The sequence below is a fragment of the Myxocyprinus asiaticus genome, chromosome 21 (assembly GCF_019703515.2).
Source record: "Myxocyprinus asiaticus isolate MX2 ecotype Aquarium Trade chromosome 21, UBuf_Myxa_2, whole genome shotgun sequence".
NCBI classification, from domain to species: Eukaryota; Metazoa; Chordata; class Actinopteri; order Cypriniformes; family Catostomidae; genus Myxocyprinus; species Myxocyprinus asiaticus.
In genome coordinates, this window is record NC_059364.1 from 18,148,391 (window position 1) to 18,391,521 (window position 243,131).

Here is a 243,131-nt window from a genome sequence, read left to right on the forward strand (position 1 = left end):
AGGTGTTGATTTAGGGTAAGGATGTCTGTTTTGTTCACCTCATTTATCTTTTTGAGCACTATTGGTTAGGTTTAGGTTAAAGTTTTAGGTAAGGGAGGTATGCTTTACTCGTTAAAACTTTCATTTAATATTCAGATCAGGCTGGTAATACAGTCAACAGGAATGCATATTTTATTATAAACGCTAACCCAAACCCTAAACCTAACCGTCAGTGGAGCTAAAATGTATTCTTAGAGGTAAAATGCAACCTACGAATCATGCTCATCATTGATTATGTGAATGCGATTACTTTCTGGTTTCCATGGGACTAGAACCCGTATATCTTAGGCTGCTCAGATCAGTAGCTCCATCAGAAAAAGTAAAGACATTTGAATTTGATGCAAAGATGTTTGATGGGAGATCGCGCTTGTCAGTAACTTGGCAAAATGGAACATTCGGTATCCTGACATCGACCAGGCACTGAAGCAAGGTAGGTGAAAGGGTGAGACTGGTTGTAAAATCTAAGATATCACTGTTTTGGATGCAAGAAAAAAACAAAACACTTTACTAACATTATAAGTGGATGTCAGAACAAAAGAATAAATAAAAAAATATGATAAAGTCCTATTTTAAAGAAAGAAAAAGAACACTGAGTTGTCTTTGCTATACTCATGAATAGGAGGGACACTAATCTACTTGTTAGAATAACATCTTGGTAGACGTGTTGAGATTTTCTTTAATATTTTCTCTTACTATAAAAGCACCACTTTAATCTTGACCAATTTGACCCTCTGTAATATGGTGATAAATTAATAAGAGTGTGGTTAGATAAATTAACTTTTAATGTTCCCTGCCGGTCATCTCTGCGCTACTTCCTGTCTGACCTCCATCAGGTAGCTGGATTTCCCACCTTGATGTTATTGACTCAGCTGGGCTTAGTGAAGTGTTTCTATTTGAACACACTGGGTAATGCTGGCCCAATTTGTAATGCTGCTAAAAAGGTTGAAGCCCCAGTAAGCAAGCTTTAAGCCCTGCTTTATTATCCTTCTCACCTCCAGACCAGCACAGAGCTCTTAGAAAATCCCACTCACAGGAAAACAAGCTTCTGCTCTGAGGCCTCTTACGAGCGTGTGAAATCACTGAACGTTGGTGTTTTTAGAAACACAGGCGTACTGAGCCAAAGGTCAGGAGAGCTTGGAGGTCCTATACATCAATTTGCCCCTAAGATATTTTTGAGGGCATTGAAAGGCGTCTAAACTTCCTCCCAATATCCATATGTGGGATAAAGAGAGAGGTGTCTGATTGGGTGGTTTAAATATCCCTTTAGTTATGGAAAACCTAATTGATTTTGCAGGTTGTTTGTATTACAGAAATAGTTCACCCAAAAGTAAATATTTGGTCATAATTTACTTACCCTCATGTCGTTCCAAACCTGTATTACTTTCTTCTGTGGAACACAAAAGGAGGAATTTTTAATACAGTGCAAAAGTATTATAAAAGTAATCCATTTGACTTGTTCATCAAGTCTTCTGAAGGCTTATAATAGGTTTTGGTGAAAAATGACTGAAAATGTAAGTGTTTTTACAGTGAAAATCTTGATGTCCATTGAGTGCTATGAGAGAAGCTTGTTCACACTGGCTTGGGTGTTCTTGCGAGAACTTAAGTTCTTGAACACCCTGTAAATCGCTTTGGATAAAAGTGTCTATGTTATGGATGATGGGGCATCCTAAGTATCATTTTCCAACCTGAATGTGTTAAAACCCTAAATGTATTCTGTGTTTAAACACTTGGAGTACAATTTTTTTCATTATTAAAAACATTTATCTCCAGAGCTGAATGTACTAATATGTTTTGCCTCACTTCTCTTGCAATAACAAAAGTTGTAGTGTGGTTTCATTTCTTTTCCGGTGGCTGCCTTCCGAATGAATCACTCTCTGTAGGTAGCTTTCTGTGGCTGATCATGATGAATAGCACCAACTCCATTAAAGTAAAACAGCAGTGATTAATAACATCCCCAGGCCTCGCATATAGAGCAAGACAACCACACATTTCTCCTGACCGCATGCCGTTCAGGGTGAAATGATAACCTTCCTCTCCTCTACACACACAGCAATCAAAACAAACCAAGCTTTAGGCCGAGGAACATCTTGCTAATCTGCACAACTGGGCACTAATTTCTTCAACACTGCAAAAATCCCTACAAGTGTGAATGAGTGTGTTTATATCCACAATCTTACAGCGATTATGCTTAATAACCAGACAACGTGTAAGGTCATGTAAATGCTTTAAACGGTTTATGACCTTCCCCCGATAAAAGAACTTAGTTTAAGAAAAACCCAATCAAGCACACCTAGATTTTTGTCAGATTTTGCTCTTCATGTACACGGCTCGACTGGCGTTCTGGCAGTAGATTGGGAGGCTTAAACATCCTTAAGTTATCGAAATGTCATAAACGGGTCATAAAACAAAACTGGCACACCTAGATTTTGGGGGTTTACCCCGATTTTGTTCTGCATGTAAACAGCTCATTGGGAGTTCTGGCAGCTTATTCAAAGTGCACATGTCGGTTTAAGTTTTTGCATCAAAACTGGACGAAAACCCAATGATTTCAAAGTCTCATGTGAGCACCATTTTCTTGCGATTTTTGAGGCGATTTTTAATAGTAATGAGCGTTTTGTTGTATATGTAAACACAATCCCATTTCCTATTTGAGAAATCTACAGTCAAGTGTTTGCCTCATCCTGGTTGCTAGCAACAGCTCCTGTGTTTGTTTCACAGTTATTGTAAACACTATATAATGGGTTTTCTTTACAAAATAATTCCAATGCATGCTATATGACTTTCTTAATGCAGTTGAAATTGGTAGCTACATGATCATCTTTGATCTGATAGAGGAGGTCTTTAACACAGCAAACAGTGATGTATGATCTTGTTTTTCTGCAGGCATCTATCATAAAGCATCTGATCTCTGTGGTCTTATCTAGTTTCAGTGTCAAGAGCACAAATGAGCTCAAGCACAGAACAACAAGCAACATAAACAGCTGTCAGTGCTCTCAGCTGGGAGTCTGCTCGTTTAACTCTCAGTAAAGCTATCGCTCAGTGAAAAATTTTCACAACAGTTTGTTCAGTGTGGGGATTTAATGGGTCATTTGGTCATTATCTGTTCTCCGCAGTTCTAGAGGAGTTTTGTTGTTGATGTATAACTTTCATAAGATTTCTGAAAAATAGTTGGTAGATGTGAAGGACTTGATGTCAGGCCTCAGACTGATTACTCATCTCTGCTTTAGCTCAGCTCTGAGGGAGCTGACTGAATGAAACTAACCTTGAATAATTCAAGGGAACCTCACACTCTTGTTATAAATAAAAAAACAAATATAAAAAATCTAAAAACAAAAAAGAAACTTCGGAGATCTGTCTGCATTTTCAACTTTACACACTCAGCTCTACACTGTAACCCCTAAAGTTGTCATTACTGTAAAAATCAAGTTGTCTAAATTAAGTATTACTTGAAATGTCAAGTTTTGGACTCATAACTCAAATATTTAAGTTCATTGAACTTATTTTTCTTAAAAATCCATATACTTAAGATTTGAAGTGTTAATAACTCAAACTATTGAGTACAAAATTGAGGCTACGAGGAATACCCACAATCCCTTGCTGCTTGAATTATGTTTCCTTGGTCAGAGGGAACAGATTGGGGAATTTAAATAATTGTTATTAAGAATTCATAGATGTTTTAGCTCTTTTGTATTATTTATGCTTTGTTGCAAATAGTTGTTTGGTGTAATGTCACCATTAGGGTGATCTGTGTCTCTTTTGGTCAATTTGGACCGTGTTCACACTATCTCAGTTCTCTTTGTGCATGTGCAGCTGAAGTGCATATATGCATTTCTGTAAAGAATTATTTAATAACTGAACTAGAATCAATTATCATTTTTATTTGAGCTGTGCTGTTGTTTGATCTAAAATTGAATCAATTCAGTTAAAATGTACAACCGTAGAAACAACAATATTTAAATTCAAATCTGAGTTAAGTCTACTTGCACAGCTTAAATGTTGTTCACTCAACTTGAAAACCAAGTTAATTGAACTGAAATACTAACATTTTGGGAGACCCCATTACGCAATGGAATTGAGGGAACGAGTTTACTCAATCAGATGAGTGCAATGAACTTATTAGGGTTTTCAGTGTAGTTTACTTCCTGTCTTGTGCAACACTATGTTAATATTACACTGTTTTACTAATTATTGCATGATTAAACTATTAAAAACTACACCAAAATGATTTTGTTTAACATACAGGCACTTTTAGAATGATGTCTCCTGAAATATACTTAATTTTGAATTAATTTTTGATATGATATTGATATAAAATGTTATGTTGATCCATGTTCTCAATAATTCTGTAAATCTATAGAAAATGTTGAAACCTGTGGGTGATTGTGAAGCAACCTGAATATATAAACATAATCCAAACAGGTATATGTAATATATATATATATATATATATATATATATATGTATATAATTATATGGTGTGATAATTTCAACAGAGTTGAACTATGTGGCTATTTTTAATTGAAAATCTTAATAATAATAACCAACTGTGTATTAGTAGTTCATTGAGAGTTTATTATTAAGTAAGTTCTCACTAATTATGCTGCGTTGCACTAAAACAGGTGTGAATGTGACTATCGCACACAGTTCAGTCAGTCTCATTGAACAACAATAAAAACAGTGTAACTAATATCCTCCTGCTCTCAGGATCAAATTAAAGTACATACTTGTCACCTTTTGGAATAATAAAGCAGCAATTGTGTGGACTGATCTCTCACCCCTGAGGAAATTACACCCAGTGCACATAAGTAATTATTATTATTATTATTATTATTATTATTATTATTATTTTATTTTTATTTTTTTGAGGAAGACTTTGTGAGTAACCCACCTGTAGATGATTCTTTATAGTCATACATTCACTGTCTATTCATGAAAGTTAGTGATATGTATACTGTATGTAGTCTTCGGCATGGAGTAAATCTTTCAAAAAGAGAGAGGAAAAATAAATAGATTGTTGGCCTAACAAGGAATAATATTCTGATGTCTTTCTGTCCGTCTGTCTGTCTATCCGTCCGCCCATTTGCTCAGTTAAAAATGCTGCAGTGAAGTCGTGACAGTGCATCACAGACAGCCTCTGAAGTCTGGGGCTAAAGCACTGCAGGTGTTCAAGATGAGAGCAGTTTTAAGGGGGAAATATGGAGGAGCCATTAATAATTTTTAAATGGCTGTTTGGCATAAAAGGGTATGAATTATTGGACCATTGCAAGGAGTGTACTTTGACTAAATGTGTGAGTCTAAAAAAAATGAAAACTTCTAAAGTTGGAGAGCTCATGTAAGAGAACGTTGTGATTCTGGAGAACATCAGAGGATAAATGTTTTTGAGCCCTGTAATTTATTTCTCTGGGTAAAACCCTTATACAGTTTGCTCAACAGATTATAATTTTAAAGTAATGATCAGCCAAACAAATTTCTAATAATAAGAATTATAGCTGTATAGTGTATTCTTCCTGTAATATTGCTTCTTCCCCTAATTGCTGAGGCTCTTTGCCAAGTTAAAGTATGTGTAATTCCTGCACCACTAGCATCACCAAACAGAATGAGAAAAATAGTGACATTTTTCAGGCAGGTCTCCCATATACTGCCTGCATCTTCCATTGGTAGACCAAACAGATAGCCCCGCCCCAAACTCATGCCATTTGGTCCAGTGATGCTGTGTATAGCAGGTTGGGATGCTCGAACAAAAACAGAACAATGTTTTAACAGTGACAACCAGTCTTTAAACTTTTCGGGATAATCAAACTACAAATGGATTATTTGTAGTTGTCTCTGCAAAGTAGGCTGAAAAAGTATATTAATATCAAAACAAGTTTACACTTCAGCTTAAAGTCATATATTTCCATCTTAATTTAATGATACCCTCTCTCTCCCTCTATTCCCCTTTGTCTGAAGCTGTCTACTGAGATGACATCTTCTTCTTTCTTGCTCGTTCCCTTTATTTATTTTTTTCTTTCCCTGCCCCCTCTTTCTCTTTCATTCTCAATGTAGACATCTTTTGTTTGCTCTAACCGGTTTATGTCAATTTAGTGCTGTCACACTATATACACTGAGCACTTAAAACTTTTTCTCTCAGTCCAGGTTTGGAAGTGCTTATGCTCTTATGCTTTCAAATCACTTTCGAGAACTCAACAAATGTTGGACTGAATAATTTGCATCCTCTCCAAGAGAATTGATGTAAGTTACCCGTTCCACTGTGTACTAAGCCTCATACTGGGAATTTCATATTTACACATTGCCAATTTACCAGAAACTCTAAGGCTATGAGTCAAAAGATTTTCTCACGGTCAATAAGCTGATTCATGCCATTACAGTGAAAGTACTAAACTGTGATTTGTTTTACAGTCATTGGTGACAGAAGGGGTTGAAATGTTCCTGAAGAGGTTAAAATGTTCCCTTTTAACTACATAACTCTTGAGCTCATTCAGATTGCATCTTTTAAGCTGTAATATTCAAGTTATCCCTGCCTTCTCTTCAAGACTTTTAGAAAGGCAATTTGAGCAGATAAGTAACATTATGTTTTGCAGTTCAAGCAGAAATCAAGATATGGATTGCAAGGGAGTGGTGTGGATTAAAGATATGAAAGAATACCTTGTTAAGGTACGATTGTTTGCTACAGTAACGCCACCCGAGTCGAAACAACACTCATCTAAGTGTCAAAGTAATGATTTTGTTGTTCATCAAAGCTTTCTTCAAGAGGTGAAACATGCCTTGGAATGTGTGCTCAGTGTTTAGGAGGAGATCTTAACTGGTCCAACTCAATTACCTTTTAATTAGGCCTGGAAACCTGGTGGCATGTCTTATTGGGGCAGGAAGCTAAAAAGGACTGAAAATATCTGCAGGCTGTTTCTTCAGACATGCACTCTTGTTTTGGCATAAGTGCATGCTTTCAATTGAGCAAACATAAAGAGTGTGAAAATATATTACTGATTTTATCCATATCCTTAATAGTTTTACAAATGTATTTGTACATGAGGAACATAATAGACAATTTTAATAGACAAAGTACAGTTGAAGGTCTGTCTGTTATTGGGTAGGATTGATGAAAATGTATACTGCCTGGCCACAAAAAAGTTGCATACTCTAATATAATAATTTTATGCATGACGGATGCATCGTGTCATGAGCTTCCCTTCTTACCCTGACACGCCCATCGCTTTGGAATAGGGTAAATCTGGACTCATCAGACCACATGACCTTTTTTCATTGCTCCACAGTCCAATCTTTATGCTCCCTAATAGATTGAAGCTGTTTTTTCTGATTTGCCTCACTAACAATTGGCTTTTTTGTGGCCACACAGCTGTTTAGTCCAAATCCAGTAAGTTCTCATTGTGCATGTGGAAATGCTCTTACTTTCACTATTAAACATAGCTGTGAGCTCTACTGTCTATTTTTTTATGATGTGACTTCCCCAAGCATTTTAGTGATCTCCGATCACAATCATTCAAGATTTTTTTCTGACCACGTTTCTTCCACAAAGCTGACAGTTCACCACTATCCTTCCAGGTTCAGCAATCTCCTTAGTTGTTTTCTTTGCTTGATGCAGGCCAATAATTTGCCCTTTCTGAAACAGTAACATCTTTTCCACGACCACGGGATACGTCTTCCTACATGGTTGTTTAAGAAATGAGAAGCTACACACTGCATCAGTTAGAGTTAAAAGAATTGCTGCCAGCTGAAACATATTAATCCCATATTAATGATCCAATCATAGGCTCTTAAGTATCTGCTTATTTAAAACCAAATGGCAACTTTTTTTTTTTTTTGTTTGTTTTTTTTTTTTGGCCAGGCAGTGTATTTGATTCTATATAATTGCCTTTCTTTGGGATTACAGTGTTCCAATTTCTAACATTACTCATCTGGACAATTGTTTCTGTCTATTTCTCATACAAATAAGCAAACTGTTTGGTTGTGGTTTGGCTTTACCATTGTCAAATTGTTATCACAAATCAATGGGAACATGCTGAAAAAGAACATGGATGATTTATGCACCATTTATGCAGCCTTCTAACATATTTTCTCTCCAGAAAAGGAGTACAGTGCTGATCACTGTTTGCATCACTTCATTCTCTTTAAACTGTATACACAGACAATATGTTACTGCAAAATAAAGTCTTTACCAGCCTGGTAGCAGGGGCCACTGCACCTATGTGCACCCCTGCAGTAAATCTGGGATGGACTTCAAATAGACTTAATCATTAATCTCTAAAATTTAATCAATATAATTTAGTTTTAAACATTGCCCACCAAAAATCTAACCAGTTTACTCAGTTAATACATGACTTGTATTACAAAGTAATTTTCTGTAAAGCTTCTTTGAAATATTGTGTACTGCGAAAAGCTTTATACAATTTAAAATGACTTGACTTGATCTTTGGCTCCTTCATAGAAAGACAGGTTGAACATCTTTAAGAAGAGGTCCCATCATATTTGAATGCTTGATTGCATAATCCAGTTTTCTTCTGTCTGTGTGTAAGGAATACATTGTGAACTTGGATTGTAATTACTGTTTCTGTTGAAATGCTAAATGCACAGCAGAGCATGAATGATCTCCAAAACCAAATGACGTAAAAGGTGTACTAGTAGCTTGTCTCTACTGATTAGTTATACTGTGGCCTCAGGCCAAATTAAGCTGTGGGATCAGGGTAGTGCTTTGTTCAAAACTCTCCATACGTAACCGTTTTATTTTCTCAACACAACTCATCGAAAAGTGTTCTATCAACTCGGTGAAAAGAGTGCTTGATTGCTAAGCACACTGGACATGTTCAGATCTACCGAAAGCATTGTCTGAGTGCATGTTTATTTACTTGTATAGGTTCTTTTAACTTGCCAAATTGCTTAAGATTTGGCTCTGTAATGAACATAAGGCCTTTTATAGGATGAAACAAGCATGTAACATGCTGAGATTCGTAGATGACTGAATAATGTTTATCATGTTTTAGATTTTTGTATCCCTTGCTACACAAAAAACTATTATACGCCAGTATGCTGTAGACCTGACATACATCCATTGATATTTCCACAAAAACGTGGATAAGTTTCTTAGTCATAAATCAGTCAGAATTGTGTAGCCCAGTACTGATGAGATCTTTTTACTCTTTGTCCAATACTTCTCACTTTACTTTCTTGGTTATAATCTTTTGCATGTGTAAAGAAATACTACACTCACTGAGCAATTTATTAGGAACACCTGCACACCTACTTATTCATGTGATTATCTAATCAGCCAATCGTGTGGCAGCAGTGCAATGCATAAATTCACATCAACCATCAGAATGGGGGAAAAATGTGATCTCAGTGATTTCAACTTTGGCATGATCGTTGGTGCCAGACGGGCTGGTTTGAGTATTTCTGTAACTGCTGATCTCCTGGGATTTTCACACACACAGAATGGTGCCAAAAACAAAAAACATCCACTGAGCAGAAGTTCTGTGGACAGAAACACCTTGCTGATGAGAGAGGTCAACGGAGAATGGCCAGACTGGTTCAAGCTGACAGAAAGGCTACGGTAACTCAGATTACCACTCTGTACAATTGTAGTGAGCAGAATAGCATCTCAGAATGCACAAAACCTCAAACCTTGAGGCAAATGTGCTACAACAGCAGAAGACCACGTCAGGCACTTTATTAGGATCATAGTATTCCTAATAAAGTTAGAAGTGAGTGTATATGTGTCACGGATGTGTAGTAGAGATGAGAGGCAAGGATCTATTCGCAGGCTTTTAATGAAAGTGATGAAGATATCAACAACAAGGAGAACACAAAGAACCAAACAAACTCTAGACTACACACAAACATACAAGTGAACCGATAGACATTCGAGAACTGACCAAGCATGATGGAAACTAAAAGGGTATATATACAAACTAGGGTAATGACCAAACACAGAACACCTGGGAACAAATATAGTGAACACATGGCTGTGATGAGGGCAAAGAATCATGGGAAATGTAGTTCGGGAGAAACTAAAGACAGATGACAAAAACCATTTCAAAATAAGAGTCCTTGAAAACATAACAGAGATTAACTGTGACATAACCCCCCCTTAAAAGGGCAACTACTGGTGGATGTGGAGGGTAGGAAGACGCAGAAGGTAAGTAAGGATCCAAGAAGACGATCAGGTGGCCACAGGGTAGGGACTGGGTCAGGAGGTCTGGGGGCAGCCTCAGGGCTGGGATAGAATCGGGAGGCCTGGGGGGCAGCCATATAGCAGGATGGTGGCTTAGGGGGCAGAGCCATAGAAGTTGGAGCCACGAGAGGCTCAAGGATTTGAGACACAAGTGGCCGTGGTAGAATGGGCATAGCTTTAGGAGGTGGAGATCCAGGGATTGAGGGCAGAGCAGTAGGAGACACAGAGGGCGGAGCCAAGGAAAGGTCGACGGAGGAAGGCGGAGCCTAGAGAGGCTCGATGAAGGCAGGCGGAGCCGTGGAAGACTCAGAGGGCGGAGCCAAGGAAGGCAGAGCCATGAGAGGCTCGAGGGGTGACGCCGTAGAAGGCGGAGCTGTGGGAGGCTCGAGGGGCAACGCCGTGGAAGGCTCGAGGGGCGATGCCGTGGGAGGCTCGAGGCTAAGATTCCCGAATGTCTGGGAAACGACCTCCATGGTCGTGAGCATGGGCAGAGACTTGGGAACGACCTCCGTGGTTGTGAACACTGGCAGACTCTGGAACGACCTCCATGGTCATGAGTACAGGCTGAGACTGGGGGACGACCTCCGTTGTCGTGAGTACAGGCAGAGACTGGGGGACGACCTCCGTGGTCGTGAGTACAGGCAGAGACTGGGGGACGACCTCCGTGGTCGTGAGTACAGGCAGAGACTGGGGGACGACCTCCGTGGTCGTGAGTACAGGCAGAGACTGGGGGACGACCTCCGTGGTCGTGAGTACAGGCAGAGACTGGGGGACGACCTCCGTGGTCGTGAGTACAGGCAGAGACTGGGGGACGACCTCCGTGGTCGTGAGTACAGGCAGAGACTGGGGGACGACCTCCGTGGTCGTGAGTACAGGCAGAGACTCTGGAATGACCTCCGTGGTTGTAAACGTGGGCAGAGACTTGGGAACGACCTCCGTGGTCATGAACACTGGCAGAGACTTGGGAATGACCTCCATTGTCGTGAGTACAGGCAGGGACTGGGGAAAAGGTGTCCTTCTCCTTTTCCAGACAGCTGGGAGCGTGGTTATGGGGAACGGTCGAGGCTACAGGCATTGGCTCTGGGACAGTCGAGGCTACAGGCATTGGTGCTAACTTATTAACTGTGGCAGGCATGGGCACTGGCTCGTTAACCGTGGCAGGCATTGGCGCTGGTTGTGGCCCGGGGTTCCCGCCATAATTCAGAGTATGGGGGAAATGCCACCTCCGTGGTCACTACCGCGTATCGGTATCGGGGATTTGACCACTGAAGCTTGGAGAGGAAGAGCGCCCCCCCCCAAAAAAAAAAATTTAGGGGGAATGTATGGAGAGGAGTTACCTTGGAGACAGGGGCCGTGGCAGGCTCAGAAGCCGGAATCAGAGTAGGGAGAGGAGGATCCTCTGAAGCTAGAGTTTCTAGCGTTAACCTCACATACTCTCTCCATGTGTAGTCTCTCACCTCAGGCAATTCCCTCCACCGGTGAGCTGTTAATCCAATCCGGTATATTGACTTGAGATGAGAGTCCTCAAAACCTGTGAGGCAGGCAATGGTGCAGAAACGAAGGGAGTATTCCCTTATGGGTAAATCCTCCCGGTTCACTCCGAATAAACAAAGCTGCTAGATCCATCTTGTATGGTCAGTTCTTCTGTCATGGATGTGTAGTAGAGATGAGAGGCAAGGATCTATTCGCAGGCTTTTAATGAAGGTGATGATGAAGATATCAACAACGAGGAGAACACAAAGAACCATACAAACTCTAGACTACACACAAACATACAAGTTAACTGACAGACATTCGGGAACCAATAGACATTCGAGAACTGATCAAGTGTGATGGAAACTAAAGGGTATATATACAAACTAGGGTAATGACCAAACACAGAACACCTGGGAACAAAGATATGGAACACATGGGTGTGATGAGGGCAAAGAATCATGGGAAACGTAGTTCGGGAGAAACTAAAGACAGAGACATTTCAAAATAAGAGTCCTTGAAAACATAACAGTGATTAACTGTGACAGTATGCACCACAATACCATTACTTCTCAGAATTGTGATTGTGATTTTATTACGGCAAAGTTTCTTTTGTGGATTTAATACAGAAGTTGTTCAACCACAGTTCTGTTGATTCAGAAAAATTTCATCAGGAATAACACAAAATTAGCACTGTTTCACAACTGATACCTATATGCAGAATCCAAAATTAACACTCGGCAAGTGCCAAATGTGAGTAAAAATAGTTTTCGTTGATACATAAAATGGATAACTTTATTAGGAACTGCGACATTGCATAAGTCGAATTCTGAGAACTACAGTCTGACCCTCACTGGTGTAAGTGACGTGAAAAAAACATCTGTTGCAAATCGCATGTTTTTAAAAAACATTTTTCTAAGTGTAAAATGTTTTCATTAGCAGTTTATCAAGGATGTCTAATGTGGCAACACATACAGTATATGTCTATGTGGAGTATTCATTGCATTAAGCCACCAAAAAGAAAATGTGAGGTATAAAATCAAGATGGGCCTTTGTGTTTTGATGGGTGCCATTTTACCGTAGACTGGCTCAACTGGATTATGATTTCACTAATGACTGCTTTATTCGTTTTTTAATACAAATAATGCCATATACAGTTTCATGGCTGGCAAATTTTCTCAGTTCAACCACTTTACTTTTTGACCCTGCTTGGAAAGAAAAACAACAGCCATATACATCTGTAGATGATTACATAACTATTTGCAAATATCGGTGTACTGACTCAACATGGATTCTCTTGTGTCTTTTGATTGAAAGCACTCCAAAATAAAGAAACTCAAACCAGTTTGGCCATACACATTAGAAAACTAAACAGTCACAGATCACCTCAGGCCCTTTATAAAATTTAAACAGCCCTGCTATAAAGTCTGCCCTGATTCTTACAGCAGGAGGAGTGAAAAATGTTATAATGATGCTAATGAATTGTAAAATTATGAAACTGATGTTCCAATATATCATGTTCCTATGTCTCTTTTACACATCTGTCATCTTAATTTAATTCCATGTGAAGTAATCCCCAGTAATTTTGAAATGGCTAAACATAACAAATTGTGTGTTTTGATGTCCTTACTGTAGATGACAAAAGGCCTTGCTTGGAAACCCGGGGGAATCTTAAGATTTTAATATGCTTGGTTATTCAAGAGCCTATGTTTAACTTGGATTAGACTGATAATATCCTCTGGCCTTTATCTGTTTATTGTGCTGTCTTATGGTTTCCAGAACAGAATTAGAAAAACTTGTGATTAAGTGTCAATACTCTTTCTATTTGAGTACTGCTGTGCACTAATGCAAACATTCATAAGAACAAAAAGTACTCAGGTTTTTTTTTGGCCACATTCTACCTTTTTGTTTTGTATCAAGATTTTCTTTAGCTTTAATAATAGTTGTGTAGCCGGGCTAAAACATTATGCCTGGTCACAAAGGCAATCCAGTCTTTTCCTGGAATGTAATTTTTGCCTGTTTCTGATCTAATTAATTAAAATTAGTTTAGTTTGGATAATGTTTTAAAAAAAATCACATAGCAAGGCCACTGTAACTCAGTCTAGACAGCAGTTAAGTGGTTTATCACCTAGGACCTAGCCTACAGTGCATCCGGAAAGTATTCAAAGCGCTTCACTTTTTCCACATTTTCTTAAGTTACAGCCTTATTTCAGATTGGATTAAATTCATTATTTTCCTCAAAATTCTACAAACAATACCCCATAATAACAAGGTGAAAGAAGTTTGTTTGAAATCTTTGCAAACTTATTAAAAATAAAAAACAGAAAAAAAAAAAAAATTACATGTACATAAGTATTCACAGCCTTTGCTCAATACTTAGTTGAAGCACCTTTGGCACCAATTACAGCCTCAAGTCTTTTTGAGTATGATGCTACAAGCTTGGCACACCTATTTTTGGGCAGTTTCTCCCATTCTTCTTTGCAGGACCTCTCAAGCTCCATCAGGTTGGATGGGGAGCGTCGGTGCACAGCCATTTTCAGATCTCTCCAGAGATGTTCAATCGGGTTCAAGTCTGGGCTCTGGCTGGGCCACTCAAGAACATTCACAGAGTTGTCCCATAGCCACTCCTTTGTTATCTTGGCTGTGTGCTTAGGGTCGTTGTCCTGTTGGAAGATGAACCTTCGCCCCAGTCTGAGCGCTCTGGAGCAGGTTTTCATCAAGGATGTCTCTGTACATTGCTGCATTCATCTTTCCCTCGATCCTGACTAGACTCCCAGTTCCTGCCGCTGAAAAACATCCCCAAAGCATGATGCTGCCACCACCATGCTTCACTGTAGGGATGGTATTGGCCAGGTGATGAGTGGTGCCTGGTTTCCTCCAGACATGAAAGTTCAATCTTTGTTTCATCAGACCAGAGAATTTTGTTTCTCATGGTCTGAGAGTCCTTCAGGTGCCTTTTGGCAAACTCCAGGCAGGCTGTCATGTGCCTTTTACTGAGGAGTGGCTTCCGTCTGGCCACTCTACCATACAGGCCTGATTGGTTGAGTGCTGCAGAGATGGTTGTTCTTCTGGAAGTTTCTCCTATTTCCACAGAGAAATGCTGGAGCTCTGTCAGAGTGACCATCGGGTTCTTGGTCACCTCCCTGACTAAGGCCCTTCTCCCCCGATCGTTCAGTTTGGCCAGGTGGCCAGCTCTAGGGAGTCCTGGTGGTTCCAAACTTCTTCCATTTACGGATGATGGAGGCCACTGTGCTCATTGGGACCTTCAATGCTGCAGACATTTTTCTGTACCCTTCCCCTGATCTATGCCTCGATACAATCCTGTCTCGGAGGTCTACAGACAATTCCTTGGACTTCATGGCTTGGTTTGTGCTCTGACATGCACTGTTAACTGTGGGACCTTATATTGACAGGTGTGTGCCTTTCCAAATCATGTCCAATCAACTGAATTTACCACAGGTGGACTCCAATCAAGTTGTAGAAACATCTCAAGGAAGATCAGTGGTAAGAGGATGCACCTGAGCTCAATTTTGAGTGTCATGACAAAGGCTGTGAATACTTATGTACATGTGATTTTTTTTTTTTCGTTTTTTTTTATTTTTATAAATTTGCAAAGATTTAAAACAAACTTCTTTCACATTGTCATTATGGGTATTGTTTATAGAATTTTGAGGAAAATAATGAATTTAATCCATTTTGGAATAAGGCTGTAACATAACAAAATGTGGAAAAAGTGAAGCGCTGTGAATACTTTCCGGATGCACTGTATATCCTTACTATTTCACTGTAGGAAGGAGCCTTTTACATTTTGAATCATGATAACTCATGGCACATGAGAATATATTTATTATGTCTCTCTGAATATCTTTCTCAAACATGAGACATAAAATAAAGAGTCAGGAATTCCAAATCAGCTACAAATAAACTGTGCCATGGAGCCTGTAAAAAAAAAAAGAAAAAAAAAAAGGCCGAAAAATCTCAGGATTCCAGGATGGGTTTTAGTTTGACAAAACCCAACAAATCCAATCTGGCTTCATTATGGTTAAATGGTATCAAGATGCTGGTTATCAACATTCTCTTCTCTCTAAAAGAGTTGGAGCCTATACACATGAACAAATTATGTTTGCACTGAACAGCCAATTGCGGAAACATGGAGACAGAGAGAATTGTTTACTTCTCTGCTTTAGATCATTATGGAACTTATACATTTTTATAATTTAAACAGATTTATACAGCACAAGAGGTCATTATAAAAATCTGAACAATTAAAACACATCAATTAAAACTGTCCGAAAGATCACTATGAAATCATAATTAAGTATAACACATTTCCACAGTTCAAGAGTTGATAAAGAATTTATAGACATTTAAACAGCAAAAACAAAAAAGCTGCTTTCACGTGAGCTTAAGATGACTGCTGGAAAAAATCAGAATGTCATAAATCATTATATATCAATGTGTAAGAGAATTAATATAGGTTCAAGACAAAAACATACAAGCTTATTCATTTTAAAAGCTTAAACATGGCCTACTATTGATCAATTAAAAAGTGAGCACTTGAAATATGAGATGTTACACATTTGTAGCAAAGGTTCTTTAACTCTCTCTGAAGGAAGGATGAAGCGGAAGCTGGTTCGACAGTCCACAACAGTGTCTTTTATTATAAACAAAAAAACCAACGCTTTACAGCAGCAGACACGACATAAACTCTTGCTTCCCAGCAATGTCAGCTTCCAGCACATCAAACATGCTTCGCTTGCCAACTCTCCCTCTCGTTTGTGGACTGAGTCGCCTTTTATCTCCCCTCAACTCACTGCAAACAAAGAACATTATCGATCATTCAACCCATGTGGAAACCCTTACCACTTTCTGTATCCCTCAGATGAGCGCTCGACCACCCCCCATCTCCACATACCCCTACTGCCTGACTCAGGCTGGGGAACCGTCCGGCCTGCCTACTTTCCTGGAGGGGAAGTCTGTGACAGCCATTTGCGCCCCCGGCCTGTGGACCACCTCGAACTTAAACGGCTGAAGTGCCGGATACCAACGGGTGATAGCTCCCTGTCCGATGTGTCCATCTGCAAAACAAAAGGGAGAGGGGGCCTGGGTTGCTCAGCGAGTATGGATGCTGACTACCACCCCTGGAGTCGCTAGTTCGATTCCAGGGTGAGCTGAGTGACTCCAGCCAGGTCTCCTAAGCAACCAAATTGGCCCGGTTGCTAGGAAGGGTAGAGTCACATGGGGTAACCTCCTCGTGGTCACGATTAGTGGTTCTCACTCTCAATGGGGTGCGTGGTAAGTTGTGCGTGGATCGCGGAGAGTAGCATAAGCCTCCACATGTGGAGTCTCCGCAGTGTCATGCACAACAAGCCACGTGATAAGGTGCGTGGATTGACGATCTCAGAAGCGGAGGCAACTGAGACTTGTCCTCTGCCACCCAAATTGAGGTGAGTAACCGTGCCACCACGAGGACCTACTAAGTAGTGGGAATTGGGCATTCCAAATTGGGAGAAAAGGGGGATAAAAAATGTTAATAAAAAATAAAAATAAAAAAGTGAGAGAAAAGTCAGGAGAATGTAGAAGCAGCCCATCGCATAGTGCAGCTTTCACCTGTGTAAAAGCTTGTTGGCATGGCTCCATCCACTGGACCGGATTGGGTGCCCCCTTTTTAGTAAGATCAGTCAGCAGACTGGTGACGATTGAATAATTAGGCACAAACCTACGATAATAGCCAGCCAGCCCCAGAAACTGTCTCACCTTCTTTGTGGTCACCCCACACAATACACTTTGTTACAGGACCCATCAACACAAATTCTCCTCAAAAACGTTTTAAAATCCTGCCAATTCATACCCAAAATTTGTGGATGGGAGAGGTGAGGACTGACCACCACCTCAATATTATGCTTTTGGCCCTGGAATAGAATCGTGACGGTCACTACAGGGCAATCATGAATATCCCTGTGCACACACCTCACCTTCACCCGATTGTTTGTATCCAGTGCCTTTCTGTGAACCAAGTTTTGATGAATAGAGATTTGGTTACATCCTGAATCCACCAAAGCTTGGTATGTACCTACCCTAATACTCACAGGTACCTGGTAAATCCCTGCTCAATCAGGGGCTATCAGTTGGGTGTCGGGGACCCGGATCAATGCCTCCATCTCCATCACCGGGCACTGGTCTCGGAAATGGCCCGGTTCCCTGCAACTCCAACAGACCTGCCCAAGAACTGTTCCATCACCACGAGGTTGATGACGTCATCGGCGTCGCCTTCCTCATCAGCCAGCATCCACTGGTGGTAGGCATCGCTGAGCTGTTGCGCAAAGGCGAATGGGCAGCCGACCTCGCTCAGCATCAGGGAGCGGAATCGCTGGTGGTGTTGTTCTGGGTTTCGGCCGACACGTTGCAAGATTGCTTTCCTTAAGACATTGTAGTCCAGGATGTTTACTACCTGCAGCTGCTGGGCCGTGAGTTGTGCCTCCCTGGTCAGCAGCAGCAGGAGATGGAGCACCCACTGTGTACGTGGCCATTTCTGGGCTTTGGCCGTGTGTTCGAAAAGCTCCAGGAATGCTTCTGGTCATCCTGAGCCCCCATCTTGGCGAGCATCACGGATGGGCCCACTGCCGGGGATGCGGTGGACACCCTCTCCTGGGGTAACAAGCTCTGCAACGCCCGCCAGTCCTCTGCTTGGGCGTGAAGGAGAGCCTTAAAGCCCTGTTCCTGCTCCTTCCACAGCTCCAAGAGGGCCTGGTGTTGGATCTGTTGGATACTGGTGAGGGACTTGATGATTTCCCCAAGCAGCAAGGATTCCATAGCAGCGTATCCTTCCTCCTTTTGTCCCAGGTTTTGGCACCAGTGTAGCAAAGTTCTTTAATGCTCTCTGAAGGAAGGAAGAAGCAGAAGCCGGTTCGACAGTCCACGACAGTGTCTTTTATTATAAACAAAAAACAACGCTTTACAGCGGACACAACATAAACTCTTGCTTCCCAGCAATGCCAGTTTCCAGCACATCAAACGCGCTTTGCTCGCCAACTCTCCCTCTCGTCTGTGGACTGAGTCACCTTTTACAGTATCTCCCCCCATCTCACTGCAAACAAAGAACAGTTATTAGCAATCATTCAACCCAGGTGGAAATCCTTACCACTTTCTCTCTTCCTCAGATGAGCGCTCGACCACACCCCCATCTCCACAGCATTATCTAAAGTTTATTTTTTATAAATGATCAGGAAAACAATTAAAGTGTCTTTAAAAAATGTGAGGCTGCTGAAAATCTATTTCTCTATAATTAATAGGCCTAATTATCATTAAAAGCCAATTTTGTGGTTTTCTAAAATTGTTTGAAGTGTGCTTTAAATTGGAACAAGAGATATGGGCGATGTGACCTTATTGCATCAGAGATATCGCTTTGCTCACAGCTGATTGGTTTAGCATCTGTATGAGATCTGTGATCGACAACATAACCTGCCCCAGAGCAGGTTAGCCATTTATCTAATGTTACTATGGTGATAAACCTCAATGAAAACATATCTACCTTACTGGTACCGACGAATTCAGAGGTTGCTCAACTAAGTTTAAAGTTAGCTAGCTGCTTAATCCTGCTTTGTGAAATAGGCTGCTGGTTTCTTTACTGTATGTGTGGATTTTGCACTTGTTTTCTGAGACCAGTTTACATATCTGATTAACTGCCCCAAACACCGAATATTAAGTATCATTAATAAGAAAACAACATGGATATGAAGTGCAATCAGTGTTGGATAATTATTCAAAAACTGTAATCCACTACAAATGACTAATTACTTTTCTAATATTATTATTAGATTACTTTGCTGATTACATCCTCTAAAAAGTAACTGCATTACTATTTACTTTTAAGTAACTTTCTAACAATTTTCGCAGAAAAGATGTTTTCCCACTCAACAGATATGTCGATATTTCCTCCTTGTTCATATTTATGTCCCTTCAGATGTCACAGAATCACAAACAGACATACATATGAAAATAGTAAATGTTTTAAATGTATTCTACAAAAATAATATTATTTCAGAAATATGCGTAACCCAAGTAATGCACTGAAAAGTAATTAACTTTATTGAAAGTCACTAACTGTAATTTGATTACAATTATTTAAATTGTAATGCATTACCCTATTTTTCGACTAAAAAGCAATGAGATTAGAGTCATTTATTACTTTGTAATCAGATTACACTTAACTCTGGTCATAAAACATTATTACATATATTAACCACAACTGATACTGAATAATTCATTTATTAGGGTCACATTAGTTATATCTCACTTCAACATGGCTTCCTCAAACATTATTTTCTTAAGACTTAAAATATGTAAAGGAGGGAATAACTGATCTCCTCACCCCTCGTTAGGCCTCAGAGAAATGGCTTTCCATTGGCCACTGCACCACATGAAATAGAGTGTATTGTCTTGAGAATATCAGTGATCAAAATGAACACCAGCCGTCTGAAAGAGGGATTTCACATGGTTGGAGGATGGGGAGTCACTCCTAAAAAATCTGGCTGTGCATTGCTTTGTCTGAAGCTCAGACCTCACGCCATCCTGTGTTCAGTCTTGTTGAAGCCTATAAGGTATAATCCCTCGGACTCTCGGGGTGAATGGCATTAAATCTAATATTTTATTGGACACATGAAAGCTGTAGTTAAAGCACCCATAGGGGGCTGTTTTCAAAAGTCTATTATATTTTCAAGGGACTTCAGTAAGAGTGCAGCTGTGTACAAGGGCACTGTTCGGTTACCCTATATAAAGTGTTGCCCTTCCCTTGAGAAATTCAGCAAAATTATTTTGTTCTAGAATTGATTTATGTCTCTGGTTCTGTGTAGTGTGAGCACAATTAGAGGCATCAAATGGCCTTTCAGCTATGTTCAATCAGGACAGGTTTCAAACAGAGCCATTCCGGAATTATTGCCCTTTGCAGGGAAAACGTTAAGCTTGCGGTGTCTTACAGGGTCATCAGATATAGAAACCTCGAGTGCTTGCCAACATTGCACGATTCCCCGGAGGATTGTGACTTAGCAATTGTGTCACACAGTCTCCTCAAAGCATTTGAGCACATGCTTGCAATAAGGCAGGGATATGTACTAAGTTAAATGGCCATAGGCCACATTGTACAACTTCAGAGAGATTGTGATGAGAAAGTGCAGTAGCCCTTGCTGTTCTTTCCTTGGGGAGAGAATTAGAAGGGTTTCCATGCAGTTTGAAAGATTAGACAAAACATAACACAGGGGTTGACACGAAAACCCTATGAGAATTAACCGCTGTGAACTCTCACCGATCTGAACTAGGGTAATGTTTAATGCATGTATGATTTTCAGAATGATCACTGAAATACTTCCGGTGAATACGACTTTCTTCCATGGAACACAAACGAAATGTTAAGCAAAATGTTAGTCTCAGTCACCATTTTCACCACTTTCATTTTGTCTTTTTTTCCATACAATGAAAGTGAAAGTTGACTGAGGCTAACATTCTGCCTAACATTTCCTTTGTGTTCCAGGGAATACAGAAAGACATCTTAGTTACATTCAAATAGTTAGAAATATAATGAAACCTTTGATTTTATATTTTAACATGTTCTTGTACTGATCTGTTAAATATAGCAATATTTTTTATCTTATTTATGAAAGTTAGTATAATGTGTTACCAACTATTCTTTTCTACTTGTCCTGTGAGGTCATAAAGTTAAAGGAAGTAGAACTGGAAATTGGAGTGGCAAAAAGCTTGATGGTGATGACTTGGTAAAAGAGACCAATTTCTGTTTTTCTTTTAACATTAATGGGAATTTTCAGGGGTCTTTTCTCTAGTATTTAAATGAAATATAAACACAGGTTTGTTTAGATAAAGTTTGACAAACTGCTACTGACTCTCAATGCCACGTGTGCCAAGTGAAATTATGATAATTGACTTTATGCTTGAGAATGTAGGCTACATTTGATTCACTAGGTTACATTTGAGTCACTACTCATTCAGTTTACGAAATTACATTTGACAGGTTTTTGTTTTTGTTTCACAAAACTCTGTTCCATGCATTGAAATGTTCAGTATTTTCAGAGTGCCTTACTATCATGTGCTCTGTTGAGAGTAATCAGTAAGTTTGCCATGCTGATCTGACCAGTCTTTTCACTGCTATGTTAAACAAGTGAGAACCTGTTGGTATTAAAGAAACTAAAATCACAGGAATTTTTATGTTGCAAATTGAGGTTCATCAATTATCTATAATCAGTCTTAGTATCAGAAATCAAAGGACTGTTGTTTTTGTTTTGCATTAAATGGCACAGTGATTTCAATAGAAAGGAAAGTTTGAGTATTGATTCTGGCTAAATGCTCTATTGGGTAGCATTAAAAATCAAGCAATATTGATACTGAACAATAGTTTACTTTTTTGTAATGTTCTTTTTTCCCCTCGAATAATAATTAACAGTAGACTGGTATGTGTGCTCACACTCAAATCACTTCATCATATATGTCTTCCAAGCAACACACAAACCACAGATCTGGTTGATGATATCTTTGCAGCTCCTTCTGTTTGAAAACTGTAATTCATTGCACAAAGTTAGTGATGACAGGTTTTACACATGTCATTTTAGACTATACAGTGCATCTGGAAAGTATTCACAGTGCTTCACTTTTTCCACATTTTGTTATGTTACAGCCTTATTCCAAAATTGATTAAATACATTATTTTCCTCAAAATTCTACAAACAATACCCCATAATGACAACGTGAAAGAAGTTTGTTTGAAATCTTTGCAAATTTATTTAAAAAAAAATAAATAAAAAATAAAAATAAAAATCACATGTACATAAGTATTCACAGCCTTTGCTCAATACTTTGTTGAAGCACCTTTGGCATCAATTACAGCCTCAAGTCTTTTTGAGTATGATGCTACAAGCTTGGCACACCTATTTTTGGGCATTTTCTCCCATTCTTCTTTGCAGGACCTCTCAAGCTCCATCAGGTTGGATGGGGAGGGTCGGTGCACAGCCATTTTCAGATCTCTCCAGAGATGTTTAATCGGGTTCAAGTCTGGGCTCTGGCTGGGCCACTCAAGGACATTCACAGAGTTGTCCCGTAGCCACTCCTTTGTTATCTTGGCTGTGTGCTTAGGGTCGTTGTCCTGTTGGAAGATGAACCTTCACCCCAGTCTGAGGTCCAAAGCGCTCTGGAGCAGGTTTTCATCAAGGATGTCCCTGTACATTGCTGCATTCATCTTTCCCTCGATCCTGACTAGTCTCCCAGTTCCTGCCACTGAAAAACATCCCCAAAGCATGATGCTGCCACCACCATGCTTCACTGTAGGGATGGTATTGGCCAGGTGATGAGTGGTGCCTGGTTTCCTCCAGACATGAAAGTTCAATCTTTGTTTCATCAGACCAGAGAATTTTGTTTCTCATGGTCTGAGAGTCCTTCAGGTGCCTTTTGGCAAACTCCAGGCAGGCTGTCATGTGCCTTTTACTGAGGAGTGCCTTTCCAAATCATGTCCAATCAACTGAATTTACCACAGGTGGACTCCAATCAAGTTGTAAAAATAATGAATTTAATCCATTTTGGAATAAGACTGTAACATAACAAAATGTGGAAAAAGTGAAGCGCTGTGAATACTTTCCGGATGCACTGTAGATATGGCATTAACACAAAATGGTTGTGTTATGTGACTCATATCAAATCAAATCGAATCAAATCACTTTATTGTCACACAGCCATATACACAAGTGCAATGGTGTGTGAAATTCTTGGGTGCAGTTCCGATCAACATAGCAGTCGTGACAGTGATGAGACAGTACCAATTTACAATAACATCAAATTAACACAGCACAATTTAAACATCTGATATACACATAATTACACTCAACAATATACAAATAATAACATACACTGTATAGTATACAATACACACTATATAGATACACATTATTCAATAAAAATAAAAAATACAAATATATAAAAAAGTATATATAGTAGTAAATATAGAATGTACAGTATTGTACTGTATTGACATTCAGGCTGTCGGTTGATAGTCAGTTGTTAATAGAGAATATAATATAATAATAATATAATTAATGACAGTCCGGTGTGAGATATAAGAGTAAGGGTAATAAAGTAAGGGTAATGAAGTGCAGTGCTGATGTATTTTGATCGTGGGAGATCAAGAGTTCAGAAGTCTGATTGCTTGGGGGAAGAGGCTGTCATGGAGTCGGCTGGTGTGGGTCCTGATGCTGCGATACCGCCTGCTTGATGGTGGCAGTGAGAACAGCCCATGGCTCGGGTGGCTGGAGTCTCTGATGATCCTCTGAGCTTTTTTCACACACCGCCTTGTATATATTTCCTGGAGGGAGGATTCCAAACTTCCTCAGCTGTCTCAGGAAGAAGAGGCGCTGATGAGCCTTCTTCACAACGACTTCAGTGTGGATGGACCATGTGAGTTCCTCAGTGATGTGGACACCCAGGAACTTGAAGCTGCTGACTCTCTCCACTGGTGCTCCATTGATGGTGATGGGACTGTGTTCTCTGTCTTTTCTTCTGAAGTCCACCACAAACTCCTTTGTCTTACTGACGTTGAGGAAGAGGTTGTGCTCCTGACACCAGTGTGTCAGAGTGTGCACCTCCTCTCTGTAGGCTGTTTCATCATTGTCAGTGATCAGACATACCACCGTCGTGTCATCAGCAAACTTAATGATGGCATTGGAGCTATGTGTTGCCACACAGTCATGTGTGTACAAGGAATACAGTAGTGGGCTGAGAACACAGCCCTGTGGGGCTCCAGTGTTGAGGGTTAGTGATGAGGAGATGTTGCTGCCTATTCTAACCACCTGGCGTCTGCTTGACAGGAAGTCCAGGATCCAGCTGCACAGCGAGCTGTTTAAGCCCAGAACCCGGAGTTTCTCATCAAGCTTGGTGGGCACTATGGTGTTGAATGCTGAGCTGTAGTCTACAAAGAGCATTCTCACATAAGTGTTCTTTTTTTCCAGGTGGGAGAGAGCAGTGTGTATTGTAGATGCAATGGCATCATCAGTGGAGCGGTTGTTGCGGTAAGCAAACTGCAACACGTCAAGAGAGAGAGGCAGCACAGAGCAGATGTAATCTCTGATTAGTCTCTCAAAGCATTTGCTGATGATGGGGGTCAGAGCAACTGGACGCCAGTCATTTAAGCAAATTATTTTTGATTGCTTTGGAACAGGCACAATGGTGGATGTTTTAAAGCATGTGGGGACTACAGACAAAGAGAGGGAAAGGTTGAAAATGTCCGTAAAAACACCAGCCAGCTGGTTCGCGCACGCTCTGATGACGCAGCCCGGAATGCCATCTGGGCCCGCGTCTTTGTGGATATTCACCCGTCGGAAGGATCGGGTTACATCCGCTACAGAGAGGAGAGTGAACTAACCTCTGTAGCTTCGGCCGCGAGAGCTCTCTCCGTGAGGGTGGTGTTATTTTCCTCAAAACGAGCATAAAGAGTATTTAGCTCATCCGAGAGAGAGGCAGCGGTGTTCATGGTGGAGTTTTTATTCCCTTTAAAGTCCGTGATGATGTTAATTCCCTGCCACATGCTTCTAGAGTTGGTGGTGTTAAACTGTCCTTCAATCTTGCTCCTGTACTGGCGTTTTGCGGTTCTGATAGTTTTTCAGAGGGCATAACTGGCTTGTTTATGCTCCTCCGCGTTCCCGGAATTAAAAGCGGAGGTCCGCACATTAAGTGCCGTGCAGACATCGTTGTTTATCCATGGTTTCTGATTCAGATAGATCCGTATTGTTCTGGTCGGAACAACGTCCTCTACGCACTTTCTGATGAAACACATTACGCTATCAGCATAAAGCTCGATGTCGTCATCAGAGGCGGACCGGAACATCTCCCAGTCCGTGTGATCAAAACAGTCTTGTAGCGTAGAATCTGATTGGTCCGACCAGCACTGGATCGTTCTGAGGGTGGGTGCTTCCTGTTTTAGTTTCTGCCTGTAAGCGGGCAGAAGCAGAATGGAAGAGTGGTCCATTAGGCAGATAATGCAGCAGTCCCTCGTCTCTCGTTGGAAAGAGATCTGCGCTTTCAGCTTGCAGAGCTTGTTATCCAGAGACTGAATATTTGCCAGTAGAATAATGGGTAGTGGGGGTCGATTTGCACGGCGTCTTACTCTGATGAGAACGCCTGCTCTGTTTCCCCTTTTCCTCCTGCGTTTCCGCGGCCGAGCTGCCCAGACAAAGGGCTCTGCTTGCATGTTTGTAAACAGCGGATCGGCATTGAGGAATTTGAAGTCCGGTTTACGGTGTGAAATTGCTGAACCAATGTCCAAAAGTGTTTGTCTGTCGTAGACAATAAGGCAGACAACATCCAATACAAAAAACATAAGAATTGTGAACAAAACAAACAAAACATTACTATGTTGTGTCGGAGCTCGCAACACAGCAGCCATACTCGGCGCCATCTTGAGTCCAGTCTTCATATAAAAGAATGACATAAATAACCACACAAAGAGCAGTTGATTAGTAATGTTAAATAGTGCATAGTGCATATGTGATGGTTTTCAAGTGTTAAGAGAACATAGAATAACATTACATTTTTGCTTAATCATTCGTTGGGCTTCTGTGCATGGATTCTGTATTTTTGCATGACCAACGCATCAAATTTAAGCTTTGGAACATTTTAAAATCACGCTGGGATAGTCTGGGGATGACATGGATCATCAAGTTTGCCCAAACTTGTGTGCATGCTTTCATTAATCAGCACACCATATACTAAGAAATTATGAAATTCATATGCACTTTTTACTCCCATTACTATGCTGATAATATAATTTGTAATGAATCATTTTGTGTTCAGTTAGAAATGACTGGTCTCAGACTTGAATAATGCCATGAATAATGTTGTCTAATCTTGCATCACCTTGTCTCACTAACATTTTTAAAATAGATGTTATGGGGTACACGCACCATGTGATTCAGTTAATGGTTAAAAAATGTATTAGCATATTCATTTTTATCACGCATCTTAGACATGACAGATGTTCTAATTTTATACCATTCCATGTTGTTATCATTTACCTCTGCTAAATTTGTTCTGTTTTGAATCAGTGACTCGAACTTAAAACCCGATTTAATATTTTTATACAGTATCAGAGTGTGCATGTTTTACAACAATTCAATACCAGATTTCATGAGTGGAAAGATTAATAATTTATTCCACCCACTTTGTGAATATTGATTTTGACAGCCATATAATGCTGTAATATGACTGAATTTCCCATGCTGTGTAAGGGATTATTATTTCGAGAGTAAGGGTACAGTTTGGATTTCCAAGGGTTTCTTTTTCCATTTTTAAGGGAAATTGGGTATGACAGCTTATAAAATGTACTAGGCAAATATTTTCTGGTTATTCTGCAATAAATGTTTGAACAGGTGAATGTTGTGCATTTTCTCATGCAAATCCAAAGGGTGCTGTCAGGATTATTTAGGATTATTTATAAGAGCAGTGTGAAATCAAGGGGTGAATTATGAGTGCTCTCGTGTAACCCCATTAGAAAATCTTAATTTGCACTTTTCCTTGTTTAATATCTAACTTTTAATTGTTGGACGTATTAAGGTCACAGGTGAACTCTGTTCTCTTAAATTTACCCAAATCACTACTAGTATCAATTTAGAAAAATGTCATACAGCTTTCAAACAGAATTCATCATAATGATTTATTTAAAAATAAACATTTTAGGGTCTTAATCTAAACAATGTACAGATTCAGAAAAGAAAGGACAGATGTACTTTATTCTGTATTAAGCTGCCATATACAAAAGTAATACTCTTCACATTAAGTGGGAAAAATGTGTGTAAGGACAGTATATATGCTTCAAATAGTCACCTTTGTTACAGTTTCGAAAAATACTGGCATTTTGATGGAATAACTCAAAAAAGTCTATACAATAGATCCCTCGCTTTTGCCAAATGTTTGTGACATCACCACACTGGGAAGATAGGAATTTTCCCTATTATGTGTTTGTTTTATTATTGACAGTTTTATCAATCTAGCCAGTGAGACAGTTCATGAATTGAATATGGCTTTTAACCACATTCTGAAATGGCTCCTTTCAAAAAAAAGTGCATGATGAATGGGGTAATGAGCTGTGCCAAGACCTGATGTCTGCTGCAATTTTTTAGAGATTTCATTTATCTGATTTTGTGACTATGAACCCAACTTTATTGACGGACTTGGAGGGGCACTAAACTCTTGTCCAGTACACTGACACTCCAGTTGTAGCACAGAGCAAGCATATATTGTGTGCCCGAGGGCTGTGTTTTTAAATGAGGCCTGGTGCATTTAATGGCTCAACATTAAATTGGTGTATGGGATGAAATTGGCAGTAGTGTAACAAACAAATGCCATATGCTAATTTCCTAGAGATGTTCATGGCATTGACATGCTTTGTTAAATGTTGGGTTTGGTGGAACATTGGGTGAATTACTAGACAAAACAGTTCAGAAATCTGAGCCTTACTAAGGTTTTATTTTTCGTTGTGGTGGTTTTGAGAGGTCTTTGCCAATATAGGTTGTTATGCCTTTATTTTCAAAGTCAAGTCTCTGTAAAAATTCAGTGTGCTAGATCATTTTAAATGTATTATTGTTGTGTATTTGTGTTTCTGTATGAATAATCTGACTGTTTTTAAAAATAGTTGTCAAATAATCCACAAAAAAAAAAAAAAAAAAAAAAAGAAATCTTTGAAAATAAAGCCACTCCAAATAAAAAAATCTCATGCTTAAGATGCAAATGTTTAATAAATTTGACAATACAGTCATAACTACTTCTAAACACAGAAAACAGGAACTAAAACTATTCACTAGCGGACGTCATTCAGTATCTGTTATTTTATTTTCCGTAAATGATCACAAATGGTTATAAAGTGCATTGTTGTATATAGGTAGACATAAAGTCAGTTAATTCTGTCCCAAGTTCTACCTTAGTTGTTCCATTAACACTAATAATTTTTCTAAATATTGTCATGCCTAACGCTTTTAAATTTAGCTTTTATTACTGAATGAATTGGATTAGCTAATTAGTATTTATAGAACTCGGCTATAAATTCTGTAAACTAAATTTGTTCCCAGGTTAATGTTGCATATTACTCAATTGTTTAAGAGCACAACTGTCTCTGTTTATTCCGTTTATTACATAATTCAGTTGAACGCTCATTGTTTTGTGTTGTGATGCCGAGTTTCTTATGCACACACTGATCGGTCAATTAATGTTTACAAGCCCAGATGTTTTGGTGCCTACAGAACATAGCAAAAAGCATTCCACTCTCTATTGCCCCACGAAGGTCTTCCAGTAAAGCCAATTACATTCCCCAAAGCATTCAAAAACTGTTTGGGTTCATGTAAGGTCTAAATAGTTTGTCTGGCAAAGTCCTGCCTTTCCAAGAAGAAAAACAAGTCTCACTCTTTTCCATACATGCCATATAACTTTTACATGCAATATATGCTGGTACATATATCTAAACTATAAGCTAGTAAAATACATCTTGAAATATTTGAGGATCAATGGCCTTCATTTTTGTCCAAAAAAAAAAAAAATAATAAAACAAAATCAAAACAAAAAAACACTTCAGGCATGTGAGTTTTCCCATTTTATCTAAGGTTAACCTGCAGTGAGATTTGAGTTTTCAATGTTTGCTCCAAAAAAACCTCATTATCTCATGCAGCTCTACCTACCCCAACATAATGAGAAAAGCAAGGAGCAAACACAACTCCAAAAATATCTCTTTACTGGTTTTAAGACGATGTATAAAAAAAAAGCATTGTATATACATATCATACGTATAAAAACACAGTCATACATATATAATTGCACTTGGCGCAAACAGAGGAGACTACATGGGTGGCGATCAGAGTGTTCTGGTGGTCTTTTGCTGAGTCTTTACTGGGGGAGCATATTTGGCAGGTTAAGTGCTGGGTCAGCAAGCATGCCAGAGGACTACATGGTACATATCTGTGATGGTGGGCTGTCAGATTCCCTTGTCATCTGGCAGACTTCTTAGCTCTGTTGTTAGGCTTTTTTCATTCTGAAAGAACAAAAAGCAAAACGATAGAATGAGACACCATTTGGGTCATAATGAAGGAGAACTTAATGACTATTTATTTTAACTGAATTTGTTCATGACTTGAAAAACTTGAGGGGAAGCAGAACATTTTTAATTGACCTGAATCGCTGTTGTGCTACAATGAGAACAATGTACCTCATTCTGCTTCTGGCAAGAATGTAACTTACATTTTATAGGCAGTTTGCATATGAACTGCATGCTGTTCATGTTAATTGTGCTGAAGCTATAATTTTCCCCCAGCAACCATGGAAAATCCTCTTATTTAACAGCGAAGTATACGTGAGTCAAATGATCAGAGTTGGAGACATTATTAAGGGAAAAGTCTGGCCACACATATAGGTATATAATTTAAAGGGATAGTTCACAATGTATTCCAAAAATGAAAATTCTCTTTTCATCATTTACTCACCCTCATGCCATCTCATGACTTTCTTTCTCTTCTGAAAACAAATTAAGGTTTTTAGAAGAATATCTCAGCTTTGTAGGTCCATACAATGCAAGTGAATGGTGACCAGACCTTTAAAGCTGCAAAAATCACATAAAGGCAGCATAAAAGTAATCCATATGACTCCATTGGTTTCATGTATGTTTTCTGAAGCGATGCAATCACGTTGGGTGAGAAACATATCAATATTTCAATCCTTTTTTTCTATAGATCTTTGTTTCACTTTCAAAATGTGAAAGAATGTGAAAGTGGAGATTTATAGTGAAAAAGGGCTTAAATATTTGTCTGTTTCTCACCCAGACCTATTATATCATTCCTTAAGACATGTATTTAACTTATGGATTACTTTTATGCTGCCTTTATGTGATTTTTGTAGATTGAAAGGTCTGGTCACCATTCGCTTGCATTGTATGGACCTACAGAGCTGAAATATTCTTCTAAAAATCTTTGTTTGTGTTCTGCAGAAGAAAGAAAGTCATCTGGGATGGCATGAGGGTGAGTAAATGATGAGAGAATTTTCCTTTTTGGGTGAACTATTCCATTAATGCAAGAAATCGTAATGCTGAATATGGGGGTCGTAGTCCCACCTCACAGGTAAAAGAGCTAATTGTATTTTTGATAGATGCATCGCAAGCTCATTGGAAGTCTTGAGCCAATCGCCTGTTTGTTTTCTCCAGAATGCACATGCGCATTAGCTGGACAAACTTGAAAAATACTGGGGTTTGTTGATTGATTCGAGCTAAAGAAGCACAATTTATAATGCCATTTTTGTCAGATTTCATTCCTTATCTGAAATATGTTTTTGGATTGTAATCTTATCAAACACTTTTGGACATTTTGGTCATTCCCAATTCAAGTAGATAGAAGCTGTACTTGCATGACCGGAAATAGCCGCCTAATCGCGTTCACTCCAATATGGCTGCCGAGTGAACGGGCCTTACAGGGACTTTCTCATCACAAGTAATAGATCGTGTTGTTTTGTAGTTCATTGACTGGAGGTGTTATAGATGGCAGCAACCTCCCTGACTACCTGCAGATACCCAACTTCCTTTATCTCTCATTAAGTGCTACTAATGACCACACAGTATGTGCTCATTAGTGTCAAATGTTCATTCATGGCTGTTCAGCCCCAAGGAGCCATTGTTCATCTCCGGCTATGAGTGTTTTGTTGTGCAGACTGGACTGTTCACACTTATTGTTTAACAGGTACAAACCCACCATCCTCCTTGACCAGTGGAGGTAGTGTCTACTGGCCGCTGTATATCCAAGAGCCCCTTTATATTCAAATACCCGCTAAATTAGCGTGCATAGCAGTTTTGCAGCTGGCAGTAAATGAAAGACAATGGCAAACAATCCCATGATCTAAGACATCGAGCTCTTGATCAAATGTGGGAAAATGCCTTCAGTGATTCAGTACAAATGAAAGCTTTAATATTTGTTTGGACGTTCAAGATAATAATCAGCTGAGGAACTATTAAGGCACTTTTTGCATTAGCTCAGCAGTAGCTGGTAATCTAATACAGCAACTCGAGATAAATATTTCAGAGCGCTATAAGCAGACAGAAACGATTAAAAGAAATCTTAGAAACACACTGGAAATGGCTTTTGTGAGCATTCGAAAATATGTGAGAAACAGGAAACAAGAAATAGCAGTGTGTGAGTCAAAAGAGACCACTACATAAACTGCTGCATTACGACTTGAAATGCAATTAGAAATAAGATGCAATGCATAATTTAACCTGTTAAAATGCTCAAATATAAGTCAACTGTAAGTACGCCATTTGTAGGTTGATTATCTCGAAAAGTGTAAACATTGTGGCTCTGCAGTGCTATCAAAAGGTTGAGCATCCCAACAAGCCCAACACAGCAATACTTGCTCAATCAATGGCAGATCTGTTTCTCTGACCAAACAGATGGGGGAGTGTTCAAAGAAGCTGTTGAAAAACTAATTATTTTTGCAAATCCGTTTCGTGACGCAAGTGGTGCAGAAACTACACACTTCAGTTTTAAAGAAAGCAGAATTTTGTTAATTTAAATAGTAGAGTGACTCTGTAGGGCCAAAGTGTATTAGAAAGCAATGCTATAAGCTGAATAACTTGTGTATGGCCCACATAAAACAGGGCGGCATCTCCTCTCCTGTTTCTCACAGTAACCCATCCCTCTGTTACTTACTTGTTTAGGGCGTTCATTAGGTACTGTTGTAGCCACTTGGTCTCTGGGTTAATGCACACCTCCTTGTTGTTCTTCAGTTTGGCACTGCAAGGGAAAAGTGTAAGGTGTCTTTATATATTGTTTGGGTAATGTAGATCTCATTGTACATGCAGAAATTTCTAAATGAAATTTGAACTCTTTTGACATTCAAATTTTAATATAAGCAATCATTACTAAAGCATAATGCTACAATGCCCCATTGTGAGGAGTTTTTGAATGCAATACAATAGAAACTCCATAGTCAGCATCAGCCATACAATGGCAAAACAGTTCTGCATTCAGGCTCAGTCAAGCAATTCTTTCTCAGACACTCCTCTCTCTAGTAAGTGATATTACACTGCACTCTCTCATCACCCCAAGTATTCTTTTTCTATTTACCCGTTTCCCCTGCAGGCCTTAAAAGATTGTAAGATTGTTATCACACTCTCCCTTGTAACTCTATTAGATTATAGGTGTCTTGTCAGCACAGGTGGACCATTTGTTTTCATTTGGCTACTCTGAAGTTAAGCGCATGTGTTTGTGCACACAAACAAATCATCATTACACTCAATTTAAGAGTTATTCATTAAACTTGAATAATTAAACTCAAATAAAGTTGTTACATTTTAGCATGAATAAGAGATAATAGAGGTAGAAAATGTAAAACTAAATTTGTGATTTTTTTATTTTTTTATTATTATTTTTTTTGTGTGTGTCTAAATCTAAACAAAAACATAATTTTTAAAAACTATAGACCACTATTTACTAAGTAGCCTGTTTTTATTTATGGCGAAAGTTTATTTTAAAGGAATATTCCAGGTCAATACAAGTTAAGGTCAATCGACAGCATTTGTGGCATAATATTGATTATCACAAAAATGTATTTTCACTTGTCTCTCCTTTTCTTAAAAAAAAAAAAAAGCAAAAATCTGGGATACAGTGAGCCAATGGAAGTGAATGGGGCTAATCCGTAAACATTAATATACTCACGGTGTCAAGTGTATAGTCATAAGACATAAACAATATGCATGTTAACATGATTTTAGTGTGATAAAATCACTAACTAAGCTTTTCTGTGTGAAGTTATAGCCAATTTTACAACTTCGTTGCCATGACGATGTAATGTCAACAAACCCTAAAACTCAAAAATGACTGTAAAAATGACAATTTAGACAACTTTTCAACTCATATAAACCATAATAAGAAAAATTCATTTTAATAGAAGATTTAATGTAATGGCCTTCACATTTCTACCTTTAAGCCCTCCAAAAACTGGCCCCATTCACTTCCATTGTAAGTGCCTCACAGTAACATAGATTTTTTTTTTTTTTTTAAAGAAAAGGACGTACAAGTTAAAATATTTTTTGTGGTAATCAACATTACACAAATGCTGTCAATTGAGCTTAACATGTATTGAACCCGGAATATTCCTTTAAAATAAATTATAAGTAATTAGTGGTCTCATTAGTAATTAAGTAAGAATCATAGACCTAAAGGTCATATTTCTTTCTAAAAATGCTTACTATGGTATGTTAAAAATAGGGTTCCCACTGCTTTTGACCAATGAAATTCTTTACTTGAGCTTTACCTTTACAGTCATTTGTTATTACTGGATAAGGATTTTTTCAATATATTTAAGAGAGATTGCACTCAGAAAAAGCATTTTCTAGCCAATTAAATATTTTAGAGCTAAGCAAAATGAAAAATGTATATTTGCTATACAAAGTTCCTTTAATTTACAAAATTGCTAGATATTTCCAGGTTTTCCATGACTGTGGGAACCCCGTGAAAACCCTTTGTAATGAGTTACATTGCTGATGAGAACATTCTTCAGAGACGATCTTGGCTTTAAGGTATGCGTCCACCATCATCATATCTGTATGATTAACACAATCTGTGCTTATCTTCAATTCACAGATATGCTCTAATTTGGTTAGCTCACTCTTCTGAAGTGGCAGCAGTTTATCAGAGCCTAGCATTTGTTGGTCTATCTAGATCTAGTCAGCAGGAGTTTGAGAAGGTCTGGACTGCGAACAGCAGGTAGTAATTACTTCACAGCAAGCCAAGGCCAACAGCAAACACTGGCAGATAGTGTTACCACCATCACTCATCAGAGCAGATTTGAAGTATCAAGGGCTCTAGAACTTTGGGAATCAGGGTCTGATCTGCTCTCCAGGGCTTTGCCAGTGGCTTTTGTGTCAATCGTTAGTCACTGTGTGTTTTTTAGTATGACCAGCTGTTTTATCTCACTGACCTTTTGACACAGTTTAAGTCTTTGTTTACTCCTTGGTGTGCATTTATGGTATGGAAAATAAGTGACATTTGTAATAGAGTGTGACATAGCACTGCCATGTTATATTTAAACATGCCATGTTGACAGTGGTCCCATTAATCTTTGTTATAAATCCAAATAAAGATATTCTGAAACTCTCAGCTATTTTGAACACTTCAATCAACAGAAGTGGAGACATATGGGGAGGATAATTCTCATCAGCATGCAAGGCTATGGTGTGTGACTAAGCACATCATTCAAGCCCTTTCCATGTGTGAGAAAGAGCTTGAAGAGGGAATCTTTTGGACCCCTATGATGCCGTTTTCCTGTACAAAATACGAATGCATCCAAGCTTAAAGGTCCTACCCCCTCCTATAGCATTTCCCCTGGATGTGTGCAATTGTAAGAATCTGTCCAACAGTATAATGCCAGAAAGGGGAGGCCAATTCCTGGCCCATTCAGTTTCCCTTCAGTATTTGGAGATTGATGGGGTGAAGTGATGTGTTTTGGGATCAGGCAGACACCTCATCAGAGCAAGTGCTGCTGTGGGATCTTTGAGCATGTAGGGAAGACAGTCTTGAGTAGATACTCACATGACTTGGAACGGGCAGTTGGGAGTGTGCAGGAACTTCAGTTCGCGAATCCTTCTCTGTGGGACTGTGTTGACTGTGGAACGGCACCAGCATCTCTCTACCAGGCTGATGGGTTTGGCTAGAGAAGAGTTAACACAGAGAGAGAGAGAGAGAGATAGAAAATGAACTAAATTCAGCAGTTGTCATCATTCCTTTAAATCAGTGCATGAAATCATCATGATTAATAATGTCTGATGACAAAGTACACAAATGCAAAGCACTTTTCTGCAGCACAGATGTGCACCATTGATTCAAAATGAAACTTAAAAGATTCAATTTTCAAGGTCTATTATGTAATTCATGTGCTTGTACTTCAATTGCACTGTTGCGAAACAATGAGGGTGCATGAACCTCTTTTGATTGTCAAAAAATATTGGCATATAAAACATAGTTTCAGATTGCATTATAAGCAAGATGTTGGAAGAAAGACTAAATTTCAAAATCCACAAATGTATTCCTCATTATATTATACTGTATTATATATTATATTTTATATATAATATAATATGCTCTATAAATAAAGTTGTATATAATATAACATAACAAAAATAACTATAAATTATAATGTAAAGTTATTATAAAATAATATTAAATGTATATATTCAGGTAAAAGTTAAATGCATTTATGGGTGCATTTAAAAGCAATCAACATACAGAAATGGGATATATGGAAAAATATATGTTCATATATGGTTTTCACTGATGTAAAAAAGTCACAAACACAATGCACATGTATGCAACATATATTTCAAAAGACGTTTTCATATGTCACAAAGTTTCCTAAATACTAGTGGAATTTGAATATGTACATATATGCTCAAATATATAAATTACATTTTTTTATATTGTATATATTCATATATGGCCATCTTAGATTTCCGTATAGATACATTTCATTTGAAATGCCTCGTGCACAAAAACCTAAAATCTTTGGTATACTTTTTTTTAATGTTATTTTTTTTAGTTAAAAGAATATTAAAGTGGATATTAGGCTGTATGAAATTAAAAGTGCACACACTCACCCATATGCATTTGCCTTCACAATTTTGCATATTAATCAAGCGAGAAGAGTAATATCTATGACAGCACGGGGATTAATTTTCCATTAGCCCCAAACGCCTGTTACATGCTCAAGGAAGCAGAGACTTTACAGCTCGCGCAGTTTTACATTGTATCTGAAGACTGCACGGCACGTACGCAAATACTTTAACGGACATTGCCCACTCACAAGAGTCCAGAGGTGTGAAGTACCTGCGACATAACGGGGCTCGATCCACGTTAGTCCACTTGTAAAATGCTAATGACATCTCTAGTAATCTATTTTCATTTTAAACGCGCGAGTTATAGATAGAGCCGCGCGCTCTGGCTCGGTTGAAGTGAAGACTGGCGCTATAGATGCGGTTTTGTTTTATCCTCTTATTTGTGGGTAATTAAGGGAAAACAAAGAGGGCGACAAATACATATATTAACCAACGCAGTGGTAGAAGGTTTTCTGTGCTCCTGACCATACGACCATACCATAGGCTACGTGTCAGTCTGTTGCTTCAGCAACACATCATCATTATTATTATTATTATTATTTGGAAAAATCACGCATAGTTAAATTATAAAACCAATGAGTGCAAATGAGCCACATGGAATATGGAATGAACAAACCACATATCATTGCATTACAGTAATAAATAATACGTTTTACATTTAAGTACGTAGTAGTAAGCAATGTTATTGCATATGCGCAAATGCAATGTATAATAGTAAATGTCTTTATTGGATGTCTCTTACACAGGTGCAAATTTAAAGAGAGTAACCCTTGTACATTTTAAAGATTGCAATAGTTGCATTCATGTTTTTGATTAAGCTATTGTAACGTCCCCAAAATAGTGTGCCAAAACATGCATCTATACTCCCATGCAAAATGTAAAATATATAAATATACTGTAAACAGCTGCAAAGTAGCTTTATTTATCAGTGACTCACCATCAGAAACGGGGGCATGAAGGGCGACCGCTATCAAAGCGAATACCACGATCACTTTCAGATCCATGTTTATAGTGTGAAGAAGAGATCCGCACTGTGTAGAATCCAGGAGTAACTGTGACAGTATGGCAACTGCGTCTCTGAGTTAAATTTGCGCACAGGCTCGAGTACATACACCCCCTCCAATACCCCCCACCTTCAAAAGGAGAAAGTGGGAGTTCTCAAGATGATTTGTCAATACAAATATCTTCTATTGCATTTCTAGCATCAAATTAAATGACTCACTTTTTCTATGTAACATTATAGTATATTACAGTATATTTTACTAATTATTATTATTATTATTATTATTATTAGTAGTAGTAGTAGTAGTAGTAGTAGTAGTAGTAGTTGCTGTTGTTGTTGTTGTTGTTGTTGTTGTAGTAGTATTTAATCTTTAGAGTTTTGTTTTGAATATAATGCTCCAAAAATGACCAAGTATTTAATTATATGAATTATATAGATTATAAATTATATAAATGTAGGCTATATGTGTCATTAATATGTGTCATTATTACGTATTTCTCTGCTCCCCCCTCAAATTATTCACAGAGAAGGGATCTGCATCTGTTTGCTTTTAGTCAAGGTAAATTCTAAGTTGTAAGGACTGCATTAGATCAGTTTACATGAAAACCAATTCTCAGCATATGTTCATTATGACTTTTTTGTAAATGAGTAAATTGCATTGCTTGTATTAGCAAAATAAAAAAATAAAAAATAGTCACATTAAATTAATAAATAAACCGTATCCACTTCAATCTGCACAACTGTTTCATCCAGCTCTCCCATGAGGAAAGAGAAAGTCAGATTGAAAGGGAGAGAAAACAATTAGTTTTATATTGGGCCAGAACTTTCCAGCAAGCATTCCAGTTAAATCAGAGTAGGGTGATGTTGATGGGGAGGGGGGTGTATTAGTTTGTATAACAGGGCACAGATGTGCTCTCAGTTTCCAGGGGTATGGCTGTGCCGTAGACTTCTCTCCCCTAAGCTACAGAAAAGAAGGGAGAGTTCTCTTGTAATAGGACTCTAAACAGACTCAGTTCACAGGGTTAAACCTGCTGTTTAGTGGCCCATGCTTGCCAGTGCAGTGAGGGTTTTAAGTGTTGGCATGCATTTAAACATTCTCGCATTATACTGGAGACACTAGAACTCAGTGACTCGCTAATGTTAACAAGACTGTGAAGACTTGTATCTCCTAGAGTATTCAGAAAAGCATTTTAGACGTGATCAGTCATAAAGTTTATTTAGAAGCTTTTAAATGTTTGTCTCTATTTTCTTGCTGCAATTCTCAGTTTTAGTTACTGATGCCTTTTTAAGTGCTCAGTTCTCCTCTCTTCAAAAGCCTGGAGGTGAATGCAGATGTCATTTTACAAGGTGCCACCGGTGGGAGAATTCACACCAACCCTGAGATTGTGCAGGCACATTCCCAGTTGGCCATGGATAACGAGAGATGGAAGTAGAAAGTAATTTCGTTTTCACTTTTATTATAAGGCCCTTCAAATCAGCAGCCTTGTTGAGTCAAAAGTCTTGTATTGTGTTGATACAGATGAAGATAAGTACAGTATATCTCCCCAGGCACACTCAGCCAGCATCTGAAGGGAGATCAAATAGTAAATTAAGTGTGATAATGAATTGTTTTATAGTGTTTTCGTAGTCTCACTTTGTAACAACATTTCCCACCCTTTGCCCACCTGTAGATTATTTGTAGCTTTGTAGTACATGTAAATCAATCCAAATCATGTCTTGTATGCATAATTTGGGCATTAAATTCCTGTGTCTGTGCACTTTGATGACAATACGTATTTTTTCTTTTTCTCCCCAATTTTGGAATGCCCAATTCCCACTACTTACTAGGTCCTCGTTGTGGCACAGTTACGCACCTCAGTCCGGGTGGTAGAGGACAAGTCTTAGTTGTTTCCGCTTCTGAGACCGTCAATCCGCACATCTTATCACGTGGCTTGCTGTGCATGACGCGGTGGAGACTCACAGCATGTGGAAGCTACTCTCCGCGATCCACGCACAACTTACCACATGCCCCATTGAGAGCGAGAACCACTTAATTGTCACCACTATGAGGTTACGCCATGTGACTCTACCCTCCCTAGCAACTGGGCCAGTTTGGTTGCTTAGGATACCTGGCTGGAGTCACTCAGCACACCCTGGATTCAAACTCACGACTCCAGGGGTGGTAGTCGGTGTCAATACTCGCTGAGCCACCCAGGCCCCCAATAATACGTATTTTAAGGAAATGCAGAAAAGCACAGTTTAAGCATTATTTAAGACATTAGTGTGTTTATTCCTCTGGTTTATATAGACCAGTCGTGTGTTTGGAAAACCAGATGGATTTGCTTGGTGATGGTAATAATGCTGGCTTAGTTTGCATAGAAACAGTATAACTTTATACATAGCAGATGAAGGGAATGAAGGGATTCAATTACAGTCGGTATCCAGACTGAACTTTTAAACTTCTTTTCCCGAAAGTGCTATTCACAAGCACTCAATTTTTAAGAATGAATTTGTTTAAAACAAAACAAAAAATAAAAAATCTTAAGCATTGGATATGCTGATTTAAACTGTTAGAACCTAATTACTTACAGCAGAGCATTTTCAAAGCCACGGAATAGGAATATTCATGAAGTCATTTTGGATTAAAGCTCATTAACCCTTTTGATTATCATCAGGCTGTAATTAGGGAAGTTCCATTTACAGGAGGTGTCAGGTCAACCTCAGATCTTGCCATGTTCTGGTCGACCCCCCCCCCAAGGAGCACTGGGGCTCTTGCTGTGGAGCACCCCTGAGTTAAGTAAACATGGGGCCAATAGGGGAAACCAGAGGTGTTATCAATGACACGAGAAGAGCCTTCTGGGGCCTGAATCCAGCCCTGCAGACTCCATGCCCCCCTTATGCCTGCAGAGTGATGGAGTCCCACCAAGGCAACCATATCTATGACCAAGGCATTTTCGTTCAAAGAGCGCAGAGTTTGTTAATATTTTGTTTAACAGATTTAGTTTGTTTTGACACAAGTGAATCAATTTAGGTAGTTTTAGGTATACTTGACAGCTTTTTTGTTGTTTTATTTAGGCTTCACAGAAGTGTTTCTGAAAAAAATACTTTGTTACAAATACTTTCTACTACTTCTGAGCTTGTTTTGTTTCACAAGTTTTGTTTGTAGTAAAATTTGTGACTTAGGCCATGTCCACACTAATATGTTTTCATTTTGAAAATGCATCTTTTTTCACAAGTTTTGTTTGTATTAAAATATGTGGCTTAGGCCACGTCCACACTAATACGTTTTCATTTAAAAATGCATCTTTTTCTATGTTTTGGCCTTCAGTCAACACTGAGACAGTGTTTTTTTGACAGCAATAACAAATCTTTTTGAAAACGCTCTCCCAAGTGGATAATTTGAAAATACTGTCTTCGCATTGCACTCACTTTGATAGCGTTGTTAAAGGTAAATTTGACTTCATACAACCTTCATATTGCATACCTTTAAAGGTGATGGGAAGTACTCTGAATTGCTTTCTGGCGGCGGAACATGAGGACAATTGCGTTTCAGACAGTACATGGTGGAATGGCAATTTTTCGCACACGCAGTAAGGGGACTTAAGAGTTTACATACATTTCAGTGTGGACAAGAACCTTCTGGAAAATGCTTGAAAACATCAGTATGGACTGAGAGCGTTTTTAGCTTTATAGTATAATGTTTCAAATAACTTTACACTCCATATTCATATTACTCTGCAGTGCAAATTCTTTAAATCTGACAAAGATTTCTCTGTAGAACAATCATAATGACAGTCGTAACAATAGTACAAGATAACAAAATAGGAAAAGTTGGCTCATACAAAAACTTACAGCTTTTACTCTGGTAGATAAAAGTAAACTAACTAACGAACAATGTTATCATGATTTTTCTGAAAAAATTTTTTTTTTTGGGATTTAGAAAGATACGAGGAAAGCATATCACTGGTTATTGACATATATCAGTCATTTGTATTGCATAAATAAATATGAAATGAGTAGCATTAGTAAAATTTGTTCATTGACTTTTACTTTCTTAAAATCGGAGGCTAGCTAAAATTTGATGCCTGCGTTGTGTCGATTTGAAATTCTGTTTGTTGATTGGTTGGTCTACCTTTTCATGCAAGCCAAGTCATATGATATCTTACGATTTTGCCATCGAGTTTCAAGTATTAGACTATGTTGCACGAATCCCTTAAAAGCACACAAAGTTTTGACACGATCCTGTAAGACCAATAATAGCAAAAATATTGACATTCAGTCTACAAAAATAGTTTCATTATGGAATCTCTGATAGCAAATATATATGGGAGACTGAGTGTAAATGAACCCATGATTTTCTCCCTTTATGGTGGTAATGAGTCACAGGGCAGTCTCATGAATGCATTCTCGGCAGGAAGCCTCTGCACTGTTTGTCCTGTACACTTTGCACAGATCACTGACTGTCAGACTGAGATGGAAATGAGGGTCTGACTGTAGATATGCCACTCTGAGTGGGATTAGACAACCCAGAAATGCTTACTGCTGTAGTTTAACAGGGGGATCAGTCACAGCCTGCAACAGGAATCACCTGACGACAGTTTCAAGGAGGAAGAACTTTAATTTGAGCCTTAAGATGTAAAGGGGGTTATAGATAATGAAGGTGCCTGATAGATAAACACTACTTCACACTTTCTCTCCCATTCTGTCTCTCTCTCTCTCTCTCTCTCTCTCTGTCTTTCCCTGTAGTCAACAGTTAATGTTGACTACTTTGAGGGAATAAAATCAGCTGATCAAGGAACTGAGGGAACTGAGAGAAAACGGAGGAATGAAAGCAGAGAGAGCAGATGTTTTACACATATTTACTTATCTCACAGCTTCTGTTTGTGCAGACAATCTTCATCAGGGATCACATATATTAGAAAGAGAACGGTCTTAGCTCAGATGTTTAAGCTAAGTGGAACAGATCAAAGAAGGCTTTGATAACAGCAAATTAACCACTCCTAACTTTTAGTCATGCTTAAAGGTAAGGGGTGTCATTTTATTAGATGTTAAAATACTTTCTCCTGTCCCAGCTGAATATGCAGAAACAACTCCAAATAATCTATTTGTACTGCAGGTTGATTCCCTGAAAATGTTAAACACTGTGGCTTTGTGGGAGCCTGGGTAGCTCAGCGAGTATTGACACGGACTACCACCTCTGGAGTCACGAGTTCGAATCCAAGGTGTGCTGAGTGACTCCAGCCAGGTCTCCTAAGCAACCAAATTGGCCCGGTTGCTAGGGAGGGTAGAGTCACATGGGGTAACCTCCTCGTGGTCACTATAATGTGTGGTTCTCGCTCTCGGTAAGGCGCATGGTGAGTTGTGCGTGGATGCCGCAGAGAATAGCGTGGGCCTCCACACGTGCTACGTGTTCGCGGTAACGCGCTCAACAAGCCACATGATAAGATGCGCGAATTGACAGTCTCAGACGCGGAGACAACTGAGATTCGTCCTCCACCATAAGGATTGAGGCGAGTAACTACGCCACCATGAGGACTTAGAGCGCATTGGGAATTGGGCGTTCCAAATTTGGGGAAAAAATTCACTGTGACTTTGTGGTGACATTAAAACATTGTTCTGTTTATTTGAGCATCCCAACCACGACTCAACCAATGGAATGAGGTTGGGGCAGTCTATCTGTTTAGTGTCCCATGGAAGATGGGGAGTGTTTGGGAAATCTGTTTGAAAAGCAATCATTATTTTTGCTATTCCTTTTGATGATGCTGTTTGTGCAGAAATTATTCATCTGAGCTTTAAGGGCCCTATTTTAAGAGCGCTAGTGCTAAGCGCAGTGCTATGCCATAAGTAATAAGCGCAAAGTCAATAGGCATGGCCAAGTGGGTTTAGCAAAATTGTGCACGCAAGGCACTAATCGGGTCAAGTGCAGTTTAATTCTGAGGTTCTTCTCAATCTTCATCCTATTTTATTGTCTGTCAAGCACCAGTGATATAAACAAAGACAGCACATTCATAAGAAGTTGGTAGTGTAAATGGACAATGAATAAGAAGAATAGAAATATGGACTTACATTAATTTGTGCTGCATTATTTTGTAACTGCCTCCTTGTTAAATGAGACACGGTCTTTTTATATGCATGGAAAATGTGGTTCAGGGTATGGATGTAGGCTCTGTTAAATTATAGAGAATTTAAGTTTTATTAATCATTTTCATTTACTGACACACATATCATGACTAGTATTAACAGTGTTTGTGTCCACACGCACTTCACCACTTGAAAAATGTAATTCATAAAATATATATATATATATATATATATATATATATATATATATATATATATATATATATATATATATATATATATATATAATCAAAATAACAAAGTGGCCAAAAAAATCTTATAAAATCCAAACATTTTTACTCTCTTCAAATTCTTCCACTGGCCACTTTTGCAATGACTTAAAATCACTCTACGACAACAGGTTGAAAAATACCAATACATATTAGATCATAAATACAATTGTAAATAAAAACATAGTAATAATAATAATAATCATTGAAAAATAAACCATGACCTATAGATAGTTTAACACAAATCTCATAAAGTTTTGTTTCAAAAAAAGGTTTTTGTCAGGGACATAATTTGGTGTTCCACCATATTTTCAGAGTTTGGACATATTACCACCTGCTGGTGGAATCTCCAAACTGCAAATGCAGGAACTTAATTTGGACTAAGATGTGGTATTGAAACTTCTTAGCGCAATGACAATTTTCTCAGGAAAATAGCAAACTGTGCTTTGCGCCACTTCATTACCATACAGTACACCCACAGTTTGCACGCATACACCCACAGTAGCGCAAACACTGAGTTTTTCACTGGCACGAAAATTGTATTTAGAATTAGCGCTCTCACGATAATTGGATAAGATGTAGCGCACTGTCGTAGTATGTGCTTACGAAAATAGAGCCCTAAATCTGACATACAGTCTACATGTGTTTGACTAACCCCATGTTGTACTTTCTCTCAGTAGATGTAATCAGAATGTAATCTTGTTGTATGGGTTATATGTGCGTCTAATATGAGGAGCAGTGCGGGAAACAGTGTCCCTTAGGACACAACGTGGAATTTAAACAAAGCAGAGGCTCGAAGATTTGCATGTAGCATTTTATATTTAACCGCTACCACAGAAATGAAGGTTTCAGAGGAAAGCGATGTCATACAGTCACAGAATGATGAAGGGTCTGTGCATGGCTGAAGAGCAGATATTTTGAACCTTGGGGAGAGTAGGGGGCTCTTTCCCAGTGTTTTGTCATCATTGATGGCTAATGTGTTTCTTGGCTGCGGTCTGTGATTCACTGAGAAATTGTCTCTGGAATCACCCCACACAAAAACATCCCTGTCCTCTGATGCTCCCAAAAGTAAAATATGCCAGTAGCCAGTGCGGTTACCACCATTTGAGAAATTTCAAGTTTCAGTTAATTTACTAGACTTAACACCTGAAACAAATTTAGTTTAGCTTTAAAGATTAAGAGTGTAATTTTTGCGGCATTACCATCACCGAAAGGAATTGTCAAAATTATGATTGTTTTCAAACAGGTTTCCCGAACACTTCTGCGTCTTCCATTGGCAAGGCAAACAGATCATCCCACCCCAAACTTACGCCATTGGTCGAGCCAATGTTGATGTGTTGTGCTGGTGGGGATGCTCAAACAAATAGAGCAATGTTTTTATAGCATCACAGAGGAACAGTGTTTACACTTTTGGGGGAAATCAACCTAGAAATGGCTTACTTAGCTGTCTCTGCTTTTTAAGCTGGTATAAGAGAATGTATTTGAACATAAAATTACACACTTAAGCTTTAAGTATATGGATTTTATGTTGGTTAAAATCACTTATTTGCAATAAAGAAACAAAACTGAGAATAACATTTCAAAGCCCTGCAAATGAACAGGACTTTGTTGGGTAAAAGTTTTGCTTATTGGAGGCAAGGCTGTTACTGTCCTCAGACTGTAGTGTAAGAACAATGATGGAAGCAACTAAAGGACATTTTGAATTTGAAACAAACTTTATCCTTTGTATTGGAGCCCAGTCTGTAAAGGCGCCAGGATGCAATGCCACATGAATAAAATGTATTTAATGAAACCTTTATCTTTCTTAGGGCCCTAGGGGTTCCTGTAGCTTAACTGGTAGCACTAGCAATGCAAAGATCATGAGTTTGATTCCCAGGGAACACATAACTGATACAGTGTAAACCTTGAATGCACTGTTGCTTTGGATAGAAGCATCTGCCAAATGCATAAATGTAGAGCAGGTGGATTTATTTAAATCTCCAAATTTCAGTGGAATAATTTAGGCTTACGTGAAGCATTCTGGCAAAATGATGTGATCTCCATTGTTAACATTCTGTCTTTGCTCTAACAAACTTGTGATTTAAGCAAAAAGTCTAATCAAAACATGCAGGGCTCTCATATTCATGCCAGTAAACAGTGCTTGCAAATTGAGCAATGCTTGAGAGCAATGTTCCTGCCACTTTATTCATTGTAAAACTACCATATCCTGTTAGTACAGAGTTGTCAGGAATAAATTGTGATGTAGGATTTGTACGTGAAGATCCATCCTGAACTTTCTGATGCATTGCCAACTCTGTTGTTATATAAGAGTATTGCACAATTCAGGAGAGTAACATTTAGAGAAGCCGTTACTTATCCAAGAGCACTAGAGTTTACATGACATAACCTCCCAACATCAATCACATGTTGTATTGTATTTTGTTTTTGTCTGTCAAAGTGTATTTATCTAAACTTTAAAGTATATTAATTAGCAACTTAGTTACTAATTTGTAGCTGCAAGCTAGATTTGCATTGGTAATAATTATTTTGAGGCATCTGTTGAGAGAACTGTAGGTAGGTCTGTTAAGGCTAATTTATACTTACTGGGCAAACAGGCTTTGCTTAGTTTACCTACAAATGATGATGAAATGCAGTGATCTTTTTGTTCTGTCAAGGTGTTCGTTTGGTGAGATTTCTCTGAAATTCTTGACCCAAGAGAATTCGGCTGGTCGAAGAGCATTGATGATTGATTAAAACCTATTAGTTGGTGTGGTTTGGACATGACGCTTTTTATTTACAATCGCGCGTGCCAGCTGAGGGGTTGTTACCTAGGTTACTGTCATTAAAATGGATAACTTTGAAGCCAATCTCTCAGAGATTGTGTGGAAGTATACTTTTTTACATGATTTGCAACACAAACTCTACAAAGACAGAATTGTCACGACAAATGAGTGGAGAGAAATTTGAGTTTTTAAAAGTGAAAGGGGCAGTGACAAGTTTAATAAAGCAAAGAAGCAGCACAGTGCTAAAAGCGGCGGACCAACGAGAGAAAAACCAGCATTATTGGCTTTACTTGTGGCTGGAACAGTGCGTTAAACATCTTGACATCACCCTAAACTAACAAATTTTAAAACGACGTTGCACGTAGTATAAACGGCGTCTTTGTTCGCCTAGGGTGCTTTAGTTCGTCAAGGAGAAAAAAGTCTGGCTTCTTCCAAAGTATAAACCAGGCTTTAGCTGAGCTCAGCTTACCCCTCTGCTCAATGCTTTTGCAACACTTCTCTAAAAAACGTGACAAACCTGTGCTGCTCCCCAGGAGAATGAGCCCTGAACTGTTATTTACTGTTCACCATAATCGTTCACAACTGTTCAACCACACTCATATGGCTGTCTGAATCATAAATCTTCAATACAATACAATACAATCTGACACAGTCAGACACCACTGCAACATCAAACAGGACAAATGTGCCATAACATTCTCATGTTTCTTTGGTGGATTCGATTAAGTGGCTTTGCAGAATGCCTCTTGGTATGACTGTGGTGGACCAATATTTCCCTTTAAAGGTATCTAAAAGTTTTACATAATTTCTTTTAAAGGGGCACTCAGTAGTTTTTTGTTTATGGCTGTGTCATGTTTGGAAGGATGCATCCTCCGGAGGTCGCATTTGTCGGCCGCATACGTCATCGAGGCTGTCTCGTTTCATTTTTTTTATTTATTTTTTTTATTGGGAATGCAAAAAAGGTTAACAATTGTATAAATGTAAGTGCATATACATAAAAGGCATTGACAAGATAAAAAATAAGAAAAAGAAAAAAAAAATTTAAACGAGACAGCCTCGATGATGTATGCGGCCAACAAATGCGACCGCCGGAGGACGCAGCCTTCCAAACGAGACACAGCCTCTGTTGCACTGGCCAATAAAGTGGTTTTTTTGGACTTATACTGACAACTTGTGGCATGGAGGCAGCGTAATGCACAAGAAATCGTTTTCAGTGAACAAAGCCATTGTAGAAATGCCTTGGAGTATTATGTCCGAATCCTCATTATTCATAAAAGAGTAAGCAAGAGAGGGGGCCTGGGTACCTCAGTGAGTAAAGACGCTGACTACCACCCCTGCAGTCGTGAGTTTGAATCCAGGGCATGCTGAGTGACTCCAGCCAGGTCTCCTAAACAACCAAATTGGCCCGGTTGCTAGGGAGGGTAGAGTCACATGGGGTAACCTCCTCGTGGTCGCTATAATGTGGTTCTTGCTCTCGGTGGGGCACGTGGTAAGTTGTGTGTGGATGCCGCGGAGAATACCGTGAAGCCTCCACACATGCTATGTCTCCATGGTAACACGCTCAACAAGCCACATGATAAGATGCGCGGATTGACGGTCTCAGATGTAAGCGAGTAAGCGAGAAATACCCGGATGACATTCTATTTCTGGGCGATATTCTAAAGTGTGGATTGACAGGACACTTTACTATTCCATAATACCTCAGGAGGTGAATTGTACATGATTTTAAGCATTTGTTTTTTTAAAATGCTATTAATTTTTTAGGGGTAAAACTCTTTTAAACTCCTGAGACCCGAGTGTGACTGCTATGTCCATTTTTAATTTCCCTTTTTGATTTGGAACTTGTAGCACCTAAAAATTCTAGAGCAAATATGGCTGAACACATTATGTGAGCGAGGCCTTAAAGTCCCTGATTAAGACTCGCACGCAGGACTCATCCTGGGGTGAAGAAGCCATTGAGGTATCAAGCCCAGCGGGGCACTTCTGCTGGCTCATTGTGGGTCTGAAGTGGCAAGGGACCAGCCGGCTGTGCCTTTGTGCGTGTTCCTTTACCTCCTCTGTTGTGTCACAAACCTTTTCCTGCTTTGACCACCAGTTGGGCCAATCAACAGATGGAACAGAACCGGGTGAAAAATAGCAACAGCCTTTCACTGCTGACACACAGAAAGCATCAATTCTTCATTTGATGATAAAGACAATGCAGTGCTCCATTAGTTCTCGACATCCGTAACCCATGGGAAGATCTAGGAGACCTGAATTCTGTTTGGTTGTTTTTTAAAGACAAGGAGCACTCAGTCAAAAGTCTTGACTGTAAATCTACCTTTGGGAATTTAAACATAAAATGTATTTATTTTATTTTTTATTTTTTTCAATATTAACTTTAAAACCACCCTTTGTTATGTTTTACAGAAATGTTGAGGGAACATAGTCAGAATGCACCAACTGTTCTTTCTTCCTGCCCTTATTTTAGACTCATTCCTGCATCCAGAAGTCTTCATTTGTTGTTCTTTTCGTCTCTTTTTATAAGTGGTTGGCCAACAGCGAGCCATGGTGCAGAATGAAAATTCCTGTAAAAGCCTGAATTTTGGCAGGAAAACTTAGAGCTGTCTCTCTGAGGACCTGGCACCTGGCCTATGAAGAAACTTAAAGCTTTGATGTTTTTTCTCCAAACTAAAACAGTGTATAAAGCGGGCATTGAAATGATAAATCTTTCACGTTGTTGACTTAACTGCTCCTACGATTTTTCTTAACACACTACAGGCTTATAAAAATTGTTAACAAATAAACCGCTTTGTTGACAACAGCATCAAAAAAGAAGACTATAGTATCGCAAGCCCTTTCAATATTTAATCATGTTCAGGATATGAATTATAGATATCTATAATTCAGTTTTCTCTGGTTAAAATGCTAATTTGTGATATATGAGCAATGGAATTGTTACGAGTGAAAATGAACATTTTTCATATCAGCACTAGTAAAAATGTTAATTCTTGATATAAAAAATGACATCATTACTCGTGGGAATACCCTTTCTCTGTTTTTCACTCCTGTTCAAAACTCAGTTACAGATATCTATAATTTCTTATTAGTTAAAATTTCAAATAGACACTATGTTCTTCTTACTAGTAAATACGCAAAAAGTAATTACATTGTTACTAGTGCAAAAGTCCATTGGTGATATCAGCAATTGAATTACAACTAGTAAAAATTCAATTTTTTGATAAATGGAATGTGGCTTTCACTAGTGGCAATGTTAATTTCAGAAACCTGGAAATGATTTTAGTATCAATAAATTAAAGTGTAATTAAAGGTATCTTAAAAGGCTTTCTCATTAGTAACAATAAAATTATAGATGTCTGAATGGACATTTTTACTTGTGACAATGTAATTATTAATATAAAAAATTATAATTTTTACTTGGAAGAAGTACATAGCTGATATGTGAAATTGGATTAGATTGGAAGAAATTAATGTAATTATTTAATATATCTGTAATTGAGTTTTGAACAGTAAATGACAGATCATTGTGAAATTCTGTAAGTGATAATGCAGTTACAGAAATGCCATTTTTGATATCAAGACTGGGTACTTTCAAATGTAATAACGTTGTTTTTTAAAATAATATTCCGAGTTCAATACAAGTTAAGCTCGATTGGCAGCATTTGTGGCATAAAGTTGATTACCTCAAATAATTATTTCGACTCGTCCCTCCTTTTCTTTTAAAAAGCAAAAATCAAGGTTACAGTGAGGGACCTACAATGGAAGTGAATGTGGCCAATCTTAGAGGGTTTAAAGGCAGAAATGTGAAGCTTATAATTTTATAAAAGCACTTATATTAATTCTTCTGTTAAAACGCATGTTTTACTTGAGCTGTAAAGTTGTTTAATTTGTAAAGTTTACAGTCTATTTAGGGTTTGAGTTTGTTGACATTACATCATCATGGCAATGAAGTTTTAAAATTGGCTATAACTGTACACAGAAACGGTTTTTTTGTTTTGTTTATGTCTTGTGGCTATACTTTTAAAACATTGAGTATTTTGACAATTATGTATTGGCCCCATTCACTTCCATTGTAAGTACCTCACTGGATTTAAAAAAAAAAAAATTTAAGAAAAGGAGGGTCAGGTCATAACTTTTGTGGTAATCAATATTATGCCACAAATGCTGTCGATAGAGCTTAACTTGTATTGAACCCGGAATATTCCTTTAAAGAACACTTTCAAGTATTAATGTTTTTACTAGTGCAAATGTATTTACTGATATCAAGAATTAACATTTTCACCAGTAGTAATTCCATTGCTGATATCAAGAATTAGCATTTTAACTAATGAAAACTAAACTGTATATATCCATAAATCATATCTTTCACGTGATTAAATGGTGAAAGTGTCGGGTTTCCCGAAGAATCCCCCCATCTGCCATTGGATGGACAAACAGGTAGCCCTGCCCCAAACTCACACCTCTGGTTGAGCCACTGTTGCTGTATCGGCTGGTTGGGATGCTCAAACAAACAGAGCAATGCTTTTAAATGAATCAAGCTACTTAAGGCTTACTTATAGTTGTCTCTACATACAGTGCATCCGGAAAGTATTCACAGCGCTTCACTTTTTCCACATTTTGTTATGTTACAGCCTTATTCCAAAATGGATTAAATTCATTATTTTCCTCAAAATTCTACAAACAATACCCATAATGACAATGTGAAAGAAGTTTGTTTGAAATCTTTGCAAATTAATTAAAAATAAATAAACTGGAAAAAAAAATCACATGTACATATGTATTCACAGCCTTTGCCATGACACTCAAAATTGAGCTCAGGTGCATCCTGTTTCCACTGATCATCATTGAGATGTTTCTACAACTTGATTGGAGTCCACCTGTGGTAAATTCAGTTGATTGGACATGATTTGGAAAGGCACACAACTGTCTATATAAGGTCCCACAGTTAACAGTGCATGTCAGAGCACAAACCAAGCCATGAAGTCCAAGGAATTGTCTGTAGACCACTGAGACAGGATTGTATCGAGGCACAGATCTGGGGAAGGGTACAGAAAAATCTCTGCAGCATTGAAGGTCCCAATGAGCACAGTGGCCTCCATCATCCGTAAATGGAAGAAGTTTGGAACCACCAGGACTCTTCCTAGAGCTGGCCGCCTGGCCAAACTGAGTGATTGGGGGAGAAGGGCCTTAGTCAGGGAGGTGACCAAGAACCCGATGGTCACTCTGACAGAGCTCCAGCATTTCTCTGTGGAGAGAGGAGAACCTTCCAGAAGAACAACCAACTCTGCAGCACTCCACCAATCAGGCCTGTATGGTAGAGTGGCCAGACGGAAGCCACTCCTCAGTAAAAGGCACATGACAGCCCGCCTGGAGTTTGCCAAAAGGCACCTGAAGGACTCTCAGACCATGAGAAACAAAGATTGAACTCTTTGGCCTGAATGGCAAGCGTCATGTCTGGAGGAAACCAGGCACCGCTCATCACCTGGCCAATACCATCCCTACAGTGAAGCATGGTGGTGGCCGCATCATGCTGTGGGGATGTTTTTCAGCGGCAGGAACTGGGAGACAGGTCAGGATTGAGGGAAAGATGAATGCAGCAATGTACAGAGACATCCTTGATGAAAACCTGCTCCAGAGCACTCTGGACCTCAGACTGGGGTGAAGGTTCATCTTCCAATAGGACAACGACCCTAAGCACACAGCCAAGATAACAAAGGAGTGGCTCCGGGACAATTCTGTGAATGTCCTTGAGTGGCCCAGCCAGAGCCCAGACTTGAACCCGATTAAACATCTCTGGAGAGATCTGAAAATGGCCGTGCACTGACGCTCCCCATCCAACCTGATGGAGCTTGAGAGGTCCTGCAAAGAAGAATGGGAGAAACTGCCCAAAAATAGGTGTGCCAAGCTTGTAGCATCATACTCAAAAAGACTTGAGGCTGTAATTGGTACCAAAGGTGCTTCAACGAAGTATTGAGCAAAGGCTGTGAATACTTATTTACATGTGATTTTTTTCATTTTTTTATTTTTAATAAATTTGCAAAGATTTCAAACAAACTTCTTTCACATTGTCATCATGGGTATTGTTTGTAGAATTTTGAGGAAAATAATGAATTCAATAAATTTTGGAATAAGGCTGTAACATAACAAAATGTGGAAAAAGTGGAGCGCTGTGAATACTTTCCGGATGCACTGTATTAAGCTGGAATAGGAGAAAGTATTTAAAAATGTACACACTTCACCTTTAAAAGATTGTTTGGGTTATTAGAACTGCAGATTTTCATTTATTTGTTTATGTAGTTTTCCAAGCCTGTGCATAAGTGATTTAAGTAAATGATTGTAAGGGAACTCAACACACATCCCATACAGTGCTGAATTTTGTCAGCCTGATGACAGTGATATTCAACAGGTTATAGACACTCAGTGAGGTGTGAGAGCATTTTGTTGCAGTAGATCAGAGCAGAGGGATCTTTTGCTCACATCCATCAACAGTACCAAACCCAGAGGGCCTGCCTGCAGAGAAGACACTGATTGGCCTATTGCATTGCAAGTCTTTCTGCTGCAGTCATGAACCGACGCATCCTGTTACATGAGACCAGATTCCTAATTTCCTCTTAATCAAACAGTGGAATGCAGAGGGTTACTTTCATGGGTTAAAGGGTAAGGTTCACTCAAAAATGAAACTTCTGCCATTATTTACTCAACCTCATGTTGTTCAAAACCTGTATGACTTTATTTATGATGTCAGGCATAATGGGTGCCTCAGACACCATTCAATTCCATTGTATGGAAAATCAGATGCAATGAAAGTAAATTAAGCATTCTGCCTTACATCTCCTTGTGTGTCCCACAGAAGACAACAATTCACAGGTTTGAAACGACATGAGGGTGAGTGAATGATGACAGACTTTCATTTGTTTGGTGATGTTTTAAAGCATCACAGAGCCATGATCTGATGATAGGCAAAATGAAACGACATTATGTGTTTCATTTTCCAGTAATCTTAATCTTATTGATGTCACATCTCATAGTAAAAGTTCAAAGTCTGTGACCAGAATCAAGGCACTCACAGAATAATGTTAAACTAATAGTGACACACAGAAAGAGAAACAAAATCCAGAGAAAGAACACAAATCACAGCTTTGCTCATTCATAAATATTAAGTCTGCTCAGACAGTGCAGACAAGTTTATTTTGCCACTGAAACTTAAAACCACAAAGCCCAAGATGTGCCTCAGGCGGAGGACTGAACAAGAACATTTCTTGCTTAAAGCCCCCTGACTTGTAAGAGCAGGAAAAAAGGTTATGACTTGTACGACTCTTTTATTTGTTTGAAAGAGGGTCACATCAGTTACTTGTAAGGATGTTTCAGGATCATGGATTGGTCTGTGAGTTCTTAAAAGCTGATGCGCCACTAGTGAGGCAGCGGAGCGCGTCTAGGTGAAGTGTGACACAGACAGAGAGACAGGGTGCTGCTATACTGTGGCTAGCACTTAAGTGTCTTTCTTCATGGATGCCTGAGCCACAAAGAGTGGGGAAATGACAAAAATGTCTTAATGGAGTGGTTGCTCTCTCAAGAGAATCCATATACTGTGTTTGGAGCATTCCTCATTTGCAAGTCACTTTTGATAAAAACATCTACTGAATGAATAGATGAAAATGTAAATGTTTGCTTTGTGATCCCATGCAGCTACTGGCTCACATTTAGAGATGATGTTTCCTCTGTGATTCTTTAGAGAGTTTGATATGCGACAATCAGTAAGTGAGCTCCCTCGTATGGTGCAAATGTTTGGATGAAAATATGTTTTATGGTAAATGTGTTTAGTGTATTTATCTATTTTGTCTGATTCCTTTCTGTCTCTTCTCTTTCAATTTGACTGACAACAGCCCTTTAACCCTTTAATGGGCATGAAAAAGCATTAAAAATGGGGAAATGATTTCTTTGCATGCTGTGGTTCGTCAAAAAGTAATAGTAACAAATGTTTAGTTTTATAGATCCAACAGATGTTTTATTATGAGCCTCAGTGATGAGGTTGAGATGTCCATTAGTAGTTAATGAAAGTGCATTTTTTAATTATTCTGCATCGACTTTTGTCATTTGCATTGAAATAAATGGCCTTTATGTGACAAACACATTAGTATTCTAAAATAACGTGTCAAATAAGGTGATCTCTGTATAACACAATCAATCCTGGTTATCTGTCCTCCTTTACAAAATGTATTATACTAGTAATAATCAGTGTTGTGTAAGTTACAAAAAAAGTAATACACTAAAAATGACTAACTACTTCTCTAAAATTGTAATATTTTTTGATTACATTATTGATTACTTAATAGAAAAAGTAATTACATTACTAATTACTTTACTTTTAAGATACTTTCTAAAACAGTTGTCACAAAATGTTTTTTTTTCCGTTCAACAAATTCAAAATAATGTCTATTTTCTTCTTGTTCAATGTCGCACACCCTTCAGCTGTCACAGATGCAAACAGCGAAGCCATTATCTGTATTTGTATCTGCATCTGTTCATATGACAAAATTATCTGTATCTGTCTCTGTATTCGGACAGAACCGGGTGTGGTTCTTAAATCAGAAGTGCGTCAAAACTAAATGAAACGCCCATTTTTAAGCGTTACTCTTACATTTATAGTTTCTATTAATAAAATATGCCTTGTATATGCCTTTTCGTAATAATAGTCTAATAATAATAATAATAATAATAATAATAATTATTATTATTATTATAAAATTATTATTTTAAAAAATATTATTTTATTCTTTTTTTTTCTTACCAGATGAAGATGAATTTGTAGGCTACATTAACTGTGGAATATGTTGTGGTTTCTACTGGTATTTCAGATATTAATATCTGCATGAAACATAATTTTCGTTTGTCTGTGCATGTATAACAACATTATTCTGGAGGCAAGAAGTGTCAAGCAAAGTGTGAAATGTCAAGCACACATTTTGCAGTGAATAATAAATACAAATTCAAACATTAAATTAAATGAAATAAAATCAATATAGTCTACAAACAGGTGAAAGTCCCGGAAGTCTATCAGGAATTTTTACGACAGGACACCATTATTTAGTTAAATAATAATTATAATAATAGTAATAATAATAATAATAATGTTACATTTATGTAGCGCCTTACCAGAGTTCAAGAACACTTAACATTTTCAAATTTAGCACAGTTTAAAAAAGAAGAAGAAAAAAAAGACGGAGCATGTTTCAGTTTCTTCGTTTTACATAAGCAGGAATATTCCTAATAGATGAATACTCTATGGAGCATTTAAACCTATATGGAGCATTTAACTTTTTTTTTTCTGAATAAAGTTTTAACCAGTTAATAACCATAATCGCTAATGTGGATATAAATGTGGTCAATTTTAAGAGACGGATTAACGAGCTCCGACGTTAAATCACTTCAGGTCAGGAATTTAATATCGCGCTCAGGTTTAGGCTAAATAATTACATGAGAATCACGTGTGAATCATGTGAAAAATTAACATAGACATTTCAAGAACTGGAAAGTGTATATGTTGTCTTATCTTAGTTAATGTTACACTTGACAAGCTCCAGACATGCATAATTAACAGAGACTGCAATCGGAGTTAAGACCGTGCCCATCCGATCTGAAGGTTTACACTTTAGAAATGTTGGCTGCACAGTTTCATAAATTCGTTGTTATTTTTGATATGTTTATTTAAAATGTCACTTTATCCTTGTGCTTTTGGATAATCAGTCATACAAATATTTTTTAAATTATTCGGATGAATCCGTTATTTGTTTTGAAGTCATTATTCGTTTCTTTCCGAATAAGGTATTCTGCTTCGGGCACATCCCTAATACATATGAACATATGAATTAACATTTGAATTGTATTAAACATAAATAATATATTTTTAGAAATATTTGTGACTCAAGTAATGTACTTAAAAGAAATTACTTTCAGAGGAGGGTGATTTAAAAGCATTGCTCTGTTTGTTTGAGCATCCCAACCAGCCGATACTGCAACATTGGCTTAACCAGAGGTGTGAGTTTAGGGCAGGGCTATCTGTTTGTCCATCCAATGGCAGATGGGGGGAGTGTTCGGGAAACCTGTTGTGCTATTCCATTTGGTAATGCAGAATTCCATCGGGCTAATCAGCCGAGGAGAGGGATAAGGCCGAGCTGGATGCGGCAGTTCGGGGGAGAGAGAGCCACACGCAGCTGCCATGTGTGTTTATGTTTGTGTCTTTTTAAGATTTCATTAAACATTACTTTGACTGTTCAGCCGGTTCCCGCCTCCTCCTTGCCCGAACTTTACCTGTTACAGTTAGTAACTGTAATCTGATTATAAGAATTTTAAATGTAATGCATTACACTACCTTTGTGCCTAAAATTAATTAGATTACAGTAACTAATTATTTTGTAATCCAATTACACCCAACACTGTTAATAATACAATTATAACACTTTACAATAAGGTTGTTTCCATTTAACATTAGTTTACACAATTAGTTAACATAAATTTACAACATAAATTTATTTAAGAGAAAATTTCTCTTAAATAGAAATAAACTCTTATTTTCTTTTTCAAATATATCATATTTTACAAATGATATATGCAAACATATTTTGATGGTAGTGATGGGAAATAGCAATTTACCACAGTTTTATTGAAAACACTTTACATTGAATTCATTAACATTTTACATAAGGTTTACAATGATTTTTACAGCATTAATTAATCTTGGTTAATGTTAATTTATATACGTATATATATATATATATATATATATATATATATATATATATATATATATATATATATATATAAATTAACATTAACATTAGTGTTCATTGTTTATTCATGTTATGTCATAATAGTGCATGAACTAATGTTAACATAAAACTTTTAAAGAAAAAAGTGTATTTGTGTATACAATTGACTAACTGAAAGTTCACTTTAAACTTTATTGAACATATCTGTTTTTTTAGGCATGATTTCCAATAATTGTTACTCACCCACTATTATCTCTTTTTTTCTGTTTAGCAAGCTCTCTGATACTATATCCCATTGAATAAATATTGCTTGCCTTTGAAAAATGTACAAAAAAGCCATCCAGCATGTTATGAGTGATTTCACTGCTGGTTGCATCCTAAAATGATGCTAGTGAAAGTGGTGTAACCTTGTAAACTGCAGTGGATTTGTTTTTGTGTTTGTTTATTTATTTATTTATTTATTTATTTTTTTACTTAAAATGAGCTAAACCAGCAGGTTGAGAGGCATGTTAAAGGGTTTTAAAGAGTTTAAAAACTCTATTTTAGATTTGTAAGTCTCCATTTTGATCAATACTAAATAAACTCTCTATACTACCTCTTCAGAAATTAATCTAATTATTATATTTATAATGTATTACTATATGCAAAAGAAGATTCAAATAATAAAACAAGCAGTGATGCTGCTATCCAACAACTCCTCAGGCCAGCAGCTTTAATGAATTCGGTCATCTGTTGGTAAAACAGCATGACTAATGCCACAGAGAGTTCTTGTTTACTCTGTGAATGAGATCAGCATGTGTCAGTGGAAGCGAAAAGGTAAAAGTTATTTGTATAGAGCACACCACAGTTGCCATCACTAAAGATATGCTGCTGTCCATCAAAGTCTTCTTTTGGAGCTGACACTTAAATTTCATTTACAAGGCCCGACTGCACCATAAATCTACATCTGTTCACACTTTACAACAATTTTGTCTTGATTTTAAAGAATAAAATGGTGTAGGTGTGCTTAAGAAGGATTGCAGATGCTCCGACGTCCAGGCAGTAGCTGTCAGTCATGGTGAAATGGAGGAAGCTCTCCCCTATTTTGAATGTATACAATGACCTCATTGTGGCGTAAGCCCCGTCTGGTGGTCCGAAGAAGTTGTAATAGGAGGCAGGGGCGAGGAGCCTACCCCCGTGCAGGACGGGACTCAACTGGTGGTGGTGGGGTGGTGGAGGTTGCCGTGTTATCACACTGAAACGCAATGTGATAGATTATGAGCAGACTTATAAAGCAATGGCTTACATGTGATTGGCTAGGAGTTACCTAGCTAATGGTGCGATAATGTACAGCTGCTAGTCTTCCTGCTAGAACTACGCTGCGCTTACATTTCTCTGGTGAAGTTCTGAAGGCAAAAGATTCTGACTCTCAGTGTAAAAGAGAGCAGATGTTAAATTATGGTGGTTGACTTAACATTTCAGTTGCTTGCCCTTTGTTGCCTTAATGACCTTCTATTTCTTAATGGCTCTTATGATTCATTGGGTTTTGCCAAGTGACTTTCTGGGACATGTGTTTACATAATCTCCACTGCCTGATTGTGAGTAAATGCCCCCCTTGGGTTTTTGTGGTTCTCTTTCAGGACACAGGTGCCCCATACAGGAGCCAAATGAGCACACTGTGAGTTTAGCAATGGTAGGTCAAAAAATAATTTTAATCACTGCCCCAGTGGTGTAACCCTAACCCTAAACCTTACTGTCAGTGTAAAAATGTTATTTCAGAGCAAAAATGCAACTTGCAAATTGCGCTCACCAATGTTTATGTGAACATGGTGAACTCCTGGTTCCCCTGTGACCAGAACCCCTGTCTCTGAGGTTGTTTCGTTCAATTCAATGTGATCTTATGAGAACTCGTATGTATTCTTTTGTAAAGTGTGGTTCTAGCAAACGTACGTTTTCTTAAATTTGTACATTAATCTGCCTATTACATTTTTTATATTGTTGAAAAGTGGTTATTTTTAGAGGTAGGTGTATGGTTAAGGGATCTAAAATGTCTATAAAATAGTTATAAAGTACAAATATATTTATTTAATCTAAATACATTTGCAAATTATAATAGATTTGTACATTTGAAAGAATTTACGTTTCAGATGCTTTCAAAATGTCCATATTGTACATTTTATTGTCTTACCAAGTTTAAAAATGTGTAAGTTTAAATGTTACGTTCGAATATCGACGTATAGCAATGAGATCAGGCTGAACTATCAGTACCGCAACAGTAAATTTTGAACACATTTGAACTGATGCAAAAATGTCTGATGGGGGATGGCACTTGTCAGTAATTTGGCAGAATGGGTTCGATTTCAGGGCACATGAACATTCAGAAGCAACATGCAGAGTTCCCGTGCAATCATATTGCAAGGTGACTTGCTCTTAGTAGATTAAACCGCTTTATATGACTGGAGTCTTCATCTCATGTGAGTGTACATTATTTTAAACGTATTTTTCTAAAGTACTGTTTATTTCTTTAGGGATAAAACTGTTTTAAAGAAGAAAAAAAAAAAAAAAACTCATTGCACCAGGATAGATGCTTGCTTGTTTCTATACAGTCTGTGAAAATTCTAGACTAGACAGATGCATGCCCACCCTTATGACAGGGTGAAAGAAAGAATGAGCAAAAGAAAGAAAGAGAGAGAGTTAGATCCCTTCAGCTGAGTGCAGGTTGTTGCTAGAGCTGTGTTTGATTAGCCGCTCTGGCCGCGCTCTGTTCTCAATTAACTCCACCGTCATTTCTTTTCTTCTTTCTTTGAGGAGTTTTTATTCTGGGTGGTTTAGAAAGACGCATGAGGGGCTATCAGCCACTCAACATACATTCTCAGCCTCAAGAGAGAGGCAGAAAAAATGCATAATTATCTTGCTGATGTGAACTAGCTCAGGTTTCAGGCACTTTGGTGTTATTGTACACTTTATCAACACATCACCAATTTTCTCTAAAAAAATTAAAGAATGAAATTGCCAAATGTTCTGTATTTACTTACATGTCATGCCCTGTAATGGCATTTTACTAACCAAAATACAGAGTAATACTGTGTTTCCTGTGAAACAGACATCTTTGGTTTGGTCTGTTGAAAATTATGAAGGCATTAGTTTGCACAGGCAAAAATCCAATCAGAACCTCATTTATTCCATTCTTGCACTTTAAAAAAATAAATTAAATTAAAAACTAGTAAACTTTAGCATCAAAGCCATCCACTTTATTTACATCCTTTCAACCTGGTAATCAAAGTTACTGTTTAATTCTATGGCCAAATTTCATTGTAGTGTGAAATCATACACTGAAAAACACTTGAGCTCATCTGCTGTTCAGATCATTTGATTAGATATATTCAAAGTTTAGAGGAGGGAATGGCCTTTAATTCTTCTCATTTAGAATTGAAATTACAAGCGAGGGCTATTCCTGCAGGCATTTCTGTAGGATTTCCAGCTGTGTGTGTTGAATATAAGGGCATTTTAGGGTGAATCAGTGTTCTGGCTTGAGCTGAAACTTTCCTGCTCCTGTGTGGTAGATCTCCATAAAATCCTATCCAGATTTCTATGTGTTCTTATCATGATGAAGAGGGCAAACATCCACAGGAGGTCCTCCACTTAACACCAATTTGCCTCCCTACAGGTGCTCTTTGATGTGGCCATCATAGGAAAGAGGGAGGGAGCCATAAATAAGTGAACTTTCTAAGTTACCCCATCATTACACGGCCACATGGACCGGGCTCAGCAACCTTTCCGGTCCAGAGGTCGTAAACCCACCAGAGGCTACACAAACAGGACCATGAAGTACCACAGAAGAAATTTTACCACACACTCAGTCAAGTTACCTATGATGCATACATGGAATATTTCTGCAATTCTACAACTGAAAGGCAAGAACAAAATAGGCTTCATTGGATTTTGTTTTGTTTGTTTGTTTGTTTGTTCTCATCTACCCAATTAAACTTTTGACATTACAAGCGTTGTTATTTCTGAAGTGTGTTGGCAAGGGAATTTTATTCAGCACATTTCATACACAGTGGTAATTCAAAGTGCTTTACATATGAAAAGTAAGAGTAGAACAGAGAATAGAAAAATCATAAATATGCTTTAAAAGCACTTAAGAATAAAGGACAAGAAATAAAAAAGAAAGATAAAAGCAAATAATAAATTGATTAAAATGGTTAAAAGGAAAGAAAAAAAGATGTAAATTGAAATAAATGTTTTCAGTGCAATCATTGAAGTGCAGGTCAAAGAGTGGGCAGATAATGAATGTTTTTACAAGCTATGACAGAATATTTCTACCATTCTAGTACAACAACAAAAAAGCCTATTTTGTTTGTTGGTTTGTTTGTTTTAATATAGTTAAACTCCTGACATTACACACATAATTGTTATTCAGGTAAACAGAAGTGTGTATGCAAGGCAAGGCAAGTTTATTTATATAGCACATTTTATACATAATAGCAGTTCATAGTGCTTTACATAGGCATGAAAAAGAGAAAGAAATGTAAGAATTAAGAACAAGAACAAAGAAATAATTAAAATGTAATTTAAAAATGGCTTAATGTAAACTGAAATAAAATTATTCAGTGAAGTCCGTAAAGTGCAGCACAATGCTTAGTCAATGAATTGACAGGTAATGAATGTTTTTAATATGATACATACACAGAATATTTCTACCATTCTTGCAAAGAAAAATAGCCTTTATTGGATTTATTTTCTCCAATTAAACAAAATTATTACACACACCATTATTATTCCTGTTCATGAAAAAAATATTCACTTTGCTCATGTTCACATTTTATGTATTTATCATTCTTCACATTTAAAACAACCAAACAAACTAATCAGTATTACTGAATGAAATATCACGGATGTTCAGAATAACAAACAATGAGGAAAACTTTTAATGTCTGCCGCCACCAGTGAAGCATTCAGAGCCCCCCCACCCCCCCAACAAAAATGTTCCCATGTCTTAAAAGGATTATTGTACCATGTTGACAAACCCCCTTCCCTTTCAGTGAGCAAGACCACTGGCCTCAGAAAAAACTATTACACATATACATTACATCAGATAAGTTTTATTTATACAGTGTTGACAAATCTAATATAGTATGCCAAAAACACCTGTGTTATAAAAAGCCCAAAAATATTGTGTATAGTATTGATATTTATAGTGTGAATTACATTATGTACAAAGTATAAAGCAGGACAAAATAGTCACATTGAGATTTTCCAATATAATCTCTTCTCTAATGATTTCGTAATACTGAAGACCTTGAATGACTTAGACGTACTCTTTTTGGCTCTATGTTTCTAACACCTTAAACAGGAGAAATGTGTCTGGCTGGTGAGGCGTTTTTGAAAAGAGTGTTTGTGTTGGCCTGCCACACACAAAAAGAGCCCTGCTTGTTAGGCCTGAATATAGAACATAGGAATGAAATGCAGGGAGAGCCCTCCACTGCATGGAGAGGGGTCGTCTATGGATGCTGACAGAATTCGGTTAACCCCTGACTTGTTGCACAATAGCATCCATTGTAGCAGTAGGCTGGATGTGCGTTTTTGGGGCGCTTTGGGTGAATGTAAAATAAGCCTTCTTCTTTTCTTCCCTTTTAGCATTTCTTTCACCCCATGCTTTTATTTCACACAGATCTTTAGATTCCATTTACCTCCGATTCATTTCCACTGGAGCAAGTTATAATGGTCAAGTACCTCTGAAATAATATGCTGTTTTCAGTAGCAGGTCTACCTTTGAAATGGAGGCCAGTGAAAGCGTAGTTCACTGACTTGAATCCCATTAACATAGGATCACAGCCATTGAACTTACTCTAAAACACACAATTCAAAGTCACGATATACATTAATAAAACAGGTTGTGTTCTGTATTAGAAATACTTCTTTCTTTGTTAAAGTTGGAGCTCAGTGGAAGCAGTTTTGGAATGGTGTAGATTTAGGATTCAATGCTTACTGAAGAATTGGTGAAAACGGCCACACAAGTTTCATTTCAATAAGACTAGCTGGTATATTTTAACTGGCAAGTATAATACAAGCAGCAAGTGATGTTGGAAAGTGCTTTATATTGTACAACCTCAGGTGAGACTCATATGAAAACCATCTGATAACTATATCATGTCTTAAATGCTTTCAAAAATGTAACAGCACACCAAAGAATAGACTGTCTCTCGGCAACACATTCATAAAGGGACAGAGTGGGGTCATACTCAGTAATCGTCTGCATTCACTGGAATGGCAGGTACTGATGGCAGTGTAATTGTGCTCAACTGGTGTTGCAGATATCACAGTACAGTTTAGAGCTGCACTATCTTGCAACTACAGCATATTGTTTTAATCTTTGAATGGATTTTTAAACCAAACCATAGACATATCATGCTTGTGCAATCAGGCAAACAGTTGTTTACCATTTATAAGCTGGTGTTAATGACGTGGTTTTGGAAACAGTTCTTTTTTCAGTCATAATTATGCATTTTTATGAGCGTAATTTTAACAACACAGGTTATTTAGACCCTTGGTTCCAAAAATAGGTTCCAGGTCTTTTTTGATAGGGTTGCAGACAGAAGTCCCGACATGGACTTCTGCTGTTGTAGCCCATCTGCCTCAAGGTTCAAAGTGTTGTGCATTCTGAGATGCTATTCTGTTCACTACAGTTGTACAGAGTGGTTACCTGAGTTAATGTAGCCTTTCTGTCAGCTTGAACCAGTCTAGCCATTCTCCGTTGACCGCTCTCATCAACAAGGCGTTTCCGTCTGCAGAACTGCCGCTCATTGGACTTTTTTTTTTTTTTGGCACCATTCTGAGGAAACTCTAAATAATGTTTTGCATGAAAATCCCAGGAGATCAACAGTTACAAAAATACTCAAACCAGCCCGTGCTTCACCAACAATCATGCCACGGTCGAAATCACTGAGATCTTTTTTCCCCATTCTGGTGGTTGACGTGAGCATTAATTTAAGCTCCTTACCCATATCTGCATGATTTTATGCATTGCCACACGATCGGCTGATTAGATAATCACATGAATAAGCAGGTGTACAGGTGTTCCTAATAAAGTGCTCATTAAATGTTTAAGCATGCATAGTTAGGACAGCAAAATAAATAGGCTTATCAACTTTTAAAAGGGAGGAGGAAATGCTTACCACATCTTTTATTGTTGATGTTAAAGGCAAGGTGTTCAATTAAACTCTGTGGTATTTTGACGCAAATTCATCTGACACTTGGTAGAAACTATTCAAATCAGGAAGATGCCAACATGGACAAGTTTCAATTTTACTTTCAGCCTCGGCAATGTTACTTTTTCTTATTGTTGGGCCTGTGAAGTTTATGCTAATATAAATACATTTTAGTGTTTGATTTGAAAGACATAGCTTGCTTTTGCACGATAAAGAATTTTGTTACTGTGTTGGGTCGGTGTCCTGAAGCAAAAGTAGTTGAGAACCACTTATTTAGACATTTATGAGTAGCAGCTGAGTGTCTGCATGCCTCCCTGCTGTTCAGGCCTGTGGGAGCTGGCTAACCTAACAGCCATTTTCTCGCGCTCAAGACCGAGCTGTGGCCCAGAGGCTGCAGAATGACATGTGCTCAGGGCAAATGCAGTGACAGCTTGAGCTCTATCTCCAGATGTATCTCAGATAGGCTTGCCACCTGGTGACAGGCCACAAATGAGTGCTTTGGTAATAGAGCAGTGTTTGGCATGCCTTCATAAACACAGCTATTGATGACAAGCCTTTAAGGAGATAAGCACTCATAACGAAGATGGTTAAAGTAGTACAGGAAAGAGACTGTTTTCGTCACAGGAGACCTAACCCTATTCAGTGCCTGAAATGAGAATCTGTTTAACACTCAACACCGGCACCCCACCTCCTAGATCACATTTCAACAGGTTCTGCTGCAGGACCCAGATTTTACATTGGACATCGAGTGTTGACCCACCACAGCTACTGAAATCTTTTATTGTACAAAAAATAAATAAAATAAAATAAATAAAATTCCATAAAATAAACATTGCAATCGTTAGTAATACCATAAACTGTATAGGCCCAACAATATGTCAGTGAAAATGGAATTTAATGTAATGTAGGTTTTGTTCATAAGGGTTTTCAAGTGTAAGGGCATGTGACACAACCTGTTCATGTTAGCATCTGCCTGATTTGGCTAGCTTCTTTTCTGCATCAACTGTAGAGTGATTGTATGCACAGCCTTTGATGTCAACAACAAAAGGTGTGGAAATGTTTTCTCCTCTATTTTAAAAGATGATAAGCCTAAGATGATATATTTTTCTATCCTAACTTAATGGTTAGTTGCACTGAATTATTTAGACTTAGCATTGTTGTTTCCTGCCTTATGCAACCCTATCAGAACAAACCAGCAAACCATTTTGGGTCATAATCCACCAGTTGAGAACCACTGCCCTTGACTGACACTGGATTCACAATGTAGCACACTTGTAACTGCTCTGTAGCATATTACACAAAGGAAAATAGTCTAAATAGAAAAATTCCAGACTTCGAACTAAGATGTTTTATGTGATTTTAACCTTTAGATTTTATCACAGTGTTTTGATTCTCACATGTTTCATATTATCATATTATCAGTTCTGATTAAAGATGCTACACTAAAGTTTACTCCATAAGTAATTTTATGAGCAATATAAATACATTTGTGTATTGATTTTATTTATCTGTTGATGCTGTCATGATACTTGGGCAACGATTCGGTTACAGATTTACTTACAAACAACTGCTGAGATACACACTGAATACATTTTACTGTTATCACTTAACCTAAAAACAACTGCAGTGTTTCTTTGAGTGATTTACACCTTAAATATTCAAATCCAAAAATAACATTTCTTTTCCTTCTGAGAAACAGAGCAAAATTTACCCGAAGTATTTGAGAAAGCACTTCTTCATGTTAAGGCATCAATGAAATGAAATCGAAAGCAGACATTTCACTGGTTAAGACCTCTGACCCATGGCTGATGCTATGACTCTGCATGAAATGAAATTCATATTCCCTTAAGGTCCACTAATTCATATTTGTGCAGCTGGCAAGAGGATGATGGAATATGTTATGTGTGTTCATAAATGTAGGCAATGTAAATGAAAACCAAGAACATTTAAGGGTGGTAAAATTATGGAGGAACTTTGTTTGGATTGTTCGTGTTTTACTATGTTTTTTTCTCTACATTTTAATTGCAAAAATGATTTCAGGTACTTGAGTTCTCACTCAGTATTAATGTAATCTTATTAATCTTGTTAAGACTCATATCATCATTAAATTAATTTACTTGAATGTCTCTGGTTCTTATCTAAAGAGATTGTATGATTATGTCATACAGTGTGCATCTGTGTGCTATTTATATTTAGCTAAATATTTGGATTTTCCTAAATATGCAAAAATGCATTTTCTCGAGTCATCCACCAGATGCTGTCATTCAAAAACATTAAGACTAAGAAACCATGGTAATACTTTACAAGAAGGTTCTATATGTTAATGCATTAGGTAGTATCAACTAACAATGAGCAATAATTTTTCACTACACCATACATATACAGTTGAAGTCAGAAGTTTACATACACCATAGCCAAATACATTTAAACTCAGTTTTACACAATTCCTGACATTTAATCATAGAAAACATTCCCTGTCTTAGGTCAGTTAGGATCACTACTTCATTTTAAGAATGTGAAATGTCAGATTAATAGTAGAGAGAATTATTTATTTCAGCTTTTATTTCTTTCATCACATTCCCAGTGGTTCAGAAGTTTACATACAATTTACATACAAGTCCAAAAAGCACATAAAGGCAGCGTAAAAGTAATCCATACAACTCCAGTGATTAAATCCATATATTCAGAAGTGAAATGATCAGTGTGGGTGAGAAACAGATCAATATTTAAGTTCTTTTTTACGGTCAATCTCCACTTTCACTTTCACATTCTTCTTCTTTTGTTTTTGACAATTTGCATGCTTCATGTATATCCCCATCTACTGGGCAAGGAGGAGATTTTATAGTAATAAAGAAAGAAAGTCTTTCACATCTGGGATGGCACGAGGGTGAGTAAATGATGAGAACATTTTCATTTTTGGGTCAGTTATCCCTTTACGATAAAATAAATCAACAAAATGGACAGATTGGTAAACATCATAAAAATAAACTTTCAAAGATATATCCAAGATATTATGGTTTATAGTACTGGCTGGTTAGGTTAGTTTACCAGGCAATTGGAGAGGTGTTTGGACTCGACCATGTCTTGGAAAAGGATAACCTTTACTGTTGGTTTCACAGTGAGAAGCCTCTGTTTGTGAACCAAAGCAAGGCTTCAATTTCCTCAGTAAACTCTGGCAGCTGGAGCAGTTAGTGGGGTCAGCCATTAAACCACATTTAAAGGAAAAAGGAATGCTGAGAGACTGAGAGATGTTAACTGTCTCAGAGTGGATCTGTCAGAATCTGATGGTTTTACTGCTCAGAGAATAAGGCAAGCTTTTAACAGACCTGGACAACAGCACTACTGCTTTGCGTCTTGTCAGTCAGTGAACCAAATCCTGAGGGTTCATCTCATCACTAAATGGTTAACACCATGTTGTCTTTACAACCAAGCATCCTTGACAGTATTCATTTACTTTATCACCCAAAGAAGTATGCCATGGATTCAAACTATGTGTACATCAGTTGCCACATCATTCAACTTTTTCTAGTTCTTCACAGCTCAGCACCACATTTAAAAAGATGTACAGGTTATTTCACACAAGGTGATCAAATACCAAATACCAAATACCAATAACCAAATATAGACGTCACTCAAAGGGAAGTAATGGTTTATAAGCTGTGTTTAGGGGCCCATTGGAGACCATATAGCCTATATAGGGTTTCAGAGCAGAGAGACAGGGCTTTGAAATGGGCACCATGGGCAGAGGTTGTAGCACTTCATCACATCAGGGTGGAATGAGCAAGGCAGTTTAAGCTGCTGGGTGTTTTATAGTCGTATAAAAACCACATGGATATATAAACCTCATGATGGGCGGAGCGGTTGTCTTTCTCCATGTGTCGAGGCTCAGTTACGTATATGCTCAGTCAAAGATTGGAAAGAATTATTGTGGATGTAAAGGATTAGTGGTGTTATTGTAGTGCACTACCATATTGCAAAAATTGCTTGAGACACTTTATTTCTTCTTCTCTTGCCTTTTTTTCTACTTGTTCCTTCTCCTCCCTCCTCCTTATTCTATTCTGTTCTATTCGATAGACAGACAGACAGACAGACAGATAGATAGATAGACGGATAGATAGATAGATAGATATCAACATACATTATATTCTTATTCTGGATGGATGGATGGATGGATGGATAGATGGACTGACATTTAACATTCTTGAGCAGGCCGACAGTACCCTCCCTTTATTTTTGCCAAGCCACACAAAGGCAATCAGCATTCATATAATCATAAGTTATTATGTATGTGTGTGTTTGCATGCAGCAGCTGTGCTTTCCTGGGTGAGAGAAAAACATTTAGGCCTGGTCCCCAAGTGGAACTGAGGGTCTTTGTTAATGATTAACATCCTGCAGGCTGTGATCGCACATCCTCCAGGGGACTCTGGGCTTTATTCAAAGGGGTCAGGGGCCACAGGGCTACGACACAGGTCAGGGGCCTGCTGGTGCATTAGGTGGGCGAGCACAGATAAAAAGGGTCCACACGAGTGGAATATCAGCAAAACAGAGGGGTTACACTTTCAGATGGTGCAAATTGTACAGGAAAAACCTTTCATAGGATTAGTTCACTGTAAAATGTAATTAGTTGACCTGACTTAGATTTTGTAAGGCAGTCGGTTTGCATGCTTTTTAATAAAACATAGGTAAACCAAACTTGTTTTTTAAGTTACATGAACTAGTTATGAGCCAAATTTACTCATTTGTGATTAAAGTATGGTTTTTATTATTTAATTATTTAAATTGAGTTATAACACATCATATACAGTATAAGGGAAATTGGATTCTCCTCAGTACTTCTTAGTGCACATAAATCTGCACATTTGTAAAGTACAATTGAGTAGAATGGCTTAAATTTAACAGGCTCCAAGTTCACCAGAGGTAACACTAATCATGGTGACTTCACACAAATCACAGCTATCAACCAGCTACAACAAAACAACAACAATTGTCATAAGAATTAAAACAATGTACATTTTTAAATAACAATTATTATTTTTCTACATAAGTTCCCTTGTTTTGATTAAATATACTGTACATAATTTATTAAAGTGCAAGGGCATTTGGGTATTCAACATAGCTGCAATTTTGTACTTGATAATTTTGAGTTTGTAGTACTTGAAGCCAAAGTTTAAAGAACGTATATGTAACCGGTCCTATTCTACCCTCTCCGAACAGAATTCGAACTGGTGTCTCCGGCATAGGAGGCGGGCACGCTAACAAGGAGGCTAAAGGCTACAGCCTCTATTGTCAGTCGCTAGTGTGCCTCTTGAGGCCAGTAACTTAATTAAAACTAGTAATAATAGTAAAAAATTAAGCTTAAGTTGAGTAAACAATTTTTTTCACAGTTTGAGATAACTATTATATACAGTATGGGGAAAATGCATTTAAATGTTGGGGCTTCGTTCAGTAGCGGGTTTGGTTATTATCAAAGATAAATATTAATTATTAAAATCAATAGAACATTGATTAGAATCAACATTAGATTATTAATCCTTCAAATCAACAAACACATCTTTTCTCAGTGCATTATCTGTCTATTACTGATTGATGTTTTATTTCCCCCTTTGTAATTGAGACTGTAACTTCTGTTGAAATGTATATTAATGTACTTTGTCCTTTTAAATGTATATGGAGTGTAAAGTGTCCTTGAGCTTGTGGAAAGGTGCTATATAAATAAAACTTATTATTATTATTATTATTATTAATCATTAAAGATAACTATCAATTATCAAAATCAATAGAATATTAATATGAATTCATATTGCCGGGGCACCACCCTGGAATCAGGGACTGATAAACAGACAGTATAGCAGTCTCAATATAGGACTGTTCTCTTAGGAAAGTCGACATCCGGAGAGCATCGACATTCAAAAAGGGAACAATGAAGGCTTGAATCTGAGCACTGACATCCCCTGCCAGCCCTCGGCACTGGTGCATGCAGAACAATATCAAAACACTTCTCTTTAAAGTATAACAAAGTTTATTGATGCAGTAATATCAATTAATAATCAATACAATGCAGTCGATAAAGTTCCGACTTCCAACTACAAACTAAACTGTAACATGATTAGATATGGTAACAGATAAGCCTATAATACATGAAGTTAATTAAAAGAGGTTCGGGAGGAGCATGTTCATTTTAATCTGACAAATCACAGCCCACGAGCAGGAGTATATAAGCCACTGCTTACCTGCTTCCTATGACAACTCTCCTGACAAGTGGGTCCCACCCTCAAGCCAGCAAGATGTCCGAACTGGATCTCTTTCACTCCGACAAGGAACTTTTCAACTCTCCCACCATTGCTTCACACAGCCATCCGATTCCGGCAAAGACACTTCTCCATCCAACATCGTCATCGATCTGGCTGCTCCAAGCCGAGGACGCAGGGCTTCTCACTCAGCAACGCGCACTCCAAGACGGAGGAATCAGACCTCTCCTCCGCCGTCCAGATCACTCAGATCTTCAACCTCTGCCAACCACCCAACTATACCTGTCATTTCATAATGGACAGTTAATAAACTTCGCCAAGCTCTAGCCGCTTCTAACATCCACTTCTCTCGCAGGCTAAGCAAAATCCAATTATATGATTTATATTTCTCTTCCCACATGACATTCCTTCTACCTCTAAAACCCCTGAAAACATGATAGCCGAATCCTTACCTTCTACCAATTTCTCCAGACATGACGTTCCAGCTCACAAACACCCCGACCGCTCACAACCCTCCGGGGTTTCAGGTACAGGCCATTTCTCCCTCACCAAACTTCCATCCTGTAAAAGACCTTCAGCCTTCAGGCCAAGCGCCTAGCAAACCAGACGCTTTCTAGCCAACCTCCGCTCACTTCGCTCCCAACCACCGGGCACCCGGACGCAGGAGTCTGCCCACCGCCACCGCTCGGAGTTTCAACAACCTCAGAGGTTCTAAATCCTTCTCCTCAACCAGCCTTCCCCAGCTCTTTCCCCTTGTCCTACCCTTGGGCTTTCAGAGCAGAATCGAGCGCGAGGCTCCCTCCGCTAACGACCAACGCTCCAGCCCAATGTTTACCTTTTCCAGCTCCTCCTCCCTCACTCTATCCTGCCTTCGGAGCCGCCCCAGGCGTGAGGATGCCTCTGCCTTCAGAGCCAGCTCTGCCCCCACTCCTTCTCGGTGGGCCTCAACCAGCCTGCCCCTCTACTTTCACCCTCCATACAGCTACGCCTCTAGCTATTCCCCCAAATGCCACAGCCATGGAACCTCCGCAAGTGTCCAATAATCTCCGGACCCAGATTTTGTCAGGTGCAGATATAGACCTTTCTGCTCTCCTTTCTCTCTACCCCACCAACGAGCCGCAACATCTTTTAGACTGCGGCGACTTTTCAGTAACCCTTAAAAACACTTTTCCACTCGTACGCTCTCCTTGGCAGAATTCTTTTTTCATTCAGCCGTTATATAGAAGTTATTTGCTCTGTGTTTCCACACAGACGATGTGAGCTAAATGATTACATGGCAATCATTGCAGAGCTCTCTCTCTCTTTCGGCTGCAGTCATTTCTACACCTACCATAAAATGTTCTCTGCTAAATGCACTGTTCGAGTCACGCAGTGGAACCAGTGTCCATACTGGGGAGCCCTCGTCTTAGATCTCCATAACAGAGTTTTCCTCGGCTGCCGCAGCATTTCCTGCGCAGTATGTAGATCATCAGACCATCAAACTGAATTATGCCCTCTCATAAATTCTAACCTTCCCACCCAGTCAGCCCAAAGATCTGAAAACTCTACCAGCTACGTCCCACGCCCCTCCAGCAATCCTCCCCCCGATCAAACAGATCGCGATTTCAGAGGAAGTGTAGTAAGAGTTTCAACCAGCAGACAAGTTTGCAATAACTTCAATGAGTTTGGTTGCCCTCGGCAATGCTGTTGTTTCCTGCATGTCTGTTCCTATTGCGGCTATTGCCCGCGCTATCTGCCCTGTATCGACATCTTTCAAAAATAAAAATCTCAAAAAATATCTCAGCACACCTGTCAATATTTCTTCTCTTGCTAAAGATCTTGCAAACCATCCCGACGTCCTATTTACAAACTACCTCCTGAATGGTTTAAAATCTGGCTTCAACCCTGGGCTAGAAAGCCTGCCCTCCACTAGCGTTATTTGCAATAATTTGCAATCCGCGTTAGCTGAACCCGAAGTGGTGGATGAACTAATCCATAAAGAGCTAAAATCAGGTTTTATGGTCGGCCCATTCGAAGCCCCCACTTTCAAAACTTTCCGCATCAGCCCTATAGGAGTAGCGACTAGAAAATTCTCAGGCAAAAAAAAAAAAACGCATCATCATCGATCTTTCGGCCCCGCACGAATCCCAATACCCAAGCATTAACAGTCTAATTCCTCTCGAAGAATTCTCTCTCCACTACCACAGCGTCGACCAAGCCATCCAAATGATAAAAAATGTCGGAAAAGGATCCTGGCTAGCTAAATTCTACATCACTTCAGCATTTAAAATAATGCCCATCCATCCTGATTTCTGGCATCTTTTTCGGAGTTCGCTGGCTAGAGAATTATTATTTTTCTGTTCGCCTCACTTTTGGATGTAAAAGCAGCCCCAAGATTTTTGACTTATTGTCTGAAGCTATCTGCTGGATCTTGTCAAATAACTACTCCGTTCCCCACCTAATTCACCTACTAGATGATTTCCTCTTCATCTTGCCCCCCGACACCCCTCTCGCTGCCCACTTCTGTACCATCCAGAAACTTTTTGCCGATTTAGGAATTCCAATTTCCCATGAGAAAACAGCAGGTCCCTCTTCATCCTTCGAATTCCTAGGTATCATTCTCGATACAGACATCTTTCAAGCCTCCCTGCCAAAAGAGAAAATCGATAGGATAATCATAATTATGTCCAACCTCCTATCTAACAAAAACTGCTCTAAACGAGAGCTCCTCTCCCTCCTCGGGCATCTCAATTTCGCCATGCGCATCATTCCCCAAGGCCGCCCCTTCATCTCACACCTCCTCACCCTCGCCTCATCCGTCGCTGTGTTAAATGACATAATAACCCTAAACCCATACTGCTGTACCGACCTCCAGTTATGGTTAACATTCCTTAAACAATGGAATGGACTTACCTTCTTTTACGAGGACTTCCTCTCATTTCCTGAAGACATCTAACTTTTCAACGATGCTGCTCCGTCTGTAGGCTTCGGAGGATTCTACCAAGGTCGCTGGTTCGCCTCCACCTGGCCCCAGAGCTCAACAGCCTTCCACAATCAGCAGCTTCCTCAGCCCTGTACGAATTATACCCCATCGTGGTCGCAGCTTTTCTGTGGGGAAATGAATGGACTTCAAAAAGCATCAAAGTCCACTGTGATAATCATGGTTATAGTTCATTGCATCAACAAGGGCCGTTCTCGTGCCCCCGAAATCATGCCATTTCTAAGACGTCTAATTTGGATTTCAGCCTGTAACCAATTCATAATCTCTGCTAGTCATATACCAGGATCTAAGAATCAAATTGCTGACTCACTTTCCTGCTTTTCCTTTCAAAAATTCAGAGTATTAGCTCCAGAGGCAGACTCGACTCTGATCCCGGAACCTCCCTGTTCAGAGCTAAGATTCCTATAGATCATCCCCTCAAGCAACTTCTCACTGCATCACTCAACTCCATAATTCGAGTGGTCTCACCGAGAACTCTCCAAACCTACTGGACAGCCTAGAAAAGCTTCAAATAATTTCACCAAACCTATAAGCTGCAGTTCCCAAATTTTTCCCTACTAGCCATTTCATCTTTTATTTCTTTCCTAAATCAGTTCAAAGGCATTCAACCAGGTACCATCAAAGGCTATCTAAGCATACATTTCTTCCACAAATTAATATTCGGCAAGTCAGCCCCAGCAATCAATAACCCCAAAATTTCTCTGCTCATCAAAGGAATCAAAAAATCACAACCTGCACGCCCAGACACCAGAATGCCTCTAACCATCGACATTTTAACAAAATGCCGCAACCCTCCGCCTTGGTTACCATTCATTAAACACAGCCCGCATGCTTGATGCTATGTTCATTCTAGCATTTTTCAGTTTTCTGTGCTGCTCAGAAATCACTGTCAACACTCAATTCGATCCCAAAATCCATCCCACCTTCTCAGACCTGCAAATCATAGTAACGAAACAATCAGACTCTTCATTAAACAAAGCAAAACGGATCAATTTAAAAAGGGGCATTCGATTAACATTTTCAATTTGCCCTCCCCCATCCAACCTTACCAATCTCTCGCTTCATTTCTCACTTAAAGACATTCCCACATCAAGTCCCCCCATGCAGTTTCAAGATTCTGGTTTCAAAAGTAACTTAAATCAGTCCTCCTCCATTCCGGCATCCCGGCAAAATTTTACTCGAGTCATTCATTCCGTATCGGCGCAGCAACCACCGCTGCCCAAAAAGGTTTATCGGAACAACAAATTCAATCTCTCAGTCATTGGTCTTCAGATGCATATCACATCTACATCAGATCCAATCGTTTCCACATCAGGAAAGCTCATCAATCACTAATCAGCTAAATTCCTTATCAGTACCACCTGTCACCATCACGCACGTCACCACCCGCCGATACATTCTACACGCACACGCGCGTACGTGTACACGAACGTATAAGCGCAGATGTGTGTGCACGTGCATGTGTGCACATGTATGTGCGTGTGTATGTATGTCTGCGTGTGTATTTATGCATATGTGTGTATATGTGTATATGTGGGTATATGTATGTGTATGTACGTGTGTACATGTATATATATATTTAAATTAGAAATCCATTTGAATCGCAGCATAATCCTCTCCATCAAATGCCGCACAAACTCATCCATGTCCTTGTATCACGAGTTCTCCCCTCTGAGGCTACCAATCGGCTTTTTCTTCAGACAAAGAGTGGCACCCGTTTGATTGCTTGCTGGGCTTACCCATTCGAATGCAGTGAGCGCTCTCTCCCAATAGAGCAGTCTCCTGTTCGAATTGCAGTGTGAGCCCTCCTTTTCGAGCACAGCACGAGCCAACTCTCCGTTCGACTGCTTGCTGGGCTTACCCGTTCGAATGCAGTGAGCGCTCTCTCTATAGAGCAGTCTCCCATTCGAATCGCAGTGTGAGCCCTCCCTTTCGAACACAGTGCCAGCCAACTCTCCATTCGACTGCTTGCTGGGCTTACCTGTTTGAATGCAGTGAGCGCTCTCTCTCTATAGAGCAGTCTCCTATTCGAATCGCAGTGTGAGCCCTCCCTTTCGAACACAGCGCAAGCCAAGTCTTCATTTAGATTACATTATCATAGGAACTACTGAAATGAGAGGAGGGTAGAGGTGTGTGTGTGTGTGTGTATGTGTGAATGGGTGTATGTGTGTGTGTGTGTGTGTGTGTGTGTGTGTAAGGAGAGAAGGAGCGCACAAAATGGCGGGCATGGCTCTCGTGGAGAGTGCGTCACGCGGGGTTTCCAGCCAGAGAATGTGGCCGTGAATGTGGGTGGAGAGACTGGTTAATGGTGTCAAACTTTGTTTGATTTTAGCGCTGTTTTTGTGTTATCAGGCTTTGAGTGTTCCTACAGGCCGCAGTCAGGCTTTATGACTGTGTGTAGGCCTGCCTTTGTCTCCTATCTGAGCACATGATGCCCAACATAAACATCTACCTTCTTCATGCTAAAAATTCATTAGATTTTGTAAAGGGGCTTACAGTCAAGATGCAGTCCAAGACATGTACCAACACAAAGATAACACTGCTTCCAGTTTACATTCCCGAGACAACTAAACCCTCTTCAGAAATCCACTGTAACTAAAATATGGTTTAACACAGTTTTGCTGTATTGGAGAGGCATGGTGGTGTGGCTTGTCAATCAAAAGCTTTGTGAAAATAATGGAAGCGTGAAGCCCCCTATCTGTTTTTACATTCATAGAGTGTGACAGGCTAATTATTACATTATCACAGTCTATCAGAATTCATGGCCATAATTTTGAGGTTTTCCCATGAAGGAAACAAAACGCCATGCAATGTCAGATTTGTCTGTGAAGAATTGTGCAAAAATGTGTCAGAATACATCCCAGATAAGACAGATGGAGAACATCTGTCAGGGAAACATAATATGGAAATGTGTGCTTTTTTTTTCTTTTCTTTTTTTTTTTTTTTGCCAAAAAACATTGCACCTGGTATCAATAGTTTGACTGTGATGCCTGAACAGCTTTTGACATCCTCTCATTAGCATGTTGTACAAAGGAAAAATAAATACGGAACAGCATACAGAAATAAATATATGATTAAAGAATATAGAGATGTGGAATAAAAATCTTTACATTTTCCAATTCCTTTAACAATTTGCATTTCCCCAACTATTTATTTATGTTTTATATTGTATTATTTTTGCATTGATTGGTGCATTTATTAATTTATTTATTTTTGTATATCTACTCACCCATTTAATTATTTATATATTTATTTTTGCATGAATATGCAGATTTATTTATTTATTTATGTCTTTATTTATTGTTTTCCAGGTTTTGTCCTTCATATTAATTCACCCCAAAATTAAAATTCTGTCATCATTTACTCACCCTCATGTTGTTACATAGCCTTATGACTTTCTTTCTTCGGTGGAACACAAAAGGAGATGGTAGGCAGAATGTTAAGTCTAAGTCACCATTCAGTTTAATTTTAAGAAAAATCAATGTAATTAAAAATAAATGTTGACTAAGACTTACATCCTTTTATGTTCATTAAAAGAAAGGTTTGGAACAACATGAGGGTGAGAAAATGATTACAGAATTTAATTTTAGGGTGAACTATCTCTTTAATATATACAGTAAATCTGCATACAGAGGATGCACGAAAACAACTGGAATAAGATAAACATAAACAAAATAATATTAGCTGAAACACTTGATTGCATTTTATCCTTTTCATGAGTAGGGTCTAATTTAGGGGTGCACCGTTCCGATACCTGGATCGGTATCGGCTCCGATACTGAAGCTTTTAGACAGATCGGGTATCGGTCTGACGAGCCCGATCCAAATCCGATACTGTGTGTTAGTCATGTTCGTTACTGTCAAGTTCCAAAAATTACATAAAAGAACCATAAAAACACCTTTAAAGCAGTTCATAAGACTTGTGCATTTTATTCAACACCACTTGAAGACATGCGATAGCGCTGTGTTTAATAAGTAAATACATAGTATGTGCAGCACCAGCACATTAGTGCTTGGGGGCAGTGGTGGCTCAGCAGTTAAGGCACTAGGTTATTAATCAGAAGGTTGGGGGTTCAAGCCCCAGCACTGCCAAGATGCCACTGTTGGGCCCTTGAGCAAGGCCCTTGACCCTACCTGCTCCAGGGGCACTGTATCATGGCTGACCCTGCACTCTGACCTTAGCTGGGATATGTGGGAAAAAAAAAAAAAAAAGATTTTTCACTTTATATGTGTGATAAATAAATTAATTAATTAGTGAATGGTGCTGCTCTGTTGACACAAACAAACGCACAGGCTGGTGATGCACTCGTGGCTATTTTTAGCCTTCACAGCAGTGTGCAATATTTGAGCGCTACTCAAGAACAGCATCTCAGATGTAGATGCTCAATAGATTGGTACCAGAAATTGAATAAGAAGCGAATTAAACTACTGTGAACTTGCCTACAAACAGACACATACAGGACTTCCTGGAGAGTTTACAATGTCAAAATAAAAGTGTGAGGGTTTAAAAAGTGCACGATTTAAATATATTACTGTTGTATTTAAAATTCAAATTAAAAGTCAATAATAATAATATTAATAACAATTTATTATTATTATTATTATTATTATTATTGTCATCATTAGTATTTGTTTACAATTTATAACAATATTTAAGTTGAATGGGTTCCAAAAAATAACTATGAATGAAAAGTGGACTGATGTCTTACAACTAAATTGAACAAAAAAGTGATCTGAATCCTTTAAAGTCCAGATGCAAGTTGAAACATTTTTGAAAAAAGAAAAAGAAAAAAAAAGAAAGAAAAAAAAGACTGTTTTTTTAGGTTACAAACTGGTATATACAAGGGTATTATGCTATAAATATGGTTTATGAGGACATTTCTAGTGTCCCCATAATTCAAATCGATTAAAAAACATACTAAACAATGTTCTTTTTTAAATGTAAAAATGCAGAAAGTTTTTCTGAGGGTTAGGTTTAGGGGTAGGGTTAGGGTTAGGGGTTAGAATCTATAGTTAGTACAATATACAAATCATTATGTCTATGGAGAGTCCTCATAAGGATAGCCGAACCAACATGTGTGTGTGTGTGTGTGTGTGTGTGTGTGAGAGAGACAAGCTCTAATGTAAACAGACTTGGCTGCGTGCATCGGATAATCACGCTCGATCAGCATGTTTTCACTGTGAGTATATGAGTTTTAAACTTTTATCGTGGTGCTTTTGTGATAGTTTGGCTGTCTTGTGTGAATGAAAACCACATCTGCACCTAATCAGCAGACTTGGCTGCGTGCATGGGAAGATCGTGTTTAAATATGATGGCTGTGCATATGCAAGCTGTGAACTGTTATTATGGTACTTTGGTTACAATTAGGCTGTTTGTTACATAAAATAAAAATATTATGTGCTTGAAAAGCTGTTTGTTTGACGAATGACAACCGCTACTAATATAAATAAATGGCAGCACGCATCGGAGGAAGATCGTGTTTGATATATTGACTGTGCATATAAGACCTGTAAACTTTGTATGTATATAAAATATACTTACTCTGTGGTTTAAAAGAATGTATGAGTAACTGTTTGAGCTAATATAAATTACAGACGCTTGACCAACGCAGCCTTTTTTGAATCTGGCAGCTTGTAACGTAACTGGATGTTGCAGAAACTCATATGCAGAAACACATACAGTATGTGTGATGCTACTCCGCGGGGCCCAGTTATTAACACATATGTGTGATGGAATATATGAAAGGGTTAAAAATATTTTTATTGTTTATTTTAACCCATTGGTCTTATGGATACAAAAAGTATTGCATGCATTTCTGGACCCTTTAACTATCATTTCCATTTCACTTTTATTTTCAAAGGTACTATGAATAAACCATTTTGAAGTATGATTTTCCTTACATTGAAAAAAGGAAGTGAAAGCTTAGGCATGATTTAAAACACTCGCAGCTGTTGACTGTGGCTTAAAATTCATCTGGTTTCAATCAATATATTTGAATTATCACCTGAAAAACACCATTTAATCTTAATCAAAGCTTCGCTGACATGACCACATAGCCTTGCAAGACTTGCGTTCCTCTGAGAGAAGATATTGGGCTCCTGTGGTAACATTAAAACCACTGTCAATAGACTGCAAAAATAAACCTGTACTTTGACATTGCAATAACAGGAGAATATGTGTAATAATAGGGTTTAATACCCCAATGGCTCATCTCTTTGGGTTTGTGTTTGTCATTGTGCTCAACTGGGCTCTGCAGGAGTGTGAGAGATGAGCTGCAGATGGCCGCGCTGCTGCCTTGTCTCCACATGCCTGTTCTTGTCTGTTTATTTCTCTTGGCTTCTCATCCATTTATTCTGTCCAGTTATACAGTTTAAATCTGCGTATTCAAACCTACAGGTGCATCTCAATAAATTAGAATGTCGTGGAAAAGTTCATTTATTTCAGTAATTCAACTCAAATTGTGAAACTCGTGTATTAAATAAATTCAATGCACACAGACTGAAGTAGTTTAAGTCTTTGGTTATTTTAATTGTGATGATTTTGGCTCACATTTAACAAAAACCCACCAATTCACTATCTCAAAAAATTAGAATATGGTGACATGCCAATCAGCTAATCAACTCAAAACACCTGCAAAGGTTTCCTGAGCCTTCAAAATGGTCTCTCAGTTTGGTTCACTAGGCTACACAATCATGGGGAAGACTGCTGATCTGACAGTTGTCCAGAAGACAATCATTGACACCCTTCACAAGGAGGGTAAGCCACAAGCATTCATTGCCAAAGAAGCTGGCTGTTCACAGAGTGCTTTATCCAAGCATGTTAACAGAAAGTTGAGTGGAAGGAAAAAGTGTGGAAGAAAAAGATGCACAACCAACCGAGAGAACCGCAGCCTTATGATTGTCAAGCAAAATCGATTCAAGAATTTGGGTGAACTTCACAAGGAATGGACTGAGGCTGGGGTCAAGGCATCAAGAGCCACCACACACAGACATGTCAAGGAATTTGGCTACAGTTGTCGTATTCCTCTTGTTAAGCCACTCCTGAACCACAGACAACGTCAGAGGCGTCTTACCTGGGCTAAGGAGAAGAAGAACTGGACTGTTGCCCAGTGGTCCAAAGTCCTCTTTTCAGATGAGAGCAAGTTTTGTATTTCATTTGGAAACCAAGGTCCTAGAGTCTGGAGGAAGGGTGGAGAAGCTCATAGCCCAAGTTGCTTGAAGTCCAGTGTTAAGTTTCCACAGTCTGTGATGATTTGGGGTGCAATGTCATCTGCTGGTGTTGGTCCATTGTGTTTTTTGAAAACCAAAGTCACTGCACCTGTTTACCAAGTAATTTTGGAGCACTTCATGCTTCCTTCTGCTGACCAGCTTTTTAAAGATGCTGATTTCATTTTCCAGCAGGATTTGGCACATGCCCACACTGCCAAAAGCACCAAAAGTTGGTTAAATGACCATGGTGTTGGTGTGCTTGACTGGCCAGCAAACTCACCAGACCTGAACCCCATAGAGAATCTATGGGGTATTGTCAAGAGGAAAATGAGAAACAAGAGACCAAAAAATGCAGATGAGCTGAAGGCTACTGTCAAAGAAACCTGGGCTTCCATACCACCTCAGCAGTGCCACAAACTGATCACCTCCATGCCACGCCGAATTGAGGCAGTAATTAAAGCAAAAGGAGCCCCTACCAAGTATTGAGTACATATACAGTAAATGAACATACTTTCCAGAAGGCCAACAATTCACTAAAAATGTTTTTTTTTATTGGTCTTATGATGTATTCTAATTTGTTGAGATAGTGAATTGGTGGGTTTTTGTTAAATGTGAGCCAAAATCATCACAATTAAAAGAACCAAAGACTTAAACTACTTCAGTCTGTGTGCACTGAATTTATTTAATACACAAGTTTCACAATTTGAGTTGAATTACTGAAATAAATGAACTTTTCCACGATATTCTAATTTATTGAGATGCACCTGTATATTGCAGGTCAGGCGTGGACTGGGACTTAAAAGTGGCCTTGGACTTTCTGGCCCAGAGCGGCCCACCAAACCCGGCTCGCAACACACCACACCATAACACACCGGCACATTGTTTTCATTTTCTGGCTCAATTTCAGATTTGTATGTAAAAAAAATAAATAAATACTTTTCTATTGACTGTTAGTCATGACAATGGGCCCCACCAGTGCAAAAATTGTCATAACTTTAAAACATATAAAACTACCGTAAATGTGATGAGTGGATTTTTTAGAGAAAGCACTAAAAATAAGCACTTTATAGTTATAGACAAATAACATGTCCGAAAAGTTTTTTTCCCAACATAAAGATGTTAGATTAAAATGTACATGAATGTACAAGGGAAAGTGTGTATTTTAGGTGCTGTGACAAGTCTTTAAAGATCTTAATCACCTTTCAACTTTTTCTAGAAGTGCAAATAAACTATTGTCTTAGTTAATATGTGGTTGTGGAAACAAGTATAATTATAATATATTATATATGTATATACTGTATAGCTACACAAGATCATAAAATGTTGTTTAAAATATCTAGATGAATAAAGTGTTACACAGCAGGACACTGATGACAATGCTTAAAATTTCAGGTCAATTACTCACATAACTGTGTAAATGCTTATTTAAAAACAAATAAATGAAAACAAAGTTAACCACAATATGTACATATATAAATATAAACAAATATAAATATATGTGAAACAAAATAAGCATACCTCTTAAAGTGTAGAACTTTGCAGATATTTTGCAGATTAATTGCTTTTTTTTCACTCTATGAGAGTTTACTGTGTCTTTACATCTGCAGTGTTCTAATTCCTTCCCCAGATTATTCTTGAGAAAAAATGAAAAGCCCTATGCTTTGACAAGCACCGTTTCTGCTATCCTTTAAACTAAGTAAGCTTCAAACACTCAAATAGCCACAAAGTAATATTTTTCATGACTTATTTTTTTGCATTTTTATCAGGTGTGAGCATTATTCAGTGAGCTGTACTTCAGCTCCCTGTAATGCTTTGCGGTGTGAATAAATGATGCAAATAACTATGTACTGTTCAAAGCTTTACTGTTTGCAGATTTTATATATGCTGTTGTTATTGTATTTGTTGTAACTTGCAGGTATTTGTCATTTTGTGATTATTCAGGGCTCATTTTATACTTAATATGTTGTCTTTAGTTGTCTCCATTATTGTGATTTGTATGTCAAAAAATAAAGTCCACGCAAAGTATGGAATTAATTCGTACATATGGAAATGCAATACAACGTAAGTATTTTTAAAAATAAAAGTCATTACAGGTTTTCAAAATAAGAACTATTGTGTTAGTTTTACTTACAGAGTTTTTTGAATATTCACTCTGTAATGGGGTCCGCATGGGTTGGGCCCAGGGCAGCTGCCTATATAGCCTGTAGGACGGGCCGGTACTTGTGCAGAAACGAGCTGGCCCAAATTACCCAGCAGCCCACTGGAAAAACGCCCGGTGCTCCCGACAGCCAGTCTGCCCCTGTTGCAGGTGGAAGTTCTTTCTGGCACACCCAGTATTCCTCGTGTGAAAACAGGAATTATACTGTAGTTGTTGGCTCTGCTATATAATAAGTCTGTGGGACAAAATTATTAGTTCTCCACTCCAGAAAGTTCAATAATTTAAAGTGTTAAATAAATAAAGGAAAAGGAATGCCTCACTGTAGTACAAATACTTGTTGTTAATAAGGCCAATTAAGACATAGGCTACAAATATGACACTCAAAATCATATAAGGATTTCCTAATCAAATAACAATTTGAAAATGTTGCCTTTAGAGTATTGTTGTGTGCTGTCCCATCCAAATAAAACATTTGAGCTGCAGTTAGTGCCTAAAAAAAGCTCAGGGGTCTCCTCAATAATCCCCTCCATGTCTTTTTATGTCTTCTAAATATTTCTCTTCTGTGTTCCAGAAAGTCAATTGTTTGTTTGTGTGTTCTGAAATGTTAAGCTTGTTATTCTAATGTTTCAAAAGTAGGCGTGAAATGAAGAGTCTGTGAGGTATGTTCTATTTTTCAAGAATTTTTGCTTGTTTAGATGCCTTCAGTGAAAATATTTTCCCTCAACCCCATCATAAGTAAATGATGACTTCTGGATATATTTTAATGCTGCTGTAATCAGGGTTCAGTGCCTTATCAAGGTCAGAAAGATGTCCTCTTGAGGAAGTCGCTCACCACTGTTGCCAAGTCATTCATATTCTGTTTCCTGTTTTGATTTTGAGACAGATTAGTTAAATTTTCTTCCCAGAATATCAGTGTTTATAGAACATAGGGTTATAGACCTTATAAAGGTTTTCCAAAAATGCAGCACTTAGGAATGATGACACCGTACCTTTTAACACATTAAATAGAAACTGGCAAAGGAAATACAGCATGGCATGTGTAATATTTGACAGAACATGGGAATCTAAATGCATCCTTGCATGATATAAATAAGGCATTGGAGCACAGAAATATAATAAAATCGAAGCTAGAAAGATTCTACACAATTCACACCCCATTCATCAGAACTTTAGCAGTCGCTCTCACATCTGTTTATGCAATAAGTCTTTTCAAGTTGATGAGTGGTAGATATCTATGGTGTATGAATCCTGGGTGCTTGTAATAGATAAAAATTAATGGATTCTGTACTGTTTAATGTTGTGCTCATTTAGTGACATCTCCCATCTGCCTCTTGACAGAGATAGAAACATTTATAGAGTACTGTAAATTTCTGAAGATCAAGAACTCAGTTACACCTTGTATAACATTAGGATACATGTAGCAGTTCTACTGATGACTATAAAGCATTTGTTCTGTATTACAAATGTATGGTCTAAAATAGCTTTTCTTCTGAATTGTAAAAAGTTGCAACCTGCAATTATTACAGGAGCTTTTTCTACTTGATTTAACCTTTAAAATGTGTTTTGTTGGTGTAACCTAACGTATTCAGTTTGATTTAGTGATGTTAAATAATATTTTGGACTTGCACCAGACCAGTTATTTTAGATGTTACAACATCAAGCACATTTTTGGGTTGACATTTTGTAGTAGGGACAGTTCTTTGGGCAATGGAGGAGTCAGGAGACAATGAAGAAGTGCAGGCAAGTCTTTTATTTTCTGACTTCAGGTCTCTTGGTTTTCTTTAATGCACTCAGTTCTCGTAAATTCACAACACTCTATCACACACGACCACGCCCCCATCACCACAAATCCCCACTGCCCGACTCAGGCCAGGGCAATATCCGGCCTGCCAACTCCCCCCCATTCCTGGAGAGGAAGTCAGCCACAGCTATCTGTGCTCCTGGTCTGTGGATCACCTCAAATTTGAACGGCTGAAGAACCAGGTACCAACGGATGATCCGCGTGTTGGTATCTTTCATGCAGTGGAGCCATTGGAGTGGGGCATGATCTGAACAGAGGGTGAAGGCCCGCCCAGCAGGTAGTAGCGGTGAATGAGGATGGCCCACTTAATTTCCAGACACTCCTACTCCACGATACTGTACTTAGTCTCTCTCAGCCAGAGCTTATGACTAATGTACAGCACCGGTCGCTCCTCCCTCTCCACCTCCTGCGAGAGCACTGCCCCCAGCCCTCTGTCCGATGCATCCGTCTGCAAAATAAAAGGGAGAGAGAAATTAGGAGCACAGATAGAAAAGCCTGTTGGCACGACTCCGTCTGCTGGACCGGTTCGGGGGCCCCCTTTCTAGTAAGATCAGTCAGCGGGCTGGTGGCATCAGAGTAATTAGGCATGTAGTAGCCAGCCAGCCCCTGAAACTGTCTCATCTCCTTTTTGGTCTTGGGCCTCGGACAGGCTGTGATCTCTGCAGTTTTGTCAACCTGGGACACACCTGTCCATGGCCCAAGTGGATCCTCAGATACCAAACTTCCACCCGCCCAATTGCGCACTTCTTCGGGTTGGCCGTGAGCTCGTCACAGCGATCTCAGGGCAGCTCTCAGATGTTGCATATGCTGCTGCCAGTCATTATTATAGATAATAATATAATCTAAATATGCAGCGGCATATGCTGTATGGCGTCTGATAATTTTGTCCATGAGATGCTGAAACGTGGCCGGGGCTCTGAACAAACCGAATGGAAGGGTCATGAATTGGTGTAAGCCGAACGGTGTGGAAAAATAAATTTTTTTCCCCAGGAGATTGGAGTTAAAAAGATCTGCCAATAACCCTTTTTTAAGTCCAGTGTTGAATAAAATTGAGCCACGGCCAACCGATCGAGCAATTCGTCAATCTGAGGCATTCGGTACACGTCAAATTTGGACACCACGTTCACTTTGCGATAATCTACACAGAACCAGAACCACCGGGCTGGCCCATTCGCTGTGCGACTCTTCTATTACGCCCATAACAAGCATTGCCTCTAATTCTTCCTTAACAACATTTTTTTTGTGTTCAAGGACCCAGGGTGGTCTCGATATGGTGTTCTATGAGGTTCGTGCGACTGGGGAGAGGCGAGAACATGTCCACAAATTCCATTTGCAACTTGGCCACATCTGTGAGATTCGACGGTGAGAGGTGGTCTCCACAAGGGACCGGGGTGAATGAATTTGGTTTGAAAGTCACCTCCGGCCTGAGCTCCGCCCTCTTGGGGACTACCGTCGCTAAGGCCACAGGGATCGCCTCCCTGCATGATTTTAGGAGGTTGAGATGGTAAACTTGACATGCCTCGCCCCTATCCGTTCACTTAACATCATAATTGAGACCACTGACACGCCGTGTGACCTCAAAGGGCCCTTGCCACTTGGTGAGTAATTTAGAGCTTGAGGTGGGCAGTAATATAAGCACTTTATCTCCAGGTGCGAATTCCCATAGTCGAGTGCCCCTGTCATACAGCTGGCTTTGATGTTCCTGAGCTTGGAGCAAATTCTCCTGTGTTCATCGAACAAAGTGTGGAGATTTGCTCTAAGATCAAGAATGTACTGAATTTCATTCATTACTGTTTGAAGGTCCCTCCTCCCAAGCTTCCCGTATGACGTCGAGCACGCCACGTGGCTGACGCCCATACAGCAGCTCGAATGGAGAAAACCCTGTGGAGATTTGCGGGACCTCTCGAACTGCAAATAACAGTGGATCGAGCCACTTATCCCAATTTCTAGCGTCCTCATGTACGAACTTACAAATCATGTTTTTTAAGGTTTTATTAAATCGTTCCACCAACACATTTGTTTGTGGGTGTGTAACACTTCAATGGAAAGGAGGAGGCGAGAACCGGCTTAACAATATAAATAATATTTTTATAATAATCTGAACCAAAAAGACAAACACACACAGGTGCCGGACCGTCTCCGGTCGGCCTTATCCCTCTCAGGCTTAATCAGCCTTATTAGGGGCCGGGTTTGTGGAATCACGACCCGGCCCCGCCCTCCGCCCTGCCACATTCCTCCTTCGTTCTCTTAGGCTGGGGAGCCCCTGGCATGACGTACACCCCCCCCTTTCCCGGGGGGGGCGTGCCTTCCGTCCCGTCTGCCGACAGGTCATCCCCGTCTACCTGGATCAGGGAAGGGACAAGGGGAGGGAAACAGTAATAACAAAAAATGTGGTACCTACACCATGTAACAGGGATTGTACCAAAAAAACCAATAATAATATTTAAAAGAGAGGGAAAGGCCAACGCGGAGCGGCAGCGGGAGAGAGAGAGGAGAGAGAGAGAAAAAAAAAAACTACTTACTCGCCGGTTCTCCGATATGCCGTAGCCTGATCCTCGGCCACTCCTCCACCCTCTAGTGGACGACAGCCGCACCTCCCCAGGCGGATCGGAGGCAGTTCTCCGGCCCCTGGCGGATGGAACACCCCGCCACGTTTTCGGTGGATGGAAGGGGTCTCCCCCGCCCCTGGCAGCAGTCCTCCCACTCTAGGCCATCGGCCAGGAGCCCCTCCCCGCATGCGGTCGGCGGTCTCAGACTCCGCCGCATTTCAGCGACTGGTAGGGGTCTCCTCTGCTCCTGGCAGCGGCCCTGACCGCTCCAGGCGGTCGGTTAGGAGCCCCTCCTCCCCTCGCGGTCGGAGGCCGTTCCTCCGCTCTCAGGCAGGATGGCCGCGGCTGCTCCACTGGGGTGGATGGTAGTGGCGAGGTCTCTACTACGGCGCATCCCTCCTCCTTCCCGGGTTTCGGCACCAGTGTAACCGGCGTAACAATATAGATAATATTTTAATAATAAACTGAACCAAAAAGACAAACACTCACAGGTGCCAGACAGCTGTCCGTAACTCTGTCGCACTGCCGTCTCCGGTCGGCCTTATCCCTCTCAATTTTAATCAGCCTTATTAGGGGCCGGGTGTGTGGAATCATGACCCAGCCGTGCCCTCCGCCCTGCCACAGGGTGGTAAACACTGGTGTGAATCGATTTAATACCTAACAATTCATATAGTTCATGTAGTGTTCATGACATAAAGGTAGTGCCTTGATCAGTGAGGATTTCTTTTGGAATCTCCACTCGGGAGATTATTCTGAAGAGTGCCTCCACAACACTACGTGCTGAGATGTTGCGCTGGGTCACTGCTTCCGGATATTGCATTGGATAGTCCATCAGAACTAATACAAAGCGATGCCTGTGTGTGGTCTGTTCTAATGGCCCAACGAAGGGGACCTCGATTAGTGGTAGAGGGTGCAATGGTACTTTTGGGGTGGCCGGTGGATTCACCAACTGACATTCATGGCATGCCACACACCACTTGCGAACGTCCCTGTGAATCCCCGGACAAAAAAAATGGGCCATTATTCAGTTTATTGCACTTGACCCACTCGGCCATACCACGAGGAAGCTGGGCATTAAACTGCTCCAGTACCACCATGTCGACTATGTCCACAGTGATGCGGGTCCCCTCAGCCAGCAACCATTTCCAGCAGGCATCCCGCAGCTGTTGGGCAAAGGCAAATGGGCGGCCGTGCCTCCCCAACTTCAGGGATCAGAATCGGGTGGCCACTTCCACACCTTGGCGGTTTTCTCGAACAAGTCAAGGTAGGTCTCTGGATCATCATTTGGCCCCAGCTTCATAAGGGTCATGGGGGAAGTGGGCTCCGGGGGGTCGCAGCGCCAGCCCCCTCCCTCTCGATCAGGCTCCAGAACACCTGCCGGTCCTCCGCCTTGGCCTGGAGCAGGAATTGGAAATGCTGTTCCTGTTCCAGGTGTAACTCGATGAGGGCTTGATGCTGGGTCTGCTGGATGCTGGCAAGGGATTTGATAACTTCGCCCAGCGGTGAAGACTCCATAATGGTGTTGTCCTCCAAATTCCCTTGTTTCGGCACCACTGTAGTAGGGACAGTTCTTTGGGCAATGGAGGAGTCAGGAGACAATGAAGCAGTGCAGGCAAGTCTTTTATTTTCTGACTTCAGGTCTCTTGGTTTTCTTTAATGCACTCAGTTCTCATAAATTCACAACACTCAATTAGGTAACGAAAAACCTCTTTTAAACACTCTGGAGCATCAAGCTTGTGTTTCCAGGTCACTCTCTCTCTCTCGAACTGGTGAGCTGGTGCGGCTTTTAAGTCTCCCTCCGCCATCACTATAACAAGAGACAGGTGTTAGAGACAATTACAACCCGGGTGACGAGCCTTACCGCTCTCTCTCTCTCCCGCAGACAGACAAACAACCACGCCCCCATCACCACACATGTTTTTCAGTGTTACATTAATTCTGTGTTTCACTAAATGTAATAACTCATTTCAGGCTTTATTCACATATTTTATAGTTACAAACAAGTTGGTGCTAAGCTGTCCAAGGAAAACTCGCTTTCAACATCACATTTCATTAGATGACTTTGTAATAGAGAGCAGGTAAGGTTATGGTTAGGGTTAGGTTAGGGTTAGGTTAGGTTAGATAATGTAGGTTAGGGTTACTGTTAGGGTCTGCGTACAGTCGAACGAGAGCCTGTCAAAGTATATTCCAAATAACTGTGCGCGCATACACAGGCGATTGGCTCATGCGCGCTACTTCTGCCATGAGACACTGGACTTTATCTTCAGGAGTTTAGTACAGATGTCTTTATGTGCCTTCAGACTCAAGTTATACAAATGCAGTCTCCAGACCTCCTTACAAACTTTAGTTTTTACTTTCATCTCTTGATGTTTAGTAGCGATTACATCTTTTTCTAGTGCTTCTTCATGACAGCAATGGTTTAAAATGCGTTGTCACCTTGTAGACCCACTAATTAGTGCAAATAACTGCAGGCGCATGCACATTTCTTTGCGTTCAAAGATGCGACTTTGGGGTTTCATGACTTGTCTAAACTTAGAAATTGTTGACAGATCTGTACTCAAAGGCAACAGGAGAAATTCACCATCTTCTGATCACCTTTGTTCCAAAGACCTTACTCTGCTTGTGTTATAAATTTGTATAATGGGCCATGCAACACTGTAAGGCCCAATGGAACATTCTGTGCCCAAACACATTTTATGAGCCTAATATTTTCCATTATTTTGACACAAATGTCTGCATAATCCTCACTCATTTGATCTGTGATATCTAAAGTTAACGGTCTCGATAAGCTGAAAAAGGTACAACCACAACTCCTCTGGTCAACTCCCTCTTTAGTTTACATGTCATTGAGCCAGATCCCTAAACTTTGATTTAGGTTCAGCGTACTTGTGTAGCCTACCATTCCAATACTGATTTTATACACTTGCTTAAGCTGTCTGGCAGTGCAAGTCATGTTTTATCACCAAATACTTTATATTTGTATTGTTTTTCCCATTGATATTTCACTGCCCACACAGTCGGTTTTGACTGCTCATTATATTCAGAAAGATGCAAATTAAGGCCTCATTCATATTCAAAGCAAAAAAAAAAAAAAAAAAAAATTCAGGTCTCTTACAAAAATGCTGATGCCTTTCATTAGAATTTATAAAGAATTCATTAACACAGTGGATTAAAATACAGCAGCTGGACTGAGTTAAATGTTTGGAAATTGTTAAATGTCCTGACAAGTATGGTGTGATGCCAACATTGTGTGCAAGAGTGTCCTCAGAATGCTCTAAACTCATAATGTTTTTGAAGTGGTTTCATAACTAAATGCATTTTTCTGACATACTGTTTAGTATCTGGCCCAAAGCACTTATATTACATCTTTTTGGGAGTTTATTGCAGCCTGTTTAAAAGCCATGAAAGTGTCTCTGAGCACAGTCACACTGACTGTGAAAAGCCCCTCAATTATTGGTTTAGGCAAAGCAGTTAAAACCTCTTGTCACTTTCATGTCTGCTGACATATTTGCCATGAAAAAATGCATTTTAACCATCCTAAGATTTATTGTTGTTGGCCATATAAAATTTTCTTATGGATATTATTCAGGAATCTTTATTATTAATTACATTTTAAGCATAAGTTTCCTTTGCCTTAATCGATACAGTGGCTGCAAAATGTTTTTGGACACTTAAAAGGATAGTTGACCCAAAAATTATATTAAAATTCTCTCATCATATACTCACCCTCATGCCATCTAAGATTTGTATGACTTTCTTTCTTCTGCTGAACACAAAAAAAAAGATTTTTAGAAGTATATCTCAGCTCTGTAGGTCCATACAATGCAACTAAGTGAATGGTGACCATGCCTTTGAAGCTCCAAAAGGCAGATAAAGTCAGCATAAAAGTAATCCATAAGTTTAATCAATGTCTTCTGAAGTGATCCAACTGGTTTTGGATGAGAAGTTAGTTAGTTATTTAGTAATTTTATGCCATGCCAGCTTCCAAGGCTATTTTCACAGTGAAGTTTTGGATGAGAACAAACCAAAATGTAACTTCTTTTTCACTGTACATCTTGACAGCAGTCTCCCTGGCGATCATGATTTCAAGCTCGATTACACTTCCCAAAGTGCCATATGTGCTCTGCGCATGCATCAAGCACTAAGAAGGTCATTTTAGTAATCAAAATCATGATCATGCTTACAAACTGCAATGGCAAGATGTAAAATGAAAAAGGAGTTATATTTTTGTCTGTTCTCACCTAAAACCAGTTGGATAGCTTCAGAAGACATTGATTAAACCACTGGAGTCTTATGGATTACTTTTATGCTGACTTTATCTGCTTTTGGAGCTTCACAGGCCTGGTCACCATTCACTTAGTTGCATTGTATGGACCTACAGAGCTGAGAAATTCTTCTAAAAATCTTTTTTTGTGTTCAGCAGAAGAAAGTCAATTTTGCAATTACTTTTCAACTGGTTCAAAGGTCACTTTTAGTGGATGTGTGAGGTCAGATCCCCTCAAGTTCACATAGGTGTCCCAGCAGAGTAACCACAGGTGTAGTTCATCACATTAACTATGGACATGTTCCACTATGTTTGACAATTTGAAAGTGTCTTAATAGTTTTGTCTTGATTTTGAACAATATTGTAAATATATTGTGTTATTATTTATAACCTAATAAAACCTACTTTTTTAAAATGTTTTGTATGAAAAGTGTGCTTGTGCTACGTTTCTATAATATAAATGCCACTTGGTTTGATATTGTATTTTATACTATTATGCAAAGACATTTATACATTTTTGTAATTAACATTTTTATTAAAACATACAATAACAATGAAATGTACAACATATATATATATATATATATATAATCAACATTTAAACCCCACAACCCTCCCTCCCTGACCCTGCCCCCCCCCCCCCAAAAAAAAACAACCCTGTGGTCAAACATAAGAAAATATATAGAAATAAAAATCAAACAGACACACATATATACATACATATATATGTATTTATGTTTGTATATGTACGTATGTATATGTGTGTGTGTATATATATATATATATATATATATATATATATATATATGTATACACACACACATATACATACGTACATATACAAACATAAATACATATACATATATATATACACATAAATACATACATACACACACATAATAATCATACTAACTATAATACACTACTCTCTCCACACCCCACCTGAGAGCCCTCCAAAAACTCCAAATACCTGCCCCATTTCCAAATAAACTTATCCAAGCCACCCCGTCTTCCCAATGATACCTCCTCATAAGCTGCCACCCTCCCCACCTCCGATATGGGGGCGCACCAGCTGACCTCCAACCCCTCAAAATAACCTGCCTGGTGATCATCACACATGTCAGAACCCAGTTCTCTATATGGCCATCCCTCACATCGATGACCGCCCCATCACCCAGAACACAAAGTCTGGGGCAAAACGAAACCTGAGTGCCCACCACGTCGCACACAAAATTTTGAACTTTCGACCAGAATTTCTGGATCTCGACATACCACCAAAAACATGGGCCATGTCTCCATCCTCCGATTGGCATCTCCAGCAAGTGGGTGTGTCTTTAAGACCAAGTCTATACAGTCTAGAGGGGGTCCAATAAAATCTATTCAGAATTTTGAATTGTATAAGACACACCCTTGCATCACTAGATGCAGACTTAACGTTTTTAAGAATCTTAGCCCACACTCCTTCCTCCAATGCCAAGTTGAAATCTTTCTCCCATACTCTCTTGAGAGAAGTTAAGGCTCCATCCCCCATACTCTGAATTAACAGGGAGTAGTACACTGATGTCTCATGACCTTTTCCAAAAGCCGCAATCACCTCTGCCAAAGCATCTGCCTCCTTAGGTGGATGTGTGCTACTCCCAAAAATAGTACAAAGCAGGTGGCGCAGTTGTAAATACCTATAAAACTGAGGTCTGGGGATCCCAAAATGTTGGACCAAGTTTTCAAACGATCTCAACACACCACTTTCATATAGGTCTCCGAGTGTAGCAACCCCCCTCACAATCCACTCAGGCCAGCAGAAAGGAGACTTGCCAATACACAGTCTTGGGTTCTGCCATATGCTCGAGGCAACATTTAAATAAGTGTCCAATTTAAACAGTCTGGACACTTTAGTCCATACCGAGTGTAAATGCGAAATAACAGGGTGTAACTTAACTTTTCCGATTAGTTTGACAGAGATGCTTTGTAATGGTGAAATAGGGGCAAGAACTGCCTGTTCAATAACAAACCAGGGAGGGGCTCTCTCAGGTGGAAGTGACCAATGAGCCAAATGTTTGTGACTGAACGCATAGTAATAAAACAAAATCTTGGGTAGGCCTAGCCCTCCTTTGTCTATCGGCCTATGTAACTTATTAAAATGCAATCTGGGACGTTTACCATTTCAAATGAAGGACTTCGCTATGCTATCAAATTCCTTGAAATAAGAGAGGGGGACATCTACAGGGAGAGATTGTAGTAGGTAGTTACATTTTGGAATACAATTCATTTTAAAAACATTAACCTTCCCAATCATCGATAAATGTAATGAAGCCCACCTGCTCACATCGCTCGAAAACCTTTTTATTAAAAGGTCAAAATTAACACTATCTAAATCAGACAAATCTGCTGGGAATAAAATCCCCAAATACTTAATGCCCTGTTTGGGCCACTGGAAGGTGCCCAGCTGGAAAGCCATTACTGGACAGTACGCTGTCAGAGCCAAAGCTTCGGATTTAGACCAATTGACTTTGTATCCTGAGAACTTGGAAAAGGAATTAATAATTCTGTGGAGGCAAGGCATAGATCTAGTATGTTCAGAGACAAATAATAAAATATCATCTGCGTAAAGCAGAAGCTTATGCGGCACACCTCCCGCCACCACCCCTGGAAAATCATCCTCCTTTCTTATCGCGGCTTCTAATGGTTCCAGGGCAAGACAGAACAATAATGGGGAAAGAGGGCAGCCCTGCCGAGTGCCCCTATCCAGAGCCCCTATTAATCTGAAATTAATCCATTTGTTTGTACCGCTGCTACAGGGTGTCTATAAAGTAACTTAATCCAACCAATAAATGTACTTCAGAACCCATACATTTCCAAAATCTTAAAAAGATAATCCCATTCTACCATATCAAACGCCTTTTCGGCATCAAGTGAGATGGCAGCGATCGGAGATTGATCATTCGCTACTGAACACATGATATTGATGAGACGCCTGATGTTATCAGAAGAGCTGCGGCCCCGAATAAATCCCACCTGATCTATATGTATAAGTGATGTCATAACTTTACTTAATCGATTAGCCAAAATTTTTGACAATATTTTTACATCTAGTTGGATCATGGAAATTGGACGGTAACTTTTACACTCGCTTGGATCTATGTCCTTTTTAAGAATCAGACTGCTCCGGGCTTGTGTCATGGTTGGAGGAAGCTTTCCATTCTTTAATGAATCAGTATAAACTTCTAACAAAACTGGAGCCAGTTCTGTAGCATAGGATCTAAAAAATTCTGCGGCAAAACCATCTGGCCCCAGAGCTTTGCCAGTAGGTATGGACTTAATTACCTCGTCAAGCTCCTCCAAGGTTATCTCAGAATCAAGAGAGTTTTTTTGCTCAGTCGTCAGTTTAGGAAGATCTAATGGTTCCGCAAAGTTTCTAATATCTTCATCAGTAGACGAAGACGTGGAACTATAGAGATCAAGATAGAATTCTTTAAAAGCATTATTAATATCTATGGCTGAAGTAAAAATTTCACCATCAGCAGATTTCACCAAGGGAATGGTAAAAAAAGACACTCTCTGCTTTATATATCTAGCCAAAAGCTTCCCTGCTTTGTCACCCGACTCAAAGTATGACTGTCTTGCCTTGAACAACCAAAACTCCACTTTCCGTGACAAAATAGTATTATATCTGTATTTCAATCGGGTCAATTCTCTGAGGCCATCAGCTGACATACAGCGCTTCAGCTCTGCCTCGGCACTTTTAATATTTCCTTCCAATTCCATAAGTTCTTGTGCTTTGGATTTTTTGATGAATGAGGGATACTGTATGATCCGACCCCTAAGAACCACCTTAAGTGCCTCCCAAGCCACGCCCACAGAGGATACTGAGGACTAGTTGGTCTCCATATAAATATTGATTTCAGTCTTTAACATTTGTTGGAAATCAGGATTTTGCAGAAGGGATACATTAAGGCGCCAACTATATGATTTCTTTTTCTCTATATGTGGCATCACCTCCAAACTCACTCCGAGACTAAAATGTTTCCAATTGAGCAATCAACAACAGCTGAAATGAGGGATTTGGATATAAAAAAAAAAAAATCTATTCTAGAATAAATCTTATGGACTGATGAAAAAAATGTATAGTCCCTACCAGATGGGTTCAAAAGTCTCCAAATATCTGTAAGACCAAGATTTTTACACATCCTGTGAAGCATCAGTGTTGCTCTAGGGGGCTTGCACACTTTTGCTTCACTATGATCAAGGATTGAGTCCATCAAAAGATTAAAGTCTCCTCCCAGTATTATATCATGAGGGGTAACAGCGGTTTGCAACATCCCTTCAAGATCTATAAAAAAGCCCTGATCATCAGCGTTAGGTGCATAAATATTAGCCAAAATCAACCTTTGTCCTTGAATTTCAGCTAAAACAATAATGACTCTTCCTAATTTATCTTTAATCTGTTTGAGACATTTGAATTGTAGATGTTTATTTACCAATATAATGACTCCTTTGCTCTTACTTGAGCCAGCACTAGAAAAAACACGTCCACCCCATATCTTCCCAAATTTTTCAGCTTCCTGCAGGGAGAGATGTGTTTCTTGCAGAAACACTATATCATATTTCTTACGTTTAAGAAAAGTAATAACCTTCCTTCTTTTTATGGGGTGCCCCAACCCATTTACATTCCATGTGGAGAGAGATAGTACACTCATATTAACATTTGGCATTTTGATATAGTAGAAAAAATAAATTGTGTGTCAAAAACAAAATTATACAGACCACATTCCCCATTAGTGAAACAATCAAACCCCGAACTTCCCCCCGAACAAAACAAACAGAAAAAAGAAAAACGTGCGCATTAACCCCGCGCACGACAGCACCAACCGGCGACAATCCCTCTAGACTCAAAAGGTCCATGAACGCCCACGAGCCCCCACGACAACTTTGCCATCGGATTGCTCAATTTTGCCTCACAAATTTGGGAGGCAAAATTACATAACAGAAAATACTTTGTAAAATAAACCCAGCAAATAGGAAGAATGAACACAAAGAATGTGTAGATTCATTCACAGAATTGTTTTAAAGGTGTGATCTTCCACAAAACAAATTCCAGCTGATATAAAACCATTCAGATTCCTTGGACAGACAAACGAATGTTCAGTGAGCCAGCTGTTATGAGTTCTGCGGATGACGTAATCATTCCAATGTCCCGTAAAAAAACCTCAACAAAACAAACTACAGCCAGCAGGAGGAATAAGCACGAAGAACAAACAGATTAATCCACAGCTGTTCCAAAGGAGTTTTATTCAATAGAACCAGCTCCAGCCACTAGGCGGAATCAATACAAAAAGAAACAAAACCGGCATACCTGTTCCCCGGATGGTCGAGTCAATTCACTCGGAGGCCATATAAAAGTATACACCATGACTTACATAATCCGTCAACTTCATAAAAGACATCCTTTGTGTGAGCATGTAGATATTTTGCGGTCATCCGTAGTGTCCACTCTCAAACTGGCTGGGAACTTCCATGCAAAATTTCTTTAAGGAAAAGTGTTATTCACAAAACAAGCTCCAGCCGTATGGTGGAGCCAACGCAAAAAGAAAAAAGAAACCAAAATGATGCCCAGCTTCCTCAAGCGTAAGTACAACCCACTCACATGAGAAACATCCAATGGTTTACTCAGACATTGATTCTATAAAAGACATTGCCTGATTTGGACATGTAAATACTTTGCGACCGTTTTTCGTTTCTATTCTCAGTTTGGCCGGAAACATCAGAGCAAACAAGATCTTTTTCTGATGTAAGAGTTTCTTGCATTCCTTGAACTGATCGCGTTTCTCTCTTGTTGAACTCGCAAAGTTCGGGAACAAGAAAACATTATGGTTCTTCCAAGAGAGCTTCCCTTTGCTCCTCGCCTGGCGCAACACAAGATCTTTATCGGATGATCTCAGAAATTTGGCCAGAATCGATCTGGGCATTTCTCCCTCAGCAGATCTGTGAGCTGGGACTCTGTGAGCTCGCTCGATTTCCAGCTTGTGGCCTGTTATGTCAAGCAGACTCGGGAAAAGCTCCTCAAGGAATTTCACCATATCTCTGCCCTCCTCATGCGCAGGAATTCCAACAATTCGAACAATATTGTCCAGCTTCTATTCTCAAGATCTTCAAGCTTTTCAAGGAGATGTTCCAAATCAGCTTTGGTCGTGGGCAGATTAGCGGTTAATTCCCTCTCCGAAGATTCCAGAAAATCGATTCGTTTTTCAACATCAGTCACTCTTGTAGCTAACTCAGAGAATTTTGTATCCATCGCCGTAATCGATTGACGTATTACAGCGAGATCCTCCAAGTCAGCAAGAATCTTCATCAACATCACCGACATGTTGGACAACTGACGCTGGATTCCTTCTCCCACCATGCCATCCAAATCGAGTCCCCGGTCTGTAGGCCTGTCGGGGCTTTCATCCTGAACACATAAGTGTCTTATAATGTCTCCAGAGCCCGAGGATTTTGACTTCTTTGCCATGTTTTGCATCAAAGAGCAAATGTGTAACTGGGTGTATCAAAATTCACCAGATTATAACATGAAAATAATTAAAAACTTAGCAAAGTGCGCAGAGCTCGTTGCTCACACGTCTGCCTCTTGCATGGCGTCATGTGACCCCTATTTATACATTTTTAAGTGTGGCTTAAGTGTTTGAATAATTTTTTGGGCCACAGTATGTCTGTGCTGACTTCACAGTCATTATAAATTCACATCAAATTAATTAGACAGACTGGTAAATACCTTTCAGATGCTGATTAATTGCGCTATAAAATCTGAATTCTGTAACACAACTGAGCCATGACAGAATTGTCTGAGCTCTGTTGAGAAATGTTAAGTCTCTAAAGATAACCTCACTGGCAGAGCAACTTTGCTGGAGGCTGCCAGCTGCCGCTGACTTTGGCAGGCTCCAGTGTGGCTCATACATGATCCATAAAATTCGCAACATTGCCAAATGAACTGGGTAAAAATTAGCCAAGAGGTTCCTTACATTCTGACTTTATTGGTATAACACTTGGTCAAATGGGTTACAAGCGTCTGAGTGTTTTATTCGTATCGTGCTCTGAGTGCATTACATTACGATGGGCGTTTTGAGACATAAAGATGTAATACTGGTGCAACAGTCATTTACATGATTTCAGATTGTGTAATTACAGCTGTAATAGTCATGACAGGCATTTGGCGGTCTGACAGGTGAATTATTGATTAAGAGGTGCTATACACATGGGCCTCAATCAGCTTTGTGCTGAGCTAGTACATGATGCACTAGATTGGAAATGGTAATGATACTGTTTATTAAGTGCTTTTCTCTAGAGAGCATGTACATTTTAAAAGTCTCCAGAAGAGGGCAGTGTTGCTTTCGGGCAGACAGTAATTTCCTCATGCCTGCAAAATGATCAAGGCAGATTGTTCTTAATGATGCTTAATAATACGTACAGGTTTCATTAACATGACATTCACATTTCATTTACAGATCCTGTAATAAATTTAGACTAAATCATTAAATTTGTTTGTGGAAACAGTTACTCTGAAGTACGACTGTAGTTGAGGGCAATTACACTCAACCACACTTAAAGCTGTTCATTTACACTCATTAATCTCCCTGACGAATCGTTGCAATGACAGAAGCCTGGCTCATTACAGTCTTTTCTCAATTTCCATGACTCTCTCTCTCTCTCTCTTACTCCACGGCTCCATAAGTCCTCCCACAGCTAATTGAGTCATTCATCACCACTATCTGTAGTGTGACTGGGGCAAGATGAGGTGCAACAGAGAATAAACATGCAACAGCTCTTTAAAAATCCACTTGTTATAGCTGTTTAGTCTGATGGGATTCAATGCCCCACTCAATGCTCCAAACATGATCCAATTTATTAATGTTTCACAATAGCATAGCTTTGCTACATTGGGTTTTGAAACACAGAGAGACAATGGTTAGAATGACAGAGTTAAGAATAATCAAGATATAAAGATATTGGTCTTTAATATGATAATACTTATTCTAAAATGCATGCAAGTCGAGCAAGATTCACTACAGTATTTAATGAAAGCCCAACCATCATTACTCAGCAAATACAACAGTTTTTTTTTTTTATTTATTTTTTTTTATTATTATTATGGTTCTTCTTTTTCAGAGACATGTGAAATGTTCCTTCTCTTCTCAAACACCTACAAACAGATTTTTTTTAAAGATTTTGCGAATGCATATCTGAATGATAAAAATCATTATTTTGGATGACATCTCCATCATATACCAAAATTGGTGACATTTATCATTCTCATTAAATTATAAAATGATTTCCTTTCTCTGACAAATGCATTTTTTATATGGAAACTTTATTATTTACTCTTTATTTTAATAGGTAGTATATTACCACAGTGCAGCTATTGAAACATTGCAGTCCACTAAACATTTCAAGAGAAACTGAAACATGTCCACAGTAAGAGAAAAGATCTATGGGCTCTTCTAAAAATTATTTGTTACCTTCAAATATACAATTTCCCCTTCACTTCCTTTTTTTGAGAGATTGATGATGCTCCTTTTAAACATGTGGTTTTTCTTAGACATAGCAAGCCATGTAAACGACTTTGGTGATGTGAAATGTGAGAAGAAATATCAATACTCTGAAAAGAAGACTTATGTTTGAAAAACACAGTAAGGGTGTTTTCACACTTGGGTCCTCTTTAAAATAACCAAATTCAGGCCCCTTTAAGTGGACCATTTTACATCTGCAAAATGCATAAATGTAAAAGTAACTTACGCTGTAATCTCTATAGAAACAGAATAAGCAGCTGGTTGTGTCTCTTCTCTGTGCGTCATCATTACTGGTGTACTATAACCTGTCAGGTTCAAGCATGATTGGAATTATGCGAAAGGGAAAATCAAGTGAGCCCAGAGCGCTTTGTGTTCACAGTGCACGTTATTAGTGAACCGAACCGTACTCAGACCACCTTCCAAGATGGTCTCGGTTCAGTACGCTTTAAAGGGGTCTGAGATTGTTTGGATTGTTCACATATGGGCCAAAAATCCCGCAAACCACTCTCAGACCCCTGAAACAGACCAAGTGTGAAAACACCCTAAAGTTTACAGATTATCATATGGGGTTCAATACAGCTTTCTGTGTTGAAATGACATTGTCTGGAAAAGAGTAGCATTTATAAGTCATATTTATTTTTTATTTTATTTTTTTCAATATACAATTGTTTGCAAAAGTTTGTTAATAACTGTTCCATTTCCTTAGACAGCATACATTATATAAATTTAAGATGATACTCATTGCGCTTGCCTTTACTTGAGTTCATTGTGTTTATTCCATTTGTCAGAAGATCAGATGTCTTCATTTTTGAAAAAGCGCTGACTGAAATGATGATGAGTTTGCCATCTTGTGTAAGAGCTGTAATGATTTCCTGCTTTCTTCAATATCAGAGCAAAAACAGAGAGCAGAGATATTATTACAGACAGGGAACATTTTATCTATTTAGCTTTTGCTTCTTATGTTAAAATGAAAATTTCTTCCAGCATCCATAAACTTAATTTGACAGGATCTTGAGAAGTGGATATGGGGCACTGGAGTAGTAACTGAAAAAAACTGTTGTGTGTGGAGTGTTTGCTATAATTTGGGGACAAAACTGTCCCCTTAAGTGAGCTAAATCTGAGGTAAATAAGACCTTTGGGGACATTTGGGATGTCCTTTTGTTGGAAAAAAAATAAATTAAAATATAATATAAAAAATATAATAACTATTAAAATACAGTATATATAATATAATATAATATAATATAAATCTATATATCTGATCTATATCTTATTTTATTAATTATAAATAAAATAATTAATGGTTTGTGTTTTTTTTATTTATTTTTTTATTGTTTTTTAAATCTGAAAAGGCAAAAGTTTCTTCTAAGAATAGAGTTATGATTAGTCTGTAGACATTATAATGAGCTTCATTAAAAAAAAGCAATAGAAAGTGTCAGCACTTAGAGAATCAGTATGACTTTTAAAAAAATTAGACCTCTATTGCTTTTGGCTGGCTCTTCCATTGATTCAAATTTGCAACTGTAGCTGTGCTGCATGGGAAATGCATGGTTTATTCCACATAATTTGAATCATTAAATCTGACAGATTGATCCTTAACAGAGGTTTATACTACAGTACAGCAGACATGTGATGCTGTATAAATTCTTGTATAAACTGCCGATAAAACATCTCCAACTTGTTTTATATGGTGATCTGATAGATCCCAGCTGCAGGGTTTTAGTCTTTTGTGTCCTTCACAAAGACAGACTCATCACCACTGCAGGCTCTGCAGTTATCCACTTGTGGCTTTTTCTAATCCAGCAGAAGTGCAGAGAGGGCCTCATAAAACGCCATGGTTATCAGGTTTTGTCTCCACCCAAAGACTTTTATGAAGCCGTGTTCAGTGGAACAAATACTAGAGCAATCAAAAATAATGAGATGGACTCAGGTCATTTACCCACTAAAGCTGAGTATCACCCACAGAGCAAATGGCAGGGATTTTGAGCTTAGCGCCAAACTGGTGCGCAGACAGTCCTGACACACTTTGAGAAACCCACCTTGAAGAGTTTGCCTTCTCATTGTCAGGCAGGTAAGTCAGGTAAGGTATTTTGTTATTGCACTACACATTAAAGGAATAGTTCACCCAAAAAATTAAATTCTGTCATTATTTACCCTCATGTCATTCCAAACCTGTATGACTTTCTTTTTGCCATGCAAAACAAAAGGAGATATTTTGTAAAAATGAACTAGTTTTCTATGCAATTACAATGAATGGGGACTGAAGCTTTTAAGCTTCAAACTGACTTTAAATTTTGGTCTGTTCCTCCTAATGTCAACTTCAAGTCATTTTTATTTGTATAGCGCTTTTCACAACACATATCATTTCAAAGCAGCTTTACAGAACATTATGCTTCAACAGAAAAAGCTGTAATATAGTAATGCGTTCGAGTCATAATAGTGCGGTTTACTTAAAAAAAAAGAATAGAAAATAATTCTATTTAGACCCCCAGTGAACAACTTAAGGCGACTGTGGCAAGGAACACAAAACTCTATAAGATGTTGGTTAAAGGAGAAAAATAACCTTGGGGGAAACCAGGCTCCCTGTGGGGGCAAGTTACCCTCTGGCTAACATCATGAATATAATGCCAATATTAGTTATTTATGTGTAGTACAAGTCAATATTTAAAATTAGTAAACTAACTGTGATCCCCACAGCCACCACCATTGTGTCCTTGAGCAAGGCACTTAACTTCAGGTTGCTCCAGGGGGATTGTCCCTGTAATAAGGGCACTGTAAGTCACTTTGGGTAAAAGCGTCTGCCAAATGCATAAATGTAAATGTTAATGTAAATGTTAGGGGCCAATGTTTAAACAAAAAGATATTGTATTAACTGTAAGATTAGTGACTAAATTCTTAGAATTTACATTCTTAATTAACTGCGGAAGTGCAAACAGATGCATTGTCTATTGTTATTTGGCTGATGAAGGCTGCAATTAATTTATTATCTACATATTCCATTTTAAGTGTTGTAGTCCATCCTTTGACCAAGGTGATGCAGGCAGAGGTCAGTAATGTGCACTGCAGTACAACTGTAAGCTTGTGGCAGATTAATTTCCAGTGGAGTCCATCTTAAGTCCAAGTTTCAGGCAGTGTCCAGTGAAGTATCCCATGTCTGAGGGTTGGTGCTGGCATCATTCCATCCTCTGTCAAGTCCATTGTAGTAGACTGAAGTGATATCTGGCTGGCATAGGCTGCAGTTATTCGCCATCACTTAGCAACACGTAGTAGTGGGAGTTGGACATCAGGCAGGACCGGAGTCGAACATCAGGCAGGTCCGGAGCTGGATCTGGCAGGCTCTGGTAACCTCAGGATATGTATCCCAAGGTTAAGACAGGGAAACAAATAGATTAATATTAGCGTAGATGCCATTCACTTTAAAACATGGAGTATGAGATTTGTTTCCGGTTCTGGCAGACCTAACGAATGCAGCATAATTATGAGTTGATAGATAAATTAGGTGTATGCCTGGCTGAAAAGATGAGTTAAACTTAAACTGAGAGATTGTGTCTGATTCCCGAACTTTTTTTGGGAAGATTATTCCATAGTTTAGGAGCCAAATAGGAAGATTATCTACCTTCTTTTGTTGATTTTGATATTCTAGCAGTAGCGTAGTCTAGGGCATACACAGGCATACAACGTATGCCCACCTATCTTTCTTAGGATTTTGCGTACGCCCATCTGATGGTAATGAGTGATGATACGTACGGCCGCCAGAACAACGAGTAGGCTTTTGACCCAGAACTTTTTCAATCTACTAACACAATGCCGCAGCACTTATATATATATTTTTTTAAAGTGTACAGAGATTCTCTCTAAATGCGCACGGAGCTGCGGGAGCACAACTGATGGCACTGGCAAGACAGACAGTCCGACTAAGCTGATCCACCAATCAGAACGTTCATTTCAGACACGATTGGATATTTGCTAACCAATAATATTTTCCGTTACAGTAAGGGGCGGGACATTTTCAACGTCTGATGTACAAGCATCCCCAGAGTAACCATAATTTGCACTGTAATTTATTTCCTTGCCAAATGTAAATATATACACTGTCAGCTAAAAGTTTGGAATCATTTATGGAAAGAAATTGGTACTTTTATTCACCAAAGTGGCATTCAACTGACCACAATGTATAGTCAGGACATTAATAACAAGAAAAAATAGTATTACAATTTGAAAAAATAAATAAATAATAAGAACTTTTAAACTACTTCAAAGTATTCTTATCAAAAAATCCTCCATGTGCAGCAATGACAGCTTTGCAGATCCTTGGCATTCTAGCTGTCAGTTTGTCCAGATACTCAGGTGACATTTCACCCCACGCTTCCTGTATCACTTGCCATAGATGTGGCTGTCTTGTCGGGCACTTCTCACGCACCTTACATTCTAGCTGATCCCACAAAAGCTCAATGGGGTTAAGATCCATGACACTCTTTTCCAATTATCGGTTGTCCAATGTCTGTGTTTCTTTGCCCACTCTAACCTTTTCTTTTTGATTTTCTGTTTCAAAAGTGGCTTTTTCTTTGCAATTCTTCCCATAAGGCCTGCACCCCTGAGTCTTCTCTTTACTGTTGTACATGAAACTGGTGTTGAGCGGGTAGAATTCAATGAAGCTGTCAGCTGAGAACATGTGAGGCATCTATTTCTCAAACTAGAGACTCTGATGTACTTTTCCTCTTGTTTAGTTGTATCTGGGCCTTCCACATCTCTTCCTGTCCTTGTTAGAGCCAGTTGTCCTTTGTCTTTGAAGACTGTAGTTTACACCTTTGTATGAAATCTTGGCAGTTTCAAGCATTGTATAGCCTTCATTCCTCAAAACAATGATTGACTGATGAGTTTCTAGAGAAAGCTGTTTCTTTTTTGCCATTTTTGAGCTAATATTGACTTTAAGACATGCCAGTCTATTGCATACTGTGACAACTCAAAAACAAACACAAAGACAATGTTAAGCTTCATTTAATGAACCAAATAGCTTTAAACTGTGTTTGATATAATGGCAAGTGATTTTCTAGTACCAAATTAGTAATTTAGCATGATTACTCAAGGATAAGGTGTTGGAGTGATGGCTGCTGGAAATGGGGCCTGTCTAGATTTGATCAAAAATGACTTTTTTCAAATAGTGATGGTGCTGTTTTTTACATCAGTAATGTCCTGACTATACTTTGTGATCAGTTGAATGACACTTTGATGAATTCAAGTACCAATTTCCTTCCGAAACAGCAAATCTGTACATTATTCCAAACTTTTGGCCACCAGTGTACATTTAAATTTAACTTATGCAATTAAACTTTGTGAAAATACTGCATGTTATTGCATCCCTGCTAGTTTTTGATGCTTTTTTTTTTTTTTTTTTTTTTTTTTTTGCCTTTTATTGCTATGATGCCTTTTTCTCATGATATCAAATCATTTCAATTTATATTTCTAAGTAGGAAATCAATGTAACTATATCCAGAAAAGCACATAATAGTACACAAACAAAACAAATAACCATACATTTTTATGTAGACTATATATGGTAATACAAGATAACGTGTTAACTTGAACATTACTACACTCATATTAGCTACAATGCTTAACAGTTTATTGCGTATTATGAATTAGTTTATTAGTTAAAGTAATAATAAAGTATTAACAATTTTCATAGCATCCTAATAAAAGGAACATTAATGACACCTATTGTGGCAGCGGGGGCGTGGTCGAGCGTCGGAGAGAGAGAAAGCGGTAAGGGAGTTTACACCTGAGCTAGATTATGTCTAACCCCTCTCTCTAATTCCAGTGAGTGTGGGGAGAGCGGATATAAACAGCCAAGCCACCAGCGGAGAGAGAGAGAGTTACGGGCAGCTGCCCTGCCTGTGTTTATGTATTTATGTCTCTGACACGCCGTCGTCCGGTCCTCGACCACTCCACCCTCTGGCGGACGACAGCCGCTCCTCCCCGGGCGGACCGGAGCGAGTCCTCCGACCCCTGGCGGACGGAACGGTCCGCCGCGTATCGGCGAACCGGCTTGACAGTAAATAATAATTTAATGATAAATTAAACCATAAAGACAAAAGACATAAACACATGCAGGACAGCTGCCCGTAACTCTCTCTCTCTCCGCTGGTGGCGTGGCCGTTTATATGCCGCTCTCCCCACGCTCACTGGAATTAGAGACAGGTGTTATACATAATCTAGCTCAGGTGCAAGCGCCTTTACCACTTTCTCTCTCTCCGGACGGACGCTCAACCACGCCCCCGCTGCCACACCTATTAATTTAAATACATATTTAACATCAAGTTACCATACTGTTGTTCTTAGTAGAGTACACTACACCATGCCAGCAAGAAACTTACCCTGATATACATTTTGTTAGTTTATGTGGGACTATAATTACAACAGTCATTTTTTATTTATTTTTATGGATACATATGTACTGTATAGAAATGCAAATTATTTTATTTATTTTTTAAGGGGGTCTTTCATAAATTCGCAGTATGACCACCTCTTCAGACACTACTACGCCACTGTATTCTAGGTATTATTAACAGGCCAGAATTTTGCGATCTTCGTGAACGTAATGGAATATACCGTGATAGGTCACATAAATATTGTGGAGCTAGACCATTCAAAACTTTGTAAGTAGTTAGAAGTATTTAAAATGAATACGAAATTTAACGGGTAGCCAATGTAGCAACACTAAGATTGGGCTGATATGATCATATTTCTTGGTTCTAGTCAGCACTCTAGCTCTTGCATTTTGAACTAACTGAAATTTATTAATGGAACCTGCAGGACATCCTCCCAGTAATGCATTACAATAATCTAGTCTTGAGGTCATCAATGCATGAATTAGTTTTTCGGCATTAGAAACAGAGAGCATGTGTTGTATCTTAGCAATATTTCTGAGTTGGAAGAATGCTGTTCTACAAACATTGGTAATGTGGTTTTCAAATTACAGATTGCTTTAAAATATAACACCTAATTTCATCGCTGTAGAAGACAACGTGACAGTATAAAGAAGAAATATAAAGTTGGGTATCATCGGCATAACAGAGAAAACTAATTCCACGGTTCCTGATAATGTCTCCCAGGGGAAGCATATATAAGGAGAAAAGGAGAGGCCCTAAAACTAATCCCTGTGGCACTCCATACTTTAGTTTGATCTGACAATTCCTCATTTACACAGGCAAAGTGGTAGCGGTCAGATAAATAGGACCTAAGCCAACACCTGTCCACAAATGCCAATATATGTCTCAAGTCTATCAAAGAGAATTTCGTGATCTATGGTGTCGAAGGCAGCGCTAAGATTTAAAAGCACCTTGAATAGAGCACGAGTCCTATGTACCACTTTTATGATACTTTTATAGTTCTTTTGTGTCTTTTCTGAAGCTTGATAGCTCCAATTCCCATTCATAATATTTGAGTGAAAAAGAGTGACCAGTGTATTTCGCAAAATTTCTCTTTTGTTCCACGGAGGAAAGAAAGTAATACGGGTTTGGAATGGCATGAGGGCGAGTAAATGATGACAGTTTCCATTTTTGGTGTACTATCCCTTTAACCAAAGCAAATGTTAATAATATTCATACATTATAACGGTTTGTTTTATTTTCTTGGATATTAAAACATGTTTTTGATGTTTTTTGTGTGCATGTATTTTCATTTATTTGTTTTTTTTTTTTTCTCTCTCTCTCTTGCTAAACATTTGCATAACAACATGAACAATGACTAACATTTTTTTTTTTTTTTTGTAATTAGGAATCAGTTCTCTTTCCCGTCTGAACTGACTCATCAAATAAGCCATCTGTGAGTCCTTAGACTCCCTCTGTAGCTAGAGGGACTCATGGGTAGTTTACTCTATGATCCTGTTGGTCAGGCAAAGGCAGAGTTGAAACAGTTTTTTAGTCCAGGATCAGTTATGATATATCCCAACTCATTATAACACTGTGCTTTGGAGAAGATCACAGCAAAAGGCTTTAACAAGTCCTATTTGGGAGAGTGGGTCTGTGCCATAATGGGTTTGAATCATTGCTGGAGTTCTGAGGCTTTCTTCAGCATGAGGCTCCGCAGACTCTTCTGATGCTCCTCTACCAAGCCTGTCATCAGCCAATGCCACCACTCCTTTGACCTCATTCATCATCTCCCTCTGAAGGTCAAGGTCAGCTAGTCCTATTCCTGCATCCTCTCATGTTTCTCATGGATGATCACATTAGACATATTCCTGTAAATAAATTGGTGAATAAAGAGGAGCCTAAACTGAGTCCAATATAAAGCTTTTATGACACATAAGGGTTCAAGAGACCACATTGAAAATATAGCATTTAAATTTAAACCTGGAAATATACAAAAGATTTAGGATTTTAAAAATAAATAAATAAATAAACTAAAGAAACATTATGATGTAAAATGAATTAAACATATTTTACACTGCTTGATCACTAATCACATTTGTGACACTGACCATGTTAATTCCCATGTACAAAAGGTCTGATTTCATATTGCACTTTGGAATATATAGGATAACATGAATCATCAGATTTTGCTTAAACTTGTGCAGTCCATGTCAGTTCGAGTGCATGCTGTCATTAAAGCAAAAAGGTGACTTGCCACTTTTAAGAAATTATGGAGTTCATGTTAATTTTTCAATGTAATGTTTCACTCAAATTGTTATGCTTGTAATAGAATTTGTGATACACTTCAAAAATGTAAAATAAGCATTGTAACATAGTCCTACAAAAAGTGCGATATTCTCTGCAGCCACATAGAGGCAGTGGTGGAATAAACTTTGTCAAAAACCATTGATGATATTACAACGAATGCCTTACTTCTTATGAGGCTTGGCTCTTTCCACTCTAATTACAGCTTTGTAGTTCCGAATACAAGATATTTTAGTATGTGAGACAGATCGGTTGCTTTTGGGTATCTCATTGATGAGGTTCATTCTTGCATGATGTTCATAATTTGCTGTATGCATAAAGTTCCAAATCTGGAATGTGGACATCACTGAGGGTACATTTACACGACAACGATGTACTAAAAACGGAAACGTTTTTCCTTTGCGTTTTTGAAAAGTTTCGCGTACAGACGACAATGTTGTCAAAAGATCTCCGTTCACACTGATCCGCGAAAACGACTAAAAACACTGTATTATGCATGCCAGGCCAGTAGTTGGCGATGTGACTTTGTAAAGAAACACTACGCGCCTGCGCACATAAGCATTCTTCCACAGAGCCGTGAATATAAACAATGAAGATGGCGATCGCTGGTCGTAGTAGGTGATGCAATAAATCTACACTTTGCTGGAGAAGCGTCAATAAACTCAAAATCTTGAGCAGCACAAGCACAGTCTGTAGTCCGCCATTGTAGTTTTGAATGTCTCGCGTGTTGTTTTGAAGTACTCGCGCGCTTGTCTATAGACTGAACATGTAATACGCGTGCGCATGACGTCATCGCTTTCACAAATTCATGAATGTGTGTTTACATGGAGACGATAACGGCATCGTTTTCAAAAACTTGCACTTTGAAACCCGTTTTCAAAAGTTTGCGTTTTCAGGCCCCAAAACGCTGAGTCGTGTAAACCAACAGCCAAAACGCATAAAAAGTTTTCCGTTTATAGTTGAAAACGTTGTCGTGTAAACGGCCCCTCGAGTCTGTTTTCAGTTTGCAAGCTGGATTGTGTCTAGGCAATTTTTATTTATTTTATTTATTTATTTAAAGCAAAATGCAACAGTATTTTGGTGATTAGTCATCATGAGATAATTTTGTTAAAATAGCTTCTTTTTCACTTTGTGTTGCAAGAAAGGCAAAGGTCTTGCTGAATGCAGAATATGGTGGTGCCGACCAATAATCCTCTCATGAGATGTTTAGGTTGAGAGATAAAATTGTCATTGTAATCAAGATTTAATGCACCCCAGTAGGCTTTGATGAATAACAGATCCATTGTTCATTATAGAATGGAAAATGAGGGGGAGACCAGAAATACAGATTAAATAATGTTGTGTTTTGTGCATACTTGAAACTGATGTGCTTTGGACCATGTGAATCACCTCTTTTTAACTAAATATCATGTTTAAACTTACTATCTAAAATGCTTGCGTACACAGTGTGTGCTGACCTCATGTTACTTCAACAGGGGGTTTGCTCACAGCAATTTTTCACATTCGTAATTAACACAATTATATTGTCTGATGAAATAAAATGTTATGGCTTACTGCCAAACCATGACACCATATCAAACTCATTAACACCATTGTACTGGAGTTATAAAAGGATTTGCTGTAGGTTATTTAGTCTATTACCATGCCATCCATTCTTTGGTCATCTGTGTGACAGCAAGATAAATGGCTTTGTGTCATATGTGATGTTTGTACTGCACTAAATATAAGATTTTTTCTTGTTGAGGTATAAGGCAATATATCAAGTGCCTCAAAAGGCCATACAATTTCATATATCATTCCCAAGGGAGTCATTCACACCCAGCATGTGTTTGTATACGAGTAGGACAAATGATTATTTGTGATACACTGTATACTGTATGTGGGCTTAAAGTTTAATATTTATTTAATGATAATGACATTTTAAGAGCATGAATTAGGAGTCACTTTGACTCAGCAGTGATTAGCAGCTGGTACATTTACTATACATCTATTCCTTTGGTGAAAAAAAATTCTAGATCATACAAAAAATTGCCTTTTGTCAGGGTAACCAGTTAGTCTTTATATTACAGTAAGCTTCACACCTCAATGCATTTCAGCTTTGACTAAGACAATTATTATGTCATTGCAGACTGAACTCAGAAAAACATGGCAGAAATGCAAACCAGACATCCAAAATCGAAATATTAAGGCATTATGTTTAGGTTGGTTTAACGTTCCCAAGACGTTGTCAAAACAACTAATTGATATGTATCTGTTGTGTTGTTTGGTTTGGTTTTTCTAGTACAGTACAGTGTGGTATATTACAGAAGCAAAATAGGCACTCTGTCCAAGTTGTCATGACATTTTATTTATATAAACATAAATTCTATGTATTTTGCTTTTATTAACTGCTGTTCTTAGGAAGTGGGTCTAAGTCTCTTTTCTTTATTTTCACTAATAACTTTCCACAGATTAGGTTATATTTTGCGTTATATTGAAAATAGCATGTATAAACAATTTGGCAATTTCACTAGAACTTTTCCCAAAAATATTAAGTTTTGTTGTTTGTGATTTTATTCAATTATTTGCATGAAGGACTGTACTGATTTGCTGGAAGTGCATAAGATGTTGTAAGTTCAAGTAGATTTGTGCATGCAGAGAATAGATAGATTTGGATTTATTCATTTAGAAACAACATTCAAAAAAGGAATACTACAACACAAAAAAATTTTCACAAGACAAATTAGTAGTACATCAGATGTCTTGAGTACTTTTAATCAGGGTCAATATTCCGTAGAATCTCAATGCTTTAACTGCTTAATGAAAAATAAACTTGTTTCTGTTGTCAATTTCTAGCCTCATCGTCTGAACATTGCACAGAAATGCACACACATACCTGGAATGATATAATGCTAATCTGGAAAACAGTTGACCCAGGCAGAAAACAAAGGTAGTTTTGTTCTGTGTTAAAGGATTTACATTTTTCCTCTTAGCAGGAGTCAACTTGGAAATGGGAGTTATAAATTAGAGCAAAGCTCTCCATGTGTTTGCCAAGACAGCCTATTTCACTCTGGGCTGACATATAGTACATAATGATGTATCCTCCAGGGCCTCACTTAACTGAGAAATTATTATAATATTTTTTTTCTGTTTAAGGGTCCTCAATTGTCCCCTGAATGTTCAGGTCACATAAACCTTTAGAATTTATAGTTTGCATCTGCAATATTTTTCCATTTACTCCCATATCTCCTGTGTGTTCTACTTATTTATGAAGATTCACAATATATTTTCCCAAAGGATGACTAGACAGACAAGGTATTTGACCATGGGGATTCAGAACAGAGGAAGTTATGATTCTGTTTGTCTCTTTGATAGACCATTAATTGCTCTAAAATGGCATGGCACTACATGTTCACATCAAGCACGAATAGTTCATCCAGAAATTTACATTTTCTCATTATTTACTTTCTTTCTTCTGCAGAACACAAACAAAGATTTTTAGAAAAATATCTCAGCTCTGAAGGTCCATACAATGCAAGTGAATGGTGGCCAGAACTTTGAAGGTCCAAAAAGCACATAAAGGCAGCATAAATTTAATCCTTGACTCCAGCAGTTTAATCCATATCTTCAGAAGTGATCCAATTGGTTTTAGGTGAGAACATATCAAAATATAACTCCTTTATTATTGTACATCTTGCCATTGTAGTCTCTAGACACAATCATGAATAATGTGATCAAGCTTGAAATCATGATCGCCAAGGAGACTGCTGATGTCAAGATTTATAGTGAAAAAGGAGTTACATTTTCATTTGTTTTCACCCAAAACCGATTGTATTGCTTCAGAAGACATTGGTTAAACCACTGGAGTCTTTTGGATTACTTTTATGCTGCCTTTATGTGCTTTTTGGTGCTTCAAAATTTTGATCAACATTCAATTGCATTGTATGGACCCACAGAGCTGAAATATTCTTCTAAAAATCTTCTTTTGTGTTCTGCAGAAGAAAAAATGTCATACACATCTGGAATCATCTCATCTATAAATGATGAAAGAATTTTCATTTTTGGGCGAACTATACCTTTCGTGTCATTTGTGCATTCTTGTTATTTAACTTGGCACCCTGGCATTGTAATCTATCATTCTTCTCAGTTTTATTAGAAGATGAAACAATATCAGCCAGTATATTAAAATAATGGGATGTATAAACTAGAGTAATTCCAACATATACAGATTGAAATCGTAAATGAAATGTTGCACAACTGTAGTCACATGTATTGATCACATTTATTTACATGGATCCTCACTGTGTCATGACGTTGTGAGGGTGCACTATGGTTCTAATCAATTGTGATCTGTTATGACTCAGAAAAGTCTGACCTTTGACACAGGTAACTAAAGACTGGAAGGGATGGTGTCTGTTCAGTGTGTCTGCTGTGGAATGATTAATATCTGTCTTGTGTCAGGATCAGACTCTATAAGTACTGCTACATGCAGCAGACATACTTTCTCCACCATTAATCATCTAGTTCAGAGCAGGGCTTATCTGCCAGACATTTGTGACTCTCTCCATGTAAATTTACTTGTGGCAAGGGCATTTTTGATTAATTGGCCGAAGGTAATTTAATTTGAAAGTGTCCCTCAGCAGCTGTAAAATGGTTGCAGGGTAAAATACCTCCTCTTAAAGGTCATAACGCTCATAACCTGTAAGAGTTCTAGGTGTGTGTGAGTGTGTGTGCCCTCAGGGAACATGCCACATTCGTACTCATAGACTATACTACTACTTATTCAGGTAAACTTTAACTATACTATATAGTTTTTCACTGGGCCTATCCTGTTTTATCCCCTCCCCCTTGAGCACCTCCACTCAAGGTGAGGGGATAAAACAGGAATGAAGCAGGAACTAACAGAGGGTGGTCAGTGTTTGGGTTTTAGTTTTTATGTTAGGCTGATTATTAAGGTGAAAGCTTCACTGGGAACTAGCCTACAGCACCCACCAGCTCAGGCAAGGAGATTACCGACCATGGGGCCATAGTGGCACTGGCTCTACTGCCATCCTTACACAAATATTTAAAGTTCTGCTTAGCTATCAAAAACCAGAAGTTTCTAAATTAGCAGTCCTTTCATTTTGGCCATGAAGGGCTCAGCTGTATGGGTTATGGTGGAATGTACTTGCCGAGTTCTTGGCATCTCGACTGCTGCAGGTAGGATTGCGTCTTTTGTATCGGTTTGTAGGCCATTGTTTCACAGAAGGAGCCATGAATACATTTCTTTAAAGATAACTTTGACTGACATTTAGTACCTTTGTTTCTGGGATGTGTATTTTGGGCTCATTACCAATTTTCATGAACATACTGACCTGCATCAAAATAAGGACAGGAATTATATATTTGTTCAGATGTTTTCGCAATGCACAATTTAAGTGTAAATAGAGGGTAGTCCCGTAAATGTACACAAATATTCTCCACATGTCCAGTTAACCGGAGTCTAGGTGGATTACAGACCACTAGCAGGCAGCAGTTACATAAAACATATGGCATTGCTGCACTCTTTATCCAAATGGTACTCTGTTGAGAATAATTACTTTTAATTAAGATGAGGAATTACTGCCTTACACTTGCCCAGGTTAGAGAATTGTTTGAATAAAGTAAAATGGTATGGGACATGTGAAACACTGTATACTGTATGTGGGCTTAAAGTTTAATATTTATTTAATGATAAATTAGATTATAAGACAACAAATAGATCTTCTGTATTTTCTAATACTTTGTAAGGTTATTTTGGCTGTTCATTGAGAGTGCATTGCCAATTTCTTTGATATTGACCAATATTGAGTAGTAGATGCTCTGGTTGAAAGGGTTGGCATTGAGTCTTTTTGATTTTTATGTTGTTTGAAAAAAGGCAGCTTTTAATTATGAGAATGTTTTGTGTGTGTGTGTGTGTGTGTGTGTGTGTGTGTGTGTGTGTGTGTGTGTGTGGATGTTAAATTCATAACTAATTCCATTCCAAAACATTTTAAAACAAAATGGATTCCTTTACTTATTATTTATAAATTACCATATTTATATTAAATAAATAAAAATTAATGTTAATAATGACTATAATATCAATAATAATTATATAAATATTACTATGCTTGAAAATAATTGTTCAATGTGTGATATGTTTTTCCTTGTCTATCTTCAAATAATGTTTTTATGCAATTTTCATAATTTGTGATTCACTCATTTAGATTGTATTTTTATTACATGATAAAAATAAAGATTTCTTTTTCTTAAAGGTGCAATATGTAACAATTTTCATGTAATATTCACCTTTTTTTGCCAATGTGTGAACGGCTTGTAACGCAGCTTAAAAAAATGAGCCCTTCCTGGACTTCCTAGTTTGCCTATTAAAGCCTGTAGACTTATTTTAATGCGAAGGGAGCGAGTCGCTTTTACCGGGAAGATCCAAAGGATGTGATGTTTATGCGTGCTGCCGAGAGCCTTGCCTCAGTAATAGCTTCTCTTCTGCTATTCAACAACATCAACTGACAGCCTGCAACACTAGGTAACGTTATTTCAGAGATGGAATTCAGCAAATGTCTGGTTCCCAGCACAACACCGACTCCTACACAAACTCAGAGTTAGCCAAAAAAAACCCCAAAAAAATATTTTTATCTACTGAATCCCGTCTGGCTAAGCGGGAACGTGATCGTGGTCGAGCAAAAACTAGAGTGAACATCGGCAGGGCATTTGATTCCTGGAGGGACCTTTGTTTGGTTTTGGGGATCAAAACCGACCCTGAATTGGCATTCTTCTTATTGGACAGGTAAGCTTACATAACTGCAAATCATGTGAAATATAGTGCCATAAGGACTGATCTGTGTAATTTTAGCTAACTTGATCTTGCCTGCTAATGCTGACGAATTGCAAGCTACCTTGCTTAGTAACTTTCAAATAATTTCAACGATCTTCTCTTTATACTAAAAGTCAGGTATACAGGATAAATTTAAGCCAATACACTGGTTTCTTGATCGTAGTACAACATATGACATACAAAACATACAATAGTGCAACATAACAGTGCAACAGTAAACTATCTGGTATAGTTCGGTAGTATGTAGCTGTTTGTGTGTATCATTATGCTATGCTAGCTGATAAGTAGTTTAAGTTTAGTCTCAAAGTTTGTAGTAAAACATTCATAACTGTGTAATTTAATTATGCTACCTCATCTGTCAGCATGATGCCAGTGAATCACGTTCAGTCTCTTTGCACGTTAAGTCATTGTTTTGGTCGATGCTGGCTCGCGTCCCTATGGAGTGTGTGCACGAGCACGAGCAACAGGTAGCTGGCTGCAGTTCACTTAATGGCCACAGGTGTCATTAATAACAAGGATTTCTGAATCTTACATACTGCACCTTTAAGTATATGATCCACAGATCTGAAGATTTCAAAAATGTTTAGACATTTCCCCAATTAGCTAGTTTTGTATTCACAGAGAACTTGTATTATTCTTTTAAAGATAGATAGACAGACAAAGAGATAGATAGATATATAGATAGATAGACAGACAGACAGTTCGTTTAGTTAGTTTTTACACCCTGCATGCACACCACAACAATAAGGGGTTTTGTAAATTTGCCATTAAGCTAAGTGGGGCAAATCTGACATCTAGTGGCCAGATTACTAATTGCACCAGATAATTTAAAATCTTGCATGAAATTCTGTAAGTGTGTGTTTGTGTTGTCCTCTCTAATGGGTTTCAGTGCTTTGTGCTGTGGGCATAGAGACTCTGACACAGGGGGAGTTCAAAAGCCTGGCCGTATATCTCCTGTGAGTATTAAAATGGGCTGCTGCAGAAGATACAGCACCTTTTTGCTCATAAATACTCTTGAGACACTTCCTGTCACTTGTTTGTCTTTTTCCTGCAGTGAGCAGATTAGCTGCAGTGATTTTCTAAAATGAGTTTAGAAGAGAGATACAACGGAAGACAATATAGAATTTTGAAGAAAACAAGCAAATGTTCTAATTTACTACAGCTTGTGTGCATTTGCAATGCTTTGGATTAGTGTTTCTTAATCTAGGGCAATTGGTAAGTTGTATTTCTGTTAATTTGTGTATTTGTGTGGGTGGTTGTGGTCTGTCTTTGTTTTGGCACTCTTTCAATTTACTTGTTAGAGTCCACCTTTAGGCTACATGCCAAAGGCACACTCAAATTCAGGGCTTATCAGTGTTGACTTATAGGGTGGTGTATTCTGAGGCTCTTGACATTATTCATCATGAATGAAAAATTGTGTACAACATCACAGTCAGTTTATTGTAGTGGCTGCACTACATTTAGTGATACCCTTAAGTAACGCAAACAAACAAACCACAGATCAGGCTCAATACGAATATATATATGGTCATTGAAGTCCACTGTCATTCCATTTCCAACCATTGCTGGCTATACAGTAGCTCCTCTAGGGAATTACACACAGATGGAGGCAAGTCCCCAATTATCTGATCTGTCTGGGCTCACTGCCAAACCTGAAAGGTTCTGCATGAATAACAGGGCAATATTTCCATTGGAAATACATATAAAGTGGTTGTTCACATGTCTGAACATGAGAATACAATAAAGTGACTTGAAATTCAAGATCATAAATGCTTTATGTTTTACTAACTTCATGAAAAGCATTAAGAGGAACAAATTATATAAGTATTGTTCTGTGTCTCTCTTCTTGAACTGTTCGGATACTATTTCCTTTCCAATAACAAGACATTTTTAACAAGCATTTCTTAACCACTGCAATTAATTATTACCCCTGTGTGTATTCTCAACAGGTTCTCCTCGGTGGTGATAATGCTTTTTGAAGTTTCCTATTTCATTGACGCTCTGTTGGCGATGTGCTTTCCGTACGTTCTACCAAATTATATTGTTTGTTACTGTATATCCCTGTAAAACATATCTGTGGTACTACTATGATTTTAATCATTACATTTTAGTAATTTGTGTCTTCTTTCTGTTTTTGCTTTTAGTTGTCCACCCACATGGAAGTTCTTCATTGTTTGGAAGAAGATGGCCAAAGTTGGGGGGTTCCAGAAATTTCTATACTACACAATGATGTCCGTGATGTGTTTCCTGCATCCGGTGCTTGTATGGCATGCAGTAATACCAGGTGATTGGCTTTATTTAGTCATAACTGTCATTAATCATTAGTTGTTACTATTTAAAGTGAAGTGTGTAATCGTTTTATTAAAATACTTTCTCCAATCCCAGCTTAATTAATAGAGACAACTACATAGAAGCCATTCGTAGATTGACTCCACCAAAGAGATGTAAACATTGTAGCTCTGTGGCACTAAACTGTGTCTGTAAAATACATTAAAAGAAGATCATAAACAGACATGAATTAATGACCTATGGCATATTCCTTTACAGGAATTATGCTGCTAGTGACCGGATTCTTTAACTTCATACTGAGCAAAAAGAAAAAGTCAGATCCACCTAAAGAGCGCAGTGCATCTTATGGTGACCCAGCAATGTCTTCTGTCGGTGTCACAGACATGGGGGATACTGAACAGACACTTTCTTTCTTCCACATCACCACAGGCAAAAGAGCATCTTTTTTCCCCAGCAATAGCCAATTATACGGCCCAACAGACAGCGCCCAGTCAATGCTTGGGCAGGACCAGTCAGCGAAGAGTGCACAGCGCAAGAAAAGACAAACAGACACAAGAAATGTGCACTTCATTGAGAGTTTCAGACAGGATGATAATGAGATGGAAGAATACCATGAGATGGAACCAGAAGAGATCACGTCAGATAAAGCACCAATGATTAGACTGTAAATGTTAACTTGGGTTATAATTTTGTGTGTGTGTGTGTGTGAAAAGTTAATACAAATACCTGTTGTTAGATTATGCCCAATTATTTATAGACCTGAAGTTCTAAATTAAATTTATGTTAATTTTTGTTTGTTCACTTTGGAAATAGTTATATATCAAGAAAGTTGTCTAGTGTGCAGCCCCTCAATGGCCATTCGCAGTGAGTAGAATCTCTTGCTCTTTTAAGCTGCACATTGTATGTCATATTTAATTTGTTCTGTGATATGTCAAATTACATGAAACAAGGCAGTCCTCCCATTAAAAACATGCATATAACAGCCCAAAATGCTGCCTTATTGGGCATCTTTTTTCAAACCCTAAATGTGTGTGTTTTTTCAACTTCGGGCACTTTCATGTCCAGGAGTTGGTTTTTATTAAAACAAACAGATTTCAACTTTTTTCTTTATCTTATATGAAGGTCTCATGTAAACTGAATTGGAAACTTTCATTATTTATTTCATAATTTATTTTTTACTTCATTTCTTTTTGGTCATTTTAATTGCCTTCTATGTATATATTTTACCTTGTCCCAGACCCAGACTTTCAATATTAAACTGTGAAAATCCATCATAAAAATACAAATTATTACATGTTCAAACCTATGATAATCTTAAAATAAACATAAACCATTTTAGTATTTATTGTGTAAAAACAAATTTTAATTTTTTTCTTGACCACACCAAATGATTTTGTCCCTAATATATATTATTATTATTATTATAATTATTATTATTATTTTGTTTTTGTTTTTTTCAAAAGTTAGTGCAGTTGTTTACCAAGTCAACAAAAGTGTCAGTGAAGAGCATGCTTGACATGAAATATGAAAAAAATGTTGTTTGAAGAAAACAGAAAATTCAAGGTAAATGTAACTTGTGAGCCGAATATTTTTATTGGCCATAATTTCCAATGAAGCTGTAATTTTGCCAAATTATGCAAAAAGTGTGAAATATTTAATTTTGTATATTTAGCATACATATTGTATAAGGTTGGCTATGAAATTAGCAAAAGTAAGAAAAAGGAGTCGGTCATGTTATTTTTAAAATGTCATTTCCATCACTGTCAGTTCTACCACGGAATTCTAAACCAAATACAGCATTTGTGATTTCCATGACTTTCAGAAAAAAATAAATTACAAAAATGTGGTGTGAAAATCTTTTAACAAGACATTACTTTCTAGAAGTCCACAGTGCTATAGGTGTCAGAAGTTGAAGAAACGCTCATCATTAGTACTGTATCAGGCATATGTTGCATTAGAACACCTCTACAGGGTGCACCATGGCAATAGTTTATCAGGTATTCCCTTGAAATATCACAGTAATTAAGCAGAGGCTCTGAACCTACTGAAAAAAACACAACAACATTCCCTACAAACTCTGAACAGCAATAGACTGTATGACATAACAACATTTAAACACTGAGCGCATTTACATGCATGTTCTAACACCGACTATGCTTAATAAGCCGACAACGTGTAAAGGCCATAAACGGCTTATGAATAACCCAGTCAACATGGGTAGTTTTTGCATACCATGTAACCAGGGTTGGGGAGTAACGAAGTACATGTAACGGGAATACGTATTTAAAATACAAAATATAAGTAACTGTATTCCACTACAGTTACAATTAAATCATTGGTAATTAGAATACAGTTACATTCAAAAAGTATTTAGATTACTGAACAGATTACTTTGCATTTTATTGTCATTTGTTTCATTTAATATTTGGTCCTTTCAGATGAAAAACATTTATACATATAAATGATGTGATCCAAAGAGCATTTGAACAGCGGTGAAACACTTTCTTATGATGTGTTACATTCATACGAGCAGACAGAGAAGTAAGTTTGAAGTAAGTTTGGAGCAGATAAAATAGAAATAAACCTTGTGTAAATTGTCAGCTTTACGCTAAGCTAAAATGCTATTTCTAGCCATTTTACATGCACGTTACCAGGCACGATCATATTTTCTTATTAAGAAAATTCACGTTGGATCATAATTTCTTTTTTTCTAGTAAGACCTTTGATATAAGGGCAAAAATGTTATTCTTAATAATAATTTTTGTATTGTTTTCCTGTAAAAATATCTAAAAATCCTTAAAACAAGATCAATTTGATTTATCTTGTTTTAGAAACAACACTGCATAAGATATTTAGGTTTTTCAGAGAATGTATTTTTAACATGTGTATTTTGTCTTACTGTACTGACAGAGTTTTTATAGTCAAAACAAGTGAAAAAATCTACCAGTGCTGAAGAAGTAATCCAAAGTATTTAGAATACGTTACTGACCTTGTGTAATCTAACGGAATACGTTACAAATTACATTTTACAGCATGTATTCTGTAATCTGTAGTGGAATACATTTAAAAAGTAACCCTCCAAACCCTGCATGTAACCATCTTACCCGGTGTTCTTACCGGCTCATCCATGTTGAGCGCATGCCTCTTCACAGTTTGATGTCAAAAGTACAGAATAACGCGATAATTCCAAATGTCATTTAAAAACTAATTTCTTGCCTTGTCAGATTTGTTAAATAAGCTGATTTTAGAGAGTAATCAGCATATTGGTGTACATGTAAACAGACTAACTGTCTGATAAGAGTCGTCTCTTTAGTTGTATTCCAGTGTGTATCATTAAAGGGTAAGTTCACACAGTGGTTAAATCTGCTATATCTTCAGAAGCCATATGATAAGTGTGGGTGAGAAACAGATCAATATTTAAGTCCTTTTTTACTATAAAGTCTCCTCCCAGGCTCCCAGCCCAGTAGGTGGCGATATGCATGAAGAATATGAATCGCCAAAAACAAAGGAAGAAGAAAGTGAAAGTGGAGATTTATAGTAAAAAAAAAAAGAGAGAGACTTAAATATTATTCTGTATCTCAATGTAGGCCAATAATGTAATGCTTCCCTTTTATGATGGAAGCAAAGAAGCAAAAAATAAATAAATAATACAAATAAAAAGTAGTCATATTCCAAATCTGTGCAGCTTCTGCAAAACAGGGGTTAAGGGCTCTCCGTACAGCTTTACTTGCTTTATTGTGAATGGTGGTTGATATTCACAGCTGGATTGCAGTGATCGATTGGGTGGGCAGTGGGAGTCAGGGTGTAATTTGTTTAGGCAGGTGGAGAGCATCTCCTTAAACATGACCTCTTGTTTTTAAATCATTCTAATGCTTTAAGTGTAAAGCATTTTTTTCTGGAACAGTAGATTGTATCTATTTTTCTTGAAAGCCACGCAGCCATTTTTTTTTTTTTTATTGTTATTATTTTTTTAATTTTATTTTTTTTGCGTTGAGACAGAATTTATAATTTATGAGAATGGACATGGACAGAGGCAAGGTTAGTTCATAGAGTATTATTTTCTTCCACTGAGTATGAAAATCCTTAGCTTTTAGCTGATTGCTTTTCCCCCATATCTGGAGCTGGCTTGTCCTTAACATTGTGTAAAGTTATTATTAAATAAGAATGCTTAACCAAGATACAAGATGGATTGTTTATACATACAAAAGGACAGAGAAATACACTGAGGGGCTGAGAATATTTTTATTTTGACTTGGGTCTAGATTTATTAATAGTGATTTATTTTGGTTTGGTTAATGTTCCAGATTGCTTTTAAAAAAAATGAAATACCCATCCAATTCAATACAGAAAGACTACAAAAACTCAGGATGTTATCATGTTTTATTAGAAAATTACAGTACAAAATATATACATGTGCCATCTAAATATACATATATCTTGTGCACATAAAGAACAGGCAGCATAAATGACAATGGACAAAATGACAACGACAAAAGGTAATAAATAGCCTTTCTTCACAGGAAAGGCAAGGATTGCTAATGCTTCTTTTGCCTTTTTGGTCCTTTCTTCCTCTGGAGCTTCAAACAGACCTTCTTGTGCTGTGTGTTAGATTTAATCCTGGACAATAGAATAATGAAGGCATTTAATTAATTAGAGAGTCCACAAAGCTGAGCAAGCAAAAGGACAAGGTCATCTAATGACCCTGAGTCTTGCAGTTTCCAAACACTAAATCAATGCATGACATTAATGTCAACGTCAACACTTAAGATCAACTGGAGAACAGATTTATCCTGATTCGACCATCTCTGAAAACAGCAACTGCATAGAGTCTACATATGGTGATACATAGATGGTGTTAAATATAACAATCCTATTTCTAACAGTTGTTTAAATTATGTATTAAAAGTATCACATTACTACTTCAGAACACTGGCCATATTATTTAAAGTCTGAATGTTCATGAAATAATATGCATTAGAGCTTTTGGAGATGGTATGACTTTTGTAGCTACATGACCACACGGGAAGTCGGTTTGTTGTTTCCGAAAGTTCCAGTACCCTTGGATCGGCCACATTATGCCCCAACTAGTAGTGACATCTCCTCTCATACATTCTTTTAATTGGCTTCAATGTGTTTATCTTCCCCTGAGCCCCGACTTGAAGCTTGTTGCGGAAGCAATGTGGGAGAACTGGGTTCAGATCCTGTGTTCAAACCAGGAAGTAATCACATTTGCGTAATCACTGATGAGCATGATTTGGAAGTTACATTTTCCCCACTAACATTACATTTTTACCCCACTGTTGGTTAGGTTTTGGTTTGGTGTTTGAGTTGGGGGATACAGTTTATAAAATATGCATTCCTCCTCATTGTAGTACTGTACAGCTGAAAACAATTCACTTCACAACTCACCTCACAATCAGACTGATTTTAGTTAAAGAAAAGCCAACCTACTGTTTCCGATTTCACTGTGAGTTCAGTCTGTTTGTAGAGGAGGGAAATGTGAGACAATCAAATGTGAGATCCAGAATTTGCATGGTAGTTTTATATTCCACCACATGATGGCAGTGTTTTCCACTTTATTTTTTAAAAGATTCAATAATCCTGTACATCTGAGCAACAACTTGACCATTTATGAGAGACTTAAATCAGTGTGATTTTAAACATGAACACATTGAGTTAATTCAAATAGAACATTTTAAAATAGTAATTTTCACATTTATAGTGATTCATGATAAGAATAATAATGATAGATTAGGATAATTTGCTTACCTTGCCTGTTTGCTAATATTTTAGAGCTACTGTTGATCCAGACTAATCTCACAGTGAAATCAGAATCAGTAGGTTAACTTCGGTCTGTGTTTACTGAAATTGGAAATTCTGCCCCCAGTGGCCAAAGTGGTAAGTGTTGTTGGGCATATGGGCACGAGTGAGCCAATTACCATTTTCTGGGTGAAATGTCCACAGAGGTGTACCAAAAGCTAACTGTAAAGCTAATTATTTTGTAGCTGTACAGGATGTAATACAATAGGAATGCATTTAATGAACTGTACCCCACAGCCCAAACCCCAAACCTAAACATCAGAGGATTAAAAATGTAATGTTAGGGCGAAAAAATGCAACCTCGAAATCGCAATCATCACTGATTATGCAAACTTGATTACTTCCAAGTTTCAATGTGGGATGCAAATTCTGGTCTCCCATGCTGCAGACGCAATGCACTTTCAGTCGTGCCACAAGGGAAGCTAAACATGCTTGAGCCGATGCAAAAATATCTGATGAGAGATGCCACTTGTCAGTGAGTAGGCATAATGTGGCGGATCATAGGGCACTGGAACCTTGTGAAACAACATGCCGACTTCCCGTGTGTTCATGTTGGTTGTTCACATACCTTTTCCAGCATCTTTGCAGCCTTTTCCCCTGCTTGGAATCTGGGTTTAAACAAACTTGTTTACTTGACAGCCAGAGTCTGTGAAGGAGATTGGCATATTTTGAGATGTGTGCAAAGTAACCAGTGTAAGCTATATAATACGGCAACATTTGATCAGAGGGATCAACCCCTCCCTACAAACTTCACTTGAACTTCAAATTTATTTTTCAAGATTCACATGTATTTCTATGTATGTGGAACTGGTGCATAAAATTATGTGTTGTCCACACTGAGCATGTAAAAGTGCTTTTACTAAGGCAAGGTAAGCATTAGATATAGATCAAGTCATAGCAGCTATAATATTTCCAGAATTTCCCAAGAAAGAGTTGAAATTCCAGTGGTATTTTGTGGCATACAGAATCATGTCCACTCATGCCCAGATAGGAATGAGCTGAATCCAGAATGATTATTACTATATTATTCATTTTCCCATGACTTGGCTTTGGGGTTCACATCACATAAATTAACCTCACTCGTAATTATGACATGTCTCAACAAGATACAGTATATTGTGTAATGTCCTCTCACACTTTTAACAATAAAACAAATAGCAAAATGTCCAGGAGGGATGTAACTGCACATTAATTAGACTTATATTTCTACAGTAAAGTACTGAGTTTACTAGAATAATACTAGATATGATTGGAAGCAGGGGCGTCATGCACCTATAAATTTTGAGGGAGCATGCATATCAATGACATGTCAAACCCCGGCCTCATATATATTTTTTAAATAAACTCATATTAAAATTTTAATATGAACTCCTTTATGAAATTAGAGTGGTTAGATGATAGCAGAATTTTCAGTTTAATGCACATGATCTGCAGAATGTCCAATACAATTGGCCTGGACACATTTAGACTGATTTCTGCCACAGCATTTCAGTCAAGCACTTTCTAAACTTACAAGTTAATTATCAAAGATAACAACAATATAAATAATTAAATTTATAGATTTACACTATATATATATATATATATTATTATTATTATTATTATTATTATTATTTTATTATTTTTTATTTTTTTAAATTGCATTCAAAATCCACTTGGCTCATACATCTGAAGGAAATTGTTCCCAGTTCTCAGTTTTTCCAGGATGCTTCGGATTGGAATGTAATACTCACATGATTTGAACCTTGTTGCACAGAGGATCCTTTTCTATAATTGTGTAGTTTGTGATTTTTCTCCATTTCACAGAGCCAGTCTTTTCAATACACTGACATTTTTCTCGGATGGATATAGCCGCAGTCCTTTTATCTAAAGACAAATCCAGAAACATAAAGCCATGTTGCCCACACCACCTCCATGACCAAAAAATATCTGACTGAAATCTATAAACACTACTGATAAATGCATTTGTTGTTTTTAAGAACTACTGTACCTGTGATGAAATTTAAGCAGACTATGAGCATGAGCAGTAGGCTGACACTTGCTTGCAGAGTCCTGAAATCCATTTCTCTAAAGCTGTGTCACTCGCAAGAATGTCTTTCTTAGTCTGTTTGTACTGGAGTGTGCACAGAGTTGTCCTCTTTCTCCCTTACTTTCCCTCTTTTCTCTGCTTCCTGTATTGCCATATTAAGCAGGATCAGTCACATGATTTCCCTGAAAAACTTTGAGACAGGAGAAGTGATTTTGCAACACCTGTATTCATCTTGTGTGGGTTGGTATTTCTGGTTTGTGAAGCTATTGTTTGTTTTATCAGTGTTTATGGTTCAGAAAGATTTCTTTTGATTGCATGGGTGTAGTTTATTCATACACACTTAATTATACTTCAGGGTTTCCACACATTTGACTATTTAATTTTCATGATATTTTCCATGACTTTTCCAGTTGTTTGTGATTACAGGATAAAGACTTTTAAAAATCATTCTTATAGAGATTGCACTCACAATAGCATATTTTAGCCGATTAACATTTTTAGAGCTGAAAATAACTAGAAAAACGTATATTTACAATAGAAATTTAATTGACTTTTCAGGGTTTATTAATAACCATGACTTTTACTGACCAGAACATCAATTTTAATATTCCCTGATATTTCCTGGTTTTGCATGACCGTGGTTATCCTGAGTACCAAAACCTTTGGGATCATACTTTGTTACTATTTTGGCATCTCAAGGTTATGGCTTCTATACCCACACTAAAAAAAATAAATAAATAAATAATTATAACCTAAAAATGTGATTCATGTGCATCTAAATCAACTGTTCTGATTCAAGTCAAACATTTTATTGAACATGTCTGAATTAATTTGGAAAAATTAGGTTACACAAACAAAACTAATTTTAGGTTTGATCAAGTAGAAATAGCTCCTTGCAGGTTACTACTTTTTACAGGGAATCCATGAATGCAAAATTTGTAAATCTAAATATGTTTTGATGTCCACCTGTTGAAATATTCAGTCCTATTTCTACACTGAAAACACTAATAACTTGACTTTACTAAATTGATTGAGTAAACTCATTCCCTCAATTGAATTGAGTCTCCAATACTTGTGTAATTAAGTTCACTTAACTTGGTGATAATATAGAAGTAACTTAACTATTTAAGTCAAGGTAACTATATGCAAGTAGACTTATCACAGATATGCTTTTTAAATATTGTTGTTTCTACTTAATAATTGTAATTCAGCAGACTCAAATTTAGGTCATACAATAACACAGTTTAAATAAAGAAGATTATTACTGATTCTAGGTCAATCATCAAATAAACTTATTTCTCCACAGAAATGCATAGACACCTGTTCTTCAGTTCCATATGCAAGAAGAACTGATATAGAGTTAACAGGGTCCAACTTGACCAAAGTGGTCACAGATCACCCAAAAGATGCGGTTACACATATCTTTGTGACATGACAATCTTGAAATGACATGGATATAATTTTAGCGGTGAGTTTCTTTTCAACTTCACTTTGCTGTTTTTTAATTTTTCTTATTTGTTATTTTATTTCATACGCCGTCAGCATTCACCCACACCATCTTCGGACGCGGAATTTCGCCGTGTAAAGGTATGTGTGACCGCGCCTTAATGGTGACATCATACGATATGACTATTTGCAATAAAACAGCAGAAATAATACTACAAAAAAGCTAAAACCTCTTTGAATTCTTAATAACAACAGTTTGTTGCTCCCATTTGTTCCCTTTGACCAAGGAAACATAATTAAATAAATTAAGTGCAAGGCATTATGGGTATTCTCCATTGCCTCAAGTTTGTACTCAATAGTTTGAGTTATTAACACTTAAAATCATAAGTCTATGGATTTTTAAGAAAAATAGGTTCAAGGGACATATGACAATATATTTGAGTTATGAGCCCAAAACCTGACATTTCAAGTAATGTTTAATTAAGACAACTTGATTTTTCCAGTAATGCCAACATCAAAAAAGAAAGTACAGAAACACTTTAAAGTTTTCCTTTTGTGTGCTAATTTTATTATATTATTTTATATTAAACAGTACAAAGTACATTTTCTTCAACACATGTATTTATAATACATTTATAATACACACAAATCAAAATGTCTTAAAACTGTCTGGCATGTTAGACCTACTGTACATAGCAGGGTTTGATATTTCCCTTTAAAACATGACTTTGATGCTGTCCCTGTAATAACATGCCATCATTGCTGTTCCTCTGCCTTCCATCGACATGTGCACATTCTGAGTTCAGCCTTGTATTTTCTCCTTGGCTTGTTCAACAGTCCCTCAGTGCAGTGCATTGCTCAGCACAGGCTTTGAAGAGTATCTCTTCTGAGAATATCTGTTTAGTTTTTCTGCCTCCATGCTCTTTTTATTTAAGGCTAAGAGGTGACCTTGGATTTGCCTTGCTTCCTTTTTCTTTGCATTGACTGTGGCTTTTGTCGGCATAAGCATTTTTTGCTGTCCTTTCCATCCCTTTGCATCCTGAAAAAAAAAGTATGGATCAAACTGAGCAGACTAGACTGGCAGACCACCAAAATATTTGGAAATAGTGAGTGAAGATTGGATATGCTTTACTTTAGAGGCATTTTAAATGACAACAGTCTTTTACCTTTGCCAACATTTCAGCAGTCTCTTGCCTTACTTATGCTCCGGACTGAGACACACTGGATTATTGTTCTCACTCTGTATACACTCTGATGGAAAATACAGAGAATAACAGGAATTTAAACACAAATGACATGTACACATGCAGCCAATGCTTTGCCTACTATGCTAGATTAATAGGGAATGTATGTAAACTACTTACACGATCTCATTTTTGAAGCACACTGGTCCTTGTAGGGTGACTTTGAAATCAGAAAATGGGCCCTGGACTTTTTTTTAAACCTGTGGGCACTGACAGGTTCTTGGAACATACTGTCTCTGTACCCCTTGGGATTTAGGCAACGAGAAAAAGTTAAATTAATACACAGCTGTGATGAATAAACAAAAATCCTTTCACTTATCACTAATAATTAGTGATAGTTCACTCAAAAAAAGAAGAAGATAGAAATGATGTCATTACTGTCCCACCCTTATATTGTTCTAAACCTATATGACATTTGTTCTTCAGTGAAACACAAATCAAGATTGGCAGAATGACAGGCTTGGTCACCATTCACTTCCATTGTATGGAACAAAACAAAGATGCAAAGAAAGAGAATGGCGACTGGGAGTCTGAAAGTCATTTGGGTTTTGAACAACAAGAGGGTGAGTAAATGAGGACAGCATTTTAATGTTGGGGTTAACTATCCATTTATAGGTAAGCTGTGTAATTTCTGCAACACTAATGGCAGAAAAAATTGCAAAAATTAATGACCAATGACCAAGTACATAAAGTTGCTAACTCAAGTTACATTACTCGTCAACTGCTCTGTGATTGTTTTTGAGGGTCTGAAAGTCCCATCTGTTCATCTAAAATGCTCACTTGTTAGAAGGATGCTGAGAGTGAAAGCCAGCAAAGTGAAGAGAGCATGAGCTTTTAGTTTCATTGTGAAAGTTTGCCTGTGTGTAAGTGCTGAATGACCTGCTGCAGTTTTATACTCTCATTCCTGTCATTGTCACTACTCCTACTGGTTCAAGATCTTTATACAGACACAATAAGCAGTGGGATTTTCAAAAGGCCCCTTGTAGGAATTAAATGGGGCCTAATGTGGCAACATTTCACAAACGTAATGACTAAAGGTGATTTTCCTTTTTCTTTTCTTTTCTTTCTTTACTTTGGATAAAAGTTTCAATGTGCTTTGGATAAAAGTTTCAGCCAAATAAATGAGGGTAAATGTATTTAGGATCTGTAAAAAAAAAAAAAAAGTCAAATTGTCTGATTTACTTAACTTTTAATAAATATTTTTAAAATGTGCTTTTGAAAACATATCAAGACAAGACCTGGCTTGAAAGATTAAACATTCCATTAACTGTAGAACAAGCTCATGTGCTTTCTCCTTATTCCTGTGATTACATTTGCTTAGTCTTCCTACAATATTCACTGTGACATTGATAGTTCATTTGGATGAGTAATTTTAAAGACAATCCACACATGGTTTTTGTGTCTTTACTGTTAATCACTCACTTATTCTTTATTTTTCCACTTGTCGCTCTCTTTGCTTTTCTCTAGCTGAAGCCTTTTATGTAGAAAGAGAACACCATGGATCCTTTCAAGATCTGCTATGTGAGGTTGAATGAGGAGAAAGTTATTGCAAAGTAAGAACTCCCCTTGTGATACACACTTAACTTTAGAAACATGCCAATCAACTCAAAGCCCCCTTACAGATCTGTAAATTTCTTTTACAGATCTGATATTTTGTCCCTTCTAAAAACCTACAACTGTTACCATGAGGGAAAAAGCTTCAAACTTTGCATTCGTGAGGTATGCATTTCCACAGAAAGTGAAACTGTGATTTGGATAAGGATTTTTGTGTTTGCTACTTAATGATTCATTGAGCTAATCTGGTTAGAGGTGATTCAGAGGCCCTGTGTGAGAAAAATAATAAGGTTCAGCGACCCTATGTGAGAAATAGGATTTAGGATTTAGGATGAGAGACTTTTAAGTAAGTGTAAAACTTTACTATTATGTTTTACCATCCTTTTGTCATCTAAAAGCAATAGAACAGGGATCATTAACTTAATTACTTAATAGCTTTTATTGTTGCCCTCAGATAATATTTCTGTTTTGGTACTTACATTTATGAAGTTCAGAAATCAGTTAAATATTTTGGTTTGTGTCACTGCTAACCAAACTACAGTAGGGGAGACTGGGGAGTGTTGTAACATGGGGTGAGTTATCACACCATCAGTTTAACCAATTAGAAATTTGCTACAAAATACATAGAAACGTGGTGTCACTGGTATCGTACATGTCCACTACCCTACTGAGTTGACAGAAGAAGTTGTAAGTCTCTGTGAAAAAAATATAAAAGATTTACTGGAAACTAACCAATTTTGAGATAAGTAAAAAAGTACAATTTCACATCTGGTTTATAATTGAATTTGCTCTCATTTTTATGGTAGTTAAATGACAGAACAGTGGCCTATGCCACAGTGCAGGATTAAGCAGCTAGCTAGGACCACCAGATCCAGATTCTGTCATGGCCAGCCCAATCTTCAGACCTGAACCCTATTGAAAACATCTGGAATGTGATCAAGAGGAAGATGGATGCCCACAAGCCATAAAACAAAGCCGAGCTGCTTGAATTTTTGCACCAGGAGTAGCATAAAATCAACCAACAGCAATGTAATAGACTGGTAGAGAGCATGCCATGACACATGAAAGCTGTGACTGAAAATCAGGGTTATTCCATCAAATATTGATTTCTGAACTCTTCCTAAGTTAAAATATTAGTATTGTGTTTTTTAAAAATTAATATGAACTTGCTTTCTTTGCATTATTCAAGGTCTGAAAACACTGCATCTTTTCATACGGCGTATGAAATAAAATAACAAATAAGAAAAATTAAAAAACAGCAAAGTGAAGTTGAAAAGAAACTCACCGCTAAAATTATATCCATGTCATTTCAAGATTGTCATGTCATCTCATTTTCTGCAAATAAATGCTGTAAATGACAATATTTTTATTTGGAATTTGGGAGAAATGTTGTCAGTACTGTATAAAATAAAACAAAAATGTTCATTTTACTCAAACACATACCTATAAATAGTAAATCCTGCTAATTCTGCAGTGGTCTTTTCATTTTTTCCAGAGCTATATATACATATATATATATATATATATATATATATATATATATATATATACATACAGTAATGTGCAATAGTTTTAGGCACTTGTGAAAAATGTTGCAAAGTGAGGATTTATAAATATATTTAAATAGTGCCATAATTAGTTTTCATTTTTCAATTAACATCATCCAAAGTCTAGTAAACATAAAAAAGCCAAATCAATATTTTATGTGACCAACTATGCTTTTAAAACAGTACCAATTCTCCTAGGTACATCTGGACACAGTTTTTCTTGGTTGTTGGCAGATAGGATTTTCCAAGCTTCTTGGAGAATTCTCCACAGTTCTTTTATATATTTAGGCTGTCTCAATTGCTTCTGTCTCTTCATGTAATCCCAGACTGACTCGATGTTCAGTGGGGGTCTCTGTGGGGCCATGCCATTTGTTACAGGGCTCCCTGTTCTTCTACTCTATTCTATTCTATTTGCAGAAGGAATGTTTGGGAGTATAAAATGTATATTACCTATTGACACACTACAGCTAAAGATATAAATAACCATTTTAAGACAAATGTTTTTGTTAAACATCTTATGTGCCTAAGACTTTTGCACAGTACTGTATATATAGTAATATCATGGCTGACCAGACGGGGAGGGTTATAACACAACTTTCCATTTCCAAAGTACTTCTACTGCATACTGCACCACCACTTTAATTTGTACTGGATAAATATGGAAATATTAAATCAGTTTGTCACACAAGCACAAAAAATACTGTTACCAGAAAAATGTGTGTTGCATTCCTTGGTGTCCTCTATGCCATTTATGGAAGTGTGTGTGTATATAGCAAACAGATACTGAGGCCACTTACAGAAAGAAATGTAATTATTTTTTGAACAATCTACAACTTTTACAATCTGTTGCTTTCAGTGTACCCGAGAGTACAACTGCTAATTATTTCTAATTGTATCTTGACAATTTTCTTTTAATTGGAGGTTCTAGTCTATTCTGTCAACAATCAGGACACAGTCTGATACAATGTTATGATCAACTGAATACAGTCAGGTCTCTGGGAATCCCCGCCATGGTGCTTGTGTTTCAGAACCAGTTTGGTCGTAATTTAACCTCAGTCAGTAGGATATTGAAAGTAAAGTGATTTTCCACTCTTCAGAGAGACATACTGTCTAAAATAACAGGTTTAGTTAATTATTCTGAGTTTAAACATGTTATATGAATAAAATATCTCATTGTTGGTAACTGATCATCTAACTGAATGACATACATGGAATAGGATGCACTTGATCCTTAAATAAGAATGCTATTGTTCCTTGACCAAAATAATTTGCACACATAAAGGCTCAGGGCCATGAGAGAAAACAAATGTCTTGCATCATGAAAGAGACCTTGCATCATGTGAAAATGGTGGTCATGGTGTGGGTGTGTGTGTGTGTGTGTGTGTGTGTGTGTGGGCAGGTTTAAGTGGTTTACAAGGACTTTTTTTAGGTTACAAACTGGTAATTACAAGGATATTATGCTATAAATGTGGTTTATGAGGACATTTCTAGTGTCCCCATAATTCAAATCTCTTAAAAAACATACTAAATTATGTTTTATTGAAAATGTAAAAATGCAGAAAGTTTTTTGTGAGGGTTAGGTTTATGGGTAGGGTTAGGGTTAGGGGACAGAATCTATAGTTTGTACAGTATAAAAATCATTATGTCCATGGAAAGTCCTCATAATGATAGCTGCACCAACATGAGTGTGAAAAGTTTACCTAAAAAAACTAATGTGCCTGAATGAAAAGTTCATATACAGTTTGATCATATCATTAACCATTTCTGTAACTCTGGTTCAGCATGCTTTAGGTAATCATCTTCCTATAGTTAATATTATTCTGAAAAAGTTACATTATTAAAATCTTAATAATCTCATGGACATTCCTATAGTGAATATATATATTTTATAAAATTTCCCACAGGATTTGCTGCCAGAAATAAAGAGGAAATGGCAGAGAGATAAAGTGAGGTTTAAAAAGGGAAAGACTAGATAAACTGGGATGGATTGGAGAAGTAGTAGGAGGAGGCTATGCCAGCACTGTGTGAGAATCTGTAAGCTTAGGGAGTACAGTAATCCTTTAGCAGTCACTTTTGTCCAAAGCAAATTGCAGCACAGTTATTACAGGGACAAGGGTTTTGTTTTTGCATGCAGAAAGTGTTGGAAAATATTTAAGAGCAAGATCACATTTTTAGTTTAACCCATTGCTATTTAGTCAGTTTTAGATTAATCGCCAACCGTCCTATACATACAAGGTAACATCAGTCAAAACTCAAAAATAACAAATTGTAATATATTTCTGATTGATTTGTGATACTAACAATTGTGAAATTATTTTCGAGGTTAAAGGGATAGTTCAACCCAAAAATGAAATTTCATCAGTCATTTACTCATGCCATCCCAGATGTTTATGACTTTCTTTCTTCTGCTAAACACTTTTTTAGAAGAATATCTCGGCTCTGTAGGTCCATACAATGCAAGTAAATGGTGGCCAGAACTTTGAAGGTCCAAAAAGCACATAAAGGCAGCATAAAAGTAATCCATAAGACTCCAGTGGTTAAATCCATATTTTCAGAAGCCATATCATAGGTCTGGGTAAGAAACAGATAAATATTTAAGTTCTTTTTTATTATAAATTCTCTTCCCTGCCCAGTAGGGGACGATATGCACAAAGAATGTGAGTCGCCAAAAAAAAATAATAAAAAAATAAATAAAAAGAAGAATGTGGAAGTGAAAGTGGCGATTTATAGTAAAAAAAGGACTTCAATATTGAACTGTTTCTCACCCACACCTATCATATCGCTTCTGAAGATGAATTTAACCACCGGAGTCATATGGATTACTTTTATGCTGCATTTATATGCTTTTTGGACCTTCAAATTTCTGGCAACTATTCACTTGCATTGAATGGACATACAGGGTGAGACATATTCTAAAAATCATTGCTTGTGTTAAGCAGAAGAAAGTCATACACATCTGGGATGGCATGAGGGTGAGTAAATAATGATTTTAAATATGTAAATAATTTTTGGGTGAACTATCCCTTTAACCAGTAACGTCTGAACACATAGAATCAGAACGGTCATTTGGCGCCCTCTGCCTGTGACGTTCAACAGGTGATGTAAAATCCAACACAGGTCGCTGTAGCTTCATAACAACACTTTCACCCCTCTTGTCTTTCTGGGAGGTGAAAATGCTCTAACCACAAAGAGAAAATTACTATTGTGTGTTTAGTCTCTAGTCTCATTTTAACTGCATAAGAGAGGTACAGTAGGATGCTGATCCTGGCCAGTCACAGAGAAAGTGTACAAAAAGCGTTATGTCAGAAATGGGTGGCATTTGTCAGCATTTGATAAACTATGCCATCACATGTTTTAAATCATGATGACTTTAAATTATTATTCGTATTGTTATGATTTTTTTTATTTTCTCCCCCTTTTTACCCATTATAAGTACTATTAATAGAGCTCAGTACTCAGACTTTGTGTATAGATTTTATGCAGGGAGGTCTTCCCTCTTTTCTCTTTTAATGGATGGCTGGATAGATAGATAGATAGATAGATAGATAGATAGATAGATAGATAGATAGATAGATAGATAGATAGATATAGATAAATGGAAAGTGTAGTTAGTAACTTTTTAGAAAATAAGACATAAACAAGAGTTTCCAAGTGGAAACACGTTCTGAAATTTATTTATGAAAAAAAAAAAAATGTCAGAAAAAGGAAAATTTCACAGCATGTAAACACTAGTACATTGGTACAAAAGACCCATTCAGACAATAAATAAAAGAAGTTCAGTTCATGAGATCCTCCTTTGCATTGATCCAACAAAATGAGTTTCAGTGATCCATTCAGAATGCCATTAAGCTTTGGCTCATTAGAGCAACCACAAAGCAGCAGGTGCACTCTCAGTCCTCCGTAAATCCTCTCCATGTGATTGTAACTGCGTCTGTCCAAACAACCAGTCCAGTGGATCTTTAGCACCACAGTCCATCTGACTGCTGAACCTCAGCGTGATCTCGTCCAGGCCGAGGGAAGCACGGCGGGACTGCAGAGCCCGCGAAGCACTGCGTGGCGTGGAGGAAGAACCGGCGTGCTTACCCAGGGGCTTCGAAAAGAGGCGAGGTCTCTGAGTCCTTGGTATCCTCAATGGGCCACAGGCAGGCTGTGCAAGCTCTTTGATGGAGTTCACATATTCTTCTAGGGACTGAGAGAGGTCCTCGTGTGTCTCTGTTATTGTTGGTAGAGGAGCCACAGACAGTAGTATTCTTCTGGGTTTCATCCTGGAGAAAGATAAGAGTGTGAATGTCAGTTATTTCTGCATTCTGTACACTGTAAAACAGTGGTAACATGCAGTTGTTAATGTTCCTTAAGGATCTACAGTATTTCTACCTGAACTGACCCATAAAAACTATCCTAATGTATTCAGGCTGATTCAGCCATATTAAATCATATTTTTATTTGACTGATACCATTTATTTAGATGTTAACATATAAAGCACTTTTTACATGTGTTTTGCATTGTTAAAAAACATTTAGTTATTATAAACACACAATTGACAGTAAATAAAATATAATTCTATTAACCACAAGTTTACCTGTAATATAATCCTGTAGGATGACACTGGTGTAAAATAGTAAAGTGATGATTCTTGTGCTCAGGTTATATCCCCAACTGAATTCTGTTTGGTATGATCTGGTAAAGAGGCAGCTCAGTGGCTTTTATAAAGCTACAGCAGATGAGGACTGTAAGCCAAGGCTAATGGCACTAAATTTAGCTATGCTCTAACCTTGCATGCCTGGCAGGAAGTGTGTGTGTGCTGTACGGAGAGTAGAGAGGAAGTTGACCAATGGGACCCCGCCACAGCTGCCCTGAATGTTTACATTGCAGTAACAATGAGGCCCTGGGAGCACTCGGCCCTCCACCTAGATAACACTTGACTACACTCACTCAACAGCTGCCAACACCATTTCAATTTTATTTCAGTCGCAGGTTTTTGTAGAAGAGCAGGTCCTCAGAGAACCATTGGGGAAAAGTCTGGTGGGCTGCAACTCTGACCTAATGTCTTACTATGTGACTGTGGTGAATGATTATGAGTTAAAGAAGTCTTCAGAGTTAAAGATTCAGGGCTAGTTAAGAATTCTACAGTCACGTAACATCTGGTTGTTTTAGTGTGACTGAAGAATAAAATGTTTTTCACATAGAGTACTGAGATTTGTTGAAGATTATGGATTAATTAAATGTTAAATGTTTAAAATTAAATGTTGGCAAATGTATTTGGGTAGTTCACATTACTTACAGAAGTTGATATGTCCTGCAGTAAGACACGCCATACTTCATCTAAAACTATTTTAAACTATTTTAAATTATTTTATACAAATTATGCATGTAGCTTTAATGAGCTCACATTAATTGAGGGACTTTATGTAGTATTTGTTCTTTTGAAAATGTCATTTGTTACACCACAGGACCATTTAAGGTTCAGGCAAAAAGGTGATTAAAAATTGTGAAAAACTTAAAAGAAATATACACTTTGCCTTATACCTTAATGTAAATGTTTACCTAAAATATGTTAATCTGTAAAAACAGTGATGAAAATTTTTTTATGAACACATTATGCATCAACTATGCATCAAATACCATCTAACTATACTATTACTGAATGTAAATGCTACCATAGAAATGTTTATTGTAAAACAGTATTTTTGTGGTTATTTGAATCCAAGGAACACTCTAGGGTTTAAGTCGAAACACTGCCATAGTAATAAGATAATATGTGAATTGTACTTTTACGCACTGTTTTTTCACCTCAGATGCACCCACAGCACACATTAGCTAAAAACAGAGAGGAAGAGCTATAAAGGTGCTCAACAAATTAGGTTAAATCCTTAAAACCTACATAAGTAGAAGGCTGTGACACTGTTACACCAGGACAGACAGAGATCTGCTACAACCTGCTATTTTAAGGTGTTGTCCTGGATTTTGCGGTTTAATCTCAGTGGTATATTTGGCTCTGTGAAATGCAGTCAGACAATATTGTTCTTTGCATGAGAACGGAAGAGACTTATCTACTTTGTTGACTTGGTTGATGATAGGATTAAGGCTTAGTGGCACGTTTCTGTCTGAAAAGATTTATCTATCTATCTGTCTATTTGTCTGTCTGTCCGTCCGTCCGTCCGTCCATCCATCCACAGTGCATGAAAAGAGAGAAAAAAGACTCCTAAAGTACAGAAATAGGGAAGGTGTATAAAATGTATAAAGACAGCTTAATTATACAAAGTAAATCCTATCTACATTAGAGTAATAAACATATAGATTTATGCAAAAATCTTTAGTAGATTATAGAGTATGATCTGGTTCATACTGTGACTTGTGCATTTGAAGTTTGTTAAGTAACATTATTATCAAACTCCATCAAACTCCAAATATGACTTCACGTACATCTGCTGTATTGTACTCCTCTCAAAGTGATTTTCCATAACTTCACTGCCTCCAATTGAATATCTGGTGTCTACAACTGTCTTTCTAGCACGTACAGTGCACTCGAAACAGAGCTCAGACACAAGCCAGCAGGATATCCTCCACCTGACAAAAGAGTTTCTTGTATCGCTGCAGGAAGAGGGCGAGCTGATCGAAGAGGGTTTACTCAACATCTCCTGGGGCCTGAAGAGGCCAATAAGACTCCAAATGCATGATGACAATGAGCAGTTTTACTATGCCTGCTCAGGAGCTTGGAGGTCGGAGAGCTCAAAGTCCAGCTGGTGGGTGAAACAGCCTGAACCCTGCGACACCACACCCAGATATGTGTATTTTTCCTTCATTAGGACTTAAATCTGTTTCTCTCGTCACAGTAATTGAGTCAAAGGCATATCAAGGCATATATAAGCCAGTTTTTTTTTTGTTTTTTTTTACGCTTTTTTAAACAAACTAATACTTTTGTTTGAGATGCAAAGTCTCTTTGATGCACTGTCAGTGTTTTGCTTTTTGACTACTAAAAAAGTTAAAAGGGTCAATGCCATGTAAGAAATCAGGCACCATACTGACAGCTAGGATATGATTCTCAGGGCATTGATCCCTTTCTACTAACACAAGCATACATATAATAAAAGTTTTTAGCTGTAATAGGTGCTGTTGTCCCATGGTCATTGTTCGAAGGGTTTTGTTTTGAGAAATTTCCTGACACATGTTAACTGGGTGAAAGCTGATCATGTGTGGTGGTGTTTTTTTCACCCACAGAGGAAATGGTTCATTAGAGGCCTGGGCTCCTCTAGTCTCACGTGCAGCACACACCTGTATCATGGAAATTATAATCAGCTCTAAGTATCATGTGCAAAGCTGCAGTGACCTTGATTTTATATTCTGAGCAAAAAGATTTAGCATGTAAACATTAGCAGATAATAATTGTAATAGTAGATCATAATTGATAAAAGAGTAAAAAATGAAATGTAATAATTATATAGTAACAAATGATAAATTCTTAAGATTAATCAGACATTTTTTTTTTTTTTTTTTTACAATAGATTCTAGTTAGTCTTTTTAAGGCAAGATTCTTCATTTAAAGTCAAAAGATGTCAACAATTAGTTAAACACACTTGCACTAACCCTTTGTTGAAAAAGAACAATAATTTAACTTAATTTTTCAAGGGTTTCAAGCCCTTTTTCATACATTATTTGTGGAAATTGCCTATTTTACTGTAATTATAAACCAGTTTTGTTTGTTTATTTGTATTTATTTATTTTGATAAAATTAAAAATAATTAACAAAGTCCTTCACACCAGTTTTCTTCAGAGCCCAACAACAACAAAATCAGTGGCACATCTGTACCCAGTGAGTATGAAAATGATGCATATTCCATTCAATTCTGTATTCGACTACATGCCCTTTTCAATGTTGGAGGTTTTTTAATATCAGCATTTTTAAACTAAAAGCATAATTACATGTTGTATCATTGTGTTTGTTCATGTTTTTGTTTTTGTTTTAATTTCTACCCTAAATTGGCTTACCCTAAATAGCTGCTACTTCCTCATTAGCAGTGTCTATGCTCTTTGTTTTTGGTTTCGACATCCTGGAAATAAATCAAATATTTTTAGATCTGTGCTTTTAGAACATTCAATGGGTTTAGCATCATGTTTATAACCATGTTTATAAAGCATAGTGCAAGAAACAGCAATTATGAACAGGTCTGTACCAGATTATCAAAATATTACTCATCTCTCTCTCTCTCTGCTGGCTCTTCTTCTGCAGGTTTGGATGGATATAGAGCTGAGGAGGTTGTTCCTCCATTGCTGAGAATGAGAAGTGACGCAAGGTACATGAAGGTCCAAAGATCCAAAATCCACAACTCTGCTGATTCACAGAGGTTAAAATGACACTGCTTCTCCATCAATGGCCATTTTTACAATCACAAGGTAATTTAAACAACTTTAGTGTTAAGAAGTTTATTTTATCTTATAAGATGCTATTATGCGACTATCTATAAACCTTTCACTTAGAGAAAACTAGGGCAGCATCTCAGACGGAAGGTAAGGATGAGTTGGAACTTGTCAATGCTCCAAGCTCAGGACAATAGTAAAATAGTGCACATTGAAAGATAGCATGCCTTGTGCCAGGCAAGGGGCCTGGTGCTCTCATAAAGTGCCGCAGCAGCATCTGTGAGGGGAAGTGTCCGTCATCCAAGTGTTTATGTTGTACATCGGTCTTGTGAGATGGATGCAGGTGCTGAGAGGCAGTGTTTTCCTGTACAGGCGTTCCCCTTGGCAGAACCATGTGTTTTATTAATGCTTGTCACTTGCCCCTCTCATTAAGGCCCTCAAAGTTCATATAGGTTAGCCTGGCTGCAAATATCTCTTCTCAGATGAGGAGAAGTTTCTTTGCATGGGTTTTGAATGCTTTGCAAACCAAAGCAGCAAGTAATGAAGCGATCTATCTACAGGAGTCTGCAGTTGCATGTATGTTTATTTAATTGTTTCACTCTTTGAGTAGTACATACAGGTATTGCTAGACTTGTGCTGTTTGTTTTCTGTGTTGTACTGACTAAACGTGTGTGTGTGCTCACTGACACGACATCGGTGTGCAGCTGGGTTCAACTACAGTAACGCATTCCAAAACGGTCAGAAATCTAGGGGTAACCATCGATAACCAACTCAATTTCACAGACCACATCTCAAAGACAGCACAGTCATTTAGACTTACACTCTACAATATCAGGAAGATAAGACCCTTCCTCTCTGCCACACAACTTCTTTTTCAGTCACTTGTCATTATTAGATTGGACTACTGTAACGCTCTCATTGCAGGCCTCCCTGCATGCCCAGTTAGACTCCTGCAAATGATACAGAATGCAGCAGCACGTCTAGTCTTTAATGTATCAAAGAGAGCACATGTTACACCACTCCTTGTCTTTCTTCACTGGCTGCCGGTTGATGCACATATCAAATTCAAAGCTCTGATGCTGGCATACAGAACAGTCACTGGGTCTGCTCCAGCATACCTAAAATCATTTCTGCAGAGCTACATTCCCACCAGAAGCATGTGGTCGGCTAATGAGCGGCGCCTTGTTGTACCAACATAAATAGGCACCAAAATACTTTCCCGGATTTTCGGTTTCACTGTACCACGTTGGTGGAATGACCTTCCCAACTCCATCCAGACTCCAAGCAGACTCACTCTCTGTCTTCAAAAAATGGCTAAAAACACATCTTTTCTATGAGAACTTAACCATTCACTCATAAAAAAAAAATACAAATAAAATAACGATATTTTTTAACATATATTCTTGTTGCACTCTAATCTGTCTTGGATACTACTATTCTGATGCTAGTGAAACTTTGTAATGCAGCACTTTTCGTACCACTGTCTCCTTAAGATAAATTGCTTATGATGTATTATTCCTCTTTTGTAAGTCGCTTTGAATAAAAGAGTCTGCCAAATAAATAAATGTAAATGTAAATGTAATGAAACGACAAGCATCCCAGTTTGGGTTGGCAATACATTTTTATTTTAAATTCAGCCAACGGTCATCTTTACCTATTTTATGCAAAAAATTATGTATCACCCTGTGAACAGAATGATTTCGCATTCAATTACACTATGAATATGCACCATGTGCTTTGCTTAAAGGGGTCATGACATACTCTTTTAAAAAAATATATATATATTATCTTCTCCAAGGTCCACTGATAATGTTTGTGAAGTTTTTTGCACCAAAATAGTCATAATCTAGTAATATATGATCATTTTCCACCCTGTCTCTGGCCCTCTGTGTGAAACGCCCGGTTTTGGCCTAAGCGCCTCCTTCAAACTTTAATGTAAACGCCCACTGTTATGATTGGCTATCATTGTGCAGCCCCTCAAATACAGCCATATTTGAAACTCAATCTGAAGTGAATTAACAAGTTTCACAACATTATAAAACTAAATTTCAGGTTTCACACATAACGCACATCCAACACATTGCATCTGAATATATTAAACTGTTCATCTCAACCACAAGTGTTAACACTCAGCACCATAAACTATCAAACAGTAAAAACATTAATGAATGAAACTGTTTACTCACGGTTTTGCTATTGAATCCATGTGTTTTTAACTGCCCCATTATTCAGTAACAGTTCCTTTGCAAAGCTTGAATCATATTATGACTGGTTCACAAGCAATCCACACAAATATGTGCCCAAAAAAAAAAAAAAAAACGCACATGCATAGTCCAAGGCACGATGAAACAAGACATACACATATACAGTATCATCCTGCACTGAGGCACACGTGACAACATATCAAAACAGTCAAAGACGTCCTTCTAGCTCATGTTTACATACACCAACAACTAAAAATAGCACAGATGGTCGCGAGAAGGTGTCCAGAACACATTTGTTCTCAAAACAGCAAGAGGCAGAGCAGCTGATGAAACAGAATGGTTTCTCCTTTTCAGAGTTGTAACTTGACACCACGTCTTTTAAAAGAAGCACAAGATACATGACAGCGGTCAAATACGTCTGTCTCTAGTATGTTTATATACAAAAATTATTCAAAATAGTCCAGTTAGGCCACACTAGGCCTGTTTGTCCTTCTCTCTTTCTCTGTGCACAAAGGGAGCGCCAATGGGTGGGGCCAAGGGTGCGATGATGTAAAGCAGGCGTTTTTTCTGAGTTCTGAAATTTACAAATGTATGTTTTTTTATAGTAGAATGACCTCTAATATGTCATATATCAAGAGGCATCAAGGAAAATTTGATTCCTCATGACATGACCACTTTAACTGAACATATATTGTACATAATTATGTTCAGCATAGAACAGTGTAAAAATGAAATAAAAGTCCACAAGGAAAATAGAAAACTCCCATAGCAATGAACTGTTTTGTTTTTGTTGTTTTTGTCATAATGTTTCTGTTATAATTTATGATGGTCTTGACAGCAATTTTATTTTATTAAATTATAATTATAGAATTATAATTATATATAAAGGTGCCATTATTTCTAATACCATCCTGGAGTTTGTTCAGAGTGAAAGCTGTAAATTTGTATTTATTTTATTGTATATGTATTTTTTTAGTCTTAAAAACAGCATCATTTATGAAAGATTTAATTTCACAATGAATTATAGCAGAAATGAAGCTTAACTCTTTTACTTTCTTTTTAGACATCATTTTTTACTCCATCCTATGGATCAGTGACTAATGTCTGAGTGAACAGCACTATGACAACACAGCAAGTTCTCCTTAATCAGTTTTGGGTAAGTTTGGTTTAATTCTAATAAATACAATAATCATTAACTGCTCATCACGACCCTGCTCTGTACTTTTACAGGTTGAGATTAAGGCAGATTTAAGGCAGAAGTTTGTCCTCTATCTAGTCCGTAAATCAGGGGGTAAAGGTTTTCTTTATTAAGTTTCCCTTACTAGTAATAAGAGTCAAACTGAGTATGCAGATTATAAGATTTTTGCTCATCTTTTGCCATCAGAGAGAACTAAGCTTAAAGACACAGAATTTGGTATCTTGTCTGCTGCATGGCCAATGTGAAAAAAAAAAAAGCCAGAATATTTATTATGGAAACATATGTATTAGTATTAGATTACATATGATGCGAGTATTTTTGTACATTTCAAAGGTCATTCAAAAAGTGCTTCCCCAGACAAACTTACATTTTGTTGTACAAATATAGATACAGCAAACAACAATGTCATTTCCAGATGCTAAATATCAAGTCTAATTTTAGAAGCTTATCCAGGAGACTTAACAATGGTACAAATCTTTCTATTGTTGATGCCATTGGTTTTGTTATGAAAATGCTGATGCAAACGTGCAAGTTGGCTTCTCTTTGCCATTTTTGTTAATATGGAGACCATTCATTGATATTTAAAATCATTGATTAAAAGACTTTAAATGTTTAAAATGTTAAAGCGATATGTCTTGTCTTTCAGGTAGCACAGTATATTAAGTTTGAAATGCCTGTTTTGGACAGCTTCATCAAGAAATTGAAAGAGGAGGAAGAGAGAGAGATTTTAAAATTGTCAAGAAAGTTAGTAACACAACACCATGTAGGTTTGTTCATATAACTGACAAAATCAAACTGCCCTGAGACATAGTACATCAATAATCAAACAAACCACAAAGTAAAGAACACAAATATCTTGTTGAACATGTCTTACAGATACAGTGCACTGATATTACAGAAATTGGGTGGCATCTCTCAGAGTACTAATCGTGTGAGAATATGTGCAGGATGTTTAAGTCAGAGGAATAGTCTTTGTTTTTCGGTCAACAACAGTGAGACTGCATGTTTTTTTTTTTTTTTTTTTTTTGGTGAAGATATAAGTGCAATAACTAACGTAAAAAATATATGCTACTGCTGTTTTACACACATTTATCAGGTATTGATAAATGACCTAAAATGTGATTTTATGATGCACTTACGCTCCATGATTTCAAAAGGCAAACTATTGTATATTTTGTTAATGTTTATTAAACTTAAAACATACATATTAAACTACTGATATTGTTTTTTTCAGTAACGATATTCTTTTTTTATACATTTTAAAATAAAATTAATATATGAGGAGCTGTGTTCATATGTATCATCTTGGTTTTGCTTATGTATTAATGGCTTTTTCTATGTCAAATTGTTATGTTAGTTTTGTACTCACATGCAGAATACCTGTATATACAGTAACTCATGACACCCTCAATAATTTGCAATAGACCTTGGACAATATATAAAGTCAATGTGGCGATATCATTGTATTTAAAATGAATACTCATGTCCCTACCCTGGTACATTACCACATTGTACTCCGATAGTCCTTTGCATTATCTCAAATCATTGTTCATATCATTGTTTTAGTGCTTTAAAAAAAATTGTGCTGTTTCCCTCATATTGTTCTTTGAGTGACCCTTACATTGAGGCAGTTCCCACGAGCTATAAAAGGGAATATGTTGTTGAGACTAAAACATAAAGTCAGTGCCTTCTGGCTTGAGTGCCCATGTTACACAGTGGGAGGCATCCTGGGAAACAAGGAACATTACACTACTTGACGTGTTTCCCTTTTCCTGGTCAAGTAGTAAAAAGAGAAAACATTACTTGTGTGTTTGTGTACACTTGATCAGTTGGTCACATAAAGTCACATAAAATATCTCAGTTAGGCTATATTTTTTAAATATAAAAGCATTTGCATTTAATAGTGTGATAATGACAACTTAATTATGATTAAATACATTAGTATTATTTTTAAAACTTCAAAGAATTGTTTTAGTAAGATTAAACATGTATGCACACATGACATATCTTATACATTAAATATAACTTACCCTCCGTCATGAGCGTGCATTAATCACAAAACAGCAGCGTTATTATAGATTTGGATTTTTAATTATGTTTTTATTCCTATTTTATATGAATCCAAATTAGTTTTAGGTTTTGTTAGTTTTCACACTTTGTCTGTTTTAGTTTGGTTTTAGTTTTCTGTTTCAGTTTAGTTAGTTATTATTTTAGTTAGTTATTTTAGTTTTAGTATTTTTCATGGCTGCCAAAGCAGAAGAAGCATTTACTGGTATCATTTAAAAATGTCTAACATCATTACATTTCTCAGGGCAGTCTTGTAGTTACCGCTATCTATTTATATAATTGTGTTTAATTTGGATTGCAAATGTTGCAAATTTTATATCATAGGGTGAATACACTGTAAAAAATGAAATTGAATTTTATTCAGCTTATGGGTTTTTTTTTTTTTTTTGAGTCACAGAAACTCAAAATGTAAATTACTTTGCATCTATATAAAAACACATGTTAGACGAACAATAGTCCCCCAAATGTTGTCCCAACTAGTCAAACAGAGTTGACTGAATGAACAACTTCATGTTTAACAGTGTTGCTGATGTTTGAGTTCCCAGCATGCATTTCAACATGAATAAATTATGTGGTTAGTGTTTTAGGCTTGTTCCTTGCTGTTTGCTGACTTTATTTATGCTTTTTGGTGTTGTTGTTTTTTTGGCACTGTTGGCACTGTTAGTTAATTGTTGTGTGGTGATGTTAGGAGCTCATCTTTTAACTTCATCAAGTTTGTTGATTGTCACCATTATCGAGGTTTGTGTGTTAAGGATTGAGGTCTATTGTGTGTCTACATCAAATAATTGATCATACCACCTTACCTCGCAAGACATACCTCTCTCTTCAGAGGCAAAGATTGCTGTTAACTTCATATTAAAGTACTTTAAATGGTGACAGAATAAAAGTTCTCACATTGTGAATTATCAGTTGGCTGAACTAGAAATGAGTAGTTCTCTCAACAATAATTTTTTCATTTAGTGAACAAGCAAATTCACATTGACTAAACAAAGCAATGTTACTGAGGACAATTATTCAACTGTTGTTGAGAGAACCCAAAAATCTTACTGCATCATGTTGCGTTGAATTTTTAAGTTTGCTCAATGATTCTTTTTTACAGTGTAGGGGTAAAGTGACAAAGGACATTTAAACTTGGTCCCCATTGTATCCATATGAATTTCCTTAGATGATTATAAATAATTAAGTAGTAAACAATTAATGGGATAGTTCACCCAAAAATGAAAATTCTCTTATAATTTACTCACCCTCATGCCATCCCAGATGTGTCTGACTTTCTTTCTTCTGCTGAACACAAAGTAAGATTTTTAGAAGAATATTTCAGCTCTGCAGGTCCAAACAATGCAAGTAATCACAGTACAAAAGCTTGAAGCTCCAAAAAGCACATAAAGGTAGCATCTTTTTTTTTTACTGTAAATCTTGACATTAGCAGTCTCATTGGCGATCTTTCCTGTAGACTGCAATTTCAAGATTTATAGTGAAAAAGGAGCTATATTTTCATCTGTTGTCACCCAAAACTAATTAGATTTCTTCAGAAGACATGAATTAAACCACTTAAGGATTACTTTGTTACCTTTATGTGTTTTTTAGAGCTTCAAATCTTTGGACCCTGTTGACTCGTGTTGTATGGACCTACAATGCTGAGATATTTCTATAATATCTTTGCTTGTGTTCTGCAGAAGAAAGAAAGTTCTTTTTGGTGTTTTAAATTGATGATTTTTACATGGGGATGTGTGGCAAAGCACATTTCATGACCACCGGTGGGAAAAGCAATGGTAAAGAAAATAACAGAAATTTGAGGGGTAATGTTTGTAAATGTTACATAATGATTTATGATGTAATATTGTTTTTTTTACAAATGACAAAATATAAAAAATGTATTCTAAATACTTTGCAGATATTTTCTAGAGAATAATTTTTCCACTAGGATTTGTTCAAAAGAGGGTCTTCAAAGGTTCTACTTCTCTCCCCAATTTGGAATGCCCAATTCCCAATGCGCTCTAGGTCCTCGTGGTGGCGTAGTGACTCGCCTCAATCCGGGTGGCGGAGGATGAATCTCAGTTGCCTCTGCGTCTGAGACCATCAATCCACGCATCTTATCACATTGCTTGTTGAGTGCGTTACCACGGAGACATAGCGCATGTGGAGGCTTCATGCTATTCTCTGTGGTATCCACGCACAACTCACCACGTGCCACACCGAGAGCGGACCACATTATGGTGACCACGAGGAGGTTACCCCATGTGACTCTACCCTCCCTAGCAACCAGGCCAATTTGGTTGCTCAGGAGACCTGGCTGGAGTCACTCAGCATGCCCCAGATTCAAACTCGCGACTCCAGGGGTGGTAGTTAGCTCGCTGAGCTACCCAGGCCACCTCTAATTCTTAGTATTAAGAATTTCTTCATTTTTGTCTAAGGTAGAAGACAACCTAAGCTTTCTTCAAAGGTATAATGTTAGATTACTTGTGTTTGAGTCATAATTAAAAGTGCCAAGAAATTAAAAATTTCCAAAAGTGTCCTACTTTGCCCAAAACTAAAACTAAACTAAAATTGAAATGAATCCAAGATCATTTTTTATTTTAGTTAGTTTTGGAGTTAAGAAAAAGTATTTTAGTAAAAAATTTTCACATAATTTAAGTTTTTATTTTTATTTTAGTCAACGAAAATGGTTTTAGTTAGTTTTTATTTTAGTTTTCGTTAACTATAATAACACTGCGACACAGTAGCCTACAAGTTGTGTCAAATAATTTATGATGCAAGCATATAAATTAGACAATCAATTTATGTTAAATAGCCTATACATTCTATTGTGAGTGCATCAGCTGTACATTGCAGTTTTTCAACGTATAACATCCCACGTAACAAGCCTTCTTGACTTTTGTACTTTGAACTTATATAGAACCACTCAGGGATGTTTCTATGCATAGGCGAACTAGGCGGTCGCCTAGGGTGCCACCTGCTGTGAGGGCGCCAAAGAGGAGGCCTCTGCCATTACAAGTGTGGTTCAGGGAGCATGAGAAATCATTTTCACACATGAATTGGCCACCACAGATTCCTGACCTTAACCCTATTGAAAGTCTTTAGGATGGTGCTGGAGAAGATTTTACAGAGTGGTTCGACTCTCCCATCATCAATACAAGATCACGGCCAAAAATTAATGCAACTAAATCATGTGACATTGCATAAGGTTGTCAAAACAATGCCACGATGAATGTGCACCATAATCAAAGCTAAAGGCGGTCCAATGAAATATTAGAGTATGCAACTTTGTAGTTGCAGTGTACTTAGCCTATTTATTTCTAAGAGTTCATCTCTACTTCTTTGCAGTGTACATATCTTCAATAATAGTTTGTATTTGTTTTCTATCTTCCAAGGGATTTTCTTTGTCACTTTCACCTTTAGCTTGTTCACTGAGGGTTGTAATAAATGCAATATTACTCTAATAGTGGGTAGAAAAAAGACACACATTCAAATTAACACAAAGTTAAAGATTTCAAGATATAATTTAATATATTTTAGCTTTAGTACAGACAATATAAAAGCGACTTTCTTAATTTTACAAAATATTGTCTTCATTAGACCTATATCATGCTTATTTTTCTCACACAATATAATGGGTCTTTGTACACGAAAATGTATAGCTATTTTTATATTTTAGGAAGGCGGTCCCTCGCAAAGGAAGCGTATTTTTGGGGAGTCCTTGGCATCAAAAAGTTTGAAAACCCCTGTTCAACATACATATGAAAGTGGAGAGCTGTAAACTGACACCTACTTGTCGCAAAATTTTCCGTGTCATCTCATATAAAACAGCAATTTTAGCGTGTTAAATTCCTCACATAGTACATTCCAAAAGGATTGTTTATGTTAAAACATAAAGTTCATTAAGTGATGAGCTCTTTCCTCATAAAAGCAGTTTATTCAACACACTAAAGCATCATCTCCATAGACATTAATTAAAAAACGGGCTCTTGTTTCCTCACCAGTAGGCACGAGGCCACATAAGGGCCGGAGTGGCACTAGTTCACCCAATCAAAACTGCAGGAATATTAGAACAGTTTGCAAATAAAAAGAAACTGCATTTTGTTGCATTCATATTAGCTCACATGCAAGATTATCGTCATATTCCTGTTTTATATATATATATATATATATATATATATATATTTAGAAAAATGTGTTTTTAATTCAAATAAAAAGTTTGATATGATTATGGTGAACTGAAATGGGTCGTTCATTTTCTCTGCACTGCGCAGCTTTCTACAGTCATGCCTGTAAACAGATCCGCTTACTGCGCTTAGCACCAAGATAATGTATCCACGCTTTGTCTCTCTTAATTTATTATTATTATTTTGCATGGGTGTGTGGTAGATGTTTCTGTAGATGACATGGCAGGGTATGAAATTAGCGGGTAATTTTGCTCGTCATCTAACTGCAACTGTGTGGCAGGCGACCGTTAAGACTTCTTGGAACCTTTATTTCAAGCTTACAAACTCTTTTAAAAGTAATCACTATGTTTATGTATTTGTCTTTTCTGTAGTTTTTTGCCATTCAAGTTTTTTTAACTCTCACAATTTGGACTGATTGGACTGTAAAGAACTTAATAAAAGAGACAAGTAAATATAGAGACATGCTTCATGGAGTCCGTTACTAAAGGCAAGTCTTTAGTTTGAGTATATACACTAGCGGCCGGTTTGTAATAATGTACAGATTTGCTCTTCAGAAGGAAATATGTACTTTAATTCACCAAAGTGGCATTCAGCTGATCACAGAATATAGTCAGGACATTACTGATGTAAAAAAGAGCACCATCGCTATTTGAAAAAAGTCATTTTTGATCAAATCTAGACAGGCCCCATTTCCAGCAGCCATCACTCCAACACCTTACCCTTGAGTAATCATGCTAAATTGCTAATTTGGTCCTAGAAAATCACTTGCCATTATATCAAACACAGTTGAAAGCTATTTGGTTCGTTAAATGAAGCTTAACATTGTCTTTGTGTTTGTTTTTGAGTTGCCACAGTATGCAATAGACTGGAATGTCTTAAGGTCAATATTAGGTCAAAAATGGCAAAAAAGAAACAGCTTTCTCTAGAAACTCGTCAGTCAATCATTGTTTTGAAGAATGAAGGATATACAATGCTTGAAACTGCCAAAAAACTGAAGATTTCATCCAAAGGTGTACACTACAGTCTTCAAAGACAAAGGACAACTGGCTCTAACAAGGACAGAAAGAGATGTGGAGGGCCAGATGTACAACTAAACAAGAGGATAAGTACATCAGACCCTCAAGTTTTTTTTTTTTTTTTTTTTTTTTGTAATTCAATTTTTTTATTGATTCCTACAAAACATATATACAAAAGCAAAACAAAACACATATATATGGAATCAACATTTAAACCCCACAACCACCCCTTCCCCTCCCAATCCCCAACCCACCCTGACCCCCAACAAACATCCCTGTTTGAAATAGGGGCAAGAGCTTCCTGTTCGATACAAAACCAGGGAGGGGCTCTCAGGCGGAAGCGACCAATGAGCCAAATGTCTGAGACCGAACACATAATAATAAAACAAAATCTTGGGTAGGCCTAGCCCACCTTTATCAATTGGCCTATGCAGCTTACCGAAATGTAATCTGGGACGTTTCCAATTCCAAATGAAGGACTTCGCTATGCTATCAAATTGCTTGAAATAAGAGAGGGGGACATCTATAAGGAGTGATTGTAGCAGGTAGTTGAATTTTGGAATACAATTAATTTTCATAACATTAATCTTCCCAATCATCGATAAACGAATGACCCTGCACTCTGACCCCAGCTTAGCTGGGATATGTGAAAAAAAAAGAATTTCACTGTATATGTGTAAAAATGTATAATGTGTGATAAATAAATATAATTATAATTATTATAATTAATTATAATTATAATTATAAATGTAATGAAGCTCACCTGCCCACATCGCTCGAAAACCTTTTTATTAAAGAGTCAAAATTAACTCTAACTAAATCACACAAATTTGCTGGGAATAAAATACCCAAACACTTAATGCCCTGTTTGGGCCACTGGAAGGCGCCCAACTGAAAAGCCGTTATTGGGCAGTACACTGTCAGAGCCAAAGCTTCGGATGTAGACCAATTAACTCTGTATCCCAAGAACTTAGAAAAGGAATTAATAATTCTGTGGAGGTAAGGCATAGATCTCGAAGGGTCAGAGACGAATAATAAAATATTATCTACGTAAAGCAGAAGCTTATGCGCCATACCTCCCACCATCACCCCTGGAAAATCATCCTCCTTTCTTATCGTGGCTGCTAATGGTTCCAGGGCGAGACAGAACAACAATGGGGAAAGAGGGCAATCCTGCCGGGTGCCCCTATCCAGAGTAAAATAATCTGAAATTAATCCATTTGTTTGTACCGCCGCTACCGGGTGTCTATAAAGTAACTTAATCCATCCAATAAAAGTATTCCCGAACCTGTATATTTCCAAAATCTTAAAAAGATAATCCCATTCTACCATATCAAATGCCTTTTCGGCATCAAGTGAGATGGCCACAACCAGAGTCTGATCATTCGCCACTGCCCACATGATATTGATGAAACGCCTAATGTTATCAGAAGAGCTGCGTCTCCGAATAAACCCCACCAGATCTGTTTGTATATGAGATGTCATAACTACTTAATCGGTTAGCCAGAATTTTTACATCTAGCTGGATCAGGGAAATTGGATGTTACCCTCTTACACTCACTTGGATCTTTGTCCTTTTTAAGAATCAGACTGATCCGGGCTTGTGTCACGGTTGGCGGAAGCTTTCCATTCTTTAATGATTCCGTATAAACTTATAACAAAAGAGGAGCCAAGATCTAAAAAATTCAGCAGCAAAACCATCTGGCCCTGGAGCCTTGCCTGTAGGCAAGGCCTTAATTACCTCAACCTCCAAGGTTATCTCAGAATCAAGATAATTTTTTTGTTCAGTTGTCACCTTAGGGAATTCTAATGGATCCACCAAGTTTCTAATATCTTCTTCGGTAGATGAAGATGTGGAACTATAAATATCAGGATAGAATTCTTTAAAAGCATTATTAATATTAATGGCTGAGGTAAATATTTCACCACCAGCAGATTTCACTGAGGGAATGGTAGAAAAAACTCTCTCTGCTTTATATATCTGGCCAAAAGCTTCCCTGCTTTGTCTCCTGTCTCAAAGTATGACTGTCTTGCCCTGAGTAGCCAAAACTCCACCTTCCGTGACAAAATAGTATTATATCTGTATTTCAATCGGGTCAATTCTCTGAGGCCGTCAGATGACATTTGGTGCTTCAGTTCTGACTCAGCACTTTTAATATTCCCTTCCAACTCCACGAGTTTTTGTGCTTTGGATTTTTTGATGAATGAGGCATACTGTATGATCGGACCCCTAAGAACCACTTTAAGTGCCTCCCAAGCCACGCCCACAGAGGATACTGAGGACCAGTTGGTCTCCATATAAACACTGATTTCAGTCTTTAACATTTGTTGGAATTCAGGATTTTGCAAAAGGGATGCATTAAAGCGGCAACTATATGATTTATTTTTCTGCATATGTGGCAACACCAGGGTGTGATCTGAGACTAATATGTTTCCAACTGAGCAATCAACAACAGATGAAATGAGGGACTTAGATATATAAAAAAAAAATCTATTCTAGAATAAATCTTATGGACTGATGAAAAGAATGTATAGTCCCTACCAGATGGGTTCAAAAGTCTCCAAATATATGTAAGACCAAGATTTTTACACAACTCGTGAAGCGTCAATGTTGCTCTAGGGGGCTTACACACTTTTGCTTCACTATGATCAAGGACTGAGTCCATCAAAAGATTAAAGTCTCCTCCCAATATTATATCATGAGGGGTGCCAGCGGCTTGCAACATCGCTTCAAGATCTATAAAACAATTTCTGATCATCAACGTTAGGTGTGTAAATATTAGCCAAAATCAACATTTGCCCCTGAATTTCTGCTAAAACAATAATGACTCTTCCTAATATATCATTAATCTGTTTGAGACATTTGAAATGTAGATGTTTACTTATCAATGTAATGACTTCCCTGCTCTTACTTGAACCAGCACTAAAGAAAACATGTCCACCCCATATCTTCCCAAATTTTTCAGCTTCCTGCAGCGAAAGATGCATTTCTAGAATAAACACTATATCTTATTTCTTACGTTTAAGAAAAGAAATAACCTTCCTTCTTTTTATGGGGTGCCCCAACCCATTCACATTCCACATGGAGAGAGACAATCCACTCATATTAACATGACATTTTTACATATTAGAAAAAATAGATTGTGTGTAAAAACTAAATTATAAAGACCACATTCCAACATTAGAGAACAAACAAACCCCAAACTTCCCCCAGAACAAAAATAAAGAAAAATGTGCACATTAACCCCATGCACGACAGCGCCAACCGGCTGATAGGAGGCATAAGCACCAAGAACGTGCAGATTCAACCACAACACAGTCCCAAGGGAGTGTTATTCCACAAAACACACTCCAGCCACTAGGGGGAACCAGCACAAAAAGAAACGAAAAAGGCGCCCAGCTTCCACGGACAGTCAAGTGAATGTTCAGTGAGATGGTCCACTAGGCAGCAACATGAAAATCACCAAATGGCTTACTCACTCGATTGTCTTTATGAAGGACATAGCTTGCTGTGGGCATGTAAATATTTTGCGGCCCTCCTTAGTATCTATTCTCAGTTTGGCCGGGAACATCAGTGCAAAAGCGACCTTCCGTTGATGTAAGAATTTCTTGCATTCCTTGAATTGATCATGTTTCTCTCTTGTCGAATTCACAAAGTCTGGGAACAAGAAAATGCCGTGGTTCTTCCAAGAAAGCTTTCCTTTACTCCTCGCCTCGTGTAACACAAGATCTTTATCGGATGATCTCAGAAATTTGGCCAGAGTTGATCAAGGCCTGTCTCCCTCGGCGGATCTCCGAACCGGGACTCTGTGAGATCGCTCGATTTCCTGCTTATGGGCTATGTCGAGAGACTCGGGAAGAGCCCGTATAGGAATTTTACCATATCTCGGCCTTCTTCATGCTCAGGAATTCTGATGTTGTTTCGTCGATTACGATTCTCCAAATCCTCTGGCTTTTCCCAGACGCGCTCCAAATCTATCTTGGTCGCTAGCGGATTAGCAGCTAATTCCCTCTCCGATGACTCCAGATAATCTATCTTTTTCTCGACGTCCGATAATCTTGTAACCATTTCAGAGAATTTCGTCTCCATGGAAGTGATCGATCGCCGTATTACAGCAAGATCTTCCAAGTCCGCAACAACCTTTGTCAGCATTGCCAACACATTCATCAACACGCCGGATTTCTTTCAGTTCACTGTCTGAATTGAGTCAGGGGCTTTTGGCCTGTTTCTCAGGGGAATCAGCCTGAGCACGTAAGTGTCTTTTAATATCTCCAGAGCCAGAATCTCCTAAAACAATTAAGGATCAGGGTGTATCGAATCTCACCGGTTTGTGACACAAATATTATTAAAACTAGAAAAGTGCGCAGAGCTCGCCTTTCACAAATCCGACCCTCGTATGGTGCCCGGAAAACCCCTCAGTCTCTAGTTTGAGAAATAGAGGCCTCACATGTCCTCAGCTGACAGCTTCATTGAATTCTACCCGCTCAACACCAGTTTCTGGTGGACCAGTTTGAGTAAATGACAAGTGTGTCGATATCACAAAAAAGCAGGGTGTGAGTAATAGACACAAAAATACGTATTTATCAAGTCATAATCAGCCATTAAAGTCATGTTTTCAGTGAAAGTGAATAAAACACACAGTTGTTGTAGCACCTCTAGTGCTCATTTCTCCTGTAAACTGCAGGAAATTGTACCTGCAAACACATTTAACAAGTTTTGCAAAAATGTATATAGAGTCACGTTTTCACAATGAGCCTGGGACTGGGTTGCAACCACTGATCTATATATATATATATATATATATATATATATATATATATATATATATATATATATAGATCAGTAATATATATATATATAGATCAGTGGTTGCAACCATGCAACCCACTAGTTAACCCACTGAAGAAGAAAATCCAGGGTTCTGCTGCTAATAGACCATATTCACGCTAGCACCATCTTTTATTTTTAATGGTAATGACAATGAGGCTGTGAGGGATAGACTTACAGTCTCTTCAATGGCACAAAAGGTATGAAGCTCCTAGATCACATCTGAATTTCCACAACTCATGTTGTCTGGAGTTCTTTGTAAACTGAATTTTCTTGGACATATATTTTATCAATATTTTGTCGACGGAACGATCCAAAAACACTTTAAACTGCAGTACAGCCCATTGAAGAGACTGTACATCTATCCCTCACAGCCTCGTTGTCATTCCCAATAAAAATGGTCCTCTTTGGTCCTGAATGCAATAATTTTCTAAATAAAGGCTTGAAATGCGATAAAGGCCCAAAAGTGTATAATTTTTGGTTTTAAAATATACGTGTATTTTTAAAGTTCACACAGTACAATGTAGTGTGTAGCCTATATTTAAAATTACATTCGGGGCTACAGTCAAAACATTCGGGGCTGAAGCCCCGGAAAAATGACCTGGCGACGCCGATGCTCAAGAAGCCTACATTTTGTAAATATCTGCACTGCACTTGAGTATAAATATTTATGATGACTCACTTTTACTTTATTACATTTTGAGGAAAAACTTAGGCTAATACTTTTACTCTGATAAATTTCACCAGACCCTTTCGTTACTTTTGCAACTGAACACTGCAAAAAACACAACTGCAAATTTAAACCACATGTGGCCCTGTGAACTGTTTGTGTTTAATAATTTGATCAGTTTGATTGTTTTGAAAAGGTAAAGCTGGCTTGAAAAGCAGTCTGAATTATTCATTTGGGGAATCGATTTGCGAAAATCAAAGTGGTAAAACTCATGAATATTAATTAGGTTATGTGCAGATACTTTCAAACAATATTTTACTGTTTCGATAAATAGTCATTCTTCATGAAAAAATCAAGCTCTCCAATAAATATTTCACATAATTAATATAATAAATGGATCCGTACATCTAACACTGTCAGTACTGGGATTTTGTTAATCATTTTGTTATTGTCTGACTGATTTGTCTCATGGTAATTGCCTCTAGTACAAGGAGTCCCAGGTACTAATCCACCCCTATATCACTTTTTTTAATTTAAGAAACGAAGATTGCATCTGTAGGTCAGTGGATATACTGTATATCATGAGCGGGGACACATCTGTTAGCATTTTTCTTTGTGATTTAATTGTAAAAGAGCGCGAGCGGCCCAACAGCGGAGCATGTAGAAAGCGTGTCTGTGTGCGCGAGAGAACATCGCCACCCGCTGTCACTCAACGCCACTAACAGCCGCAATGAGCAGTCATTATAACATGAAAAATAAAATAAAAAACACTTTTATATACACGCACAAACAAAATGGAAACTCCTGCTCAAGAACTGGAGATGGTTCTTATGCACTAGACACCTGAAGAAAGCTATTTCAAAAAGTGAGGACAAAATTGGCAAAGGCAAAAAGTGGACTTATCCCACCGGACCCACACATAAACAGTGTTGGGAAGTAACAGAATACATGTAACGGGATTATGTATTTAAAATACAAAATATAAGTAACTGTATTCCACTACAGTTACAATTTAAATAATTGGTATTTAAAATACAGTTACATTCAAAAAGTATTTTGATTACTGAAGTGATTACTTTGCATTTTATTGTCATTTTTTTCATTGAATATTTAGTCCTTTCAGATGGAAAATATTTATACATATAAACGATGCGATACAAAGTGCATTTGAACAGCGGTGAAACACTTTCTTATGATGTGTTACATTCATACGAGCAGACAGAGAAGTAAGTTTGAAGTAAGTTTGGAACAAAAGAAATAGAAATAAACCTTGTGTAAATTGTCAGCTTTACGCTAAGCTAAAATGCTATTTCTAGCCATTTTACATGCACGTGTTACCAGGCACCATCATATTTTTTTATCAAGAAAATTCACGTTGGATCATAATTTTTTTTTTTTTTTCTAGTAAGACCTTTGATATTACATAAATCATATTCTTCATAATAATTTTTTTTTATTTTTAAAACATTATTTACCATTATCAATGGAAAAACGTAAACCAAATCTACACTCTTGGTTATACAACACTGGTCACCATTCACTTTCATTGCATTTTTTTCCCCTATACGATGAAAATCAACGGTGACTGAGGCTGGGAGTTCAAGGTTAACCTATTTTTGGAGGTCAAACTAGCAACCTTCTAGTCATCATCTAGCTCTGTGTCTACTATGCCAGACCAACCCATTGTTTTTGCGCAAGTTGCCTATCTGGCCTTTTATGCATTTTGTTTCCTATAATAGGTCTCAACATTACAATGGACAACAACTTTACCAGTAAAGAAGCTTCTTGAGAAAAATCTAACCATGGTTGGAACCCTTCACCATAATAATGCAGATGTGCCACCAGAAATGTGGCCATCCAAGTTACGAGCACTACATAGCTCTGAGTTTGGATTTTGTGGCAACATGTCCATGGTGGGCTATGTGCTGAAGTAAAAAAAGCGACAATCCTGCTGAGCACCATGCACACAGCAAAGTGCTGGATGAAAAAAGTGCTAAAAACAAGCCAGAGGTTATCCAGTACTATAACCGTACCAAATGAGGAGTCGACATAGTTGACCAAATGTCCCGAAATTATACCTACAAGCGCAAGACAGGAAGATGGCCCACTTTGCTGTGGTATAATATATACTCCATTTTCATTGCTCAGCACCCCAACTTCATGTCAGGTGGTCATAACATCCACAGGTTGTTCATAAAAGAATTGGTAAAAGAGCTTGTAATGCCTCAAATGCATAGGCATTGTAAAGAAAACTCAAAGTTTCCAAAGACTGTCCTTGAGGCCATGGAAAAATGTGGGGTAGTAAAATCATGGTCAGCTATCACCACTCAACTACAAATACAAAGCGTTTTAAGAAAACAAAGCATGAGATGTCATTACTGTCGATCTACAAGAGACAGAAAAGTTAATACCTTTTGCTCTCATTGCAGTTTCCCTGTCTGTAAAGATCACAGTGGCAAACTGGTGATTTGCTGCCAATGCATGCACTAAGATCCACACACAGACATACAAGTTCTGTGTTTCAGTGTTTGTGTAGATTCTACATTGTTGCACTATAATAATGAAATGTTAGATTTCAATATTAATTCATTTGAATCTTGTTCTGAATGATATGGTTATTGTTAAAATTGTGAATTTCAGTGTACAATAAATTGTGATATACAGTTTTATGAATAATATGCATCTAACTGAATCCCAGAAGCAGTCATGGGATTAAGTTAACTATGCATTTGAGGGTTAAGATCCATTAGGTGAATAGAGTGTTATAAAGTGGCTGCAGGTGGATGGGTGTCTTAAAGCAACAAGGTGGTGAACAAATCAGTTTGCTATCGAAAATATACTCCAAGTGAGTCAATCAAACTTTGAAATACTTACAAATCTACCTGTAAAAACCGTCTTGATTTCTACAGGTTCAGCAGCCTCTAAATTCTTCATCTTTTTTTTTTTTTTTACTGTTATCTACTCTGTGTTTCCATCATATAATCAATTAGATTCAATACAAATGTTCATTCTAACACTAATATTGTATGTAATTTGTCTTTAGTCTTCCTTTAGGTGTATAGTTTCACATATATCACTAAGTATAAATGGTTACAGCCATGTAAAATTATGTTAAGAATTTCCTGCTGTAAAAAAAATATTTAAATGTATTTTAGTGATTTAGTTTTTCCTCTATAGCACTTGAAAGGGTGTTCTTTTTTAAAAATGAATGGTTAGTTATACAGCCCTAATTTAACTACGTTACAGTCATTTTCATCTAAGCTGTGAAAATGGTGCTGTTGTTCTTAACAGCTGAAAAGCTTGACAGCAGTGATAATCATGAGGGTTTTGTGCCTAAAAAGGAATAGAAGGAAAATCTGAATACTGACTGTGAATTACTTGAGGCCTCATGATTGTCCTTTGCAGTGTTCAAATTGTGTCAGAGTTCCTGTGGGGTCCCCTTAACACCTTAATTATTTAATGTTAGTAAGTTAGGTGTACCAGCAATCCTAAATCAAAGAAGAATTATATCCTACCAGGTGAAAATGTGGATCAACTCTGCCAGTGTTCCTCTGTCTGTGTTTGTAAATTCCTCCGGAGAACAGCGCATGGCACACTTGGGCATGTTTAGAATTTTCAGACGGAAAAAGTTTGATTTCAATTACTTATGAAAACTGGGCAATTACTTAAAAAAAAAAAAAATTATGTTTCTAGTATCCTAGCTTCGGTGAAGCACCAAAGGACCCCCCTGGGACCCTCTAACCCCCCTCAATTCCATCACTGATCTTTCCATGCTATCCAATTTCATGTCAACACATTCAACAAATGTTGAATTATGTAGGCCTATTTCAGAATTTAGATTATTTTTTGTGATATGAAAAAACATTTTAATAAGTATATTTTCTAACAATGTATTGCATAAACTGTGTTGGGTTGTTGGTAGGAACTAACAAATGAATTTTAAAATAATTCAAAGTTTTCAGATTACATTTGTCATGACTAAAGCATGAAATGTATGTACATTTTCTTCTTAGAAATGTGTGTAATTTACTGTAGTCATTTAAAGTGTGGTAAAAGAGCAGATAAAAGAATAAAGGCGGCGTTGAGAATTCATTCATTTATTTTTAAACATTGGTCATCAGCCTAGTATTCATTTTCTTCTCAAACCAGCACAGTAGGTGGCAGTATGTACTTATTTGGTTGGTCAACCCATCAGTAAACCTACAGAAGAAGACGACATTGTGGTAGTCGTAGTGAACACAAATAATAATAATTTAAAAAAAAAACTTTTCTCCAGTGCTGAGTCCATTTACTGGTGAGTAGAGTATCAAACGTCTGGTGTACATTACTTTTAATCGTGTTGATGAAATAAAGGTACATTTCCAGTTTCATAATATGCACATATACGCTATTTGTTACCGCTATGTAAACGCTAAACGCTATTAAATCAGATTTTTATCTGCTGTGAAGTTACCAAATATTTATTTACTTCAGATGAAAGGCAAGATTATTTTAGGTAGAAAGGAAATTGTATGGTGATGGTAAAAATGGTAACAGCAACGCAATCCTTAAAAGTGATCTGCATTAATACCTGCCTTTCTTTTGCCTTTGTTGTTGTTGTCCTGGTTCATGAAGAATTGACCTCAAGTCTCAACAAGAATTCTTCTACAGCTCATCGTCAAAGATGAATGATATAATCGAATAGACATCAAAAAGCAAAGGTTTCGTTATAATGGAGCAAAGTTTGCCATCTGTGCTGACCCTCACACAAACAAACCCTGAAGATAAAATGAGCAGTATGCTTTCTTTCAGTAACCAAGAATCACTTTCATTACACTGTATGAGTGAAAATAACACGGTGACAAATACACTGGAAAAACAGTCAGACATCACCGCAGCACAAGTTGAAGTCAAAGTGGAGTATGATCAAGATGCCTCTTCATTGGTTGATTTGAACATAATAGAAACGTCCCCTCATTCTTATGGCGATGCTACAGATGAGTTCCTGGACCTTGGTCAACAAGTTAAGAAGGAAGTGCCTGATGACTTAACTGGTCTAATACCTCCAGTTGAGATGGAAGATGAGTTCGAAAGTAACACGCATGCTTTTGCTGATGAACCGATGGAAGATGAGTTCGAAAGTAACACTCATGCTTTTGCTGATGAATCTCTGAACAGAAGAAAAAATGTAGACAAAAGAAAGAACCGTTCAAGCAAGCAGAGTATGGCAGGAAAAAGGAAAGCAAACGAGAGAAATTCAGATGCATCAAGCAAAGGTATGGAATGTTCAGCAGAGCAGTGTGAGACGACAGAAAAAATCATATCTACTAAAATGAAATCTGATGTGCCAAGCAAAATAATTAAATGTTCAGGTAGGCAGAGAAAAGCCTTAGAACATCGCTGTGAGCCTGGTGATAAAGCAGGTAAAAGCAGAGGATTCAACAAACTACAGAAAGAAGAGCTATTTAGGTGTGAAACCTGTGGGAAAGAATTCCAGCGATCCGACCTGCTTACAGATCACGTGAAAATTCACAGGAGACCGAAGCCGTACACTTGTGATCATTGTCAGATGAAGTTCGCCAAGCCTTCTTATTTGAAACTACACTTGCGTAGACATGCTGGTGACAGGCCGTTTCCATGTGACCAGTGTGAAAAGAGGTTTTTTGACATGTATGACTTAAGGGTGCACCAGAGAGATCACACAGGAGAGAGACCTTATATTTGCTCTGAATGCGGAAAGGGTTTTAAGCGTATTTACATACTTAACAAACATAAACGGACACACTCAAAGGAGAGACCTTTTCAGTGCTCTGTGTGTGGTAAAGCATACAGATATGGGTACAGTTATAGGTTACATATGAAAGACCATTAAGATTAGAGTTCCTGATGTGCAACAGCATATTTGTTATAACCGTTTAGAAGGAATCTGAGTTACTTAAAGGAAGAATATTTACCCATGTAAAGTGTGTTTTAATATTCATTGAATTCTAGCAATCTTTCTGACTGAAACTTTATAAACTGCTCTTATCTGTGCTTTTCTTACAGTTGTTTGAAAGAATGATTGAATGAAGTATCATGGATGATGTATTTTTGCTCTACTTTGAAGAATGTATGGTTATTGGAAAATGTAGCTGTCTAATGCTTCATTGTATAACATCTTTGCTTATTGTATATTTTTAATGTTATACAAAAAAATTGCTTTCAGCTTTCTACAACAAGCTCACAATAAAATAAGGATATTACAGACTTAAATCTAAATTCTCCGTCTGACAAATTGTTTTAGAGTGAGAGGAATGTTTCTCCATTTCTGCTCATTTAAAAGATGTGTCAAAGATATCCCTAATCGGTGTAGAAGAAACTATTAGTTTTGAAAAATATTATAACAAAACAACACTGTGCAGATGAACCTTAGTGCCAGCACAAGGAAAACAAGAAAATAAGAAAAGGATGTATAGAAATATTAATGGTTGAAAATTTCGATATGGGTGAATTGTGTCCCACACTGCTACTTACTGTTTCTCCACCAGAGGGAGATCAAATACTGCACATTACTCTCTGCTCCAGATTTTGCTTTAAAGATTTGCAGAGTAAGCAAAGAGAATGATATAAACTTTCTTAGCTTTTGCCATTTCAACGTTTTAAACGTGAGTAAAAATAAGAGATATTTGTATTTGACCTTGAGCCATCCAGCTAGACATCAGTAGAGTACATGTGATGAAATGGGGTTTTATTGAATGAGAATGCTCTGTGCGGGTGTGTGTGTGTTGAGTGTGCTATCATCTAAGTTACATATTGTTTATGTTAAAACAATTCTCACACAGACTGTAATTCACAATGCATAACTACCATATTTACTTGTTTGTGAATTTTCTTCATGCCAATTTAACAGTTCTTGTGTTTGTAATACAGTGTTGTTCATGGTACACAGAATTGTTGAAAGCAATACAGAGGTTTTAGGAATGGTAGGAAAAGAATATGAATCCATTGCATCCCCACATTCAGAATCTGAGCTCTCTGACAGTGATGGCCCAGAATGTAGCAGTTCAGCAGATGCGACAGAGGGTCAGGAAATAGTTGGAGCAGATGGCAGAACCACTGACTTTGAGTACTCATCTGCAGAATCCTGAGATGAGAGTAAAGATCACTTGAGTCGACAAAGATACAAAGGGTCTTATTGAATCAAGGATCCTCCTCCTCAAAGCGAAATCAAAAGCTCTGCCTCAAGGAGCTCTCCATGACCTGCACCAGGACCATCAGTGGTGACACCTAAAGATGCCTGGGAACTTTTCATTAGTGAAAACAAAATTGATGAGGTCCTGTGATGCACCAATTTGGAAGGAAAGAGCAGCAAAAGGCAAATTGTAGAAAGAGGCCACTAAAGAAGAGCTAAAGGCCTTTATTGGTCTGACTCTCCTCATTGGTATTGAGAAAAGTGAGGAGGTCCCAACACAAGAGCTGTTTCTGTTTCTGGACCATTCTGAGTCAATTCTAGAGACTTGTGCGTGAAAATACCAGGAGATCAGCAGTTACAGAAATACTCCAACCAGCCCATCTGGCACCAACAATCATGCCACGGTCCAAATCACTGAGATCACATTTCCCCCCCATTCTGTTGGTTGATGTGAACATTAACTGAAGCTCCTGACCTGTATCTGCATGATTTTATGCACTGCACTGCTGCCACACGATTGGCTGATTAGATAATCGCATGGATGATTGATGGTGTCAGATGGGCTGGTTTGAGTATTTCTGTTACTGCTGATCTCCTGGGATTTTCATGCAAAACAGTCTCTAGAATTTACTCCAAATGGTGCAAAAAAACAAAAAACATCCAGTGAGAGGCAGTTCTGTGGATGGAAATGCCTTGTTGATGAGAGAGGTCAGCAGAGAATAGCAAAGCTGGTTCAAACTGACAAAGTCTATGGTAACTCAGAGAACCGCTCTGTACAATTGTGGTGAGAAGAATAGCGCTGCTGGTGGCACAAGGGGGACCTACACAATATTAGGCAGGTAGTTTTAAGGTTGTGGCTGATTGTTGTATATTTTGAATGGAAAGTTTTATTAAGTAGTAGCAGATGATTTTATCCAAAGTGACAAACATTACACTTATTACAAAATCAAACCCTTTGAGCAATTTATGGATAACTGCTTTGCTCAAGAGCACAATAGTGATAGTTAATTGTTCATTCCTTTTGGGGATCGAACCAGCAATCATTTAGTCACCAGTTCTATATCTTAACCACTATGCCAGACCATAATAATCCAATAATAAACCCTTCACCATAATAATCCAGATGTCCCACCAGTTATGTGGCCATCCAAGTTACGAGCGCTATATAGCTCTGAGTTTGGTTTTTGTGGCAACATGGTGAGCTATGTGCCGAAGTTAAAAAAGTCAAAGATTCTGTTAAGCACCATGCATACCAGCAAAGCAATGGCTGAAACAAGTGCTAAAAACAAGCCAGAGGTCATCTAGTACTACAACCCCAATTCCGAAAAGTGGGACAGTATGAAAAATGCTAATAAAAACAAAAAGGAGTGATTTGTAAATTATATTCACCCTTTGCTATATTGAAAGCACTACAACTACACATTATATGATTTTCCTTATGAATTTCATTGTTTTTTGAAAATGTACAGTAATTTCAAATCAGATGATTGCAACACGCTCCAAAAAAGTTGAGACAGGGGCAATTTAAGACTAATAACAATTTGACGAGTTGAAATAAGGCAATGTGAAACAGATGTTAAACAGATGAGGCAATCGTGTCATAGTATATAGGCGAGCCTCCAAAAACAGCCTAGTCCTTCAAGAGCAAGAATCATTCAAGACTTGTAAGTTTGCCAACTGATGCTTCAGAAAATAATCCAACACTTTGAGAACAATGTTCCCCAAAGACAAATTGGAAGGATTTTGGCATTTCACCCTCTACAGTGCACAATATAGTTAAAAGATTCAAGGAATCTGGTCAAATCTCGGTGCGTAAAGAGCAAGATGAAAACCACTTCTGAATGCGCATGATCTCTGATCCTTCAGATGTCACTGTCTTAAAAATGGCATTCATCTGTAATGGATATCATGAATGTGGGCTTGGGATAACTTTTGTAAACTTTTGTTAGTCTACACCATTCTCCGCTGCATCCACAGATGCAAGTTAAGACTTTATTATGCAAAGCAGAAGCCCTGCATCAACACTGTCCAGAAGTGCTGCCGACCTCTCTGGGCTCGGTCTCATCTTAGATGGAAAGTAAACAGTGGAACTGTGATATTTTGGTGTGAAGAGTCCACATTTCAAAATGTTTTTGAAAAACAAAGCCGTCGTGTTATCCAGGCCAAAGATGAAAAGGGTCATCCAAGCTGTTATTAGCATCAGGTCCAAAAGCCAGTGTCTGTATGGGCCAGGGGTGTGTCAGTGCCCATGGCATGGGTAACTTGCACATCTGTGAGAACACCATGAATGCAGACTTTTGGAGAAACATATACTGCCATCAAGCACCGTCTTTTCCAGGGACGTCCCTGCATTTTCCAGCAGGACAACTTCAAACCACACACTGCCTGGATTTCAAGTGCATGGCTGTGTAAGCAGAAAGTAAGTGTGGGTGCTAGATCGGCCTGCCTGCAGTCCTAACATGTCTCCAATTGAGAATGTGTGGTGCATTATGAAGCACACCATATGGAAATGAAAATCCCGTAAAAATGTTCAGCTAAAGACCTGCATAATGGATGAATGGGGGAAAATTCTACTTTCTAAACTTAACAAACTTGTGTCTTCAGTGCCCAAATGCTTAATAAGTGTTATTAGAAGAAATGGTGAAGTTTCACAGTGGTAAACACTCGACTGTCCCAGCTTTTTTTTGGAGCGTATTGCAATCAGCTGATTTGAAATTACTGTACATTTAAAAAAAAAACAATGAAATTCACAAGGAAAAACTTCATATAATGTGTAGTTGTAGTGCTTTCAATATAGCAAAGGGTGAATGTAACTTACAAATCACTCCTTTTTGTTTTTATTAGCATTTTTTGTACTGTCCCAACTTTTTCGGAATTGGAGTTGTACAACCGCAGCAGAGGAGTCGACTGTGTTGAGCAAATGGCCTGAAATTATACCTGCAGATGCAAAACAAGGAGATGGACCAGACTGCTGTGGTGTAATATGTTGGATGTTGCTGTTGTATACTCCTACTCCATTTTCATTGCTCAGCACCCCAACTTCATGTCAGGTGGTCATAACATCCAACGGTTGTTCATAAAGGAAGTGATAAAAGAGCTTGTGATGCCTCAAATGCATAGCCGTTGTAAAGAAAACTTGAAGTTACCAAAGACCATCCTTGAGGCAATGAAAATATATGGGGTAGTAAAATCATGGTCAGGTATAACCAGTCAGCTCCAAGAACAGAGAGGTCTACGGAAAAACAGAAGGAGATGCTCTTACTGTCGATCCTCAAGAGACAGAAAAGTGAGCATAATCTGCTCTCATTGCAGTTCCCCTGTCTGTAAAGATCACAGTGGCATGTTGGTGATTTGCTGTCAATGCATGCACTAAGATCCACACACAGTCATGCAGTACAAGTTCAGTTTTATTGTTTGTGTAGGTTCTGTATTATTAGACTAAAATATTAACATGTTAGATTTAGTAATATAATGCATTTGAATCATGTTCGGAAAGATTTGAATAGTTAGTTTAAACATTGTTGATTTGATTATATACAACAAATTGTAATATGCAAGAATAACATGCAGTTAACTATGCATTTTAGGGTTAAGATCCATTAGGTGATTGAAGTGTTAGAAAGTGGCTGCAGGAGGATGAGTGTGTTAACACCACAAGGTGGAACACAAATCAGTTTGCCATTGAATACTGTAGATAACACAGGTGAGTAAATCAAACGTTAAAATGCTTATGAATGCATTAGAACATGTCAAAACCCTCCTGCTTTTAAATTCCTTTAAATTCTGAATTTATTTGTTATTTATTTTTTGTTTTATTATTACCTACTCTGTATTACCTTTCACCATATAATTAATTGGATTCAATACAAATGTTCATTTGTATGCTAATGTTTGATGTGATTTGTCTCTTTGTTCTCTTCAGGAGTTTTTAGCGTTCTTGAGCACATGGCTAGGAAATAAGGGGCATTTCCCTGGGATCTGTTTGTGGGTCACCACTCAAGAATCTCACCCCTGTTGCGAAACAAACAAACCCATTTGCTTACATCAGCCTATTGGCTTCCTTAAGGTGTTTAGTTTCATATATACCACTGTGTATTAATGGGACAGCTACAGCTATGCTAACTGGTGTTAATCAACTTTTAACACCAAAAGTTAATTTTCTAAGGTGTTTTGGTGTTTTATCTCTACCCTAATATCAAGAGTACAATACTTGACAGCTGACATTCTTTTAATGAATAAATATATTGGTATTAAGCCCTAAATAAAATTTTGAAATGTTTGAAAAGTAAATTTTTTGTTTGCTAAAAAATATACGATTTTTGAACGAACTACATATATGTATGAGTTGTTTTTAAGATTTTAAACGAATCTTTATTAATAATAAAAAAATGGAAATCATTTTAATATATGCGAAACCATGAACTAAGAATTTTTGATTCGTAATGGATACAGCTATGTGTTTTAAAAATAAATTCAGTGATAAATATAAATAATTTGATCAAATTAGCTAGTAGCCAATAATAAACAGGTTGCCCCTACACAAGCGCATGAATTATAGAGTGTGTATTGATTGGCTGTTGCAGATAGTGACGTACGCAGACACATCATGAATATTTAATGAGTTCCTTGCTGTTACAGTGCAAATAAAGCGATATAGCGGGTCGTGGACAGCGGTCTAAAACTTTTTATTCTGACATGTTAGAGCAATGACTTTCGTGTCATTATAATCCTGGGACCGGGATCCCAGCAAAGAAATAGGGTCTTTGCTGGAAGTAGAGAAAGAAGCGCTCATTTCGGGGTGTGGAAAACCGGACGGCGCATTCACAGTAGACTCGGAACAAGTCAACAAAGTTAGCCTTTTCCAAAAGTAACATTGGAAGAGTGAAAGTTACAACATGAGCTTGTTGTCTGCCATAGACACCAGTACCTCAGTGTACCAGCCTGCACAGCTTCTCAACTGGGTTTACCTTTCTTTACAAGACACACATCAGACGAGTGCCTTCGATGCCTTCCGACCCGAGCCCAACTCTTCCCACCCGGACCTGAACCACAGCAAAACTCCTGCCAATGATCTGAGCTCCTCTCTCAACTCCAACTATCTCAACAGTTTCTTTCAGCTGCAGAGGAATGAGGTAACTAATATTCTCTCGTCCAACAAGAGCCTATTTAGCCTATTCTGGAAATAAGTTTACGGAGATAACGGTCTCTGTCGTCTGGAATAAGATTTATTATGTAAGCGCAGCCTGACACAGTCTGAAGCTACTTTTGTACACCACACAAATGCGACTTACATTTGTGCGACTTACGTATTTTATTTTATTATTATTTTTGGCCATAAGTAAAGTTGATATTGTCACCACTCTCTTTTAGTTTTTGTAGGAAATAATCGAGGTTAAGCAGAGTGTACAAACTAGAATTAGTTTAATAATTGTGTGTATGTTTTTTTTAATAACACTGTACGTATTAATCACTTCGAGGCATATACAATTATATTGTGCGCTTCAGTAGACATCAGTGTCAGTGTGCTCAGTAGTTTTGCACACTCAGTTTATTGTGTTTTGTAACAGCACGTGGACAGCCAGATTAGGCAGTCATCCATGAAAGAATCTAATTTTGATCATAAGATTACTTGTATTTTATTTGTCAACTGCCTAATTTAAACATGTCGATGTTGTTTAGGCCCAATAAGTCAAAAGTCTTAGGATAGTGTAAGTATTGTACACTGTTCGAAGCATACACTTATCTCTACACAGGCCTAAACAGTTGCATATCTGAGTTCTGTGTAATCACAGATGATGCTTGTTTATGAGGTTTCTATAGTTGCTAAAGAAGTGACACTCAACATTTATTATTTTTATTTAAACAGTCCTCTCTGAATGAATAGATTTGATAGTATTATCAAAGAGTAGATAGGGCTGGAGAGTAATTTGATCTGTCTGTGAGCATAGCTAAAATGTATTACAATGTTAAGAATAGAAGCTTAAGAACACAAATTAGGGGGGAAAAAAATCTTTTTTTAGATGAGGTCAACCTCTGGATGACTTTTCCAAAAAAGGGTACAAGTCATTTAAAGATGTAAGTGATATTAATGTACTGTTGGGGTTTTTATATAATTTGGTGCTAAAATGGTGACTTGAAAATTATTGTTGTCATAAAACATGGATGAGAAGCCAAGAAAATAGGTGTGGCTTCTTTTCAAATAACATTTAAATTGGGAATGCTTTTCAAATTAAATGCACTAAAGGAGTGCTCATGGAACGTAAAGTCGTGATCAATACTTTTTGTACTTTTTGGTTTATTTTTCTAAATGAGATAATTACTTCCAGAAGCTTGGACATATGAGTTACACATTTTCTTTTTAATGATGTAATGACAGAATTGTGGCTGTGACCGAGGTAAAGTGGTGATGCTTAGTGGAAAGTTTGAAGAAGGGCAAAACTTTAATTCGTAATCAGAGTTAATAAAAACATTGTGACAAGTCTCTCTCTCTCTCTCTCTCTTCTCTCTCTCTCTCTCTCTCTCTCTCTCTCTCTCTCTCTCTCCCCCTCCCCCTTTTCCCTTTTTCTCCTTTCTCTCTCTCTCTCATTCTCCCTCTCCTTTTTTTTTTTTTTTTTTTTTTTTGGGTGCAATTCCAAATAGAGGGATGTTAGAGGTTAGGAATGCTTAAAAAAACCTCTCATTACATATAGTATAGTGCTTTGATCAGCTTTTATCAAAGCTTTTCTTGTTTATAAGGCCAAAATCAGTGTGCCATTTTTGGCTTGTATACTATCAAATCTTTTCTATAAATCTGATCATTTCTGCATGATTTATAGACGTGGTTTCTGTTCGTTTTTGTGGAGTATTGCCAGAAAATGGTCCTGTGTACACCATCCAGGTGACAATGATAACACCTTTTCTCAGAGAAAGTGTTAATGTGTGTGTGTTTTTGCTTGTGCAGTGAGTGGCAGCAGTATAGGGCAGGATTGACCGCCCCCCTGACTGACTGACCAGCTGTGTGGGAGGGGTGAGGAGAGATGTCCTCCACTGGCATAAATGTTGTCTGAGGGCCATATACCAGAGAGACTAGGCCAAATACCTTTCTGACAACTACAATCGATACTGTGGTTGAATTATTGCAGAAGCATTGATACTAATTCTAAAAAGCATTCTGATAAAAACACTGCCAATAGTTGACATCACTGTATTTCCATGAAGTTTAAAATTGCAACCATAGCTGCAATTTGTTTGTTTTATGTTTAGGGAGAACTTGTCCATAAATTTCCATTTGCCTATTCATGTTTCTTGTTGATCTTAGACTTCACTGTCTGTTGGTCATAACTCAGACAAAATAACAGTGTAGCTCGACACACAGTTTCTCATGACACTGCTTTTTAAAGGCCTACTTATTTTTAACATAAATACTTCTAAAGATGTCTAATTTTATGTAAATTATAATCTTGTCATGCATGCTCAGAATTGGATGAATTAGTTTAGAATTTGGATGAAATGCATGCATGTTTTGCATGGAATTCTCCCACTAAGAACGGAAATCAGACCGGCCGGGATGGAAAATGATCACCAGATGTACAGCCATAGAAAAAGATTTAATAAAGCTTGTTTGGTGTATCCAGAGTTTATTTAACTCATGAAGAGAGACTCGTCTGAAAGATACGTGCAGAAACTGTTTATTGTCCTGGCTTTCTAAGAACTAGATGACAGTTGTCTGCACTTGCCATGTATAAAGTTTCAGGATTGTTCAACCTTAGACTTCAACAATAACATAACCTCCCAAACCATAACCAGAGGAAGACATTACTCAATGTCTTCCCTTCCGAACCATCATCTCTGTAATGTGTGTTTGACATTGTACTTTACTCTCTGTGGTTATATGGCAATCAGATTTTCAAATCTCAGACTGATGTACTTATCACTTGCTTTAGTGGATTATCTTGGTTCAATTTAGAATTCTGAATTGAGAGTAACAGCATTCCCTCACCTATTGACCAATTCATTTCCATTATTTTTTCTATGAATTTTCCACTCTGAAAAAAAGGGAAAGCAGCTCTATTGAATATACTAAACCAGTACACTTGAAATCAACTTAATACATATATGTTTGAGATGAGAACATAATTATATGTTGTAAAGTCAAAAAGTGATATGAACACATTTTAACAGATGGTGTTTACTCAATGTGATTTTATTGCTTTCTCTATTAAGCTATGTAAAATTAACCAATGTAACACAATTCTTTAGCATTTGGTTTCAACTTAATTTCATTGTGTACAATTCATCTATGTTCACTTCATCCTGTTGGGACAATGTGAATAATATTTGTTGCATCAATGTATTGCTAAAACCAGGCAGGGGACTTCCTGTTCTGAGCATGCTTTGCACGGGACTGGATTGGGAGAGTACATTTGAAAATTAAGTGTTATTTTAATTTATTTCTGTGCAAAATTAAACAAGTAGGAGACTTGTTAGTGTTTAATGTTCTGTTATGTAAAATTGTTCTGGAGGTTACCGTTGTGGAGAAGAATGGAGCTAATGGTCAAAATAAGTGTGTATTGCTTTCTCAGGAAGCAAATAGTGAGGGATCAGCAGTATAATGACAGACTGGGGATCTGTAAACTCTCAACAGCACTATACTTATTATAGAAAACAAAAAAATATCCACTCTGTATATATAATATGTTCATGTGTTTGTTGCTAACTAGCAACAAGCTGAAAGGATCAATAGATTTATTTGAACAGATTAAATTTAAGTTAGGTTAACTCAGTTCCTTAAAGTTTTAGCTACACAAAGTATTTGAGTAGAGCCTACATTTTCATTTCATATTAAATAAGCTCATTTTCATTGTGTGAAACAAATGTCTACAATTGAATTAAGTTAAACCTACAAATTTCTTTTTTCAGTGCAGTTGTTCATTTGTTATTATTGAATAAGGATTTTTAGAAACCATTTTATAGAGATAGCACTTACAAAATCGAAATATCTAGGCTAGCCAATGAAAATATTTCAGAGCCGTGCATAACTAGAAAAAAAAAACTATGGACATTTCCATGATTTATTTATTTATTTATTTATTTTTTAGGATTTTGTTCATTTCTATTACTTTTCCAGGCCTTGAAATCACAATTTTAAAATTTCTTGATATATCCAGGTTTTCCATGACCATGGGAAACATGGATGAATTCTGCATATTTGTCGACAAGACAAAAGCTATCTTCAGTGAAGTTTCAAAACAGTAATTGATTAGTGAAATCATGCCTAAAAGAGTTTTAGTACAAACAAGTATTAAGAAGATATTGATGATTTTTGTGCTTCATTTTTATGTCAACATTGTAATTAACTAATCTGTGGCCTGTCTGTTATATTTTCCAGGCCCTGAATAATGGTTTATACAAAAGTGTGTCCCCATATGGCTCACTTAACAACATAGTGGATGGCCTGAATTCTCTAACGGATCACTTCTCTGACCTCTCCCTGTCCTCTGAGCCACGCAAGCCGAGCAAGAGACCTCCACCAAACTACCTGTGCCATCTCTGCTTCAACAAGGGACACTATATCAAAGATTGCCCTCAGGTAAGGAGCCACCACCTTCTGCACACCCTGGGGAGATAGAAAGAGAGCGAGACAGAGTGCATTGACCTACTTGTCAAACAGGCATCTCTCTGTCTTTTTAGTCATGTGTATCAAGTTAATTCAGAGAGCTATGTGATGAGCCTTGAGGTAAAACAGAGGGTACCAAGCAAACTTAGTAATCAAGTTTTTTTTTTAAAGATTTATTTCATGACGATTTGACCTTGATATACATGCATCATTTTTTCTCTTACTTTCTGTAGTGTCTGACATCAATGAAATCAGTCTAAACAAAAACACGATTAACATCAGGGACACACATAAAACTGTGGTCAGCAGGAAATGAGGCATCAGAAATAATGTTGTCTTGGAGTTAGCATTTTACAGGTGCTATTAACTGCTGTTGTTCTAGCAGTTGTAAAAAGTCCTCTTCATCAGCTTCATAAAGCAGTGGTTTTGTATTGTGTCATGACAAAATGTTTGCAAGGCAACACATTTCATTGGTTGTTCTAGTTAATGTGATATGAATGGACAATTAGAGATGCCAGAGTGAGAATATTTTGCCCTTGAGATAAACAAGTGGCAAGTTTGTGATTTAAATTTGGTTATGCACTTAAATTCACAATTTTTACCAGGAAAACATACAAAATGGCAACATGAACTAGGTCATGAGGAACCACTCCCTGACCTTTAATTGTCTTGTTTCGATAAGATTATTGCAACAGCATTCTCTCAGCACTCTAAAAGCAAAGAAACATATTCTGGCCCCTTTAAAAAAAATAGATTTTTTTGCTTTTGAAAGTGAAACTAAGAAACAAAAATGTGTAGTTTTAAATGTAGGCAGCTTTTGAAGTTCCATTTCATTGAGTTGGGTGAAATTTTCCTTGTTTTTTTTTCTTTCACTTTCTTCATCCCAACAATAATTTCATGAGTAAAAAAAAAATGTGTTAAACCTGTAAATTTTCCAGAAACAAAGATAAAATACAAGTTTTTGTGAAGGAGACAGTGTCATCTTTAATTTCAAGCTGTTAGTATTTTATAGTTTTTGGACACAGAGAGAGGGTGAGGTTCTTGTTTAGGCCCAGACTCAAGTCAGAGCTGCATGGAATGGTAATGCAGACCAAATGTGGGATTAAAGTGACAAACCTTCCTTTATGAAAGATGATGAGGGTTCCCTGCAGACCTCTAAAAGTCCTATCATGATAAAATATCTCCACATCTTTGTGCATGGCTCAGGTTATTTACAGAAATTCTCATTTGATGTTGTCAACATTGTGCATTGACATACTCTTGCATTTGTTTTTGCGAGGGTGTTTGCTGTCCCCTAATGGCTTATGAAAATATTACTAATTTGCTATTAGGCATATAACTTCAGGATCTGTGCTATATGATGTAATCATCCATTCATTTACAAAATACTGCAGTCATAGATGATTGCATACTAATATTATGGCGATGATTATGGTGATATTATTGTTATTGCCATCAATTTATTTTTGTCTTCCTAGTTTAATTTCGATGAGCTTTTGTCTAAATCATTGAATCTTAACAAGTGGTACAAGTATGCAAGGTTCAGCCAGGGATTGCTCGGAAAGATTTAGATTTTGCTTTGTTAAAACAGAAAGTATGAATGTTAATCTTGCCAAAAGATTAATATGATAAATCTCATAATTTTTTTCAGTTCCTTACAGCTCAGAAAAGAAAAGAAAATTTATATGTAATCTATGTCCGTTTGCGTGGATGCAAAATATAGCAAAATATGGGACCTATTCCATCCTTTTATGTCATTTTGTCCCAGAGACACATTTTAAAGGGATTGTTCACCCAAAAATGAAAATTCTCTCATCTTTTACTCACCCCCATGCCATCCCAGATTTGTATGACTTTGAGATATTCTTCTAAAAATCTTAATTTGTGTTCTGCAGAAGAAAGAAAGTCATATACATCTGGGATGACATGAGGGTGAGTAAATTATGAGAACATTTTCATTTTTGGGTGAACTATCCCTTTAAAATGTGTCTCTGGGCTGATTTCGGAATGGCATACTACCATACTATTACTATCTCTGCTGTATAAAGTTATGGCAGAAATAGTAAGAGTAGTATGGTAGTGTGTCGTTTCAAACTCGAAAAGGAAAGCATTTAAATGATGATACTGTATATTGACAATGGTTTGCAGTTAAAACGTAATTATATTTTTAGAAAGTTAGAAATACCTTTCTTCTTACTTGTGCATTAAGCGCAAAATGCGTTTTTGGGTTGAAGTGACTCAAAATGATGGAGCAGGTCACATATACTTTATGTGCAAATATGACCTATAAGACACCTTACAGGTGTCGATATCTGCAACAGCAATGAGTTAAAAGGAATACATTTCTGGTTTGGTGTCGATGAAGGGGTACTTGAGCCTTACTGACGGGGCTGTTGTGGTACATAAGACGAAAACAATTAGAAAAAAATGGCGAAAAGGAATCTTCACAGTGGGTGTCATTTTGAATGCATGTTAAAAGTGTTACCTTCTTATTTTAAACAGCATAGAAAGAAAAATGTAGAGTTATATTTTGAGAAAACTCTGCTGGCTATTATATTAGCTGGAGTCCAGTCAGTAAGTGTAGAGCAGCTCCAGCAAAGGGCCTGAGAGTAAATCATTGTCAGATCTGTCCCGTTTTAAATTTCAGTTGTTTAAGTGCAAGCCAGTGGAAACACAAGGAAAGTCCAGTCACCTGATAGTGTCCACACATACTCAATTCAACACTACAGCAATTTACGTCCCCCTGGAGTCCCACTTCTTCTGATTTACTTTCAATTTGTCCTATCATATGACACATCCATGAATTTACCCATCTGAACATGTCTCGGACACAGTGATTCGCTCTTGAATTTCTCCAGAATGGACAGTTGGAAAATTATGCTTTTGGTGAGTCTTTGTCTCAAAGGAAATTAATTCCAGGGTAAGTTGGTCCCCACTATGGGTTTGTCCTGTCCAGAGGGCTACATTATTCCTACCAACGCAAACATTGAGGATCTGACTTCACATGGCACAACAGGGCCTATGATCTAAAGCCAGTGCTGAGAATCACATTCTCATGCCTTCTGCCGGGGTACTGTCTAGGTCTCCATTCGTTTCCCAGCAGAAGAGGTGCAGTTGGCCAAGCTCCCCAGTGAGTGCAGGGGCAGAATTTCAAAACACAACCATCCCAGGGACTGGAGTTGGCTATGGCGGGGGTGTCTGGAGAGGCACAGGCCATGGCTCAAACTGTCATGGCTCAGTTGGAGCAGAGTGAGGAGGCAGGAATGATGTGTGTTTGTTAGGTCTTCTGATGTGTTTGGTTCAGATTGCAGGGCAAAAGACCACTCTTACTCACATGTGTCTCCTATGGGAAGTGGTTCTGGCCCCAGCAGAGTTCTACAGGGAACTACAGTAGTTAGAAAAAAGCACACCATAGAGCTGGCAGCTGTAGACCAACTCCTCTCTGCTCAGTGGTAGCTAGTGAGAGTTATGTAAACAGTCCATACTAAACAGGAAAAGTTTTGCTCTGTCATTCATTATCCAGAATTCCCATTGAAAATTGTTATGCAGAGACCTAAAAAATGTGACAGTTCTTTTTTCTTACATACTATTTATTATTTTCTCCACAACATAAAATTACAGATACCATTTATTAATATCCTTTAATTTGTCATTTTTTCTGAAAGTCATGACAATTCCTGCCAGAGTGCCATTTACACCACATCACATCACCTTGAATTTCTTTTCTGTTTTCTTCAAACATCACATGTCTCTTATTTCATCTCGAGCATGCTCTTTATTAACACTTTTTTTTGACTTGGTAAACAAGTACACTAGTTTTTTAAAAACTTTATTAGGGGCAAAATTGATTGATGTGGTGAAAATGATGGCACAACTTTGGGACAGATGTAATTATTGAAAAAACTGGTAGAAATAATTTTCACACAATAAATATTGAAATGGTTCATGTTTATTTCACTCTTTGTATAGGCTTTCATAGTTTAAAATATTAATAATTTGTACATTTATAATGGATTTTCATGGTTTAAAATAGCAAGTCTTGGTCTGGAACAAGGCTAAATGGTCAAATCTATACATAAAAGGCACTTGAAAAGCACCAAAAATTAAATGATGAAGGCCTGATAAAAAGTTCCCAATTCAGTTATAATGAAACCTCCATATAACAATAAATAAAAAGTTAAAATCTGTTTATTTTAATAAAAATCAACCCTTGAGACATGAAAGTGCCCGAAGTTGAAGAAACACCCATATCTATAGTTGTATATATAGTGTATAGTGTATATAAATGGTATACATGGACGAGGAAGGGACTCCCAAGTTTTGTAAAAAATTGTTAGAAGACCCCTTTCTCATGTGTCTGATTCTTTAGGTGACCCATGCAGTTCTTGTTGTTTAGATTATGCCTGTTGAATATCAGATTGTTTCAGTGGATGAAACTCATACCTACCCAGCATACAGGGGTGCGCTGGGATTTCCTTAATGGAAAATGTGTGTGTTGGAATGCAGCTTGCAGGACTGTGAGAGCCTCTGCATGTAAGCTCAGCTTGTGAGTCATGTCCTCTGCAATGCATCCCTATTGCCAATGCCCTTTTTTGTGTCACAGTCTCAAAGTGACACTGGCTGTCATTCACAGCAAGCATTCGAACTCCCACCCTTTCCCAATCAATGTGAGTCTTGTTAAGAAATTGTTGAAACGTGGTACAGGGTGCAGACAAGAATGCCTTTTGTTGTAAAAATAAATTACTACAGGGTCATAATCATGTTTCTCTCTCTCCTACTTGCATATTCCCCTCTTGATGTATTGTGTGATTTGCACAGCAACTCATAAAAGATGTTGAATATTTACTGTAAGTTTCTGGTGCTCAAATCATGCTAGAAAAGTCTAAAATGATCGTGCAAATCATACTTGGAAGAATTTCAGTGATGAGCCAGATAAATAGACCCAGCTAGGGTCCCCATCTGTTGTCTTGATTTCCTTTGATGGGAAAGATGAAGATTCCATTGTGTTAATCAAAAACACATGAATGCCATTGATTTCATACAAAGGTTTCATTATGCATTAGAGATAATACATCTTTGTTCAAATCGGAATCATACAAACGGAATGTGCATATATAGCCCTGTTTTCAGTTTTCTTCTTCCTCCTGATTTCTTTACCTGAAATATGCGGGGTTTTTTTCTCAGCTTTTAACAGTTGAAGGCCCTGTATTGTATTAGATTGGGGTCCTGGTGTGTTGGATGTTCACCTCCTGAAATAGAAACTGTATTTTAAATTGTTTAGGGGTGTCAATTTAGTACAATTATTTAAAAAAAAAACTAATAAAAAATGTACGCATTTAATCATGACCCACCAAAACCCCTGACACGTCAAACGCTGGAGGCCTTTGCACACTCGGAATCGCTGCTGCAGTTTGTAGAGAAATCAGTTTTCTTTTTTCGATCTGTTTGTTAGAGATATCGCTTGCTGTCAGAACTTTGGACTTTCACTCCTTGTTTTGGCCACTAGATGGCCTCCGCACCCATGTTTTTTGTGTACTTCCCGCCATTCTTGTAATTTGTCATTCGTTTCACCTGTGTCTCATTTTGCCCTGTGTATTTAAGTTGGCTTCCTCTGTTGTTTCATTGCTTGGTCTTTGGTTCACCAATGTTGTGCATTCTGTGTCTGAGTTACTCCTGCCCCTGTGGATTATTCTTCTGTGTTTTTTGGATTTTCTTCCTTTTTGCAGGGTTATTGTTTCCCTCTCCAAGTTAAGTTCTATTTCCTTATTTAAGACTGTTTGATACATTTTTGTGGATGTTTTTGATAGCTCTGTACTAGTTTTTTGAGGTTGGAATTGAGATTTTTTTTTTGTGCTCTACTAAGAGAGAAGAAATAAATCAAACCTACACTTTGAAGTGAATCGTTGCCTTTGTGCTGTCTCTGCATTTTGGATCCACTGGCTCTCGTGTAAGGCGATTGCCACTGACACTGCAGACCTGGGATTGAGCCCCGGCCCTGACAGAAGACCAAGCCATCATGGACCTAGCAGAGACCACTAGCAATCCCCAGCTGAATGAAATCATTGCTGCAGTACCATGACGCCACTGTGCAATGCCACTAGGTGATTCTTGTTCGGCAAGAGGCCCTGATGACTAGACACGACCAGGTACTGACTGAGATTCAAACCTCTCTGCATGCCATCTCTCAGCAACTGCTTCCACCTCCAGGACCCACGAACCCCTCTCCACCTTCCCCAGTTCAACCTCCTCCAACACCCCGAGCCCAGTCTTTGACTGCTGAGCCTTGCCTCCCGGCCCCTCAGCACTTTACTCAAGCACCTAGTGCCTGTCAAGGTTTCCTAACCCAGTGCTCTCTCACCTTCCAGCTTTAGCCAACCTCCTTCCCCTTGGATCGTTCCAGAATCGCCTATATCATTACCCTCCTTTCGGGAAGAGCCTTGTCCTGGTGATGGCCATCTGGGAGGTGCAGAGTCCAATGTGCTCCAGTTATCACCCTCAAGATCAGATGTGTGTTTGACCACCCCATCAGTGGTCGTGAAGCGGCAAAGAGACTCCTCCACATCCTGCAAGGCAGTCGCAGCATCACGGAGTATGTTATTCAATTTCGCATTATCGCTGCAGAGAGCCACTGGAATGATGAAGCTTTGATGGTGGCATTCCAGAACGGACTCTCTGAAGCCTTCCAGGATGAGCTGGCAATACAGGATGCAGTGGATAACCTTGAATCGCTCATTGAGATGGCCATCCGGTTGGATAACTGAATAAGAGAGCGACTGCTGGCCCGAAATCTCTCCCACGCTTCATGAGCCCCTCCTAGGTCTCCAGTTCGGTCTTTTCCCCAGGAGATTGTTTCATCACCCCTGGAAAACCCTGAGCCCATGCAGTTGCTGAACGAGAGCATAGGATGTGAGAACATTGCTGCCTGTACTGTGGGCAGTCCAGCCATTTCCGCTCAAGATGTCCTGAGCTCTCAGGAAAAGGCCAACCCTGTCCAACTGCGGGAGGACTGTGACGGGCACTACCTTAACTCCCACACCATCCAACTCCCTATTACACTCTTCTGGTACAACAATCTGCACTCTCCAAGCACTGGTGGACTTAGGCGCTGCTGGGAACTTATGGATGTTTCCCTAGCAGAGACACTTCAGATCCCCAAGGAATCTCTCTTTCCTCCTCTGGCAGTAACTGCGCTTGATGGTTGCCTTCTGAGAGAGGGGAATGTAAACTACCACACCACCACCTTGCACATGACCATTCACCAACTTCAGGAGGAGGTGAGCTTCCATCTCAGAGTCTGCGGAGTTCCCTGCCATCCTGGGTCACCCCTGGCTCAACCCCCATCTCGAATGGTCTACAGGCACTGTCTTGGAGTGGGGTCTGACATGTCATGCTATATACCTTTTTCCTAGTCCTCTTGTTACTATTCCCGAGTCTCAGGAATCCCAAAAATTATCCAGAGTTCCACCCCAGTAATAAGATCCCTTGCTTTTGCAAGGTGCCACCATCTACACCAAGTTAAATCTACGTAACACCCACCATCTGGTGCGCATAAGAGAAGGGGATGAATTGAAGACCAACTTCAACACCCCCACGGGGCATTACAAGTACCTCGTTATGCTCTTTGGTCTCATTAACCCCCCCCCCCCCCCCGCAGTCTTCCAGGCCCTGATTAATGATGTGCAATAGGTTCATGTTCGTTTATCTAGATGACATTCTCGTATTCTCTAGCTCCGTCCACAAACACATTGAGCATGTTAGACCGGTCCTCCAATGCCTCTTCAAAAACCACCTGTACATCAAGCCGGGAAAATGTGAGTTCCACATCAATCAGGTCCACTTTCTAGGGTTCATCATCAATCAGGGCAGCATCCAAATGAATCAGAGGAAGATCCGAGTGGTCTTGGAATGGCCTAAGCCCACATCGGTTAAGGAAGTACAATGATTTCTCGGGTTGGCCAATTTTTACCATAAGTTTATATGGCTGCGCCACTCTCTGCCCTCACCAAGATAAAGAACATTCCTTTTCTTAGGACTGCTGAAGCTGACAGGGCTTTTTGAGATCTCAAGAACCGCTTCACCTCTGCACCTGTTCTTGCCCTCCCTGCTCCTGCCTGACCCTTCATATTGGAGGTTGATGCTTCAGATAGAGGTGTCGGCAGTGTCCTTTCACAAAGAGGGGATGATGGTACACCCATGCGCCTTCTCCCACCGCCTTACACCTACTGAGAGTAACTATGATATTGGGGATCGGGAGCTGCTTGCTGTCAAGCTGGCTCTCGAGGAGCCAGCCTTCTTCCCCTCAGATCATTGGCTGAAGGGAGCCCAACAACCCTTCTTTGTGCAACAGATCACAAGAACTTGGAATACATCCAACAGACCAAAGAACTAAACCCCCACCAAGCCTGCTAAACCCCCACCAAGCTCCCTTTTCTGTATCTGGTTCCAGTACATTCTGTCTTACCACTGAGGCTCCAAGATCCAGAAACCCGACGCCCTGTCCCAAGTCCACTCTTATCAATGTAGTCAAGAATCCAGATATGCCCATCCTTCTAAGCTCTTAAGGTTGTTGCTCCTGTTCATTGAACATTAGAAACCACGGTAAGACAAGCGCACACACAGACTTGCTCTACTTGCACTCAAGGGAAGGTACCACACTGTCCAACTCAGGGTCTGCTCCATCCGCTACCCACTCCTTGTCGTCCTTGGTCCCATCTGTCCATGGAATTCATCACTGGGTTACCACCCTCACAAGTTAACACAGTTATCCTAGTTATTGTGGACCGTTTCTCAAAGGCTTGCCATTTCATTCCCTTGGCTAAACTCCCTTTGGCTAACCATATGTTTCGAGTCTATGGTTTACCCCAGGATGTTGTTTCTAACCTGCTTCTGCTTCTGGCATGCCTTCTGTCATCTCATCAGAGCCACAGCGAGTTTGTCCTCCGAATTCCACTCTGAGTCGAATGGCCAGACTGAGAGGTTCATTCAGGAAGTGGAAACCACCCTGAGGTGAATGGCTGCCACCAACCAGTCCTCCTGGTCTTTGCACTTCCTGTGGGCAGAGTATGCACACAACACCCTCCGCAGCTCGGTCACAGGTTTTTCCCCTTTCGAGTGCCAATTTGGCAACAAGCTGTCCCTGTTCCAGGACCAAAAGACAGAAGTTGGAGTCCCTTTGGCACAACTGTTCATCCAGTGTTGCCGTCTGGCCTGGAAGAAAGCGTGTCGCAACCTCTTGATGACCTCTCAGCTGTACCACACACAAGCCAACTGCTGACATCGACCGACACTGCCCCTACGTCCCGGACAGAGGATATGGCTGTTCACCCAGAATCTTCCTCTCCATGTTGAGTCCCACAAGCTGGCTCCCCAGTTCACTGGACCCTTCAAGGTGGCAAGGAAAGTAAACCCGGTTACCTATAGACTTTACTTATCTCTAACATTGAGAATTAACCCCATCTTTCATGTGTCTCAACTTAGACCTGTTGTTTCTTGTCCCCTCACTCCAGCAGGTAGATCCCCTCCACCTCCTCAAATCATCAGAGGCCAACAAGATTACACAGTATGCCAGCTTCTGGATTCCCGATGGGTCTGAGGTGCCGTGCAGTATCTGGTGGACTGGGAAAGCTATGGCCTGGAGGAGGGCTCCTGGCGTTCCTACCATGGAAATTCTTGGCCCGGAACTGATCCGCAAATTCCACACTCACCGACCGGATCGTCCTGGGAGGAACGTCAGGAACACATTTTGCCCTGTGTATTTAAGTTGGCTTCCTCTGTTTCATTGCTAGGTCTTTGGTTCACTAATGTTGTGCATCCTGTGTCTGAGTTACTCCTGCCCCTGTGGGTTATTCTTCTGTGTTTTTTGGATTTTCTTCCTTTTTGGAGGGTTATTTTTTTCCCTCTCCAAGTTAAGTTCTAGTTCCTTATTTAAGACTGTTTGATACTTTTTTTTTTTTTTTTTTTTTTTTTGTGGACATTTTTGATAGCTCTGTACAAGTTTTTTGAGTTTGGAATTGAGATTTTTTTTTTATTTGTCTTAAATAAATCACATCTACACTTTGAAGGGATCATTGCCTTTGTGCTGTCTCTGCATTCTCCAGTGGCTCACTTGTAAAGCGATTGCCACTGATACTGCAGATCTGGGTTTGAGCCTTGACCCTGGCAGCTTGCTTGTCTTTTGTATTTCAATTTCATAGTTGTTTTGCAAACTTGTCAACTACAAACTAGTTCTTCTCATCTGTGATGAGTGGAGGGCAGACCAGCTGAAAGTTGATTTGCACCACCTACCTTACCAGGGTAAAATTTCTTGTCGATTAACGCCACCTATTGTAAAGACGTGAATGTGTTGACGGCAATCATTCGCCTTGCTTTAAATGTGAAAGGGCTATTCTTCTGCGATTAGTTTTGCATAATTGTGTCACATCGGCTGTGCAAAGGCCTTCACCGTGAGCAGGTAGCAGAGCATGAGTAAGGAGCCATTTGCACAGTACACGTTCTTGCATTCAAAAATAGCAAGATGGAACACAACAGAATGGAATATAATTCACGGGTTTCAAGATACGTTTTTAAATGTTAAACAGCGCATCTTTAAAGCACAGTGCTAATGGCGTGAAACGGTGCAAAATCAGACGTCCATCTGACACATACCATAGATAGACGAACAATTAAAAAAAAGTGCAGATGGAATTCGAGAATTTGTTTTGTGCTAAAGGCCACTTTATACTCCATTTTTCTGAATTCTGAATCGGACCTCGCCCGGTTGACAGTGTTGCCTTTCAAAGGATACTCTTTTCACCGCAAGTAAATATGAATGTGTTCGATGCATGCGCACTACGTCTGCATTTTGATACTCTTCTGTACAGTCAATGGCAGGTGCTGATAATGTGCACAAACGAGGATTGTCCACATGTCGAGAAAATCTGGATCGCACAGTGGGCGCTCACTGTGCTGATGACGAAATTTGTGTCACGCATACTGTGCGCAGAGCGATCGGCAACATGGGCAAATGAAGTATACTTATATATAGATATATATGAGACATTTTGTAATGTCTATTGAATGCTTCAGTCGTCTCTGCCATAATAATGTTGTGTATTTGAATTTGATATTAACTCAATTAATTAATCAGGGTATCATGTCATTTTGCAATTTTTAGTTTCCCTTATGTTCAATGATTTGCTTCCCCCAAGTGTTTTGGGCCACTTAACAAATTGATTAGAGGTGGTTGATTCAACACTCTGGGGGCTATTTATAACAAATTGTCATTTTGCTCACCATCAGCATCAGTGCAGTCTTAACTCTGAAGTAAACACCATTTTAACCTTTTTTTTTTTAAATTGAACAGTTTGTCTGCTGTTTTTCAAAATGATAAAACCTTTATGCTTTGTTGTTGCTGTTATCAAAAGCATTTATATTATCTAATATATTAAAATTGTAAACATTAGCCTGAGGTTGAGTAATTTTGTTTGAGAAGTAACCTTTGTTTGAAAGAAACTTCCATTATAACTATACTGTGAAAGGAAAACACTGTGATGTAAGAGGCAATCATAGAGCTCTTGGAGACAGTCACCTTCTCCTCAGTCTCTTGCTGAGATAATTACATAAACATGGTTTTAATAGGGAGCCAAAATGACAATGCATTTCCTGCTTCTTGATAGAAACAAATAAATAGCTGTAAGCCGCATACATAAACAAGTCTATTTTCAGTCAGAAACTATGCCAGACCCAAGTAATGAACTGCTAATCTGTACTTTTAGAAACGTTTTGAAATATTTAAGTGCGTACTTCTTGTTTTGACAGTTACTGTATGTAAGGTTATTATTATTATACGTTGCCCTGTAAGTGGTAGAGAACTTTCAATGAATGTTTCAAAGCCACATACTTTCAGTGATGCATAATTTACATGACTCACTGCCAGATTTGACCTGCTTATTATGCTATGGTTATTGTTACAATTTAAAGGTAGTTGTTTAAATCAAGAAATAATTTTAATCTGAGCATTTGTTCTCCTTTGTCTGAAAAAGATAATATGTCCTATATGGGCCATCATGTTTCATCATTGCTGGTAATGTTGTACCATAATGGAAAACTGCTGTGAACGGCATTGTATTTTCCTATGAATTTAACAGTAATGTTTACATGCACGTTTTCACGCACTTAATAAAACGGTTTATTCCAGGGTTTTTGCAGTTAGCTGTGTTCTGAAATGTCATGCAAACAAGAATGCAGATTTCCTTATGCCGTTCAAGGGATTAAGAGAAAGCGGTTTAACGCACCCAGGTTTCTCCTGGAGAATGCCGCTAATGTGGTTATGTAAACGCATAAGCAACGTTTTTACAGGTTTTTTAAGAGTGTGCATGTACGTGAACAGACTGGATTACAACATCATTGGATGTATCCCAAAAACAAGTCAACACAGCAGAACGAACATAACATTTTATGGAGTACAGTGGGAAAAGCACATACACTATAAACTATAACCATTTATACACACCAATGTAAAATATCGACGGCCCCTCACGTTCGCGTATATGCGCTTGTACATTGGGGAAATCCCGGAGTTTTAATTAAGACAGAAACCCAACTATTACAGCGCAATTCCGCAGCAGGTCGGGATAGAAAGTTAAGGAAACAAACACAACAACATCTCTGGAATATCTGGAAATAAAGTGAAGCAACGGGGCATAAAATAACGAAGTCTTCCTCAGATACCATGTTTGTTATATACACAAGCATTGTGGGAAAATTATGCTGCTTTGGAGAAAGCTGCTTACTGACTGAGCCACATGTATATGGGAGTGGAGAGTACACCGCTTATACAGTGCACGTAAACTGGAATGCTGCTTTCTCGCAATACGCTGTTTTCTAGCAATAAGCCGCTTTCTGGTGTCCATGTAAACGTAGTCAGTGTATTAAAATCCAGCTCAAACTGACTGTCAGTAATTAGATTTAGTGGAACCATCAACTTAGTTCCAAGAAATGTATGATAATTTGATTTTGCTTTTGCATTATAACACTGGACTAAATTTCTCATGTCCTTATTGCCAAACACCCTATACATTTGTATTATTATTATTATTATTATTATTTTGGTTTCAAATTCACAAGTTTTCAATTTAGTGTTGTCAGTATTCTTAAGTAGTTTTGTAACATTGACTGAGTTTACTTGGTATTATTACAAAGAGTCTCTGCTCTAAAGTTTTTCTACAGAGTTTCAGAGATTATTGTACACAAATTACACAAAGTAAATGAATTTCAGTGTAATGTTGCCTCATAAATCTGTTTGCATTCATGTTTGTTCTGGCCAGCTGTTCAGTGTTTCTCACAGTCTGTCAGTCTGTTGTCCTGGGAAAAAATCTGTCTGATGTTGCAACACAGCAACCCAAATCATTCAAATTTAGTGTTTACGTTTATGGTTCAAACACATGTTGTGGTCGTTTTATTTATGGCATAATTATGCACAATAGTAAAAGCTATATTTTAACCGTACTGGTTATTTTACTTTAATACTTGTGATTAATACTAATATTTAACTAAATAAAAAGTAAATATAGTAATACACTTTGTTAAGATAGCATCTGCTGAAAAAACAAGTAGAATAATAATATATGTAATTGTGCAAAAGACTGTGATTAAGTGTAGAACAGAGTGCTTATTTTAACATTATTCTTGATTTCATTTCACAGTAAAGCGACATTTTTGCTGCTGGTATGATCTGAAAAGCCCTTGTCAGCATTTGGATACTATCAGCTGAAGAAGTCCAGCACTATAGAGAGAGAACACTTAGTACACTTCCTCAAAAAGGATATCAAAGATAAAAGAATATGAAAAGAGTGTTTCCTGCCAGCTGCTTTGTGTTCTGTACACATAGAATAGCACTCTTCCTCTGACTTTGCTGATACAACAGCAAATGCACCTCCTTTTTTTCTGGACCGTAGCTGTCCCTTTGCATGAGACCTCTATGTCAACAATCAGAGGACAATGACAATATCTCTTCAAGTGACAGTTCTGATCAGTTATCAATTTGAGAAATTAGAAAAGAGATGACAGGAACTGGCCATTGCATTTGCTCTTTTTTTTCTTTCTTTTTTTTAAAAGAGATTCATAAGGACAAATTAAAGGGCACATTGGCATTCTCAGTCTTAAAAAGACCTCAAAACATTCACAGTGGTTTCAACAAGACATTTACTGTTTTGGGGCAGACAGGGTATATTGCTTGGATAAAGACAATAAACGACTAAGATCCTCAGCCCTTCACTGATGTTCACTGAAGATTTGACTTCAATTATTTAATAAATCCATGGTAATTATTTTTTCATTAACATTTATTTGTACAGATACATCCATATAGATTTCAGTCGCTTCCCAATGAGGGGTTGCGGTGATGTCTGGTCTTTTGAGCACAAAAGTTAATGAAAGAAAACAATCATAAGTAGAGGATTCCATGTCAGCACTAATATTATACAATCGGCTGGTAAAAAGGACATGAGAAACTTTGATTTGTAGGCTTTTGATTATGATTAGGAGATTTTCTGCATGTTTCTATCAGCTGTTCAGTTTGTAGTTCTAAAATCTGGAAAAGAATAAGCATTTTCAAACTTTTGGTTCCCTCAGGAATATTCAATGGGTTTTTAGAATGGCTCTTTTTGATTTTAAGAAAAAAAAAAAAAGGTTTGTTGTGAACATTACTTGAAGAGACTTCAAGTCATACCTCAAAAATACATTTTGAAGCTGATGTGTTTTTTTGTAAGTTGCTAACAAGTTGTAAGAGCTTAGCATTATTCTAATGATGCTTACAGTGGTTAGTCACAGTAAGTCACTTTTTGAATTGATCATTGATTAACTTTTGAACTATAGCATCCTTCTACGGACACACTGGAGATAGAATCGCCATTGGCTAGTACATTTTTGTTTTTACTCACCAGACGTTTGATGACACGTAAGCGTAATGCAAATTAATAAGATATTAAGCAAACCGGGAAGTGGTCTCCTTCACATATTTATAGTACTCATATATACATATTTTATTTCATATTTCGCTTTTCATCATAATAATCACAATTTAACTTATACAATTCACATTCTATCCATTTCTATAATGTCATGACATTAAACACAAAAATATTCACAAGGCTGGAACCTAAAAATGAAAATAGAATTCCACGTGATATAACACTACTACATGATATAAGTGCTCTATGTAACTACTATGTGCTACTATGTGTGCTTCCTGTGTAAAAAAAACAAAAAAAAACACACACACATCAAGTTTATGGGGCAGGACTTTGCACAGGTTTTTATCAAACCCCTGCATAGATGCTAGTAGCCTATTTGTTAAATTCTTCAATATATACAGTGTTTGTTGAAGTTGAAATGTTTCATAATGTATTATTGCCCCTTTAAATATTTATATATTTACACATTTATTACACTTACTACATTACTATAATTTGCTACATGTTTGTTTATATGCATTATTTATGCGATATAGAAGTATTTACATTTAGTTTACATTTATAGGTATAACAAGCACTAAAATGGTACCGGCTGGGCAAACATTAACGAGAGAGAAGTTACACGGTTGTTTTTACCTCATCTGTGAAGTGTGTGATTAAAATGAATGTTTATTTTTGTAAAAAGTAAAGAACAGAAAGGATCTCATCTTTGGACACACATTACATGGAGCGAGTCAAATGAAACTTTCCTCGCACAATGTGTATTGACTAACGTGTACAAATATTTATTGTACAAGTTGCAAATTCAAATCTAAAAGCTCTTGAGATTTGCAACACTTTTTAGCTTTCAACAGACATTCAACAGGTGCGTTACACTGGTCGGTAGATGCTGTAAAACGGAGAATGTAGTAAAAACTGTCTGTGGAAACGTTCAAGCGAAATCATAGTTGACATCGTTAAATGCAATGTAAATGTAACTATGGCATATCACGACTCAACTAAAGCGATGGTGACATGGCAATTGATGACAACTCAGGACCCACTGCAGCTAAATAAGGTAAATTTCTTTAAAGGAATATTCCAGGTTGAATACAAGTTAAACTCAATCGACAGCATTTGTGGCATAATGTTGATTAGCAGAAAAAAGTAATTTTGAGTCATCCATCCACTTTCTTTAAAAAAATTTAAAATCTAGGTTACATAAAGGCACTTACAATGGAAGTGAATGGGCACAAGTTTTGGAAGGTTTACAGGCAGAAATGTGAAGCTTATAATTTTATAAATGCACATTGATTCTTCTGTTAAAACTTGTGAATTATTTGAGCTGTAAAGTTTTACAGTCATTTTAGGGTTTATGGCATTACGTTGTCATGGCAACGAAGTTGTAAATTGAATATAACTTTACAAAGAAAAGGTTAGTAAGAGATTTTATCACACTAAAATCATGTTAACATGCAAATTTTTATGTATTGTGGCTATACTTTTATAGAGTATTTTAACATTTACAGATTGGCCACATTCATTTGTCCATTGTAAGTGTCTCAATGTACCAAATTTTTTATTTTTTATTTTTAAAGAAAAGAGGAACAAGTTGACAATCATTTTTGTGGTAATCAACATTATACCACAAATGCTGTCGATTGAGCTTTTATTGAACCCAAAATATTCCTTTAAGAGTATGCGCTCATGAGACTGAACACACAGTGGTGGGATCTCAGTGTTAAACTTCTTTGCCCCTACACAACTCAATCACTGGTGAGTGAAATCTGAACATTTATTAGCCAGTGACTAATAGCGGGCATTTTTTTAGTCGCATAGTGTGGAATTTAGTCGCATCAGTATTGATAGAGGTTGTTTGACTTTACAACCTACAAATTCCTTTGATGACATTGTAGCCAACCTAATAACTTCAGCAAAACGACCATTTGTTTGGCCTTATCTAACATGGAAACTCATCCTGCTTAGGAGAACAGATAATGTACAACCATGAGCTCATCTCAAATTGTGGACAGATAACACTGATGGATCCATCGTTCACTGGATTCGCTGGAATCCAGTGTTCACATAACTAAACACCATTGCTCACATTTGGCATAAAGATGTGAAAGGACTGATCGCTCTCTGTCTTCTATTCAGAAGAAATATTACTGTGGCCTAACTGGCTGAGCTCATACTGAGGGCCAGGGTACACGAGCACAGTAGATAGTGTCAGAGGAATAACACAGCAAGCTTTGTGTTCAGGTCTGAATTGGGACCGTCAGGAAGGGCCTAGTGCTGGGAATGGCCAATGTTAATTAAGGGTCCCATTGTTTGTATTTAGGATCCCTAGACGAAGGGGTCAGGAAGTCACCCCATATTGTTCACTCAGTGGGATGCTGACTACAGCACAAGTCGGGATCAAAGATCTTTCCCCTTTTAATCACAGTGAAGGCAAAATTCAGTTGGATAGACCGTCAATTAGCTATAGAATCTGTTATTATTGAGGAGCAGTGATGTCAGTCAGCTGTGCTTGGAGGGTGGCTATCATTTCTGTCAGCATTCTGAAAATCAACCTGACAACTGATTGTATGGAACTGATTTGGCTCTAAAGAACACTACCCAGAGGGACATTTATCCATCAGATGTTTTTAAATTGTATTGCTCTTTCATAGAATAAATGTAGTTATCAGTTATATTTGTTGAAGTATTAACTTTATGTTTCTCCTAAATTTCTTGATGAGAAATGAAAATAGACACAAATGAGTCAATTGTTGAATACAGTGAGAGAATAAAATAATAAAAAGTATAGATCAGATAATTTTGTCTTGGAGGAATTTGGTGAGAAATGGTCATATTTAATCTCAGACTTTTATCTGAGCAAATCTAAGCACAGTTCAAGACATTGACTACGTTTACAAGGCCACCAGAAAGCGGCTTATTGTGAGAAAGCGGGTTATTGCGAGAACAAAGTGTTCCCGTTTACAAGCAATAGAAATAGTGGCATACTCTTTACTGCCGTATACATACATCAGTACATACATACGTATACATATTGTCATACATCTCTAGTCTACAGCAACATAATTTCCCTGCCGGCTTGTGTATATAACAAACATGAGATCGGAGGAAGACTTCACTATTTTATTCTGCATTGCATTATTTTATTTCAAGATATTTCAAGAGTTGTAGCTGTGTTTGTTTGCTTAACTTTCTATCGCCACCTGCAGCAAAATTGCACTGCAATAGTGGGGTTTCCTTCTTACATAAAACCTTGGGATTCCCCTGATATATGAGTGCATATATGCGAACGTGAGGGACAATCAATATTTTACATTGGTGTGTGTAAATGGGTGTAGTTTATAGTGTATGTGCTTTTCCCACTGTACTCCTAGAAATGTTGAATTCTTTCGGCAGTGTTGACTTGTTGTTGGGCTCCATCCTATGATGTTGGTTATCCGGTCTGTTCACGCACATGTGCACTCTTCAGAAACTTGTAAGAAAGCCACTTATGTGTTTACATGGCCACATTAAGCCACGTTCTCTGGGTGAAACCTGGGTGTCGTTAATCCCTTAAACGGCATAAGGAAATTTGGTGCTCTTGTTTACTTGACGTTTCAGAACGCATCTTTCTACAAAAACCCTGGAACAAACCGTTTTCTTAAGTGCATGTAAACATGGTCATTGTTGAGATCTCTTCTGAAACTGTAGAGCAGACATGCAAGAATACTGGGGTCTTTTTCTCAAGAGAAACAAACGAGAAGCAGGAGACCTAAGAAGAAGTTTTGATCTCCATTTAAACTTGTTGTTGTCTAGGAGAAACAAATGAGATATTAAAGAGATTGTATTTGTGATATTTGTTTTAAAAACTGTGAAATCTATCTCCCATTGATTTACACTGATAGTTCAGCATTCAAATTTTACCAATAGTGATAACGTCATTGTAATATTTGCATCCAAAATTGTGATTGGTCATCTTTGCATTTAGGTTTTGACCAGTCTTTTATTCCTTACATCTATTTTTCCATATGTAGCTGCTTTTACACTGTAAAGACTGTCGAGTTATGTGTTAATTTTTGTGCACAGCTGACGGACAACAAGTTGGTCTATCAACATTCCTAACCCATTAACTATTCCTAAAATCAAATAAACTGGTAAAAATGTTGTTCAGGCTACACTAACTTTTACATTATCCCTGTACCCTAACCCTAAAATCTGATTGGTTGATTGGAATGTTGTTCCATTTCAGGACCAACAAGGATGTTGGAGAAGCACATCATATTTGGCAAAATCTCAGTCACCCAATGGCTGACCCATCTTTGACACATTACAAGCATCATCTTAGGGGTTAGTAAAATGTAACTGTTATATTCAGATATGTGGTAAAACAATATGCCTGGAAGTGATTTTTCTGATTTTGCTTTATATGCAAGAAATGGCCTCTTGTCATCAAGTTAAAGCCATACTGTGGTTTACTGGTTCTTTAGCCTAGCACAAAAGACATTCAAAAGAGGCTCTTGTAGCATGCTGGAAGGCCTGTGTTGAGTCACTGTGGCGGCTGGAAAGGCTCAGGGAAGTAGTGGGGGTGTGAGGCAGAGAATGAGTAAGGGGGGAAGGGCAGTATGGGAATGTTTTTACAGTCTGACCTGTGATCTTCCTTCCATTCTGCTCCAGTCCTTTACTGACATACTGAGTCTATCTGGTTCCTGGTCCTACCTACAGTAGGGTATACCTCTCCAGAGATAGTAGGGGAAACCAGGGAGTGTCGTAACACATTTATTTTCAACGTCTTTAACTCAGTGGTGATTTGCGCTATACTGTATGTCTCAAACTTTGATATAATATTCTCTTATTGTAATTGTCTGTTACAAATAAAGGTAGTTTAGAAATCTACACCATATTCCTAAACTGTATAAATGAATGTCAATTACAAATATACTTGACAAAGTTCCTATACACTGCCCCATTTTGTGCAGTTTTTGTGGGTCCAGTTGAAGTACTTTGGAAAGTAGTGCTACAAACCTCCTCATCTGGTCAGCTATGATATTTCTATTTTATTTTGATGTAGGCTTGTGTGGAAAAAAGCTTGTGTGGATGTAACAGATCAAATTAAACAGCAGAACCTGCTGATTCAAATGATACCACTTCTGACATTCATTAACTTGATCACAAATCAAATTTTAAATTATAAACCACCTCACCTCAGGTGGGTTTCTAATTGGTTAAACTGATGGTGTTTCAACTCACCCCATCTTACAACCATTCCAAAACACTCTCATGTTGAAATTGTACAGATTTGAATGAGTTGGATTAAGTTGGCTAAATCGTATGAAATTTTTGCAACAGCCAATCTGCTGACTCTTCCTCGTCTCCTCCTAAAACACGACAATTACTTTCTTCCGTCATTCAAAACATTCTCTTTACGCATCAAATCATCCTTACAGACGTATGATGATATGCAAAACGTTCGCTTAATTTTGCATTACACATCCAGGTATTTGCACATCTAGAATTTGTATGAATTTATACAAACAAATGCGTACGATTTCATATGATTTAGCCAACTCGTACGAATTCATACGTCTTCTCGTGAGATCTGGTTGACCATCCCCTGTCTCCCCTATATGTAGTTTTTGTGAGTGTGTGTATAAGAGAGAGAGAGAGAGAGAGAGAGATTGGTGGGGGTATATGAGAGAGGACAGTAAAACAGGCTGAAATGTAAACAGATAGAGCTTATCTGCAGAGCTGGAGACATAACAGACAGCCTCTCCTCTGGAAATGGCAGAGAACAGCTCAGCCGTCCTACTGAGCAAAGACATGCTTTACATGGGTATTTACTACACAATAAATCCCTCACCGATATCGTAACTGAGTCAGATAAAATGGATAATATGATGACACAATGACAAACCACACTGTAAAATGGCTCATATGTGTACAGCCACATCCTAAGCAATGCTAATCAAAGATCCAGTAGTGCAATGTGTTTTTCTTCATCTCAACTGTTGCATGCACATTTGTACACTGATTTTACTTAATAACCCGACAACATCATGAAAACACCTTAAAGATCATAAACTGTATCAAAAACAATCAGCACACATATATTTTGTACACGCTCTGCATGAAATTCTTATGGCTTTTTCAATGTACGCATGTCTTTTGCCTTTAACGGCAAAAGCAGGAAAAAATTATTTCGGATCTCATATAAATTTTGCAGTTTTCTTGCATTTTTGACAGTTATCAAGGCATTGTGCAACATACTCCATGTGCTCTGAAAAAAGATTTTGATATATTACCTTGTTCTTTTTACACACAAGCCAATCAGCCTGCTCATGTCATTCATTGCGACGGTAACTTAATCCTATTTTGCAGCTGTACAAGTCATTAGAGCTAACCAGGTTTGCACAGGGGTTTTGGGAATTGGGTTTTTGACCAATGCAGGGGTTACTTCCCTGAAAGCAACACACTTGATTCCAAGGATCTTCTGCATGTGAAAGTTTTCAGAAACAAAACCTGACAAACAATATTGTGGGACATTGTTTAGCCTCAATCACTGTCATCATTTTAGAATTGGACAGTTTACAGTTAAGAGTCCCATGTTATAGTATGTCAACAGATTTATTTTGTGTAAATCTGTTGCTAAGAAACCATGTGATACAGTCCACAATTCCCATCTCATGTGTCATCCATTTTTTAGGACCATACGCTACATTAAGATGATGCATATGAGCATGGTAAGAGAGAGAGAGAGAACATTTCTAACATGATCAGAAATGACTAATAGAACTGTCAGAATTATCTGTGGGAGATATTTTGCCAGTGCCAGCTAGTGTTAATGTGAACCTCCAGTGTTTTTCCATTGAAACCAAATACATTGAAAACATTTATCTACACATCAGGCCAAGAGCAAACCTCCTTGTGAGAAACCATAGAACACAATGTGTTCATTCATAAATAAGACTCCCACCCACACTCTTTTCAAGTACAACACTGATTTGAACTTATAAGCCCAGATTCAGTTATATTAATAACATGGTTATAATAATGTAATGAGAGATATTAAAGGGTTATTCACATATGATTCATGTTAGTTTGCTAAGAAAAGTAACATGCTCTGTTTTGTTTTAAGGGATGGAGGCTAACCTCTATTACAGGCATTCAGTATCAGCAGGATTTCACAGGCATGCTTGGGAAATATATTCTGCTATGACACGATTCTCAGATCTGAATGGGAGTAGTGCTGCAATAACATTATTCTTACTGAGTTTTGATATGACATCCTTCATTAGTCATTAAGCAGGCTGACTAAGACCATTACCTAGCCCTGCCTTTTAAACAAAACATCAACTGCCTTAGTTCTGTGTGGGTACAATATGGACAAAAATTTAAAAGGTCTCTCATCACCATATCTTAGCAAAGTAGTAAAGCACAGGGATGGGCAGATAGATTTTGTAATACTGATACTTCTAAGCTGATGTTGTATTGAGAGAATCGATCAGATTTAATTAAGAATTTAGCAAGAAAATAAACAGTTGGGCTGTAACGGAATACATGTAATGGTGTTACGTATTTAGAATAGAAGCATGAAGTAACTGTATTCAGCCCCTGTTATGTTTTTTCTAAGCACTTGTATTCAGAATAAAGTGACTTTATAAAATTTGTTAGAATACTTTTAGACTACTTCTCTCACACTTGCCACAAAATAAGGCAGAAAGAAAAAAATTCAAGAGAGTTTTTCTGAACAGTTCAGATGCGCGCTGCACACAATTGGGCTCATTTGAAAACACAATCACGGGGTAAAATTATAACCGCAGATTGTGGGTTTTGGGGTACTTTAAAAATGGACCGTGGTCACCAAAAGGTTTGATGGTAGAAACTATATAATGAAAATACAACGTCTTAGTCATGTATAATGATTCTGGGATTGAAAATCTGGCAAGCACACCGGAATGTTGTCTTAATCAGCATGCTGTCAGCTATGCACCAGAAATAATATAGCCACATTTGTACACAAATATTACATTCGAGTACATGATACATTGTTTCCCGCAAATGTAATTGCTATGTAAAAACATTTATTTAACATATAATACAGTGATTCACAATAAAAATAAAATAAAAATCTAAAATTGATAATTAAAATCAAAGGAGTAAAAGATTTAAAAGCACCCAAAAAAGAAAAAGTGTCAGTTAAAAAAGAAGTATAAATTACAAAGAAGAAATAGGCCTAAATATGGAAGCAAGCCTAGTTAAAATCATTCATATACTACATTGTCGTCACAGGACCTCACTATGTACCATGTTAAATTTCTGCAAGTGAAATCCAGTTAGCGTCTCAAAATATGGTTGATTTGCATTTCATATCCAATTTTGTGTCAAAATGTATTCATCTTTGTCAAGAAGATAAAAAAAAAAAAAAAAAGGTTAAAAACATAACAAATGCCATTCTGAACATTCACAAACAACCCTGCTTGGTAGCTACATTGTCACAGCTAGTGGCTTTTGGGTCTTGGGGGTACAGGCAGCACTTTTCTTGCTGGAAAGTGGACAAGATATTGTAGTTGACAGCAAACTGCCTTCTGTTTGCCTTCTGCCTTTCATGAAGAAAAACATGTCCAAATCTACATCTAATTTAAATAAAAATCAAGGTAGTGCTGAGTTCATGAAATTTGCTGACAAATAGCTGGAGATGTAGCGGTTTAGACAAAATAATGATATATCACACATAATTCTTCCAATTGTGCTTGGCCTTTATAAATATATATTCTAAAAGTACATTACTGAATACATTCAAGAGAGAGTATTTTGTAGTCAGCCCAGAATACTTTCTTTAATTATTCTACTCAACCCTGAAAATGAATGTTTTACAAGCTTCAAAGTGAAAACAAATAGTTAAGTAGTTATCTTAAATATCTAAATAAGCAGAAATGCTGAAAAGCATAAGCAAACACAGATAGCTTCTCAGTCACAGCACTCATTTAAGATAGCAATACTTACTACCAGGGCTCATGACAGAGAAAAGATGCATCATCTTCAGTTATTTCACTCCACTTAATAACAATAATGAAAGCTAAATGTAATATTTATTATATATAGGTTTTGTTGTGTAATAACTTCATAGAAGTTGATTGATCATGTTATATAATTGTTGTTAATAAATGGAAAACTAAAAAGAATGGCAATTGTAAAAAAAAATTATTACCCATTATATTCTCAGAAATCATGAAAATGTTCTGTTTAATAAAGGTGTCAGCACTGATATCCACATTGGGGATATTGGCAAAAGACTACAGTCTCAGACAAAAGACTCCATGACTACAAGACTAGTTCTCAACCCCGGGTTCATAAAATATGTCACTTATTAATTACACTCTTGATTGACAAGCCTTTGCGATAAGGAAGCACACGTCATTTATAAAACTACATCAGCTGTGGCAGCACACAGCCAATAACATTTGTCTCTTTGATGTCCTAAAACTAAAAATAGATGTCATAGAAAAATGAAGCTCACAATTTAAGAAGAGACTAAACAGCACTGACTTTTGAGTTCTCTGAAATTTGGTCACAACAAACTTTTTTCCACTCTTGCTTCTCGTCTGAGGGAACACAACAAATAGCAGGTTAGTTTTGAACAGTTATATGCAAGAAATTATGCTGTCATAGTTTTTTGCTGTCCAAGTGTTTTTTTAGATAAATTGGATTATTTACATCAAACATTTGATCTCATTTGATAGGTTCAAGGAAACTGCAGATTTATAGTTTTGGACTATAGACTGAATATCCATATTATTCTTGGGTAAAACAATGAAGATATTACTGGAGCAGATACAGAATAGATGCAGAAAAGATCAAATACACAGAATACAAATGAAATTTGGCCCTCTTGAAAAATATCAGTGGTTTGCCAGCTATTTGCCTGTCACCAGTTGCAACTGAGTGTTGAAATGATTGCCTCAGGGTAAATCTAACACTGGTTTGTGGATATGTCAATGTCTTCAGCCTTGCCATCAGACTTAATAATCTTACTAATACTTACTAAGCTTACTAATATTTCCTTACTCCATCTTCCTTTGATGTCAAGCATTCAGTTAGGTTATTAGCTTGACACTAATCTTATAGCTTTGACTAAATTGCAAAAAATCTGGTCCACATTGCACCTTATTCTCACCAAGAGACTGTCTGATTGACATGCTAAGTGGTCAACTGCAGTTTGCTTTGTTTTTACATGCCATTTAGGGGTGTGTTAATTCGAAATAGATTATACCACAATAATTCTGCTCATTTAACAATTCTGCTCATGGTTATCTAGTTAACAAGCTACTGCCTGAAGCAGAACTAGGATATCTTTCAAAGATTTGATGCCACCAACCTGGCAACTTTGGCAAATCCTGTGATTATTTCATCCTCAAAAGCACTCTTTGTATCAACTAATACCATGCAAACTTTGTTTCTAGGTGAAATTATTTAAAAAAAAATCCTTTTTGCAACAAAGTAGGGCTGGGCGATATGGCAAAAAATATTATAATGTTATTCTTTTTCATATCATTTGATATCGATATTTATCACGATATACATTCACATTTGAATTTCCATGTTGGCAGAAGAAAAGGAGAAAAAAACTCCTAAACAGTCAAAATAGTCTATACAAAACTGCATTGGGGGCCCAGTGTCTGAGGGATCTTCTACTAAAATTTTACAATATTTTATTTAGTTTATCAATCGAGTGCAGTTGGATATGTCATAATGACAGTATATATATATAAAAATTGTTTTTTTCATATTTCGTTACATTCAGACACCCAAGTATGGGGGCATAGAAGCCCTTGTGACTAAGGAATGATACTGTATGGGGGTTCAGGGTTATCTCCTGAGAGAAAATTAGAAAATGTAAAAGTCTGAATGGACCATTTTTATATTTTCATTAAAGTGAGAAAGACTACAAACTAGTAATTTTATTGTCTTTCATCCTTGTCAGAGATAATGATGTCAGAATAATTTCACAAAATTAGAACAGAAAACTATTTGTTTATTATTAAAGCTTGTAACATGCAGATTAATAAAACTACATTTAGAAAGAAAAAACTTTATGGTCTAAAGGCACTCTGGAACCACGATAACTTATGTGGCGCCTCATGTTTACTCACATGTGGAGAAAAAAGGAAACGCACGAAGAGCGGGACAGGGCATAAATGAAGCGTGTTCAGTGCTTGAGAAAAATATTCAAGAATACAGCGCAGAAAGATCAGATATGATGTAACCAGCACTGTTGTTTTGTCACGCTGCTCACTAGAGACGATGAGAGGGCGCAACCGTCATAATGATGTCTTGCAGTCCAGATGGAATCAATCCGGGGTCCGGACCCGGAACGCGGTGACTGGCGTAGCGGGGACATTAGCAACTTCATACAGTCTGAGGCTGCGTTTCCACTGACGTGGAAGTAATCTGTTCAAAGCCACTCCCAACGCTAGGGAACAGCTTGCCCCGCGCAGCTGTCAATTCTACAACCCACCTCATGAGCATGGCACTCGGCTTTCATAGGAAGGAATTGAAAGCGCTCGCTCTCCTGCGCTCACCACACACCAGTTGAAATGTATGATAAGAAAGCCGAACTGCTTGCGTTTTTAGCAACACGCACACCTGATTGTCTAGATGTAGAACACAGGCTTAATATTGAAAATTACTCAAAAGCTTATCATCGATATCGTGGTGTTTTTTTTAACATGATAAATATCGAGATCGTTTTATCGCCCAGCCCTACAACAAAGTAAGCCAATCAGATCAGAGCTTGCCAGATTCAGAAAGTACTTTCCAGTTTTGTGTGCAATATGCATCTGATGGTCAGCAAATGGACTGTGGGTGCTCTGTGAGCATGTAGACTGAAGCCAAGACTATAGGTTGAGTTAGGTTATTGTTAGGCTGTTAGCTTGACAGGATATTTAATGTTACATTTCCATGTGGAATAAAGCAGTTGTATGAGTAGTGTTGTGGGTTAGTGCACAGATCTCCTTTAACATGTCCCTTGCCTGTTGACCCATTATTATCGTAATATATGTTACTATATGTTCCATTTATTTCAAGGATATGCATTTTTGGCATATATCTTGGAAATCCATCTTTTTTTCTTTTTCTTTTTGAAACTGTTGCAGGGAGGGACATAGCAAATACTGTGGTACGTTAATAACTAGTTCATTTATTAGTGTGACTGTATGCAATTTTATTGCCTATAAATAAAGTTCTGGTTCCCAAGAACTGATTTATTGAGTGTTATGTTATTCAGCCTCCAGTGGAGGCTGCCATATATAGGTCTTTACTGTTATTGCTCAAAACCATTGTTATGAGATTTTGAAGAACATTTGGAGAGGTTTGTACAGTACTATCATTACTTTTTGTGCATGACTGGAAAGGTTTTTTGAAATGTTGCACAAGTACACCCTTTGGTAAATATGCTGCCCCAAGAAGTCTTTTCAGAAACACTGGATAGTTCATAAACTTGCTTGGGTGGTTGTCACAGACTGATTCATACCGACCTCTGGATGATTAAAAACACCTTCTTAATGAGTCATTGTAGCAAAACAGCTACGATGACCACAGCAGTTTATTTATGACATATTATTTGTGCTTTAAGGATTATTCAAGCCTTGTTTATGTATGTGAACTGAAGTTCTATTTAACTTGATACAGCGTTTGAAAAACATTGTGCTCCTGCGCTAGACACTGAAAACGTGGTGCAACTGTCAAAGATGTCTGTCTAGCTCATGTTTACATAGAAAAACTATTGAAAAACAGAGCAGACAGATGCAAAAACATCTCGGTTACTGTCGTAACCTCCGTTCCCTGATGGAGGGAATGAGACGTTGTGTCAATGTAATGACACAAGGGGTCGCCCTTGGGAGCCCCAAACACCTCAGATCTTTGAGAAAAGGCCAATGAGAATTGGCGAGTGGAATTTGCATGCCACTCCCCTGGACATACGGGTATAAAAGGAGCTGGTTGCAATCACTCATTCAGGTTTTGTGCTGAGGAGCCGAGACAGGGTCCCGGCCATTTCAGCGGGTAGTAAACCGTTGTGGCAGCGGGGACACAATGTCTCATTCCCTCCATCAGGGAACGGAGGTTACGACAGTAACCGAGACGTTCCCCTTCTGTCACTCACTTGATGTTGTGTCGATGTAGTGACACTAGAGGTCCCTATACGAAACGCCACAACTAGCTGAACCATGTTACGTGGACTGCCGGTGCAACACCGGTCTGCACGTAGCCTCCCCCAACGCCCCAAAAAACGTAGTATAGTTCCCCACATCCCTGGGGGGGGGGGGGGGGTGTGTGAGAGACGTATCCAGTATGGAAGCAGGCCACGCCAGCAGGCCTTTATTCAGGCACTTGCAGGTTCACCACCTGATCCCTGAAGGGGGTTGTGGGAACCTTGGGCACATAGCCCGACCGGGGTCTCAGGATTACGTGAGAGTCACTCGGACCGAACTCCAGGCAGGTATCGATGACAGAGAACGCTTGCAGGTCCCCGACCCTCTTGATGGAGGTGAGCGCAATCAGGAGGGCCGTCTTCAAGGAGAGGGCTTTCAACTCGACTGACTCTAGCGGCTCAAAGGGGGCTCCGCGTAGGCCCAGGAGGACCACGGAGAGATCCTATGAGGGGAACAGGCGTGGCCTAGGAGGATTCAGCCTCCGGGTGCTTCTGAGGAACCTGATGATCAGGTCGTGCTTCCCTAAGGACTTACCGTCCACTGTATCGTGGTGTGCTGCTATGGCGGTGGAGGGACGACCCAGGGAGTGAGATATCTGCTGCAAACCCGGAGCTGGTATCCAGACCACTCCATCCCCCAGTGGAGGGCTGGGAGGTAAATACTAGGTTTCCTTTTCTTTTATGTTCACCGCACACCGAACGGGCTGCGGTACCCACATTCTCAAAAGAGCAGTTTCCTCAGTCCCTGGGTCACATAGCCAGTGTTTACGACAACCGTTATCATGGCAACCAGGCACTGAGCACCTGCGACTTAGACGCCGCGAACGTGGGCACCCCGCCTTTGTGCGGCCGGTCGCACCACACTCACACCCACGGCCAGGTGGTTGTGACAGACTACGAGGACGATCAAAAAGTCCTTCAAGGTGGAGGGGGACAGCCGTTCCTCCAGGAGCCCCAGGAGCCTGGGAAAGGGTTTCAGTGGAACCGCTGTTCTCTGCTTGAATGACTCCAGGCAGTTCAGCACCGACCGCATGCACTCGCTCGTGAGGTGCCGAGAAAAGAGATGCTCTGATCCGGGGAGAGCTTGCTCTTTTCCCAGTTGACCCGAAGCCCTAGCCGGCTGAGGTGCCTGAGCACGAGGTCCCTGTGTGCGCATAGCAACTCTCGAGTGTGAGCTAGAATCAGCCAGTCGTCGAGGTAGTTGAGTATGCGGACACCCACTTCCCTTACTGGGGCAAGAGCTGCCTCTGTGACTTTCGTGAAGATGCGAGGGGACAGGGACAGGCCGAAGGGGAGGATCTTGTACTGATACGCCCGGCCGTCGAAAGCAAACCGAAGGTAGGGTCTGTGTCGAGGTAAAACCGAGACGTGAAAGTATGCATCCTTCAGGTCTACTGCTGCGAACCAATCTTGATGCCGGACACGCCAAAATGTGCTTTGGCGTCAGCATCTTGAACGAGAGTCTGTGCAAGGCCCGATTCAGAACTCACAGGTCCAAGATTGGCCACAACCCACCGCCTTTCTTCAGTACGATGAAGTAAGGGCTGTAAAACCCTTTCTTCATCTCGGCTGGAAGGACAGGCTCTATCGCGCCCTTGCGCAGAAGGGTCGCGACCTCCGCACGTAAGGTGGTGGCGTTCTCGCCCCTCACCAAAGTGAAGCGGACGCCTGGCAAACTGAATCGCGTAGCCGAGTCGGATGGTCCTGGCCAACCACCGCGACGGGTTGGAAAGTGCTAGCCACGCGTCTAAGCTCCGGGCGAGGAGCACTAAGGGGGCGATCACGTTTAACGTACCTGTGGGTGGGGCCTCGTGGCGGGAGGGAGCAGGGGAGCCTTCCGACCCTCCACTGGGGGATGGAGTGGTCTGGATACCAGCTCCGGGTTTGCAGCAGACATCTCGCTCCCTGGGTCGTCCGTCTCAGGGGTGCTTAGGAGCTTTCCGGGTCCTCGTGCTGGCCCGTGAGGCAGGGGCTTCAGCTTCCTGCAGGGGGCTCTATGCTGGGGCCGAGAACTGCGTGGCTGTGAGCGGCACCCCGAACCCAATCATCTAGCCGCGAGGGCTCGGGGGAGTGTGGATGGTTCTGGTTCCACTCTAACCCAACACATGCGGCAGCCCGGGCAAGCATGGCGGTCATCTCGCCATCAACCTCAGTCGAGTCCTCGGCGTCTGACATCGCCAGTACGCTCTCCGATGCAGCGATTGAGCACTCATCCTGCTCCGGAGCTCTGAAAGTGACACTAAGCTGGCCCTGGGGCGAGCTGGTCTCCTCTCGGAACTCGCCGGGGACAAATGAGCGTGCTAGAGAATGGGAGGTCCGCGGGGATTTATCCAGCAGAGCCATGCCCATTGAAGCCTCCAAATCGCCTCCAGCGCCAGCCTGGCCGGCATCATGCCCGGAGGTAAAAGGCTAGAGTGGCTTTCCCCCGGAAGAAGGAAAGCCGCGACCGCAACGTTGCCATGGTCATATTCGCGCAATGAGAACATGAACCATCCACTAACGCTGCCTCAGTGTGATCGCTGCCCAGACAGTTTTATCAGCGCCCGTGGCCGTCGGATGCGGAGAGATAGCGACCGCATCCAGGAATCACATAAAGACGGAAAGGCATCTTTATAAAGACGCGTCTATAAAAAGACGTTCAACGTCAATGTGTGTGCTCTAATAGAGAAAATATACTCTTTAGCAGGAATATACACACTTTTAGCACTGTCAAAGCGCCCAGGGACGAAATCTGCACTCGTCGTGCAGAAGGAGAGAAAGCCGCTGGAAATGCACCGTATATCCAACAGCATACGCTTCTTAAGAGGTGAATGGAACAGCAGTAGTATTCAGCTCGCTGATAGAACAACCACTCGGCTCCAAAGAAAAAATCTGAATGAGTGGTTGCGAGCCAGCTGCTTTTATACCCGTATGTCCGGGGTAGTGGCATGCTGAGGTGTTTGGGGCTCCCTAGTGTCACTACATCGACACAATGTCGAGTGAGTGACAGAAGGGGAACTGTTCTGTGTGATTGGCCCCTAAGTTGCTACGTTGCTTATCAACCCTAAACAGCTTACAGTTAGGTTAACTATAAAGCTATATTACATTGTGGAAAAAATTGCTTAACAGGATTATGAATGTTAAAGGAATGTTGCAGGTTAAATACAAAATAAGATCAATCGACAGCATTTGTGGCATAATGTTGATTACCACAAAAATTTATTTTTCAGATTTTGCTTTTTCTTTAACAGAAAAGGCAGGACAAGTGGAAAATAATTTTTGTGTTAATCAACATTGTCACAGATGCTATCAATTAAGCTTAACCTTTCATGTACCCAGAATATTTCTTTGATAAATGAAACTACATTATTTATTTAGGCACAACACAAAGTGGAGAACACCTCTTACCTGTGGTAAATCACTGTAATGCAGGACCTCTTAAGGCTTATTGCTTTGTTAAACAAAATTTTTTTAAACAGGAAATGTTGTGTGGGTTTAATATTTTGAGGATGGAAATGTATCATTTTATGCATAGATGTACCTGTTGTTGTATTTATCGGATCTGTGTTTTAAGTTAAGAAAAGCAATGAGGACAAGAAAAAAGAGATTGTAGTAAAGAGTATAAACTTTTAAGAAAAAAAATTGTTTTATTTATATTTGCCAATGCAAAAAGTTTTAATGCAGTGATTTTGTAAATCTAACGTTATATTTAGCCTACACTGTTGAAGATAAGAATGCTTATCTCAGCAGTCATTGCTTGGGAAGAGCAGCTGCTTGTGGACAATTTAGGGGGGGCGCAAGCAATGCTTGTCTTTGTGCAACTAAAGCCTCCTATACAGCATATATATAATTGTGTCATGCAAGATCTGGACATCTTTTACTCTTGACCAAACGCCAGTGGTACTTGACTTACTTCAGTTTATAAATACATCTGCATAAATAAACAGGAGTGTTTTCTGCTAGATTTAGCATAAAGTGACTCTCTCACACTTAGATGTGCTTAGTGGCCAAGTATAAGGTTAGCCTACCACTGCATCCTCTGTTTCTTTAACACTTGTTAGTATATATGGGTTTGGTCTGGCTATATTAGTCTGGAATCTATGAAATGCCAACTCCCACTGCCAGCAATCTCAACATGTTCAAGCAAGCGAGCAGACCATACTTTGTGCCCCTTAATCAGTGAATCCCAACCAGGGGGTTACTTAAGCTGGTTTCAGGATATATATATATATATATATATATATATATATATATATATATATATATATGCTAGGGGCCACTAAAAGTTTAAAATAAAAAGAATAATACCTTGTTTATACCTTGCTAACATTCAGTTACCTTTAAAGGAAAGAAAATATGTGCATGTACTGTATATACATACACTCACAGAGCACTTTATTAGGAACACCTGCACACTTACTTATTCATACAAATATCTAATCAGCCAATCGTGTGGCAGCAGTGCAATGCATAAAATCATGCAGAAACGGGTCAGGAGCTTTAGTTAATGTTCACATCAACCAACAGAATGGGGGAAAAAAATGTTGATTTTGTCCATGGCATGATTGTTGGTGCTAGACGGGCTGGTTTGGGTATTTCTTTAACTGCTGATCTCCTGGTATTTTCACGCACAACAGTCTCAAGAGTTTACTCAGAATGGTGCCAAAAATAAAAAAACATCCAGTGTGCGGCAGTTCAGCGGACATATATATATATATATATATATATATATATATATATATATATATATATATATATATATATATATAAATGCACAGTACTGAATACACACACACACACACACACACACACACACACACATATATATATATATATATATATATATATATATATATATATATATATATATATATATATATATATATATACACACACACACACACACACACACACACACACTAGTGGAATAATGTACAGATTTTGCTCTAATGGAAAGAAATTGGTACTTTTATTCACCAAAGTGGCATTCAGCTGATCACAGTGTATAGTCAGGACATTAATAATGTGAAAAATTACTATTACAATTTGAAAAAAAATTTCAGAACTTCTTAAACTACTTCAAAGAGTTCTCATCAAAAAATCCTCCACGTGCAGCAATGACAGCTTTGCAAATTCTTGGCATTCTAGCTGTCAGTTTGTCCAGATACTCAGGTGACATTTCACCCCACGCTTCCTGTAGCACTTGCCATAGATGTGGCTGTCTTGTCGGGCACTTCTCATGCACATTACAGTTTAGCTGATCCCACAAAAGCTCAATGGGGTTAAGATCCATAACACTTTTTTCCAATGATCTGTTGTCCAATGTCTGTGTTTCTTTGCCCACTCTAACATTTTCTTTTTGTTTTTCTGTTTCAAAAGTGGCTTTTTCTTTACAATTCTTCCCATAAGGCCTGCACCCCTGAGTCTTCTCTTTACTGTTGTACATGAAACTGGTATTGAGTGGATAGAATTCAATGAAGCTGTCAGCTGAGGACATGTGAGGCGTCTATTTCTCAAACTAGAGACTCTGATGTACTTATCCTCTTGTTTAGTTGTACATCTGGCCTTCCACATCTCTTTCTGTCCTTGTTAGAGCCAGTTGTCCTTTGTCTTTGAAGACTGTAGTGTACACCTTTGTATGAAATCTTCATTTTTTTGGCAATTTCAAGCATTGTATAGCCTTCATTCCTCAAAACAATGATTGACTGATGAGTTTCTAGAGAAAGCTGTTTCTTTTTTGCCATTTTTGTCCTAAAATTGAACTTAAGACATGTCAGTCTATTGCATACTGTGGCAACTCCAAATAAAAAAAAAGCACAAAGACAATGTTAAGCTTCATTTAACGAATCAAATGTGTCAGCAGTGTTTGATATAATGGCAAGTGATTTTCTAGTACCAAATTAGCAATTTAGCACGATTACTCAAGGATAAGGTGTTGGAGTGATGGCTGCTGGAAATGGGGCCTGTCTAGATTTGATCAAAAATTACTTTTTTCAAATAGTGATGGAGCTGTTTTTTACATCAGAAATGTCCTGACTATACTTTGTGATCAGTTGAATGCCACTTTCGTGAATTAATGTACCAATTTCTTTCCGAAACAGCAAATCTGTACATTATTCCAAACTTTTGGTCACCAGTGTGTGTTTATATATATATATATATATATATATAGTACACTTTTCAAAGACTTTTTTGCTCCAAATCAAAGCTTGTAATCTTTTGATTAATCTCGGAGCTGGTTGATTTTGTTCACGACTCTTTTATAAAGAAATTTGTGAAATCAGCTTAAGACGGTTGAAAATGTGGTTGGCCACTGTTGCTTTTTAAAATGGCCATTTTAATAATATTAATGATAATACTAAATTATATCCAGTACAATGAGTTAAAAAGAACACAGTTCTGGTTTAGATCGATAAAGGGTACTTGAGCCTGGGAGAGTTCCCTAAAAGATTCTGTAACCCAATCATTTCAGAGTAAGTGTTAGATTGCTGTTCAAAATGACCAAATGTCTGTTGTTTAGTGTAATCTATAACATATGTTGCTGTTCTTAAAAATGGAAGTCAAGGAACTGAATACTGAAATTTCCATCACTGAATGTTTGTCAGATGAACTGCCGTGTTTGTGTGTTCAGTGCATCATGTATATTAGTATGACTCATTTACAATGGACTGAACACTAGGAATCTTAATGAAACGATTTATAGCTAATTATCAGAGTAAACAGAGCAGTTCAGAGACTGTGCCCACAGGAATAGCCAAGTTTGATATCCGTGTATTTCTGCATCTATCAGCAAATCAATCTTCTCTGTATACTGGCCCAACTAAACACAGATTATGAGAAAGTTGTGTCCCGTCTCTCAGCCCCCCACCCCCCGCATCTTCTTTGTGGGGTAATTGAACACATTGTATCTGGTGGTATTGGTGTTCTAGTGCTGTGTGGAGTGGAGTCCCATGGGAGCTGGGCGAGAGGCTCCAGCACCAGTCCTCCATTGTTTATACTGATGGACTCCAGATGCTGGCAGAGGGAGCAGCCAAACTCCAGGGGCCAATGCCAAAAAACCAGGAAGCAGTCCAGCACTATCTGGAATACTTGGAAAACATTGCTGAGCTTTGTAATAACCTAGAAAAGAGAGAAAGGGCCAAATCTGGGCTACATTTTAAAACTGGTTATGAGTGACTACTGGACATGTGTTGGTTTCACAATTCAAACCAGTTGGTTCTGGGAATATTTACAGTAAAGGAGGGTTTGTTTTAAGAAACATCCAGTTGGTTTGCTCAATGCATATGAGTGAGTTATCTATGTTAGGTCTGATGTCACAGTGGTTTAAGTGACACTGTAATTGTGCAGGGTTGGTGTTGTGGTTAAGGACTAGTTCTTGGTGATTAGCAGTTTCCTTCCCTTTCACATAACAAAAACAGATATTCAATATCAGCTGTTAAAGACTCTCCAACACCAATCATGAATAAAAAACTTTAAGGCTGACACCTTGTCAGCAACTGAAACCATAATGTGTCCATATATCAACCTAACATGCTTTCTCAGTGAGGGTTTTACGGAATTCTCTATGAATTTTATCTACGCAATTGGCTTAAGGAGGATTGTTTTTCCTAACACTAAGGCATTGTAAGCTGACTGATTTATCATTTAACAGCACACCTGTTCCCCCTTGTCAGTCTTGGCGATGCCGTCCTAGCCTTTCGGGCAGAAAAAGAGACAGCTGCACCCAGAAGAAAAGGAGAGACGGCAGACCCAAGAAAACACTAGCTTCATTTAGCCATCCTAGTTGGGATTAATAAATAACAGCAGCGTGCACCTGACTGGAATGCTTGCTCAAGTCCTGGCTTTCGCAGGGCACTCCGGATATCGCACACAGATGCAGCTGATGAGCACGACACTATCAATCTTGTGTGTGAGACTCTTGGAAAGGCCATCTGCAGGCTCTGTCTTGGCCTTGGCTGAATCTCCTCATCCAGTCCACACAGAGCTCCACTTGATCCATTCTCACATTGTGATGCTAATGACCCAGAGGTCTGTAACACACGCTGGAACCTTCAGTCTGTTTACATGTACAAAGTACATGGATGACACTGAGTTGAGTTAATTGGAATATACTTATTAACAAACTCATACATATATAGTGCCGATTAAAAGACTGAGTGCTTTTGGAAATGCTTCTATTTTGCATTTTTCTAATTTAATAAATATATATTGCAAATTATATCATCAACAAAACCATTTGAGTGAAAAGTTGTGTGCTTTATTAACAGCATGCACTCAAGCTTGCATGGTCTGTCTGTGTGCACGTGCATGCATGCATACTTAAAGTCTATAGTTTGGAGACTAAATTGTCCCCAAAAGTTAACTAAATCTGACAAAACCTCCATTTTGAGACATATGGAGGTGTCCTTAATTGGAAAATGTATTCATAAATAAAGCAAATAAAATTAGTTTTATTTTATGGGTTGGGATAGAGTCAGTTTATATTAGGCTAATCATAATTAACAGTAGAAATCTATGGTGTGTGATATGCAGTTTAACAGTTACCAGCAGAGGTGGGACCAAGTCATTGTTTTACAAGTCACAAGTAAGTCTCAAGTCTTTGCATTCAAGTCTCCAGTCAAGTCCCAAGTCAAGACAGGCAAGTACAAGTCAAGTCCCAAGACCTCAACTTTAAGCTTAAAGTCTTAAACAAGTCATAAGTGCTCTTTGCCCAAATTAGTGTCCGAGTATTAATTACTATATAAAATGTGTATTAATTCATATCAGGAAGGCTTTTAAAGTATGTTCATCACTTCCCAGTTCAATTTCATGTGAGATATACTGTATAAGGGCACCAATGTACAGTATCTCAGTTCAGTTTGTCTGCCTAGGGATGTGCTTGAAAGTTAAAAGTGTGTCTTAAAGGAATATTCTGGGTTCGATTCAAGTTAAGCTAAGTCAACAGCATTTGTGGCATAATGTTGGTTACCACAAATTAATTTCAACTCCCTCCATGTCTTAAAAAAAAAAACAATCGAGGTTACAGTGAGGCACTTACAATTGGAGTGAATGCGGCCAATTTTTTTAAGGATTTAAAAGGCAGAAATGTGAAGCTTATAATTTTATAAAAGCACTTACATTAATTCTTCTGTTAAAACTCATGTATTATTTGAACTGTAAAGTATTTAAAATAGTATTTTTACAGTCGCTTTAGGATTTGTTGACATTATATCGTCATGGCAACAAAGTTGTAAAATTGGATATAACTTTACACAGAAAAGGTTAGTATGTGATTTTATCACACTAAAATCATGTATAAACACATATTGTTTGTCTTGTGGCTGTACTTTTGAAAAAGTTAGTATTGTAACATTAAAAAATTGGCCCTATTCACTTCCATTATAAGGGCCTCACTGTAACCCACAGATTTTTAAAAAACTTTTTTTAAAGAAAAGGAAGGGCCAGTCAAAATAAATTTTTGTGGGAATCAATATTATGCCACAAATGCTGTCGATTGAGCTTAACTTGAATTGACACCAGAATATTCCTTTAAGCTAAATCAACAGCATTTTTGGCATAATGTCAATTGACTACCACAAAAATTATTTTGACTCGTTCCTCCTTTTCTTTAAATTTTTTTTGAAGGGTTTAAACAGAAAAGTGAATCTTATTATTTTATAAAAGCACTTCCACTAATTCTTCTGTTAAAACTTGTGTATTATTTGAGCTGTAAAGTTGTTTAATTGTAATTTTTACAGTCATGTTAAGGTTTTAGGGTTTGTTGACATTACATCGTCATGGCAACGAAGTTGTAAAATTGGCTATACTTTTGAAAAAGTATTTTAACGTTCAAAAATTGGCCCCCATTCTCTTCCAATGTAAGTGCCTCTCTGTAACAGATTTTTGCTTTTTTTAAAGAAAAGGATGGACGAGTCAAAATTGCTTTTGGTGGTAATCAATATTATGCCACAAAATGCTGTCGATTGAGCTTAATTTATATTGAACCTGGAATAATCCTTTATCAAGGTCAAAAATGGCACTGTCACTTTAACAAGCTACGAGCATCTTACAGACTCACGAAGGTGCACCGGTTTATTAAAGAGAGATAAGTCTCTCTTTTTTTTTAGCTCATACATGCAATATTTGTATTTATCTGACTGTAAAGAACAGGAAGGATATTAAAAGACACATTATTCAATGAAAGTGGAGTGCAGGATCTCATCTTTGATGGACACATTACACAGAAGAAATGTTCCGTCTTAATATCAAGCACTTTCCAACAGAAAAGGCGAATGTCCAAGTACTTACATTTCTAAAAGCTAACTTTAAGCACTTCAAGGACCTTGTGCGAACCCTGTATACAGTGTAGAAAAAAGCGCAGTAGAGGTAAAATCAAGCGATAGAGAGGTTATGATGTTTGATGTTTGTGGCAAATTTCGAAGTATCGAGTTTTGACTCGATATTGTTTGTCATTTTTTTGGTTTGCAATATATCAAAATTCGATATATTGTCCCATCCCTAGTAGCTAGCAAGCTAACCCAGCTAACACTGTAAGTTAAATGCTACTGAACCATAGCTGACATGTAAAATTTAGCAACATACCTCTGTCTGTGGGTTTTCAGATGCTTCACAAAATTGGACGTTGTTGATGAAGCGTCTGTAATTTTTTAACCACAGGTTCTACATGTTGCAATCCTTTTGTTGCCTTCGATATTGTATTCTTTATATCCAAATGATTTTACCTTTGGGATAATTTTGGCTGTGTCGTTCTTGAATGCACGATCTTCAAACTTGGTCCTCTCGTGGAGCATGGAAATGCAAATTTGAAAATCAGATGAATTGTTTATTGGGTAGAATGATTTGCTGCACATTTTTAAATGTACAACTCTGATATTTGGTTTTAGAAGGTATCAAGTCTTTCCAAGTCAGAGGGCTCGAGTCCAAGTCAAGTCGCAAGTCATTGTTGTCTAAGTCAAGTCGCAAGTCTTCTTTATGTCGAGTCGCAAGTCATCAAATTTGTCCAAGCCAAGTCCAAGTCATGCGACTCGAGTCCACAACCCTGGTTACCAGTGCTTAGTGTTCTGTGTGAAACTGCTCTTCTTCTAAGAAATGTCCTGTTTTTCTGTGCATGTATTTATGCCAATGAGTTCAACTTTATTTAAATCAGACAGATCATTTGGGTGATATTTAGAAGAATGAAGAATGAATTGGAATGTTTGATCTGTTGTGGTAGGCCAACTAACCAACACTGTGGCTTTATGATTTGCCAAACATTATGTGCATTTGACTTTTTTTGTACTTTTGTAAACACAGCATTTTTTGTGTAAGTGAATGTTAAAAAAAGTGTTTTGATTTTTGTCCCTTGTTGATTCTCAGCTCCAGGATTTGACATGCATTTCCTTGCAAAACCAAACTTTGGCAGCAGTGGCCAAAGAGGTGGTTTTTGTGCAGTTACCCCCAAGAATTCTCTTAAACAGCAGAGCCACTCTTCCAGCAAATTCTTTCATTTTGCACACAGAAAAATTACATATAGACCAGTCAAAATGTGGTCAAATATTTGATAGTAAATATTTAAATGATAAGTGAATGGATAGTTGACATGCATAGTAAAACCATTTTAAAAACTATTATAAACAGCATTTTGCTAATTATTTTATAATTACTATGCATGCAGCTTTTTAAATGAATTTGTCATACTGCAGGACCATTAGAAAAAAACTGGTGAAAGCAAAAAGGTCATTAAAAATTGTGAAAATTTTACAGAACTATGGTATACGCTTATGGACACATTATGTGAAAACTACCTGAATACACTGTTTTTATTTTGAACTCACTCTGAACAAACCATTCACAGTATAACATTTCCCTCTCATTTGAAATGCAGTCTTATCTTTTGTCTGGCGGATGCCTCCAAACACTAATTCTCTAAATCACTATCTCTCACTTTTCTCCTCTGGAACCCTGTAGTTAATCTATACAGTCTTAATTGAAAGCAGAGGGGTGATTTAAAAAAGGGACTTTTAGTGTTTTCTTATGTTGTACCAGTGTGGAACCCATCTGCTTCGGATTTCCTTCCCCTTCAGTCCTGTAGGGCCTGATTGGAGGACCGTCTCCAGCTGTGAGCGATGACTGCCATGCTATGGTATTTGTCCTGTTTCTGCTGTTAGGACAGCCAGTGCCCCCCCCCCCCCCCCAAGTGTCCATGGGGACCACAGCTGGAGGGATGGTGAAAGGAGATGCTTGATCTGATCTCCCTCCTCCTTAAGCATTTACAGTCACTGGATACTATCTAATATCCTGAGCATTCGCCAAACTTTCTGCATGGTACTCTGAGAGCGACCTTGTTGTTTGCGTCCATGGCTGCTTAAGTGACTGTGGAGGTTTAAAGAAATAGTTCACCCAAAAATTTCCATTATTTGCTCACTGTTGTGTCATTATAAACATTACAAAAGTTACAAAAGGTGAGGTTTTGAAGAATATCCTGGCCGCTCTTTTCCATATAATTAAAATGAATGAGGACAGGGCTATCAAACTCTAAAATGAGTCCATATGACTCATGCACTATATTTCAAGTGTTCTGAAGTCATCTGACAACTTTGTGTGAGGAACAGAGCGAAAGTTGTTATGCAGTGATAATCTTCTCATCCAGAGAGCTGTTAACCACTGCGGCGTTAACTAATCATTCAGACCAGTCTTATGAAGGGGATCAACTAATTCACTGAAAAGATATGATTCAGAAGAACGATTTGTTTTCAAATTCCCTATTTCCCTTTTGAACTCTAATGAATGCAATGAAAACTAGGGCGGATGTCAAGACTTTCAGTGAACAATGACTTAAATTTTGGCCTGTTCCTCACACAAAGTCATCGTATGGCTTTTGAAGACTTGAGTCATATGGATTAGCCTACTTTTATGTTCACCTTTTGTGTCATCAAAGAAAAGAAAGTCATACGGGTTTGGAATGACTTGAGGATTAATAATACATAATAATGTAAATAATGACATAATTTTTATTTTTTGATGATCTGTTCCTTTAAGGTGGAGTGATGGTGTTTGGAACAATGGATTGAGATTCCCAGCTGTGGATGGGAAGTAAATATTTGTGTGTTTATAGTTATAGTCCACTTTCTGTTCCAAAAAATAACCTCCAAAAACCTCTTAAGCTTAATGCAAATTGCCTCTGAAGTAAACATAGACTTGACACATATTCACAGACAGGTTGGGAAAGATCTATCAAACATCAGCTCTTCATTGAGTGTTGCTTTTATCGATTCCCTTCCTGTCTTTTAGCTCTGTTTTCATTGTACAAACAAAACCAGATTGATTTACACAAACCTGCTGTGTCCATTAAGCTCCAAGTTAGATTTGGGTTAAAATGGTCACATTACTTCCAGAGCAATGCACTGGATAGAACTGTGTAAACACCAATCTGAAACACACAGGCTTTGGTCAATATTTGTTTAGACTGTATCATTACTGTCAACGCTATTAGTTTGTCACTTCCCTTGTGGTGGCTCTAAGCAATAAGCAAGGGCATAGATTCCAGGGGGAATGGGGGAGGTAACCCCTCCAATAATCAACACAAGCAAGTACACCCTGCCACACACACACCACAATATTTATACCATGATCAGTGGAAGCATGTAAATGCTTCTCGCTGCAACCCCACCAATGTTCAAGCCATACGCCATTGGCTCTAAGTAGAGCATACTCTTGATTGCCTGATTTTCTCTGATATTGTTGCTGTTGGATAATAGGGAGTGTTTTGTGGGAAATCTATTGCTTGTTTTTTGGGAAGAATATTCTCAAAGCAAAACAACAGCATAGTAAATTTGGGGTTCTGGGGCTGTTTGTGGATTTCAGATCCAGTGGTTGGCTAATGTGTAACAAATGCTAACAAATTGTTTATTTACAGCAACCTATTTAAAGAAAAAAGAAAAAAGTACAAAGCAACACTGTTTATGGATTTTTTTTAATTTTTTTTTTATTTTGCTTTCATTCATATTTATAACTTAAAGGGTTAATTCACTCAAAAATTCACTCAGTTCACCCTCTTGCCATCTAAGATGTGTATGACTTTTTTCTTCTGCTGAACACAAAAGAAAAAGTGATCACATAAAAGTGATTTGATTTGAAATGAAGATTTTTAGAAGAATATCTCAGCTCTGTATGTCCATACAGTGACATGCAAGTGAATGGTAATCAGGCCTTTGAAGCTCTAAAAAGAAGATAACGGCAGCATAAATGTAACTCCAGTGGTTTAATCAATGTCTTCTAAAGCAAACCAGTTTCTTTTGCGTGAGAACAGACCGAAATATAACTCCTTTTTCACTGTACATCTTGCCATTGCAGTCTTTAGGGATGATCATGATTTCAAGCTTGATTACACTTCCTAGTGCTTGACGCATAAGCAGAGCGCTAGATGGCGCTATCAGAAGTGTAATCGAGCTTGAAATCATGATCGCCAAGGACACTGTCAAGATGTACAATGAAAAAGGAGTTACATTATGTTAATTATGTTTATGCTGACTTCATCAATGGAAGACATGGGGAGTGTCTGTGAAATCCATTTGAAAACATGCATTATTTTTTCCAGTTCACTTATGATAAGGGTATACACTTTAGGTGTAACAATACATACTGTTATAAGACTATGTTTTAAGTTCTTTGTTTTTATTTTATTACATTACTGCTATAGAAACTTTCAATCCAACCTCTAGAGTCTCAAAATGCTGATTTCACCAGGTTTGCTTAACATTGCCAGTGTACCTCTAATGGTCTGAAATCTATTAAAAACACAACCAAAATAGGTCAGACTGCTGTAAACAGAGTATCATGTGTGTCCTCTGGCACTTGCCCAGGGCCCACTGCAGTGCTGGATATATAGAGTCTTTTTCAGAGAGTTGTGAATTCTTCAAGGCTGCTAATCAAATCTCTCTCGTTGAGATGCTGTAACTTGCAAGTGCCTGTCCTGCCTTGTGTACAGTTGCGATTCGAGCTGAACTGCTCACTATGTGCTGAGCAGCCATGGCTTCATTAACTTACCATCATGAAAAAAAGGATGGTGAAAAGTAAGTAACTAATCTAAAGAAAGTTTAGCATACATAGTGAGGCATAGGTTGATTTTGTAAAGGAATAGTTCACCCAAAATGAAAATGATGTCAGCATTTACACACCCTCATATCTTTCTTTTATGGCTGTTTTTCTTCCATGGAACACAAATGGAGTTATTTATGTCCATGCTTCTCTTTTCCATGCAACAAAAGTAAACCTTGACTCTCAAGCAAGATTTTCAGCAAATATCTTATATTTTGGCCTGTTCCTTACACAAAGCTAATGTATGTCTTCAGAAGACTTGGAATTTAGAGCATAAGTCATGTGGACTACTTTATGCTTTTATGATGTGTTTTCTGACCTTTTGAAGCTTGGCAGCCCCTAGTCCCCATTCACTATCATTGTATGGATGAGAACAGCATGAACATTCTTTTAAAACTTTTCCTTTTGTTTTCGACAGAAGAAAAAAGTCATAGGGGTTTTGAATGATACTGAGTTGAGTAGGTAGATAGTGACAGAATTTTCATTTTTGGATCAACTATCCCTTTAACTCTATCTTGTCTGATCTCATGTAAATTAAGTGACTGTGGCAACATGTTTGCAAAATAATATTACGTGGTAACTTACACATATCGCTGCAGTTCCAAGCTAATTTAAAAGCAAATTTTCTCCTAAACAGATGAGGTTTTTAAGGTAAATGCTCTATTGAGTTTTAAATCAACAAAACCAACCTTCCTACCCTAAACCATACCGATAGTGTCACTGAGTTTAAATAAACAAAAAAACTACTTCCCTACCCTAAACCTAAAGCTAACTGATAGTGTCAAAACACTAGAAGTCCCTTTTTAAATCACCCCTCTACTGTATAGATAAACTAAAGGGTGCCAGAGTCAGGGGTGGACTGGCCATCGGGAACACCGGGCATTTTCCCGGTGAGCCGCTGGGTAATTTGGGCCGGCCGCTGCTGCGCAAGTATCAGCCCGTCCTACGGGCGGTATAGGCGGCTGCCTGGGCTCCAACATGGCCGCACGGACCTGAATCAGTGCGAGAATTCAATAAACTTAGTAAGGTCAAAACAATACAATGGCTTTTATTTTTAAATCATGTAATTACTTTTATTTTTAAATCACTTACACAGTGCGCGTGCCCACTCTGTAACTCCCATGGACTTGATTATTTGACATACAAATCATAATAATGGTAACAACCAAAAAACAACATATTAAGTATAAGATGTGCTCTGAATAAACACAAAATGACAAATAACTGCAAGTTACAACAAATACAATTTGTAGTATAAATAAAATCAGCAAACAATAAAGCTATGTGCAGTACATAGTCATTTGCATAATTTATTCATACCGCAACGCTTAACTGGGAGCCGAAGTGTGACTTGCTGAATAATACTGATAAAAGTGCAGAAAATAAAAATATTACTTTGTGGCTATTTGAGTCTTTGAGGCTTACTTTATTTAAAGGATAGCAGAAATAGTGCTCGTCAAAGCATAGGGCTTTTCACTTTTTCTCAAGAATAATCTGGGGAAGGAATTAAAACACTCCAGATATAAAGACACAACAAACTCACATAGAGTGAATATAAGAGCAGTTAATCTGCAAAATATCTGCAAAGTACTACACTTTAAGAGGCATGTTTATTTTGTTTCACATATACACATTCTGGCCAAATTTTTAATTTTTAAATAAACATTTACACATAGTTATGTGGGTGATTAACATGACATTTTAAGTTGCCCTGCTGTGTGACACTTTCTTCATCTAAATATTTTTAAAAACATTTTATGATCTTGTATAGCTATACAGTATATACATATATAATATATTATTATTATACTTGTTGTTTCCACAACCACATATTAACTAAGACAATAGTTTATTTGCACTTCTAGACAAAAGTTGAAAGGTGATTAAGACTTGTCACAGCACCTAAAATACACACTTTCCCTTGTACTTTCATTTAATCTAACATCTTTATGTTGGGAAAAAAAACTTTTCGGACATGTTATTTGTCTATAACTATAAAGTGCTTATTTTTAGTGCTTTCTCTAAAAAAATCCACTCATCACATTTAGGGTAGTTTTATATGTTTTAAAGTTATGGCAATTTTTGCACTGTGGGGCCCATTGTCATGACTATCAGTCAATAAAAAAGTATTTTTTTCAACACAAAAATCTGAAATTGAGCCAGAAAATGAAATCATTGAGCCGGTGTGTTATGGTGTGGTGTGGTGTGGTGTGTTGCGAGCCGGGTTTGGTGGGCCACTCTGGGCCAGAAAGTCCAGGGACACTTTTAAGTCCCAGTCCACCCCTGGCCAGAGAAGAAAAGTGAGAGATAGTGATTTAGAGAATTAGTGTTTAGAGGCATCCACCAGAAAAATATAATTGCTGAAGCAACAACATCATTTTGTAGGGCTTCTATGACACTTTCAGTGTCATGTTCTTCAGGACTTGTACTCCGGTCCTTTTGCATAGAAAGTGCACTGTTCTATCAGTTGAGTTACTGGGCAATTTTATCGGGCTTAAACAAGCTTGTAAATGTAGTTGGTTATTTAATACAAACCTAAAAATGTATCACCTTACAAGTTATACACTATAGTAAAAGTGTTTAGATGTCAGAAGTTAGCATTGCGTGAGGAATATGGGTGAAAAGTGTTAATCTGTAGTTTTACTGGTGAAGGGAATAAAAGTCAATGTTTTTGTAGAGCTTTGAGTGTTCATTTCACCAGGAAAGTTCCACGATACATTCTGTACAAGGAGCCACGTAAAAATAATTTTGCAAAAATGTAGGTATAGTAACATGATTCTATGAGACCAGGTTGTCAAAAAACAGTTCATCTGGCATATGCTAGAATCTCCCACCATTGGGCAGCCCATAATACCAAAATCACACTCCATGTTGCGTTAATTACTAAATGTTTAAAAGACACCAGTGATGGAAAGCCTGCATCAATAGTACTGATGGCACTTATCATTTTGATTATTTAGCCTTTTCTCAGATTTAGGACCCCACCCACATCAGACCACCAGCATTATGATAGTCAAGGGATTGGCATCATCATAGAGATAGCCTTGCGTCAGTCTTTTTTTTTAAGTTTGAAAGTATAGCCAAACAACAGCCACAACGGTCATGGTTTCCAGCTGTTTTCGACAGTTTTGTTGACAGTGGTTGAGTCATGTTGTATAAGGTTGGGGAGGAGGACCTTTTGCACACAGCATGTTAGCTGGCGAGTTGACTCTGGGTGGATGGGAGCAGATGCTAATGAATGATATCACCTCTCGTTACCCAGATGAGACCCTGGAACTTCACTTCCAAATCCTCTCACCATTAAAGCAGCTTTAGGCTACTCGATCCCCTGAAGATTGTGGAATAAACACTCCGGCAGCCTGGGAAAGGCGCAGTTTGTTATGCGAGACTACGCACGGTTATGCAAGCATTCACATCCTAAATCCTTTTTTGTGTCTCAGCAATTTAGTAAATTCAGATGGGTTCATAACGCACTACCACTGGCTACATTTCTCTTCTCTTACTTTTTGTTTACTTTTAAGTTTTCTAAAGGGATAGTTCAACCTCATGTTTTTCCAAATTAAAGACTAACATCTTTTGTGTTCCACTGAAGAAAGAATGTAATACATGTGTAACAGTATAAGGACAGGCAAGGAGGAGGCAGGAACCGGCTGAACAATAAACATAAACTTTAATGATATAAATGAACTTAAAACAAACATAAACAGACACACATGCAACGCGGCCACGTGCGTCTCTCTCTCTCTCGAACCGGCGTCTCCGGCCGCCCCATATCTTGCTCTCCCGCTGATCAGCTGATTCAGCACCGGCCATGCTCCATCATGGCCCAGCCACACCCTCCTCCTCCTCACACTGTGTTTGGAACAACATGAGGGTTTGTACACATTTTTGAATGAGCTATCCCTTTAAGTGAAAAGGGAAACGGGAAATATGTTGAACTCCATGACCAGAGAGCCTGTTTAGATCACACTGCAATTATCTGAGGTTTGAATTCACTTACATGATTAAAATCATTAAAATTCTTCATATTCATGCTTCTCAAATTTGTGCAGTGGTTTGGTGTCTAAACCCTCCAGAAGAGGTCTGCCATACCACACATTTCATCTCGTTCAGTCTAGGACGATGCACTAGTGTAGAGCAGTATCCTATTTCAAGTTAGCAGCTTGCTGTAAGTACCAACATTTTGTTTAGATGCTTTTTCTGCGCTACAGCACAGATTCAGTTGTGACGGGTTTTGGCCGTCTTGAGTTAAGTTTTTAATTGTGTTTGTTTTGGACAAACTTAGCATTTAGAGACCAAAATGATGATGTTTGTTATGCTCAAGGGAAAACGTATTCTTTTCTTTTTGCAGTTGTAGAGGCTTAGATAATGATGTCAGCATTTTTTCACTTCGAAACCACTCCTGTAATGAAGTCCTTGCAAGAATACTTTCTCCTCTTTAAGTCTCATACTGTATAACTCATGAAAAACAGCCCCTCCTTAAGATTTGTATTACATTTTTTTAGTGTTGCAATTGCTACAGGACTTCACCATAGCCCTTGCCATTTTAATGAGTTTAGGTCTGCACTATTCCTTTTCTTGATGCTGTTAACCATACAGTTCCAAAAATGTACATCTGTTTCCAAATTACACTTTAGTACACAAGCCTATATTTATATATTAAAAATATAACACTAGTTATAAACCCATGCAATATTTGGATTCACATACCGGCTTATTTATTTCAGGTTAAATATATAAACCAGAGATGTCTAACCAATCGACTGCAAGCTCTAAATACTTGATAGATGATGGTCTGTGGAAAAAATAGGAAGGCTCTGTTGCCCAGTTCTATGATACCAAAAGAAAAACGTTAACATTCGCATAAAATATGTGCAGTCGTAAATTTTACTGTGTTGTTTCCTCATCTTGTATTTAAAATCTCTTATCATCAATAAACAATAGAGGCTATACATTTTAACTTTAATGTTACTTCAATGTAACTATTCTAATTTTTATGACAGTCGAATGCTGGATGGATTAAGCAAAAAGTAGGAAGTTATATTCTCCAATCCTCAAATAACAACAAAGTGAGTGCACACTACCTGACTTATTTGCATAAAATTTGGTCAGTCACAGATGTTTACATATTTGTCATAACACCTAAACGAATGTCAGAGCTGTTTTAGCTGATCTGGTGACTGTAGATCTTCTGAGCTAAATTCTGTGTTCATCTAATTAATCAAACTCTCCCTCCATCATGTCCACTCAGGCCAGACCCAAAGGTGAAGGACTGACTCCATACCAAGGGAAGAAGAGGTGTTTTGGTGAATACAAGTGCCCTAAATGCAAGAGGAAGTGGATGAGTGGGAACTCCTGGGCCAACATGGGACAAGAATGCATCAAATGCCATATCAATGTGTATCCTCATAAACAGGTACAGTGAAATTCTTATAACAGCTCATATAATATATTTTTTTTACACTAAAATAATAGATGCAAGTTTTTTCTAATCTGGGACTTAACTATAGGCCTATGTGTATGCCATCTGTACACATACTGTGTAATCGTCCAAGAAGTTCTTGTGGATGGGGCCCAGCGGGTACCCTTGAAACCTGAGACACAAACCCAAGGCATCCATCTATTCCAAATACCCCTTGAACTCTTGAGAAGGGCTCCTTTTTCAGGAAGAATTCATAATCAGGGAAGCAGGCTATTTATAGCTTTGAATATATTTCTATTTTATTTAAACATTTTCCTTTCAATTTAGATTCGTTTTTGTTAGTTTTCATTTTATGATTTTTTTATTTATGATTTTTTTCTATGAAGTGTTTTTTCTTAATTGCTTTCTATTTTATTTTATTTTTTTAGATATTTTATCGTATTTTAGGGCTGCCAAAGACAATGCGTTAATTTTAATATGTTTGATGCCTTTACATTTCTTTGGGCTGTTTGGTGTTACTGCTGTCTTGTGGAATTTATATGTGTAATAAAGGCGGGTTGTAAAGGTTTCAAATTTTATAAAGATCAAATTTAAAAGATAAAACCAAATAATTTTTTTTTTTTTGGGTGTAAATTATGCCTTCAAGTTTAGCTTCATTTTCCCAGTTATGTTACGAAAAATGTTTTATTTTGTTTTAGTAACAGTTTACAATAGGGTTGCAGTGTTTCCCCCAGGATTTTGTGAGACTATGGTGGGTGGACCTCAGACCCTCTAGGGTTAAAATTTTGTACATTTTAAAGTTAAATGCATCAGTCTGGTGCACTTTGAGAGCAAATATAAGAGGCTAGATCTATGAAGAACTTTGTGCTCTTGCAAACAATTTTGTGTTCTAGTAGTAATTTAATCATAAACATTGGTTGTATAGATATGAATGGTGATGACACGGCAAAAAAGTCACACCCACAAAGCATGGTAAATGAGACGGAGTTTAACGCAGTTCACAAATGGTCAAAACACAAAATCGACTAGAGCATTCATTTGAGCCAGGGCTCGACATTAAACATTGTCATGTGCTTGTCCTCCAGACAAGTAAATTGGTCATTCACTTGCCTGAGTAAAAAAGTTACTTGTCCAGAGAGAAAAAAGGACATTTAAGTTACATGCTTAAGTAACATGTCAAAGTTTATTTTGTATATTTTTCTAAAATTATGAACGATGCCCAACCTAATAGTGTACCTATGAAATCAACTAAATTCACTGTGAAAGAAATGTAAACTGCACTGGTTAGGTGAGGAGGCTATTATCATATGATCATTATTTTATGTTACTTATGGTAGTCAAATAAAGGAAAGCCTCCATCGCCACCATTAACAGCAGGGGTGCTCACACTTCTATGGAATGAGATCTACTTTTTCATCATGCTACTGCAGCAAGATCTACCATGTACAATAAAGTCTATACATTATCACAATACCAAAATATCAGTAGTCTGTAGTGAAATTTGACTATTCTCAATACCAGCTTCAAAACCACAACAAATAATAACACTAACTAATATGTTAATTATGGAATAATGGTTTCAAGTTCTTAAGTAATTATTCAAGACTAGTAAACAGTCAGTAATAAAATAAAAATAAAAAACAGCGATGAATAGAAATAGATTAAAAATAATAGAACAATAAATACAAATGAAGAAAATTCAGTGCTTTTTTTTAACAGCTTTAAAAGTTTTAAACAGCAGTAGGCTATCAAGAATTCAAGTAAATATTTAGAATGAAATGCAACATAAAACTACTATGGGACTTTACTGTATGATTATAATACATTAATACATTTTAAAGCTACTAAAGTTACCCAGTCAAGAGCAGTGAGCATTTCCACGTTTTCTTGTTATGGTTGTTTGATTATTATAATGACACACTTGACAGCATCAGGTCTATTAGCTTACATTTATACTTAAAAGTCTGACATTTTAATACAAATCCACTTTTTCTCCACTGTTTACGGTCACTTTTGACATCACTCTCTGTGTTTACATGAATACTTCACCAAGATGGGTTTTTAAATGTATTTGACCGTTCAGGCGTGCATTAGCGCAAGCATTTTCAGAACACATGCGCATGTTCAGCACACACACATACTCCGCCTGTCAGTCAAACAGGGCGCAGCTGTTACTAGATCGCTAGCGAATTATAAAATTACGTGCTCTTGATTACTTTCAACAGCAGAAAAATATATGAACTTTCTAATTAGTGACACAGGTCTAGGCTAACACAAATATATATGGTTATTTTTTTGTTATTGACATTTTAATCAGTCTGCTTGTCCATTCGGGCAAGTTAAAATTCTCTTTCACTTGCCCCTTCAAAAATCTACTTGTCCCAGACAAGCGTTAACGTCGAGCCCTGTGAGCAATCAAAGAAATGAGGCAAAAGTGGTTACCTGTGTGTTCGACAGATGCTGATACATTGTCAGAGCCGCTGGTAAAAACGTTAACGTTAGATAATTGGTTCCAGTGCGTGTGTGTGTGAGCATGTGTGCGTGCAGCGGAGGGTGGGGTTGAGGCTGACTGGCTGGGAGTGAGAGATGCTTTGCCGAAGCAAGGGCGCAAAACACAACATTAGAGATCTTTTATGTTATTATGAGAAGTGTAAAAATATTTCCGCCACAGTCTAGGTAATTAATGGGAAACACTGGATTGTATTTGTTATCATCGTTGAACACAATAGTTACCGTAAACTAACAATGAACAATACTTTTACAGCATTTATTAATCTTGGTTCATGTTAAAGGAATATTTCGGGTTCAATACAAGTTAAGGTCAATCGACAGCATCTGTGGCATAATGTTATTTTGACTTGTCCCTCCTTTTCTTAAAAAAAACCAAACAAAAGCAAAAATCCAGGTTACAGTGAGCCACTAACAATGGAAGTGAATGTGGCAAATTTTTGGAGGGTTTAAAGGCAGAAATGTGAAGCTAATAATTTTCTAAAAGCACTTACATTTATTTTTCTGTTAAAACTTATGTATTATTTGAGCAGTAAAGTTGTTTAAATTGTCATTTTTACAGTCGTTTTAAGGTTTTAGGGTTTGTTGACATTACATCGTCATGGCAACGAAATTGTAAAATTGGCTATAATTTTACACATTAGTAAGTGATTTATCACACTAAAATCATGTTTACATGCATATTTATCTCTTGTGGCTAATCTTTTGAAACAGTAAGTATTTTAATGTTCAAATATTGGCCCCCATTCACTTTCCTTTTTTTTTTTCTCCCCTTTTCTACCAAATTTGGCATGCCCAATTCCCAATGCGCTCTAGGTCCTCATGGTGGCGCAGTGACTCACCTCAATCCGGGTGGTGGAGGACGAATCTCAGTTGCCTTTGCATCTGAGACCGTCAATCCGCGCATCTTATCACGTGGCTTGTTGAGCACATTACTGTGAAGACGTAGCGCGTGTGAAAGCTTCACGCTGTTCTCCGTGGCATCCACGCACAACTAACCACACGCCCCACCTTGAGCGAGAACCACATTATAGCGACCACGAGGAGGTTACCCCATGTGACTCTACCCTCCCTAGCAACCGGGCCAATTTGGTTGCTTAGGAAACCTGGCTGGAGTCACTCAGCTTGCCCTGGATTCGAACTCACGACTCTAGGTGTGCCCTGGATTCGAACTCGTGACTCAAGGTGTAGTAGTCAGTGTCTTTACTTGCTGAGCCACCCAGGCCCCGATGTTTTCATTTTTTTAAAGAAAAGGTCAAAATACATTTTTGTGGTGATCAACATTATGCCACAAATGCTGTAGATTGAGCTTAACTTGTATTGAACCCAGAATATTCCTTTAATTTCTACTTATACTAATTAGTTTTTTTACATTAAAAGATTTGTTAACTTAAGTTAACTAACAATGAATAATAGTATTTTGATGAATTACATTACCTAAAATTAATAAATGCTATATAAAAAAAAGTATCTGCGAGTTCATGATACTGAAAGCATGAACTAATATTAATGAATAGAACTTTACTGTAAAGTGTTAACTGTTTTTGTTAACGATAAAACACTGCAAAAGAGTATGGATACACTACACAGTAAGATAAATGTATGAATAGAAACAATTAATGATATCATGATTAAGTGCATAGTCACTGGTTAACCATGAATTTAAGCACTACACTACACAGTTCACGGAAGTATGCATAAAAATGGATATGTTTTGCAGCTCTAGGGACACATTCATTTCAATGAATTTTACTGTAAATAATTTTGCATCCAAATGCATTAGCAGCCATTATACAGAAGGAGCTGTTGGCGAATTCTTTAGCTTTTCAGTCTTACCCACTTAACATGTTTCCTGCAGTAAGCATATGAGATGTGCAGCTCACTGCAATATATAACAAAAAGCCTTTAAGGATTTGCAGCTGGTTCTCCTTCGCTGAAACTCAAGCAAATGTACGAAAATTCAGTTTTTATTGTTTTCTCATAATTCCAAGATGTGGAGTAATGAAATCATTCAATGCTCCAAATCTTACACTGTAAAGTATATCTCCAACAGTTCCTATTGGGCAATTGAGTGAAAATATCTCTGTTGCACCAATACCACGTTGTTGTATTAAATAGTCAGACTTGTGCCAAAATTTTCTCAGGGAGGTAGGCGTCTGGAGATCCCTGCTTTTATCATTTTCATATTTAACGACATATACAGGGAACTAGACAGACATCTTTACAGTATGAGAGCAGACATGGAACAGAGGTATTATATAAAGTCCTTTTTCATTTTTGGCAGGAATTCATTAAGAGCATCAGACCATTGTAGCCAAATTATTAATTTGCAGAGGTATTAGACTTTTCCTCATAGTATTATTCACAAAAGCTTTTGGCTCTTGAGCTAACACTCCCTCGGGTTACAGCGCTGTCTCCTCCCAATGGCCCATTGTAACCTGGTTTACCGTAATTCTCAGAGTGCAGCTGAGATGTACAGGAAGGAATAACAAGATTGTAAAATGATCTTCAAAAAGCAATGGGTGGGAAAAAAATTATTGCAGAAGTATTATTTGTGATCAACAACCAAAAAGATTTGGCTTACACATATTCTCAGTGTTTTTTGCATTACGTCCAAGACAAAGATTCAATACAGAGTCTTCCCTCGCTGGTTGTCATGCTGGCTTTGTATCTCGAGCAATGGAATCCTGTAGGCACCTACATTAGCTTTGGATCCTTTGTACAATCAACTGATGTGCAGTATAATTGGGGAAAAAAAATTAAGTATTAATAACAAAACGTACTGCTGGCAAGGATTAAACACACAACAAGAATAAATTGGCTCTTGATATCAGTCCTAAACAAATTTTTGACACACCCCTGCGGTTGGTCCATTGCGGTTTGAAACTTGGACTTACAAGATCCTGAAATTTTTTCTTCCAAAACCATATCTCCATAGAGTCTAGCCAGATGTTGAAACAAATCTCAGAATTCAACCTGAAAGATACTGTGGCCAGAAATGTACATGCTACTGTTATTATATTTTGAATGTCATTTTTATTTCTTTTTTATTTTCAGTGTGTGCTTTCAATTTAGTTTAGATTTTAGTTTTCACTATATGACGTTTAGTTTACAGTGTTTTCTAGTTTTAGTTTTTCAGTATATTTAGTTTTCATTTTAGTTTTAGTATTTTTCAAATAGTTTAAAAAATTTAATTAAAATGTATATCTAAATCTAAAATTAATTTATGGTCATCTTTAATTATTTTAGTTCAAGGAATGTTCCAGGTTCAATACAAGTTAAGCTCAATCGACATAATTTGTGGCATAATGTTGATTACCAAAATAATAATAATAATAATAATAATAATAATTTTGACTCGTTAATTTAAAATAAAGAAAACCAAGCAAACATTGCAGTTATATTAAGGTAGGCCTACTTACAATGAAAGTGAATGGGGCCAGTCCATAAAGATTCAAATGCACACTGTTTCAAAACTATAGCCTCAAGATTTAAAAATTAAACATGTTAAAAGTTCTGTAAGTGATTTTAGCTGTTCTAGAACTCCTACAAGCTGAGCCGTTGGATAAGCCACGACCCCTTTCCAAAAACCCGCACTCCAAAGATATCAAATGAGCTTTATTGAGACAGATATTGAGCAGAAACAGATGAGCAGCAAAATAGCGCCCTCAACTGACAACTGTTATGAGCAACATGGCATAAAAATGGCTTTAAGCTTCAATAATTCGCTGCAACTACAATACTGAGAATGCGAAAAATGACTGACAGGCAGAAATCGTAATTGAACACGGCCCGTGGACACATTTTTGTTTGCTGTTTACAGAGTCTAGATCTGTCACAGAACCAGTGAGATATCTCATGACACTTATTTCATTAACTTCTTTCCATGAAAAAATTGGCTTACAGCACCTTTAACATGATTTTAGTGTGCTTAAAATGGCCAACTAATTATCTGTGTAATTATAACTAATTAAGTTATCTGTCTGTCAAGTTATATCCAATATGTCGCCCATCCATTTCTTTAAATAAAGCAAAACTCAAGGTTAAAGTGAGTGAGGCACTTACAAAAGAAGTGAATGGGGCCAATTTTTTTTAATGTTTAAAGGCAGAAATATGAAGCTTATAATTTTATAAAAGCACTTATATTAATTCTTCTGTTAAAACTCATGTATTATTTGAGCAGTAAACTTTTTTAAATCGTCATATTTATAGTCGTTTAAGGGTTTGTTGACAATACATCTTCATGGCAACGAAGTTGTAAAATTGGCTATAACTTTACATGGAAACATTTTATTTCAATCAACAATAATTGTATTTTCTTTCCATTTTAGTTTACAACAATAACTCTGGTTCATGCACTCAAAAGTGTGATTGACGTTCTTTTGTTCTCAGCGTCCTTTAGAGAAACCTGATGGCCTGGACGTTTCTGACCAGAGCAAAGAGCACCCGCAACATCTGTGTGAGAAGTGTAAAGTCTTGGGCTACTACTGCCGCCGTGTGCAATAAGGAGGTTCCCTGAAGTCCCCGTTGTCTCCTTCCTTCCTCTACCCCCCTTTCCCTTTGCTTTGCCTACCAAGCACTCCAAGAAAAAGTGAAAAGTGCCAAAATATTAATGTAAATATATCTAATGATAGTAACGGCTTTGTTTATCAGCAGCATGCGACACATTTAGCCTTCATATGTGTATAATGGACGATTGAAAACGTTTGGAACCGATGTCACTGACAGTATTTCTTTCCATACAGGACGCAATGAATTACCTCACCATTGCGTCCCCTGATTGTGTGTTTACAGACTTTCCTTTCATTCTCCCTGCCAAGTGAACTATGAGGATGTGCCGAGTGATAAAGGTGTTGCATTAGTTCACTCAAACAAGGGCCCAGTGTGCCTATGCAGAGTTTTTTTTTTGGGTCAATAGCACATCATATTAACTGTGAATTAACAGAGGGATAGTTGATTTTCCATCCCTAGCTTTTGTGTCACATATTTATTTGTTATGTTTGTATATCGCATCATAGTGCAATGGAATTAACGAAACTGGGATAATTACATATGGTTTTATATGTAGACAGATATGATCTAATCCCACCTCTTGCCATTAGAAACTACTGTAGTACAGAATTTTCGAATGCTTCGATTTAGCTGCGTCAGGTAGTTTATATCTTTCACATAAATGAATGAATTGCCAAATGCTAGAAAATTTTGTGAAGCCAGCTATATGTAGCCCTGGAGGCACCCAAAACATTTTCATCGAGTTGTTGGCAACTATGCAAAATCATAACAAATTATGCAGAGTCATTAATTCCTTTACGTTGTCTAACTGTCGCTAAGTTGTATGAAGTGTGTGGATGTTAAAAACAAAGCCATGGCTAGCTAACGTGCGGAACTGCCATTATCGTCCTTTGAAATGTGATTATGACTTGTTGCCAGAGAACTGCTTCAATTGTCTTAGAATCCCAGGTAAAAAAAAATTCATACAGGGGTCAAGCGTTGAGATTTTCGGTCCAGGTGCTACCATTTAAAAATGGTTAGAAAACCGTTCTTTATAGTTATTTGCCTCAGGATAGAGAGTGTATTTGAATTACACATCTCAGATGAACCAGTGCTCATGAATCTTATATGAACACTGCTCTGAAAAAAGGTTGTATGTTAATTTAGGCCTTACTATTTAGGAGTACAACCTATATATCTTTACAATATATGGTATGCAAACATTTAAAATGATTCATTCACATAAATTAATTTGACTAGAGACCCTTGCACTAAAACATGTTTTAATTAACTAAATTCTCTGCAGTTTACACAATCATTTTGAATGTGCATCCGCATATTTCAGAAATGAAATCCACTTTAATGCCTTTTTGGCATTGTACACGTTTTATTAAAGGGATAGCTCATCCAAACTGTCCCAAATTAACATTCTGTCATCATTTAATCACCCATGTTGTTCCAAATGACTTTTTTTTCTTCAATGGCTTAGTCACCCTTCACTTCATTAAATAAGTAAATGTAAATGGTACAACATTCTAACTAACATCTTTTGTGTTCCACAGAAGAAAGTAAGTCATACGGAACAACTTGTCGGTAAGTAAATTATAATCATTTCTGTGTGAACTATCCCTTTAAGCATTGCCTAATGTCTATGCATTAGTTGCAAACGTAACTGTTGGCTGGCAAAAGATGAATTACACTCTGTTGATACTGTGATTTTTGGGAAATATTTTCTATCTGAGTGGACGATACATGATTGTAAAGGGAAAAGAAGGATAACGTAAGTAAAGCTGAAGAGTCTTTAGAGATGTAATCTGACAACACGTTGGGTACATTTGATTAGTCAGAAGATGTATTTGAGAGCATTATGATGGGAGCACGTTAACATTTGGATGGAAGGAAGTGTCTACAGGATAAAACAGCTCAACTTTGCGCCATTTACCTCTTGTTATGGCTTACATCAAGTACTAATTGGTCATATTTGACTGTGACCCAGGATCATCTAATATTAAATGTAGCTTTACATGTTTGGATGGTAAAATGTAGACAGATTTTGTGAGAACTTTTCTAATTGAGGTCATTGCGTTGTTAATCCTAGATGTAAATATGAAGTTGAACGCATTTACATGGTAAATACAATGTGTATAATTGTTTACTTAAATTTGCAGTCCACATATTTTGTATTGTCTGAATATTCTTTAATGTTTCAAACTCAGTTTGATATTAATCTTGTCAGAAGGGAACGTCTAGTGCCTTAGTTGAGTAGCACGGTTTGGTCATCCAAGGATTGGAACAGATTGGATGGCTGAAAATGTAAACCAGGTAATTATTCTTTTTGCTTTAGTAATGAATTTGGAGACATTACATTATGATTTTGCCATTTTTATGGTAAGTTCATACAAACAATCATCCGCTAGATCACTGTTGAATAAAGATCAAGGCTGTCTCTGTAAGTTGATGCTACTTTGTTCTCAGAACACCATAATTGTTTCTTAGTAACTGTATTTTTCACAGTGTTCTGGTGTTGCTAATGGCTCCATTGTGCTTACATTCTTACATGCCAAGGTTTACTACAAGCCTCATTTAGGCTGGAATGAGTTACTCTACTTTTTGATAAACACCATAATGAATGGTGTAATGTAAATAACCAGTAAAATGAATGATCGCCCATAGCTTTTAATTGTAATGGTTTCCTTGCATCTTTAGGATCAGTTTCTTTTATTTTTTTAGTTCTGTCAACCTGAATAGATGATCTAATGCACAACCGTCGATCAAGGCCTCATTATAAAACTCTCTTTATTAGTTCAAAATAGTTGCATTGCACTATATACAAAGACTGTTCCCAGATTTCCTCATTGACTTAATGATAACCAGCCTGAGTTTTGTAAATGTTGAAGACAGATATACACAAATGAGATTATTGTTTATTTGTTGCGAGCTTCCCCTAATTTAGTGTCCTAGTATGTTTTTTGTCTCTGCTTTATTGAACGAAAGACAGAGCTTGTGGTATGTACATGCATTTAAAACTAAGTAATTACAAAGTGCTTTTTTTGCGCACGTGTGTCTTGAAAAACATATACTTGACTTTTATAGTTCACTTTCAGTATAAACATGTTATTTTATATTAAAGGTATGTGTATTTTGGAAACAATATAGAAAATGAAGATTTTGGAGCAATTTGATATCCAGACAAGATGTTTTTTCCCTTACAAAGATATTAAAGTATTTTGTGTATATATTCGATTGCCATCATTATCAAGTTAGCTCTTTCAAAATGTTATGATGCAATATTAAAACTTTGTATGTGGGAAAAAAAGGGCGAATTTCTGAAATGCAAAAGAGCTGGGAGGTTTTTTATTTTCTTTTCTCTTTTGTTGTTTTGTTTTACAATAATCTTTGGTTATATCCTACAGAAATATTTATGGAAGGATTTTGTTCTTTTTTTTAACAGTTCAATTCTTTTTTTGTATAAAATATGCAACAAAAGCTACTCTATGAAGAAAATAGTGATGACTACATAGAATATTATTCAAAAGTTGGTACATAATTATTATGCCCTTACAAGCCATTTTATTTGTGTTTTGTTGTTTTAGATGTTATTGGTATATAGTAACCTTACCTATTACAAGCATACATGTGTGTTTAGAATTACTGTTTGCTATACAGCATGAATGTTTTGAATTGCAGTTATAGGAAAGTTGTAACACATTTGTTCTAACATCGTAGAAACATAATAGAGACTGACTCGCACACTGTCATAGGGCCTTTTTTACTGAGATGTTTATTCTACACAAAGGAGTGGGGTAAAGAGCAAAAGATGTGACTAGCTCCATCGACCATATCACTGAATTGCATTTACAAACCTTTTACATTTACTAAATGTTATTGTAAATTAGGCCCATACTGTATGAAACTGTGAGCTCTAGATAGCCATGTCTCCAGTTACTGCCAAGTCCAGGAATGATGTCGAAATGTTTTTCTAATATGTAAAAATGGAAAAATCTAAGACTTTTTTTCAAAGTGTGGGACTGAAGTTTGCATGTGCATGTTTTTTTAAACAATTCAAGAAATGTAACTGTGCAATGTATTCTTATTCATTTTTAATTCTTGGTGAGATATCTTTTGTAGAATACATCTCTCTAATCGTAAGTCATTAATACATGCCTTTATTCACTACTAGGATAACCAAAACCATTAATCCAGTACCAAGTTACTGAATGTACTGATTTAACTCTCATGTGACAAAGTAGAAATTAATGTTTATAATGTCTGTATAATATTTGTCATGTGGATCATATTGGATTGGACAGAGTAACAGAAAGGATTGAAGAAGGAATGTATTAGAAAGTGAAGAGAGATCTAAATCTGTTGCTCAGTGTCCATGAAACGGCATTCCGATATGTGCCTTATTTGATAGTTAGGAAAACTGAAGACTGTGCTTTTAGAAGTTTGTTCAATTAAAACATGGACTCTAAATGAACCATGACTTTGAGGATTTATTTCTTTCTCCTGTGTGTTTCAGTTGAGTTTGGCCCAAATGTATGTACAGGCTGCTTTTGGATTGCAACACACTTGGCACATCTCTGGGTGTTGGGAAACTCAGTCCATTTTAAATCAGTCATGCTGAAGGCAGTATGGACTTATTAATTATTTAGATACGGTCCTCTTGTGTAATTGAACACTATGTCTGAAGCCTTGGGGAACACTTGTCATTCTGACATCAGGTTCGTTTATTGTTGAACGGGCTGAAGAGCGTTTCTTTAAGTTTAGAGATCACTGAGAACTATTTGCCTCATCTTTGCAACAGCTCAGGTTTGAAGACGCAGATGTGTATTCTTTCAGTCTTGATCTAATTACTTTTAACGATTGTAAACATGTAAGGGCTGTATGTGTATGTTAGTACTTGGCGATGGAGCTGGCTTTTCTCTTGAAACCAACTTCAAGTAATTGGCCTACACATTTCAAATCCCTTAAACTTCACAAGAGGGTGGAGGCCCAAATTATATCAAGTTTGTTGCAACAATGCAGACTTAAACAGAATGAGAATGTCTCTATAGCAACATTGCAATCTGAGAAGTCAAACAAACTAGTTGTGAGTTCAGACCCCATATGGTTTCATTTAGGAGTGAGCACTGTTTTTCCACAAAGGTTCATAATTTACTTTCATAAGGCATTACTGTGATAAGCTACACCTACACGCCATTGAGTGCTCATTTTCATTTCAGGGTAAGTGAATGTCGATTCTGCCCTACAGTTTTTTGATTGTCCACCCAAATGTGTTGTACACACACACATGGTATTGCACTGATTTTATATAAACATTAATCTGGGCATAGTTGAGCCAAACCCATCTGTCACAAGAAATGATAATTTAAGAGGCCCCATTATAGTCATATCTCAATTTTGACAAAATGTGTAGTTTCGTTTGCACGGCAGAATTGGTACAGCTAATGGCTCCCAAAATTTTTGCCAAACTTTATAAAAGTCTCCACAATCAACATTAGTGTTTTATTAACATGTACATGTTAATGTGGAGATTCCTGTTAAAAGTTCCACTTTTGAGGTGGAGATTTTTCTTAGCCAAACAGGATGTCATATCCTGCTTTACGGGACAAGAAATTTTGTCACTGGATAGTCTAAAAAAAAAGGCTTGGGATCATTTTCTGGAAGATTTAAAAAGCATGCCACGCAACTATATACTGCTGCAGTTGTAGCCGGCCCTCATCTGGAAAACTGCCTTGAGTCATTAAATGGGCACAGGATACAAATATCCTGAAAGAAATTCCATATGTCACAACCAGTTTCATGTGTAATTTATTTATTTAAATTACCTCCTAGGTTTTTCTGGACTAGTTCTTAGAAGGTAAACAATCTCCATAAAGCTTTTATACTACAAATTTTATTTTTTTTAACTATATATTTCCCCATGCCATTTGACCCATAAGCTTGTGTAGTAAGTAATAACTATACTTAATGAGTATCACACTTACTTGGTAAGCATAAAATACCTTAATGAATCCACAGACTGATGCCTTAAATTGCAACAGGTAGGTAATATTGGATTAGAAAAATAATCATTAATAATTTACAATACATGGCTAGTTGACGGACAATGCTTCTATGGACCTTTTTTTTAATTAACATAAAAATGTAAGGTTAAAAATCATTTGAATGTATGAGAAAAAGTATGGTGGAAAAAGGGATGGGCATTTTGAGTAATTTTGTAGTCGAGTACTCTAACACATAAAGAAACAAGTAATTGATAACTTAAATTTAAGTTCAACCTTCAAATTTTGAACCTGTTTTTCTTATTTAAAAAATGAACATGTGGATAAACAACAAGATCTAGATTCAAAAATGAAAAGTGTTTTTACTAGTCGAATATTTAAAGCTGAACGAGTACTCAATTAATTGGCAAGATTTAGGTGAGAGAAGCAATTTCAGTGTTGCCCACTGCAGGCAAAGACAAATCAAATGGCAATATTTAAGTAGAATTTTTACTAGTTGAATATTTAAAGCTGAGCGAGTACTCGATTAATCGATTACATGGGCAAATCCCTGAAAAGAAGTGTATATTTTAGGTGCTGTTACTGGTCACTTCATTTAATTTTTGAACATTTTTAATCACCTTTTCATATGAAATGGTCAAATGAATGTCTAAAAGTACAAATATTCCATGTAATCTCTCAATGAATATGAGGCCATAAAAGGTGCATGCATAGTAATTATAAATAATTCGCATAATCCCGTTTAAAATATTTTTAGATGCACGTCACACCGCAGGACATGTCAATCTTCCAAAAGTACTTACAGTTGTACAATTTTGATATCACAATACTTTCAGCAGTTTCAGTTGTGAAACTCTTTCAGAAATCTCCAGGATCACTTGAGTTCTCCACAGTCTGTAATGACAATCTTCTTTACAGTTCCTCCATCATGTAAGCCGTAGGACTCCATTAGAGAGACGGTCTCCATGCCCTCTTTGACCTCACCAAACACAACATGCTTGCCATCAAGCCTGAGGGAGAATGACAGGAACATCAAGCACATAAAAACACTAAAAGACAGTCGGAATGGGTAATAATTAAACAAATAACCTCTCCACAGGCGTACCATTCTGTTTTTCCAGTGCAGATGAAAAACTGTGATCCATTTGTGTTTGGCCCAGAGTTTGCCATTGACAATACACCTGTGTGTGAGAGAGAGAGAGAGAGAGAGAGAGAATCAGACCACCTCCTGGCTTATTCCACAATACTTTTTATAGGCAAATTTGTCACTTTGAATAATTTAATAATGCATAGATTCAGGGAAAATCTAATGATCAACAGTTCCACAATAACAACCAAAGAATAAAGAAAAGTTTGAAAAGCAGCAGGGGGTACTGGATGAAAGACAACATCTGGCTTAGGTAAGTTACGGTCTCTACTTCAATTACCTCCAGTTATGTATTACACAACCCAACACTATTTGCCCCTATTAATCTATCAAGAGGGTTTGCTGGTGCAGCGGTGCCCTGGCAACAAAAATGCACTATGGTACACTGGCTTTGACTTGCCTGGAAAGTAGGTCATTTGTTTGAAGATTACAAAATCTGTTTCAGGAACTGAGGGAGCCATAGCACCACCTTGTGGTCTTAAACAGATGTACATGGCCAGTTTTTGCACATTTTGACATGATTATAATATAGTTGTGGCAGTTCCTTAATGTTTCGCTGAATTACTGCTGTCTCAGAATCATATAACATTCCTGTAGCTCAACTGGCAGAGCATGACTCTGGCAATGCCAAGGTCATGAGTTCAATTCCCAGGGGCTGCATGGATAAAATGTATATCCTGAATGAACTTTTTAAGTTGCTTGAGATAAAATCACACACCAAATGCATACAAATAAAGTGCAAACATAATTGCATGTGAAGTTAAAGGCTTCTACAGTGGCAAGAAAAAGTATGTGAACCCTTTGGAATTAGCTGGTTTTCTGCATTAATATACACCGATCAGCCACAACATTAAAACCACCTGCCTAATATCATGTAGGTCCCCCTCGTGCCACTAAAACAGCGCCAACCCGCATCTCAGAATAACATTCTGAGATGATATTCTTCTCACCACAATTGTACAGAGCGGTTATCTGGCCATTCTCGGTTGACTTCTCTCATCAACAAGGTGTTTCCATCCACAGAACTGCCGCTCACTAGATGTTTTTTGTTTCTGGGACCATTCAGAGTAAATTCTAGAGACTGTTGTGCGTGAAAATCCCAGAAGATCAGCAGCTTCAGAAATACTCAAACCAGCCAATCTGGCACCAACAATCATGCCATGGTCCAAATCACTGAGATCAAATTTTTTACCCATTCGGATGGTTGATGTGAACATTAACTGCAGCTCCTGACCCGTATCTGCATTATTTTATGCACTGCACTGCTGTCACATGATTGGCTGATTAGATAATCGCATGGATGATTGTTGGTGCCAGATGGGCTGGTTTGAGTATTACTGTAACTGCTGATCTCCTGGGATTTTCACACACAACAGTCTCTAGAATTTACTCCGAATGGTGCCAAAAACAACAAAAATGCAGTGAGGGGCAGTTCTGTGGATGGAAATGCAACGTCATTTCACAGCGTTTCTATTGGGTTAAGGTCAGGGCTCTGAATGGGCCACTCCAAAAGGTGGATTTTCTTTCTTTGAAGCCATTCTGTAGTGGATTTACTTTGAAGTTTAGGGTCATTGTCCTGCTGTATCACCCAACTTCTACTGAGCTTCAGCTGGACATTATCCTGTAGGATATCTTGATAAACTTGGGAATTCATTTTTCCCTCGATGATGGCAAGCAGTCCAGGCCCCGAAGCAGTCCCAAATTATGATGCTCCCTCCACTGTACTTCACCGTTGGGATGATGTTTTCATGTTTGTATGCGGTGCACTTTTTACGCCATACGTAGTGCTGTGTTTTCTTCCCAAACAATTCAACCTTAGTTTCATCAGTCCACAAAACATTTTCCCAGTAGTGTTGTGGAGTGTTGTGAAACTTAGCAAACTTCAGGCACGCAACAATGTTTTTGTTGGAAAGCAGCAGCTTCCTTTGTGGTGTCCTGCTATGGACACCATACCTGTTTAATGTTTTCCATATTGTAGACAAATGAACAGAGATGTTAATCAGTTCCAAAGATTCCTTCAAGTCTTTAGCTATCACTCTAGTGTTTTGTTACCTCATTGAGCATTCTGCGGTGTGCCCTTTGAGTCATCTTGGCTGGATGGCCACTTCTGGGGAGAGTAGCCAGAGTACTAAATCGTCTCCATTTATAGACAATTGGTCTAACTGTGGACAGATTAATATCTAAGCTCTTTGAGATAACTTTGTAACCCTTTCCAGCTTTATGCAAAGCAACAATTCTTGATTTTAGGTCTTCCGAGATCTCTTTTTTTATGAGGCATGGTCCACATCAGCAGGTGAATAGCAAACTTAAAATGTTTGAGTAATTTTTATAAGTCAAAGTAGGGTGCTTAACTGTGTGCACGCACATGGCGGCGCTCTCAGATCAGTTCACGTGCATTGTGAAATCAAAGTAATGCAGGTTCAAGCATTCGTGCAATTCCAAACTTTAGTAACTGCAACAAGATATTATACAAATCTACAAATGTGGCATCGTATAATAGAAAAGGAGATGATTATAGCGTTTCAGGAAAGCGCTTTGTAAACTGTCCTTGTGAAGCTCCTTGTGAAGTTGAAGTAAATACGACAGCACTTTCGGTGTCAAAATAAAAGCCCCAGATGAAGGTGAAGTAAACAGGACAGAAATATATTACTTTTGTATAACGCAAATCTACTAATCAGAATAATAATGACAATTTAGCATTACATTATAATAATAAAACCTGACGTGTCCCACAGTAATAATTTAGTATTATGCAATGTTCAACTTGGGTTTCAAAAATAAGTCAGTGAAGTAGCTTGAAGTTGCAAAATTATTAGTGAAAACATTTGAAGGATATTTTAAATAATTCGTATTTTAAATAATGTTTTTTATTAAGATATGTATCATTTTAAATGAAATATAATGTGCATATCAATGAAAGTTATTTAATTTCATTCTCCCTTGTGTTTATTTAATGAAAAACTAATTATTTTTAAATAGATTTTTATTTAATGTCTTTAAAATATTGAATCTACTTGGCTACAATGGTTGTTTGGATGAAATGGTTTCTCTGATTTAAAACAAAAAACAAATTTTGAGCCATTTTAGAGCAAATACATAATTATCGAGATGTATATCGTACAGGTGCATCTCAATAAATTAGAATGTCGTGGAAAAGTTCATTTATTTCAATAATTCAACTCAAATTGTGAAACTCGTGTATTAAATAAATTCAATGCACACAGACTGAAGTAGTTTAAGTCTTTGGTTCTTTTAATTGTGATGATTTTGGCTCACATTTAACAAAAACCCACCAATTCACTATCTCAACAAATTAGAATATGGTGGCATGCCAATCAGCTAATCAACTCAAAACACCTGCAAAGGTTTCCTGAGCCTTCAAAATGGTCTCTCAGTTTGGTTCACTAGGCTACACAATCATGGGGAAGACTGCTGATCTGACAGTTGTCCAGAAGACAATAATTGACACCCTTCACAAGGAGGGTAAGCCACAAACATTCATTGCCAAAGAAGCTGGCTGTTCACAGAGTGCTGTATCCAAGCATGTTAACAGAAAGTTGAGTGGAAGGAAAAAGTGTGGAAGAAAAAGATGCACAACCAACCGAGAGAACCGCAGCCTTATGAGAATTGTCAAGCAAAATCGATTCAAGAATTTGGGTGAACTTCACAAGGAATGGACTGAGGCTGGGGTCAAGGCATCAAGAGCCACCACACACAGACGTGTCAAGGAATTTGGCTACAGTTGTCGTATTGCTCTTGTTAAGCCACTCCTGAACCACAGACAACGTCAGAGGCGTCTTACCTGGGCTAAGGAGAAGAAGAACTGGACTGTTGCCCAATGGTCCAAAGTCCTCTTTTCAGATGAGAGCAAGTTTTGTATTTCATTTGGAAACCAAGGTCCTAGAGTCTGGAGGAAGGGTGGAGAAGCTCATAGCCCAAGTTGCTTGAAGTCCAGTGTTAAGTTTCCACAGTCTGTGATGATTTGGGGTGCAATGTCATCTGTTGGTGTTGGTCCATTGTGTTTTTTGAAAACCAAAGTCACTGCACCCATTTACCAAGAAATTTTGGAGCACTTCATGCTTCCTTCTGCTGACCAGCTTTTTAAAGATGCTGATTTCATTTTCCAGCAGGATTTGGCACCTGCCCACACTGCCAAAAGCACCAAAAGTTGGTTAAATGACCATGGTGGGGCAGTGGTAGCTCAGCGGTTAAGGCTCTGGGTTACTGATCAGAAGGTCGGGGGTTCAAGCCCCAGCACCGCCAAGATGCCACTGTTGGGCCCTTGAGCAAGGCCCTTGACCCTATCTGCTCCAGGGGCGCCGTATCATGGCTGACCCTGCACTCTGACCCCAGCATAGCTGGGATATGTGAAAAAGAAGAATTTCACTGTATATGTGCAAATGTATAATGTGTGATAAATAAAGATAATTATTAATTATTATTATTATTATTATGGTGTTGGTGTGCTTGACTGGCCAGCAAACTCACCAGACCTGAACCCCATAGAGAATCTATGGGGTATTGTCAAGAGGAAAATGAGAAACAAGAGACCAAAAAATGCAGATGAGCTGAAGGCCACTGTCAAAGAAACCTGGGCTTCCATACCACCTCAGCAGTGCCACAAACTGATCACCTCCATGCCACGCCGAATTGAGGCAGTAATTAAAGCAAAAGGAGCCCCTACCAAGTATTGAGTACATATACAGTAAATGAACATACTTTCCAGAAGGCCAACAGTTCACTAAAAATGTTTTTTTTATTGGTCTTATGATGTATTCTAATTTTTTGAGATAGTGAATTGGTGGGTTTTTGTTAAATGTGAGCCAAAATCATCACAATTAAAAGAACCAAAGACTTAAACTACTTCAGTCTGTGTGCATTGAATTTATTTAATACACGAGTTTCACAATTTGAGTTGAATTACTGAAATAAATGAACTTTTCCACGACATTCTAATTTATTGAGATGCACCTGTATATTGTCAATAGGCTAAAAAATATTGAGATATTTTTATATTTCTATATAATATCAAAGTAGTCAAAGTCAAAGTAGCTCTAACCCACACCTCCAATCTCGTTTCATTTATTGGATGCCAGGTTTGCCAACTCCTGGCTCTAATTAGCTTTTGTTGATATCATTAGCCTAGGGGTTCACATACTTTCTCCAATCAACACTATGAATGTTTGAATGATGTATTCAATATGTACAAGTACAATACAATAATTTGTGTTTAATTAGTTAAAACATATTGTGTTTGTTCATTATTGTAACTGAGATGAAGATCAAACCAGATATTAAGACACAGCAGTACAGCAGTGACATCACCTGGTCCAGTGTGTTTCAGCTTGAAATTCTCATCCTTAAATTTCTTTCCATAAATAGACTTTCCACCAGTGCCATTATGATTAGTGAAATCTCCACCCTGTCAGCAAAACATCAGTCATTAGATGACCTTAGGGCCAAAAAATATAACTCATAACCAAGATGAATTGATGAATGAAAAAATAAATAAAAAATACTTATGGGAAAGTTAACAGCCACAATGAAGAGTAGCACTACCTGACACATGAATTCAGGAATGATTCTGTGGAAAACTGAGCCTTTATATCCAAAGCCATTCTCTCCTGTACAGAGAGCCCTGAAGTTTTCTGAAAAAACAAATGTGAACTGTAAATGCAAAAAAAGTGTGGAATTTACAGTCTTTTTTCAAGTATTGTACACTTCACATCACATTCCACATTTTCACTTGCATGCCTGGCCATTTTGGGCCCCTATAATACAACTACTAATACATTTTTGGTAACACTTTACAATAAGGTTTCATTCGTTAACATTATTTAATGCATTAGGTATCTTGAACTAACAATGAACAAAGTATTTTACAGCATTTGTTAATCAAAATACAATTGTTCATTGTTAGTTCATGTAGGTTCATAGTGCATTAACATGCAAAAAAAAAATTTAAGTAATACATTTGTATATGTTGGATTTAACATTAACTAAGATTAATAAATGCATAATAAGTATTGTTCATTATTAGTTCATGTTAACTAATGTTGTTAGCTAATGTTAACAAATGGAACCTTATTGTAAAGTGTTACCAATTATTTCGCTTACCTGACGTTTTGGGAACCACATCAGCATAAAGCTGCAAATAAAATGTGTTAAATATGAAACATCTGTCTTCATAATATTTTATTATTATTATTATTATTATGTTTCTATTAATATCAGTAACAACACTGTTATATTTAATTCACAAACAAGTTAATGAGTTTTTTTCAAACAAATTTTTTTCATGACAAATAACTATGACATTATGCACTGTTCAGCTGTAATAGATCATAACTTGCCTCAATAATAATTCTTCCAATGAACTGTCCGTCAGCTGCGATATCCATAAACACGACGGGGTTCTTTACCGCTCCAGAAACAAGCCTGTTCGCAGCGATGGCAACAGAGCAATATTTCAAACGATTTTTCATCTGCAACATTCTTTCTGTAGTGTTGAAAACACATTAACCAACACATGCACGCAGCAGTCCAAAGTTAACGGAGCTGCTCACTACTACCGTACACAAACAGCATGTGATATGCTCTACTGTGGTTAAGGTAAAATCCACAGCGACACCGTGTGGTTGGTTGTAGAATCGTGTTCTACCGTTAATTTTATGCTGGAGTTTCAATCGTTGTAAAATTGGAGGGCCATTAATAGTTTTCCTAATTTTACTATTTACTCTGTTATTTCACTTAAATTGCTGTTTCTCACTGTCATTGTTCAGGTGTAAATTCGTGTTCACACCGCTGCTGAAGTCAAGTGTATCTGTTTGCGTCGCGACTACCAGGAACACCCACTACACGACACGACGCCCCCTTGGATCATAAAGCCATTCTATTGGCTGAGAATTTATATAGTCAAATTCAATCTCCATATGATTCATGTTATCTTAACTATGTACATATCACAAAGAATCACTTTTAAATTATTTGTCACTTATGGTATTATGTATTCAAAGATATACATGGTCAAATTAAACATGTCTCTTATCTGTTTTCTCAAGTTAGCCTACAAGCTAAGCGGCTAGCTAGCCTATTAGCTTAGCTACCCATAGCCTTTTCTCCTCTTCATTTTCATCACGTTTTTCCCTCATAGTCACCCCCTAGTGATACGGTGGAATGACTGTGTCCAATAGAACTTTTTTGGTTGCAGAATATGCAATAATTTTATAAACTTTTCATTTTTTGATTTTTGTGGTTAGGGTTAGATATAGGGGTAGGTTTAAGGTTATGTTTAAGGTAGGGATAGGTGTAAGTGTACAATTGCAGCAGGACTCCAAGTAAACGCAACAAACACAGTGAATGAATGTGGCATCCAACAGTAGCAAGGCTTCAGTGAGCAAAGGGGGTGTAAACTTGTAGTGGGCCTACAGGACACAGACAGACCTTCTCGTTTAAGCTGCACATAGACAGCGATGTCCCATGCTACCTGTAGGCCTA

General features: G+C 37.8%; 7 protein-coding genes across 11 annotated transcripts; 4 read left to right on the forward strand and 3 right to left on the reverse strand.

The window, feature by feature from the left end:
* Positions 1-27,449: 27,449 nt before the first annotated feature.
* LOC127411904 (stromal cell-derived factor 1-like) lies at positions 27,450-37,479 on the reverse strand. Its single transcript, XM_051647782.1, has 4 exons — positions 37,312-37,479; positions 35,296-35,413; positions 32,413-32,496; positions 27,450-29,756 (listed from the first exon to the last, which is right to left on the reverse strand). Exons 1-4 carry the CDS (start codon positions 37,376-37,378, stop codon positions 29,741-29,743), a joined length of 285 nt encoding a protein of 94 aa, XP_051503742.1. The 5' UTR covers positions 37,379-37,479; the 3' UTR covers positions 27,450-29,740.
* A 76,283-nt stretch (positions 37,480-113,762) lies between these two features.
* On the forward strand, positions 113,763-119,829 carry tmem72 (transmembrane protein 72). Of its 3 annotated transcripts, XM_051647734.1 has the most exons (5): positions 113,763-114,043; positions 116,587-116,653; positions 117,647-117,718; positions 117,842-117,981; positions 118,245-119,829. In XM_051647734.1, exons 1-5 carry the CDS (start codon positions 113,974-113,976, stop codon positions 118,652-118,654), a joined length of 759 nt encoding a protein of 252 aa, XP_051503694.1. In that variant the 5' UTR covers positions 113,763-113,973; the 3' UTR covers positions 118,655-119,829. The 3 variants fall into 3 exon arrangements, with proteins under 3 accessions (XP_051503694.1, XP_051503695.1, XP_051503693.1); XM_051647735.1 differs by lacking the exon at positions 116,587-116,653; XM_051647733.1 differs by lacking the exons at positions 113,763-114,043; positions 116,587-116,653 and adding an exon at positions 115,304-115,649.
* A 2,519-nt stretch (positions 119,830-122,348) lies between these two features.
* LOC127411887 (C-X-C motif chemokine 5-like) lies at positions 122,349-125,962 on the reverse strand. The gene is made up of 4 exons (XM_051647741.1): positions 125,797-125,962; positions 125,540-125,672; positions 124,375-124,452; positions 122,349-122,603 (listed from the first exon to the last, which is right to left on the reverse strand). The coding sequence occupies exons 1-4, from the start codon at positions 125,867-125,869 to the stop codon at positions 122,522-122,524; spliced, it is 366 nt and encodes a 121-aa protein (XP_051503701.1). The 5' UTR covers positions 125,870-125,962; the 3' UTR covers positions 122,349-122,521.
* A 4,030-nt stretch (positions 125,963-129,992) lies between these two features.
* Positions 129,993-156,875, forward strand: rassf4a (Ras association domain family member 4a). The gene is given in 14 exon segments (XM_051647405.1): positions 129,993-130,078; positions 130,169-130,244; positions 138,225-138,366; positions 139,042-139,054; positions 139,376-139,437; positions 139,855-140,018; positions 143,250-143,342; positions 143,417-143,477; positions 143,571-143,595; positions 143,597-143,667; positions 144,011-144,128; positions 144,261-144,315; positions 156,614-156,628; positions 156,762-156,875. Coding segments are annotated over 14 exon segments (1,065 nt in total). The 5' UTR covers positions 129,993-130,022.
* A 3,420-nt stretch (positions 156,876-160,295) lies between these two features.
* On the forward strand, positions 160,296-162,348 carry wu:fj13e08 (zinc finger protein 329). The gene is made up of 2 exons (XM_051647732.1): positions 160,296-160,422; positions 160,743-162,348. Exon 2 carries the CDS (start codon positions 160,840-160,842, stop codon positions 161,977-161,979), a length of 1,140 nt encoding a protein of 379 aa, XP_051503692.1. The 5' UTR covers positions 160,296-160,422; positions 160,743-160,839; the 3' UTR covers positions 161,980-162,348.
* Positions 162,349-167,915: 5,567 nt separating this feature from the next.
* Positions 167,916-232,959, forward strand: LOC127411885 (zinc finger CCHC domain-containing protein 24). 3 transcript variants are annotated; one of them, XM_051647737.1, is made up of 4 exons: positions 167,916-168,410; positions 172,646-172,846; positions 221,310-221,474; positions 221,569-232,959. In XM_051647737.1, exons 1-4 carry the CDS (start codon positions 168,174-168,176, stop codon positions 221,602-221,604), a joined length of 639 nt encoding a protein of 212 aa, XP_051503697.1. In that variant the 5' UTR covers positions 167,916-168,173; the 3' UTR covers positions 221,605-232,959. The 3 variants fall into 3 exon arrangements, with proteins under 3 accessions (XP_051503697.1, XP_051503698.1, XP_051503696.1); XM_051647738.1 differs by having other exon boundaries at positions 224,805-232,959; XM_051647736.1 differs by having other exon boundaries at positions 228,381-232,959.
* On the reverse strand, positions 232,791-242,223 carry LOC127411886 (peptidyl-prolyl cis-trans isomerase A-like). The gene is made up of 6 exons (XM_051647740.1): positions 241,988-242,223; positions 241,752-241,782; positions 241,194-241,282; positions 240,960-241,056; positions 235,593-235,668; positions 232,791-235,497 (listed from the first exon to the last, which is right to left on the reverse strand). The coding sequence occupies exons 1-6, from the start codon at positions 242,126-242,128 to the stop codon at positions 235,362-235,364; spliced, it is 570 nt and encodes a 189-aa protein (XP_051503700.1). The 5' UTR covers positions 242,129-242,223; the 3' UTR covers positions 232,791-235,361.
* Between the last annotated feature and the right edge of the window lie 908 nt (positions 242,224-243,131).

What these genes read in the sequence shown, in the direction of transcription:
- LOC127411904 (XM_051647782.1), bottom strand. Translation starts at nt 37,378, where the DNA reads ATGGATCTGAAAGTGATCGTGGTATTCGCTTTGATAGCGGTCGCCCTT. An exon ending in TCATGCCCCCGTTTCTGATG is followed by an intron (nt 35,414 to 37,311) that starts GTGAGTCACTGA and finishes ACTCTTCTCTAG; the next exon opens with CCAAACCCATCAGCCTGGTA. An exon ending in AACTGCCCGTTCCAAGTCAT is followed by an intron (nt 32,497 to 35,295) that starts GTGAGTATCTAC and finishes TTTCCCTTGCAG; the next exon opens with TGCCAAACTGAAGAACAACA.
- tmem72 (XM_051647733.1), top strand. Translation starts at nt 115,420, where the DNA reads ATGTCTGGTTCCCAGCACAACACCGACTCCTACACAAACTCAGAGTTA. An exon ending in GCATTCTTCTTATTGGACAG is followed by an intron (nt 115,650 to 117,646) that starts GTAAGCTTACAT and finishes TATTCTCAACAG; the next exon opens with GTTCTCCTCGGTGGTGATAA. An exon ending in CTGTTGGCGATGTGCTTTCC is followed by an intron (nt 117,719 to 117,841) that starts GTACGTTCTACC and finishes TTTTGCTTTTAG; the next exon opens with TTGTCCACCCACATGGAAGT.
- LOC127411885 (XM_051647736.1), top strand. Translation starts at nt 168,174, where the DNA reads ATGAGCTTGTTGTCTGCCATAGACACCAGTACCTCAGTGTACCAGCCT. An exon ending in TTCAGCTGCAGAGGAATGAG is followed by an intron (nt 168,411 to 172,645) that starts GTAACTAATATT and finishes TATATTTTCCAG; the next exon opens with GCCCTGAATAATGGTTTATA. An exon ending in ATGTGTATCCTCATAAACAG is followed by an intron (nt 221,475 to 228,380) that starts GTACAGTGAAAT and finishes TTTTGTTCTCAG; the next exon opens with CGTCCTTTAGAGAAACCTGA.
- wu:fj13e08 (XM_051647732.1), top strand. Translation starts at nt 160,840, where the DNA reads ATGGAGCAAAGTTTGCCATCTGTGCTGACCCTCACACAAACAAACCCT.
- LOC127411886 (XM_051647740.1), bottom strand. Translation starts at nt 242,128, where the DNA reads ATGTTGCAGATGAAAAATCGTTTGAAATATTGCTCTGTTGCCATCGCT. An exon ending in TTGGAAGAATTATTATTGAG is followed by an intron (nt 241,783 to 241,987) that starts GCAAGTTATGAT and finishes TTTTATTTGCAG; the next exon opens with CTTTATGCTGATGTGGTTCC. An exon ending in GCTGAAACACACTGGACCAG is followed by an intron (nt 235,669 to 240,959) that starts GTGATGTCACTG and finishes TCTCACACACAG; the next exon opens with GTGTATTGTCAATGGCAAAC.
- LOC127411887 (XM_051647741.1), bottom strand. Translation starts at nt 125,869, where the DNA reads ATGGATTTCAGGACTCTGCAAGCAAGTGTCAGCCTACTGCTCATGCTC. An exon ending in CTGCTTAAATTTCATCACAG is followed by an intron (nt 125,673 to 125,796) that starts GTACAGTAGTTC and finishes ATTTGTCTTTAG; the next exon opens with ATAAAAGGACTGCGGCTATA. An exon ending in TGCAACAAGGTTCAAATCAT is followed by an intron (nt 124,453 to 125,539) that starts GTGAGTATTACA and finishes TCTCCTTCACAG; the next exon opens with ACTCTGGCTGTCAAGTAAAC.